This window comes from Phymastichus coffea, unplaced genomic scaffold (genome assembly GCF_024137745.1).
Source record: "Phymastichus coffea isolate CEN01 unplaced genomic scaffold, Cenicafe_Pcof_1.1 PCOF00063, whole genome shotgun sequence".
NCBI lineage: Eukaryota > Metazoa > Arthropoda > Insecta > Hymenoptera > Eulophidae > Phymastichus > Phymastichus coffea.
In genome coordinates, this window is record NW_026706874.1 from 1 (window position 1) to 265,925 (window position 265,925).

Sequence of the window (265,925 nt, forward strand, 5' to 3'; positions counted from 1 at the left end):
TGTGTAGTAGGTGTGCGCTCACGAAATGCCGTTACCGTGTATGTTGCAGTGACGTCTGAGAACAGCGCGGAGCATTGTCAGAGGATTTCCAATTTGCTGATTGCCGTACTCATTGTCGCGCAATTGAATTCGAGGTAGTTTGGCACTGGCACTACTGCTGCCGCTGCCGCTGCGACCGGCTGATTTTGGTCAACTTTGTGCCACGACGACTCGCAGCCGCACACCGACAACGTCAAAGCTCCACACCTACTCTCGAGCCGAAACTTCGCCACGGAAAAGAGACCGCAGCGCGCGCCGGCTTTTCGCTTCGGCGCTGCCGGCCGAAGGATACACTGATATTATCTCAATAATCGTAAAAAGCATAGTGACTCGAGCGTCAAGAGCGAATAACAACGATAATCAAATAACGGATATACCCGCGAGCTGGTAGACGTATACGTGTTTTTTTTCGCACGAAAACGAGGAAATTACAAAACAACGCTGTTACGTAAATTAATAAAACTATGTATATATATTTATACATGTATGCGCACGTCGAATTTTGGCCGTGACTGTTCGACGCACCAAAGAAGAGCGGCGAGGAGCTGCGCGCGACAAGTAGCGCGCGTCCGAATTCGTTTGTTAATGTGATTGCCGCGGCGCGACGACGAATGTTATCCATCAAATCCTCGCGGGCGCGCATCGATCGAAAAGTGGAAATGTTTGCGCTTCTTTTCTTGATTGATTAATATGTGTTTGTGCTTTTGGTTTTTTGTTTTTTTTTTCGCCATCGCGAAATGAAAAAAGAAGAGATTGCTCGCGGCTTGGCTTTTAGCGGGGATACCGGCTGGATGTAATTCCCATCATGATTGATAACGCTGTTGGAGTAATGAGAGAATGGTCGTCGGGAAAAAGCCTTTTGAAAGGGAACTCAACCGAAGCGCATTGAATTCTATAGTGCATTTATCCTTTTATTTTTTTTTATATCCGTAGTTCGATTCAGTATTGTCGCGGTAAATGAATCATTGGCGATACTGCTGCCGCTGTCGCTGTCATTTTTTTTCATTTTCGGAGAGTCGTTCGACGCTCCGTCGGATAAGCGACCGGGGGAGCAGTTGCCCCGCGCACTTTTGAATTTTTCGCGCGCAAAACTCGCGCAATTTTAGTAATTTGATAGGACAGCGCGAACTTTCGCCATCCTATCGGGGAGAATCGAGCGAACGTCGAGATTGGCCAACGCGTGCGCGCATGGAGCTGGGCTAAAGTCCAAAAATGAACGAAAAGGAAAAGGAAGATAAAAGAGAAGGGTGGAAACAATGCGAAAGGACGAAAAAGTAATGGAAAATTGGTCGCGAGGCCGATACCAGTAGTTCGATTGAAACGGATTGTCGCGCGAATGCATCATTTTTCACTCTCTCTCTCTCTCTCTTTTTATTTTCAGCAGGCAGGGAGATGACTGATAAAAGTCCCGCGCGCGCTCTAAGGGTGCTCTTACATGGGAGCGGAAAGCGGAGAGAGCGGACAAAAAGAGAAAGTTTTGTCCGCTGCGTCCCTAGCCGGCGTCTTGCGTGGTGCATCCCTCTTCCCCCTCTCCTCTTATTTTTAGCGTCTCTTTCTATTATTCTAAATATGCTATAATTATAATTTTCTTGACAATATTAATTTATATGTCGTGTGTATATATATACATTTTATATATATATATGTGTGTGTGTATAGATATGTATATAAATGTTATATATATGTATATTAGGCCTGTTCAGAAAAGTGAGGTTTTTTATTTTCATAGTTCCAGTTGATTCAATCGATAGCTATTTACATTAGGAATCACTCTACATTTTTTCAGAATTTTTAAATAATTTTAAGACCACCCAATATGCGTTTAAAAATTTTTGAAAAATTGAGGTGAATTTCTAGAAAGTGTTAAGTGACTCTAAGCGCAACAAATTATGGGAACAAAAACGCTTATAAAAGTTTATGAAAAAGAAATTAACGTGAAATCCGAAATGCATGGCGAACATGTGTACCGCGGCTGTGCGTGTCTCTTTCACCGGCGACGCTGAGTGCGCAGGTAGCCGCGTACACCTTCGGATAAAAATTATTTATTTGTCTTAGATTAAATATCATTAATAACATGTAAAAGTTTTTTGCAATAAAAAAAAAACAAAAAGAAATAAATAGATGAATAATAAGTGGAGAGGGTTTTGGTTATATTTGTGTTTGTTGCTCTTGTAATTATTCATTTTTAAAATTCAAAATTCGTTAAACTCGCATTTTAATCAGCTATTCAATTATATAAATAAATATTGCAATGTTTGTACCATTAGCAATGTTCATTCAACAACTAAAAGGGTAGGTAAGGTCATAAAAAGGATTAGCCATCCGAGGATCCGCCCGGCTACCTGCGTAGTCGGCGTCGGTAGCGAGACGCGCAGCTGCGGTACATATGTTTTGAGTTAACTTGTAATCTCTAGGCTAATGGAATTATTTTCGTTCAAATTTCACAGAAATTTTCACTATATTTTCATCAATTTGACAATGATATAATGTATTGACTGAAATGCTATTGACATAATCTATTGTTATAGAATAAAGCTATATTAAAGTGCAAATTGCAATAAACTCTGATGATTAGAAAGGCTCTGAGAAACCGACAAAGTATGATTGTTGTCATGCATTGATTTAATACATATTATCTAAATTTAAGTGTTAAAACATCATGAATAATAGGATTTTGGAAACTAAAAAGAAATAAAATTTAAGATTAAACTAAAATAGATTATTTAAATGTAAAAATGTGTACTGAAAATGACGTTGTCATTTTTACGTGCATTTTCCCATAAGAACGAAAAGTTGTAATTGGGAGCACTTAAGTTTGTTTAAAAATTCAGGACTATGCGTAATGTGACTAGCTACCGATTTAATTGACTGGAGCCATAAAAATAAAAAACCTCACTTTTCTGAACAGGCCTAATGTATATACATGTTATATATGCGTATATATGTATATATAACATATAAATTAATATTATCGAAAAAATTCTAATTACAGCATGTATAAAATAATAAAAAGAGAAGCTATCATTTAAAATGTCTGTCATATTACATATATATACAAATATATACATATCTATACACATATATGTACGACATATAAATTAATATTGTCGAGAAAATTATAATTACAGAAAGGGACGCTAGAAATAAGAGGAGAGGGGGAAGAGGGATGCACCACGCAAGACGCCGGCTAGGGACGCAGCGGACAAAACTTTCTCTTTTTGTCCGCTCTCTCCGCTTTCCGCTCCCATGTAAGAGCAGCCCTACGCTTACATATGGATATCGCGCGCTTCGCGTGCGATGACCGGCACAGGCCCAAAGAAACTGGTCGCGGTCGCGGACTCGCGCGTATCTCGACGGATTCCCGAGGCCGAGGGCAGAAGAGAACGCGAACGGAGCGCCGCGGCAAGGCGGAAAGTTCGATTCTCCCTTGGCCGCGAACGCAAACGATATACTCAATCGAAAGCCAGTTGAGAGGATACGCGCGCGATATTCTCGTTCCTGCCAATACATTTAACGTGCTCTCTTGCCCGCGAGCAATAATCTCGGTCGACGCGGGCCTCGACGTTTTTCAACGCCAGCTTCTCTTTTTCTTCATTTGTCTTTTTTCTTTGACAAGGCTACTCGTATCGGCGTGGTAGACGAATACTCGCTCGGCCGCGCGTCGACGACGCGCAAACCACACTCGGCCCGGTTCTCGAGCAATATCCCGTTGAAAAAGTGTGCATGCGTATCGCGGCGCCGCGGGTGGCAACGAGGGATCGCAAGAAGCTAGCGAGCGGCCGAGTAAGTTGCTGGCAATCGCACCGAGATTAAGGCCAAACTGGCCGATTGTTCGTTGTAACTTCGGTTGTAACTTCGGTACACGGCGCCGCGAGTGTTTTTATTGCTAGAATTTAATGTAGAACGAATTGTGTTGGTGAAATTGCGCCTGACACCGCGTAAATTGTAAGCGGAGGAAAGACGCACACATAGTGCGCGCGTTGATTAATTGCATAATTGTTTGTATGCGAGATATTTATGTGAAAACGCTGTTATATTGCTCTTATCATTATTATTACCATTATTATTATCATTATTATGATTATTTCATGTAAATATAACGCTAGTTGTACGCGCAGATTGACATGCGAAAATAAAATTGGACTTTCCGTGTTCATCAAACGCTGTTAATTGCAATTTTATTCGTCTTGACTCGCAGCGAATGCAATTTTATTGCTGCTCAGCGTGGCTTGACGGGGGAAAAAAAAATTCGAGTTGACCCATTCCGGCGCACATTTGCCGGCCTGGCCCCGCTGCTGAACAACAAAAGGGAGGTCCTATTACAGCCAGGTAAAGTAATTGAAGTAACATGCTGCTTTAAATTACAGTCCCTCTCAAAGTAGATGGAGTCGAACTTGAAAGGGAAAAATAAAAAAAGGACGGCCGATATTAATTAAAAAAGTTTAGCGACGTGCGACGCGCGCAAAGCACGCCAAAACCAAAATAAAAAAAGCCGCCAAAGGACAATAAGGAAAGATCGTGTGAAGCGCAGCAGAGCGTAACAATATAACAAGTTGCATTTGGCGGCAGGTAAAGTGGCTTCGCGTTGTTAGAGTAGCAAACGCGGATTAATTCCTACGTATAAACCGTTGTCTCCCTGCCTAGCCTGTGTGTCGCGATTCGGAATAAACTTTGTTTCGCGATACACGTTCGTCAAGAGAGGGAGGGAGAGAGAGAGAGAGAGATAACGACTAGCTCGCAGTAGCTTCGAACCAAAAGCTCGCGAGTTCCCCTTTATCTGCGCTCGCTCGTCGTTAAAGAGCTGAAAAGTAGTCATTCACGAACGGAAGAGCTGCGCCAGAACCACCGAACCGCCCAAAAAGAGGCGTTTTCTTTATTTATATTCTTCTTTTTTCACGAATGCAGCCGCATCGATCCCCGCGTTCAATATACTGCCCGGCGTGACTTTTACCGGCCGCGGGCGGCAAATTAACGGCTCGCACGTTGCAATTCTCTAATCGATGCGCCTATAGCCGCCAAGTCGGGCGAGCGAGAGATCGCCCCGTCCCGGGCGCGCGAACAGGGAGTTTTTGTGCTTTCCTGCGAGGCGAAGCTCGTCATTTGGAATATCGGCGAGTTCGCGAGCGGCGAACGCGATAACAAGCGCAAGAGAGACTTGAAAATATCCTCCCTGTCTCGTTACATTCGCGGCGCACGCGGAGCCAAGTCCGACGCACAAAAGCGCTATTGTTCCGTCCTCGCGTTCCTCTTTTTTTCTTTTCTCTCTCTCTCTCTCTCTCTCTCTCTCTCTCTCTCTCTTTCTCTCTATCGTGTGTACTACTTTTCGATACACAGCTTTAAACCGCGCGCTCGTTGCATTTAATTAGCCGTGCGCGCGCGTTTCGGATGTAATTAAAATCCTGCGAAGCCGCGTTCAATTTGCCACTTAACCGTTGCGGCTTTTCATTTAACCTGGGCAATTACAGCTTTTTCCCCGATTATCCGGGATGAGAGAAAGGGCGAGAGATGATATACTCGAGATTCGAAAAGAAAGCTTTGCGCGCGCGTATCAGTCGATCGATCAGTTTGACGATCGCGTACCAAGTGGGCGCGACACTTTCGCGAGGATGAGCAGCGGCAATTCCGCAAGAGGCGCGTTGTATGAAGTGTCGGCACGCGCTAGCATGTATATGTAAAGCGCGGCGGGCGCAAGGGGATTATTCGGCGCGATGTCGTTCGTCATGGATTACACTTTCATCGCTTTTCCATTCGCCCCCCTCCGACCCTTGTAGCGCGCGCGCGCGCGTGTCGGCATTGTTGGGTCGGCGGGTGGGGCTCGACGCCGCTAATGCGCCGAGTGATTCAGCGAAATTTGGACGCGCGGATACACACAGCCGAGCTCGCGGCGCACTCGTCATCGTGGTGGCTGACGCGATAGCCGACGGGGGGAGGGGCGCCCCGGAAAAAGAAGACAGCGCTCGCGGGAGAGAAGGAGTTGATCGAAACGCGCCAAGCAACCCCTTCCGCCATTTCCACCCGCGTCGTGCGTACCAGCGCTGCTCGGTCTTCTTGCCGCGCGTCGTAGATTGATTCTTCCAATGGGGAAACGTTTCGCCTCGGTCCCGCGCTCAACGATAAGGGCTCGCGCGAGAGTAGTCGGCAACGCAACCACAGCCCCGCTGGCGGAGACGCGAATATACATATATAGATGTACACGAAAGGCTGCTGAATGCGTAATTGCGAAATGAAGCGCTCGCTCTTGGCTTTAAAGCCCAACTTTCCTCTCTGTAGGTATATACCGGCTAGAACAAAGCTCTTAACTTCTCTCTCGGTGCCAAGCCAAAGGGAAGTCATTTTAGCGTAATTTTAACTCAACTAACGCGCGTTACTTTCCTTGCCCTCGCGCACACATAGGCGCGATTGTTATGCTCGTTAGCCCGACACTCGCTCCACCGCTGATCGATTCATTAGAGCGGCGCTCTCCATTCCGCGCGCCGTAAAAAGCGGCAACGTGCTCGCAAGTTCGCCGCTCTCATCAGCGAACCCGTGCGCGGAGGAAAAGGAAAGACCCGGGAAAAAACAGACGCCGGGCCAATTTGACAAGCGCTGGCGAGGGCGGAGCCGTTAACGAGGACGCGTCGATGCTGCGACGAGGGCGCAGCCGGACACGAGGACGCGCGCGACAATCGCCAAATGTCATTCCGGGGATTTGCGCAACGCTCGCGAGCGCGGCGTCGTCCCCGATGATAATTGCTCTGCGCCGTTTTTCGTGGCCGAGGAGCAAAGGGCGAACGCGCGTCCGAGCTCGACGCGTGTATCGACGAGGGGGCCGAGCGAGCGAGACAAATTGCCAAGAGGGGAGGCGCCACTACGCTGCGGGCAAGTCGACGTCGATCTCGCTCGAGGCCAACTCGCCCTCCATTAATCTCGCAATGAAAGGAGGATCGGGGCATTAATTTTTCTCCGGCGCTGAGTGGCCGGGGGAGGGGCAGGGGGGGGGGGCGATGAAACGACGCACCCGCGCGCGACCGGATCGAGCTAACTCGGGCATGCGGTCGCGGCGATAGAGCGCGCGCCGCGAGCAGCCCCCTCTGGGCACTCCTCCAAGAAAACGACGAATTAATGCCTTTTCGGGCCAGACCAACGAGCCATTCGTTCTCAAAAACAATGTTCCGACCGTTTAAATCACCAACCAATTGGCCCGGCGAAGTATTCCCCTCCAACTCCCTTCGTCCCGACGACAGCCGAGCGCGACTCTGCTGTGCAATTACGAGTTTAGAAGCCACCGTTCGGTAATTGACCCGCGCGTCGTAATACTCGTCGGCGCTTGTAAATTTTCATTTTGCGAGGCTTCCACCTAATCGGAACGAAGCTCTCTCGGCGAATCGGCTAATCGCGACGAGCGCGGCGAAGCCAGATGCCGCGGAACAAAAAAAAATAACGAAAAAAAAAAGAGAAATTGAAAAAAAAAGTCACGTCCTCGCGCGCGCGCCAAATTGAGTTTCAACTTTTGCCTGCCGCCGAATCATATTAGAAACGCCCGTGCTCGCGCGCAGGAGAAACGTGATACGCGCGCACGCAGGCGGCGACGCGTCGAAAGACTTGCACGGTGCGCCCTTTGAAAATTTTCGCGCAGCTTCTTCGCCCTCCCGTTCGCGGCTTGATTAGTTTTCCGAAGTTGCGTCGGACGGAAATACTGGAGGGGTGGCGGGGAGAGCTCGCCTCGAGAGGCGCGCCGCGAATATCGCGCGCTTATCCGCGGCGGCAGCATCGGCTGGAAATGGCGAAACGCGACGGCCAGCTTTTACGCGATGTTATCTGCAGGCTAACGTAATCACTTTTGCCGACCAGCGCTCCGATTTCCAAGTGCTCTTGGCTGATTTCAACCGTTACGCTGTCGCTTCGGGGCTTCGCTTCTGAGTTGGTTTTGATGATCAGCAGCGGCGCGGCAACTAAATTTGCAAGCAGCTGTATATCGCGAGAATTTTCGTTGTCTCGGAAATCGAATCTCTCGATGCACGCGGATTTTTCAAAACTTTCGCCGCGACCAATGAAAACATCGAATTTCGCGAACGCAGAACTCGTCGGATCGTATAAAGCTTGATTTTAAACGAAAGTTGTCGCTTCTCTTTCGGCGCAAATTCTTGTTAAGCGCGATAAAAAAAGAATTTCCGTGGTATAGACGACACGGCACAGTTAGATAATTGATAGTTCGCCGCTTTAATCATTGAAAAAGGACGATTTTTACGAATGCGCACGTCGCATCGGGAAATGTTGGTTTATTATATTAATTGGAAAGCACGGTTTTCCGCGAGATGGTGCGCACTGCGCGGCAAGCCGATTTTCCGAAAATGAACAAACACGCGGTGCGCGGCAGAACGCTCCGACGGATGTATCGAGCAAACATATATATGTGTGCGGACTCGACGATTCGTGTAAACGGAACGACACGCTGAAAAAAAAAAGAAAAAAACGCAGCGCTCCGACGATCCACGATGCTGCGCTGCCGAGCATCGCCGATGCTTCGGTGTGCGCGCGCGAGAAACAAAAACGCGACCGCGCCGTAAGTCGCGGCGTTGACGCACCTCGACGCTTGGCTGTTGTTTTCTTCCCTCGCTGTGTGCCTTCACGAGGGAGTGCGCGCGCGCACACTCGGATTCGCAGCTTTCTTTGGTTGGAGTTGCGGAGATTCCTAGCCATGACGCGATCCTCGGGGGCTGCTCGCTGACCATGTGCGCTTCCTTTCACGCCAGTCAGTATAGGACCGATCTTAGCCTCGGTCGCGCGGTAACGAGTGTCGGGGGAAAAAAATTTGTTGTCGCTCGCAGAGTACAAAGTGTTGGACAAGATCGGCGAGGGCTCGTTCTCCGAGGTGTTGAGATGCGAGGAACGGCAGAGCGGCGCGCTGTACGCCGCGAAACGCCTGAAGAAGATCTACACGAGGTAGGTCTAGGCGAGGCGCGAACGCTCGCTCGGAGGCCCGACCGCGCGCTTCCGTTTCAGCGTGGGCGAGATTCTGGAGTCGGCCGAGGTGACGGCCATGCGGAAGATCGCACGACACCCGAACGTTCTGTGCATGCTCGAGACGTACCAGTGAGTAGGAACAGACCGCCGGCAAATCGCGTCGCATCGTTGCTCGTGCGCTCGATCCGACCAACAGTGAGATGCTGCCTGGACGAGTGACCCTCGTGTTCGAGCTGATGGACATGAGCCTCTACGACCTGATGCGCGATCGGAAGGGGTATGAGAAGCCTCTCGTTTTCCCGCGACAATGAGTGATTTTGCGCGCGCGCGCGCTCGACAGGCGTCCGATAGTGGAGGCCCGCGTGAAGAACTACGTGTACCAACTGCTCAGAGGCATCGCGCATCTGCACAAGCACGGCCTTTTCCATCGGGACATCAAGCCCGAGAACATCCTGCTGAAGGTAAGGCGCGCGACATTCGGCGCCGGCCCGCTTCTCTCCCTGACACTCCGGATGCACGCCAGGGCACCACCCTCAAGATCGGCGACCTCGGCTCGGTACGCAGCCCCAACGGCCGGCCGCCCTACACCGAGTACATATCGACGCGCTGGTACCGCTCGCCCGAGTGCCTCCTCACGGGCGGCTTCTACGGGCCGAAGATGGACGTCTGGGCTGCCGGCTGCGTCTTTTACGAGCTGCTAACGTGAGCCAGCTTTTCAATCCTCGGGTATGTCCGCGTGGAAGCGCGACACTGTAAAACCGGCCGCGCGCGCAGCTTGGAGCCGCTGTTTCCCGGCGAGAACGAAATCGATCAGATCTCCAAGATCCACTGTGTCCTCGGCACTCCGCACCCGCGGCTCATCGCCAAGTTTCGACGAATGTGAGTATCCGACGAAGACCGCAACGTCACTTGCCCGCCGATAGCGACGGCCGAATCCGAGTTTAGCACGAGGAGGCGCAACGGCGAGTTGTACTTTCCGATGCGCGAGGGCCGCGGACTGGTCGTCCTGCTGCCCAGGCTGTCGAGCTCTGGTCTCGAAGCCTTGCAGATGATGCTGGTTTACGATCCCGAGAACAGAGCCGCTGCCGCAGCATTGCTCTCTCACCGTTACTTTGCCGACTTGAGGTGCGAATGGTTTTGCTTTTTTACTATCGACGGCCGCGATTCGACGTTAATTCGCGGTGATTCAGGATGAGAGAGGCGGTAAAGCAAACGAGAAGCTCGGTAATACCCGGCAGCGAACCGCAATGGCGAAGTCCATCGGTCCTGACGTATCTGGAGCAGCGTAGATTTCAAGTACCGTCAAGCTTCGTTACCACTCGACTTTTAAAATGCAATTAACATCTCATGCGGTTGTTTGCAGTTGGTGAACGCGGCGCGGATAGTTGAATCGACTCCGAATGCCAGAATGCCGGCGCGACTCGATGAGCTGAGACAGACGCACGTTGGACGCTATTTCCTCAAAAAGCGCCCGAACAATGTGAGCATTCGCCATTCGGAACCGCAGCACTTCGACTCTGGTAAATTAATCTTCATTCGTTAGCGTCTCAATCCAGAACTGAGAAAGCAGTCGCATGACGAGAATGGACCTACCGCCACCCGACGAAGTTTCTTCTTGCGCGAGGATCGCGCGGCCAAGTAATGACAGTTTTGTTTTGTTTTTCCTTTTTTTTGAGAGCCGTGACGTTGACGCTGTATTTTAGCAAAAATCAGCTGCCTTCGATTTTCGTCAAGCCCGACGTGAAAATTGTCACTTCGACGTATATACTCGAAGATCCTGTACAAAGTATTTTATATGCGAAGAGGGTCATTGCTTTACTTCAAGTGGTTGCAGTTAATTGATATTCATATTTTAGGTCTGCCGTCGAGAAAACCATCATCCATCATATCACCATTAAAAAAAGATGCTAAAACGCGACGATAGCCGCCATCAACTGAGACTAATCCAGTGAGAAATAAATTGTCTACAGTCTATTTCTTTTTTTGTACAAACGCATATATTTATATCTTTTACATAAAAAAATGACAATACATTTTGTAATAGAAAAATTTTCGATGAACTCTTATATATCTATATTATGTCTAAAGAACAAAATTAGTGAATATGTAGTATGCTCATGTCAGAATAGTGAAAATTAGAGTAACAATGTGGTCAAAAATCGTCAATGGCAGTCAGTGATCATAAAAAATATATAGTATATATATATGTATCTATTAGAGGCAGCTTCTTTGATTACGTTTTAAAAAGAGAAAAAGTAGAACAAATGTGTATTGCAGACACTGTTTAACTATCTTCGTGCTTGTATATATATAAATATATATCACTTCACCTTGTTTATTTTAACAATGCAAATTAACGAGGAATAAAACATGACATAAAATCAATCGAAGTGTTTAAAATAATTATGTAAGAATTAAGGATATAGAATACTCAAGTTTTAATCTTTTTTGTGTAATTTCTCTTGTTTTTATATAATTTTATAAATAAATTTTTTACTTTTATTTTATTTGAGTTCATTCCATTACTATTGATATAAAACTAAAATATGTAATAATCGTTTTTCTTTCCTAATGTTTTCCTAGTCCATAAAAATTGACATTTCTGAAGAAACAACTACGTAATACTTTTTGATAATGATTCCCATTTGTTAGACAAATAATTTAACAAAATCAGCGACTATAAAAAAGGCAGACCATCGACCAGGAGGTCTTAACTACAACTAACACAGGAAAATGAAACGATTCTGTTCTAAAAATCGAACAATTTAATAATTAATTCTTATTTTTGATGCAAAACGTTCCTTATTTTTGATGCAAAATTATTCCTAAAGATCATGTGTTATCGATAAAATAGTGATCCGTTAAATAAAAATTTCATTTACATAAAAATGTAAGTAATATACTAGTATGTCGAGTATGCTATAACCTTAATGCAATGACATTAAACAAGCATTGCTTTTGTCAATTAATAAAATAAATTTATAAATATAATAAACTATTTTAACGATGGTAATCACTTCTTCTTTAGAACCACTTTTAACATACCAGGATTTACTTCTGTGAATCTGAAACATACGAAAATAGTTCTATAGTAATCAATGTTTCAATAAAATAAAATCTTATTTTACTATTACACAACAGTACGATATTAATTAAAGATTACTCACCTAAACCTTTTGTGATTTAATTCTTTGGCGATGGCAGGCTTGATTTTACTCTGACCATTAACGCTTCTTAATCCCCTTCCTGTTATAATAAAAATAATTTTACGCCCACCAGGAGACAATTGGCTTAGCTGACGATCCAGGAAAATCTGCAAGACCACTTTCGCTTCGGAGACATGTAAATAGTGTAAATCGATGGTGTTTTTGACGTCGAGCACACCAGTTTGAGCTGCGAGAATGGCTGAGGCTGCTGCTGAATTTGCGGCTTCCATGTTTCGAATGTGTAATTTTGCCTTAGAACGAAAAACATGCTTTATTGTTTAAATAAAATTTGCATTTCGTGTGTAAATAATGCACTTACGACATCAGAGTAGTAAGCAGCAACTTGTGGGTTCTTTTTCCGGTAATGTTCATTTGCTTTTCTATAGTTCTCATTTCGAAGTATTAACTGATATTGAGCTTCGGATCTTGATTCGCGAGCTTTTTTCATAGCATCTTCATAAGACATAGATCGGTATGATTCATACATATCACCACGAGCTTCGTCTACATCTTTACTTTCCTATAATCATATAATTAAACATCAGTTGACTCAATAATTTAAATTTATCAATCTTTGAAAATGTCAAATTACCTTATCGTTATGTTGGGATTTTTGATAGTCTCGTTCCTTTTGTACCTCATCAAAAAGGTGTTTCCGCTTTTTCAGTATATCAGCCATCGTCAGTTTACACGTAGTAAAACAATTTTCTTTGATGACTGTTACCGTCTCACTAAAATTGCAATTGTGAGCCGTGTAAATGTCATTTATCATATCTCGATCGCAGTCGGGGAACATTTCAACCAAAGTGTCTCTCGTTAACGTGACTTCCATTTGTTTGAGAGATGCACTTTTGCAATCTTTTTTCTGAAAAAAATTTTTTATTTTTATATGCTGGATTACAGCTTTAAGTATTTTTCTTTATCACTAACCGGGTTTTTTAGATAAGCTGCTAGAGCCATTTCCATGTCCATGATTTCTTTAAAATTTGGTACTTCTGGTTCACTAATTGCTATAGCCTTTTGCACTTCCTCATCTTGTTCAGCTTCTAATTTTCTCGCGAAATCTGCATCTGAATATTTACCACAATATATTAACCCAAATGAATTATTTTGAAAAATATAAGTATCTTATTAATTAAAACTTACCTCTAGCGATCATCCCATCTAATTGCTTTTGCATAGTCCACAATTGTTGCTGCATGCTGTCAATCCACAAGGCATATAGCTCCTGTGCCATAGACTTTCTGATCTTTATCACGGGAAACAAGCCATCTGATTTTGGAAAGGTTGGCTTACCAAACTCAGCCTCGAGAGTTCTAATAAATTCATAGCCGAGTTTCAACTCCATTATTTCTTCGCTAGAATCTTCCTCGGAAGTTGTTTCTTCGGAAGTTGTTTCTTGATCATTGTCCATAGCAGCAGGATGTTCAAATCTCGTTATTTCGTCAAGTTTGGGTTGGTTATTATCGAAACTTATAAGATTCTGCTCTGGTTGCCTTTTTGGCGAAAAATCCCGATTCTTCCAACGTTTTACACGTAAAGTGTGCGATGGGTATGAATCTTTACTTAGCACGAATTTCTCTTGTAACTCGCGCTGTAACTCCTCTAACTTCTGGGACTTGAAGTTTTTGTCTCGATACTTACGAGATTTGCGTGATTGTTTTTGTGGAACTTTGGTCGTTGATTCAGAACTGTTTGTAAATTGCTTCGGTGTTGGCTTGACTTCTTGTGCAGCTGAAGATGAAGATTGTCATTAGCGATAAATTATGAATAATAATGATTTTTCGACACTCCGTGCGCAAAGTGCGGCTTTCCCGTACGCTCGACAGAAAACGTGCGTTGAAAATCGCACTTTCCACACGTCGTATCAAAAAATACGGTACGGCACATGTTATGTATTATGTATTATGTTAATTATTAATACACATATTATGCACTTGTATCGTAATGTACTATTTTTTAACGAGCTCAACTCACTAAAAAATCTCTTACAATTTGATAGCTCAACTGCTTTCGAATTATGAGAATTAACGATCAATCATTCATAATTAATTTATCTGAAGGCCAGTGCAAGTAAACGATAATATAAAACGTTAACAATAGTACATTACGATACAAGTGCGGGAAAGTATATTCTTGTCTCGTGTGGCGTTTACACCCGAGCGAAGCGAGTATCGTAATGTACTATTACCTGCTTCAAGTTTATTTACAGTCTGCCTATTATATTAAGATAATAAGTACATGTAATTGCTATATGAATATATTTATATATCCAGTAAGTATTCTGTTTTTTGTTTAAAGTATAAATCTAATATAAAAATTTAAAATTATAAGATTGGCCTGAAATGGAATTCTCAGACTGGTGAAAAGTTGTTCAAGACGCTTAAAAATTTTGCATTATTTTTGTATCTTGAATAATAAAAGAATGTGTACGCGCAAAATAAGCGCGTTGTTAAATAAAAAAGTGAACAATTTTTAATTAAATAATAAAAAAACTCACTTCCATCCTCGGGCAAATTAATCACTTTCTCCTCAAGACCAATGAGTGTTTTTTCCTTCTCAGATTCGGTCATCGACATCGCCATATTAACGTCTTCGAAGTTTAACTGCATCAGGTATTCAGTTGCCCAATCAAAGTCCCTTTGGCACAGATTGTCGTACACTTCGAGAACGTATTTACTTGGGATGTGACTGAAGTTTTTCACCAACTCTTCGCCACGATACTCCTGCTGGGGATCGACTTTACGGTTGAAAATAGCTTGAAGATGTGCGATATCTCTGTCCCTGGTCATCGTGCCTTTGTGTAACATCAATTTGCGTCTCAAATTCGTCGTGTCTATAAAATACGAAAAAATGGTACTTTTTCTGATTCGAAAAGGAAAGGATCACCGTGGAAGCACTTGCAATACTGAACTATGTTTAGCCGTGCATCAAAACATTTATACGAGAGGAAGAGGGGAGGGGGAAGAGAGAGCAAATTTTGGGCCTATTAAAATATAATTATGGAAATCGAGAAATGGCCAATAGAAAGTGGCTGTCTTTTTTGAAAATCCCACCCCTTTCTGTTGAAAGTTATAATTTAAGATTTTATCTAATGATTTTCAGTAGTGATTTATTGCCAGGACGTGCCTAATTTCGTTTTGAAACAACCATAAACTCACCATCCAATACAGTCAAGTTCCCCTCATTAATACTTCGATTGTGTGCTTTAATGACCTTGAAATCGTCGGCACCAATAAAGGCGACATTGAAGTCGTAAGGGTCCGTGAACGTTTCCTTGTCATGTAATACGGATTTAACTTGAGCTTCATCTTCAATGTTGATAAGCAAATTCGGTACATTTTCCACGGGAAATGGTGACTCGTGCCAACTGATTAAGTTGATATTGTTAACTGCGTTACCGTTGTCATCGCTCAACACTTCTGCTGGAGGACTGTTGTGATTCTACACCATATTAATTAGAAAATCATTAGTTGAAGTTAGGTCACTCGTCAAAATTAAATTAAATTACAATTGTAATAAACAATAGAATGATTATCTTAAAATATGCTGTGGATAAAAATGGTGTGAATATTAAATTTATTTAATTTTTTAATGATCAACTATCGTAAGTCATATTGTTAAACTAGGTAATTAAAAAGATATCAATGTATAAAATATTAAAATATCATGTAATTTACTGAATACAAAAGCAAGACGGTATAGATATATATGTACTCTACGTAAGTTAATTAAAAAAGATCAATTTCCAAAAAATAATTAAGAATATTAACTAATAATGAAAGGTCACTAAAATATAATAAATAATATTTTGTCGTTATCACAGTTATAACTACATAATAATGACATTATTCAAATGTTACTAAATTTTATTATACAAATAGATGATTCTTTTTGCTATCTGACTATTTTTCAAATCGATAGTTATTTAAACAATGAGTCTTTGTGTCGTATCAATGAATATATAGAATGGATATTAAAATTTTATCTAATTTTTTGTCTAATGAGCAACCAGTATACTTGAGTGCAATAAGAATAAACGGTCAGTTTGAAAATACAGATAATTGCCAGATGGTGTCATAAATATGAACGCATAGAGGGTGGGATTTGCAATTTAAGGACGCCACGCAATGTGGTGCAGGCTTTCTTATAAATTAAATAGGACCAACTTGGGAGCATACCCATTAGAATAAAATATTGCCTGATCAAACTGATACAGCCATTCCAGAGGAATACACAAACAATTATTTTGAAAAATTAATTCAAATATAGAACCTTCTTAAAATTGGTTCAACGCTTTCAAAATTATATGCGTCAATATACATAAAAAATATTGAATACAGAATCTACTCGTTTTTTAAAGTCAACAAAAAGTGATGTTATAAGTTGAACTATTGTGCAATATTTTACAATAGTAATAAAAAAATAGTCCGTTATATTCACTACTATTTACTAGACAAATATACCAAAAATATCTTCCAGTCAGTAAAAAACATTCAAAGGTAAAGGGAAACAAAAATAAAAAATATACCTGCTGTTCTTTAAGAATATTATTCTTGTCATTGAGAATAGTATCAATGGACTCTTTCGCCGCACCGGCATCATTCTCTTTGGATTTCATGAAATCTTGCAAATTCTACAGGTAGTGTAAATAAACAAAAGGAGAAAAAAAATAAAATTATAATATAAAGAAAATTGTGTATTTGATCTACGCATTATGTACAACAAAAAATCGAAGTATTCAATTGCGCTAGTCTAATCACTCGTAATCATTACCTTCAACTCTTGTGCGAAACTTTTCTCCGAGATGATACTCTCATCGTCATCTTCCTCTTGTCTAAGAGTATAATCAAGGTTCTCGATAAGTTGGAATTCCGAACAGGCTTCTAACAATTCTTTAACAACTTTGTCATTGTCACTTCGTGCCTCATCAACTACGTCGATATTCTGCTGCACGTTGATAGTTAAATTCTTATTAATTACGTCACAAGCAGTGTGATTTGATAGTTTTTGAGAAAGTGTGTCGTGTTCTTCCTCGTCAACTGGTAATATATTAGTTGTCAATTCTTCGCTTTCTTTTTTCACTTCTTCGACGGGCTCGTTGTTAGTTTTCGATGCAGTCTGTAAATCGTAATCTTCCATACATTTTTTTCTTCCATACATTGCTCAAGTACTTACCTCTTCGTTTTCAACTTTCGGCGATAATACTGACTCTTCTTTTTCATTACCCAGGAAAGAATTCTTGATGTAAGAAAAAATCATACCTAATCCACCAACCACAACTTCATTTTTTAGCGTCTTCTCGTTGGTTTTCTTCTCGGGATTACCACCAAAATCGTTCATGTCAACCTTCTCGAAATCTGTGCTGTGATCGCTAGGTGTCGCCGAATTCTTGCTCGATTCAGAGTCACGACTCACCAACTCCTCAGCGTCTAAGAAATAATCCTCTTCTTCCTGGCATGTGTCAAACTCTCCGGATCTACTCATTTTCGCTTCTGTTTTATTGTCTTTATTAAGTGACAACTTGGCCAATGGTTCAGTTTCAACCAAGTTCGTTATAATTTCCTTAGATTCCTCCTCCTTTGATATTTTCTGAATCTTCTCTGAACCAATTGCACCAAGTTTCGACATATCGACGGGGTTTTGGTCAGCATTTACTTCCTCGGAATTTGGAATCTTTCTTTCTGAACCTATAGCTCCAAGATTAGCCAATTCGATAAGATTGTCCTCTTTGAAAGAGTTTCCTTCGATCGACAGCATTGTTGTGAAGCATGGAAGGGGATCGGGTATAACGTCGGTGTTACATAGTGTTTCCAAATTCGAGTACTCTTTGGCTATTGTACTCAAAGCGTTTTCTTTCTGTAATTTAAAAATAAACATTGTTGATTCTATTACATTAATTGAGAAATAAGGCAGATATATACTCGGAAAATATATTTGGAAAATATCTATGTCGAAACTTTTAAAAGTGTGATATATTGAGAAAAAACGTTATATAAGGTTGGAAAATTCTCATTATCCTTCGCGGATGTCCTGGCAGTGGTAAAACGTACTTGGCACAGAGCATCGTCAATCACACAATGCACGGCGACTTTCAAAGTCATATTTTTAGCGCTGATCATTATTTATCGCGTATAAACAGGACATCCGCGAAGAATAATGAGAATTTTCCAGCCTTTAATAACGTTTTTAATATTGACCGGTAATCAAACAGATTTTCAATTCAATATCACTTAAAAAGCAATATGAATAAATTTTTTTTGAATTTTTCAAATTGCAATAACTAAATATTAAAGATCAGAGAGTAAACCCCAATTTAAAAATAATCAATATAAACACATCATTTTGCTAATAACGTTTTACTAATCATTTTTGGCCTCTTTGAATGAGTGGAATGATGTATTTGTATTGAATTTTTTATATTGTGGCATACTCTCTCATCTTGGATATTTAATTATTCAAAATCTATATGTTTATCAAATGTCTGATTAAATTTTAACAAAATGTCTAAGAAAATCATAAAAAAGGATTTTTTTTCCGTAGAAAATGTAATGAATTCTCATAACAAATGAATGACATCGTATAAAAAAAGTGCACAGAGATGTCACAATTACTTACCCGAATATGAGTTGTAGATTTTAATCCAGACAATGGCGGCAATTTGCGTATCTGTGGTGGTCGATGGTATGGAGCATAACTAAGATTGAACATACGAATTAAACGATCACCACTGATATTCCGTTCGAAACGATTGATCATCAATTTTATCTTAAGTTTCGGTACTCCATGTTGGTTGCGTTTTGCGAGTTCGGAAATATCGTGAGCCCAAGGTGTGTCTGGCTCAAGTGTTTCTATAATGTAGCCATTATCTACCTAAAAAAATAAGTCAATGCTTTATTTAACTGTTTTTGTAAGTAAAAATTATTTTTACAAGTTAGGGATGAAATCAATGAAAAAAAACACTAATAAAAATTCCATGAACAAAGTATGTTTTTTCCTCATTATTACTGAGGCTATTCAACGAGGACTATTTAAATCGTGAAAATGTTAAAGCGGTTGTAAATATTTATAGCTTTTCTCTGGGTAGGCTTCGGTATCTTTCATTAGTTGTTCAGAATTTATCATAAAGGAACGGAATTATGATTTCTTGTAGTTATATTTTTAATTATTTTTTTTATGTCAAATGTAACTTTATTGAAAAAATTAACTACTCACCCCCATTAAAGCATAAGGTTTCATTTCCCAAGCTTGTGTATTTGTATTATCAACTATAATAGGACTAATTCCTAATCTGACAGCATTGGCAACTTTACTCTGACAATCAGCATGTGCATCGTGAAGTTTGCTTGGATCGAACGCATATACACCGCCATTTATACGCGATAAATAATGATCAGCGCTAAAAATATGACTTTGAAAGTCGCCGTGCATTGTGTGATTGACGATGCTCTGTGCCAAGTACGTTTTACCACTGCCAGGACATCCGCGAAGGATAATGAGAATTTTCCAGCCTTTAGCGATATCCGACTCTATACGTTGAATATCCTTCTCGTAAGCTGTTAAGGGTTTTGTGGATGGTAAAGTAGGCAATTGATGACGTGGAGTACACGGTGGTGAGGGCGTGCTTATACATTCGACCTGTGGATGAAAAAATAATTTTTTTATATATTTTGATAAGATACTGTAGAAGATAGATAAATATTAAGAGTTTTGCCATTGTGTATACTTGATAAAAAACGTATTATAAAAATTCTCAAGCATCAAATGGTAGTTTCATTGAAGAATTTTAATAACTACCTTTGGGAAAGTATTTTTCGGAGGGCATTGCGTGGTGTTCGCAAGGAAATGGCACACACTGATAGGTTCAGGATCGACCTTATAATCACTGGCCTCATCCTCGATCACCACATCAGCATCATCATCTGACTTGTAATCAATCCCTTTTGGTCTGTATTGCACTTTCAAGCCACACAACGAAGCAGTTTCAATTTTTCTCGCTTGACCTCCAATAATCTGGTGCGATAAACTATCTTTGTCATCGTCATAAACTTTTTCTTCTTGATCATTCGATTGTGGAGAATCGGAGTCTTTCAACGCCTCGTACTTTTTCAAATCTTCATTTTCCTCGTTGTCGATGATTCCACTTTCAATCCACGGATTCTCTGTTGGTGGAAACTCGTCTGTTTGCCATAAATCATCTTCGGAAGTACATGTTTCCAGGAAGTCCGTGTTACTTGGTTGAATAGCTGGTTGTGAAGACAACGTTATTAAAGTTTCTATTGCGGGTTCCACTGGAATGCAAATACCATGTAGTTATATTTTTTTGCACTCAAACAGGTTTAAAAAATGTATTGACACGACCTGTAATAAATATTGAGAATTCAAAAAAAAAATTTATTAAACATTCAAAAAGCAAACTTCTATGAATAAACTCACAAAGACTTTATCAGCGTATGTTAATATTAGCATTCCAATTCCAATGCAACGTTTTAACGACTAGACTTTACATTGCGAATTTCAAGGTCGCGGCAATTCAAACGGCCGTGAACATAAAAACTCTAAGAATTTCAATGTATAACTAATAATTGCAGTGATACTCACACTTATACTGGAAATGATGAGCAACAGTAGCAACGATATCAGCCCCAAAGGTAGTATCAAACATTTCATTCAGCTGTGCCAGTACTTTAGACTGATTATCACGAGTCCTTTTGTCAGGTCGCTTGCGCTGTGGCAACGCTGCCCATTCGTTGCTGTTGGACGCCATGTCTTGTACTGACGAAACTGATAGTCGCAGAAATGAATATCTCGGTTATCTGTTCGGATGTCTGAATAAGCATGTGTGATATCGATTAGTTACATTGTTAGTTTATTTTCGTTGATAAACGAGAAATAAAACAAAGTTCTCTCTCGAACGAAAATAGACGAAGCATCGTATATTTGATGTTTTACTGTCTGCTTTGACTTGTTAACGAAGAAAACTGTATGTTTCGTAATAATTATGACGTCAATTACGAATGTTTCAACTTTATGACAGTTTACGCTTTTCCGGTAAAGTTTAAAACTTGTTCAAAGACCAAACGGCTTCGTAAAAAATTTCCAAAATATTTTTTTCTCTGCTGACTAAACTTGAGTTGACCCTTTAAAATACTATTTGCATATTGCAACATACTATATTCAGTAATGAGCTGATGGAAAGAGACAAAACAAAACTCAAATCGTTATGATTTAAAAATAACTTTGATGACACGTTCAGAGAGAAAGAGAGAGAGAGAGAGAGAGAGCGCGAGAGAACAATGCACCCTATGATAGTCATAATAAGAATGTTTCTCTTGATGCAAATTAACCATTCATTTAAGAAATCCAATTTTAATGTTTACAAACACATCAAAATGGTATTTAGATTCTTACCCTTCTCTCACTGCTCGTAACGTTGTATCACAGGTTAATTTTCTTCATCTCAAGCAAATCCTAATTATAATTAATCTACAATAATCGGTTAATATTTCATCAGCGATAAACTCTTGTGCAGCATGTATACATATACTCACGTAAAATTCACTAGATATGTTCAATCTGAATGTTTACATAAGACATTCACCAAATACCTGTTCGCCCGCGTTATATAGGTAACTAACACACGCGCAACATTCATGTATCGTCTTTATATGCTTTGGTCTGGTCTGTATTCTCTCCATTTTCATAAAATGTAAATACTGCACGTGTATGTAAAACGCACAATGGCGTGTGTGTCGAGTCGGAAACACAGCACAGACGCAATTGAGAAATCCACGATGACGAGGGTTATAACACGATGACTGTGGGCGAGAACCTGTAACAACTGCCAACCAGGCTGCTGTTGGTGTGCATGCGCCGTGTTACAGGCATCAAAGCCAAGCCAGCTGATAAACAGCGAGTAAGATGACGCTGTGCGTATCCACCATTTATTTGTTATGCAGTAGAGGGGGTTAGAGAAAGAGGGGGTGTATACGTGCGTGTATCATTCGGCTGTTAGTATTATGTATCAAACTTTAAAATTCCATTGGGAACTCTAATCACGTTGTACGTGGATGAGGTGTAGTTGTGCGCTAAAAAGTATGTGATAAGGCATAGTCGCTATACGTTTGTAAACATACTTCTAAAATAAAAACAGATAATTCGGATCATGTAATATACGTCAGTAAATTACTCGATTGGTACTGTTTTATATACTAATCGAGCACAGGTTAGGTTTCTGTTCGGTAAGTTTCGAGTTTCGCAGTCGAGTGTCACAGCTCGAAATAGACGAACGCATAATGGGATATAGAAGTACCAGGGACGTCGGCGATACCGACCTAGAGTTACCTCCTCTACGAAGTATCAATGATTTCATCCTCGAGTCTGCCAGATTTCAGATTCCAAATGTAAAAGATCTCGATAAATGGGGCAATCGTGTCGTTAACAATTTGCTCTATTACCAGACCAACTACTTTTTCACCAGTGCTGTCATTTTTATTCTTGTCGGGTGAGTTTGATTAAAATTTAATTATGTATACATGCAAATTCTATATGAAACATGAGTAAGAAATTAACTTCTGAATGAGACAGATTTGATTATGATAAATTGCTTTTTAAGATACTTTCTTTTGAGTTAACATATCACTTTGAAATGAAAAAGAGAGAGTGTTAATAAAAGAGATGTTAGTAAAAATTATACGAAAGAACAATTGTTGTTTGAGTGATCTATTTTAATTCCAAGCCTATGGTGATATTGACTAAGTCACATCTAACTTATAAAAATTCTTTGTCTAGTTTGATTCATCCTATGAAAATGCTGGTTGGAATGGTAGTGAGTGGCCTCACCATATTGGCCTTTGCCTATATTTCAACAGAAGGAAGAGCAGTACATAATTTTAAAAAAAAATATCCTGGTGCTGGAATTTTGCTGATGTTAATGGCTGGTTGTATTCTCACTTATACTTTGGGTTCTCTCCTTGTATTTTTACTTGGTATTCTATTACCATTTTCTGGTAAGTTAAATATTATATTAAATATTACACATGGTTTGAGTACTGCTTCTGTAGAGTATAATAATATGTTTTTATATTTATAGTTATATTTGTACATGCCTCGTTGAGGCAGAGAAATCTGAAAAATAAAGTCGTTAACAAAATTGAAGGAATTGGCCTAAAGCGATCTCCAATGGGGATATTCTTGAACCAACTTGGTATGGAACCAGATTTATTCGATTGAACAAAACTTCTTTAAGAATCTGCTTCTACAATAATGTATAATATTGAAATATTCATTTACTTTGGAATGTCGAAAGCTTAACTATCAATAATTTTTAACTTTGCAAGTATAGATATAGTTCAGTAAAAAATATTTTTAATAATATACTGTAATAATATACTGTATATCAAATTGATTTTCAAAATTAATACTTTGAAGAGTTTGCAACACCTATTCGCTATTGCAAGTACTTTTACATATGTCTATGAGGAATATTTATTTTTGTATTATATGTATACATCATCATCTTTGAAAAACAATTATGGCTTTTGTATTTAAAGTCAATATTTTTCTGAGATATTCATGATAAACTCAGGTTGTAGGATATATTGTTTGCTTAAAAAGCTTTAATCTTTTGTATCATATTGAATGTAATGTGTTTATGTCTATTTATAAACTTTACTCAATTCTTGTATTTATTTTTATTTTTTCACTTTGTATATGTAGTCAATATAGTATTGACAAAAAATAATATGTGAAACTTATGTAATAGTACATTACGATACAAGTGCGGGAAAGTAGATTCTTGTCTCGTGTGGCGTTTACGCCCGAGCAAAGCGAGGGTGGAAAGGTACACGAGACCAAAAACTCTTTCCCGAACATGTGTCGTACCGTATTTTTTTATACGACGTGTGGAATGTGCGATTTTCAACGCACGTTTTCTGCCGAGCGTGTGGGAAAGACGCACTTTGTGTACGGGGTATCTAAAATACTAAAATCTATTTCTGTTAGTGCTATTAAGTCTTCAAATTTTATTGTAAACTCTATAATATTCTCAAGAAAGCTTATGAAATATAATCAAAGTATTGTTAAATAAGAGCAATAAAATATGTTAATTATTAGTCTTTACATAAAACCGCATTAATTCTTTTATAAATTTAATTTTAATTTTTTTATCTGTTTTGGTTACTGTGGACCTATAGATGACTTAAGTGGTTTAGCTTTGAAAGCGCAAACTTCGTTTTTACAAAAAGTTGATCAGTAACAAATCTCTCATGGAATGAAGTACTTAAATTCAAGGAATGCTACATATATTCTACAACGGATCTCTTCAATTAACAAGTTTTGCAAAACCAAAGACATTACAAAAACTGAACTCAGTTTTGACACTCCAAATTGTCAACACTTAATTGTATCACCAAATAAGCTTTCCATCATCATCATGTTTTAAGTTAATTAATATTTTTATTTTCGTTCTTGTATTAAGTTTCGAAAATGTTTGTTCTGTTATATTTATACACATAGCTATTGTATTAAATAAGAATTTTATATATGATAATTATCAAATTCTGTAGTTAAGTAATTATCACATTTCTAACAAATTATTTATACGTAAATGTTTGAACTTGTTTTATATTTCTATATGAGAAGCACTTGATGTTGAATAAAAATTAGTTTTATAAACGACTTTACTTTCTGAACATTATTTAATTTGAGCTATATCAATAGTTGATTAAAATTGTTTTTTTAATTCGTATTTTTTCATTCTTTATTGGTTTTCATTCACTCTATATGCCTTATATTATAGTGGTAATTTCGTGCGCTGATTTGTTTGGGCTGTCTTAGGGCCCTACTATTTTGAAATTTATTATGAAAAAATTTAAAAAATTTAAATATTCACCCTAAGCTTTCATTCTCGTCGACAATTAATAAAGCAGGAAAAAAATCAGTTGATATTGTGATTTTCGGACATTTTCTAGGGGTTTTTAACGAAATAATTTATTTTGAATTTTTCCTCCTTATTTGGACGATTTCATTTATTGTTAGTACAAAAGAAAATAATACAATACTTTTCTGTAATACATTATTTTATTACAATAAATTATTTACAGTAAATACAGTGATGAAATAAAGAGACGATTTAAGTTTATGATTGGCAGTGTTAGGATGAGTATGTAAATAAAAAAATTTCATTAACTTTATGTACAATTGAAAATCTTAGAAAAGTTTATAGCATTTTTTAATACAAATGTTATAACAACAAAATTGACATAAAAAATAGAAATCTAAAAAAATCGTAATTTAAGATTTCAGTTACGAAAAATTAATGTAAAAAATAGTTACTAGAAATGACTAAACTTGAATTTATTTCTTTTTTTCACTTTCTTAAGTCTGAGAATTCAAATCAACAAATTACATTATACACTAAAATTTTTAACACAATTGGAAACATATTTCGATTGGATAGACTAAATTTTCGTTATGAATACTGTGTTGGAAGGATACAAGATAGTATCTGATAATCGAAGACTCATTGAAAGTTCGCCTATGTTTGTTTTTGGAAATGGTATGAGGTATGTATATTCTGATGATTGGTAGCCTATCTTTTCCATTTTCTTTATAAAACCCTGAAACATAGAAATTATTGTTATTTAAATTAATTTTTATTAATATAATTACATAACTCTTAATTACCTTGACCGTATCATTTTCTGAGATAGATATTGTTTGTTTATTGCCATTTGGTAGACGAAGACATACTTTAATTGTTGGAACATTAGGATCTACAGGTTCTTCCTCTTCCATTTCTTTTTGCATTTGTTGCTCTTTCGAACCCATTTCATCTATTCTAGATCTTTTGCTAACAAAACTACATGTGCTATTTATTAAATTGACACTTGTACTTGGTTTGGGATCTTTGTTATCTACAAAAAACATAAAATTGAAAATATTGTAAGTAATGAAAAAAACTAATAATAATCCTATACCTGAATTTGAACTACATCCAGCTTTTTTATCATGCTCGTGAGATCTTTTTGAATTAGATGGAATATTCTGAAATACCATAACATTTGTATAGGATTAGAAACTATAAATGCTTATAAAAGAATTTTCCTACCGTTACAACAGTTGAATTAGACATCATGCTACTTTGCATATTTGTAGACGTTTGTTTGACTGGTACTGATTCTACATTATCAGGTGATGCATGTGTACTGAGCATGTCATTTAATCCAGAAATCAAACTGTCTACAGATATATGATTGTACGATCTCATACATTCGCCTGTTCTTGGATCTATTATTGCTAAGTAAGGGTAGTCCGTGACATTGTAAAAGTCTATGTATCGTTTACCATCAGATGAATTTGATAAAACCTATTAAAAAAATTATTTCATTCAATTTTCAATAAGCAAACTACAAATTACAATAGGAAGAATGAAGTTACTCACTTGCCACAAGACAAAGTGATCTTTGACAATTTCTCTAATTTGTTCATTAGGCCAGACATCTCTATTGAGTACTTGGCAAGCAAACTCTTGCTGATTTTGTACATTAACTAGTAGCCATCTGTTGATGCTCTTGGCATAATCTCTAGCTTCCGCAAAGGTACCTACAAATAATATATCACAAGGTGGCCTAAACAAATCTTCCAAACGCTTCTGTCTGCTACTTCTTGAAGATCTTCTGACACCGGAAGCCCTATGCATCATTTCTTCCTCTTGTCTTCCTATAAAATACATATCCAAGAAAACTTCATTTAAGTAACTCAAAAAAATATCTGTGAAACTTACTTGTTTCAACTGCAAAATCTCTGAATCTGTCAAATATACTGTTAGAAGCCCTGGGAAAAGAACATGTAACATCTGGTGGTACAAGAACCTCTTGAGTTGGGAGAATAGGAGCCCTAACTTCAGACTCATCAACATTGACAACAGGAATTTGTGCACTAGCTGAAGGTGCAGAGCCACCAGACTCAAACAGAAGACTTATTGCTTGTTCTAAGTTGCCATCAGCAAGTGATAAGTATTGAGCAGCTGTTGCTTCTTCTTCACCTTTTATAAACATGTCATTGATTATTATAATAAACAATTTTGTTGGACATGTTATCAAATTTAATAGCCAGAACTAATTAATAAGTTCAGTAAATGTAAAACGACCGGAATGAGTATGAAAAAACATTTTAGATTCAAGGGAAACTTCGAATTTCAGCAGAAACTCAAGAAACAAACAGTTCACGTAACCTTAAACATTTATGCAAATCATCGCTCAATGACAGAATCAATGGAACAATTGTTAGCCAAACTTACCAGTAACTTCGATAAACTTTTCCACGAGACTATGATCCATAATTTCTCGATCCTAAGCTATCCGAATTCTCAGGACGAGTATTATTTTCAGAAGTAGCAGTCAAACGGCTGCGGTGACGCTGGTATAATCAAACTCGCACACAGGAATAGAGAAGAAGGGCCCCACCACCTATAGTTTTTCTTTTGATAATATAGGCGCCTTGGCGTCTGCGTGAACTGCTTCAGGTAAGGTTGGGTTTTGACATTTCGGTTTACTTCACGTACCTGCCCTCTATATAGCGATACTAGAAGCATTGATTATTACCTATTACCGATACGATAGGACACCATTATAAAAACATTCTCGCATCTAATTGTAACTTCTATTAACGATTGCCGATTAAATAATTGTAAATTGGAATAAATTTGAATGTTTTAATGGTTGATTTCTTTTCTTTAATTTTCAATCGGAAAAAATTTCCAATTCAAGATCTTAAAAATTAATATATTTAATTCAAAGGATACATCTGCTTGAAATCGAAGCTAAAAGCGAAGTGTTTTCCCGATCGACATCTCGCGCTTGCAAACCAGAGAAACAGCAAGTCTGCAGGTGGGGCATTGGCTCCGCACACTTACCCAAAAATTTCCTCGAAATTTCTGGAGTCGGTAAGCTTGTCGGAGATTAGCGTAAAAACACTGCACGGGAAGACCATCGCCGATGCTGACCAACTGAGCCCGACCTTGCTGAAGCTGTCGGTTGAATGAGAGTGCCGATCCAATAATGAATCGTTGGTAAGCGGGGTTGGAAAATCCGATTAATCATAAGGAATTGCTCGGACGAATCTATCTTAAGGGTGATTCGGATACAGTAGAGAATTTAATGAGTATATTTATAGTATGAGAATTTAATTAGACGAGAAAGATCTTCTTTTAAAGTTCAACAGCACACTGGAAGTCCGCGACACATATCAATAGTTATCATCTACATCTCGGTAAACTATCTGGAAGGTCTTGGAGGTGATCACCGCCATAACGTCTTACTGCCGCTGATGACGCATCGTCTCTACGATTCTTCGATAAAAGAATGCCCATAGTTGGAAAGAACTTCTAACATGACTATTTTCAAGGATACAGTTTGCATATTAATTATCTGAAGGTATTGAATAATTTGCGAATAATTTGAAAGGTTTGCGAAAATAATCCTTTGCCGTCATAAGTAAATGTGTCGATATTAATGAACTTATCTGATACTTTACCGTGTAAAAATAAAAGTTTTCAAAAATTGATGTAATTAAAGAATCAAATTGATTGATTCTTTACACAGACTTTGAATGATTTTGGAGCAGAATATATCCTACCGGTTAATGCAGCACTCGCAGGAATATGCTCCAAAGTAGCTTTTTCAATAACAATTTCATAAGCCATCTCAATTATTATCTTTCCTTACAATCCTTAAAAATTTTAACATTCTCCTACTTCGACAACTGTAAATTTTTATACATTTGTTTACCGTCGAACTACTAATTATTGAATGATCATGTCGCAATTCTTACCTGAATAACTTTGCGTAGAGTGTAATAATCAAATTTCCACAGAGGCAAACTGAAAATTGTTAGTTGAAATGATTTAGGTATGCTCACGATCAAAGCATCTAAAGCTTTTGATGTAAAATCTGGTTCTAGAATATTGGTAGATGCAATTATTGTACGATGCTAAACCGACAATTGATTTTTCGTAGAGTTTTGAAAATATAGATTAAATTGCTCTACTTATTAGTTATTTGTGCTAGATTGCCGAATTCTTTTATGTATAATATTGCAACTTTAAACAAATTGTCGTACTTATAAAAGTAATTATCAAAAGCATTAAGTCACAATAAAAAAATGATATGTTTACACTCAAGAGATGCATGGAAGCAATTTTCACTAATTGGAAAACTTTTACCATGAGCCATCGGAGTTTTATTGTAAGTAATGTATCGAAAAGTATTAAAGACTCCATAAATATTAAGTTATCTATAAAATCACATATTAAAGCTTTTAGAAAAAACATAACTTATTTATACCATTCAAGGAATCATAACGTTTATAAATTAACTCACCACTAGTAGCTTTTTAAATTCTTTCTCGTTAAATAAATCATTTTATAATTTTCTAGGTAAAGGTAAAACGCAAACTTAACGCTTGAAGAATATTTCACCAAAAATTAACGTATGTATGTACAGCTATATAAGCTAAAAAGAATTTCTCGTTTTAATATTTAAAAAAGGCGACAGCAGCGGCTCCGTTCGAAAATCATTTACACTAGCAGTAAGTTTAGCTAACCTCGGAAAATTACAAGTGAACAATTCTTAGTTCTTACTGTACCTGTTTGTTACACTTCATTTCGTGTAATTTATCATTTCATAAATTATTGCAACTAATCTCGAAGTAATTTGATGATTTTATAACCCATTCTCAAACTCGAAATGTCTTGCAATACTTGTCAAGCTAAATTTTCGTTTTTCACGAAAGAGGTAAAAATTCATTTCGACCAAACGATCATTTCATTTTTGTTAAAAATTAATGTCAATTTTCGTTTTACGATAATTCATTATTATCTTGAACATCTATATGAATAACACATCTAAATAATTATAAGAATTAAATAAATGATATTTTTTTGCTCTGCTTGATAACAATTTTTATATTATTTCATTATTGCAATTAACATCAAATGTGCACATATGACTAATCCTATTGATATTTTATTCTTTGTTAAGAATGGTTGTCCCAGCTGTGGCTTTTCTTACTGCAGTAAATGCTTGAAGTATAAATGTAATCTTTCTGATGTTGGAGAAAAGAAAATTTGTGGACGATGCTTTAATAAATTGCAAAAAAAAGAATCTCCTATTACTCCAACAGATGACTTTTCTATTCCTGATGGACTTGCTCAACCTCTTGTTCCCATTGACATAACTAAAAGGTACTTATTTAATTGTCATCAAGAATACTAGATGGACATTTTATTATTTATTATTCTATTAATAATTTTGCTAATTAACTTTATTGAAGATTGGATTCATTGGAAAACCCTTCAAGGCCACCAATAACAATGTATAAAGGAAGTAAACTTGATAAATTACAAGTAGTTTTAGATCCAGTTGATCAAGAAATAGTCAATAGATTGAAAAAATTAAAAAATGAAGACAAGCGAGTACCTCGTCCAACAGAAGATGATATTAGACGTAGACTCGCTTTACTGAAAGATGTAGATCCTGACATTCTTCCACAACCAGTAAATGTAAGCATTTTTTATGTTAATTTTTCATGCTCAATAATTGTAGGGTTTCTTTTATCAAATGATTTTGTTTATATTTATAGCTAAATAAAGTAGATACAAGAACACCAGAACAAAAAACTAATGATTTGATCAGTGAATATCTTGATAGATTAGAAATTTCAAAAGCAAGTGAAAAAACAGATGATGATATTAAAGCTAGATTGGATGCCTTGAGAGGGGTAGATTCTTCAAAGGTAAAGTGAAAAAATAAAACTATAATTATATATGAATCTCATAAGATGAAATATTTATAAAATATTTATGATTTTCAAAGTACAAAGATGATCCTATGGCTAGCTATCAGGAATATGATGAAGCTACATCTACAAAGAAAATAATTGAAAAAGCTATAGCTGAATCTGCACTAGAGTCTATATATGAGGGAAATATTGATGAACTTGAAGAAGTACCATTTGATGTAAATATTGGAATTAAATTTTCACTCATACCTCTTCATGTAAGATATTTTATAATTATGATTTTCAGGCTCCATCACAGAATAGTTTGTATGAAGAAAATCTGGACACTTGTTGCATGTGTGACAACACTAAAAATCTTGTAATGTGTAGAGGTTGTACAGGAGATTTGTACTGCCCACATTGTTTTAAAAATAATCACGACGAATTTGAAAACCATAAGACAGTGCCTTATAAGCCATCACGACGAATTGTTGATTGAAGACAATCGAAATTCATTCCAATGATTGATTTAATTATTGTTTTATAATAGAATTGTTAAGTTATCAATAATTATATTAGTAGATAGTACAAAGTGACAAACGGTAAATCACGGAAAATTATTGACGAAAAATTCACGGATAATTTTGATGCTATAATTTTGTTAAATGTATGGTTGAGATTATTGTGCTGTGTTAAAGTTTGTAATTTTGTACACGGAAGCTTTGTATATTTCTCTAAACTGCGCCGTAAATGTAAAGCTGTGATATTTGAATATTTTTGTATAATTATGTGGACGTCAAACAAATTTTTAATGTCATGTGCTGCTATTTGAATGCACTTAAAATAGTTTTCATTTTGCTTTATACGTTGTATAATTTATAATGTGTTTAATCAACTACTTATAAACAAATTACACTTGGAAAATTTTATCAAGCTTACTAGTACTAATTTTATTTCTTATTAAAACAAAAAAATGTTATTCTTGACCATAATATTTGTTATTAAAGACCATTTAAAAAATTGTCCTGAATTTTTATTGCTTTGAAAATCTATCCGTCATTCCGATTTAAAATATAGCAATGTAAATATGCTGTATTTTAAAATGACTAACAAAATTTTCTGTCAACTAAAGATTATTCGCATTTTGAAAATACGTCAAACCTTTTTTGAAATAAATTATTTTGAAAAATAAAGTTTATGGAGTAAATTGGTTTTTTGAAAAATTATATATGAGGTGTATTTACGTACGGAGAGAAAGCTTAGCATATAGACATCTATGTAAAATGACATTTATTTTGGAATACTACTTCGCGACTCGAGGCCGAAATTTGAGTAATAATAGCAGCTTTTCTTTTCAAGTGCTTCCTATTTTTCGATTCAACTTTTCGATTTCAAGACTTCAAATTCCAAATTTACCCAAAATGATTTATGAACTTTAAATGTTCTTCAAGCCATAATAATATTTCACCCAAAAATTTCGATATTTTTAATCTTATTTATATACATTGGATGATTCGTTTTAGTTCTTAAAAAAAGATCGACACTGTTATATTTAAAATACCTTTGAATCATCATTTTTTTATTTTTATAACCTTGAATCAAAAAGGAGCCGAAAAAAGATGTCTGTAGATTATTTCTTAGTACATGTTGCATCAACATAAATTAAATAACAATAAAGTCAGATTAGGATTTAAGTTTTCACAGAATTCATCAAAAAATGGAATAAATAAAAACAAATATTAAAATACGAGTATTTTTTATTAAGAATTGTTATTAACTTTTTTCATAAAGTAATGCTTATCAACTAGGAAATTTCTCGAACACATAGCCTAAGGTCACGTGATGACAAAAGAATTTAACTCAATGTTGTGTAAACACTGCTCCATGCAGTCTCGCGAGGTAGCTGCAGCAAAATCTCTATATCCCGGAAGTATTGAATTGAAATAAATTAAAAAGTACAGAATCATGATGGATCGTAAAACCTTCGCACGTACTCATTTCACAACAGTCGTCAAAAAAAGCACACAACCTCTATCGTCGAGGACCCGAAATAAATAATCTCTACAGCTTTTCGTCATAGAAACAACATCGATTTACGTAAAAAAATGAAAGAAACCCGGCGAGTTCCCCGACAAATCGCTCGTGAAATGGCATAATCCGCCGGCCCCATCGCGCACAATTTTTCAGTCCTTGGACAGCAGTATCACCAGCTTTAGACTAGCCGCTTAGATCGATTGGCCAGGTGCAGGCAAAGGTATCGCAGTATCAGAAATAGGTTGCTGCTCTGATTGCTGTTTAACAGATTTTTTAGATTTCTTCGGCGACCTGTTTGGTTTTGCAGGTACCGGTGGAGGTTCCTTCTTCGGCTTTTCCGTTGTTGGTTGTTCTGGAGAGGCAGTCGCTTCTTTGACTTCTTGCTTCTGTTCTTCAGTAATCATAGCTTGACTTTGTTGTTGGTTTTCTTTACCCAATTGAAGTTCTTTGGCAGGTGACGACTGCCTAACCTCCATTGGTTGCTCTTGGAGTAGCTGTTGTTCTTGCGGTGCAGGGGATGCATCCATTGGCTCGTTTTTGATTGGAGACTCTTGTACGGCTTGTTCTGGTTGAACTGGTGTCGAAGCAGCTTCGGCGACGGCAGCAGCGGTGGTTTCCGTAGACGATCGAGTTGGCTCGGTACTTGATGAGTTTTTTGTAGACGACAACGGTGGTGGCAATGGAATAGCTTTCTGCTCTTCCTGAGTTGGTGTCTGTAAAATCATTAAAAAGCCACTTTAGTTTATTTTTTCGAATGGGAATTCATGTTGGGGTGACAAAGAGACTACGAGATATTGAATACCGAGTGAAACAGGTGATTTAATACTTTTTAAGACAAGTGATATCTATGAAAATACATAGCAATGCTGATCTTATTGAAAAAGCATCTCTTCTCCTATATTAAAATAAACTTTTCGATCGAACAGTCATTGTAACGAATATACAAAATGGATGTGTATACAATGAAAATTCAATAGGAAAGTCAAATTTCTGTATGAAGAAGACGTGTTTATCCAAAAAGAATCGGAACGGTGCTTAATAGTGTTACATTGTGCTACAATGACACATGCAGAACATTACACATAGATATCGACGATAAAGAAAAAACTTTGCTAACGTACTCTGCATTAACAGTGGTCACTAATAACCATTAGGTGGACGCGTCCTTGAATAATTGAAAGTTCCCATTACAAGCACTTTACATTATTATTGTGATTTTAAATTCGATTGCGTGAAGAAAACCAACATCGCTGATGATTTCCGACAAACAATCTACTATAGCATTGAAAAGTTTGTTAAATCAATGTACCTCTTGGGTTTCCATAGCCTCAGGTTTCACAGCCACAGTCTCTGTTTTTGTCTCGGATGATTGTTCTACAATCTGTTCCTCTTGCTTCACAGATTCTGTGCTTTGCTTTTCGTCGCGCTGCGGTGTTTGCGGACCTGATAATGAAGCCTTTGATTCGAGCAAACTAATTGTCTCTTGGATACTCTTGATGGCTTGCTTTCGTGCCGTTCGTACATTTTCTTTGCCCTCAGTGTCGATATCATCAAGTTTAATCAACTCACGCGTCAACATCTCATCAAGGTACATATATTGCTTGTCCGTTCGCGAGTTGCCCGAGTATTCTTTCACTTGCTCGGCTAGCGCGTTAACCTCTTGTTGCACTGCAGCAACTTTTTCTGAAAAAAAAATTGAATAATATTTATTATTTCTCTAGTTGTTGAAACACTAAGTGTGGAACATTAAAATATTTTTTAAATGGAAGTAATTACACTTACCCAAAGGATCTTTAGGCTGCACCTGCTGTTTGGGCTTAGGAGGTGCTTGCTCCTGTTGAGGCTCATTCTGAGGATGTTGTGGCTTTTGTTGTTGCTGCTGTTGTGGCTGGAACTGTTGCCTCGCTCGAGGTTGAGTTTCAGTCTGATAAGTGTACCGAGGTTTTTCTTGCTGCTGTTGCTGAGAATGTCGGAACTGTGGATGCGACGGCGGTGAGTTCGTCCATCTGTTTTGTGGTGGCTCGAAAAAAGGCTCCTAAAATGTTAATATTAATTATAAAAATAAGTGTCTTGAATTCTCTAAACGTAAATCGAAGAGATTAGCATTGATTATATTATCGTGAATCAATTTCGCGAGTAAATAATAAAATTAGTATTGCTTAGCGGCAGCGCGTGAACTTACATGGAAATGCGAGGTCCAGCCAGCAGGTTGCCTGTTGAACGACTGATAGTGTTGGGAAGGTCGAGTGAATTGAGGTGGAGATTGTCTCCTTGTGAAATCTGGTTCGTCGACGTCTTTGGCGATTACAGGCTTGTCTCTACCCTCGACAAAAATTGGAATCTGCCTGACGTTACTTTGCGGCCTAGTAGTTTTGTGCTCTTGCTGCTGCGCTTGTGGGGGCGGACTTTTCTCTCTTTGTGGCTCTTGTTGGATTTTTTGGGGCTGCTGTTGTTGCTGAACCTCTTGCTGAGGATTAATTTCGACTCTCGAGACGAAACGTGGCTCGTTCTGACGATTTTCCGGCGGTGCCGACATTGAACGTACGTTTCGCTGTTGCTGTGGTGCCTCCATGTTGTGCTGGTGCTGGCCAATGTCCACTGTGTTGCGTAAGCTGTACTGTGGGATCTTACGCGCGGACGGGCGTGAGTCTGTATCTGCTACTGAAGCCTGATCGGCTTCGCTGCCGTGGGAACTTACTCCACTTGCACCGCTTGCTGCGCTTCCGCCGCTCGCCTGCGAACGTGCGTCCTGTAGAATTCAAACCGAAATTACTCATCATATTGCTGAAACAATTGATAACCCTATCCCTATCTGATTTTTAAATAATGATGATCCATAACTCCAGATTTCAAGATCCGATTGATTGTGAACCAATTTAATTGTCGATATTTATAAAATTTATTTTTAAATCATTACTCATAATCAAGTACACGAATAAAAAATAAAATTATTATTACTACTACGAGGAAAAATTATTTTCGAGCAGTTATTTCCAAATTCAAATGGGGAAATCCACAACGATCGTCAACAAAAGATTAATGCTCTAAGTTATACAAACATGTATTTACAGCTTTATTTTTCCAACTTATATTCTAGGGACAAACGATTCTTATTTGCCTCTCGAAAGTGTTCATCAAAAATATTTAAGGGACACTGGCAAGGTTACTTTGATACCATACCTCGTCAGGATGACTGTGGAAAACGTTATTGGTCGAAGGCCTCTCCTGGCTAGGCCTCCTGTTGCCTCTCCTGAGGGATCCAGCGCTGAAGGGCACCTCGTCCCAAGCCGATCCTAGCAGATGGTCGGCGAACTCTGGATGCCTCGCGGCCAAGTCGTCGAGGCGCGAACGGATATCGGCTCTGTGGCCAAAGATACCCTCGTCGTCAAATGGGAAGCCCTGAGGAGTTTCCAAAAAAAAACGATTACAACTGGTGCATCGCGCGCCACGGTGTCTCTTGGGCGACTGACTGCTCGGAGAAGGAAAAAAAAGGCGCGCGTAGCCGTGGAAGCGAGGTATCCTTCGCTCGGGAGAGCACCGCGAGTGAGTCAGCTCGAAAAGCTTATATGCCTATTCCGGACGCGTTCGAGAGCTCGTTTCTCATCTGATTCGACGTGCCGAGTTTCCAGAATTTTTATCGTCGGCGATCGTCGCGTTCGTGATTTATCTATAGCCGCGACTTGGTCTGCGCTAAGCTGCTGGAATGAATCTGGCAGCGTTGGTTCGTCGAATGCGAGGCCGCCCAATCGACTAGAGGAGAAGCAAGCAAAGAACAAACTTTCTTTGTTAGCGAGCCTGATGATTGTGTGGGCAAGTCGTGAAAAAAAAAGAAGCACATGAACGCGCACTTTAGCGTGTAGGCGTATTATCTCTCTCTCTCTCGCGCGCGCGCGCGCGCACGGACACCCAGAAAACCCTGCTGTTTTTCTTTGTTTTTCCTTCGAGAGGTCGACTTCGCGCTGCGTCACGTGCGCGACGGCATCGAACTCGCGCCGAGGTTCTGAATTATTCATACGCTTCCAAAGCGCGCACGCGTCCTTCGTGGTCTAATTCCTTTTTTTTCTTTCTTTCTTTTTGCTTAACTGCTTCTCGCATTAGCGACGCGACGAAAACAGCACCGAATAAATAAAGAGAGAGAAGTGTTATGGCGAATAAATAAAGGACAAAAAAAAGGAGATACCGAGGAAAGATATGGCGCGCACAAAGCAAGCAAAGCGCTTGAGCTCATCGCCATATACGTATGCCAGTCCTAATATAATGCTCGCATGTCACCTATACATACGAGCGACGACGACGTCGCTGGCGCTGCGACGCCCACGCCCGTGCAGCGAATGACGTCGTCACGGAAGCGTTGTTTCGCGTAAACATCGATATGAATGATCGCGAAGTTGAGAGAGGGAGAGAAAGAGAGAGACGGGGAGGAACTAAAGGCGCGAAAGTGGGTGAATGTCACCGCGCCGCCGTGCGAACCCTTTGAGCGGGTCAAGGTCTCGCAGCGGGCTGCTGCACAGCGCCGCGGCCGTTATTTATAGCGCTGACGGGCTTTTCTCCGCGCGGGCGTTGCGTAATTTGGCGGGACACAGCCGTCAATCGGTCGCTTTGCATAGGCGCACGCTGACTCAGGCCACCGCTGCCGCGCCGCGGTGCCTTTTTAGACACCATCTTTCGCATTTGACACATTCCTCGCGCGCGCCGTGACTCACGAACAGTGCCTTTATGCAACGCGTCTCGCGCTATTGAATGATCGCTCGACCCACTTCGCGGCGCGAGCTTTGGGGATCGATGTGAGGCGCGCTGACTTTGTGCAAGCTCGCTTTTTGTGTGCGAGCGATAGTTGCGAATTGGATTTCTACTTTAACCACACGCGCTCTTTCACTCTCACCCCCCCCCCCCCCCTCCCCACAATACATCTCCAAATCGGTGATTTCGAAAGTAAGGATAGCGTGTCTCTAAATTTGCCGAGCTCTCACCCACATAATCTCGGCTACGTCAGCGAGTTAACAGTAAAAGAACGTATCTCCATCTGACGCCGGTTTAAGAACGAAAAATAGAGAACCCGCAACTTTCGTCTGTGAAGTGGATGGATGACGCCCACGCGTCGCGCACGTGGCCAAAACAAAGAAGCTTGACACTTAGGTCACCCGGCCGAAATACTCGGTAAACAGAGAGTCACGAAAAAAAAATGGACGTGGTGACTGCAGGTAGCTTCGATTGCTTTTCGAGGTGAACAAACAAAAATCTTCGAAAATAAGTTTGGCGAGATTTTCGTAAACAGAGAGCGCGAGAGAGCGCAAAATACGCGAGAGAGACACCTCGGAGAGGAGAAAAGAAGAAAATGCGGATGAGTGTTGTGCAGCTGGAAGACTTACGGGGAAGTGTGCGCGCGGGTCCAGATCCCGGCCGAACTTGCTTGCATTGTCAATGATCACCGGCGATGAATCCATTTGCCGCCTATGGGATTTCCTCTCGCTACTCGGTTTCGTGATTCTTTTTTTCTCCGACTCTCTGTCTCTCCGCCTACGAAATGTTCGTCTAACGTTAGCACATGCAGACACAGAGAGACGCTGAAAAAGATTCGCTCGCGCCTTCTCTCTCTCCAAACGTGTTCTATTTTCGTGATGAGCCAAAGTGATTATTTTATTTTCCGCGCGCTCGCGAGACTCGACGGTATCAAGGACGTGCACGCGCTCACTTACACGTACGGTACTCGACTTTTCGGGGTTAAAAGTTAAAACACAAGCACTGTGTAGATACATCTATGCACTAAGTAAGAATGTATATCAAATGTATGAATGGCGTGATAGATTACAATAATAACTGCGGGCAATAAAAGACGTGTGAGAGAAAGCGCAAGCTTTGCTATGGATAGAAATGATCGATTAGATTATGTATTACGTGCCTTCCGAAAAAACAACTGTTTACTTAAGAATCGGTTACCTTGAAAATTTAAATGTCAAACGGACACTTCGAGCTAGATTCAGAATTGAAAGTAATCAAATGTTCACAGAGTAATTTTGATTGACGAAAACTCTTTTTAAGTGAAAACAGAAAGAGAATTCGTGAAACTTTTGTTATGAGAAGCGTCTCGAAAGAATCTAACCTCTAACTACAATATATTAGAGTGCGAGCCGATCGATATCCTCAGATAGAGACAAATGTGTTTGTGTGTGTGTGTGTGTGTGTGTGTGTGTGTGTGTTTGTGTGTGTGTGTGTGTGTGTGTGTGTAGAGAGAGAGTCGAAACAGTTTCGCGTTTTCGGAAGGCACCTTGCCAAATAATTTGTATTCGAGAGCTGCTGCTGCTGCACAACACGGCACAATGGAAATTACCGATTATATCGCGGCTAATCCTCTCGCAGCTATTCTTCTTTTTACTCCTCTTGGTAAGATTAGTACGTAAAAAAATCACTGGTTTTCTTTAAAGTCGAACACTAAACACTATTAATACTGTTAGTCTGCTTCTCACGGTAATACTTGTACGGACTCTCAAGGTATGTATAAGTCGTGCCGTGTAAAATTGTCACAATGCACTCGCTCACGAATTCTCTTGATGATACTGAAACACGACCAGGCCGTCGCGCCAACTTAAATAACCAAGCACCACAGAAGCTGCGCGAAGGCTGCGCGCGCAGCCGTACACCCACGCGACTGTTCGAGAACTTGCTGGAAGCTTCGTGACGAGAGCTACTCACAATCAGTAATGTATCTAAAGCTCTTTGGTACCCGCTGCGTTCTCTTTTAAACATATTGCCCTGTTATATTAAATTAAAACGTGATTTGATAAAAACTGAGAATACCAAAGTTGAGTATTTCCAATTTGCAATAATATTTTCGATTTATGTTATAATACAAATTACTTGGAAATTTTAAGTTGAAAATGTTACATTTTACATGCGCTCTTACATGAAAGACTCGATAAAACATTAACGGAATAATATTACAAAGTTTGAGTATAAAAGTATTATACTCAAAAGTTTGTGAGAAATATTATTTATAAACGAATTGCTTAAAAGTAATGTTTATTCTAATTAAGTATTTCTTTGATATAATATGACTTCTCATATTATATATTTGCATTTTTTAATTAATAACGTAAGCGACATTGAGTTTATTTTCAAGTAAGCTTACATCTTTACAATGTTTTTTACCGTATGAAAATTTAACTTTGTGTCGATAAAATAGTGTGCTAGGCTATCCAGGGCAACGTCCTCAATGTGAAGTACACGTGTTCAAATATTTATCATTAACATTCATGTTCTCGAACGAAATACGAAGTTATGCTGCAACCATAATAAAGGCTCGTAGAGTGGCTTACAGAGTCATCAATGTTATCAAAAATCCATTCGTTTCTACGCACTCGAAATCCCAAGTTGTACGCGTTCAAATAACTCTAGCAAGCCAAAATTAACAACGTACAATCCAATTAAAATACCACGAGCGATCGTGCAGGTTCAAGAGAGAACACTTTTGTTACATCACTGCTACCGCGAGGGGTTCACGATTGTAATATCTGGTAATATACTCGCGCGAAGCCAGGTGATCCTAGATCAGTTGGAAGATTCTGCGCTAGATGACGCTCTTTGTCATGACCTACCGGGTTTCGCACGTGCGACGATCGTCTTTGTTTATGTTGCGGTTTTGTTTTTTGGAAACGTTTCACGTAGAAGCTCTTGATCGAACTTTGGCTTTTTAACATAAGAAACAATTGTTACATTTGCGACGTGTACGCCTCTGTAGCGTCGCTTGTTTTTTGGGACCATGTGTGATCTTGAAGAGAGGCGCGACGATGTTATTTCTCTTATGCATCGCAACATATATCAAAGTGTAATTTTGAATATTTTTTATCTTCCACATGAGATAAAAGCTCAACGAAACGTCGTATGTGTGTGCTTGCGTCGACAATTTTGAGCGACGCTGTACGAAGGTGAGTAATAAAAATCAGTGCATATCGATAAATTTATTTTCAACTTCCTTTTGTTTAGCTGAACCGGTTGAACTAGTTTTTCTTTCTGCGTTCGCTCTCCAAACAGTCCCTTCAAAAGGTTTCGCAAATCACCATTGCTGGCCCCCGAAAGACATATATGGCACGTGTCGTACAAAAAAGCTTCCGGAGCACTCTCGCACGAACAAGATCGTAATCCAACGAAAACGGCCATCCTTTTTACATTTTTTTCCCGACCACGTGATTCACCTGTCGCTCGCGCCCACGGTGTGTATAATGCGGTCTCCTATCCGCGCCTTTTACGGCTGAGTTCGCTTGCAAGCACCGTCACTTCCCGGTTCGCTATACGTCTTTTCCGTTTCGCTCGCTTGCGATACACCGTTCGAGCTATCTTTAGGGAGGGGGAGGGGGTCGATGCATTGGTGATTTTTATCGTAGTCCTTGGCTGAGTTGCACAACCGCGCCGCAGCTATCAATACATTATCCGGCGGCTTATAAATATTTGGAGACGATTTGTGAGGATGTTTATGGCGACGCGTTCGCTCGCTACGGATATTTATTTGCGCTGCGTTCGCCGGATAAAGCACCAAGCAAACTAGTAAACGCATGAAATGCCTACGCGAATTAATATAGTTCGCGTTTATTTTTAGGCAATCGCACGTCCTGTTTCGTATTTTAACTTTTATTATTCCCTGCATGAAAGCTTGACGAATGTACCCATTGTAGTCGACTACGTTCTAAAAGGTTTAGATAGGAAAGTAGCATTCCTTGCCAAAACCGAGTACATGAAATGAACCGAGGGGCAATCGGACGCAGGCGAAATCCAATAAATGCAATGAATGTCTCTCCGCGTGTTCTGCGCCCGCGTACAACCTGGAAACTTTCCGAAAACGCGAGTCCTCAAAATACCATCGCGCAGTGCGCTCAAAAAACCTCATATTCTCGAAATAAACTTCTCCAGTCGATGCGTACTTTTGGCGAGAAAGAGAGAGAAAGAAACGCGGAGAGTTACGCGAGCCGCGGCCTTGCACTCTCCGGCAGTGCGGTGCACCGACTTTTTTTTGTTTTTTTTTTTTAGGAAGGTTGCGCTCGGTTATTCGCGATCGCGCGAATGTTGAGCCGTTTGTCCCGAAGCGCTCGCGGACACTTGCTGCCCTCATCTCGTGCGATGACTCGAGCGGATCGAAAATAGGTCGCGCGACAAAGGATTCGTGCGCTCGCGTCTAACGAAAGGCGCGGGCTGTCGGTGCAAAGTGGCCGCCAAATAAAGCCACGGCAGGTCGTCCAGAAATCGACTCGGACTCTTGGAGTTTCGGCGCGATCGGTCAATGCCAAAAGCGGCCGCGCTGGGCGACTTTCTCAGCGTCGTCGAATTTCGGGGCCGAAGCGGCGATTGTCTCTCGCGCATGTCTCTCGTTGGTCACGGTACATACATCATCCGGCGTCGCTCGACGTGCTCTCTCGTACTTTCGTCGGTGCGAATTTGATCCTCGCGGATTATCGACGCGTAGCCTTCGAGATTATCGCTTGGCAGAGGCTGCCTGCGACGCGTCGATGAGCTTAAAATAATGCCAGCGCGAGAGCGCAGTTTGCCCGGCCTTCTCTCGCGACGCGATGCACTTCCTCGGTAAAGCGCGCGAGTAGCGCCAAGAAAGCGGCCACCCGTATCGATAAACGCTCGGCTCGAGCGACGAAACGTTCTGGGTCGTCGCCAAACTTCGAGGTTTTTTTTCTTCTCTTTCTCTCTCGGCGCGCAATAAGGTCGACGTCGCCCTTCCGCCACTGGCTCTCCTCTCACTTTCGCCGGATTTCAAGGAGCCGCGCCGCTTGTCCCTGTCGAGCTCGCCTGGAAAATTCAGCCGCTCGTCCGACTCTCCGAATCACGAGCCCACGAAACGGAGCGAGGATCGGTCGACCTTGCCTGCCCGCGTCGAGAGAGCGTTGCGCCAAGGGCTGCGGCTCGCTACGGCGCTCGATTTCTCGGGTCGGGCGTCGCGCGACACTGATCTTGGTCGCGATTCGAGCCGCAATGGCGACGACTGCTCCAGTAGTCGCGCGTACGAGCCCGCGTGCAACCGCCGTCGGCCGCGGCCGGCGAGCCCTTTGGTCCGAAGGTCGTCGCGCCTTCTCCGCCGGCGAGAGTCGGGCCTTTTGAGCGTTCGCCTTTCTCCAGCCGGGCCGCATCGGCCGGCCTTGACGCAGCAGGCGCTTGACGCAGACCAAGGATACGCCTCGATGCGCGCGCACCCGTGATTACGAGAAGCGCGCGAGGAGGAATGACCTCGATCTCGGCACTGCGACTCTCGCGTCCCGTCGTAGCGCGAATCCGTTTCGCGGTACGCGGAAGCGAGACGACGGCGATTCGGAGCTGCTGCGCGGCCCGGCCGCGAGAGCCGATCTCCGAGACGGCGTGTCTCGCCATCTGTCGGCGCGGAGTCGAAGCGCCGCCAGCGATCCGCGCAGCCGAGCGAAGATCGCGAAGCAGAGCGATCCCTCGGCTCGGATCATCGATACGCGCGCGCGCTTACGATCGATGATCCAGCGTGATCGATAGATCGAGCAGGAGCGCAGCCAAGGCGAGGAGCTCGCGCGAGTGCGTGGCTCTCTCTCTCTCTCTCTCTCTCTCTCGTTTCTTTTTCTGCCACCTCCACCGCCGTCGAGGCCGAGGCGCTCTCGCGCGACGCCTGGCGCCATCGGCTGTGCGCTTCGCGCGGACCCGCCATGGGTGGCGGGCTCGCGATTACGCAACTCGCGCGAGCCCACTTTCGCACGTGGGACTTGGCGGCGCGATGGAGAGGGGGCGGGGGCACGAGCAGGGAGTGGCGACGGCTCCGCGACGTGGGCTCGTGAACTCTCGTTGCGCGCCCGAGCGACCTCCGGCGCGACGCGCGATCGGCGGGGAATAAACGGGGCCCGACGCGCCGAAAACGCGCGAGTGCTACGCCCCTTTGTTGTCCCTCGGTGACGCTCTCGCCGAGGAGTGGCGAAGTGGCGCAACCGATCGCGCGCGCGCCGACGCCTGTTCCTTCCGCCTCGCGGCTTCTCGATGATTCGCCGCGCGTCCGACGATAACGAGGACAAAGCGCCGCCTGTTTGCTCGCGCGCCTCCCAAATTTCGGCCTTCGCCGAGGCAAATTCCACCTGTTATCTAATCTCAGGCATCTCGCCGCGCGAGAATTCATAGCAATTAGACGCCGATCGTGAGTCGCGGCGTTCGCGAGACCAGCGTCGTCGTCAACTCCCACACGGCCACCGAGAAAAGAACGAGGGTTCCAGTCGGAGCGCGTTGCGTGTTGCGGCGCGCGGTCGCAATTGCCGGTGAACAAAGCGAGCGATTACGAGACCAAGTGTGTCGCCGAGTGTTTCTGCGCTTGTCTTTGTCGCCGCGCGCCGCGGTCGAGCGTCGGCTCGTTACGCGTAACGCGAACGTCGGCATTAAATGCGCCACGCGAGCTTCGCTTTTTCTCTTGTCCGCCTCGACGATCCAATTAGGCGACCTTCGTCGGCCTATCTCTCGCTCTCTGTGCGTTCCTTTCGCGATGACCGAGGCCTCTCTCTCTCTCTCTCTCGCTCGAGTTTTCATCACGGCTTCGATCCCCACGAAGCTCCACGTGCGACGACCCATTCGCTCTCGGCGTCCAGTGCAACGCTCGCGCCCGCCGCACTTCTAAAATAGCCTGTCGTAATTACCATTCCGTCGCGCGCAACGGAATTGGTAACATTGTTACAAATGCTCTCGCTTCGTTTGCGCGGCTGCGCCGCGGCGAGTTTGACGAACGGAGACTCGGCGCGCGGCGCGGCTCTCGCCTTTGTTTTGCCGTCCGCGCGATCGCGCCGCGCCGACGAGTCCGTGCCTTTTAATTAATCCGCGACATCGGCCGCCGGCTTCCCTCCGCTTCGGCGAGTGGGAGGGAGGAAAGCCGGCCGGGGATTATTTCGAGTGCAGGTTCCTCCAAAGTGCGACGCGCGTTATTTTCAGAGCGACCGCAAGCTGCAGGTTCGAGAAGCTTCGCTCGGCGTGCGCTTTTGCGAATCCGCTGGCCGCGCCGGGCGGTTCGCTCTCTCTCTCTCTCTCTGTCTCTCTCTCTCTTTCTTCTCCCTTTCGAGACCTGTAAATCACGCTCGAACGCGCGTTATTATCGACGTCCACGGGCTCGTCGCTGAATAAGCGCGGACGCCGTTTTTACGACGCATCGGCTACTCGCGCGAGTCATCGACCGCGGCCAAGTTCCAATCCGACTGACATCTCGTGCGAGGGCGACGAGGGCTAGACAAAGGGGAGGGAGTGAAGGGGAGCCCCCTTTAAGCGCGAATCGCCCCCTCCCCGTCCGGGCCGCTTCGTTCGCGTTAAATCCCGAATACCCAGGGGGACGGGCAAGAAATAGCGTGGCAGCTCGAACGGTGGATCGAGCGAACGACGGGTGGAAGGGTGCCGATCGTAGGAGTCGCCATCGTATGGTTTGCCAATCGCCCCCCACACGCGCGCCAGTCAGCGCAATAGTGAAAGGACGTGCACGCGTGCACGCGGTCGGCAAGTGCACGCACGAGCGAGTGACTCACTTTGGTCCACCCTCGCGCGACGTCGCCGGGGCGATCGCCGATCGGCCCCACTTACCTTGGCAAACGCAGCGTGCCGCTCGAAGGGATCCCTGGCGAGTCGCGTGGTCGGGGCCTCCCAGCGCCTGCCCTTGTCGGCCAGCTGCTGCTTCATCTTGGCGATCAGCTCGTCGTCGGACATGCCGCGCAACTTGTCGCCGAAACGCTCGCGCGGCTTCTCGCGAAAGTAGTCCGACATGCCTCTCCCGGGTCGACGAGGCGCCCCACCTTCCTCTTCCTCTTCCTGGCCGAAAGCTCGGCGACGGTCCAGCGCGATCCTCGCCGCGTACGCTCGCTCGCGCGTCGAACGGGAGAGGCAGCGAAGAGAACGGCGCGCGTGTCGCGGCTCGACTGAGCTTAGCCTTAGCTTTACTTAGCCGACGCGCCGCTGTACGCCTCCTTGCCTTGCTCGCGGAGAGAGAATCTCGCGTGTGTGTGCACGCACGCATGCGCCACCGATCGGTCGCGCATATAAATATATCCCTAGCGTGCATCTTTCGCTCGCGCCGATGCGACGCCGTGTGCTCGACGGTTTTTTTTTCTGTTATTTTTTTGTCTCGTTTCGTTTCCTTTTGGTCGCTGGGAAAGTACGACAAATTCAAGAGTTACATTTCGGAGAAAATCTGGGTCAAAGGCGGCGCCTATTTTGGTGCTCCGGCGCGCGCGCGCGCGCGGCAAGACAATCCTCTGTGCCGTCGCCGCGGCGCCCCCTCCCACCCCCTCGCGCGAAAGAAGACGTCTCGCCGCGACGACGGCGACGACGCTTTGATTTGTCAATCGGGTCGTGAGAACGCGATGCGCTATTTCTGATAGTCCGCGCGAGCTGCATTGTGCGAAAGAAACGACACTCGAACACGCTGATCTACTTCTTTTTCCCCGAGTGGCATTATTCGGAATGACTATACAGTCAAGTTTCCACGGAATTTCACGTTCGTTCGCATTATGATGCGATTTTGCAATTAGCGCTATTTATCGTTGCCAAGACAATCGCGGCCACAGCTGGAAGTGTACACATAAATAAGAAAGTACAAGGTATTTTTACATTTACTGCCTCGGATGAAACGGAAAATCGATCTCGAAGGGGTTTCTCCCATCTCCCCCTCCCATTTTGGCACAGCGCATCTGCTTGAATGCAAGCCGCCGTTTAGCGTTGCTGAAGCGTCTGCCACGAGCTTTTTTGGATGAGTGCATTGCGAGTATTGACCAACTTAATTTACGAAGGTGCAAAACACTAAGCAAACGGGAATGACGAGTAGGGTGGACTAAATTACGCACAAAAGTTGTTGATTCATCTATATATTTATCTATATTTTTTTTTTTTTTTGATCAGTATATTTTTATTAGTTAGACACTACTATAGTTTTATCTATTATTAGGTGCTGAGCAATACTCGTATGCCACTTATTGCTTTGGTTGGTCGGTTCCCTTCCGGAAATCTCCATATTCAAGTAAAAAGACGGTGAATAGGTCCGCGGCCGAATAAAATCCATAGATAAATAAACGATTTTTGTGCTCTGATCGAGCGTGATTTGACTTAGTCTGTCCTATTCGCCATTTTTTTTAACACGGTTCGTAGCATTCCGAAAGGTCGCTAACAAATCAAAACAATAAGTATCGTACGCTTAATGCTCATCGTCTAATGATAAATAAAATAGTCGAGTATCCGACTAGTAAAAATAAATTAATCTCTTTTGGTGACACCTGAAGTTGAGAATCTAATTAATCTGGCTGTATTTAAAGCACTGACAATTTGTAGATAAAATAATGGATTTTTCTTTGATACGAAATAACTAAAAATGTTACTGTTGCGTTTTTGCATATATCGTCTTTCCTAATACGAGAAAAGGACGTTTGCAGGTAATTGCGGCATTATAATCTACAGCTCATTCGGCATGCTTTCGCATCGCGATGAAGTAAAGGCGAGCTTCCTGGTTGGCACGGTGAGTGCGAGCGCTTGCTGCTGTACTTTGAACGCAGAGCGCATCGTCCAAATTTCAGATATATGTAAAATACACTTGAGTATTTATGAAATAAACATTTCCAAGTGTATGCATATCTGCCGACACATACTGAAAATTATACAACGTACTGGACAGCTATGATATTCTGCGCGTTTACCGTAGATTATCTGTAGGCACATCTGGATCGTGCGAGTGAGAGAGAGAGAGAGAAGGATATAACGTACGCGGTATAGGTACGTAGTTGCGCGCTGCAATAGAGCCAGCTCGCGCGACATAACCTTCATTTCGCATCGTTCGCGTGACGAAAAAAAAGCGCGGCGCGCTCTCTCGATGTGTAATAATTAAGCTTTGTGTTTTCCTCCCTTTTTTTTTTATTTCTTCACGCGTCCTTGAGTTCGTTAATTTTTAATGAGTCCGAGCAAACGCTATGCCCGCCGACGAGCAGAACTACAGCACCGATCGGATACTCAACTTGAAGAGGGTGAGTACTCAACCTGAGGTGCAATTTTACGAACAACTTGCGAGAAACTTCGCTTGTTTTTTAACTCGTCGTTACTTTTTGTTCGCGCGCGAACTTTCGTTCCATGTATGCGATTGATTGCCGACTTGACTTTTGCAGGAAAACACGGGAGATGTGCGTCCAATAAAGAAATCCAAGACCCAGGAGACTAGATTTCAGTGTGTAGTGTGTCAGCAGACCAAAACGTCATTGAGCGAACTCCACTGGCACCAGACGTATCAGCATTCAACAGAAGAGCTTTCGCTGTCTGTCATCGGCTGGAAGGGCTTGGTCAAGATTATTGCACCTCCTCTGCCACAGGAGAAGGAAAACAGTGGCTCGCTGACAAATCAGCGCTCCATTTATAACAGTTTCTCCAAGAAACCTTCCCAGTTCTACTATTTATCTAGTAGCATTCTGCGAGTGAAGGACAACAAGATTGACAACTCTGACGTTCCTATAGATTGTACCTTACCAGTGGCAAAAGTGGAGGCAGTCAAGGAAGAGCCTAGTCAGTCGGATGATCAAGCCCTGGTAGAGCCTAAGATGGAGGTGGACTCCAACATAAATGACAAGTGGAAAGAAGAGTTAAGTTTAATCAAAGAAATAACTATGGAGGATTTTATAAAAAGTGCCAATCAACTGTGTAGTGAACTAGAGGACTATAAAAGACTGTGTGTTTTGAAAAAGGCTATAAAAAAGAAGCCTATTTTGTAAAGTATTACCAATATTTTTTATATATCTTATTAGTAGTGGTTGAAATGTTATTTTTTGAAATATAGCCTTGTTTTATGATTATTAACATAGGGTTTTTTTAAATAAATTTGAATACTTTATTTAGAATTTGATTCAATTAAGTTATTAGAATGATTATTTAATGAATTATTAATTCAATTTTGCAAATACTTTTGTTGAAAATGTCATATTGTTTTCTTAAATTATTTGAAATAGTTGTTTTATTTTACTTGTATAGAGAAATTCATGATAATTTGAGTCTCTATAGCTTTGTATATGATGAAATTACTTATGAAATGTAAGAAGCTTACTAACAAATAAAGACCTCTTTTGGTATATTTGTCATTTATTTTTTTTGAAAATCCACATAAATAACCAATAGTACGATACTAATCAACACGTTTTTAATTTAAGTAATTAATTTCATTAGTAAAATGAAAAACATTTTCATAAAATTTTAGATTTGTTAATAATACAGGTTTTAGTCAATTTAATGAAAAATAAAGTCAACAAAAAACAGCAATAAGTACTTGAAATAGAGATGTATAATGTTTCCAGGCATTTGATTTAAATAATGAATAATAACTTTTTATATATTCAACAAAATCATAATATTTTGTATTACATATACATTAAAAAAAGTATTAAAAAATTAATATTTTAGACTTATTTAGTAATGTAATCAAATTTTCAAAATACTATAAAAATATATTATATACAAAACTCATTTTACTATTCTTACAACTTATTCTTTTTTGTTTACTTTACTCATTGAAATCATATAACAAATTCCGCTTCATTTAGCACCTAAGTAAAAGTGTACTTTGATTATTGAATAAGGCACGGTCATTGTATAAAAAAAAATATAAAAGATATGAATTCTGCTGTCTGTAATTAATTAATCTTGAATTGAAAAAATACTATTGGCGTGCAGAGTAAAAAAATGCTTTAATAACAATCCATCATATTGACATCTCCCTTAACAATCATGAGAATGTCATCCATGACGGAATCGAAACAAGTTGTGTAGTTTTGCAGCCATTCAGTCCTTTGCTTAATGTAGCCATCGAGGTCAAAACTTAGAATTTCTCTTAAAAACTCCTGGCTTTGCACTTTGCCTACAAACTCGAAATTGTCTTTCTTAGTACGGTCAGTTTCGTCACCATCCATGCGCATTGATTCACGGTAAATGGAGGCTAAAAGTTTCTCGTCACTTGCATCGACGATCTCATCGATCACGTGGAACACGTTGTGCGACTTGTCTTTGTTTGATGAGCTGTCCAATGATGGTCTTTTTATATAATTCGTATCGATTGTTGCACTATCTTTTGGTGAAGGAGGCTCTGGGGTGGGCTCGTTAATTTTGTAACAGAGCAGGATTTTTCGTAAATCTGCGATAATATTGGCTGAGGTTTTGGCTACTTCCAAATCGCTTTCGTCTTTCAATGATACTAATAATACCTAAAATGATAATAAATTTCTGATATTCAAATATCCAACACACACACACACGCGCGCGCGCGCATACACACACACACACACAGAGCGCTGGCGACAAGAATTTTACTAATTATTTTGAAACATGTCAAACATTCCTAATAATTAAAAAAATTGAAGTCGTTACCGAAAAAATATTAGTCAAATGCTGCAATAACATATTTACCCCAAGACAACGTTGCCGAGCTAATTCGTCAAGAACTTTATTAAGCCTCTGTTTAATTTTACATTCGTCAAGTGACACAATTTTTTTATGTTCTTTGGAGAAAGTAACACTGGGAAACTGTCCGTCTAACATTCCTTGATCAGTTAGATGCGACTTAATGAAATGCCTCCAGAATTCTAAAGCATTAATCTTCACTTCCCAATCCAGATCTAAAACGGCCGCAGCTGTCATTGCTTGGATCATTGCAGAAATAACTGGTTTTCTGAATGAAAAGTCAAAGTGTTTGTTAAAAATTTGCAAAAGAAAGAATTCGAAATGTTATACTGCTTTCACTCACTGCCAAGATCTGTATTTGTAAAGCTTATTTATGAGTACTACAGCTTCTCTTCTAACGACCGCTTCATTTTCCTTATAAACTATTTTCATGGCAAGATCCTAAAATCAAACATATTCAGTCATTGTTTTCACAAATTAATCACGATAAATTTTAAGTTTTCTGAATGTACCGTTAGGTTTAATTGACATAATTGTTTTTCCCACAGTGCATTTATTTTAACAGCCGCAGAAATAAACTTAAGAGCTGAAGCTCTGACGTAACTTTCATTTTCGGCCCTTGCTAATTCAGCAGCAACTTGGAAAAATTGATTTTCTAACAGCATCTTCTGATATGGTGGATATTCTAGAAGAATATTTAAAAATTACATATAGTTGAAAAAATGCAATGTTTCGTATAAAAAAACTAACTATTTTCACATAGATCAGTAACTGTAATAAGAACTTCGAATACACTGTCTTGCACTTCCCAATTGGTATCGTGTATTCTTTTAAACAGCGTGGCACCAATTTCATTTGTTTGTTCGTCAAATTCGGACAGTAAAACGAGATTTGGTGGCATAAAATTTGCAATTGCCAATTTACAAGTTTTCAAAGCTAATATACATATCTGAAATTTTTCAATTTAATGATAGCATATTTTGTACCAATATAATGTATGATTCAGTTATAATACCTTTGCATTAACACCTGGATGGTTAAGAATATCTTGAGCAATTGACAAAACACAAATGGTTTCTACACACTCTTGCCACTTAAGTTTGAATTTTTCAGTAAATACATTCATGCCTTCCAATAATGCCGCTAATAAAAGTGGTTTATCATTAATTGGATCTCCATCAAGAAAATATTTTATTTCCATTTTTTTCTTGAGGTAACTATTTTTCGGACTAGTGGCTGTTTCGTCAGCATCATCACGCTTATCACCTTTTATATTTATAGTACTTTCAGCAACAAAATTTTTAAGCGAATAGCACATCGTTTGAAAACATATCACTGCAGCATCCTATTTGATTAAATATTTTTATAAATAAATATACTATTTATGATATATAAATATTAAGATAAAGAATCATTGAAAGTTTACTCTGTCTAATATTTCCACAATTTCCAACAAGTATTCAACAACTGATTTACATATGTATTCCATGGGAAAATCATTTTTGAATAATATATCTCTCATAGTGTAAGCAATACGCTGAATTGGTTGGCATGTTAGAGTAAACAGTTTATCAATGTAATCCTCAAACAAACAATGTTCTTTCATATGTTTGGGCTTGACAGTCACACATAAAGGTAGGATCTGCAAGACAAATTTATTCCTTTACGTTATTTATTACGTAAGAAGAAAATAAGTATGAGTAAAAAGTATGAACCAATAAAGTTAAAGCCTGGATTTCAAATTTGTAAGGATGAGGAGCTGCTACTTTTTTTAATTTATTGAGTTTATGCCAAAAAATCATTCCTTGTTTTTTTGTAAGAGCCAGATCTAATATAAATTTTTTGGACATGAGCAAGTTTGATACGTAACACAATGTGGAACAAAATCCTTCAAATTTTTTTTCGTCAAGAGAACCTGGCTCAGAATCAGATTTAATTGATTTTCGCAAGTTGGAGTAGGCACATAATACTGCTAATTTCTCCAAAATTTTGACAAATGGGGTACTGATCGTTACTTCAAATAAAATTTTTATACGATTATCTAATCCAATAAAATCTTCAAACATATCAGGAATAGGATTTTCTAAATCAATAAACACTGCATATTCTAATATTGCATATAATAACTCCAATGTTGATAACAAAAGATTATGTTGATCCGAAAGCATTTGTTTATCTATTAGAAAAAGAGAAACAATAATTTGTAATAACTTGCTGATTAAATAATTAATATTATAAAATAGTAATAAAAAGCAATAAGACTTTTAAAAATTTTTTTTAAAATAATGCAATAAAATAATTGACTTACTTAAAGTAAACTGTGAATTACTTTCTTGAGGATTATGAGTCATTTCAACCAATGGCTGTGTAATTGCTAAAATGATTTCTTGACATAGAGCTTGATTGTAACTTTCTTTGATCAATAATATTGACAAAAACTTCTGACTCTCTTTATTCACGTACATTGTGCAATTTGCTTGTGCACAACTCAATATGATTTTCCAAGCTTCTAAAAATGCAATAAAAATGAATAAACTTAATATAGACATGTTTAATTTCCAAATTTTATATAAATTTACCTGTATGCACAATCCATCGTCTACCAGTTGGGTGTTCAACCAATTTTACACACATTTCTGTAAATGCCATTTTAATTGAAGCTGGCAAAGTCTGCTTTTTAAATTCAAGCAGCTCGCTGGCTTTATGAAGGATTTCATTTTGATGGAGATGAAAGAAAATTGATTCACTTTCAGACAATGTAGCAATCAATTTTATGGTAAAAGTAATTAAACTTTGACATGGTTTAAACTTGTCATTCCATGTATTAAAAGCAGTAACCAACCACGTTTGTAAAATTTGAGATACTTCTTGATTACCTGTTGAAATCAAGACAGTATTATTAATCAAATACAATTTGAAATAGTAATTATGACACTTGAAATTATTAATCGTTTTGTATTGAAAAGATGTTTGTCAGTATTTTTTTTCACATTTTACCTTTCTTGATTTCCTTTGTAAGATGTGTCAATAGTAAATCTAAGTATGTAGTTGTAGAGATTGTAAAATCCGGTTGCAAGAATAATTGTAAAACCTGAAGTAGCTTGTCGGTTTTATTTTGGAACGTTGACATTTTGGAACCGCATAAATGATTCCAAGATTAATAAAAAAAACTCTTATCTGCAAAAGTACATTACACGGCTAGACGTTATAATGATATCGCTTTTGTGATTGAAGATTGATTTTAAATACTCTATAGCTTAAAGTATTATTCATACGGCGCGAGGTAGACTTGTCATCAAAAAATAAACACTGATAATTAATATTCTTATCCTTAGATCAAAAACAACCACTCTAATCAGTTATTCTCATGATTATGCATCGCCATTCGCCAATCGCCATATTTGATTAACCATTGCACCACATCGCCCTCTGTTACTCGTACTGTCGCCTCGCGCGCAAAGCTAAACGTGATTAGGAAACCGTGTCCATTTTACAAATAAATAAGATGAGTCGATTATCTTTTGCCGATTATTTTTAAGCCAGTGAAATCATGAATGAATCTATTAACTTCGGCACTTTTTTAAAGTGATTTCTTGAAGATAATTAATAAAAATGAGATTGAGATACAACCAATAAAATCCTATAGTAATTTAGTGACTTTCATTTAAACTGCGGAAAAACTATTTATTCACTGAAATCCAATGAAATCACAATCATTATTTTACACAACTGAATCAGTTATCTATGTTTTCTACAATAAAAGCTTAAACATATGATGAGCACAGGAAATGTGATAACAGCATAATCTATACATACATATTACTATTTCTCACATATATTTGGTCGCGATTGGATAATTCTTAAAATATAGTGTTTACATTATCCATAGTATACATAGTACACAATAAGCTTATGATAATCGGAACAAAACAACCACACCTATTCTATAAGTCTAGAAGTTCTGATTTCTGAGAAATTTTGTTTGATTTCTAAGTATCACGTGAAAAAAATGTTCTTTGTAAATGCTTTACCTTATGAGCTACGTATACGTAGCATTGTTAGAATAATTAACGCTTATAAGATACTGTAATTGTCGTCTTTGATTTCTTATGTCTCTCGATAGTTGTGTGTATACCCACGAGCGTCGTAGTTTTTGATTTGTTCGCTTAGACCGATAAGTCGCGCGATAACGTCAAGTTAAAATTGTACGATTGGCGCTTTTTCTCTTTTCTTAGAAAAAAGTGAGATATTATATTTTTTATTTTTGCTTTACGTGCGTTTCACAGATGGCGCCTAACTGAATTATAAATTTCAAATTTACAATTAAGCTATTTCAAGGCAGCTCAAGATTGTGAAAATTAAAGTCATAACGTAATATTTAATACTATATGAAGTAAATATATCAAAAACTTTATAATTTTCTTTGGCTGTTGTGAAATAAATTTTATTATATTTATTAACTGTAATGACGAAATTTATAATTCAATATTTTAAATAGTTACTTAAATTAATCCTAGAACAAATCTGTATGATTTCGTATGTGTACAATAAACATAATCATATGTTAGTATATTTATTTAAAATCTAGGTATATTATCTAAGTTAATTATGTAGTTTTAATCATTTTTATAATTGTTAATGTTTTATACTTCGCGATAATAAAGCGCGGTATATATACAAACATCACTGATTAAATATAATTTGACCACTTTTTGACTTTTATATATAAATATACTTATAACCGTCCTCCCCTCCGTCGACGTTCTTCGACGACATAACCTTAATCTCTCTATTTGCAGTACAGTCACTCTGACAGTCTGGTAGAGGAGTATGTTATTGTTGCAAAGTTTTACAAAGTAAGGGTGTTCGATTACTACTTTTAGCAGTGGGCGATATGAGACAAGTATTTTTAAATGGCATGAGGAAATTTTGGATTGTTAATGTTTACGAAACATAATGTAATGTACTTTTATGTCCTTGATATTGTTTGTACTTAAATATAAATTATTAATGAAAAAGGTATATTTGTGACAGAAAGTGTTATTGTTTTGGTTATTAATGAACCCGTATAGCAATGCTTTAATGGGATTCGAAACAATTAGCGTTACCAACGCGATTTTTTAAATGGGTGTTTTGATGAATTAAGTTTCTATTTTTGTAGAATTTATTTTTATCCTATTATATACTGGTTGTAAATGAGCTTTTTTGACTTTCATGTATGTTGGTAGTGATATTTCACTTAAGTCTTAAAATCTGCCAATACTGCTTGTTATTCACGAGATTTTATAACCAATACTATAGCTATTGATCAAATATTTACATATTAAATACCATTGTAAATATTGGTTCTTTTTAAACATACATATGTTACAGATAAAATGAAGTACCCACTGTCTTGATGATGAGAGTTAAATATTATAAATCTGACTACTTCAAGAATTTTTATTTATTTGATGTAGGCAATACATGAGAGTACGTAGACATGCAAATTTTGATCATATATTTTCTTTATTTTTTTCAATCATTATTAAATCAATTTTTATTTGAAAGTAATGGAAAAGGAACAGAGTGAGAATGTTGATAAAAAAGAGGCAAAGAAGGAGTCAGAGTTTGTAAATCTAGGTTTGTCCACTGGAGAATCTTTAGATATCTTACAAAGAGATATCAAACGAGTGATAGAAGAATATGAAATAGAATGTAAAAAGAACAAGTAGGTATTTGTTTCTTACAAGAGTAAATTATTCATATAGATCTCTCTTGTGACTCATAGTTTATTATCAACTAATAGGAAATATAAAGGATGGTTGAAAGATGCTTTGCATCATAAGAGTCAATATACAACATTTTGTTGGACATCAGCAGTGGCACTTCTGATAAGTGCTACCTTGTTAATAATATCTTTTTTTACAGAAGATAATCTTGAGTAAGATTTTTTTCCACACATTTAATAATTTTATAGAGAACTCATTTTATATAAATAATTTTCATTTTAGATACTCCTACTGGCCTTGTGAAGGAATTATAATTATTTTTCTTATGTTGTTCAACTGTATTTTAGTAATCTCAGATAACAGACTACGTCATCTTGAAATTCTCTACAGAGTTAAAAATTTAATTAAACAGCTGGATGGTAAATAACGTCAAGTATGATTGATTCAATTTGTAGAAATTGAAATACAAAGCTGATTTTTATTTTTAGTTGCAAAAGCAAAGTGCTATTGGCAACCAGAAAATTACCCACATATATGTAGCCCTCTGTCACCTTGCATCACTCTTCAATGGACATATCGAGATGGTCATGTAGTAAATTTACCATGGGCTCTTTTGGTGGCTGGTGATGTCCTCGTGATGAAACCAGGACAGCAAGCACCTGGTTTTTGCACTCCTTATGATGCGAGTGTAGTCATTTAATTTTTACGACTTTATTAATTCGTAATTATTGATGTAACAAATAATTTTTAGGATCTAGAGGCCCCAGTCTTACACGCTCGCGAGATCTACAGTCCACAAGTACACAGTGGCAGCGGGGCGTTCACCGTACCACAGGCTCGTGCCCCGTTAACTAACAAAATCTACAAGCTGCAAGAAACACCTTACCTAACAAATGTTCGCTTGGCTCTGGATCAAGCTTTAGATCGGCCTGTAACTTATCACAATCGCGAGCGACACTTAGTCATGATCTGCTGCATCGAGCAAATTATCTATCCTGCCCTCTTATTACTTATAATTCTGTTCAACCTCGTGCGATACCTTTACCTATACGATTATATCGGCGTGGGACACTGGACCAAGATGTTTCTCTTGCAACCTGTCGCTGTGACTCTTCCTCTGTTGCCTATTGCCTTTCCTTTCTGGTGGATTGCCCTCAATTGTTTTGGTATGGCCAGGTTCAAAGCACTTTTTAGACTTTATCAGTCTTCTAAAAAGGCTCAGGTACGTTTCATAATACCAAAAAAAGAATTCTTAATGAACATTTTCTTAAATTTAGTTTTTAGATCCATTTGAAGAAACCTCGGATCCCAATCATCCTGAGGTTGTTTATAATTGGACTGAATTATCCGAGTATTTTTGGGATATTATGTTCGGCAAAGAACATATGATGACGAGGTCCGCTAATATTTTACACGTTTTAGGTTCTGTCACGGTGAGTTGTACTTGTTAGTTTCGTTCATAGTAATTGATTACTATTGTATTAATTTTTTCAGGCACTATGTTGCGTTGACAAGAAAGGAATATTATCGTGGCCAAACCCTACAGCGGAAAAAGTATTTTTTCTACGAAACGCCAATGCCAACACGAATCCTAACACCAATACTGATTCACGAACGTCGAGGCAAACTTTTTAAAATTATGTATCAATTCTGTCACATCTGATGATGTTTTAATTGTTTTTTATTTTTGTAGCATGGCCAGTCTAAATAAATCCGTCGATCCTAATCATCCGGGTGAGAGTACAAAGCAAGACTCGAACAGAACATCTTTTGTGCAACATGGTAAAAAAAAGTGTCAAAAATAATAATCAATACTCGATTTTATCTAACTATTGTAATTCAATTTTAGAAACTTCGCATACGGTAGCCGAAGTCCTGGACCTAACGCACGATCGAGCTTTGCCATTCAAACTCCAGTTCGATGATCACTCGTGGCGTCAGCATCTTAATTCTCTTAAACCTCTCGGACTTGCCATTCTTCTTAATACTTGTAATATGGAAACGCAGGAGCACTATACGCAGTTCTGTTGTCATGTCACCTGTGAGGCGCTGTATAATGAAAATCTTGTTCCTGTTACGAATAGACGGTACTATTTAATTTTATTTTTTACGATCAAAGATGGGCAGATGTTGATAATATTTAATTAAAAGAAACTTTATTTGAATATATTTTTTAATTTTAATTCATTCAGTTTTTATTATATAAAAATTTTTACTTCAAATATGAATATTTGAAGTAAAACTCTAGCCCATCTCTGCTAATAGATAACGTCAATTTAGTGAAAAGTGTCTAGCACTTATAGCAAAAAGCTTGTTTTTTCGTTGTGTCTAAGCGAATGAGTTTGTAAATTTGTTCAGTTTGACTTTTTATTATTTCTTTTGTTAACAATACGCAGACCAACTAAAGTACCATGAGACGAAGTCGAGACTTTGAAACGTTTTAAATTAAACAAAAACAGCTTTATTTCAATACGTTCGACTAACATAGGACGTGAAATGTCCGAAAAATTGTCCCACGCAGCAGCCACGCAAACATTGAGGAGAAATGTGGGTATGATACCATACAAAGCACGAGACAGATGTATTATATCGATGAATCCGGATGTCTCGGACACATGTGGTCAGTTGTTTCCCTATCAAACCAAACTTATATTCTGTATATTATCTCATATATATCCTAGTGGAATAATTTCTACTTGTGAATGATTAATGATCGGATCGTATCAGAGAAACGCTCCCCATTTAAGTTACTTGTATGAGATACGATTCTATCCTATTTGTCATCTAAATAATTGGTGGTTGGTCTATGAGGGATGCACCATATTACTCTTTTATTTATTTGCCATTTCACTTTTGCGCTTACTGTGCTTTTTCTTATTTTGTTTACCTGCTGCGTTTCTGCTTGTATTGCCACGTCTAAGTGTGCTAACTGAATCATATTGAACGCGTTGACGCGACTCTAATGACTATTTCATTATTAGGTGTTTGTGTGAGCTCGCTAAGCAGATTGGCTTCAAGGATCAAGCCAAAGATATCTTTCAACTTGAGCAGCAATTATCAACATTCAGACACGTGGTATATATAATAATTTTCCAACGTTGATATTGAAAAACTCTATAAACATGTGATTTTTAGCAACCGGAGGCGGCAAGGCGCGATATAAAATTTGCTCGCTCGTTGAGCATCGCGACAAAGCTCAAGTTTCCGTTTCCTCATATGGTTGCTGTAGTCGTAAAAGAGAAGAATGGCGGTGGCTTACAACTGTTGTCGCAGGGTACTGCGGATATTATTCTGGATTCGTGTATCGAGTTCTGGGACGGGCATGATTTATGCCCTATTTCTGAGACTGATAAGTAAGCTTGTGTATTTTGGTTCCGTTGAAATACATGTTTAACAACTGTTCAATATGTGATATGGTGACAGGAAAAAGGTGCAAGATTTTTATAACCGCACGAGTTTGACGTCCTATTGCACGGCTTTCGCTTACAGACCTTTAACACGGAGTGTAAGTAACAAGCTGTCGCACATTTACTTGGAACTTCCTTCAGAAAGTAAGCACCTGTACGCGCCTCACAGAAGTCCTACACCAATACCTTGGGATTTTAAAAATGTGCTCGATCCAAGAATTAAGAGCTTGCTTGGACAATTTCATTCTACTGGTGGGTTTGAAAGTCTTTAAGAAAATACTATTGTTTGAGTATTTTTGATTTATAATAACGGAGATATTTGGCAGATTCTTTATTGTGCAATGACACCAAAGATGATGAAGTGAACAGTATCGATAGTTGCTTCGAACTCCAGTGCAATCAAATCTTCATTGGAATGGTCACGATGCAATACCAAGCCCAAACCGATATGGTTTGTTTTTTTTAAACTCATCTAAATTTTTCTAGTTATCAGGATCGTTTATAAACTATTTATTTTTCAGGTACAACTAATAGAGCAGCTGGAACATGCGTGCATAAGATTCGTCCATTTCAGCAAAGAGAATGAGCTGCGCTCGCGTGTCTTCTCAGAAAAAATGGGTCTTGAGAGTGGTTGGAATTGTCACATATCTCTGCTCAGCGAACGCGCGAGGTATTTTGAATAACTACAAGAGCTTTCGAGTGCCACCATTGTTTAGCAGGGATATTTACGCGGGGATAATATTGACTTATTTCTTGTCTCTCTTTCTCTATCTCTCTCTCTCTCTCTCTCTCTCTCTCTCTCTCTCTCTCTCTTTCTCTCACTCGCTTTCTTTTTCTTTTTCTCTTTTATTCATCGTTAACTCTAGCTTTTTACGTGTAGAATAATACGTTTACGTGAATGAACGATGTTTTTTTCATTGTTAACCGGCATTATTAACTGTGCATGTACATTACAGGAGGCAACAGTGGCTCGAGAGATATCCACACTTGTTCTCAGCGTATATGTTTGTCTATACTTATTATTTGACGGCTTTTATCTTTTCATTTGCTGATGTTTAGTTTCGTTTCGCGCGCTTGTTGTCCAGTTCTGCTAAGCAGCTTTTGCTGATGCGATTAGACACTAATACTCTTTTTCTCTCTTTGCCAGAGACAAATGACTCATTGGCCTGCTTGTTGGCTTAACTTATCACTGTTTTACTTAAATTACTTGATGTGTTACAAGCTATTTGACAAATCATTGACACTTACAGAAGTTGCATTCTCATTAAAATAAAACAATTAGTAAAATTCTATTCACTTTTTTCACAAAGATATGAATATCGAATTTTCTGTAAGTGCACAACTTGTGATTAACATGATAATTGACGACGCATGACAGATGCGTTGTTCAAAACTAAAAGTAAGATCATCAGTCTATGTCGCTCCATCAATCTCATTGTGCTATGTGAACTAATAAAATACATATACGGATTGCGATCGCGATACACACATTAATGTGAGACTAACAGGTCAGAAAGCCCGACTGGCTGGTGGGCAAGCCAGGCTGCGGCCATGTCGTCACCACATCGTCGTATCCAACAACAATCTTACTGCCAGAATGACGAGGCCAGCCAATTACTTAATCGTTCCTTACCTCGGTACGTCACTATACTCTTCTGCTTTCTCTTTATCACACCCACATTCATTCGTTCATGTACACACGTCGAATCTGCATTCCAGTCGACTAACACTAACTTTATTCATAAGTGTTTTCTTGGCTGTATGAGGGTTACTTTAGTTGTGCATGCACGGACAAACGAAACTATAGATTTATCCCCTCCGCGCTGTTTAAAGTTCTCGAAATTATTTTGCGATGACCCACTTGCAGCTCGAATTTGGATAATCACAGGCAACTGAGCATGTCGGCGCCAAGTGCCATCAACACCGAGCTGTCGACCGTCAAGTTCGAGAACGAGACCACCGAGTGGAGCGCCGACAAGTCTTCGCAGCCTAAGAGTGCTCTGGGTCATAGGTATTCAACGTGAGACACCTTCTTTTCTTGAACGGATTATCACTGTCAACCCAACCCCTAATAGCACTTCTCACGCGACACTTTGAATTGTACGACTGGATGAAAGACTCGAAGATTCGTACTTTCTCCACAATAGTCGCTTGCGTTTCTACCTGTAACTTGTTGCTTGCCGATGTTAACGATCCGCAGGTTGGATTCGCGTGAAATCGCCGCTATCGACGAAATTTCAATGTTATTCTCAGGGAACAAGAGACAGTGCGCAGCGAGGACAGCGTGCTAGTGCAGAGTATCGATTTGGGCTCCGGTCAAGAAGCCTGGCGATCGCTCAGCTGTTTGACGGACAGCACCGAGCAGAGTGCGCCCGTCAACTTCGACCTCTCCAACAGGGTAAGTTGAGCCAGTCAAGGGCGTCGATTCATCCCCCGATTCTTACAAACAAACCAATGCATTGATTGTTGGCGCAGGCGAAGCTGCCGAGAGGCATCGACAAGATTCGACCGCATATCGAGTTGATCGACAACGTGCCACTGCTCGTCTCGCTGTTCACCGATTGCAATACCGCCGTCACCCGCGAGATGCTGCACATCATGCAAGATTACGGAGAGGTTGTGTGTGTGCTTGGCTCGTCGGCCAACGCTGAAAATATGCCGATATTTATGCAGGCGGACGCAGCGTAAGTATCGAACAGCTTAGCGCAAACGCGTCTTTCACGAACTGAGAGGGCTAGGGTTTAGCCAAATTTATTGCGAGCGGTCTCGATGGTATTACATGGGCGAAGAATTTTCGTTGTTCGACAAGTCGCCCCTCGACGTCAATGCTTGACGGTGACCCTTTGCGAGCCGCAGTTGATCCGCGAGACAGTGGTGCTCTTCGCCCTTTTCGGTCGACAGTAGGACGCCTGATAGACAGTCTCGAACTCTTTGCTGGGCTTTCTCGGCGCGACGTTGCTCCTCGGCAGAGCTTTTCTTGTGGCCGGCGCGACTTTCGTGCTCTCATTCTTCGGCGTCGCCTTGACTCGGTCGCCGTTGCTCGAGCTCTTCGACGAATTACTGCGCGTGGCGGACATGCTGACTCGCAAGAAAGTGAGGTTTCCCGAGGGGCGAAACAAGCGACAGTCGGCGAGCTTTGTGTTTCGACTGATCGCAGTGTGGCAGTGGAGCCGCTCTACCCTCAAGTATGCCAAAGAGTGCCTGTGCTCGCGCCTGTTCGGCCAGAGGAAGGACTTTCGCCGATCGAGCTTAGTCGAAGCCTCAACTCGGTGTCCTGCTCGCTCAGCGTCAGGCGCGAAGACCCGATCGCCATTTACCACCTAGTGATGGAGGTAATGTTTCAGTCGAGCGGAGCCCTCGCTGCTGATCTGCCACAAGTCGAACACCGCGCGCTTGCTCTCTGTTGCTAGGCTCGACGTTACATGAAGTGCCTGTGGAACTGCGTGCAATTCTGGCTGTGCTGCATGGTCACCCTGTCGCTGGTTCAGGCTGTCTCTGCTTTTTTGCTTTTGCCGCCGTTGTTTAGCGTCGGCCAGGTGCTCTGGCTGACTTGTCTCATTGTGCCATTACTCGCTGTCTCTCTCGTTGGCAGTCCCTCCGACCCTATAATCATGCAACAAGCCACCGGCAAAAATCAGTGCGGCATCAGTGCTCAGGTGAGCTGTCGACTGTCTTACGATTGACTTTCCAATTGGTCGCTCTGTGTCTAACCAAATGGCTTGCTCAACAGGTTGCTCTGTTCGTGTTCTGGTGCTACGGTAGCAAATTTTTACCCACGATAATCACAGTGCTACTCTGGCAGTGCGTGTCTCTACTCGTATTGTGTTCAACGTATGTTGGCCCCGGCGTTCAGTGTTTCTACGTCTACCCGAATGTAACGAACAATACTTCATGGGGTGGCTGGGATACCAACAGGCCCGACATGTTAATTGTTGTTCAAAACATTGCTTTAGTTATAATTGTTTTACATTTCGGTGAGGATCGTTTGGCAGTGACCATTATTGTCTGTTTTTACTTGTTTTAATAACGTTTTTGGCTTTTCAGTAACGATATCAATAAGCTTCGTCCATCGAGAGTACTGTATCTGGCGAAAGCTGCCTTTCAACAATTGGCTGTGGTTCTCAACGGCTTTCATAGTGTCAGTGTTCTTATATTGTTCAGTACTGATGCTTACTATATGTTTTGAATTGACATTTTTTTTCGTAGTATATGTGTGCAAGTAGCATTTTCTGTCAGTGCGTTCTACATCTATTGGAGGGAGAAAGATACAAGAGTAGCCAATTTCCCTGTTAACTTGCCACTTTACTTTTTCGTCTCTCTTCCTTTGATATTTCTTATCAACGAGTTTATAAAGTGGCAGGAAATCAAGTGGGTTTTCATTTTTTCTTTATTCTTGCGGATTATTTTCATTGAAAAAGGCATTGCTGATGATTTATTTTCGAATTTTACAGAGTTAACGTTAGGTACCAAAAAAGAGCTAGGCTGGAGTTCACAACGAAACTCGGCATGAACTCGCCGTTCTAAAGCATTCTCAAGAAGGAAAACCCGTTGGTGGAAAGTATCAATCGAGATGCATTGCAATTGAATGCCAAATATCGTCAATTGACTGTGTAATGTCTTTTACACGAATTCTTTACGTTATGGTAACTTTTATTATGTTTCATTATAAAGTTAAAATCTCAGAGTATTGCAGTATCGTGTTTAAGGGGAAGTTATAATGTTGTTTCATATCACGAGAAAATAATGTACAAAGACAATTTTAACGAGCCTGGCACGTTATCGACTTTTATTTCATTATGAGTATAGAACTCGTTTTTGAAAGACTTTAGTCAAGCATGATATTTTTATGCGATATCATACTGCCTTTTACCACACAATTTTACGTAAGTTCATCATATCAATTTACAATCGTTATTTCCCTTTAAATTCGTTACTTTATGCTCGATTTCTCGGTTAGTTCGAGTATCAACGAAAGACTTTTAATAATTGCGCACAATAAATTGTTAAAATTAAACAGATATTATTTTTGTTTTATGAACAGTACATACCACATTCGGAAATTTTTTATGATACGAGATGCAACCTCATCATTTTTGTAAATTTGAATATACATGTTTTTATAATAATTTTGATTACTCCTAAGATGCGATTACAGATATTATTTTATCAAATGAAAATAATACTTTAAAAAAATAACTTATCCATGTTGCAAACTTTTGACTCTGGATATTTCGATTCCTATCATTCGATTCTAATGACTTTTGATGGCAATATAATGTTTCATAAATGTATTTTTATCCAATAGAAACTTGTAATTTTTAATGTATAAAGTAATGTAAATAGCTTAAAACTATATGTAAAAAACTTAATCATAGATATATTTTATGATGTAATGATTTAAATCAAAGTAAAAACGTCAACCACCTAACATACAAATATCAGAATTTCATTACAACTCCTATCTTATATAATGATGTTCAACTATGAGTTAAAAAAATTTTGTAACTGTAAGATATAAATGTAAAAAAATGTGAAAGGTACTTGCAAGTACTGTCCAATTTTATTGAAAAACTTGCATAAATTAATTTACAGAACAATATGATTTAAAGCTATTCATATTTTAAGTTGAGAAATTGAATAAATATGTGAAACAAGCTTATTTTCACAATATGTTTGGAGTCTCATGATTTTTATTTTTATTGTTAACATTTTAATTTTGAGTAGTAAATCATATTACAATACTGTATATTAAACTTTAGAAAGATTGAGCAAACGCTGCTTAAAGTTCAGATGGTTCGAAATCTGTAGCTTGAATGCCATTCCATTAACTGAATCTGAGATCTCATTAACTTGAATCAAACTGTGCAATACCTTGTATAGCATAATTAATACAGTCTGATAATTTAATACAGTCCTACCAATGTTAGATTGATCCAAGCTCAAATGCCAGACAATGATTGAAGAGCCCCTGAATCTGCAAAGAAACTAAACGTCTAAGTTTCACGTAATTTAATTCTAACATTTTTTTCATCTACAAAATTTTCGTTTGTGTACTCCTCCATTCATAAAATATAAAATTAAATTGCAATAAAAACATCACAGAAAAGAGTACTATACAATACATAGCCTCATATAACAATTTTGGTGAGAATACTGTCCAAACAAATAAGTGGTAACGTTGTAAACTTGTAACAATTGTATAAAAAGTTATTGGAACTAATCTCCAAAACGTATATTGTGTACACAGTGATAACATTGATTTAGACGACCTGCAAGAAATCCCCATGAATATAAGTTTACTAATTTTTATTTTATGATCGATCTTTTATTAGAATTACTTATAAACTTACAGAAGAGGATACTGTAGAGAATAATCGTATAAGTATAATAATAATCCTAATATTGGTGCTGAATAGGTATTAATAGATAAGAAGATGCCTGTTATAACTGGCAGATATGATTCAAGTCCGACGTAGCCAGCAGCAACATCAATAGTAGCTAAACTATTTGAATTTCCCTGAAAATGATCGTCCTCCCCGTTATTATATTTCTATTTTTTTACTGTCTTAGAAAGAATCAACTATACCTGGTAAAAGTAAAATGCATTACTGGACCAGAGATAAAGATATACTTTTACTCCAGAATTATTCTGATTTTTCGTCAAATTATGAATCACTACTCCAACAATCAATTGCAGTGGCAGTAAAATCACATTATATGGACGGTGTAAGACACAAGAAATGATCACCCATTTTTTCAAGATGAAGAATAAGGAATGTGATATAATTTTATGTCTATTATGTCTCATTGTGATTGCTAATCTGTAGGTATTATGTACCAAGTAAGTTCCCATGAAGGCCCAAAAATAATACATTTCTACTGTTCCTCTGAAAAAAATAGGTGTAATAAGCTTTCAACAAATAACGATATGTATTATTTCCATCTTATTTAAAGCTGTGATCAATTGGTGAAGACAATACAGTAAAGGAAGTAACTTTTAACGTTTCGTTAGCAAATTTGTTAACCACTTTAGAAAAAAATAACAACCTGAAAGTGTTATGATCAGAACAAATACATGCAGTTGACTCGGACCCAATAATCCTAATAGACCACAAGGAGAAAAACAAGTTTCAAAAATCTGTCATATTTTTACGTTTCTTTGTGGAAAACTCCTATTTCATATATATTGTATGTCTTTCGTACTAATAGTACGAAATGTGACCTAGATTTGGAAATACCATTTTTTTGTCCTTTTGGAACCATGTAAATTTCCTTATTCTTTTGCTATCCCCAATAATTTTTTAGCCGACTACATTCATTTGCTCCGATCATAGCACTTTCAGGTTGTTATTTCTTTTTGAAAAGGTTAACAAATTTGTTAACGAAACATTAAAAGTGTATTTTAACGCATTACCTCCACCGACCGAGCACAACTTACATACAAAATATCTTGTTACTTATTATGTAAGTAAGATGAAATTATGGTAGATAGAAACAGTGATTAAAAGAGTATTATTTTCAAATACCTTGAGTCAAAATAAAAACTAGGTTTAAATACTGTATCGGTAACTGCATGTCTTATGTACGTTAACGTCGCAATAAATCCATCTAAAACCAGTACATACTTTTTGTGCTGGGGTTGCTCGTGAAGATAATCTATCAATATTAGCAAGGAAAGACCTGAACGTAAAATTCATAGTATAATTTAATTTAATTTTTAGTTCAATTCAAATTTTTTTCATGTAATAGTTATCAATAAAAATACCTGAGACTAAAACAACTGTCATAGGTATATTAGATTCTTGATTCTGAAGCCATCCTGAAAGATCAGGAAGATGTGCGTATTTGTCGCCTGTACTATTAAGTTTTCTAAGTACTCTATGAACGATCATCACAATTATTAGATATGTGTAGAACTCTGAGGGATTCTCTTTAGATTGTTTAGATTCTTCTCTGAAAGTCTTATGAGTGAAAAACGTGAGCAACGTTATCCAATAAAAATACCAAGTCTGGTGTTCTTCTTCTACAAAACTAGTACCACATAGAGATATAGTATGAAGGAGAGTTCCAATGGCTAATAAAATCTCTAAACTCGTCAAAGTTTTGAACTGAAATGGAAAAATTAAAATGATAAAAAATTAAGACAAATAGACAATGTCAAAATGCTTCTCAAAATGTGGTTTACTTGATAAATAGGTATTGTGCGAGTAGCACATAAATAACAATTTACGAATAACGTTACTATTGCCGCAGCTGCTAAAAGTATAGAATTTGAATCTAGTTCTTGTAAAAATAATGCACTTTGGCTTTCGGGATCGAGTATTTGATTTAAAAACGCCCAACTGATGTAAGTAGAAATAATCACGGTAATATAATTTCTACGAGTCGTAAACTGTCTGTCCACTGACAGGAATATGTATAGTATCTAAAATAATACCCAACAATACGAATATTAATTTAATATACTGTCATTTTTACACACAGGACATGACATTGTTACTTACATGTCCTAATAAAACTGTGGCAAGAGTCATCGCTTGAACATTATATTCTAATAAACTACTTGTTAACGTATTTTTCATCTCTACTATGGCAGATTGGTACATTAGAATAATGTCAGGCACCATTTCGTTTGGATGACTGTTAGCATTCAGCCAAGCTGAATGGAGTTTTATGGCATTTTGATAGTTTGTAAAAGCATCTAAAAAAACAGAACATTCATGAAAATTATTAAAGCTCTTTTTTTAATTTCGTTACTAACCAGTAGTTGAGTAAGAAGGAATTTTTTGGTATTGAAGAAATAGTTGTTCAGCATTATAGTATAGAGCAAAGAGCTTTTGTGACCACGTGAGTTCACTCATTAATTCTAAGATTACAGATCCAAGATTAGAAGAAGGTATTGGAGTTCCAAGAAGTACTGAAAGTGTAGATGCAATATCGATTTGAGCTATGTCCTCGTTCTTGTTTGTACAAGGTCTACCAAATGCTAACAAAGGCACAAGGGTCTCCTCTGAGGTAGCTCCACCATGGCCTCCAGAATCTTTCATACCATGATCACCACATACTAAAAATAGTGTTGGCTCATGGTTTCTATTCTAAAAAATGGATATAATACCTTTAAGCACACAGCTAATGTTTCATTTGCTAAAATAGGGAGACAAGTCAGAATACCCATGCTGATACATAAGACTCAATGCTACCAATTATCTCATCCATTTCCTCAAGCTTTGGTTTTATTAAAGGACTAAAAGGTCCAGCTATATGACCAATATGGTCAAGTCCTAAGTAATGCAATATCATCACTGACCAGTCTTTTTGTTCTAACTCTATAGCTACATTTCTTGTAACATTATAGTCTACCTAAAAATAACAATTTCAGCTTGAATAAAATGAAGTTTATAATTAATTAGAGAAGACAGTTTAAAAGGTTCTTACTTCGGTAAAATCATTTACGTAAAATGAGTTTGTCCCTTCGTTTCTATGAAAGATATTGGGAAAAAGTTTCAACCATGTATCATCGCCATAAAAAATTATTTTGTGCCCATGACGATACGCTTGCCTTACAGTACTATCACCAAAAATTTCATTTGCTCCTAAGTTTAATACTACCTCTATAAAATTGGGAACTGATCCTGTAGTCATTGCCTTCAAATGAAAAATTATAATTAATTTTTAGCTTTATGATTGTGTGTGAAAAAATAAACACCTAATTTTACTTTAATTCTAGGCATGGTAACTGTTGGTGGCTTGACTCTTGTTTTATAAATGCAACCAGCATTATTTTGCAACAAACTAGTTGTAAAAGGCATTCTATAACTACTATTAATTCCTGCAACAAAATCCCACCTCATAGCATCAATAACCATTATTACTACTTTCTTGACCACTGGTCTGTAAACTTCATCAAGCTTAATCCTGTAAATCAATAGTATTTTAATGTGTTTATTTATTAAATCTTTAATGTACTATTTACCTTGTACGTTCAACATATCTGGGAATATTTTTTCTGGTTGCTATCATACCTTCATTATAGTTTATTGGAAAAAATCCATAGAAGAAGAGTACAATAGCAAATATGGAGGCGAATATTGTATAATTAAATATGAAAAAATCTTTATACGTTCTCTTATAATCTGGAAACAAACAAAACCGTGAACATCAATAACGATTAGTATTATTTTTAAAGGTGTGTAAGGGCACATCTAACCTATGATTATAACATTACGGATATTTTATCTATTTTTCAAAATGATAATAATTGTTACCTGGATTTTTCCTAGCGTTCTTCATTTTGATAATCAACTGGAAACAATGGTGAACCCTAACAATCGCGTTGAAAATCAGTTAATCGTAAATACTCGTGCTTTACATCGATAATATGCTTAGACATAATGGATATTTCGTTCGTAGATAGACCGTCAGTTGTATAAAAATTTAAATTACACATTTGGAATATATACTAAATGGCGAGGATATAAGACCCTCAAACGAACACGTCTAAATGACAAATGCAACCAACTGGGCTACCCTGTTGAAAAAAGTTTTATAATTCAAAGTTTCTTGATTCCATCACGTAATTATTCACGTATTTTTCTTTGCCCATATGTCATGAGACTGAGTACTATGAGTATATGGATTTTTCCGAGGGGTTACGTACATGTGTCACTTGTTTGCTTCTTTGGTTAGATATGTTTTTCGAGAACTTTATTATCTTCAAACATGTTCATACTTTTTCTTTGACCTACTATATATATATAACTATACGAGCTGTGAAGCAAGAAGGTTATCCAAGATGGCGGAAAATCCGAAATGCAAAAACTTATTTATTTAAATTATATAATTTTCTAATCATGACGATTATAAATTTATAATAAAATAAGCATTATAGGAAACAGTAATAAGTATAAAATAATTTATCAATAAATAACTTGAAATAATGAAAGTGTTTATAATATAATATCTAGTCAAAATATTTACTACTAATGTTAATAACATTACAGTGTTATCTTATTAAATAACGAAATCATGATTTTCACTATAAAAGATAAAGAAAATATGTTTAGTAGAAAATACGTTTAATAGTAAGAAATAAGACAGAGACTAATTCCACGCATATTTTAGAAAAGCAAATTAGTAGCTGTTTGCAATTTAGCAATTTGCAGTTTGCTGTCTCCTGTACTATATTCAATCATAATACGATAAATTATTCCTTACCATCTGGTTTGTCTACAGCTATGGTAATTTAATTATATGAACATTTATCATTTACATACGTAAATGAACGAGATATCTCGCTTCGCTTAGTCGTCAACGCCACACGAGACAAGAATCTACTTTTCGATACTCCGTGCGCAAAGTGCGTCTTTCCCGCGCGCTCGGAAGAAAACGTGCGTTGAAAATCGCATTTTCCACACGTCGTATCAAAAAATACGGTACGGCACATGTTCGGGAAAGTTTCTCGTATCGTGTATCTTTTCACCCTTGCTTCGCTCGGGCGTAAACGCCACACAATACAAGAATCTACTTTCCCGCTCTTGTACGTAATATACTATTCTTGATTATGTTAACTTTGATTTATTTGATCTAGTTCAAAGGCATTTTTGAAATTTGCAGAACTATTTTTTACAAGCCGATTTGTAGTCTTGTATCTTACTACAAATTGAGATTATATGAATATGACTTGAAATATTCTTAGGAATGAAACAAATCAATCTAAAATTGCGTTTTTTACATTTTCATTTGTTAGAAGTATATATATATACATAGTTCATTATGAACTCATCAATGTATGAAATAAATGAATTCATCATAAGAAAATTGTATATTCTGTGATGGCAACACTATATTGATTGTTTATATTATACTATGATACATAAATTAGTAAGCATTACAATTCATGTATATCTTTAGATAACACAACTGCAGAAAAACTGTACTAATGGAATAAAATTGTTGATGCATGCAATATTAAATAACAAAATATTTTCTTGATTGTTCGTTGATAACGTAGGAACATTTAAACTAACTGTCTGATTGTTAGCTTCCTGAAGAACAACATTGATAAAAATTATTTTCAAGGTTTCTGTACATATATCTTCCATTTCTTCCAATAGTAGAATTGAAATGTCTCTTAGCAAAGTCTTTTATTAAAATTACTTTTCTCTCAACTTGAAATACATGTAAATGCTAATTGCAACATCAAATTCTATAGAATTTTTAAAACTTGATTTGCGTTAGAATCATTTGCAGCAACTGTTTCTTTTTGACAATTTTGTTATTTAATTTCCTCTTTTTAATCATTTCGTTTGATTGTTTTTTTCTTGACTTTCAATGATTCAATAATATGATCTGAAGAGTTTTTTAGTATTCCAAGATCATAAAGGATCTTTTCTTCTTCTCTATTTTGAAATAATATCTTTTTGTGTTTTATTGCTATAACAACAAATATTTATTACTTCTTAAATCACAATATATTTAAATCCAACTAATAAGTAATAATAGCGATGATGAAAATCTGTATTTTATAATTAATATCATCAATTAAACAATGTTATTATAAGAATAAAATGTCTATTTTTATTTATTAATATATAAATAATATACCTATTTATACATATAATATTCCGTTGTATTAATGATCAAATGTTCAGGTTTCATAAATCTCACTCATTATTTATAGAATATCGTCCAGTTAATTCGTACTCACAGTACTTTTCGACGTGACTGTTCGTAAATGTAAATAACATACAGACTACTTTTGTTCATATATGAAGTTCATATAATAAACATACACAATGCAGTCTTACAAACGTAATAAACACAACCGAGTACCTATATTGATTAAATATGCACAATATTTATACCTGGTTTCTTCAAAATAATTTCATTACTAATTTAGTAATTACTTTTGCAATGAATGAATAAATTGAAATCATACTTATCATGAAACTTTATTTTATTATAAATTTCAATTACAAAATCTTGTAATATTTGTTAACTTAATAAACAGTTTGATATTTAACTTATTTCTAAATATTTTGATTTATCGAAGGAGATCATGAATGAATTTGACAATAGCTCGTAATAACTTTCAATGGTGATAATAAAACTAAATTTGTATTTTTTTATTTATCGGATTTTTAATCCATATACGATAAAATAGTGAAATAAAAAATCTAAGCATTTACTCGATCGATAATTTCAATATATTTTAAAAAACATAAGAAATTTAGATAATCATAACTGGATTTTTCGCAGTTATAAATTATCGAGAAATATTAATTCTAATCATATAATAAAAAGTGACTTTTTCGTTATTTATCAAAGATACGTAAATATATATGATTATTTCTATATGAAACGAAAAGTAAAGTGAAAAACAATTAAATCTTGCTGTAACTAATATAGAAGCGATAAAAAACCATGATATATGAAATAATATTTATTAGTTATGTACTAATGAAGGAACTGATTATTTTGCGGTACCATGTTAACATAAGTAGCTCTATTTCCTGTTTTTTCAGTAAACATTTGATAAGCTGCTGCATCTTGCTGATACATATTGCCTTGCGCAAGGTAAACCGATGGAGGATTATTTCCAAGTTTTGGTATACTATTTGGAGGTAACGTTTCTGTCAGCAGCTTGTACAAGTGAGATCCTTCTGTTCTTTCCAAACCCATTGGAACACGATCATAGCTAAGTGGAAAACATGAATGTTCAGGTTGTGCGTAGCTGGGTGGCCAAATATTATCAGACTCTTGTACCCGTTGATTACTACTCACATGTTGACAGCTTTGTTGACTTATGATATTAGAATCTTTGTTATGAAGTGCACATTCATTTTTATGCCATCTCAACTATAACATTAATAAAATAATATTAGAAATGCTGAAGGATAAAAATTCTTGTTAGAATTAAAGATATTTAAACCTCTAAAGCTAGTAATTGCCCTTGTTTGGCTGCCAGTTGTTGTGAAAGGTCGCATATTTCTTTACGAAGCTTTAAATATTCCTCAGAATCGTTTGATTTTTCATTCTTGTAAGCTTCATCAATTACATTATCGTTGTTTGAAGATACCGATCTACTGTGGTTTTGATTTGATATCAGAGGTTGCATAGCATACATTTTCTGTTTGCTTGGCTCTTGATTGGATTGTTTTATCACTTCAAATGGTTGCGCATTTACGTTCATTGTAGAGTGCATGTGTGGCATAATAGTTTGCAAATTGCTAACTGCTGTTTGGAAAAATTGAGTGACATTTCCATCTGTATACATTGATGGAGAAGGTACAGGAATATTTGTATTGGGCTCAGAAGGATCGTTAGTGTTCGTTTGAGGATATGGAAGCTGATTCATAATTCTATGATTCATTCCTTGAAAAATACAAGAGTATTATACATATATACATGAGACAATTTTTTAAAATATTTTCAATATTTTTAACAATTTACCTAGTGCTCTTTGAACATTCTGATTTCCATCAAATGTCATAACGATGTTAGACTTCTGTCCAGATGTTGAAGTACTGTTTAGTTGGTTCGATGAATTCAAAAGTGTCTGATGATATTGCAAGTTATATTCATTTGTTACAGTAGGACTAGAAGCTATATTTATATTAGCATAAGGCGAAGCACTTTGAAATTCTGATGGATAAACTGCTTCTTGTTTTGAAGTATTTTTATGTGAATTCCAATGCTCACTCTGATTTGGCTGACTCATGCCTGTCATATCTGTGAATTGAGTAATACCCCCATGTAACTCAATATTTTGATTAATTGCGGAAGAAAGTTCTTGTGGAGATGCAACAGATGGTCCAGGGTAAGATTGTTGTATTTGCTTCGATCCTATCTGGACATTAATTTGCTGAGTACTATCAAGATATTTTTGAGATTTGACATCTGATCCACATTGCGTCTCATTGACCGAATGTGCGCGATCTGAAGTTTTCCAACAATTATTTTTAAACTGTTTTAATTGTTGTTGTTCATGTGGATATGGATAACAGCCATTGTGTACAGATTTAGTATTATTTGTTGTGTCTTGATTTTTATAATTATTATCTTTATTAAATGTTTGGTGGTTATTTCCATCCTTGTTTTCTTTCTCATACGTTTTCACTTCACACGTGTTTTCATTCATATTGTAACTTCTGTTACAAGTTGCTTTTGATAAATTTGGACTTTCATTCTTTCTATCAGGAAGTCTGGTATTTCCACTTGAAAAATCTGAATTTCTTGTTGCAATTTGATTTTTATCACTAGTTTTCTCATCTTTATTTTTGTCAAAATTTACAGTACTTTTATTCTCTGGTGTTTTATTACAAAATCTGTCATTGGAAGTTTGACTTTGTTGATTATCAGGGTATCTATCACCAGAATTTTTATTATCTCGAAATTTGTAAGAATGATTACCGTAAGGTTTGTCTTCGTTGATGTCAGAAAATCTTTCGCTAAATCCTTGATTTCTGTAATTATTATTCACATATGTATCTCTGCGACTAGTTTGTAATCTATCAGAATCAGTATCATGGTATGACTTAGAATTTTGATTTTTGTTAGAGTATCGCTCAGCATAATTTTTGTCATCCTGGTTTTTCTCAGAGTGTTTATCAAGAAAATTATCGATTTCCTGATTTCTGTTAGAATATCTACCTACAGAAGTTCCACTATTTTGAGTTTTATCAGAATATCTTTTATTTCCTTGACTTTTATCAATGAATACCTGATGTTTACCAAATGATTCTTCGTTTTCCCTTTTGTTATCAGAAATATTTCTCTGTCTATTGGAAGGATGCAATGTTATTTCATCCCTATTTATATTCTGTTTGTCAGGATAATTATTACTATGATTCCATCTTGGAAAGTCTCGATCATAAATGCTACTTGTAGTATGGGTGCTAACAGTGTCAGTATCTTTTATAGAACAACTTTCTTCCTTACTTTTTAATAAGGAAGAATAAGATTGATTAATTTTATTCTCGGTCGAATTTTTATTAGTCTGCTCTGAAAATCTATTAGAACTATCTTTACTACTAAGACTTTGACATGGTTGGTTGTTATTTTTGACAGTTTCATCTGTTTTCTGTCCAAATCCTTTAACAGAATATACTGTTTTTTCAGAAATACTTTTATCCGTTAATTGAACCTGTGTTGACCTGCTTGGCTGATTTGAAGCTGATCTATTTTGACTTTCCTGATAATCTTTTGATGACAGTTGATCTTTCTTTATGTCAATTTTACTTTTATTTTTGTGGGCTGGTAACTCTGCAATATTTTTAACTGGTGGTTGGATGTGTGACTCTATATTTTGATATGATTTCGAGTCACTTTTTGTTTCATAAACCTTTTGCTCTTTTGATTTTATCGCATCTGTAATAACTAGTAAATTTTCAGTAACATCTATTTTCTTGATTTTATCAGAAGAATCTTGTAAATTGAAATGAGCTTCAGTTTTGCTGGAACTGTTTTCTACCGTGATTGGCAGTTTATCTTCTTTAAAAGATTTATGACTTTCATTCCTGTAATTTCAAAATAATATTAAAAGCTTATCAAAATAAAAACAAGAAAATTACAATCCAGTACATATTAGATTATATTAATTGCTCAATCATTATTTATTATTAAAATTAAAAGAAACCTTTGATTATTGATATCACTTTGCCCTCTTAATTGAACATTTCCAGAAGATATTTTGCGTCTATCATTTCTTCCTCTGCCTATACAAGTTCTCTGTGATGCAGGAAGTTGACTGGATTTTGCATCCTTGGACTTATCTGTTACTTGACCAACAGGAGATTTTGAACTTTCATTCTTTGAAGTATTAATTAATCCAACATCATTTGATGACTTTATATTTTCACTTTCTATAACATCATTTGATGACAATTTATTTTTATCATCTTTCACATTGTTCAATGACTTTTTATTTTTACCTTCTATAATATCATTCGATGACCTTTTATTTTTATCTTCTATAACATCGTTCGATGATTTTTTATTTTCACTTTCTATAACATCGTTTGATAACCTTTTACTTTTACCTTCTATAACATCGTTTGATGACTTTTTACTTTTATCTTCAATAACATCGTTCGATAATTTTTTATTTTTAACTTCTATAACAACGTTTGATGGCCTTTTACTTTCATCTTCAATAATATAGTTCAATGACTTTTTATTTTTAACTTCAATAACATCGTTTGATGACCTTATACTTTTATCTTCAATAACATCATTCGATGGTTTTTTATTTTTAACTTCAATAACATCGTTTGATGATCTTTTACTTATATCTTCAATAACATCGTTCGATGGTTTTTTATTTTTAACTTCTGTAACATCATTTGATGACCTTTTACTTTTATCTTCAGTAACATCGTTCGATGATTTTTTATTTTTAACTTCAGTAACGTCGTTTGATGACCTTTTACTTTTATCTTCAATAACATCGTTCGATGACTTTTTATTTTTAACTTCTTTAACATCATTTGATGGCCTTTTACTTTTATCTTCAGTAACATTGTTTAATGACTTTTTACTTTTATCTTCTATAATAACATCGTTCGATGACTTTTTATTTTTACCTTCTATAACATCGTTTGATGGCCTTTTACTTTTATCTTCAATAACATCGTTCGATAATTTTTTATTTTTAACTTCAATAACATCATTTGATGACCTTTTACTTTTATCTTCAGTAACATCGTTCGATGATTTTTTATTTTTAACTTCAGTAACGTCGTTTGATGACCTTTTACTTTTATCTTCTTTAACATCGTTCGATGACTTTTTATTTTTACCTTCTATAACATCGTTCGATGACTTTTTATTTTTACCTTCTATAACATCGTTTGATGGCCTTTTACTTTTATCTTCAATAACATCATTTGATGACCTTTTACTTTTATCTTCAGTAACATCGTTCGATGATTTTTTATTTTTAACTTCAGTAACGTCGTTTGATGATCTTTTACTTTTATCTTCTTTAACATCGTTCGATGACTTTTTATTTTCATCCTCGATAACATCATTCAATGACTTTTTATTTTTACCTTCTATAACATCGTTTAATGGCCTTTTATTTTTATCGTCAATAACATCGTTCGAATATTTTTTATTTTTAACTTCTATAACATCGTTTGATGACTTTTTACTTTTATCTTCAATAACATCGTTTGATGATTTTTTATTTTTAACTTCTGTAACATCATTTGATGACCTTTTACTTTTATCTTCAGTAACATTGTTTAATGACTTTTTACTTTTATCTTCTATAATATCCTTTGTTAATCTTTTACTCTTATCTTCAGTAACATTGTTTAATGACTTTTTACTTTTGTCTTCTATAATAACTTCGTTTGATGGCCTTTTACTTTTATCTTCTTTAACATCGTTTGATGACTTCTTATTTTCATCTTTGATAACATCGTTCGATGATTTTTTATTTTCATGTTCTATAACATCATTCAATGACTTTTTACTTTGATCTTCTATTTCATCCTTTTTAAAAGAATCTACAACTTTTGTCTTGATGTTCTTACGTTGATTAGAACGTTTTTTGTTTGATTTAGAATTTAATTTAGTATCGTCGACAGGGTCTTCTATATCTTCATTATCTTTCTCCTCTTTGTCTCTATCAGTTAGATTCGGTCGTTTACGAGAAATTTTTTTCCATACTTCCAACATTCTGTAACAAATAAATTAAAACTTATTAAAATATCTTAACAAAAGTAGATCAACCACTGTACTCTAATTCATACATAAAGGTGATAAACTCAATCTAACCATTAAGAAATCATGTAAATATAATAATAATGAATGTTTGAATATATTACATATAATTCTGTCCTACAAATAAGAAATGGCAAAAGTTATTTGAAAATACATACTCATGTCCTGAAGGCTTAAGCCAATCCATATTCTGTAATCTATTAATAAGAACTTCAGATTTGACGCTAGGGGTATCTCTCAATTTAGCTTGTGTATACGATTTCTTCACATCTACAAATGCAAGTTGGTCAACAAGTATAGTTCCATCTTTTTGTCGTATATTTTTATTATCATCAGTTGATGGTACTACTTTGTGATTATTTTTAATACTAACTTCCAGTTTAATTTTTACAATGTCATTAGGATTGTTTGAATTATCAAGTCCTACCTCATTCAGTAAACAATCTATTTTAACAGAGTCACTTTCATTAATGGGTCCCTTTGCATTATCTTTTTCAATATCAGAATAAACTGCTGTAGATTTTTCTTTAATATTATCATTATTTTCATTTTTCTTTTCATCAATGAATCCATTTTTATCATCTTCATCAGCTTTAAGGAAAATACCTTCATATAGAGCAATATGCCTGTCATTGAGATTTTTTGTCATTTGTATCAAATAATCATCACTTAATTCAGTCACTTGATCAGGATTTGGAAAATCATTCATATTTTTACCAATATCAGTTTTAGTAATCAAATTATCAATTTTATCATTGCTCAATAATTGTTCATTTATTGGCTCAATACTGTTAACTGTAAATTTTTCTAAATTTTCATAACTCTGCTTGTCTGACTGATGAGATATTTCATTTTGACAAGTATCAATGCTTGTCCGTCCACATTTAGAAGCAACTTTAACATGATTATCTATGTTTTCTATAGAGTCAGATGAAAAATTATGAAGTGAACCTACTTTATAAATCTTTTTAAGGATGGTACTCTTTTTGGATTGTACGGCTCCATTGTTTGTATTATGTGTTTGCAATTGTTTGTTTCTAGTTCCAGCACTCATAGTGGATCAACTGAAATAGAGAAAAAAAATTTTTGAAGTGATACATACATAAAAATCTTAATTGTATTAAAAATGAAAATTTTCTTGAAGAACATTAAAAACACTGTTAATAAATTATTATTTAAAATTGAATAATACATGTTTAATTATAGTTTTTATTACCACTTTTATAAACGCTTATTATATTTCAAATAATTGACGTTCATTAAAAAAAAGTGAATAAAATATTAATGAGGAAAATATTTCGACTTTCATCACTTAGCCATCACTACAAAGAAGGAAACCAGATAATGTATATGAAAATGGATGCACGTTATATATAAGTGAACAAAACACAGTAGAAGAGAAAGAGACGGATAATTCTCGAAAAATGAATTCCAGTCTCTTTGTTTCGTCCCTTTGCAAGTCTCATTTGACACTCGAAAAATTTACAAACGCAATAAATATGAAAGACCGTGACTTACTTACAACTAATAATCAAGCATACAAATCGCTCGACAAAGATTAATCAGAGAAAGTCGCTCTGCTCGTCACCAGTTATAGAGAAAAAATCAGTGTGTTAATCAATGTAACGTACGAAACGAACACGATCAGACTGATCAGGCACAAGTTATTTGAAACCATGTGCCGGTGAGTGCTTTTTCAGACTTATTGGAATGTCGCGCCGGCCAACGCACACGTTCGCCCTTGTTTACATCATCAACGTCTTCTATTGGTTGCCTATAATTGGCATGTTGCTATACACATAGAGATAATATTCCGGCGCTTTATTTAAATTCAATAGTGCTTCTTTGTATCCGACAAAATCCTTTTGCTTTAATAAAAAGTAGTCAAGGAAAAAATGTATATATATATATTTCATAAGCGAAAATTTGGAAAATACGTAAATCTAAGACTTCTTAAACTTGTCATTTATCGACAGATAAAAAACTCAATTAATAAATTATACACAATTATACGCTGTATATAGTACGTCTACATCATCAAGTAAATAATTAGAAATTAGAAAAAGCAAGAACTAAGTGCAATACAATGCGTTGATAAAATTTCAACGACAAAGTACTGATCAACTACTGATCTCAAATATTTCAATAAAAAATATATACAATAAACATCCTTGTCACTCAAGCTAGCTTGTACATTATTCTCTAATAAATTTGATGCATATTTTCATCCGTCATAGTTAATAAAATAACACGAATCGATTAGCATTCATTCACTTAATTTAGAATATTTATATGACTCGTTTCCAGGTCAGAACGTCGCAATTGTGGGTAGTAAAAAAGGACAGCAGCAGGTGTGCGCGAATCGATTTGCCGTAGGGGGTGGCGGGCGGGAGAGCGCGAGTGAAAGAGCAGAGAGAGAGAAAGAGAGAACGGCGGCGACACTCAGGCGACAGTGCCCTCGGACAAGCGGCGCAAGGAAGATGTTCCGGCTGTGGTCGCAGCCTTGACACGCACTTCATCCTTCGCAGCCGCCAAGTTAGTGTTTACGCACTGATTATTTCTTCCGAAACGACCTCCAATATCGTGTTTTTCTATCCACCGACCCACGCCCAATCCTACCCTTTTTTTTCGCGAGGTTGAAAGGTTTGTTGACCTTTTAGGTTAGGTTAGGGCTTTGTGTACACTTATTCTAAGGTGTGTGCTTTCGTTTTTCTCGCGAACGTGTTTAGACAAATTTCGGCAAAGAACTTACTTTTCGTGGAAGCACTGCTGTTTGATATTTCTTGCTGCGATCGGGAAGCCTTCGAGTTTTGTTTACGTAATTTTATACGGTTTCTTTATTCTATTGTTTATGCGACACCATTGCGCACAGCTTTGTTGGAATAATTCTGGTGTTTGTTTTAAAAATTCCCAGTAAATAGATCGCTTTTATTTTAGTTTTTTTTTGCAAAGCACACTAGGCGCGACCTACTTCAGGTAGATTGTACGAAAATAGTACGTTCGGTGGTTTAATCAACCGAACGTGCGCCTCATTCTCAGTGCTAAAAATAGCACTGTCTTAAAAAATGCAAAAAGAGCAGAATGAAAGGTGATGTTATATGTAAAAAAGAAAATCGATATAAGGCATATAAGGCGCGAGAGCGTATCATAATGCAAATGGGAAGCGTTACAGCAGCTCGGGCTTGGGAGGGAGAAGGAGGGAGGATGGATGGAAGAGGACCCCGGCCGGCATAGTAGCTGCTGCACGTGACTGAAATTTCTCGATCAATTAATCTTCGCACTCGCGAGTATATCGGCCTCGCACAATAACTTTCTCACGTGATATGCACTCTGTGTATTTATACATGCAGCGAGAGAGAGCGCGTGCACGCGCGCCCAATTGGCGTCCAATCGAGTCGAATTGAAATTCCTCGGCGACGAAAACAAGCCCTAATTATGCAATTAAATCGCTGGCTGACCGCTTTAGGTTCTCTCCTTTCTTGTTTCTGCCCGTATGTCTGTCTGTCTGTCTGTCTCTCTCTCTCTCTCTCTCTCTCTCTCTCTCTCTCTTTAGGTCTCCTTGGTGGACCGTAAAACGTGAAGCCTCAAGGCAGCGAGGAAACTAGCAAATCCTCTCTCCTAAAATCGGTCGTAAATTTATCGCGCGAGGCTTGAGCATGTACTCACGCGCGACGCACACAATGTGAAAAGATCGGCGGAGAGGGAGGCGGCAGGGATAGCGATATAAAGAAACACGTGCTGCGGTCGCGGAGGCCTAGTGCGTCGCGACGAGTCGCGCGACATCGATTCATCCATCCTCGATTTCACCTTTCTCTATCTCTCTTTAAATTTCTTTTTTCTGCGTCTTTCTTTCTGTCTCTCCCTCTCTTTCTCTCTCTTGCCAGCCGCACTTTTTTCAGCTCGCACAATAGCTTTCTGCGAGCTAGCGCCATGAGCAGCGTGCCGTACGCGCGTCGCGGCAGCGCCGGCAGCCGCCGAGGATACGTCATGGGTCTGCTGAGACGTCGGCTGCCGATTCTCGGCTGGCTACCCACCTACGACTCCGACAAATTTTTCAGCGATGCCATCGCTGGGATCACCGTCGGCTTGACGGTCATGCCGCAAGGACTGGCCTACGCTACGTTGGCTGGGCTCGAGCCTCAGGTGAGTTAGAGCTTCGCAAAACAATGATTTACTTTATTCAAGCATCGTCGTCCTGCCCGGTGTCGACGTATCAATCATCAATTTCGCACCCGACTGTAAATGATAATTATTCGTTTATGTTTTATTTCTTCAATGCTAAGCATTTCCTTATCGGCATCGCGTCGAGTTTCGCTTCGACCAAAGAGTATAGTTCGTCTTCGCGGCATGCCATGCACCTTTCAAGGCGACGCACACGCGCTAAGCGTGAGATTTAACGGCGCGGCGTCTTCAAGTACGCAATGACGCAATTTCCAGTAATTTTTCTTTATAGCCGTTCGCGCGCGCGCGCGCACGCTAGTGCAACCGCGAGTTTAATGAGTGTAACAGCGCGCAGAATTATACGAGAACGCGCGAGTATACATTGTCGCGCGATATTTCGTAAATATAGGCCGAACGATCATTAGCCCCCCTTCTGCGAGCACCGAGCAAAAACGTTGATAACGGCTCGATCGGCCGATTTCTCGCTGTCACCTTGCTTCGCCGATCGCAGTGTTATTGCGTCAATTTTAATATTTTATATTACCGCGAAGGAAAAGCAACGCGACACAATGGCTGGATAATTTTCGTAATCGGCACTGACCGCCTTTTTTTTTTTTTTATTTTATTTTATTTTATTTTTTTCGAAAACCACCAAACAGTACGGGCTCTACTCGGCGTTCATCGGTGCCATGATCTACGTGGTATTCGGCTCGTGCAAGGACATCACCATTGGTCCCACTGCCCTCATGGCTCTGATGACCAACCAATACGTCCAGGGACGCAGCGTCGACTTTGCCATCCTTTTGGCATTCCTCACTGGATGCATGCAGCTACTCATGGCCGCGCTCAGACTTGGTTAGTACCTGCATCGGCTCGCCAATGGGGCACTCGGCCCGCAGTCAAGCTGATTTATCACGCGCATTTGGCATTCAGTGCGTATATTAAAAATTATGTACGCTCTCTTTCTCTCTCGTACTAGTTTCGCTTTTATGCGGCACTGTCGGCTCGCGATGCAACTTTGCAAAAGCAATACCGTAACAATGCGCTTTGCACCGCGAACGTGCGAAGAAAACGCGCGTCGGTCGGATCCACGTCTGATAGAAGCGAGTGCATTGAGATGCGAGCGCGCACCTGCGCGCGACAATCGCGGCATTAGAAATCGCGTTTGGATAAAGGCTGCGCGCCCGACTTTTATGCGCGCGCGCGCTCGAGGGACAAGGGTACACGCTAACGACACTGTCCAGGTGTACTGGTGGACTTCATCTCGATTCCGGTGACGGTGGGCTTCACCTCGGCTACCTCGGTCATCATCGTCGCCTCGCAACTCAAGGGCTTGCTAGGTCTGCGCATCTCGTCCACTGGTTTCATGGATACGCTCAAGCAGGTGTTGGCTCATATCCACGAGACGAGTCCTTGCGATGCCGGTATGAGCTTCACTTGCATCGTCGTTCTTCTACTCTTCAGGGTATGTATAGACATCCTTCGAATTGCTCTTCGTGCAGATCGTGATTGATTTGTGCCTTTACAGAGGTTGAAAGACGTGAGCTTTTGTAGTCCCGGTGAGAAACCAACCAAGAGGCAGAGGATATTGGCCAAAGCAATTTGGTTGATATCTACGGCGCGAAACGCCATCGTCGTCGTCGTTTGCTCTACCATCGCTTACAAACTCGAAAGGTCTTACGCGTCTTCACCCTTCGTACTCACGGGCCAGGTCAGGCCAGGGTTGCCTACCTTCAGCTTGCCCCCCTTCTCTACTCTGGTATTCTTCCACGTTCCAACGCCTTTCGCTATTTCTTTTTTAACCTAAGCAAGACAATTCTTACGGTGATGCGCTTTAACTCTCAGGTGAACAATCGCACTCTCAGTTTCATGGAAATGTGCAGCGAATTGGGGCCATCAATACTCTTAGTGCCGATAATTGGAGTCCTCGGCAACGTTGCCATCGCCAAGGCCTTTGCTAGTGGCAACCAGGTTGACGCCACGCAGGAACTTATTACTCTTGGTATCTGTAACGTTATTGGCTCATGTGCTAGCTCGATGCCCGTCACTGGCTCGTTTAGTCGATCCGCAGTTAATCACGCTAGCGGAGTCAAAACCCCTATGGGAGGATTGTATACGGGATTGCTGATTTTGCTCGCGTTGACGTTGTTGACGCCATATTTTTATTTTATTCCTAAAGGTAGTTTGACAAGTATTTTTTTAATAATCTGTCGGTGAAAAAGCGTTTATCCATCAATGTCGAAAATAGAGTTACAAGCTGACAGTACTGTGATAATAATTTAATAAAATTAAAATAATTTTAGCGTCTTTGGCGGCTGTTATCATTTGTGCTGTGATTTACATGATCGAGTACGAAGTTGTGAAACTTATGTGGCGCTCAAGTAAAAAGGATTTGATCCCTACTTTCGCTACTTTCTTATTATGTCTAGTTATTGGAGTCGAATATGGAATTGTTGCTGGTGTTGGAATTAATTTGATCTTTTTACTTTATCCGTCGGCTCGTCCTCAAGTTCACGTTGAAAAATATTACGTAAGTCAAATTCAAATTCAGTGTTATTTGAAAATTGTAATATGTAATACAACTTATTAAAGTTTGATTTTTATTATACAGACTGATTCGGACGCAGAGTATTTGTTAGTAACACCTGGTAATAGCTTATACTTCCCAGCCGTGGACTTTATTAAGCAATCTGTTGGTAATGTTGGTATCACCGAAGGTTCAAGTCAAATCCCAGTAGTTGTAGATTGCCGATATGTTTTAGGAGCTGATTTCACTGCCGCGAAGGTATGTTTTACAGTTGCTTTCAATATTATTCTTTATCAATATTATGCTAAAGCAATCGACTTGATTTTTAGGGAATTGCCGCTTTAATAAGCGAGTTTAATAGTCGAAAGCAAGCCTTATATTTTTATAATCCACGATCTGACGTCGTTGCCGTATTAAAAGGAGCTTGTGGAGATGAGTTCCAATATGTTTCAACACGAGAGGAGCTCACGTATTTGTTACACAATATGAAAGGTAATTAAAAGAATATGTTTAACTTATATCATGTCAGAATCATAACAAAATAAACCAATATCTGACTACTGTTTATTTGCAGTTAAATCTTCGCACCAACTGCTGGAAATTCGACGAGACAGAAGTGAGCCGTTAATTTGCAACCCGGAACTTACTCACCGGAGCGTCCACTCATCGAGTCATGAACTGAGCGAAGTTAAAACGACGCTTCTCCAAGCTAGTGGTAGCTGATAAGCAACGACAATTAATACTTTCGCTTTTACATCGTTTTTCTTTCAAGTATGTGCTCTCTCACTATCCAATAGTTACTCAAGTGCTCGGGCGCAACAGGATTTTCAAACTAACTTTATTTTGAAAAAGAGTAACTCGTACGTAGAAAAACGAATCTGGAATTCTATCCTGTAATATATTATATAAAGCTGGCGGAGGTTATTCTTGCCCAAAAGCAATGTGAATTCTAGTTTTAAACCAGTTTTAAAGTACTGCGTTGTATTGACAAGGCTGCGCCTAGGAATTTTCTAATTTTTTATGAAAGTATATGAATCTCGAAAATAGACTGCTGATATTAGTTATTTGAATATCTTGCGTTCATAAAGTGGAGGCTTTAGTTCGACATGAACGCTTGATTTGTGTATATCCGTTCGAAGAAAATCTCTTGTTGCTAAATTTTTTCACGTATGCTTTTAACTCAGTACTTACTTTTAAACAATTTTTAAAGTATTTTAGAGAAACTACATCATGACTGATAATTTTAATGATCAGTATTTTTTTCAAACCAGTGAAAAATTTACCAGTTTCTATTGCCTTTAACATTACGCACTTAATTAATTTTTATTTATTGACTGTTTTCGCACTTTTACAAATGTTTGTTGTCTAGTTGAAGTATTCTTCAATTTCTAAAAACAATATAAGACTTGAGTAGAAATGTCGCGATTAAAATATGCGTATCTAGTTATAAATGTTTAAGAATAAAGCAAAAATGAAAGCATCGTATTAAAGAATAATGTAAAGCATATATAAATACGTATACACGAATAAAAGAAATATATGGAAATTGAGCCATTGTTGCTTTTTGCCCTGTTGAAAAATATGTAGCAATCTCTTTGTAAGAAGTTTTCCTGGTTTGACTCTACAGCGCGTAGAGCAAGATACATAATGAAGTTTCCGTTTGGTCTCAAGTCGCTGACCCTTCTGCACCATGTGCGTGTACGAGGCAGCAGACCGTAACGCATACCAATGAGTCTGACTGTTGAGCGAGAATAGGGTCTACGTTTAGCTGAGCAAAAGGAAGGGACAAGTAGAGTTTATATCTGTTCGTTTATTTGCTCAAATTTGGTATATATTTTCTTAAATTCCATGGACTTATAATGTACATATTCTATCGTTCCTTTCCTCAATTCAATTCTTTTGTGAAATGGCTAATTATTATATATAACAAGATTATTATACGTTTTTCTACCTCGACGCAGTATAAATTGTCCAAGTGCGGGCAAGAAAAAATATGATAAATATTTTTTAAAAATTATTAAGTTACTCTGAAGATTAGCGACTGTTGGAGTAGAATCGAGCAACGAAACCAAAAATTACGTTGAATCAGATACGTGAAAATAGACAATTTGTTGATATATAAAAAAAAAGTACTCAATAATTCTTAGCGTAAGAAATTGTCAACTCTTAATCATATACATATATATATATATAATATAACGGTAGATCGATTCTTGCAAGTAGAAAAGTAAGATTCAAAAGATAATCTGGCTACACAATGCCGTAATAGTGAGGCGCTGCTCTGGGGAAGACGCTAGGCAACAATCGGGTCATAGAGAGGGCAGATGGCCATCAGTAGAGGCCGGACGGCATGTCGGTAACCTTGGCCCTGGCGTGTCTGGGCGGTGAGGCGTGTCCGTGTCGGCTTCTCGGCGCGGCGTACTGCTGGCGCGCCGTGTGCGGACTGCTGCCGGAGTACTTGCCGGCGTTGAAGCGGCTCCTGCCGATGCCGAGCACGTCGTGCGACCGGCCGCCGGCGAAGATCCCCGAATGGTCGCGCTGCTGCTGCTGTCGGCCGGGCCTGCTCTCCAGGAAGGAGGTGTACTTGCGCTGCGGCTCGTCCCCGGGCTGCTGGCCGGAGCTCCGCTCGTCGCCGGAGAGTCTTCGGCAGGCTTGGCCGCGGTGTCGGCCGAGCAGCGCGGCGTCGAGGCCCTCGTCGATCCTGTCCAGACTTCGGCTGGTGGCGTCGCTGCCGGCGCGCCTGGGCGTCGAGCCGTCGACGCGGAGCCTGGTCTGGTGGAAGGATTCGGAGCGGTGCAGCCGCGAGTCCTCGATGCTCGGCAGGCTGCGTCGCTCGTCGAAGCTGTTCATGCTCTCGAACTTGCGGATGTGCTCCACCACGCTGCCGCCGCCGCCAGGCTTGACGGCCTGCTGCTCGATGTGGTCCTGGCTCTGGCAGCGGCGCAGGTACTTGCGGCGCTCGGTGCGTCGCTGCACGGTGTTGCCGCACCTGGAGTACTGCCGGGAGCCGAGTGAGTGGCTGTTGCCATCGGGCTGCCGGCAGACGCGCTCGTCGAGGATCGTCTCCGAGATCTCGAAGTCCGCCAGGCTCGCGAGCTGGAAGTCGCCGCTTCTGCGTCCGAAGGGGGCCGCCTCGGCTTGCCGCTGCGCAGCTCTTGGCTGTACGGCCTGCTGCTGGTGGTAGTTGAGCCTGGAGGCGCTGAGCAGCGAGTCGCTGCCGTCGTCATCGTCGTCGTCGAGTAGGAGCAGCAGGTCCTCGTCCTGTTCCGAGTCGTCGGGCGCGCAGCGGTTGGCCAGCTCCTGCTGTAGGAACAGCGGGTTGCCGGCGAGGAGGCAGGGCGGCGCTCGTCTCGGCGGCTGCGGGTGGATGATGGCCGGCACGATAGCCGACTCGCGCTGCTCGTCCGGCTGCGGCCCCGGCACCGCGATCCTCAGGCTGCCGGCGCTCTTCGAGTGTCGGTCCAGGCGCGCGCTTTCTTCCGAGCTGCGCAGGCACTCCCTGGCCTGGCTGGGTCTCTGGCCGGCGGGTGCCGAGGAGCCCGCGGCCGCGCCCTTGCCGAACTGGGAGCGCTTGGCCCTCGGCGGCGCTTGGCCCTGCTGCAGCTGATCCCAGTCGTGCAGCTCCTCCTCGGCGTCCTTCACGATTGTCCGCAGCTCCTCGATCACGTCGTCGATCGTCGTCTCCCGGTCGTTGTCGAGGCTGTGCTCGTTGTCGCCGGGGCTGCCTCGTCGCGCCTGGCCGGCCCGCTCCTCCGGACTGCTCGACCTCTCGGAGAAGCTGATCCCCTCGTCCTCCGCGCTCGACAACACCTTCTTCTCGTTCTGCCGTTAGAGATGGACGATCAGTTTCGACGCGCAGAGTTCGGGGTGCTGGCGCAGGCTCACCGCGCGACTCCGGCCCCCGGAGCGATCGACCGAGCAGGCGGCCGCCTGCTGCTGCCGGCGGCTGTTGTACTCATTGAGCCGCTCGAGCTGGAGCTTGTGCAGCTGCTGCTGCAGCGCGGCGACCTTCTTGCCGAGCAACCGGCAGGTCTCCTCGGCGCGGCGGGCTCGACTTTGCAGGGCCTCCACGTCGACGCAGTGCCTCGACCACCTGCGCACCTCCTCCCGCAGCAGCTCGCTCGCCGGCTCCTCGTCGTCCACGTACTTGAGCCACTCCTGCAGGGCTCGCGGTTCTAGGCCCGCCTCGCAAGCCTCCGCCTGCAATGGACGCGCCAGCGTCAGCCAGCCAGCCAGCAACCGCGGGCCGCGATCGACGACGGCACTCACCTGTATGTAGAGCTTGGTCTGCGTCGTCGGGGCCGTGGACAGGAAGGCGTTCAGGAACGACACGCCGGCGATCCGCAGGGCCAGCGCCGCCTTGGCGGCCAGCAGCGCCCCGGCCAAGAACCTGAACCTGCCGCCCTCGCCGTACCTCAGCCGGAGCGTCGACACCGCCTCGCTGACCGCCGCGTGGCCAGCCTGCGCTTGACACACCTTCGTCAGCAGCTGCAAGGAAGCATGCACTCGTCAACTTCCCGGCACAAGGACGACACCCTCGTCCGCGGAGGCTCGGCCGGTACGCGGCCTCGCGTGGAGGAGGTGCACGCGCCGGTCCGCCCATCGATCGCGCGCCCGCTGAATAATTAAGGCACGCTCGAGGGCTCGCTCGGCGCACCCGTGCGGTCAGTCGACCTCGAGATGGATCGGTCGGAGGACGGACAGAACCGCAAGCTCGTCGTCTCGCTGATCACGCTCGTCGGCCTGCTCGCCTTCGTCTCCTACGCGCTGCACCTGCTCAAGTTCGACAAGCGGCTCTGGAGCGTCTGCAACGTGGCCAGTTTGCTGATCGGCGCGCGGCTCCAAGTACAGCCGACGCGGACCTTCGAGAGGATCGTGTTCGCCGCGGCGCTCCTGCTCTCTCTCGTGTTCTCGGCCAAGACGTGGCTGGAGCTGGTGCACGACTACCGACAGGCCACGGCGCTCGGCGCTCCGGCCGATGACTTCGAGCTCGGCGGCGCCGCGTCGACCGAGGAGCACTGCGCTCGATTAAGGGCGACGCTGGACGCGCTGCGCGACGAATCGCGTCGCCGCGAGCTCGAGACAGCCTTCGCGTCGGAGCAGTTTCTACGCCGCCTCAACCCGGGAGCTTCGTTCGCCTGCGTCCTGCTCGGCGAGCGCGAGATCTTAGCGGCTGTGTTCATGAAGTACGTCGAATCGGGGCTGTTTGAGCACTGGCGCGGCATCGCGTTCAACGCGTGTTCTCGGAGCCAACCGCGGCTGGACGAGCTGCGCGCGATCAAGCGCCGAAACAAACGATTCGTCTTCAAGATGTTCACCGTTGTCGTGACTGTCCAACTCTCGTCCTTGGCTGTTTTCAGCCTCGAACTCGTCGCGCGGCAGTGCAGGCGGAATCACGCCGATGGATCGTCGAGAGCCTCGAGTGACAGCTCGTCGCGTCGAGTGCTCTAAAATCGTGTTTTCCCAGCGCTCGAGTGACGCCTCGAGAGCGCGCGGTCAATATTTGAGCGACTCGTGCGGCGCTCTCGAGACTTTTTACCAGAGCCCGTAATATTCAGGTCGCGCGGAATATTCAACGGTGGAATAAAACGGCAGATTGAATTTGCAAGTTCACGTGGTAAAGACTGCGACTCAGCGCTTGAACGCGCGCCCGGCGATCGCGGTGAATGGATTCGCCACTGAGCTTCACTGCGAATCCAGGTAAGAGGCGGAACACGAAACTCTCGATCTATCTTGATTTTATGCCAACGAGGCGCGATTTCAGCACCTTGCTCTCGAGCTACATTACTGATCAGGCAGTACGAATATACGCGAAGCTTCGAGTGTTCGTTTTTCCTGAACGTGATCCTCGTTTACATTTAGCTGCTGAGGTTCGAGAGCAAGATCTGAACATCGTACAACATGACTGTGCTGCTGATCTACAGTTCTGTAAAAATTCACCAGAGAATCGCTTTCGTCAGCTGGACCATGGCATCCGTCCTGCTCGCGATGCTGATTCTCGAACAGCTCGAGACCTACGTCCGACAGGAGTCTTCTCAGAGCTTCGAGATAATTTGGGAATTGATCGACTTGGGAGTCGTCAAGGTCGCTGGGGTAATCGGAGCTAATAAGAACTTCCCCGCACTTGCGGCAACGCTGCATTCAATTAGGTGTTCGAGCAATCGATGGCGAAAATCGGAACGACAGCTCGGAGGAGAAGGTGAATAACAGGAGCCTCTCGCTGAACGAGTAAAGCTGGATCTTGAGCTACGTAAAGGATCCACTATTGCAGCCCTATTGGACTTTTTTCATTCTCGCCAAGAACTCTCCCTTCGTGAAAGCCTTCGACGAGCTGCTCTTGAGGTTCGCCGAAGCTGGACCGCCGAATCAGTGAGCGACGACGGCGGCCTCGGGGGACATGGTGTGTCTATCTACCACAGGTACTTCAACTCGGTGAAGCAGAGGAGATTCCACAGCGTCAACTCGAGGAAATTTCTGCTCGCGAAAAGAATCATTGCGATCTTCCCGCTGGGACAACTTACCCCGCTTCTCGTATTTTCCTCTGATTGTTAGTCAATTCGGTGCAGACGTAGCAATCCATACGGGCTAATTGTACGTCAGCTTCACTGATAACTGCAATTATTTCTACAGCTTACTCTCGTCGTTCGCGTCTGCGCGCATTAAAATTTCTTGTTACTCTTCGAATGTAAAGACCGACAAAAATCTTTTCTAACGTTGTCATGGATTTGCAATTAAAGGTTGTCAGTTATAATGTCAACCACGAGTGCGATAATTGTTCACGTTTCGTGATCAACGGTTTCTCCGAATGATGAGACGAGTAGACTGTCGTCACGACGTTATCGTCGCTCGATCCTGAACCTCGTAAATATATATTTTCGCGTGTCACAGTTTAACAGCCAAGCGCGATTGAGCTACTTAATATCAAGTCTCTCGAGTACTTTGATGGAAACAACGACAAAGATTTTTATCAGACGGGCACGCACGACGGCTAGGCTTCGATGATCGCGACGCTCGTTTTCACTTTAGAATTGATCATCCGCCGACGCGAGCGATATCCGGAATCGTACAGCGTCGCGTCAGATCGGCTAGCCTTGGGGACAAGGTAAACGAGCTGAGTAATCGTGAAATCGTGTATTTCTAGTGAGGAAATATCCGATCGTACATGACTCGCAGCAGTCGCGTACAATTACTCGCGGACGTGCTCGAGGATCCAGCTCCTGTAGCCAAGCACGTCGACGAAGATCCCGGGCAAGTCGGGCCTGTCGCAGAACCTGGCGTCCGTGGCGAGCAGCCCGAAGACGGCGATGCGGTGGCTGCCGTCGGGCGCCACCTGCACGCCCATGAGCGGGCCGCCGGAGTCGGCGACGCAGGGCCGCTGCTCGACGACGCTCCCGACGCTGGCGTTGCCCGCGCAGACCTGGTCGCGCGCCAGCCGGACGCCCTGCGCGGCGTACAGCTCGGCGCAGCGCGCGGCGTCGACGCGGGCCAGCGGCGCCCACAGCTTCTCGGCGCTGCCCGGCCGGCCGGCCAGCCGGCCCCAGCCACCGACGCGGAACAGCTGGGCCAGGGGCTCGCGCGCGGGCAGGCAGATCGGGCGCAGGAAGTCGGAGAACTCGGGCACGGGCCGCGCGAGCCTGAGCAGGGCGACGTCGTGGGCCCGGCCGGCGGCGGGCTGGTAGCGCTCGTGCGGCACGGCCAGCTCGACGGCGTGGTCGCTGGCCGCGGGCAGGCAGAAGGTGTCGTCGGGGTCGGCCGTCGCGAAGCAGTCCGGCTGCGTGCGGGTGTCGAACTCGCCGAGGCGCACGAGCTCGAGGCTCCAGTTGCCGCCCAGCCCGGCCACGCAGTGCGCGGCCGTGAGCACGTAGCGCCTGGACAGCAGCGCGCCCCCGCAGCCGCCCCTCCGGCCGCGGGCTGTGGGCGTGGCAAAAGAACACGGTGGACCGTCAGACCTGGCGCTGCGCGCTACCTCGGACCGTGCGACACTCACGCGTGCTGTAGACCAGCTGCGCCAGCCACGGGAACTCGTCGAACTCGGTCCGGTTGCTGGTCTGCAGCATCTTGTTGCTCAGGAACAGGCCGCAGCGCTCCTCCAGCTGGACGGCCGCCGGCGCCTCCGGGCTGGCGCCTCCGTCCGACGCGGCGCCGAGGAGCAGCGAGGCCGCGCTCGCGAGCGTCAGCAGCAGCGACAGCCTCATGCTAGCGCGATCGGTGGCGGCGCGGCCAGCCGAGAGGGACGCACGAGCGTGACTGGCGCTGCGGCGGCGCTGAAATTGCCGCCTCTCGGCGGGGCCGGTGTCGCGATCGCGCGCGGCGCGGCGGGCGACGAGAGGGGGGGGGGCGGAGGCGGGCGTCGCGCGGTCCGGTCGAGTGGTACACTCACCTGCAGGGCGAGCACGCGCGAGCGGTTGAGGCTGCTGGTGAGGCAGACGGCCAGGGCGAGCAGGCCGGGCGGCGCCTGGGCGAGGATGCGGGCGGCGTCGGGGCAGCGCTCGGCGCAGGCGGCCAGGCACTCCACGCAGCCCAGCTCGTCCAGCGCGGCCCTGCGCGCCCGCGGCCGCCTCGGGCCCTGGCTCGCTCCCGCCGGCTGGCTCTGCGACAGCTGCACGCCCCGCAGCGTCTCCAGCAGCAGCGAGACGCCCTCCGCTGGCGCCGTGGCGAACTCCTGCACAAAGCTGCGTGGGCACGCGACAAACTTGTAGGAGCTCGGGAGCTTGGCCCTGCCGTTTCTCCGCCGAGAGGCCGACCATTATTTATTTATTTTCGCCGCCCGAGCACATGCATAAAACATCGCTCGGCCGGAGCTTCTTTCACTTCTTATCGGGAATGCAAACGCGCCGCGGACAAGCTAAATTTATGCAGCGAAAGATTCGTCGTCGGAAAGTAGGCTTCGACGAGCAGTAAAAGAAGAATCCTCCGCTCAGCCCGTTGCCGGCCGGCCGAAGAAAGTTTAACGAGTTTGGCGCGCGCGCGCGCAAAAAGGCAGTCACGCGGAAGAAAAAGCAAACGAAGACGAGCGAAACGAGAGCGCACCTGGGGAAGGCGAGTCGCAGATCGGCGCGCAGCTTGTTGAGCAGCTCGCTGACGGAGGTGAACTGCCTGAGCGTCATCTCGCCGGCGTTGTTGCCCGAGGCGTAGCCGGACGAGCTGGAGCTGGCGCACGTGGACGGCAGCGTGCCCTGGCCGTTGTCCGGCTGCTGCTGGCTGCCGCTGAGCGCTCGGCGGCCCCAGCGACGCAAGGCCATCGCGTAGTCCTCGGCGTTGTAGGTGGGCGGCCGCAGTCGCTCCTGCGCTCGATCCGGGAAACACACGGAGCCCGGGGATTTATCGAGGCCCGTGGTGGCCGCGGAGGCTCGGCGCTCGGCCGATCGCGCCGAACGATCTCCGGAGGGAGAATCGGCACTTTCGCTCGAGCGCCGAGCGAGCGAACGACGCGCCTCACCTTGGCCGGGTGCAGAGCTCCTGCTCGCGGCATGCCGCTGACCAGCAGGTCCTGCTCGGCGTTGGGTGCCATGACGTCCGACTCGCCGCTGCTGCAAAGTGCGATCGGCGGGCGAGCCTCGTCAGTAGCGGTACGAGCACTGGCTGACGGGCGTTCGCGCGCCCGTCATCGTCGGCTCCCGCGCTGCCGCGGGAGCAGCGTCGCGGAGGTCAATGCCTCGGCGCGCGCTGCAGCTTGCTCGCCGCGGCCACGTGCTCGCGACGCGCCCACCCGCGCCCCGCGGATCTCGACCGCGAGGCAAGCGACAGCAGCCGCTCGGACGGCCCTCGCTTCGACGGACTCCCCGAGGGGCGCGCGGCCGGAGGTGGGCGTTATTCGCGACCTCGATTCCCTGACGAGTTGTCGATCCGCGCTAATCTGCGACGTAGCGGAGGCCGATCGGGGAGAGGAAGAGAGAGCGCTTTGAGGTCGAGGCTGCGTGTCCGACTTGCTTTCGTCCATTTTTTCCGCGGCTCGTTGAGCGCGCGGCGCGTTTACTTTTCCTCCTCTCTCTATTTCTCTCTCTCTCTCTCTCTCTCTACGTTGCATCGCGCGCGAAATCGAGACGTTCGACGAGTGCCGCGTGCGTGCGAGCGGCGAGGTAAGCGGCGAAAAATGCGGTCTGTCCGGTAGGGAAAAAGCTACCCTAAAGAACCGTTAGCCGCCGCTGCCGCCGCTGCTTCCCTTTTTCGCGCTGTTTGTTTTGCGGCCGAGTCGCGAGAACTGTAAGACGAAGAGTGAGAGAGAGAGAGAGAGAGACACGGATGCGAAGCGAGAAAAGAGGGAGACGCTTACAGTTACACGCGCATCGGTCGCTCGCGGAAGCGACGTCTCTCCCGCTCGTCCGAACGAGTGCGCATATGTACATCTGCTCGCGGAGACGAGCGCTCGATTACGCTGCACCGGCGTGACGCGACATAATTGTCGCAGGGAACGCGCGCGTCGTCGTCGTCGTCGTCGCCGTCGTCGCTTCTCACGGCGCGAGCGCGCGAGGCTTCCAAAGGAGCAACCGAACGTGGGAAGCACCTTGCCGTGGCGCTGCGCGTTCGCGTTAATGGGCGCCGAGCGATAACGCTTCGATTCGCTGGAAGCCGCGGCTGCCCGGCGCCGATCCGAAGACCGTCCCCGGGGACCGCGACGAGGCGGCCTCGCGCCTCTCCTGGCTACGCGGCGAACCGGGAGCCGACAACCGACGCAGATTTCTCGCGCTCGTTCACGGTGACTCGTGGAAAACAAGCAAAGCGAAGCCTCGTCGTTGCGCGTCGCGTGTCTCATTCGACGCGCCGTTTCCATGCAATTTCTCTTCGGTGCGATCGACCGGCTCTTCTTTTCCCTACCACGTACTTGCGTATCCGGCGATTCCGGCAGGCCTCGGCCGCGCGTCGGACGCGGCTCTCGGACGCGCTGCTCTTCGAGAAACGTTCGTCGCTCGGGCGTCCACTTCGACGAGAGCTTGCCCGACTCGAGCGATCGGCGTGTGCGAAAAAGTTTCGACTGTCGTCTGGTCCGCCCGCGAATCGCGGGCGCTGCGCGATCGCAGAGACGACTGACTCGGCACGGCCTCGCGCTCCCACATCGATCCGCCCGCGATAAACAGATTCGATACGAGCAATAACGATCCGAGGCGCGCGCGAACGGGCGTCGCGAGTGAAACTCGCGGTTGGAAAGCGCGCTCGCGGACTGCGGCGTTTTTCCTCTCGTTCTAATTGGAGATCGGCCAGTGAAATCCGATTCGGTTTTCCGCGCGGCGCTACTTTCGCGCTCCGGTTTATTAATGCCAAACAAAGGCAAAAAAGACGTCGAAGCGCGACGACGCGGGGCGCGCGACCTCGCGAACGTTCTCAAGAATATGACGAGTCCCACGCGATTTCATGAGCACGGGAAGCGCGAGCCCGCGGTGAAACTCATCGCACGCAGCAAGGGGGCAGGAACAAGGAACTGCGCGGGAGGGGGGGGGGCTGGCAAGCACGCGCGTTATCGATACGTTTCTTCGCAATCGAGCGCCGATTAGCGCAGCGATCCGCGGACGTGTGGGAGCCGGCACACGAGTGAAATCGGCGTCCGCGGGAACAATGCGGGGCGCTCTTTCTCTGCTGCGCCTCGTCGATGCGCGCGCCTGTCATTAGCGCGACGTCGCGCTTCGCTTTCGCGCGCGATCGGGTTTGTCGACCTCCCTTAATCGGGCGGACGCGCGCTACGCACCGGCTGTGCTGGGTTCCGAGAGCCCGCACGAGTCGCGATCGATATTTCGCGGTGAGGAGTTCAATGAGTGTCGCATACCTGGGCGATTTTTCGTGGCGCGCGGAACTCTCCCGCCAAGTCGAGCAGACAGAGAGACAGAGACAGAGAGAGAGAGAGAGATAGAGAGACGAAGGGGTGAGGTCAGCCGTTGCCCATCCCGTCGACAGCCACCAGCCGAAACGAGCGACAGCACGGACGGAGCGTTGGCAGGTTGCACCGCTGGCGCGCCGGCCGCGCGACTGAGGCTCGCGTACGGTATTCTCGCGGCTCGACACCTGCTGCCTCTCTCTCTCTCTCTCTCTCTCTCTCTCTCTCTCTCTCTCTCTCTCTTTCTCCGCCGCTCGCGCGTAATGCGATGCGTCAGCCGAGATCGAGCGCACTCGACTATGCGTCTCCCGCGGCGAGGGGCGGCCGCCTCGTCCCCCTCGAGTGAATGCGCGATGCCTTCCGGCGTAGACCGGCACCGCGGGCTCGTCATCCCTTCGTGCGCTTCGACGCGCGATCGCCGAGGAAACGCGGAAGGGCAATGGCACTTGCGCGATATACCGTTGCTTCGGGGTTATTCCGACGGACCTTGCCCTTGTCGGCGTGCAGCGCCGAACGCGCTCGAGGTCGCGCGCCGTTGCTCGACGTTCGCCCGAGAGGCACCGGTCGCTAGAGCGCGCGAGTGCATCGAACTGGAGAGCGCCGATCAATTAACTGCGCGTCCGCGGTGACTTCGCCTTGCGTCAGCGGCACTCCGGACGCGACGTACCTGTCGAGGTCGAGCTGCCGATGGTAAGCGCAACCGCTGCACCTGGAGGCGCTCGACAGGTCGGTAGCGCAGTCGTCGGTATCGTCGCCGCCTTTCTCGCCGCCGACCAGAAAAGCCGCTCTCCACGAGCGTCTGATAAAGTAGAGCAGGCACGGCGACCTGCCGCCGCTACCTGCTCCTCCCTGCTGCTGTGGTTGCGCTCGCGCGTTGCCCATCTTTCGCTGCGAGCACTGCTGCTGCTGCTGCTGCTGCTGCTACTGGTGCTGCTTCGGCTTGCCCGGCTCGTCTGAAATCAATGCTGCGTTTCAGGCGACCCCCCTTCGCTTTCTCTCTCTCTCTTTTCGAAGAAACGCTGTTCGGTCGCACTGGCTTCCGCGGAATTTCGCAGTTGAATTTGGGGTGCGAAACACGCCGCTCGGGCGTACGTGTCGCGCGCCGAGAGCTGCGCTACAGTTGCAAGAGCCGCGGAGCGAGAGCAAATCGAATTTCGCGCGACGGGCCAACGCGCGCGCCGCCGTCCTGCTGAAGAGAGCCTGGGAAAAATTAACGGTTCGCGCTTGGGAGTCGGCTTTTCGCCTCCGCGCGCTCGCTTTTTCGGGATTACCGTTTGAAATTCTCCTCGTTTGCCTCTGTCGTGCGCAAATGTTCGTCCGGCTGGTATGGCCCCGAGCCGAACGTCCGCTGTGCGCTCGTTAAGATCGGTGGTCGTGGAGATTGTCGAAATTGCTGACGCCGTGCTTTCACTGGCGCGCGCACGGCCGTTTCGCGCAACGACCGCGCGACGAGTGCAGCGCGAAAACGACACCGAGCTCCGCGATACACGCGACTGCGCCTATCGCGACGAGCGACCCGTGCGCGTGCCCGTATACTCTTACCGATGCGAAACTCGCGCGGAATCTCGCGGAAAGACGATCTCCTCGTAGACGAGCGAGACGGTCTCCGATCTCGGCGCCGCGTCCGTCGAGTCCGAACGGCCCGCGATCGAGCCGCGCGCAGGAAGCGCGATAACGGCCGGCCGCCGCGGGCGAGCGGAACGCACGTGGAGCGCGAGCGCGAGATGTCGGGCGCTCGGCCGAGCGGAAACGATCCGGCCGCGCGGCGCGATAATTAGCGGGCCCCGCTAACTCTCTTCTCTCTCGCCGCGGACTGATTTATTATTGTGCAATTACCTGCATTCTACGTGGCGCTCCGTGCGGAAGCTCGCGCTCGCTCGCCCATTCCAATTGGAGCGTCGCGCGGGCGCGCGCGGCTTTCTTTTCGCTCGCGTGTGGCGCGAAGGCGCTGGCGAACGTTCGCTGACGCCTCGCGTCGTCCGCTCATCCTCGGCCTCGCGAGAGTCTTGCCGCGCCGTGACAATGGCTCGCTGGCTACTGGCCCACTTTCCCGCTCGCACCACCACCCCGCCGCGAGGTTTTTCCTTTTTTCCTCTCCGGCGCGCGCTCTCTCTCTCTCTCTCTCTCTCTCTCTCTCTCTCTCTCTCTCTCTCTCTCTCTCTCTCGCTCTCGAGAGCACGACTAACTGCACGAGCGCACTCGTCCCGGCACTGCGAGCGTCGCCCGCGAGTTCTCGGCGCGGACTGCGCGCGCGAGCGCTGCTCGCCGCCTTACGCGCCGCCGCGGCCCCGAGCTACCCCCTATTCGCTCATCCGGAGCGCGCGTTAGGTCCGCGCCACGCGATCCGTACGGGACCGCCGGTTTTTCCTCCGCGCGGACCGCTGGCGGCACGCTCGACGACACTCGAACTCGAAAACCGAACGCGACGCTGGAAATCGGCCGTCGGTCCCGTGATCTGCCTCCTCGTCGAGAGCGGAAATCCGTCGGTCGCGTGGACCGACGACCACGTAGAAGCGAGCGCCGGAAACCAGAAGGCGTCGCAAGGTAGACGAAAGGGGGAGGCGCGTCGTCGACGACGTTAGCTGGCGAGACCGGCGCGATCATCGGCGCGGGGACGGCGCGCGAAAGTAAAAGCGCGGAGACGACGCCGGCCTATATATTCGCTCTCGCGGGCCTGACCCGCGACCGCCGCTCAGCTTCTGGCACGGGCCGCGGGCAACCGGTTTGCCGCCCGAGGCGCGAAAGGCCAATTGCCAAGTCCCGGGAACGGGGTTTATGGCGTTTCTCAGCCGAGCCGCGCGGACGAGCATTCAAGATCGCGCTTCGGCGCTGCTGCTGCTGCTGTCGCCGACCGACGGGGGCGTGCGCCAAGTGCGCTGCCGCGCGATCAGTGGAAAATTGATACACGCGCTCGCGGGAATACAGTTATCCGACTGAGCTCGCCTGGGTCACTACACTGCAGGAGTCGACTAATTCCATCGTGTCCCAGTTCGTCGACTCCGCGTCGTGCGTTCATCTGTCGGTCGTCCCTATTTTTTTTTGCTTTTCTTTCGCCCAGTGTTCCGTTGGCTCGATCCAACTGACTGGATCACAATGAGCACAACTCGGTACTCAGGTACACGATTGCCACCTATTGCACAGGTTCGTTCATAAAAGGAAAACAAAAGGCGAGCCTAAATACTTTGGCGATAGCAAAGCTTCCAGGAATCAATCGGGAATATTCAAATGTTGGAACATTTCATTCAGCAGCACTCTCGCGCGATAAATGCTCTAAGCAACGTTTGCGCGCGATCTCCTTAGCATCGCATGCACTGAATAAGCAAACGACTGTATTCGGTCGGTCCAATTCCCCCGCTGCCCGCTGAGAATCTTATCGTCGACCCATCGTTTTCCAAGGGGTCCAATACTGTAACTATTTTGTCAAATGTTTCATCCACAATTATTATCCCTTTCGATAAGATCGTTTCAACGGACATAATTTTCGTTAAAATATAGATAATTATTATTTTTACAAGCGTGGAAAAGTAGAATCACGAACTACGATACACGCGGCTAAGTTTTTGTAAATTGGCATAAGCGTCATAATAACCGAACAAATTTAGTTCCCATAAGCTTTCCTAATTGTTCATGGATATTTTTAGTTGTTTATAATTTAAATAGCATGAAAAGTGCATGGCTTTCTTTTCCCACGGGTTTTAAACGTATAAATTTTAAATATAAGTGCATTGTATATCTACAAATTACGGGCGATTTCTTTCATTAATGTATATTATATTATCATCGAGATAGAAATATGCGCGCCTTAATTGGCTTCGGGTGACTTTATTTGTCCTTATTTTAAATGTAATAGACCGCTTTTCAATATTCAACTTTCGTTAGCTTCTACTTTCAATCTGCATTTCTTGCTATACTGATAATTATTAAGAGTTTTCTATATCAACAACAATTATTTGTCGATATTTTAGCTTAGAGCGTAATCTCTCGATGTGGCGGGGACCCTACCCGCAGTCGACCTCTTGTCGACCTGCGTTCCAAGAAGCTCAATCAAGTTGTATGTGAACAAGTAACCGTGTCAATCAATAATGTTTTCACGACGGAATATAATGTGATGGGTAACGGAGCGCAACAAAAGACCCGTAGCCAGAAGGGCAACCGAGCATAATCCTATAGAGGCCCCGCTGGGTGGTCAGAACCAACATGACCAGTACGAATATTCCAACAAAGACCTGGAAAGCAAAATGCGAAAATTAGGTGATAATGTCACCAAACAGACTACATATGTACAATGTTTCAAACCAAAATAGCCATGTTTATTTTATACGTTGAAACAACACTGTGCCGCATAAGAGATTATAAGCTATATCTTATAACTGACCTGTCAATTTACATTACAAAAATTATTGTAGCATAAATGTTTTGAATGATAGAACATTTAAACTATCGCTAAATAGTAGTTATTCAAGCCAACAACAGATATTAGCAACGGTCCCACAAGCCTCTATTTTGTGCCCTATAATTTTATTTTTCTATTACATAAATGATATTTCAAAATATGAAAAAATCACATTAATTCTCATTACAAGTAACACTGCATTAATATATCACAATCACAGCATGAGCATGTGCCTATACCTATAAACTATTTAATTTGTTGCATTGTACCTATAAATATTTTATTTTGTACACACCAACGTGAATTAAAATGTATGGGTAAAGATTCTCAAAAGTAAAAATATAAACGTCAGTATTTGTTGACTTTACCAACGAGAATCTTCCAATCAAAGTTCAATATGAAAACCGAAATACAGTGTTGGAAAATGCATCAATTCCGCCATAACGAGGGCCATTAAAAAGAGACATCTGGTGATGGCACGGCAAAGCTCAGATTTGCATCGAAACAAAAATTAGAAAGTGACCTGGGGGCGCCTCGGACGCACATGCGATTCCACCTTCTTACATTTTTAATATAATTATAATAATCAAAGCTGGTTTTTATTGGTAAGATCAATCCAATAACTATCCTCTAACTATCCTTCAACACTTTATCTATCTATCATCATCCCCTTCTTTTTCTACTTTTTATTTTTCTTAATTAATTTTTTTTTGGATAAGAACCTAACCTCAATAACTCATCTCGTGGGGCGGCCAGCTCTGGCCCCCCCAGCACCCGTCCCCGAGATGAGTATAAACGACGAAAAAAACCAATTAAATAACAGCTACCTAACAGATGTTGAAATGTTACCTCAACCAGAGCAAACTAGAAACAAAAGACTCCTAAATGAAAATAATATAACACTGCCTGAAAAACTCCCCAAAAGAAACCATAATACTGAAACTAATTTACAATTTAATCAAGGATCACAACAATCTAAACTAGGAGAAATTCAGCCCCCACAATCACAAAGAATAGAATTCCCCAAAATTGAAGAATATCCATACGACATACCTCCCCCATACAAAATAATTGTACAACCCGCTGAACTCGATAACAAAATTAACCTAAATCAAACAATCATAACCCCAATTCAAATTGCTAAACATATCACCCCGCTATTCCCTAATGGCTCAATCGACGAATACATCAGAACAGGTAGAAATAAAATAGCGATAATTACACACAACCGCAAAGTTGCCAACTCAATTCTCAAACTCGAATACTTCAAAAAAAACAACCTAATCGCCTTTATACCAAGCTCATTTATTTACAAAAAATGTGTAATTAAACAAATCCCAACAAATATCACAGAACAAGAAATCATCAACAACCTAGAGTTAGTATCACCAATATCTACTTTACCGATAATCAATGTGAGAAGATTCAATAGAAAAGTGACTGAAAATGACACAGTAAAATACCTACCAACTACTACTATCCTAGTTACCTACAAAGGACAAATAACTACCCAACATGCCTTTCTCTATAGAGTCAGATACAGAACTGAACAATACATACCAACAGTCAAACTATGCACCAAATGCTACAGACATGGCCATGTCAAATCGTCATGTAATTCAAAACAACAAAAATGCATATACTGCGGAGAAACAACACACAATTATCAAGAGTGCCCCAAAATAAACGACGTGACAAAAAAATGTTTAAATTGTGAAGAAAATCACCTACCAACAGATAAAAACTGCAAAGTCAAAAAAATAGAACAAGACATCCTAACCACTGCAACCAAAAGAAACATTTCAATAAAAGAGGCAAAATTAATACATAATCAATACAATAACAATTCCAAAAGATTCAGATTCTCAGACCACCCTGAAATGAACGAAGCTCCAACCCCCCAAGAACTCTATGTACAAAATACAAACACAAAAAAAAATAATCTAACTCCGAAAAAAACGATATTACATTCTCCGAAAAAAACTTACTCTAACATCCTACAAAACAAAAACACACAGGATGACCTTAGAAAAAAACACAACGAACTCCTCATTTCCCCTAACGGCAACTACAACTTAAACCCAAATTTTACAGCATTCAATGATCATCCAATCTCCCCAACTCCCCCACTCGAACCCTCAACTACATCACAAATTTCCATGTACGAAGACACCTATCTATTTAAAAATCAATATGCTATTTCACACGATTTTATAATACAATATCTAAATTCAGACCAAAATTTTCATAATTTATTAAATGAAAACATCGAAACTACATATAATCAAACAGATACAGAATCACAATTACAAAATTAAAATAATTACTAAAAATAAAAACCAACAATTTACTCTCCTAACTCCCAACAAATTACACTTCAACATCCTATCAACACAATTAATATATATATTTATTATCTTAACAAACAATGCTAAACACTAAACAAGAAGTACACCAACTTAAAATACTTCAATGGAATTGTCGAAGTATTTGTAATAAATTATATCTTCTAAAAAATATTATCAACTCTTATGACATTATCCTGCTCTCAGAAACCTGGCTAAATGATAAATCCTATATCAACATCCCTAACTATCATATTATAAGAAAAGACCGAACAACAGGAGAACATGGAGGAGTAGCAATTCTAATAAAAACAAACCTCCTTTTTCAAGAAGAAACAAATATCTATTATAACGAAAAAACACTAGAAACCGTCGCTGTATCTATCCCCCTATCCATAAATAATACAAATAAAGAAAACTCTATACTAATAATATCAACTTATAGAATCCCATCTACCCAAACTACAATAGATACCTGGTCACAATTTTTAAGCTCAACCTCTAACTATAAACACACCCTTATCGGCGGGGATTTAAATGCCCACCACTTTACCTGGGGTGCAAACAAAACTTGTAAATCAGGAGAAAATCTCATCGATGCACTTATCGACTCAGACTTATCCATAATCAATGACGGCTCTCATACTTACTTCAATAATCAAGAAGAACAATTCTTCTCATCTCCTATAGATATCACAATAATCTCAACCAACATTCTCAACTCTACAACGTGGAAAACTTACCCAGACCGCATGAATAGTGACCACCTCCCAATAGAAACCACTATCTCCATAACCCACGAAAGACCTCCCACCAACATTACACATAAAATAAACTACAAAAATATCAATTGGAGTCATTACTCAACTTATATAGACAAATTTATAGAAAACAACTCAGAAACAATAAAAGAATATAATGAAGAACAAAAATACAATCTACTAACCAACCTCATCACTTCAACAATAAAACTATACAAAAACAACAAAAATAAAAAACATACCAATAACAACTACAACATCAATCTAGAATATAACACCTCAAACATCAATTCAATAAACAACTTATCAGATTATAAAGAACCATCAATTACAAAAAAATTTAAATCCCAAACACCCAAAGCTCCATGGTGGGACCACAACTGCTCAAAATTAACAAATGAAAGAAGAAAAGAAACCAAAAACTTCCTTAAAAACCCCACGTATGAAAACCTCAAACTACTAACAAAAACAGAAACACGTACTAAAAATCAACTTAGAGACATCAAAAGACGAAAATTCCAAGAATTTGCTGAAAAAAAGATCTCGATAGACACGAATATAAAAGAACTATGGAACACTATAAACAAATTCAAAAACATCAACAACAATAACAACATAAAATATCCAAACAACGACACCGAAGTAATAAATAATGCAAAAAAATTCATTAAAGAATTCTCCTCATCCCCAAACACATTCCCTTCTCACCCACCAACATATAATCATATAGAACAACACACAAATGAACAAAAAGATCTTGACTCTCCTTTCAATATAGACGAACTAAATTTATCCTTGAAAGCAACCAAAGAAGACTCCACACCTGGCCTTGACCAAATAGACTACAAAATGTTAAAAAACACCCCACTATCTTTTAAAACGTTACTTCTATCTTCACTAAATCATTACTTTGAAAATGGTATTTTTCATGATACCTGGAAAAACTTTTTAATAATGCTAATACCTAAAAAATCCAAAAATAAATTTCGCCCAATATCATTAGCCTCATGCATACTGAAATTAACAGAAAGATTAATCAACACAAGATTACATCACTACATTGAAAAAAATAATCTTTTAACAGAATCTCAATACGGCTTCAGAAAAAGTAAATCTTGTCAACATGCATTAACCCACCTAATTACTGATATTCATTTAGCAAACAACAACAATCAAAACACCTTTTGTACTTTTATTGACATAAAATCAGCTTTTGATAATGTCTGTCCTAATATACTCGACAAAATCTTACTTAAATTAAAAATCCCCAAAAAAACCAGATGCTTCATCTACAATCTAATTACCAATAGATCTCTTCTCTTCAAAATCGGCAATAATCTGTTTGGACCACATTCCAAAAGTATAGGAGTTCCTCAAGGGTCTGTATTAAGCCCCCTGCTATATAATCTATATGTAAATGAACTCTCACAAATCATACCCCCCAACGTAAAATTAATCCAATACGCAGATGACACTATTATATATACTTCTGTTCCAGATATTAAACAATCAATAAACATATTAGAAAACACTCTTGAACTCATAATCAACTTCTTTCAACAACTAAAACTAACTCTTTCAGCTGATAAAACAATATTTATTATCTTCACAAAAGCTCCCTTTTCTGCTATTAAAAATTACTCTCTACTAATAAATAACACTCCCATATACCCATCAAAAAAAGTCAAATACTTAGGACTATATATTGACTACAATCTTCATTGGAATGATCACGCAAACTACATAATAGGAAAAAGTTTAAAACTACTAAACATAATTAAAGTACTTAGAGGAACATGGTGGGGCAGCCACCCACAAATATTACTAAGAATTTACTCAGCTATTATTAGAAGCACCATAGAATACAGCCTATACCTAACACACATAAATAACTCAACTCTTCTTAAGAAAATACAAAAAATTCAAAACAGTGGAATAAGACTATCACTAGGATGTAGAATTTCTACACCAATAAATGTCCTACATGCCGAATCCAAAATTTTCTACATCAAAGAAAGACTTCAACATCTAGCTGATAAATTCATACTAAAACTAATATCATCTCAAAACTCACCAATCTTAATCAATCTAAAAAATTTAGACCACGATCTAAAACAAAAAGACAAATTTAAAATACAAAAAACTTTTATCCCAATAGAAACATGGAGAAATATAACAAATTTAACAGCTAATAAAATTACAACCCATGCACACCCTATCCCCTTCGATTATAACTATCACGCTACCATAAAAAAAAATCTCATTGATACAATCTCTGGAAAAAATATAAAATCCTCAAACAACCCTCCGCAAGAATTCAACAAATTATTTAATACCGAAATAAATTCTAATCTAACTTTTTTCACTGATGCCTCTAAAATTAAAACCTCTTCATTCTCTGGCCTTGCCATCTATAGCCCAACAACAAATTTAAAGCTTCAATATAAAACCTCACTTCCAGCTTCTATCTTTACACTCGAAGCACTAGCAATCTTCCTAACTATACATGAAATTAAAAAAATAAAACCAAATAAAACATATATCTTCTCTGACTCCCTCAGCGTCTTATTAGCCATCTCCAACTACTCACCCATTAAATCAAAAAACACATCACATATAATTCTTGATATCAAATCCCTCCTACATGAATGTGAACTTTTAAGTATTCAAATAATACTTATCTGGATACCATCTCATACTAATATCCCCTACAACGATACAGTAGATTTATTAGCAAAAGAAGCCATCCAAAAAGGAACAAATCTAATCACCCAGCTTCACTATACAGACTTTCTAGAACAAATAAATCACAACCATAAAAAATCACATAATGAATTTATTACAAACCAAAGCCAACAAAAAGGCTCCCATTACTTTAAATACTACTTTCAAAAAGAAAATCCTAGACCATGGTTCTCCAAAATAAACTATCCAAGAAGACATTTAACAACAATTATAAGAATCCGATCTAATCATTATAATCTAGCTGCCAGCTTACATAGGAAAAATATGACCAATTCCCCTTCGTGCCCATGCGGATATACCTCACAAGACGCAAATCATATTGTATGGGACTGCCCCAATTACCACCTACAAAGATACACATTAAAAATTAAATTAAAAAAATACTATGAAAAGAAGAAAAAACAACCCCCAACATCCATCGAGGAAATATTAACAAACCCAAATGAAATAACATCCAAATTTATAACAGACTTTTTAAAACAATGCAACTTATTTATATAACTCTACCTTCCCTAAAATCATTTTATATACCAAACTTAACTCTACATCCACACTACTATACCACAAAATCAAAATACCTATTTTACCGACAACTAAAATCAACTTTTACTATACCCTACCTACACATATACTTTATAAAATATTTTCATACACCCTCCCTACTCTTCTTCTCCTACCCTTTTTACCAATAAAAACTTTAAAATTCTTTTAAATTTCAAATTTTTCTCTCAAATTTGAATTGTGGCGCATCGGAGTCCCTAGGTACCCACAGCCATTAAAACGAAACGAAACGAAACGAAACGAAACAAAAATTAAGATACAAAAACCAAACACGAGTTCATCGAGTAATATTTTTCCGCTAATCTTTTAATTTTTCATTTAAACTTTAATTTTAATGTTTATCGTCGATAAGACCGACCAGGACTGATAGGTAGTTTCTAAGTTTATATTCACTGCCACGGTCTATATACTGTGGAGTATCAGTGGATTCCAAAACGAAGGTTAGCAAGTTTGATATTTTTCTTTTCACCCCGAACAAAGAAAATAATTAATAAACATTCTTGTCGAGGTAGTGACATGTTCGATTACATCGTAATAGTCGTGAATGCATTATCATCAATTTGATTGCATTTTACTGAATTACACTTGTAGGCAAAAATGCGCAGTTTCAACGAAAAAGAATTTGCGAAAAGTTTGATCTATTACAAATTTATTTACGATCATACGAACATAGATAATGTAGACTGTATTAAAAAGGACTCAGAATTTTCACAATCTTTGAGAAAGAAAGGCAATGAAATGTATGGTAAGCGTAACTATGATAACGAATACGAAGAAGTTCATGAATACTACTCAAGAAGCATTGCTTTTGCTCCAATTGATTCGGATGACCTTGCACTTGCTTATGGCAACAGATCAGCTTTGTTACACCGGATTGGAAAGCACGAAGAAAGCATTTTAGATATAGATAGAGCATTAGAAATAAACAAATCAGATATTGCTGTAATAGTCAAGTTGTTATGTCGTAAAGTTGAATGTTTAGCTGCATTAGGTTCATCTGAAAGTCAAAAAGTTTATGATAAAGTTAAATATTTGTTACCTGAGATCCTACAAAGGAACCAGAATGAAAAAAGTACTCTTGAAAACATGAGGAAAGCAGAAATTGCTCTTCAAAACTTGTGTCAAGTCCCTAATGTGAAAAACAAAGAAACAGAAGAGCACATGTTTGTTCTACAGAAAAAAGAATTACAAAATTCATTTGATTCAGTTGCCCTACAGTTTGATGAAAAGCTTGATAAGCATCTAATTGCCACAAGAGACATAAAGCCAGGAGAAATAATTTTTGTGGAAAAGCCATACATAGGGTGCTTAAATACCAATAAGGGTCACATTTACTGTGGACATTGTTTCACTAAAACATGGGCGAGTATACCTTGTGATTTTTGTCATTGGTGCATGTTTTGTTCCAAAAAATGCAAAGAGGTAGCTTGGAAGAATTATCATGTTGCAGAGTGCTCAGTTATTTCCTATTTAATCGATATTAAAGGCACTGTTACTTATAGTCAACAACTGAGTTTACGAATTCTGATGACAGAAGTTATAAAGTCAGGCAATCTTTTTAAATTTATAAAAGCTGTAGAATCTGCAGATAATCATACTGGTAAGAAACTGTACCTTTTTTGTAATTATTAAATATTTTTATAATGATTTTTTAACCTATTTTTTCAGATAAACTTTTACAAAAGAATGCTTGTATTAGTAATGAATTTAAAAGGTTTTATAGTTTTTGCGATAAAGCCTTTGAAAGAGTTTTGAGAAAATATGTTGATGAAGTATTTTATATATTAAGTATCTTATGTAAATATACAAATTTCTTTGGAGAACACATGAATTATATAAATATCGTGGACTTACGACATTACGAAGAGGTTTTGTCCATTGGAGCTGTTCTTCTTAAACTTTGCAGTAGAACCAACTTTCATTTTACTGATGTAAGTTTAAGACTTATAAATTTACATTAAGAAAAAATGTGACAATTTTTTCGTGTATGATATTTTTAATATTTCAGTTGCATGATTCAAATCCAACTGGCAGATGTTCTAATGGCTGCATAAACTGTACTGGTCTGCATTGCAGCAAAGGCGCTAGTGTTCATTCATTATCTTTTCTAGTAAATTATAGCTGTTATCCTAATGTCAAGAAATGTATTACAGAAGACTATAAAGCAATTATTTTCTCCTTGTTACCTATTAAAAAGAATACTCCAGTATGATTTATAAAATATTTTTAAAAAAATATTAAGTTTCATGTTCTGATACTCAACTGTTTTTTTTTTAGTTATTAATGGCATATCAACAGCCATTTTTTAAAGTTGACAAGTCCAGAAGACAAAATTATCTTTTTCATGATCTAAGCTATTCATGTGATTGTGAGGCATGTAAATTTGACTGGCCTACCATTCAAGAGCTATGGAAAATGCCAAAAGTAAGTGGTTTACTTTTTAACAGAAGGATTTTATTTGGAAAAATACTAACTATGTATTAACTTAATGTACTAATAATTTTCTGGTTTTAGGACAATCCCAAACTTTACATGAAATATTATAATAAATTAGAATCAGACTTATACAATAAGTTTGACAAACTTGTGAGGCCTATATTAATAGACTGTCAAAAAGCCCAGTATAATCAAGCAACAGTGAAAAAACTTTCAAATGCCATTGAACAAGCTGCCTTGTGCCTCCAGCAGCCATCTGTTGTTATATGTGAATTGATGATTTGCCTTCAATTAACGTTTCAAAAGCTTTATTTGAAATCATGATTCCACTTGTGATATTTTCATTTACATTTAGATACATTTTTATTTGTATAGCCTTCAGGCTTATTAACTAGTATTTACTTGTTATGAGGATGACAGAAAATTTAAATTTCAGCAAATTTCATCGATATTTTTCATTTTACAGTTAATCACTTTTTTTTATATTGTAACAGAGTAATGATCTTCATTATTGTTGAAAACTAATTATTGAGCAAAAATAACGAAAACTATAGTACGCAATTTAGTTATCATCAATACTTGTTCAATATTTATTTTTCATTAATTATTGAAGTCATTTACTCTCAACAATAACCTAAATAATAATTTTACTCTATATTGTTTTATAAAAATTCAAAACTTATTAAGTATAATGGTTTCTACGAATTCATAGATTAGGCTATACTTCGTATCCTCTCAAGATAAGTTGACGTTGACTGTTCTTGTATTCGGTTATTTAAGTCTTTTATATTACACTTTTTTTAATAAACTTGCAGAAATATCCTGCGTTACTTTTCATTTGATTAAATATTATTTGAATTATTTGTTCATTGATAATTGTAGTAAAATTGCGAATAGAAAATTATTCCTTTGAACTTTGCGCGCTTTTCTGGTACTAGTTTCATATATCATATATGTATATGCATATATATACATGTATAAATATATTTATATGTATATATACATATACATGTATATATGTACGTATATATATATCTAAATTGTGTGAGTGTATATGTGTATATGCATATATATATATATGTATATACATATAAAAAAACAATCATCATATAATACAAATAATTTAAACAATCCGCTTAGGGCGACGGAGGAAGTTAATACTGTAATTAATTTAAGCCGCTTCTCCTAAGCTGCCCTAAGCTCCCTAAGTCCGGCTAAGTCAACGCGCATGCATGATTTAAAAATTAAACAACATACACACACACATACGTACATATATACTGCACCCAGCTTAAGCAAGCTAGACTTGCTATCAGAAGCGGGTGCCGGAACACTGCAGCAACTGCTGCCAGCTCGACGGCGTCCTCCCTACTGGCTGCCATGAGGACCGTCGCTCCTTATATATCTCCGCCGGTGTGGTGTTGTCTACTTCTCGAGCCGCTTAGGGAGCTTAGGGCAGCTTAGGAGAAGCGGATTATATTAATTACACTATTAACTTCCTCCGTCGCCCTAAGCGGATTGTTTAAATTATTTGTATTATATGATTGTTTTTTTATATGTATATACATATATATATATGTATATACACATATACACTCACACAATTTATATATATATACATATATATGTATACACACACACACACACACACACACACACACATATATATATATATATATATCAAAAAAACAATCATCATATAATACACATAATTTAAACAATCCGCTTAGGGCGAAGGAGGGAGTTTATAGTGAAATTAATTTAATCCGCTTCTCCTAAGCTGCCCTAAGCTCCCTAAGCGGCTCGAGAAGGAGACAACACCACACAGGCGGTGATATATAAGGAGCGACGGTCCTCACGGCAGCCAGTAGGGAGGACGCCGTCGAGCTGGCAGCAGTTGCTGCAGTGTTCCGGCAACCGCTTCTGATAGCAAGTCTAGCTGATTTAAACCGGTTGCAGTATATATGTACGTATGTGTGTGTGTTTATGTTGCTTAATTTTTAAATCATGCATACGCGTTGACTTAGCCGAAACGCTGCAGCAACTACTGCCAGCTCGACGGCGTCCTCCGTACTGGCTGCCGTGAGGACCGTCGCTCCTTATATATCACCACCTGTGTGGTGTTGTCTCCTTCTCGAGCCGCTTAGGGAGCTTAGGGCAGCTTAGGATAAGCGAATTAAATTAATTACACTATTAACTTCCTCCGTCGCCCTAAGCGGATTGTTTAAATTATTTGTATTATATGATTGTTTTTTTTATATGTATGTACATATATATGCATATACATATATATATGCAGACATATATATGTGTATATATATATATAAATTGTGTGACTGTATACATGCGGATAATGCGGAATGTAGTTTTCGATTTATTTCGATCAACAAGCGACATATCTGAGTTTCAACTGTTTCAGTCGGCGATCTACTGCCATCTATCTATAATAAAAAAAAGTTAAGTATGAAGTAAAGTATGTTCCGATCATGATTCACGTATCCCTTGTTTATTTGACATTTGTTTTCGTAAATTCACGATAATAAATAATACATTATTTACCGAGGGAGCAGAGTGGGCAATAGACACACTGTGTGATGTTGCCAAACGAACGAAGTGAGGCATTTCACGCAGTACATGGTTTGCCTACTGTACCCCCATAGTGCATATACAATATATTCTGCACACCCCCGCGTAAAGGGGCGAGGTTGCACCATCAGTAGACGACGCAGAACCGCATTGACGTCAAAAGTAAAGTACTTTGTGTACATACAAGTGCACGAGGACGCCGCATGTTTTTAAAATTGAAAATTGAATGAAAACGGAATTTTCAGGTTAAGAATCGCGTTAAATAAAACGATAATAAAAAATATACGTAAAATAAATGGCAAATCAAAATAAAAGGAAATTAAGGATAGCTATTCAAGCAGAAATTTTAAGATCTCATCAACGCGATAATGATTTCATTACCCAAATGAATGAAAACATTACAGATTTGCTGCATCGATACAATCTTTATAGAAATGTTTCTCGGTTTTTCAAATCTGATGTACCAGCAAAAATACTTTACTTTATTGTTACTTCAGGCTTTGGTAATCAAACTCTTGGTGAAGAGTATACAGGAATTGTTCAAGCAAATTTGAAGATTAACAAAGTACCTTCATTATTGGTGAGTGAATAATCAATCTCGATAAGTTTTCTATTATTCTTTTGAATGTATCAAATAATGAGATTACTTTACTTTAGACAAGAGTTATTGCTGCTATTCTTGAATGTTTTGGAGAGCAGATGCTGATAAAAATTTTAGAGAAATTACAAATCACAATTAATAAGCCTAGCAATGAGCTCACACCTCAAGCTAAATTGTTTTTGAATACATTGCTTGTAAAGTTACGTAATGTACTACCTATTTTAATTTTGGTACATAGAGGATTATTTTACATGTATGGCAGATATTACAGCATTAGTAAAAGAATAACTGGGGTAGATTATGTTAAGGTAACAATATAACTGTAAAACACTATGTCTGTCATAAAATAGAATATATGACAAATATATAAACATTAATTTCAGATATATGGACCAAGACCACACAGCAGAGTTAGTTATGGATTGAGAGTTTTAGGATTTGCAACAATTGCACAATGTTTATTCAGACTTTGGCAAAGTAGAAATTTTACTGATGAAACAATCTATGACGAAAAAGAGTTTGAAAGCAATTACAGTAACCAATGCCAGTTATGTTTCAATAAAGTTTCAGACACAACCACTCCATGTGGTCATTTGTTCTGCTGGACATGTTTGGCGGAATGGCTGAGAGCTAGAGGTCGATGTCCACTTTGCAGAGAAAGTGCAGCTCCATCAAGAATTATACCTCTGATGAATTTGTAAATAATTAATTTGCTGATTGACTTTTTAATGTTTATATACATCAATAATGATTAGAATGTATGGTGGTGAATTTGTAATGATTAAAATGTCTGGTTCCTTGAATTTCGATTTAATTATTCATATTTACATGATCCTTTTATTTTTTATACAGTGAATATTATTTGAAAAGTAAATTTTGAGTTGTTCCAAAAGAAAGTATTCAAAAAAGTAATTAAGTCCTGCGCAAAAAAGGCAGGTTTATATGCTGTCTATCAAATGATACATTTGTATTTGACTACATAATACAATCTGTCTCCAAAAATATAATAAATAATCTCTTCTTACCTAAACTAACCGTAAAACGTAACAATAGCACACTATGTACATACAAAAATATGAAATTTTTATTACATTTTGCGCGCTACGCAGTATACCTTACGTGCACCTTCGCTTGCTAATTGCTTTTTTCGTATTGTATATCAACTTTTCACCCATAATAAACAGTAATTAATCTAGTGATTTTCCTTGGTTAATCACTTAACGCTCGACATAGAATTCTCAAAGGTATCTCATCGTCAACTAATCCTTAACTGTAATTCAATCTATAATATATCTAAAATTTATTGATTTTTCCTGACTCATTGATTTCCATCGTCGGTAAGAACACATCTTAGAACATTATTTGGTAAGTATGCTGGTTAAACAAGAACTATCGAGAAAACAATTAGCGCAGTTGACGGGTATGTATACAGTATTTAAAAAGTTCTTAGAAATCGCGCGAGTCGTTCTTGTAAAAGTCCAATGTAACATGAGAATATGTTACAAGTCCATAATTCGAGGCGTAGCTAAACGATTAGTAAAGTTATCTTCACGTCACGACGACGTACGAACCGATATTATACCAACTTTTTCAGCGATATTTCCGAGCAGCTGACTAATGCCCGTCGTATCCGAATTGTCCTTCATTTTCAAACCTATAGTCTGACTGTACACGCTAGAAAACATTTGCCTTAGACTCTCTAGTCTTCTCTGTCGTCTTGAAACACTGAAATCGAATGAGATTATTAAGCACTGAATTAGTTTTCAATTACAACGCTGAAACTTACTATGGATGATCTTCCTCGATAACAGTGGTGCTAGAATCGTGGGAGTTGTGTGCTGGCGCAGAATTGGTACTAGAAAAGCTGGAGCCAGACAACGGATGATCAAGCAGTACGGGTGCATTGGTGGTGGTAGACCCCCGTAAACTACCTGTGGCGCTGATCAATTGCCAGGAACCGGCCGATGACGAAGACTCATTGCGTTGCCGTACTCGGCTTGGCACCGGCACTGCTACCGGCGACGTCCGGCTCGCAGAAGTAGGCAGAGGTGAACGCGAGCCACCGTGACTCGTCGTCGAGCTGCCGTCAGCTTTGTTTGGCGAGTAGAACGACCAATTAGTCTGTGGTATCACGTTACTGCAAAGCATCATCCTTTTTAGTATATAGGAGCCGTAGATTGCTCGATGGCGCTGTTAATTTGTTCAAAATAAAAGTTTTACCCATTGGTTTGTGTATCGTCTGTGCTATCGGCTGACGAGCAGAAAAAGTACATGGGTGCATTGTTCTCCTGGCTGTCCCTGCTGTTGTTGCTACAACAGCTGTTAAGGCTTAAGTTGGAGCTCACTGTACTATGAGCCACGGTGCATTCGGTGTCAAACATGACATTATCGAGCTGCAAATCACTGTCATTCCTCAGTACCGGATGCTTTAAATTGCTATGCCGTTGTTTGTTCACGCTGAACTCATCCTCATAAATATACTTTAAAAAGTGAAAACAGAAGTAAAATATTTCCTCGCCTTTGCCTAATCGGTCCTGCAAGTCGTGGCCGAACAGCATCCAGTCGTAAGCAATTGTAAAATACAGCAGCTGTTTGGCGTTCAGCGTCTGATGAATTGCTCCGTCCGCCCACAGGCTTATTCGTAACAGGGATATGAATAAAGGTGTGCGATCCCAACCTATCAAATTTACCGCAAAATTATCACGAGAATAATAAGAGCTAAAAAGTTAGTAGTAATAGAAAAATGTACGAACCTGATATACAATGGAAGAGCATACCATTACTACTATCGTTGAGGTATTTCAAAATGAGCCTAAAATAATTTTGCGTAAGATTGACTAGGTCCCAGACTTGATACTGCTCCCAATTGATTTGGAGCTGCGAGGATATTGGGTCCTCAGGTATGCCGATTTTGGCGTCTATGTGTGGTTGGCTCCAGTCGAACACCAGACCTACCGCGAGGTAGTCGTTCTCCCGGAACTCGCGGAAAAACTCACAGCCCGGATATGGCAGTGATATTATTGTAAAGTCAGAGTACCTCTGCTCTTTATCGACCTTTTCCGATGAGGTCACACTGTAAAAACATAAATCGATAGTTCGCACTTCTCGCACACGTCTTTCGACGTAATTAGAAAAACAAACTCACTTAATTCCGAACTTGACTTTCTTTTTCTCGACCATAAAATCGATGATCGTTCCTACGTTTAGCATTTTAAGCAGCCTGATGTCTTGACTTCGAAACTTGTGAAAGAGCTGCCATTCGCCATTACCCGGTTCTTCACTTCTCTCCTCAACCGATTCTTGCATCGAGGCATTTGAATCACTGTTGGAGAAAAGGTACTCATACCCGGATCTGCCGTAAATCTCTGGGCCACCTGACAATGTCGCCGATCGACAAATGTTTCTACCTTTGTAGAGTATTACAGGCAGTGGGAACCTCGAACGACACCTCGCAATCCTTGCGTTTTTTATTAGCTCCTGAAAAAAAAAATATAATTCCAAGTATAAATATTTTATATGAATCTTTTTTATTTATAAATACCAATATTTTACCTTCAACTGTTTGGGCTCATAAATACTTTCATAAATGGTTTCAGTTGTTCGTTGAGGTGGCGAAGTATCACTGAGATTCTGATGACTTTTTTTATCATATTCTAATATTATAAGGTGACTAGGGTAGTGTGCACTCAAGTCACCAATGCTGTTATTTACTATTGTATGAGAATAGTCTAAGTCTGCTAGTAAAATACATCTCTGCATAATGGCCTGAGCCTGCACAAAAACAGAACAAAATAATATATTAGATTGAATGATGGAGAAGAAAATGGCAAATTATGACTAATGAAACTTACTATGCTGTCTGTCTCATTGGCTTTGTAAGTATTTTTAGAAAAGTACTTTAAAAGGTCGTGAAGGTCACTAGTAGTAATATCTGTCATGGTTGGAGTTGAACTCTTGGAATTTATTGTGAGAATTCAATGTGCGCCAAATTCTGTGAATATACCTGGAGTGATTTGTCGACAGCCAAGGTATTTCATAAGTATAAAATGCTGCCAGCCTCAATGTCCCCGACATACCATTACAACCCCTCATTCACAGAAACTTCTCTGGTATCCTATTCCAATGTTTTATTGTTACTGAATGCTTTGCTCGATTTTGGTCTATTGTATAAATAGTTGAGGTTGCTAAAAAATCAAGAATAATTATTAACCTCTTTTTAACACTTATATTTTTGAATTGATATTTATGGAAGTTAACTCTGAAAAAATTATACCAACTGAGAATGTTAAGGTGTAGCTAAACCATAAAACATTGTTTATCTATCTGAAATTTACATTACAGAATTTAATTTTAATCTTATCAGTTAAGAGTACATTTGTAATCGGAATGGCAAACATTACTCAACTTGAAATTTAGGATTATGAAGTAGTGTTTAATTAAGGAAACAAATATTATTTCTAGGCTATAATAGTCAATTATTTACATACAGAAATTTCATTTTCAGACTTATTTTCTTTAAGCCAATGCTTCTATAAATTAGCCTATGATTACAAATAACAGCTTATCTATCATGTTCGTTAACTGGCATGAAAAAAACAGCTGCTGCTTTCTTAACGTAACAATAATGAGAGAGTAATGACAATAATATTGACAATGACAATGAAATTAACATCTCCATTCTCAGTCGATCGTGTCCACATTAATAAACATACACTTTGATTTAAAAATTCTAACACCTATACGTGGACATATCTGTTGGGAATTTTAGTAGTGCTACACAGTCTACGAAAGCTACATGGCAAAATGAAATTCCCACTACCACGCAGTATCCACGATGAAAACAGGCGTGTGACAAAGGCGAGGAAATCCGAGAAAGACGACAGACAGAGACAGAGAGAGCAAGAAAAGCAAACGAATTACAAAGTGCAACAAGCACTACGCAAAAACTGCTGCAAAATGAAAATGCTGAGACCTTTAAAACTGGAGTATCAAGTAACGACGAAAGAAAAATAATTTGGTCGCAGCGATGAAAAGCGTAGGGTAACTAAGAACAACTTCCCTGGCCAAGCTACGCACCGCGACTGAAGCCGTCTCGTGGGTCGCTGACAGCAAACATAACCTGGAAACGGCACGCGTGCGTCGCTAATTGGAATCGGCGATCACGTGCTCAAATATGGCGGCGTAAATAGTTTCAAATACACAGCAATTTGCGGGTAGATAGAAGTATGTTTATTAGATAAACGCGTAGATTAATTTGATTAGCGCTTTTTTATTCGAACATTCTCTTCACACTGGAAATGTTTCGATTGACAGATAACTTATTAACTGCGGACGAATTTCTCTCGTAAAAAATTTTTAAATGTAAAATTATGTTATTTAGCTCGGAACCGTGACAGCCAATCGCTGTGTGTCGTTATACAGCTTTGAATTCGTTTGAAATTCTCGGTGTTGTTCCAATGGCAGCGCGTATATCATAGTTTCTGTTTATAATCAAGAATTGTTTGAGTTTTCGGTATTATATTGATGATAAAACGAAGAGATTATATTGTTGCCTTTATTCTTGATAAGTATTTCATGCATCAACAGACATAATAGAGCTTAAGAGGAGAAAACATGTTTTTTTGGTTTTGCTGTGTTTGAATCGATATTACGGTTCGAAGGCGAGTGAAATAAGCAAAGAAGCTGCTGAAAAATATGAAACTTTATTTCAAGCTTGCTGTTTCAATTGTAAAGAATTGCACGAGAACTTAAAAGAAGTGTATTCGTTAAATTGTTCAAAGCGTGCAGCTAAATATAAATGTGTCAATTTACGGCACCGAAAAATTTCATCTCAACTAATTCCCTGCATACTTCTCTGTTATGTTTTGTAAAACATAATGATATTTTTTTCAAATGTGACGTCTCTTATAGTTACTTTCGCTTATTGTTAAATACATCCATGTCGGCAATAAATAGGAGCTGCGCTTTCTTACAAATGCACTATACACATTTGTGAAACTACCATATTTTGAGAATAAAAAAAAAATATTAAGAACAATATTTGCGATATTAATGACATTACAGAAACAGTAGTGAACGTTGATCCTACTAGTCAACCCAATTTACACCTACAATGATAATTGTAATTATATAAATGTTCTGTCTAATTACAATAATATTTACAATATTTAAGTCGCAGATCTTGGGGAAGTTTCAGGAATAATGTTTGTAAAACCATATAATAAATATGAATTTGGTCAAAACAAAGAAGATCAATTTCTCTCGTTGTCCTGTACATATTTGGATGCCAGTGATAAAAAAATGAGAGCATCAATGGACCATTGATGTATATTTTTTTAACGAAACCTTCAAGAGCGCCTTGCGATCCGTCGAGAAATATTTATGCATGTCAGAGCGACGGAGATGAATCTAACCGACATTCACGTGTAGAGAGATACGGCCTTCGTTTAGTTCAATAGGACAATTGAAATGATCATTAAAACGTGCGCGCACGCGAACGAGAGAGAGATAGGTTTAGTAGACTGACGGTTCTGGCAATGACTGTGGCAGCACGTACGTACGGAACTAGCATCGCTCACTCTCAGTGGACGTCCAGTTTTATTCCGAGAGCATCAACTCTTGGCGAGCGGCTATCGCGCGAGGCACGCCGACAATCGAGCACTCCCATCGTCCTCCGACTGCAGCGCCCGAGCATGCGAACCTTGTGTGAGCGCGGAGTCATGCCGCTGCCGCGAGTCCTGGTTGCAGCGACGCTTCTGGTGGTGTGCTGCAGCGGTGACCGACAGCAGCAGCAGCAGCAGCAGAGCGGAGGCTTCAGGCTGGGCCGCCGACAGGCCGACGACGAGGTGATAGAGCAGCGCGAGGAGGTGGCGCGCGGCTCTCCGGACTGCGCGCTCAGCTACGTCCGCACCTACGTCGCCAGCAACGAGCACCTGGTGACGCGGCTGGACGTGGACGACCTGGGCCAGGGCGCCACGGCTGCCCTCGTCGCCGGCGGGCCCGCGCACACCTTCGTCAGCCTGTCCTTCGCCGTGGCGCGCCACGGCCGGATGCGCTTCAACGTGACTCTCTACGGCAAGCTGCCGCCCTATCGCAAGGTCGTCCGCTGAGCGGGCCGTGCTCGCGGCTACTCCCGCGGGTTGCTCGCCAGCGAGCGCGCGGTCGCCGCCGGCTCGGAGCTCCGCGTCAGGCTCAGGTCGCCGAAGGTCAGGCCGGCGTCGCCGGCGCATACGTACTCGATCTCGATGGACCTGTCGCTCGCCTCGCGGGCGTCGAAGACCACGCTGCCGACTCCCGCCGGGCAGTCGAGCTTGGAGGCGCGGTAGGTCGCCCGCGGCGCCTTGTCGTTCTCCGAGATCTGCGAGACGAACACGTCGGAGCAGCGCGTCGTCCTGCACTCGGCCCTGCTCGCGAACAGGAGGAGCCCGTCCTTGGTGTTCTTCACGCGGAGCAGCGTGACCGGGCTCGAGAAGGCGAGCGTCTTGTTGAGCATCAGTCGGCCGTAGTTGTTGAACTTGGAGCAGTTGACGGCCCTGTCGAGGCTCGCCCTCAGCGTCCAGCAGACCGACAGCTGCGACGACGCGACCTCGCCGTAGGCGGCGCTCCTCAGCGACAGCAGCTCGGCCTTGGTGTACTTGGGCGGCTGGGCCGGGCCGAGGATCATCTTGTAAGTGGCCTCCTCGTCGCGGTAGTGGTAGGCGTAGAAGTCGACGTTCATGTCCTCGATGGACTCGATGCGGGAGCCTCGCCACGGCAGGTCCACGTTGCTCGCGTCCAGGCCGCCCTCGTCGAACGGCAGGGTGAACGAGCACCAGGCGCTGGCCCGGCAGAAGCCGCTGTCCGCGACGAACACGCGGAACTTGGTGCGCGAAACCAGATTGTTGCTGGCGATCACCAGGTGGCTGCTCGGCAGGAAGTCGGCGTAGGCGAAGCCGTAACTGCAGCCTCGCACGTTGATCCAGAGGATGGTCGACTTGCGCTGCCCGGCCCGGAACTCCTCGTCCACGGTCAGCAGCACCCTGTCCTCGGACGCCCGCCTCAAGGAGCTCACGCGCACGTCCACCACGCCCAGCTCGGGCGTCAGCCGCAGCGAGCACTTGGCGCGCGCGGCCGGCCTCTTGCCGGCGATCTCGACGCTCACCGTCGGCCGCAGTCGCGCGTCTCGCTCGTCCTCGCCGCGCTCGACGCTCGCGAACGCGAAACTGCCGTCGCGGAACAGCTCCGGCGCGACGGCCGGCGAGCCGGCGAACGTTTTCGGCACTGTCACGGACTGGCCGATGCCCAAAGCTCGCGTGCACTCGGCAAACGTGACTAGCAGATATGCCAGCGCGGCGTGGCGGCGAGTCATCGTCGCTGCTGAAAGCAAGCTGCTGCTCTGCAAGCAAAATGTTAACGGACTGTGACTGCCTCGCCTCGAGGAATGTACTTTGGTTGCGTCACGATGTCGACCGGCTGTGCGCAAAAATCTGAATTCACGATTTTTTTTGCTGTTGCTCGGCTACTTGTAGAACGTCATTGTTAACGACGCTCAGCTTCGCGGAAAGCGATTCTAATAAAAATCACGACTCAACTGGAATATATTTATGCTCTCACCTGTTTTCTTGCCCCAAGGAATGCGATTTTCTTAACTCGCGTTCGGGGTGACCCAAGAGTGACGCGCGATCAAACGACCAGCGCTAATCTGACTGCAGGTTTAAGCCATCGAGACGAGAAGCAAGTTTATCTCGCATTGGATTTATCAGCGAGTTAGCAAATGCTCGATAGGGGCCCATCCAAACGCGAAAACTCGACGCCCGCTAATTAATCAACAACAGTCTTAATCTGTCAGTTCGGAAACTTATTAATTCGAAAACAAGAGTCGCACGAAACGCAACTCGCTAAAGTTGGCAGGCTGTCTCGAGCTCTCGGACCTTTGCAACGTTTCCATAGAAATATTCATATATAGCGAAAGGAGCATTGGAAAGGCTTGAATTGGGCAAGCGCAAGCGACGAAAGTTCAGAGGCTGGTCGACGCGACGACCGGAAGCTCTAGGCGGTGCGGTGCACCAACATTGTATTCTCTCGCGTTGCTCGAGAAGCGCGATAAGCTCCAAATGTTCGTGCAACGTTCGACGAGCGACGAACGAATGACGTTGGGCGTGCCTACGCGCGAGTAAGAGAATGTCTACGGGCTCGCAGTTGATCTACGGGGTGCCGTCGAACATTAAAGAAACAGGGCCTCTCGGGTTCGAGGAAGCGGGGTAATGGAGCCGTTTATTCAAACGAAAGTACAGCTGTTTGTTCGTCCTCGGAGCGATTCGACTAATCGACGACGAGGAGATTGTCGGCGTTGAGGTGCGACATGGACAAGCACTTGATCGCAAGCTTGAGACGGTTGATGGTCCCGTCGCGGTAGGACTTGTTCTGCTTGGCGACAAAGTGGAAGCAGAGCTCGTCGAGCTTGTTCTTGGAGATCCCGGCGTGGAACTCGTCGACGCCCTTGAAGCCGATGCCGCCGAGGCGGACGGGCCTGCCCCACCGGCCGTCGGAGTGCAGCCGGACCACCGAGAAGTCGTCGGCGCTGCTGCCGTTGTGGCGCAGCCTGCCGGTGAGCAGCGTGAGCGACCTGCGCCGGGAGTTGCGCGTGGCTATCCAGCGCGTGGCGTTGGACCGGGGGTCGTCGTCGTCGTCGTCGTCGAGCCGCAGGGTGGCGCTGGCGCGGAAGCCCGAGCGCGGCTCGTGGAGGTGGCAGGTGAGCGCGCTGCCGTTGGCGAGGGCGCACAAGCTGTGGAAGCCGTGGAGGCTGGAGACGGTGGCCCGCAGCGTCCGTCCCCCCGGGGGGACGTCGATGGCCATGAGCGGGCGCAGCCTGCCGTCGGCCTCCACCTTGACGACGTAGCCGCGGGGCGCCACGCCGGCCAGCAGGTAGCCCTCGTCCAGGAAGGGCTGCGCCGGCGGAATCACCACGGGCACGTCCGAGTCGTAGAGGATGCTGACGGGCCCCGCGAGCCGCTTGCCCTCGGCGTCGTAGCTGAGCTTGCAGAGGCTCGCCGCGCCGCAGAAGCTGCGGTAGCCGACGATCAGGTCGAAGCCGGCCTTGCGGGCGATCGCGTGGGCCACGCTGCGCACGGGCAGCGACACGTCGCTGAACGCGCAGCCGGCCATGCTCAGCACGCGCACGTTCGTGCGCCAGTCGCCGCGCTCGCTCGCCACCGACCACGAGAACAGCGCCTTGCGGTCGTCGAGCAGGTGGAGCCGCAGCTCGGCCAGCTTGGCCGCGCGCGGCTCCTCCGGGGCGAAGAGCACGCGGCAGGTGCGGTTCGGCAGCGTCGAGCCGGCGAACGCCGGCGCCTCGACGCTCACGTTGCACTGCACCTGGTCGAACAGGTACTCGGGCAGCTGCTCGCAGACGGCGTAGACCAGGCTGCCGCTCCTCGTGGTCGGCCGCCCGCCGAGGATGATCTCGGCGTTGTAAAGCGTCAGCTCCCGCGCGTAGCTGCTGACGGGCAGCCGGGCGTGGCAGCCGACCGCCGCGCAGACCAGCGCGCCGGCCAGCAGCGCGACGTGGTGGCCCGACCGGCTCGCACGCTTCATCGGGACCGTTGCGGGCGCGCGCGCGCGCGGCACTCCAAATCTCACTGTCGCGACTGATCCTCCTTGGCTTCTGCCCGCTCGCCTCGTTTTCTCGCCGCGCGCGAATTATCCAATCTCCGACCCGCTCTCGTTCCGGAAAATTTGAATGCGCCGAGCGTCGCTGGACGGACGTCACGGCCTCGACGAATCGGCGGCGGCCGGCCTTGTGGCTTTGCTTCGCGCGGATGATTACCCTGACCGTAGCTGCGAGTGGGATTTAACTCGCGTCCGCAAGCGAGCGAGAAAGAAGTACGCGCCGTCGTCGATACGGTTTCAAAGAATTACTCGTGGCCGCGGACTTGGGATCGAGTCGGCCGTGCGCATTATCGCGGATGCGTTCACACTGGCAGCGCTACGAACGTCACGCGCGACGAGGCCCGAGAGATCGAACAAGAGGCGAGGCGCCGGCGATTCCGGCTGCTCGGCCCCGCAGCGGCAAGCCACGCGGGCGATTGTCGTTTGGCGCTCGGCATGGATCGAGCCGAATGCCGAAGGGGCGTGGGAGGCGACGCGCAGAGAAACAGCAAAGAAAATTCAGTTTTTATTTGATTGGCGCGCTCTACAACGTTTGGCGAGCACGGGCGATACGCGCAGCAATCGACCGGGGACATACCTCGACAGGCAGCGGTCAGCCGTCGTCCTCGACGTCGAGCGAGTGAAGAACGAGGCGGTTGGAAGCCTCGCAGACGTACTCGAGGGCCACGAGCCCTTTCGAGGCGATCTGCCGAACGCCGAGCGCCAGCCTGGTCTTGTTGGCCAAGCAGTCCAGCTTGACGGTCCGGCGGACGGTCGCTCGGTCCGAGAGACTGCTGACGAACACCTCGGCGCACTCCTGGCCGGCGCAGCGCGCCCTCTCCGCCACCACGACGAGCCGCGGCTCGCCGTTCGACTGAGCCGCCACGGCCAGCGGTTTGACGGGCTGCTCGTAGCGCAGAGTCAGGTTCAGCCGCGGATTGGCCGCCTTGTCGAGCAGCACGCAGCTGATCTGCTCGTCCAGTCCGGCGCGCAGCAGCCAGCAGAACGCGAGGTCCGCGGACACCACCTGGGTGTCGCTGCCGGCCTCCGGCAGCACGAGCCACAGCTGCTGCCTGGGCGGGCGCACGGCGGTGTTGTAGGCCAGTACCCTGTACGCGCCGGCGTCGTCGAAGGCACGCACCATCAGCACGTCCTCGCTGAAGGAGAACCCGTCGACGAAGACCTCCCGCGACCAGTCGACCTCCGCCGGCAAGCAGTGCGTCTCCAAGCCACCCGCCCTGTCGGCGTCGGCGCAGGCCGCACCGCCGGCGCGCGCCCGCGCGAACACCTCCAGCCTGCCGCTGGCCTCCCTCGGCACCAACGGCTGACGCTCCGCCAGGTCGGGGCTCGAGTACAGGCGCAGGCTCTCGCAGCTGCTCGCGTCCAGCACCACCACGAAGCCCTGTCGGCCCTCCCGCTGCCGCGCCTCCTGGCCCACGAGCGCCAGCCTCTCGCCGTCGAGCCGGCGCAGCGACGTCACGGCCACGGCGCCGCCGGGCTCGTCGGGCCTGAGCGTCAGCGAGCAGTACGCCGCCGACGAGCGCCCGGCGACGATCGTCACGGCGATCTTCAGACCCGCCTCGCCGCGAGCTCGCCTCACGGCGGCGAAGGCAAAACTGCCGTTGCGGAACAGCTCCGGAGACACCGCGCACTGGCTGTAGCTGGGCAGCTCGTCGCTCACCGCCGCCACCCGTCCGACGCTCAAGGCCTTGGCTGCGCCCAAGCACAGCAGCGCCGCGACGAGCCGAGCCGCTGTTGCGTGACCCATGCCTGCTTTCCGCGACAGGCTCCTCCTGTTTGCCAAGTCTGAAACACATTCGAATTTTTCACGACTTCGCGACTTTTCTTCCAGGCAAGCTGAATTTTCGAGATGAGGTCTTGAGTATAGTGCTCGATCACATATCAGTTTCCAGTCTCGCGAGGATGGGTGGAACGTTATTTACGATCGCCGGTTTGTTGCAAATTTTCCACACAGATTTGCGTTTTTCGTCTGTATCTATTATTTATCCATTCAATGCCACCGAAAAATAGTTCGGTATTATTTTTTGCTCCAAACAACCCACAACAGTAGACCTCCAGGGTCAAAAAAACATTGATAAATTATAAGCGACAAAAGCATTGTCAATGCCATTTCAAATAAACAATAAAAAATGGTGTTATTATCAATCGCAATGCATAGACTCATTCGATGTAACCGTTGAAAGATTCACTTAGAAACTGCGTTAAATGGTTTATTAGTTATGGCCTTATAAACAAATGAACTGTTTATCAATGTGCACCTTTCATCAATGATTTTTATTTATTTCATAGTAGATATTACATTGTATCGAAATATATATTTTTTTTAGTTTTTAAAGTTGCTCAAACAACACATAGAGGTTTATTTTTCATAGTTTAAAATGAAATAAATAATGTAAGCAAGTGACATTAACGTATTTTATTGCACCCTTTGAAAGCTCACGATGAGCTTTCAATGAATAAAATCGTGAAAATTCGTTAGCAAGCAGGAACCGTATAGACTATCACAATTTTACATCCTGTATTGTTGAACAAATTATAGGTTCCCCCAGCGGGTGGAAAAATAAACCTTTCGCAACCGGTAGCCCGAATACTGTCATATGCAAAAACATTGTGTTTGTGGCAGTACGACAAGGGGAATAAAACGTTATCAAAAGTAAGTAGGTCACTGGAATTTTTGAAAAGTCGTGGCTCGGCGAAAGACCTGAGAAAGTAACCGATAGCTTGCCCGGCACTGTAAAAAACTAGTTTCTCGATCTGATAATCAATGGCCTAACTATTTTGAGGATTTGTTAATGACTATATTATCATGACTTCTCGTTAATGTAAGCAATGACACTGCATTCCTCGAATAGCGTAGTATCAATCTTCAAAAAATGCTGTTGTAAAAATTTAATTTTTATATTAACGAGAAGTCACGATGAAATCATCATGGTTGACCAAAAAAGTTGCATAGTTGATGGGCCATTGATTTTTCAGAGCGATCAACAGTTTTTTCTAACGCCGGGCGAGTCGGCGTTCGTTATTTCAGCTTTTTCGCCGCACCGTGGCTTGCCAAAAATTTCTGCGACCCACTTATTTTTTGATAACGTTTTTTATCCAAGTGCCATACTCCCATACGCGCACAATTTTTTTACCCGTTGGAATATATTTTTTTCTCTTGCTATAGAATAATCTAATTTGTTCAAAAATAGCCCCGTCAACTTTGATGTAGTCTATAACTTCTCAGCTTGTTTATGAATTTTGGCGATTTTTTAAAATGAAATATCTTATCGCGAGTTGTCAAAAAATTGTAATAAAATATAACAATATTACACGCATACGTTAAATAAATGTCATTTTGGACAATGCTCTAGATTGCATACGCACTGATAAATAGTTAATTGGATTATAAGGCCATCACTCGTAAATCATTTAACTTACCGATTTCAGCTTTCGAGAGAAACTTTTAAGCGAAAAGATTCGATTGGCAATAACGCCATTTTTTATAGAATAGCAAATTTTATATAAATAATATTTCCGTTGCTTATAACTTATCGATGTTTTTTCACGCTGGAGATCAACTTTCGTAGGTGGTTTGGACACAAAAAGAAAAGTACTTAACTATAATTCTCTGGTGTAATTAAACAGAGGCGAAAAGCGCAAATTGACGTGAAAATTTTGCAATCAAGCGGCCCGTAAACAATGTTCCACCCATTCTCACAAGACTGGAAACTAGTATGCGATTGCACACTATAAGAATATATACTCGATAATGAACTTACCGGAAAGAAAAGTCATGAAATGCTTTTCTTTAAGCTCTATTCCTTGGACTATTCAGACGCTCCGAATCGACGTGGGATCTCGTAAGGCCGGGCGAACACACCGAGATGTCGTGTACGCCAGGTAATTCCGCACGAATTGGAGTCTTTTCGTTTTATACCCTCGGTTGCGGCCAAACAAGCTGAACTAACGGTGCGCGCTCGTCTCGAATGCGTTAGCCGCGGCTTGAGAAATTTCGTTGCGCAAGACCGTGGGTTAATGCCCGAAAATCTTCTACGTCAGATAGCGATATGCCAGCTTATCTAATGCCCTAGGTCGGTCTCCCTAGAATCCCGCTCGTATACGTCGAATTACAGTGGCTTTGAATTATGTACTCCGCTCGCTTCGTGATGCGATCGTCACAGAATCACCGTTGGATATTTAGGCTAAAAAGCGTCCACGATTTGTGCTCGCATCGACGAAGACGAGGCTGTGCATGAGCGCTTTCGTCGGGTTATATGCGAAATTGGTGCCGCTGAATCCGACGAAACGGCTGGTTTCGGTCGAAGTAGCTGGTGCATGTGCTGCGATGGGCAGCTATCGTGAAAGCTCTCTAGCCACTTGGTACGAGAAAGCGAACTACGGTGACTGCCGAATAAGACATCGTCCTGCCCGATATGACGAGAAATGAATTGTCGAACAACGGAATAATCCATTATTTGCTTTATTTATCGGGTATTGCCGTAGAATTCGAGGAATCGTCCGGGCGGAAAGTTCGTTAATTGCCTTGCAAATACTTCAGAAACGAGCTGACTGACTTGTCCTACTCGCTGTTAGAGGGAGCAAGTCACCGCGTGAAAACAAGCTGGTACGTCAAATTAACGCGACGATCCTCGTTATTCTCGGATTGTTTTCATTTGGAATTCGAAAAAGCAATTTATCGCGTACAATCGATTAACGCCTCCATTGATGAAAGGCAATGGACGATGCGGACAGCAGCAATTTCATCCCGATGCCGTAGTTCCGTCGCACTTTCATTCACGCGATACGACTCGGTTACTTGGCATCCGCAATTGCGCGCGCAGTCCCAGAAATTTTATGCCGGTGATAAATCCTCGGTCGTCGTTCGACTTACCGATTCGGTCAACTCGCTTGCATCGGCAGCGACAGCCGCGCGCGAGCAGACCATTAGTCGAGGTGACTGCGACGTCCGGCAGCGGTCGCGTCCATTCAGCGGCAGCGAGCGGAACATCGTAAGTTCGTCGGAGACTAGCTGGTCGACGGGAGTAGCACCCTGGTGTACAGTCGCGAACTGCAAGGAGAGCGCGCCAAGAGATGCGCGGCGCACGTGGTCCGCGCCGACGCCAACGGTGAGAACGCGGTGCGGGCTTGGTGGATAGAGGGTCGCGAGCAGCAGGCCAGCTACGCGAACGCCGGCTTCGACGTGACGCCGGTAACGGGCCACCCGTCGCGAGGCGTCCTGAAAGTTGATCGACGAGCGGCGCTACGTGTACGCGGAGCGGGGCGTGGAGCTCGACTCGAACGGCGGTTTCTTCTGCGTCCGCATGGACGGGGAGCCCGACTGGACGATCGGCGTCGCGTACACGCCAACAGCTCGGCCGCTCGCTCGCCGAGCACTTGCGAGAAGAGTTCGAGCGTCCATCGGAGGTACGGCTTCTGCTGGACAAGACTGGACGGCCGGCGCAGCGTCGACCAAGTCAGTCTGGCCTTTCCGGGCGCGATCGATTGGCTGGCGGTGCACAGCCTGCTGCTCGTCCGTCACCGGCAAATACCACGCGGGCAGGTGCGATCAACGACAGAGTCGTCGGCCGAGAAAGCCAACGCGCATCGCATCGGCAAAGATTTCGTCCAAACGATTGCTCGAGGACCACGTTCGAGAAGTGGGTGCACGATCATTGTACTCGTAATTTTTATAATAAATAGCTACTACGAGCTCGTCGTCTGTCATCGCAATGCGATCATTCTTTTGCGCGGGGTTCGACTGAAAGCCACCGATCGCAATCACGCAAAGCTTTGGCGACATTCGGACGGTAGACACCGACCAGAGCTGAGCGCTACAGGCGGAGCCGGCTTCATTGGCGAGAAAGACTGGCGGCAAGACGGGAAAGCCGAAGCTCGCCTGGCTCTCGGATGACGAGGATGCAGGAAGAAGGCCAGTGGATCCGATAAACGACGTCCAACGACGGACTGCTCTTGTCCAGCCCCGGGGGTACAACGAACCGTGCGCCGAGCAATGGCAAGACAGGCACCGAGATCCGAGAACGGAGAGCAGAGGGCACCGTTGTTTCGGACAGAATGTGAGTCCGAAGTTCGAGCTTTGACGAGGAGACGAGTCTAATCGAATCGAATAATAGTGACGAAAGCACTGCGCATTGACTCTTCGCGAACACCCACAAGACGACTGGTTCGCGTGGCAAGGAAGGCTTGGGAAGCGTGCGCGAAAATATCCGTTTGAAAACATTTGCCGCTATAGGTCGAGTATCCAGTGTGCATTGCGTCAACAGCGATGATGAATTTCGTAGATATGGCCGTATACGAGTATATCTATGAGTACGTCGTCACACCTTGACCGAAAGCACATTTAAATTACTTTTTCGCGCTATTCCGTCCGCTGTGTTTGTTATTTTCAACAGGCGTACGCCTTGAAGATTGCAACCTTATCTCGGACTCTCGGATCGAGCGTCGCGCCATCAATGTAAAATATGCGATGTGCGTCTTAGATTTAAAACTATAGTAATGTTTATCGCTGAAGGCCGTGCTACAATCGGTTTTGCCATCGAAGCTGTTTACGAATACGTTATTGCCTTGATCTTCAGTTTTTTTTCTTTCTTTAATGGAATTTGCAACTCTCGCGTATGCACGCGTGCAGTGTCTGGCGGAAAGGCGTATCGAGTACGCCGAAATATATCAATAACGCAATTATTCGCATATCAATATCATCGGTCCACTCGGTTCACTGGGTAGCCGCATTCAGCACCAGTCCTTAAGGCTACCGCTCGCGAAGAATTATTCATTCGGTTGAGCTGTCGACAATAATTCGAGTGAGTTCTTGGCGTCGCGTAAAAAGTTTTCATCTACGTCGATCATGATTTCAAGGTTTCTCGTTTGACAGATGCACGATGAATTGGCAACGCGGCAGCATGTCTCTCTGCATCTTGGCAGCGATTGGTTTGATACAGCGACTCGGCATCGCCCAGTCGCCGGCGTCGGAGATCAAGGATGAGTTTCAGATGAACGTCATGATAGCCGGATCGGACAAGGTGACATATTCTCGCAACTTCAATCGCCATCGTGAATTCAGCTACGCGATCTGCTCCGGGACGGTCAGCAAGTTTTGCAACGTCAGCGTGATCGTCGCCTCGAAACCCCTCAGCGGCAAGACCTGCCGATTCGAGTTGGACCCGTACGAGGCCACCGAGCTCGGCGTGGCCGCGCTGCTCTTGCCGGACGACGAGCATCCAAGGGACATGGTTGCGGTCGAGTGGTACAGAGTGGGACCCTACGATCACTTGGACTCGTTCATGGCATTTCTCACGATGGCGGATTGCAAGAATAACGCGCACCACTTCGTCGGGAGCATCGACGAAACCAAGGGCAGCCCGACTCACGCGATAGCGTACCGCTATCCGAGGATACGAACGTCGGCGAGGATGCGCCACGGACGAAGGTTGATCAAGGAGTACGCGTTCGGACAAGCCAGGCAGCGCGGTGGCAACGGCTCGGCGAACGTGCGATACATCCGAACGAATCACGCGTGGCTGGGCGAGGAACAGCCCGTGGAGCTGGCCGCGAGTCAGGGCTTCTTCTTCGTCGCGGCCAATCAGTCGACAGTGGACGTCATGTACGCGAACCTCACGACCGAGGAGACGCAGCTGTTGGGCAGCATCGGCGGCGCGTACCCAAAGACGTCCGGCGCCCACGGACGCTACGGGCTCTGCTGGAAGAAGCGGGAGAGGGACAGCCGTGTGAATTGCACCCAGTTCCTCGCCAGCGGCCAGAGGAGCGTGGGCCCAGCGAGCCTGGAGTTGCCGGAGTCGGTCGACTGGCTGGCGGTGCACAATTTGAGGGAGTCCGGCATGCTGCTCGTCACGGGTCAGTGCGACGCTGGCCGCTGCGACGGCTTCGGAGTCACCAGGCTCCACGCCGACGGTCGCACGAGTGGCCCGCTGCAAGTCGGCAACCTGAACGCCACGTGCCCGCGGCGACCCGCGTACCTCTCGATGGACGTCACCGAGGCCGGCTCGACCGGGGAGCTCGTCTGCTTTCATTTCGTTTGCCTGGAGCACCGATACTCGGCGGGGCCTTCCGTGGAACGGACGGGCGCCTCTCTGCAGTACCGCAGAAAGTGCCTGGAGCAAGGACAGCTAGCGGCGTTGGATTTTTCGCGGAGATGCGTCTCGATCGGCCCGAACTCCAAGCGATAAAGCGATCTCGTTTCCCGACGATCGTTCTTTCTCCGCGAGCCTGTTCCAAGCTCAGCCAGCGCGTTAGATGCTGACCGGTATCGTCAATTATAATATTGCATCGAAAGTCACTCGTTTTTTGTGTCGATGCAACGAAGCTCGCGTAAACAAGAGATAATTTTGCGCTTCATTGTCAGTCGCGTGCACTGCGCAAAAACATATCGAATGTCACCGGTGCGATTTATCCGACACCGAAAGCAGGCATCGCGTTCACATTGGCGCGAAACTGCTCGCGCGCGCAAAAAAAAAGAAAGAAACGAAAAATCACAGCCGAATGCGCTGGACGACGAAATAGTCGACTTCCTGCGGCATCGTAAAAATGCGCCGATCCGCCTCAAAACGAGCTCCTACGGTGTGGTTCGGCAGAAAATTGGAATGATCAGCCACGGATCTCTCGCCGCCCATTTTCATGAAAACTCGACGTTCGCACTGTGCTTTTCCTTTCACATTTTTTTTCCGGGTTACAACGAAGCACGAGAACGAACGGCCGCCGTCTCTCGCGCTCGTCAGCCACTGAAGCTCGCGGAGGGAACGGCCGAAGGTCAATTGGCGAGTTCCCGAGTGCGTCGAGGCGAGCGTTAATTCGCAATTCGCGCAGCCGAGTCGGTGATGGCGACTCGAGTTTCTGTCGCGGACGAACTCGTCGGTGCTCGCGGCCCGACCGTGGGAAAAGCCGTCCTTCGCGGATTCGGCGCGAGACGTTTCGGTAGACTGACTCGAGCTGAGAATCGACGATAACAGCTCGCTCCGCCACGCGGCTAACGTTTTCAAACGCGAACGACTCGTCACAACGAGCCGCGTGCTAATCCATTTCTTTCGGTCGTTTTGACACAAGCTTCGTCGTCGCTTCGCTCAATGACGTAACTAATTCGGTTTCGTTGGAGCTCCGATACAATTTCATTGTCGTCCGCGGCCGAGCGATTTAAATTGACATCAGTCGAGTCGCCCGTCTCTAGCGTGGAAAAGTACGGGAAAGAAAAATGGATAATCTCCGGCGATCGGCGGCTGCGAGAGAACACACGAAGGAAGCAGAGTCGCGAGATACATTCGCTGCGTCGAGTGCTCCTCGAGACTAATCTTTCAATCGAAACCACGGTATTTTTCGTCGACAAGCAGCTATACCCATAGATCGCCTCCTCGTCGCGACAAACAGCTCGGCTCCCCATCGCGGACGTGCACTCGACGCGACACCTGCGCTCTCCCGCGCTGGTCCAAGTCCGAGGAGCGTCGATTCCGCCGGGCGGGAAGCCGGCGACGAGCGAGAAAATCCGAGCGAACGGGTCGATCGAGCCGGCGGACACGCGCGCGCGAGCGTCCACCAGTCGCGCTAAGGCTCGAAGACGGCGCGCGGCGCGAGAGGCGCGAGAGGCGCGAGAGGCGCTCGAGAGGCGGCCCCGAACGACGAGCGGCATTAGGCGGATTTAGTTCAATGCCGCGGCGTCGCTCCAGCCTCGGCGGGCGCTGATGCGGCAACAAGGGCGCACGGCTCGCTCGCGTCGGCGGATCCGGCGACGTAGAGCGCCGGCTGCCGGCAGCGCGGGCGCGCAGTCGCGGGCGGAGAGCCCACCGCTGCAGGCGCCGAGGCGAGCGGACGAGCGCGCGAGATGCGGCACGGCTGGCTGGCGGCGGCGGCGTGCGCGCTGGCCGCGCTGGCCGCCCAGCTGCGCGCCAGCTTCGTGCAGACCAAGGCGCCGCCCATCGAGGACCACTTCGCCGCGGACTGGGCGCTGGCGCGCGGCGCCGCGGCCGCCTACAGCCGCAACTTCAACCGGCAGCGCGAGTTCGCGTTCGCGGCCTGCCTGCCCAGCCACTGCAACGTGACGCTGCTGCTGGCCGACGCGGCGCGGCCGCGCTCGCGCACCTGCGAGCTGCTCGTCGGCCAGATCTCCTCGTACGGCAGCAGCGGCATCAGCTCGCTGCACCTGCCCGACGGCGGCGCGCGCAGCCAGCGCCTCGCGCTGGTCTGGTGGCGGCGCGTCGGCCAGGCGCGCGGCGCCTTCGTCAACTCGGTGAACATGAGCGACTGCCGCACCAGCATCGCCTTCCCGGTGGGCGGGGCGGGCGGCCGCGCGCCGCACGTGCTCGTCTACCGGCACCCCGTCTACTCGACCGTGGCGGCCGAGGCCGACTACCGCGTGGTCATGACGCACACCTTCTCGGGCGGCTGGATCCGCAACATCCACCACGTGGGCGTGAACCACTCGTGGACGGGCGAGGAGCAGCCGGTGGAGCTGGGCGCCTCGCGCGGCTTCTTCCTGCTCGGCTCCGACGACGAGGCGCCCGACCGGCGGCTCAGCGTCATCTACGCCAACGTGAGCAGCGGCTGGAAGTGGGTCATGGCCGAGATCCGCGGCCTGAACGACTCCGCGCACACCTACCCCAAGAGCTCGGGCGCCTACCGCAAGTACGGCCTCTGCTGGAAGAGCCTGGAGCGCGACGCGCGCGTCAACTGCTCGCAGTTCCTGCGCGACGGGCGCAAGGCCGTGCGCCAGGTCGGCCTGCGGCTGCCCGAGCCGGTCGACTGGCTGGCCGTGCACAACCTGCGCGAGCCCGCGCTGCTGCTCGTCACCGGCCAGTGCCACGGGCCCACCTGCGCCCAGTTCCGCGTGGCCAAGCTCCACGCCGACGGCCGGCTCAGCGCGCCCTTCGACGTGAAGACGCTCGACGCGCGCTGCCCGCGAGCCCCCGCCGACCTCTCCATGGACGTGGTCGAGGACCCGGAGCGCCAGCTCGTCTGCTTCCACTTCGTCTGCCTGGACCGGCGCGCCCCCCTGGCCGCGTGGGAGCCCGCCGCCGAGGAGCCGCCCGAGCTCGTGCTCCAGTACCGGCGCAACTGCGTCAAGAGGGCCGACGTCGACAGGATGTTCGAGTGACGGCGCTCGCCGAGCGCCTCCTTTATTCGCCGATCTTCAACGGATACATGTACGTCGCGGAATAAACTCGATCAGCCGCAATGCAAGTCGAAGGTCCTTTCGCCCGGCGACGCCGCATCCCCGCAGGTGGCGCCCTCCGCGCGCATGCCGAACGGCGCCTCGCGCCTCGTCCTCAGGTAGAACACGCCGCTCCTGGAACACCAATTGCCGGGCTGCAGTCGGCCGGTCGTTGCCGTCGCGAGTCGCGCCGACCCACGTACAGGCCCGTCGGCGCGGCGAGCCCCATCGGGGCTCTGGCGTTGGCGTCGCAGCTGCCGCGCGCGTAGGCGCCGTAGGAGGTGCAGTTGGTGGCCACGAATGCGCCCTCGTCCCGCAGGCTCTCGGCGTAGTACATCCACGAGCGGTGGTGGCTGCAGTAATCTGCGGGCAGGGGCGAAGGCGCTTAGCGAGCGCGAGCTGCGGCCTCGCGCGGCCTCGCGCTGTCGACACTTGCCTTCGGGGCTGCCGAGGTCGTACGCGGTCGGGCAGCCGGGCTGCACGCGTCTGCCCCCGTTCGGAAAGAAACTGGCGGCGCCGGAGGGCCGATTGATCCCGTACAGGCCCGCGTCCGTGTGGATGGTGTCCACGAACCGGGCGTCGTCGCGCGAGAGGTGCGGCTGGATCAGGTTGAACAGCGGTCCCGCCGGGTCCAGGCCTGCGGTCACACGCCACGCCGCGCGTCAGAGTCCGCGAGGGAGGAGGGCACGGGGGCCGAGCCGACTCGCGCGCTCACCCGTGATCCGGCTGAGCTGGAAGCTGGCGTGGCGGCCGAGCTGTCCGGCCACCTGGGCGCCCATCGAGTGTCCGACCACGTGTATCGTCCGCGGCGGCAGGCCCTTGCCGACCATCTCGTCGACGGCCCCGGCGAGAGCGCGGCCCACCAGCCTGGCGCTGCCCGCCACGCTCGGATAGCTCTGCCCGGCCAGTCGCCTCCAGTCCGTGGCTATCACGTTGTGGTCCCCTCGCTCCGCGTACGCTAAGCACCGCGCGCTCTCAGCTCTCGTCCAATGCGCCAGCTCGACTGCCGCGGCCGCGCTCGGCTTACCTGCGACTACGGCGCGCGTGTCTCTGCTGTCGATGCTGCCCGTGTAGCCGTGCACGTAAATGACGGTCGGCTTGCTGACGTTCATCCACCTCAGCAGATCTCCGGCTTGGCGCAGCGGCGCGTCGGCGAACCGGCTGGCGTCGTAGCTGAAAATCCGCGGGACGTGGGTAAGCTCGGCTCGAGACTCGCCGCGCGATCGAGGATTACCCGCTGTACAGTCGTAGAAAAACGCTCGCCAGGTCATCGCCGCGGTCGTCGCCCGAGGCCGCGCCTGAAACTGATCGCGGAGCGTAACGCGACTCACGACGATGGGCACGAGTGCCGGCGAGGAGGAGCGGCAGCAGCAGCAGCAGCAGCAGGAAGATCCTAGGCATCGTTCCGGACGCGACTGAGATTTAGGCAGGTGCGCGGGTCGATCGCGGTCGCTCGGACAGCGGGGCGGAGTCACGTCCTTATCGGGCGCGACGGGTCAGTCATGGGTGGCGGCACGTACGCGCGCGCGGATCCGCGTGCTCGAGCCGCCGGTGGTCTGGCTCTTCTCGGCCTAGCGCGCCGTGACTATGATAGCCCGCGCGCGATAAATATGCATAGCGAGACCGAACATACGTACACTGGTCGACTTAGATTAGTAGCGCTCTCGAGCTGCGGAACTTGCGCTTCGGCTATCTCCGCCGGCTCGCTGAAATTATCAAAAGTCGCCGAACTGCGCGTCGATGCGAGCGACGATCGCAGAATTTTTAACGAACCGTCGATTGCGAGCCGCCAACGTGACTCTCCTGCACAAGCGACTAGTCGAGTTTCCTTGGTGGAGTTTTTATCGCCGGCGGCGTTTCAACGACATCTATCCGAGCTGCAACTGGAAGGCGATTTGTTCGGCGATTCGAGAAAATAATGACGAGCATGGCTCGATCCGGACGTTCTCGCGTTCTCGCGTTGCGCAAAGATAACCGGTTATCTGGCTGCGCTGTCGCTCGTGTAACGTTTCACGCGGCGATAAACGCAGCATCGTTCCAAACGTTTCATTGCCAGACATCGAAAGCCGATCGTCTTCGCGCGACAGAGAGCCGCGTTTCCTCTGCTCCATAGTCGTTTTCTCCTATATTCGGACAAGTTGTCCCGAGTGTCTTTGACGAGCGTCAACGTTACATACTCACGGCGCTAATTTTGCTTATTTTCCAGCGGGCGAAAAATGTCGGAGGCACGACGACGGTCGTTCTCCGCGTGGCTGTGGTCGATCGCATTGTTCGCGGGCGCCAGTGGCTTCAGCCTCAACCAGCCGTCGCAGAACATCTCGAAACCGCTCGCCGATTACCATATCATTGCTCCAGAATTGTCCCGCAATCACAGCCTGGCTATCGCCTACGTGGAGAGAGCCGACGGTCCGCCGGGCGGCGTGAAAATCTACGCGGCGATAATCGGGGAGAACAGCCGGAGGCGCTCTCAGTGCTCGATAGACTTGAGCCCCGAGGGCGACGCGGTCGGGCTCCGCGTGAGCTCGCTGAAGCGGCTGGGCGCCGGCCGAGTGCTGCTCACGGCGCGGAGCTCGCTGCCGAGCGGCGACAGCCAGTCGAGGCTCGTCCACGTCGATCTCCAGGACTGCAAGTCCACGAGCCTGCCGCGGCTCAGAGATCACCTCGTCGTCGTCACGCATCACGACAGCGACCAGTTCGACGTGCTGATCTCCGACCGACGCGCCTGCTACAGCGCCAACGGCAGATGCAGGCTCAGCTACGACGGCCTCAACGGCACCCTGAGGCCGTTCGACGTCGACCTGGATTGGGAGAGCATGCGCGTCGAGTACACGCCGTCGAGGGACTTGTTGATCGGCGGCCTCGACGCGGTCGGCGTTTTCAAGTTCACTCTGCTCGACCGAACCCTCGGCTCGCGCAGGGATCTGCTGGCGATACCCAACGCCAGGGGCATGGAGTTCGCCACGTCGCAGTTCTCGGTGTGCTGGATAGAGAGGCCCGGCCGAGACAGCTCGGTCCAGTGCTCGCAGTTCGACGAGGACGGCCGAGTGCTGTTCCGCCGGAGCGTCACCTACAGGCAGCCCGTCACCCTCGTGGCTCTGCAGTCGCTGGCCTGGAACCGGATTCTCCTGCTGGCGGGCAAGGCTCGCTGCGAAGGCGACTGGGACTGCTGGAACCTCTACGTCACTCAGGTGCAGCCCGAAATGAAAGTATGGTCCACCCAGTACACCGAGCACTTCGATTGCTCTACCGCTGATCGGCGACTGGTGTTCGCGGCTCGGCAGCTCGACGATTCCGTGCTTGCCGAGTACGTCTGCGACAACGGCAAGCATTTCGCTTACAAGCATTATGTTATCGACACTACTGACCAATAAATAACGGAGAACAACTGTCCGAGCTTCTGCGTTCATTTCGTTCATTTTATTCCTGACATGTCCGTTCAGTTATTTATTTCGTCGTTTGAACTTGGCACGAACGTGCGTATCGAACGAGCGATCGCAGCCTCGGTGATAACTCATATTCCAATGTGCGGGCTTGCAAGCAACTGTTTTCACCCTTTTCCGTCGGACGTCCATCTGAAAAATGCCAGCGGATGTCATTGAAAATGCTCTTGTAATGACATTCTTTGTTCAAGCTGAAACATCCGCTGAAACTTATTGATTAGCCACAAAATAATTCGAGATTAAGGACAAACCGAGATTCCGGTTGCAATCACGCGTCAACTTCGGATTGCCCGAAGACGTGAGATTTTGCTTAGTAAGTATTAATTATCGAATACAGTTAGTTATCTAGGAATACGATTCGCGTGTCGATTTCGGAAACGCTGCTGGTTGCCCGAAGAGCTCACTGCTCGGATGACGTTCGTCTCGAAGACGTCGTCGATGAAACAGCCCCGACGGACGCGACGTCGATCGCTACCCCGCGAAACTCGGGTGCGCCAAAGGCGACCTCTTGCCGAAAGTAAATGCGAACAAAAATTGGTCATCGATCGCGTTCGCGAGCTCGCCGGTGGATCTACTCGCAGCTGGCCATCCGCAACGGCTTTATCGTCGCGATACCGACTTTGTACTTTCCGCAGTAAGCGAGCTATCGTGCACTCGCGAACTCGCTGGCTCTGGAGCGTTCGTGCCCAAGCCGGAGCGCATCGGAAGGAGATAAGAAGTTATCAATTTCCTTCGCGCGACGACGCGCACGCCGGAATCTGCCGGAATCTGCCGGAACCTGCCGGAACCTGCCGGAATCGGCTAGAAAGAAGCCCGACCGAGCAGTCGCAGCCGGTGGACCGTCGAGCGGCGGTCGAGCACGGGGACGATGGCGTCGCGCCGGAGTTGGCTGGCGTGGCTGGCGCTGTGCGCGTGGGCGACGAGCGCCGCGGCCCTGAGCATCGGCCAGTCCAAGTTCCGAGTGGCCAAGTCGCCGAGCGCCCGCTACATCGTCGCCCCGGAGCTGCTGCGCCACGAGAGCTTCGCGTTCGCGAGGATCGAGGCGGCCGGCGAGCGGCCGGGCGAGCTCGGCGTGGAGGTGTCGATCGTCAACCGGACGTCCGCGAGGCGGTGCTCGGTGAGGCTGACACCCGCGGCGCGGGCGGCGAGCGCGGGCGTGACCGCGATCAGGCGGCTGGCCTGGGGCCGAGTGCTGATCGTGGCGCACGACGAGCTGCCGGGCGGCGAGCGCGAGGTGGTGCCGCTGCTGCTCAACTTCGAGGAGTGCCTGTTCGTCCTGCCGTACTCGCGAGTCCTGCCCAAGCGCCACGCCATCTTCACGACCAACAGCGTGCGGGACGACCGCAACCGGTTCGTCATCGTGGCCGCCGACCGGACGTTCTGCTCGCCGCACAACAGCTGCGCGGTCGTGGTCGCGATCAACCTGCCGTTCAGCGAGCTCGAGGGCTTCGACGTGGCGGAGCCTCTCTCACCGGAGACCGCCCGCATCGAGCCGCTCTCGGTGTCGTACGACCGACACCTGTTCGCGGTGCAGGGCCTCGACGCCGCGGGCGCCTACAGCTGCGCGCTCTACGACACGCGCGGGGGCTCCGGCCGGCGCACGCAGCTGCTCTCGCTGCCCGACGCCGGCGCGGCGCAGATAGTCTCCTCCAAGCTGGCCGTCTGCTGGATCGAGCGCCCGGCAACGGACGCCGTCGTGCACTGCTCCAAGTTCAGCGGCAACGGCAGCCTGGCATTCCGGCGCAGCGTGCGTTACGAGCAGCCGGTGACCATCTCCTTCGTGGAGAGCACCTTCCTCGGCCTGCTGCTGTTCGCCAGCAAGTGGCACTGCGAAGGCCTCGACTGCTGGACCGTCTTCGTCAGCTCCATGTCGGAGGACGACCGGCCCGAGCCGCAGGGCTACCACGCCGCGAGGCTCGCCTGCACGGGAGACCGGGAGCGACTGCTGGTCTTCAAGGCTCGCAAGGACGTCGGCTCGATTCAGGCCGAGTACGTCTGCGACAACGGCCACGAGTTCACCTTCAACGTCGTCGGCGTCGCCGATCAGCAGTAGGTCATAGCGGTTCGGCCACCGACCGCCCGATGAGAAGAGGACCACACCAATCGCGAGCTCTATGCCCTTGACGAACACCTGGCTTTGTTGTCGTGGCTGGTCGAGACTGACGAGCGCAACTGTTTCGGGAAAATAAGAATCGTCGATGTGGCAGCCTGCCGATTCGCAGATCTAGTTGTGCCTGCCAATTACGTTCCTTACCTGATTGCTTCGTTCGAGGAGCTTCGACGTGTTCTTAGCTAACGAGACCCACTGCGCGAGAGCTGCGTTTTGCAGGCTCACCTACGCGACGCATCCACGGTGATGGATAAAGATCAACGGACTCGTCCACGACCGAGGCAGCTGCAATGGTAGCTCATCGTTTGCGTCCCGAGCAGTCGAGCGGACGTCGCATGCTTGCGCTACGATGATCGCGCGAATCTCGAAATGAACGTGACTTTCAGGCACACCGACGAAAAGTCGCACGTCTGGCTGCAACCTTCCAACTTGAGGCGTGGAGTGGTGCTAGCTGCCGCGAGCACGCTGAGCAACGCAGAGCCTAAGCGCGATACGACAGATTTAGCATCGTTGAGTTTCATAAGAACCAGCGGACGAGGAGGCCGCTAGAGACTTCGGGATTGAACCTCGAATGCAACCTCGGCACGTCGGCGTGTCTGAAACGGACTCCAATGACGTGTGCTTCCGTTTCATTTGCGACCGTTTGAATCAACTGCAGCACTCGCGCGACAGCAGTAGTATGGAATGCGCCACGAAATATTTTCCAATGTATTTTCCTTGTGTAGCGGAATAATTCAATAAAGCATCATCAGCACAAGTAGCGTTTTTATTATGTCGGCAATTGTCGCGACATTTTTATAAAATTACGCTCTTCTCAAGCATAAGATCGAAGAGATAGCTGTTCAGTAAGGCGGTTATTTTTATCTTGTAACTATATCAACTTATTTTCAATCAATTGCTTATAATAAAATTCACCGCGATCAATTATATCGATGAAATATCGAATTACTTAAACTAATAAAGAACCTCGTTTATTTATTTGATTGCGGAGTGATATTTAACGAGACTCAACGTGAGCGATGGCGAAGAGCGTCGATGAGGTTGCCTCAGCAGCACATTTAACGCTAAAGAAATGCCAGTCGCCAATGGCGTCGATGGAAACTCCGTTTGAAGCGATTACGCAAAAAGGGTATATCGACAATGCAGGAGTAGGTCAGCGCGGCTGCATTAGCCGACAGAAATATTCAGATAAAGAGGCTGGCGATAGTGACTCGTCAGCGATCGGCCAAGAAGCACGCGAGCAACGAGTAATTTCGCCAACGCGTAAGCACTGCGCCGTGAGTACGAACCACTTGGCACTCGGCAGGTACGAGCTCCGCCTCTGTCTCGCAGCCGACACGATGAGCCGCCGCCGCCGCCGCTCCCCGCTGGTGCTGGTCCTCTGCTGCTGGTGCGCCGTCGGCGGCAGCGGGCGTCGCTTGCCGGAGGTGTCCAGCTTCGCGAAGGAGATCGTCATCCCGGAGGAGCAGGTGGCGCAGCGCGTGTGGCCGCCGGTCACCGAGGGCGGCAGCTTCGTGTACGCTACGTGCGACGCGAGCGACCCGGTGTACTTCCGCGAGAAGCGCTGCAACGTCAGCGTGGAGACGCCGGCGCTGTCCGGCGCGACCTTCAGGGACAGCTGTCCGGTGGTGGTGGCGCCGGACGGCGCGGGCCAGGAGGCGCTCTCCCACCTGCGCGTGCTGCCGTTCGGCGACGAGAGGGTGGTGCTGTCGTGGCTGCAGGCCGAGTGGCTGGGCGGCACTCCCACGGCGAAGCTCAAGATTCTGGACATGTCCAGCTGCAGCTCCGTCGACCTCGCTCTGCCCTCGGATGCCGTTCCCTTCGTCGTGTCGTACGGCGGGACCACCATGGACGTCGGCCTGCGCAGCGACGTCTACTGCGGCGCGACCGTGTGCAAGCTCAGGCTGAACGCCTCCGGGGAGATCGTCGACGGTCCCAGCGCGATCTTCGACGACGTCGACCTGCTGTTCTACTACGCGCTGACGCCGGTGCCCGCCGACTCCGAGGACGACGGCTTTTACCTGTCCGCCGCCTACAAGGATCGAGAAGCGCTCCGCGAGCACGTGTTCAAGGTGGCGGCCGACGGCAGCAAGACGGAGCTGATGTCGTTCTCGCCGGGACACTACAGCAGCTACTCGACCAGCCGGCGCATGCTCAGCGTCTGCACGTCCACGGGCAACACCACCGTCACCTGCTATCAGCACTACTCGGCGCTGAACCTGCTGACCAACAGGAGCCTCGAGTTCGAGGACGGCCCGCTGCAGCGCTGGTTCCAGCCTCACAACTTGAGGGACGGCGGCATGCTCCTCGCGACCGGACGTGCGAGCGACGAGCAGGCCCGGCGCTACGACAGCTTCAGCGTGATCAAGCTGTCCGCGAACGGGCGCAAGAGCCGTCCGCTCACCGTCCACGGCCTGGACTTCGCTTGCCGCCGCCTCGAGGCTCTGCTCGTCGTCGTGTCGGAGAGCGAGCACGACGACGACGTCTGCTTCAACTTCAGCTGCAGTCGCGGCGACGCCCTCAGGTTCGCGAGCAAGTGCCTGCCGAGGTCTCGCGTGGTCATGTCGCCGCGCAGCCCGGCGGTCGTCAACTGAACGTCGCCGTACTTTTAAGTGCTCGGCGATCTTCGAAAGTTTGCAGTCCTCGGCGCGCCCGTCGACGAGGTGCAGGCATGTCAGCAGCGTCGCTGGCGGTATTGTCGTTGTGCGCGCTCGGCGGCGCGGCGGTCGAGTGCCGGCAGCTGCCGCTCGTTACTGGATTCGAGAAAAGCATCAACGTCAGCGGGAGATCCGCCGTGGCAGCTTACCCCGCTGTCACCGAGAACGAGAGCCTCGTTTACGCCGTCTGCGATCGGACGGCGTCACTGTACACGCGCAAGTCCTGCGACGTCAGCGTGGAGACGCCTGTCTTCGTGAACGCGTCCTTCAAGGACACCTGCCCCGTCCGCTTTGCAGCCGACGATGCCAGGCACAACGTGCTGTCGCGGCTGGTCGTGTACTCGTTTGGAGACGACAAGGTCTTGTTTTTCTGGAGGCAAGACGATCACCGCGACAACTCGAGCCGAACGAAGCTCAGGCTGCTGAAGATGCCGCTTTGCGAGACCGTGGACTTGCCGATTGCCGCCAGCGGAGTGGCCTTCGTCGTAATTTACAGGGCCAGCTTGGAATTAGGCTTGCTCGACGAGAAATACTGCCACTCGCGGTCCTGTAAGATCACGTTGAACGACGACGGCCGATTGATCGACGGCCCAACAAAAATTTTAATGGACGTGGAATTCGAGTTCATCTACAGTCTAGCGCCGGTGTCTCATCTCTCTCCAAACGAAGGTTTTTACGTTTCGGTTGTTCCCGGAGCGAAGGAATCGCGACTGGAGCCGAGGCGCCGTCACCGTTTGTTCAAAGTCTACTGGGACGGCGTGGCTACCGAGCTTACGGACATGTCCGTCGAGAAGTACAGCAGCTTTTCCAACGCGTACGGCTACTTCACCAGCTGCGAGTCGAGCGGCAACACGACGATCAATTGCCGCCAGTACGACGCGTCGATGAATCTGAAAACGAACGCCACCGTCTCGTTTTTGGATTACGGCTTGAACCGATGGATGCAACCGCACAATCTGCAGGACGGCAGCCTGCTGCTGGTCACTGGTGCCGAGAGCAGCTTCAACAGTGGACGCTACAAAAAGTTCCAGCTGATAATGCTGTACGTTACGAAGCAGAGACCGTTGGTGGTCGAAGGACTCAACGTCAAGTGTAAACCCATCGGATGTTTGCGTGTCTACGTGTTAGAAAACGACATCGATGAGATTTGCTTTTACTTCGTTTGCGATCGAGGTGACCATCGTCGAAGCGAACTTAAATACTCTGTCAAGTGTTTGCCGAAGACTTATCTCAATGTGCTCGAGCGAAGACCAGCTGTTGCAAGTTAATTACCACGATTGTTCGCATTTTTATAGTCATTTCAAAAATTCTTTACTCATACCAGTGTAGCATTAATAAATCTACAAAAATTCCATATTTATTATTTCGCCATTTCGACATACATGACGATTAACTAGCAAGTACAGGAAAAATTCTGAAATAATGACATTTGCAATAGATTCCGTTGAGTATACGTCACCTTTTGCCGCCTAATTTAAGAAGTATCCAAATTCGTAAAAAATAGCTCTTCATAAATTACCGCAAGGCAAACCAGAACGTCTTCTCTATCAGAAATTATCTCAAGTTTCACAAATATCCATTCTATACTAAGAAATAATCAAGGTTCTATTTGCGATTACAATGTTTTTCTCTTAATCTCAATCGTTTATCCGCTAAGCGTTGCGTAAATTCAAGCATCTTTATCAACAGTTCTCAACTGCCTCGTGCTGAACGGATTTTCAAAGATTTTCTCTCGATCCGTAGGTATCGCATTGAATACGAGTACAACTTTTTTTGTCTGTTACGCTGTACGGGTAAACCCTGCTGTTACTCAAACGTGTTTTATCATTATTTTCATCTCAATTTTATTACGTAAGTCTACAGACTCATATTTTTTTGAGCAATCTTTACGTCAAACACTTATGTTTTTCTAGTATAATGTCGGCAGTTCTATCGTTTCTATTATTTGCCATATCCAACACTTTGACAAGCAGCCGTGAGCTACCAACCATTTCAAGCTTATACAGAGAGATCGTCGTCAGAGAAAAAGCTGTAATACCGTCGCAACCAGCTGTCACAGAAAGTGGAAGTATCATTTATGCAATCTGCAACCGTACGGACTATCATTTTTCCACAAACAAGTATTGTAACGTCACTGTTGAAAGGTCCCATTTTTCCGGTAGTCCTCGTGTTAACAGTTGCCTGGTGCGCGTCGCTCCCGACGAGGCTTACTTTCAAACTCTTTCTCGGTTTACAATGCTCACTTTCACTGACAACAAACTTATATTTTTCTGGGAACAAGAAGATGAGAGGTTTTCTACAAAGTCGATTGTATTCAGAATCTTGAAATTGCCGAAATGTGAGTTGATTAACGTTACAATACCAACTGATCAACTGTCCTACGTAGTTGTTTACAAGAATAATTTCGACTTGATATTGTCGGATAAGAAATATTGCGGTTCCCCTAGTTGCAAAATTACGTTAGACGAAGGTGGGAGACGAGTACATTTGGATCCAATAAAAATTTTAACAGACATCGACGTTGCCTTCCAATCTGGCCTAGGAGCGGTGGTACCCAGATCGCCGCACAAGGGATTTTACTCTTCGGTTGCTGTGAGTGGCGAGCGGAATGTGGGAAAAAGCTACGAGCATTTGCTTCGAGTAGACCGCGACGGCAGAGCAGTCGCGTTTGATAAGATTTTCACGGACAGCCACGTTAGTTTTTCGAACAGCCACGAATATTTCAGCCTGTGCGAGCGTACCGAGGCCACGGCGATCTACTGTCGGCAGTACGACGCGACCTTGACATTGAAGATCAATGAAACTTTCGAGCTCCAAGGGGCAGCTGGGCTCAATCGCTGGATGCAACCTTACAATTTCGAAGACGGCAGTTTACTTCTCGTCGTCGGTGTGACAGCTGACGTGGAGGGCAGACATTACAACAACTTTGAAGCGATAAAGGTGGATCCGGACGGTCATAGAGATAGAGCGCTCGTAGTGGAAGGTCTCGATCTGAAGTGCAAGAGGAGCGAGGTGTTACGTGTTTATACGATTGAAAATGAATTGGATGACGTTTGCTTCTACTTCGTGTGTCGACAGGGTGACGAGTACCGACGGAAACTCAAATTTTCCGTCAAGTGCTTGCCCATAACTATTTTTACAATGGTCAGGCGTCGTCCCGCAATCGTAAGCTGATAACGCATTGTAATGTAGAAAAGCTCGACGAACCGCAGATTAGGTGATCGAGCGCGTCGAGCAAAATGGATGTACAAGCGAAAAAATGAAAAGGTCCACTCGATACTTTGGCAAGAGTAGGTTTTTATGTTAGAAATCGTCTCGGCGCGCCGTTGACGAGTGTGCGCTTTATCGGCGCTACACGGCATTGTTTGCCAGCAAATCATCGTCGTACGCTCCGAGTGTTTAGGCGAAGCCGCCGAAGCGAAAGCCTATTCCAGGAAGCACCTGGACAGAAAGCTTATCGACTGGTCGGCTCCGCCGACTGCAACGTCGTGACACGCGACCGTCGCGCAAACCCGGTCGTCCTCCCTCTGGACGACCTCGCTGCTGATCGCTACGGCACTGCCGCATTCGAGCCCCGACAGCTGGTACAAGTCCACAGCCCTGTTCAGATCGACCGGCTTCCTCAGCACGTGGAACTTGACGTGGCCGCCGGTGCACGAGTCGAGCCCAGAGCACTCGTTCGTCATGATCAGCAGGTCGTGCGGACCGAGATTCCTCATTGCCATCCACGTGCCCGGGTCGTAATTCAGATTCTCCACGGCCGACAAAATTCTTCGGCCTGCGCGGTTGAACTGCTCGCAATTGACGATGCGCTTGGTGTGGGTCAGCCAGCAGTAGCCTGTAACGTGCGTTTCATTTTCGAAATTAGTGCCCGTTCGACGAAGCGCTTCGTTGCAAATGGTGTCGTACCCAGGTACTCCCTGCTGCAGTCGTAAGTGGCCACTCGAGCGTCGAACGGCACCGCTCCCATTTCAATTTTTTTGCCGTAGTACGAGCTGACCAAATTGAACGTGTTCGGCGTGATGACGAAGTGGCCTTTCGACGCAGCGTCGGCTTTTACCGAGCACATACGGGTGCTATTGTAGAAGTACTCGCTGGGCAAATAAGAGGTTGCCGGCCCGTTTATTACTCGTGATCTCCGATCAAAAGTCTTGCCGCACAGGAAATTCCCGCAGTACTGTTTGTCACGGTAGTACACGTCGAAGGTCTGCTCGTAAACCACGATATGGAATTGTTCGATCTGGGTTTGGAACTCGTGGTCGGTCCTCTCGCAGCTGCTCATGTTGACTATACTCAGAACCAGGCGTTTCTTGTCAGTGTCGTCTTGGTCTTCGTCGGCCCAGACGAACGCCACGTAGTCGCCGAACAGCCTTCTCAACTGGAATTCTTTGGTAATGTTGCGAACCTTGTCCGCGACGAGGTAATTGCCCGGACAGGTCGACTCACCGATGATCTTGGCGTCGGGGAAGGAGAACAGCGTTATGGAGCAGTTCAATTCCTTGCGAAATTCTCCGACTATGCAGGCCGAGTAAACGAGGCTGTTGTCCTTGACCGAGCGCTCGTCGAGCACTATCTCGTAATCGCTGCTGTACGAGTACTTCATTTTTAGAGTGCTCGAGCCTGCGTAACGACTACCCAGGCAGAGCAGTCCGATCATCCAGACGAGCGACCTCATTTCTTAAACTAATGCATGCAATAGCCCAATTACAATGACTACTTTTGCTCAATTGAGAAATGACCGCCAAAAATCTGCCTGAACTTTGGTTAATTTAGACGTGCCAATTGTGCCGACGCTGACGCATTAAGAATAACCACCGATCAAGTACAATTTTAACGAACGATTGCTCTCCTCGCGAAGCTGCTGCGACAAAGAAAATCGATATAACGACTGTCCCGTACACCCAGCCACTAGACGAAGACGCACTTTCACGAAGATTCAACTTTACAGCGCGTCTCGCCTAGTGTAAAAATCCCGAACAACTAATCGCTGACACGCAGACTCGTCCGACTATGTATCTACGCGGCAACGCGGGCGCTGAGGAGGGATGACAGTTACGAAAATGCGTAATCTGCCGGAGACGTCGCTGACCTCCATATTCCGGTCTAGCGAAATACGCGCGCGCGCCACGGGGAGGTGAAAATAACGATCGGCCGCTTGGGAAAAATTATTGAAGCTTTTCAATTTTAATAATTAGCGCGCACGATAGCACAACGTAAGGCAGTGCTAAACAACAACCCTGTTACGCAACGCTCCGCTCCGATAGCGGACCGTTCCAAAGATTCCAAAGAGCGGAACGGGCGTAGACACACCGAGTGCGAACGTCAAATAATTAGCTGTGAATCAGATCGTTCGTGGGCTTTCAACGACATTCGCTGGTTCGTTGAACCGCGCGATAATATATGTCTTCTCTTTATTTATGCTTGCCGAAAATTAGATTTTTCTTTTTATTAAAAGAACGTGTACAATAGGATCAAAAAAAAAAAAAAGTCGTAGATATCCGAGCTTATTTGAAGCTCTTATCGTCGAAGCAGTTGGCAAAAGTCAGCAGGTCCGGCGATTCGGCAGTCGGCGAGATGCTGTATCTCGCCATGGAGACGCAGTACAGTTTGTCATCTTTCTCGAAGAGCTGAGCATTGACGAGGTTCGACAGGCGCTCGCGATGGAATCCCGTAAGATGCACTTCTCCAGCTTTACGTCCTTGCGCGTCGAATTTGGTTACGTAGTAGTGGTCGTCGTTCATCGCGCAGATCGATTCGCAGCGACTCGTCAGCAGGAGAAATCCGCCGTCGCGCAGATTGTGCATAGCCGCTTGCTCGACGTCGTAGCCAAAGTCGGGATTGGATCGTAGCTTTGGCTGGCCCTCGTGGTCGTATCGCGCGCAGCTGAAGCTCGAGTTCGAGTGGTAGCAGAGGCCGATGGTCGAGTGGGCCGTCGAGTGGACGAGCTTCCACGAGCGCTGGGCGTCCAGCTCGGACGGGAATTTCATTATTTGACCTGCGTTGAGAAATTTCTCTCGTTCAGAAGGCCGAGATTTTTCGAGAGACTTGGCGAGTCAGCAATGAAGGAAGCGTATGGAACTTGCATCCGACCAAGATGAATCAATGAAAACTGCCACTCTCGAAGAGAGGAGATGAGAGTTACGCGGACGCCAGCAGCGAAGTAACGTTTCCACTCACCGTCGCGTTTGACAACGTAGGCCTGCGGCACGTTGACGAACGTGCCTTCGACAACCAGATGACCTTTCTCCTGCGAATGCTGCGCTAGGGGCACGACCTCGACGAGACCCGACTCGGGTGTGAACCACTTGTCGGGGGCTTCGGTCTCGCCAGCCTCGGGATCGACGTGCAGCTTGCAGACGTTTTTCCCTCCGCAAAGCGAGTCGTTGGAGAAGACCAAGCAGTAGGTGCTGTCGCTGTACGTTGCCATCCGAACGCGTTCGAGGTACGAGTCGGGATTCACCTCGTCATCCTTTCGCGCGTACGACAATTTGGCTTCGGTGCTCCGGCACTCCGGATATTTGACGGTGGTATACCTCACGAGTGTTGTCTCTCTGCTCCGGCTCTCCTTCCTGTCGCTCTCCGTCCAAATGAAAATCGCGCGATCCAGACCCAAAGGCACGACCTTCATCCTCGGGCCGATCAGGCGCTCGGCTTTTTCAGCCTTGAGGGTCACCTCGCAGGATACGGCTCTCAACGTGCCGTTCAAAGCGTCGTCCTCGCGCACCACCGTGCACCTCTTCTCCGACTGACCCTCGGCCAGGTCGCACGTCGCGTACGACAACGTTGTATTCTCGAAGGAGTCCCGTCCGAAGACCAGCTGCTTGCCGGGAAAGTGGCGCGACCTGCTCGAGCCATCGTGCGCGCTGACCAAGTCCAAGAGCAGCACTAGGAGCGCGCTCGCCGCTTTCGCCGTCGACAGCATGCGTTCACCTGCAATGAGTTCAACCACATCGACGGGTACGATCTCGCAAAAGCACGGTGTACGACATTCGCAGCTTGGATACCTTACGAATCTTCCCTCTCCAATGGACAAAGAGAGACTGGCGACTTTCGCGCCGCCCAAATTTCTATTTATGTATGAGCCACGCGGACTTGGAGACGCCGGAATATTTGGAGGCTCGATTGAAAAATTGCCACGCTGCAAATAACCACGGCTTATTTCGTTGATCTCCAACAGTGGTAACGAGCGGTAATTGTGCGCCTGTGATTGGGGATCTGCGGGGTTCCCAGCCTTGACGAACGCGTAGGAACTTTTGTCGCAGCTTGAACGCGATGTCGTAATTACGCGAGCCGCAAGAGTGCGAATTCAATCGGGAAAAGAAAGGAATATGAAATACGGAAAGCTAATGTATTTTTTCCTTGCAAATCATTCGGTACATAAAAAGGAATGGTGGCAGCGTACATCTAGACGGTGAAAGTCTTGACGGCCAACTCGCGATCGGAAAAGCACTGCGTGACAACGCTGCGGTTCGACTGCTGCGAGCCGAAGACCCGGCTGCAAACGTCGGTCAGGCAGTACTCCCTGTGCTCGTTCTCGAACATGCTGGTCCTCAGGTGAGCCGGCGCGCAGTCGCAGTTGGCGGGCGAGCGATCGATCGCGAAGAAGACCGCGTTGTCCACGGAGATCTTCATCAGGCGCTGGGCGTTGCCGCGACGCTCGCACTCCGCCGCCGAGCGCTTGGACAGAGCGAGCAGGTAGCCGCCGTCGGAGAGGTTGAACGCGTCGCTGATCCGCGCCCCGTCAACGAGCCGCAGCCGGGTCTCCTGCATCTTGCGGCCGGACAGCATGCTGAACCGCGTGCAGTTGGCGAGGGTCGTGCCGGCGTCGAGCCTCTGCTGGTGGCAGATGGTGATGGTGTCGTGAGTGGTGGACACGGCGAAGCGCCGCGCGGGCAGCCGCCGCGAGTAGCTGGCGAAGCGCACGAGCTCGTCGTCGGCGCCGACGAACCAGGCGTCGATGCTGCGCTCGAGGCTCGGCAGCAGCAGCACGTAGCCCTTGGGCCGGGAGCCGTAGGGCTCGATGGGGTAGTAGGCGGTGTAGAAGGGCGGCGACGGGTCGTGGACGAGGCAGACCGGCCGGCCGAGGGCCTCGCCGCTGGCGGCGTCGAACGAGCGCTTGCAGTACCTGCGGCTGGCCTCCTCGACGTAGAACACGTCGAACGAGGCGTCGTAGGTGGCGACGCTGACGCCCCACGCCACGTAGGAATCGTCGTTGCCGATCGTCGCGAGCCTCGCCTCGCACGTCGCCGCGCACGTGGCGAGCGCGACCACGCGCAGCCCGACCGCGCGCCCGCCGTCCGCGCCGCTCTGCGACCAGATCACGATCGCCCGGTCGCTGCCGTACGGCACTGCCCGCGAGACGCGGCCCACGCTGCCGCCGTCCGCGCGCAGGCTGGTGCTGCACGACCGGCCGAACCTGGAGAGCACGCAGACGGCCTCGGAGGCGCGCGGCCGCTCCCGGCGGCACGCCACGCTCGGCGCGGTCACGTTGTCCGCGAGCTCCCGCTCGAACTGCTCGCGATGCTTCTGCGCGCCGGCCAGGCAGACCGAAGACCAGGCCAGCGAAACCGCCACCACCAGCAGCGGCGGCGCGACCGAGCGCATGCTCGCGGTGCCGACGACGCGCCCCGGGGGGGTAGCTCAAGCCCGAAGGCTCGCCTCGCGCATGGCGAGCTTGGATAGCGGCGCGCGCGAACCGATCTGCTTCTACGTCGAAGCTCGACTAAACAAGGAAGCTGGATAGGGGCTTTATATTTTTCGAGCTGTCGAGATCGTATCTCTCAATTAAAAGTGTGTGCACAAGGCGCTGGGAATTGCCCGAATAACGGGCATCCGTTCGGCCGGCTGTTACCCTCACCGGCGTGCTCGAGACGGCTTCTCGCGCACTCGGCCAGCGAGAGCTCGCCCGCCGATTTCTTTTCGTCGGAAACTCGCTCCGCCGGTGCTCGGCGCCGTTGGAATCGTTCGCGTGGCCGAGTGCCGACCTAGCGGGGGGAGGCCGCTCCTCGCGCACGTGGCTGTCAGCGATTAGCCGTCGCGACAAAGAAACTCGGCTCTCGAACGCAGTACACAAGTGCGGACGTCGGAGGACAAGCCGATAACCGCGCGTTAATTTTTCTTCTCGGGCAAGCGGGAGGCTGAATTGTATAACAAGCATCATCCTTCCTTCTGTCTCAAAAAAAGAGACTTTTGAAAAGTGAAACCTCTATTCGTCGTGATTGACCAGTCGAGCTCGGAGATCTTGACATTTTATTGGTTTGCCGATTCGACGTAACGAGATGTTGAAACAAACTATCGGAACGATTCGGTCGAACAATTTCTTTTTGGCGATAAACGAATTAACAACGATACTTTCATTCGTCAACTTTTCGTTGAACGGGAACTTACTCAAATGAATGATAAATTTGAACAAGTTGGAAGTAATTTCTCAAATTGATTGCTATCGAAGATCATCTTGTAAAGCCGATATGTGGCAATTCAGCGCACGCATCGACGCTACAAGCGATCCGCGCGTCAAGGAATCTTCTGCGCATTACTACGTTTTAGCATGCTGCTGGTCGTGAATTTCGCCGAAATTCGGCGAAAATAACGTCTGATCGTGCCGACACACTGGTGACGATCGCGTCTCGCCACAAGCGATTGCAATTTTACCAATTAGATATCGAATAAAATATTTGCCCGTTTTCCTCGAGCCGATTCATTGTGCCGTTTGTTGCGAACGTTCAAAAGCCGCACAAACGTCAGTGTTTGTACGAACGAAGCGTAAACTCGATAGTCGTTCGTTGTCTATAACTTCACTTCGAGCGAAAAAATGCAGAGCGTCACGAACTCAATCGAGCTCAGTGGCTTTAAGTGGGGCAGCTAAATGAGGAAGCTGTGCTTGATTTTTATTAGGGGTCAGCTACGATCTGGAAGTTGTATGGGTGACCTAGAATCCACGTGGAGCTGGTCAGTCGTCGGAACAACGTCTCCGAGTGCGCGTATTTGCTCGAGCGCTTTCGCGGACCGTGGCGGATAATCGAATACGCGAGCGCCGTGGCGCTGCTGACGCGATTACCGAGCGCTCCACAGGCACGGATGGTCGCTCGCGAGCAGTGGGTCACCGACGAGATGATCAAGATTCGGGACGAATTTCATGCCGAATTTCAGGCCGACGACGTCTTCTCGGGCGCCCTGTGCCGAGAGGACAGTCGGTGGGCCACCTCCGCTAATCTGTCCTGCCGGCTGATCCTCGGTCACTTCAGGTCGGATGGTGTGGCGAATTCAACGGCAGCGTCGACTCGCTGCTGCACGTGCTCGCTTCGCCAGCCGTAACAGGATTCCGTTGACACGCGTGCAGCGGCTCGTCGACGTGGCCAGCTGGGGCTTGGGTTATTGGGTTATTGGGCACCAAGGTCGAGGTAAGGCACGGGCCGCGCCGCCTGTTCGCCGACGCGGGCACCGATGTCGCGACCTCGGTCAAGTGCATCTGCGCGCGTTCGAGAAGGCCTTCGGACTGTGGCCGCACAGAGGCGCCGGCTCCTTCGACGTCATCTACCAGCCGCGGCCCACTTGTGCGACAGCGGCGTCTGCAAGAAGAGCTTTGACATGTTTCCCAAAGCGAGCTAGGACATCGAGCCGATCAGCGGCTCGGTTATTTTCAACGACCTCCACCCGCTCCACGGCAGGTACACCCAGGAAGCACAAGTACTTCATCGTGCTGGTTCGGAAGCTGCACCACGAGCCGGTGCTCACGCTGTCGGAGGCGGACCCCGAGGTGTACCGGACCCTGGGGCGCCTTCCAATCCGAAGGTCTCGGCTTCGATCGGGCAGCTTTTACAGCCTGATTCCCGGCGGCGCTGCTGGCCGACTGCGAGACGGAAAAGTTGCTTTTCACGTAGACAACAACGCTGTCTCTGGCTCTCAATAACTATACAAATAAATAAATAAATATTTCTCGCGAGTAATCGTTGCTTTCCAAGGTTCCCATCTCGTTTACAAGCCTGTCCCACATCGACGTAGGGCTGGCTTATCTTTTCAACAGACGCACGTTAGTTGGAGTCACGCAACGGATCCTCGTCGTTGCCTCGAATTCGATTGTCTCGGATAATACCTTTGGCGAGGCCCTTTTCCAAGCATCAATCGCATCAACTTTCGCTATCGCTCCTTATCGTAAATACAAAGTGCATTTCAATGCTCGTTCTCAATGCTGTGCTGCTTAGTGACGTCAAGTGAATGCTGAAAAAGTAACGTAAACAAAATTAATCACTGTGTACGGTTGCGTCTGTACGAGGCATTAAGAAACGACATCTCGGCACACTTTCGTCTCTTGCTGTTTCAGTCTCGGATCGTACGATTACGATTATTGTTGCGATTGACCTCTCACAGTTCAAGCGATCAATTTAAAGATCACTGCGCGTGTAATCTCAGCCATAAACACGCGAAAGATGACGATAATTGTCCGCGTACTTCTCTTTGAATAGTTTCTGTTCGGCAAATCCCTCCTTTGAATTTAATAGTAATTTGCCATGGAATGGCAATCTCGATGGCTTAGCATCCAGTTCGTTTGGTTACTGCGTCTCTGTCTCGTGGCGCTCGAATCTTTTCCAATGGAAACATATGGCTTCGAAAGCGCGAGCGCGTTGACGAAGAGGGCCGGCAGAAGGCTTCCCGATGGATTCAATGAAATAGCCGAACCCACCGCAATATTCCAAGTTTCGAATGGAAAAAACTTCCTCGCCCCGTGAGCTTTCCCCGTGGACGCGTGAGCTTGATTCTGTATACGATCGGCGCGATCGCGCGGAACGCGAGAAACGACACGCACGATTTCGTTTCTCAAACAGGCGAGACTAGTCTCAAGCGCTCGGCGTATCGCTCGCTCGAGCTGTTTGCCGATTATCGCGTCCCAAATTTGAAACTCGTTTCTATTCTGAGCGAAACATTATTTTCTGCAAAAAAAAAAAATATATAGTTGAAGGCTCTTTTAATCAGGACAGCGCAGCAGGATTAGGGAGACCTTGTCGTCGCCGAGCACTTTATTCGAGTGCGTTAACAGACCTATTTGAATATACGTAAAATGGCTCTATTCATGAAGACGGCAGTTTGGATCGGGTCTCCTGCGCGGACGGGTACTGCGGCAAGGTGCGCGCGTCGACACGGCGATGCCTTGAAGCCAGATAGGGCCGTCGTCGACGAGTCAGCGCCGAGGAAAATGGGCGCGAGAGGAGCGCTGCTGCTCGCGATCGCCACCCTGGGCGCGCTGGCGGACGCCGAGGCCGCGGCGCTCGAGGCGGCAAGGAAGATCCGAGCGGAGCCGTCGATCGGCCACTTCGGCTACTTGCCCTTCAACAAGTGGCTGTTCGGCGACAGCGCTCACGCTCATTACGCGACCTGCGACAACTACCCGCTGAGCCAGTACAACGCGAGGAGGACGTGCGAGCTGGTACTGGTCAGGATCGACAACAAGGCCGTGAGCAGCAACAAGACGTGCCCGGTGCAGTTCCAGCCGAACGACCGGGCGCCGGAGAAGTTCCTGCCCGCGGTGCGGGGCGACCAGGTGATACTGCCGCACGTCTACTTCACCAGGCGCAACGAGCGCAACTTCCCCACCGAGATGTACCTGCAGTACCGCGTCGTCAACATGTCCAGCTGCGAGTCCCACGACATCAGGATGCTCGTCAATCCCGAGTTCGTGGTTCGCAACAACCTGCTGTACTTCCACAACAACATCGTCTCGCGCGACGGCGGCATCGGCGTATTCGTGCCGAACGACGGCTTGTGCCTGGGCGCCTTGTGCAGGCTCGACTACGACGCGCGCGGCAAGATCCTCGGCGAGGCCACGTCCTACCTGCCGCCGGAGATGAGCGGCGACTTCGTGCAGCTGTTCCCGGCGTCCGCGCCCGGCGCCTACTTCGCGCTGACGCTCGAGTGGCGGAGGCGCCGCGCCGACGGCGCGAGGCCCTACGGCGACGCGATGCGGCTGCTGCACGCGGCCGAGGGCCGGTCCAGCGAGCTGGCCAAGTTCCGCTACAAGGCCGGCCTCACCGAGCTCTTCGCCGACGCGTCCAACGGCCTGTTCGCCGTCTGCCGCAGGTTCAGCGCGAGGAACAGCAGCAGCAGCAGCAGCGGCGCGATCCACTGCGCTCAGTTCGACGAGGGCAGGGCGAGGACGATGGAGGCGGTCGTCCAGCCGGACAACTCGACGCGGCCGATCGCCCTGTACAACGCCCCCGGCGGAGGACTGCTGCTGGTCAGCGGCAAGTGCGGCCACAAGCCCGACGAGAACCTCTGCCAGAACCTCGTCTTCGAGCTCATCAAGCGCAACGGCAGGGGCAAGGTGCGCCACGTCCACGAGTGCGAGTACGCTCTGCCGATCGCCGGCTTCGCCAGGGACGGCGACGACGGCCAGCTGTGCGTGTCGCTCTACCAGCCCTGCGACACCGAACGGTTTCAGGTCTTTCTCACCAAGAAGTGTTACGCCAAAAAGATGCTTCTCTGATTGTTCAAAGCTCGCCCATTGTCAGTTCGGAGAGTAGCAATAAATTTTCGTAGCGCAGTGTTCCTCGCAGTCTCGAAGCTTTATTTCCATCGACGCGCCGGCGCGTTTGCCGTGGTTCATCGCAATAATCCACAAATAAATTGAGCACTATCCTTTTTTTGAACAATCCATGGCACGAGAAAACCGTGCGAATTCGTCTTCCTTTTTTACATCCGTCAACGTGATGATCGGCTTGCTATGTTCGTGACACGCGCGAGCGGAGAAAATTTTACTCGTCAAAGATCGAATCAATGGATTATTCGATTTTTTCTGACGTGGCCCGTGGACGTCACGGAGATGCACACCTGCGAGTATACGCATTCCGTGCAACTATTCCACTGGTCGCCAAAGCAATTGAATGAGTCGCGATCTCAATCTCGAAGAATTATTAGATCTCGTCCTTGAATGAATTTTTTTTCTTCGTCGCTCTACCCCACGGCGATAACCTCCCAAGACCTTGTGGGACATAAGTTTCAGTACTTTGAGATGAATGAAATACAGTTATGTTCAAAATGAACTACACGTCTTGGCGTGAATTTTTTCGCAGGTAATTGTTCTAAAAGACTCGAATGAATTTTCTCTTTCACCTAGGTTTCGGTTTCCCTGTTCGATCACGAGACTTCGAGCACTCGACATGTCTATACTGGAGAAAATCGGCGATTATTCATTCAACTGCATAACTGACAAATCGTTAGTTGATTCCACCCGCACACTATAATAGTATTTCAGTTAACATAAGTTAAACTTTACAATCGCCGTTACCCCTCTTCGTCAGCCTCGTCAAAAGCGCGTCATTCTACCTGGTAGAACGTGATGGAACATTTTAATTTGAAATAATTCATTCGATTATCCAATGCGTAATATTGAACGTAATGATCGATTGAACAAACAAATATAAAACTGGAAATTCAACTGTTCAGTCGAAGCAATATAGCGATATAATTACGACCGTCATGTTTCTCGAAAGAAACCTTACTCGAGTCTCGCGATCGACTAGGCCAAAGCTGAAAGCACAGCTTGCGTTCAAAAATCAAAACGTCACACGGAATAAAACAAAATGGTCCACCGAACGTAATTGCAAACGAACTAATGCAGTTGCTAAATGACACACGCGACAAAATGAGCGCTAATCTTGCTGCACGATGAGCACAATCAAGGTATTAGTTATTTACTCGGCATCGCTGAGTTTAGCTTATAGCGATTTGCTTCGGCCAACCAATTTTTGCGCACCGTGGACACCCCGTTGGGAGCACACGATCTTTAAAAGGGATAACTGCCTGAAGATACCAGAATCGCAGGGGATCATAGCAAAGTCATTTGAGAACCGAGAAATCTGTGAGGTGAGTGAAGTTCACTTAACGAATGGGGGAAATACAATATTCAGCGTTACAAATAACGGTACATTTGAAGAGATTATAAGGACAGGGTAAGAGCACTCGTACACAGTACAGTTATTTTCATTGCCATATTGGTTTACTAATCGGATGCTATTATCACGTAGATTTTTAAAAATAACAGAGATAGACCTGCGCTATCGGCAGGTCAATTTAGGGCAATACGGGAAGCCGCGCTGCCGTCAAGACGTTCTGAACGCATCGACTGTGAACATGTACAAGTTGTCAAAACACTTAATACTTCTTACGATAAGAATGCTATTGCCATCGGTTGTTTACCTCTGGGAAATGATAGTGTTTTACAAGTCATTCGAGTGGCAGCTAAATTGGAAGCTAAAGTGGAAGCGGAGAATAAAGTTCCAATCGTACAGTCACGAAGAAATTCGTCCTCATCAATAATTTTGTCTGATCGATCAACGGAGCGTGATATCAACTTTTAATTCAAGCTTTAACTTTTAATAATGGAATAAAAATTATTTATTTTTACATTACTGAATGCACTACAGAAACCATAAATAACTCGTCAACTTTAAGACAAATATAAAACCAATGCGTGATCTTGCCTTTCAGTGTAAAAATTAATAGAATCGAAGATAATAAAGATTCAATAAATCGGTTACAGTTTCACAATACATCACTATATTCTTAGAATAAAGAGTTCCGTCAAAATTCGCATTAAATATTAAAGTGCACCGCTACGCTAATCGATGTTGTCGATCATTCATATTTACCTATTACTGAAAACTTAGTCCGTGGATAATCATCAATAATAAAAATCACTCATTCAATGACAATGAAAGCTTTAGCGCCGGGGAAAACATTAAATATTTATTTTAAATTACTTCCACAAATGTAGTCATGATATAACCTTTCTATTTACTATTGAACTTGTTAACTTGTAAAAATGAGTCATGTATCAATAATTTTCGTTTACCAGTGATACAAAATTTATTAAGTAAATCTTACCTAAATGTAATAAGACAATGTTTGCTTATACCAAAGTATCACATAATATTGCCAAAATAATGCAAGGCAAGACATTTAAAACATACATTGCACAAACAGGCATTGAATAGAATGGCGTGCGGACAATGGTGCATAGTTTTATTATACATAGAAATTATTGTGCATAATATCATAGCATAAGAAGTTTATGTAATAAAATTGTCTGCACGCCAATAGAATAAGTACAACTGAAGTTGAAGAAATAAATGACGATCAAGTATTTTAAAAAATTGTCTGACCGATTCGAACCATGCTATTGTCCATATCAAATTCTGTATAAAATTCCATCATGAAAGCACCTCCGAGCTCCCATACTGATGAATTTGGATCAGGATTTGGAACAAATGGGCTGAAACAGGCTTCAATATTTTGAAACGTCATCTGAAATAGGCAAATTCAACGTTTAGAAATTTATTATATCGTCAATGATACGTTACTTTCGGTTTTATTTACCCGCTGTACATAATACTTGGACTGAATGATGAATTCAGTTCCGTTCATAACAAAATGTATAGTCGGTAGCTTGGCATATTTTCGGCAGTTTACCTAACATAGAACAAGATATTGCGAATCGATCATCGGCCATAGAGTTTTTAAGAAATTTCATTTGGGCATACCGAGTACATATTGAGGTAAGGTACGTAAATAGCGTTGAGCATATAATTGAGCTTCATGATGGCATCTGCAGGCCCAGTTATGGCATTGGCACTTGTATCGAAAAAGGCTTTAATATTGTTGATGATTGGATAATCCGTCTTGTTCATTCGAGCGAAAATACTAATGCAGATAATTGAAAATAGTGGAGAATTAATTGTTTTTTCATAAAAGGGCAATGATAAACGCTTACTTGTCTATTTTAATCATCCAGTAACTTTTCTCGGTGACTTTTAGAGTTGTGAGTGTATCATTTTGTACATGTGATCTTTGCGTTCCGCCGAGTATGAGTTTGCCAGCTCTTGTCGTAGTCTCGTCTCTGCGGAAAAGTGATCAATTTAGCTAGGTAACTTTCAGGAGTACAAAAAATTCATTTGAACGATCGACACACCGGTTCATGTAGAAAGTAAAAATATTCTCCTTGATCAGTCCTTGCCTAATAAGATTATAGAAAAAAGGTGTAACGTTAAAAAGTGTATGCTCTTTGAAAGCTAAGCCAATGAAGCCGTCAGCTCGATAGTGCCAAAATGGATTGATCGATAGGTGCGTAGCTTCGAGGAACGTTTGGTTCGGCAAATTTATGTGAGCTAACTGCGAAGCGGAAAGAAGAAATGAAATTTTCACAAATTAGTCCAACTAATTAAAATTAATGTGAAATGGTATTTTAATCACTCACGTGAAAGGTGTCAGTTGCCAAAAAGCCCCACAGCGAGAACTGGTTGTCGGTTATATTTATGAAACGGGTTTCGTTGGGCACATAAGACGACGAAGCTGAACTATCGTATTGCGTGTGGAGTTCTAGACATAACAACGATTACCACGAGTTATAGGATGATAAATATGCTTTAATTATTCACGATAGTAGTATAACTCACTGCATACGATCTCGTTCCAACTGCAATGCGACGACGGTAACCAAGAGTCTGCCCAGGTCGTGTCGAAGATAACTTTGAAGGTTTTTGCCGGTGAGCCCACTTTGATTTCGCCGTAATATTCGCCCTGCGAAAGTATCGAATAAAACAAATAATCCAGGAATTATATCGATCGTAATTATGCAAAAAATTTACTCACGTTTAAAAATTTGTTAAGCACCACAGAATCATTAAAACGGACATCCCTTTGCAAACTTCTCTTAAACAATCTCTTAACGTGTTTCTCGGACGGTTTGTGTTCATACAAATCTACTCTAAAGTTGAGAAATTTTAAAGTTTCTAAAATCAACAATAAATGCTTTCATACTCACTCTATCCGACTTTGTACGAGGACCGCAAAAATCAGTAATAATCCAATAAAGGAGTACATTTTGGAGTGTACGTATACCACCAATAGAAAAGATACTTGTTGCGCTGACAAAAGTTTTCGTTACTCTGGACCGTCTCTCACTTGCCGCTGTATGGCTGCATGCGACTCCGAACATCCACAGGTGGGGAATCCCTGGTTCACTGTTTCAGTTTTAAGATAGCGACTTCCTGCATGATCATCCAATCGCCAGCATGGGCGGTGGTAAATGGCCAATCGTAGTTGATCGTTCCGTTGCGAATGAAGCTTTGGTTCTTGCATTTAATCTATTTTTTCGACCCTTTATTTGCTATATAATATACTATCTATTTGATAAAATTATCAACAAACTTTCGTGTCTTTGAATGATACTGTTCCTAGAATTATCGAGTTTTTACATTGAATTCAAGTTAATCTAAATTACAAATAATCAACTAAATGAAGTCGTACAATTCCACTCTTTATCAAAAATTAATTATAAAACTTATTATATTTTTAGCCTTATTGAAGTTCAAATTCTAGAAGAATAGGCCATGTCATTATTCAAACAGTGAAATATTTAATGAACATTGAGTCGTTGATAAATAATTCAAGACTATAGGCAGTTCAGTGAATCAGTTTTATTTTGTTCAAACTGTTTAGCGAACACATCAAATTACATAATATATATATTTTTATTACTTAGTACACGAAGATTCTTCTGTTAGCAATCAACATTCAATCTCCCAATATTATTTAAGTTTAAACTGTTTATGCTTTTCAATTTCTGTAGTCGATATATCAATAGATTGTATTATTTCAATCACCCAATAAAATGTTTCACGTTTTCTTAATTATCTATTATACTTCTTTTTATACTATAATCTTTAATTCTTTAATCTAACTTCAATATTCACGTATTTTATATTTTTTACAGATTTTATTCTCATCTGCAACAACCTAAAATTGTATAATTATCGCATAATTGCCATCATTTGTAGTATGTAAATGCAGTGGTCAGTTTAGAAATGAAATTAATACAAGATTTGTACCAAAAATAAAATTTCACTTTTCAAAATTTAACTTGTGTTTACACCTTAGTAACGTAACGTCTGTTATTGTCCTATCGTAAGTCGTATTTAAAAAAAAAGAACATAAAACAGAGAGTATTAATCCTTCACCATTTAAATAAAAGAAAGTTAAAAAGTATGTAGAGTGTAATAAAAAAATCACAATGCTTGAGTGCTGTCCTTTTGTTTGACAATCATTTATTATTTATATTCATTTTCTAATCGTCGCTGTACATGTTTTCTAAATATTTTCTTTTGACTCACTGGACAAGAGACTTTTTACACAGATTTTCAATGTGACTGCATAGAAGTATTACGCACCACGTATTTCTTTTAGAAAACATGGGTAAACGTTTTTTTTTTTTTCGATTTTTAAAGCCTCTCGAACAATTTTCATTTTTTAATCAGATGTACAATGTCGGGTGGAATGTATTTTCAATGTTTAAATCGACGAAAATGCAAATCATGACTTGAATCTAATTGACATGTTGAGCAACGATTGTACGCCTCTTAATTAGGAAAAAAAATAAAGAAACGAAAACTAAAGTAGGAAAGTTTTATCATTTAAGTCGTTCGAAAGCCTTTTTCTACCGTCGATTTGACTTGCCTTCGACTTCCTTTTTTAAACGTCCCCATACGTACATACAAAGTTTCTTCAAATTCGAAAGTAAGAATACTAATAAAATAATACAAGTTACAAAGTACACAAGTTGCAGTGTCAGTTTTGTATCAAATATAAACATAATCGAACATTCTAAATATTATTTATATGAACGTGTCTGACGTCAAAAACGGACTTTATAATTGTGTCGAAGGCGAACATTAAATAGTAATTGTCGCAAGTGCTTTGCACGTGTTTTTATACATTTTTCTTTACACAATTAACGCACTTTTGAACATTTTCCAATGTACACAGAGAGAGGGAGAGGGAGAAAGAGATGAGAGAGAGAGAGAGAGAGAGAGAGAGAGAGAGAGAGAGAGAGAGAGAGAGAGAGAAAGAGAGAGGGAGGGAGAGAGAGAAGTACATAAAAACGACACTATTTCTTATATGTCTTTCATGTTTGGAGGGGAATTTGTATTTGCGTGTGTTCGTGTATGTCGGTACGTCTATTACAATTATTATGCGGATATGACTGCGTGAGTGCGCAAATGTGTACGTGTATGATGATGTGAAATTCGAACATCGCACTTATCTCTGTCCGGCTTTGAACTTGTTCCTCTATATAACATAGTCATTGTTATTACTGTTTGTAATTTCCAAAAATCAGACGGTGTAAAAATCTTTGTCTAAGAAGGTTAGACCTAAGGGGCGGGGGAGGGATGAGTTGACAATGTGAAAGTGTTTTTACACTTGACCATTGGCTCCGACCTTGGTCGCTGGCAAATCCTCGTCGATCTTTGCCTTCTTTGGCGAAACGACATCCTTTGCCGCGTCGTCGGTTACCTCGCCACCTGTCGATTTCCTCTTGATGCAGCAGACATTGTCAGTGGGTGCATCTATGAAGGAAACAAGAAAAAATTAATATTCTATTTCATTTTTATGTTTGTCATTTATTAAGCTGAGCTGAACTTATACATGTCTACATTTTTATAAGTACATCTCAGAATATTTTGGCAGTAGAGCAATAGTTATCAAGTTCTTTAATGGACAATTAATTTGTTAATCCAATTGAACATTTTAGAATAAACAAATTACGATTTTTAATTTAATTTTTTATGTTTATAGTATGCACCAAAACATGCAGAACAGTATTTTCGTAATAATATCGAAAGCGCATGCCTGCAGTTTAAATTTATTTTTATTTAACATAATATAAATTTGATTATTTGACGTTTTTTGAAATGTTAAAGTGTGAAACAAAAAGAACACATCACAGTGAATAAGCGTCAAAATAAAAAGTTAAAAAAATATGATACAAAAAGTTAAGCTCATAGTTAATAATTGTATGTAAAGCCTCGTCAATCTTTGTTCGAAAATAAATGGTTGCGGAATGTCGCACAAAAACAAGCCTGACAAAGTACTCAAGCGACCCAGAAATATGACATCACAGGCAAACAAAGCATCTTAGAGTAGCGTGGAAAAGGTTCGCGTGTATATACCCGTGGAATCGCCATTGGTGGATTCGGTTTCCTTTTCATCAACCTCCTTCTCCTCGCTCGAGCCATTCTCTTTGGCATCCTCGGATTTGCCGTTCTCTGACGCCTTGGAATCTTCGTCGTCGTTGGTGACCTCTTCCGCCTCTGTTTCGATCTTCTCGGCGTTTTTCACCGGACTTACATTGTCCTCTGGTTTGGTATCTTTAGCGACCTCCTTCGTCGCTTCCTCCTCGGCAACCTTCTTCTCGGTTGTGCTGACGGACCTAAAGCAAACACACGTCGATTAGAAGCCGCTTGAAAAATAAAAACCGCGTGCACGTGTTACACAGGACTTGTTGCACGTACTTGCCGAATAATAATTTTTGCGCGTTGAATTGATACAAATAATTCTACGAGAACGCGTATCGATTCTGATATAAAACGGTCGTGCGCGCGGGAGAGAAGGCGGCGCAAGAGACGAGAGCGCGCGGCAAGAAAAAAAAAAGAACGAGCGAGAGCGTGAAACAAGCTTTCCGGCCGGCGCGAGTGCGAGAGAGACAGAGCGAGGGACGCCGGGGCCAGTGGTGCTCCGCCATCATGCTTTGATACCGCAAGCGCGGGCAACCCACGCCGCTGCCGCGACCGTTTTTGCAAAAAATACACCGTTTCAGGGACACATGTACGCGTCTAATTGTCTTTCTTAACTAGGTCAACACGACTTGAGAGTGACTATGAGCAAGCGAGAAAAAACGAAGAGAGAGCGAAGAGGAAAAACTCGCGGTAACGATGTGTTGTATGTACCGGCCGCCGATCGATACTCGCGTTTGCTCGCAATATTTTAGGAAGGCGGCCAACGGTTTTAACGGAAAACCTGCGGTACTTACTTAGCTTCTACGTCTGCCATCTCGAAATTTTAAGGATAACTGCTACTTTATCAGCACACAAGTAAGCAATAATGAAGCACTGATTAGCACACACACAAGTCACCTTAAAATATGTCGTGTCGAGCTGGAAGCGGCGGCAAGACTGAACGAGTATAGCGCCGCGCGCGACTTCGGTTGGCGCGCTGCTTGTGGGGAGGGGAAGGGGGGATCGCGGGGCAAAAGGGGAGGAAAATAGGACGCTCGCCGTGTATGCCGCCGCCGCAGCCGGCCGGCGTTGCTTCCCGCTTGCGACTAGATGGCGCTCTATTTTTAACAATGATGTTGATTATTTCTTTCGGCTTAATACGAACTCTTGGACTACAATATATCTTGATCTAGATATCCCTTGGTTTGACCCTTTTCACGAAGTCGGTGCCGAGCGAAGTGACCTGCTTGCTCCTCGCTGCTCACCGTATGAATTGCACGATAGTGGGAATATCGTGCATTTCCGTTGCGCGCACGTGCTTGCCGCCTTCTCGAAGATTCGGGCCACTTCCGGTCTTTCGCGTGTGTGTACGCCGGCGAGTCCACGCATCACAACCGGCCTCGTCCACTTTTGTCTTTGCCTCTTCGCTCTGCCTCTGTCCTTTCTTGCGCAACGAAAAAACGAGAAAAGTTGGAGGATGCCGCGTAGGGCGACGAAAATTATTGTCGCTGCACGCGCGAGAGGCGTTAGAGAAAACGCGTATCGATTGGTTTACAAAAAATTTCGGAGGCGCACGTGGCGAGCTTCAAATTACGCAAATGCTAGCTCAACACCGTATACCTTGCAACTGTGCAAACACGTGGAATTTTCCTCGAAATGACAAGTAGCAGAAAGGGAGAGAGAGAGAGAGAGAGAAAGTCGAACGCTGGACTTGTCCCTCATTCGAAAATAGCAATGCAGGCCACGTATTTCGAGAAACGGCATTGGCGGCTCGTAGGTGTCGTCGGCGAAGAGAGGAGCGGAAAATCGAGCAAAGCTCCGAGCGCGTCGTCCGCTGGTATCGAAGCACTTTCGCTCGGGATCGCTCGAGCGTTACGCAAGAACGAGCCGTCGAGAGTTGCGCAGACACACTTCCGCGTGTCGAGAAAGGTGCTCGCCCGACGAAAAGTGAGGGAGAGATTTCCTTCGAGAGAGCGAGAGAGAGAGAGAGAGAGAGAGAGAGAGAGAGAGAGAGACACGGAGAGCGGCCGAGGTTCAGCGCACCGACGGCGCTCGCTTCTTGGGTGGTGATACAGCTTGGCGCTCGCGTCTCTCCTCCCTCTCTGCGGCTGATACGCTGTATTTTCGGAGCAGCGCGCGCCTCTTCTTTTTCTTCTTTTTCCTTTCTCGTCGCCATCGAGCAGCGTTGGTCTATCTTATCTGTCGAATGTACGTGCTTGACGATTGTTTGAGGAGCTTCGCGGCCACAAGCTGGGAGCGTCGTTAACCTAGTTATTTCTTTTCATCGCGGCCGTGTTATACACACTGGGAACGTCCGCGGGACATTGCGAGAGGGAAAGGGGGGGGGGGCCGAGAACTGCTGGCACCGGCGTTTCTTATCGTTGTAAAATCATCTGGCGTGCGCGAAACGCCCGAGCGCGCCCGAAAGAAAGCCATGGAGACGATTGGCATTGGCGTGCTCCTCGTCGCGACAATCGGCCGTCGACCGTGAAACCGACGCGAAGGCGATCGCGAGGGCCCCCACCAGCAGCTAATTCGCGTCAGCGGGGTTCGAGCGCAATCGCATCAGCGCGCGCCCTTCGCTCTGGCGAAAAGTCAATTATCGTCATCGAAAGCGACGAGCGGAGAGCGAGAGAGAAAGCGAGGATCGCTCGGAGCGTTGGTGCGCAGTGTCTCTCATGCGGGCACGACGAACCGCGTAACGGGTCGACAACCCGAAAAACCCCTGCGCGGCACGTGCCGCCGCGCGTCGCGCAGCTGCGCCGCTCGCGCGCAGGCAGGTGCTCGCGCGGCCAGATGCTGCCCGTTCGCGGCGTCGGAAAATTGGGCGACGGGGGGACGCGCGTCGACTCCGGCTGCGACGCGCTACTTTTCCACGTCCGCCGCTGCCTCGCGTTATACCTGCGCCCGGCAAGCAGCGGAACTCCGCTTCGACGAGCCCACCGCCGCGGGGGTCGTCGACCTCGCCGCAGCGCGAAGAAGCTCCGGGCTGCCGGACAGGTAGTCGAGCCCTTCGCCGTCACGCGTCCGGGATTTTCGCTGGCCGCTCGCGCGCGCTGGCCGCGTACTTCCGGGCTCGCGCGACGATCAAGGGGCAGTAATTTTCCGCGCGCGCGCGAGAAGCGGCGCAAGCTGCTGCGCCGTGCGCCGTCGAGAGGGAGAGAAAGCTCGCTGATCGATGTAATAACGAGCGCACGTGTCCTTCGGCCACGCTTTTCCCGAAGCACACGGAGGAGGAGCGGGAGGCGTATGCGTAAGCGTTTCGCGCGACGTACCGACGCATAGATTTTGTACACGTTCTCATCGACGCGAGCTTCCAATTTCGTCCGCCGGTAAAGATCGTGCATATTTGAATAATTCATGGTCACGCAGTCGTCAGGTTACGCACGCGCGTGTAACTCGGGAGAGGAATACCGCGACTTCCGGTTCGAAGCTCCTTGGAAATTCGGTTTTCCAGGGGGCTTGCTTCGACGAATGCTCGTCGCAGGCGGCATGAAAAACCAATTATAGCCGTTTTCCTTGTGGCCGGACAATGGGCGCGTGGAACTGCGAAAACCGAGCGGACAAAAATAGCCGCGGTCTAAAAAAAAAGTCGCGGCGGCAGCGCGCGGCCCATCGCATATCCATTACCGCGACAGAGAGAAATAACGAGGCGCGACGTGGAAGAGCGCGAGGAGGAGAGCACGATTGTCGACAAAACGAACGAGTTTTCCCACGGGCCGTGGCGGCACAACGACAACGGCCGGCCTGGCTCTCGCTCTCCGTTCCACCCCGAGCGTATTGCCAATACGCTCTGCGCGCCCGGCGAACTCGCCCCGCTTTTGATAAGCTCCGCTTATCGATCGCGACGCGCGTCACGGCGCGTACACGCACTCGCGCCCGCGACGGCCCGCGCGTCCCGGAGAATCGCGGCCTCCGTCGCCCGCAAAATCAATCGCGGATCGACGGCTCCCCTCGTCGCCTCTCCGTGGCCGCTCCTCCTCGCCACGTCGCACCGCAAGACTCTATAAATAACGGCGCGCTCCATTTTGCCGGGACCAGGCTCCGATGGAACTCTGCCGTCGCTCGTCGCCCGCGAAGACACGATCGAGCGTCCAGCGAGTGCTGAGGCCAGCGTCCATTTCGCCGAGTCGTCGGACGATCGACACGAAGTGCGCGTCGCCGCGGCAAACGAAGCGACGCCATCGGGCCGGACCGGACATTCGGCTTCGGTCGAGTCAGTCGCGCCGAACAGCTCGACGTCGCGGGCTCGCCTTGTGGCTTTTCTGCAAGCTGCAATTTTCCCCGATCGGCTGTCGTTTCGCTCGAACGCGAGTCGGAGGCATTCCATTTACCGCCCCTTATCTGCCCCGTGCGGCTTGTAATCGCGCTCGCGCCGTCGCCATACGTATAAATAAGCTCGCTGCCGAAACGCTCGCGGAGCGCAGCATCCTGATAATTATACTCGCGGCCGGAAAAAGCTCGGACTTTCGCGGGGGAATAAAAAAAAAAGAGGAGCAGACCGATAGCACAGAGACAGGCGAGGTGGTGGCGGCCGACGGTGAAACCGGTTCCGTGCTCTCTCTCTCTCTCTCTCTCTGTCTCTCTCACGCGCGCGCGCGCCGCTCGTCTCCCGCGGTGCGTGCGAGAACGCGCGATGATATCGCCGAGCGCGCCGAAATTCATTTGGTCACCGACCGTTCCCCGAATTCCGACTCCGAGGCAGCGCGTCCCTTTCGCCGCCGCACGATGGAAACCAATCGCTCTCGCTCTCCTCCTCTAGTGCTCTTGATCTTGCTTTTGTTGGTTCTTGTGGGAAAGGGGCATTTCTCGAGTGAATTATTTTAGAAAGTGTCGTTTACGTAAGCTGCGCCCGCGCGTCCTACGTGTCATTTTCTCTCTTTCCAACGCTCGAGCGAGCAATTACCCGTACAATTCTCTGTCGGAAGGTCACGGTGCGCGGCGATCGATGTTTTGGTGTTAACGCCGAATCAGAAGACTCGGCTCGCGTAAACACCACACGTCCGTGCGGATTCGCGATTTTTCATTGAGGAACGGTTGCAGTTTATCGTCTGAAAATTTTCCGTTGGAAGGGATCTATTTCAGTCTGATAGATCGAGCGCTACCTATTTTTACATTATAACGAACGTTTTCGCCTCGCTCTTTCTCATATGAAACTATATATACATATATATTATAATCCCGCGATTCGTTAGTCGCGTGACCATTTGAAACGCGTGCTCATCTGAACTGGTCCTGCCATCTTGTAGTTGCAATTGCAAGCTCGTGCACGGTCGATAAAGTTAACTTTAAAGCTCACGAGATCGACTCAATCGAAAATTTTCAATTCTCGTGATTTTTTACAGCTTTAATGGCAATGTTTTGGTAATTTATATGTTTTTTTCAAGTACGAGCTTGCAAAAGGTAATCCATTTTTTATTGCTGTTTTCAGATTTTTTAACGTAAAAAAAAAATAAGTATCACATTCCATATAATTTTTAGTAATACTTAGTGACGTTAGACGAGCTTCGCGTGTTCTTGTCTTCTTTTTCATTTCTTGTTATATTGATTAACATATTTAACACAAATACTTTGTTAAAAATGGGTTTTTCCATTTTTTACAAAATACATCGCAACGGAAAATATGTATTAGTAAAACAGCTACTTCCATGTTTCCAATTTCATGATTTGTCATATCAAAAACTGCGATAATAATCTTTTAGTTCTTTTCAACTACACCGATCAAATTATTATTTAAATTTATCCTATTCTATGAATCAATATTGCGACATTCCATTTATTTCAATTTTACTCGTTTAAAAACCAGATTATCGATTAGTAATAGAAAATAATTGGAACAATTTCAAAGCATAACCTCTTGTTTTTATGAAACAATTTATTCGCTGCCAGAAGTTTTACAAAATGAGTGTTAAAACAATAATACCATGGCTTATAGTTTTTACTTTCACTGTCATCAAAATGACCCGTATCAATTATGTTAAATTGAATTTTCATTACTAAAATCTCAATTCGAAAGTATACTTTTACGCTTATTTGTCACCACATAACAGATTATCACGTGACCATATCTTAGCCAATCAGATCATAAATAAAATGCTTCAACATGGCATCCATCACTTTTTTATAAGAGGAAACGAGTGATTTATTAAAAATAACGAAACCTTCGGAGTTTATTTAGTCAGTTCAGACATCAGGTCGCGCAAGCTCGCATTCTAGAAAAGAAGTTTCGAAAGACAAAGCATTGCACAATAGAGTGCAAATTGTTTCCTTGACTTTTCTGCCAAAACTTAGCAAAAAGGAAAAGAAAAAGCTCCTCGGAATCGTAACAAAAATACCCGCCCGAGGCATAATAATCGGCGCGCGCAGCTCCCTATCTCGGAGGGCACCATATATACTACCACGTAAATATACGTGTACATATACGCATACTCCGAAGTACAACGGTATTGGCTCGTGTCAAGTGACTGAGGGAAAGAGAGAGAGAGAGAGCGAGAGAGAGAGAGAGAGAGCGCGCAAGAGAGGGAACGCGCGCAAGTGAGAGAGAGAGAGAGAGAGAGAGAGTGCGACGGTAGAATCGAGCGGTGGCGCGCGTCAGCAGTGTCGCAAGTAGAAACGGGCCGTGCGCTGCTGGCTGGTCGTGTCGTGCTCTGTGGTGATAGAGGGGCAGGTCCGTCATCGTTTGCCCATCAACGCCGCTCGTCCACGTCCAAGTTTGCAAGCAAGCGGGCAAGCTGCAGCTTCCTCGCATCGAGACGTCTGTAAACACGGGAAGCTTTCGCTGAGCGCGAGTTTGCGAAGACGTCAAGCTAAGCAGAAGAAAAAGTCACGCATGTGGCTGCGCAGAGTGGAAGGAACAAGCAGAAGCAGCAGCGCCGAGTGAAGAGTGCGAGAGAGAATCGATCAGCTAGTGAACGAGCGAGAGCGCGAGTCGAGATGGCGGAGCAGCAGCGAGTGTTAGCAGCGAGGAACGAGGAGCAGCAGTAGCGGCGTTGACCTATTTTTCATTTTCCTCGAGAGACACCGTCGCCTAGTCATCGTCGTCGTCGTCGTCGTCTCTCTCTCTCTCTCACTCTCTCTCTCTCTCTCTCACTCACGAGCTCTGATCTCCACATTGTGTATCTAGCTCTGTGTGTATGTTAGCGAGCGATTCTCGCGTGCCTGCCTGCTTGCCTGTACCGTAGCTCTCGTTATCTCCGTCTCACTTTGGCTGTTCTGCTTGCGCCTACTGTGTGTGTTGGTGTGTAAGTGAGGCACACGATAAATATCTGCCAGTACAGCAGCAAGCAGTGTGTGTGTGTGTGTTATTTGTGTAAGGCACCCGCGCAAGTGTGTGTGTAAGCACCGAGCAGTCGACGACGGCGGACAAGACGACGACGACGGCCACGACAACGACGTCTGCTAAGTCCATAGAGGGGAAAAGAAGAAGCACTAGCGCTGTGAGATAGTGAGAGAGAGTTTGCGGTCGAGAGAGAGAGAGAGAGCGAGTTAGTGCGCGTGCGACGAGGGTTTTTTGGCCAACAGGCACCAAGGTCGCAAAAAAGCAGCCGACATTCTGAGAAAACTCGACATCCGTGGAGCCTTGGCAGGCTCGAGCGGCAGCAGCAGTAGCCAAGCCAAGATGGGCAACAATGCCACGAGCTCCAATAAGAAGGTGGACGCCGCTGAGAGCGTCAAGGAGTTCCTCGAGCAAGCCAAAGAGGAGTTCGAAGAGAAGTGGAAGAAAAATCCGTCGAACACCGCGAGCCTCGACGACTTCGAACGCATTAAGACCCTAGGCACGGGGAGCTTTGGTCGGGTGATGATAGTGCAGCACAAGCCCACTAAGGAGTACTATGCCATGAAGATCCTCGACAAGCAAAAAGTGGTGAAGCTCAAGCAGGTTGAGCACACGCTCAATGAGAAGCGAATCCTGCAGGCGATAAACTTCCCGTTCCTCGTGTCGCTGCGCTTCAACTTCAAGGACAACTCGAATCTATACATGGTCCTAGAGTACGTGCCCGGCGGCGAGATGTTTAGCCATCTGAGGAAGGTCGGCCGTTTCTCCGAGCCGCACTCGCGCTTTTACGCCGCCCAGATTGTACTCGCCTTCGAGTACCTGCACCACCTCGATCTCATTTACCGGGACCTTAAGCCCGAAAATCTGCTGATCGACTCGCAGGGCTACCTGAAGGTCACGGATTTCGGCTTCGCCAAGCGGATTAAGGGCAGAACGTGGACCCTGTGCGGTACACCCGAGTACCTTGCGCCAGAGATCATCCTTAGCAAGGGCTACAACAAAGCTGTCGATTGGTGGGCACTGGGTGTGTTGGTGTACGAAATGGCTGCTGGTTATCCACCCTTCTTTGCGGACCAGCCCATTCAGATTTATGAGAAGATTGTCAGTGGTAAGGTACGGTTTCCGTCTCACTTTGGCTCCGAGCTGAAGGATCTGCTGCGTAGCCTCCTTCAGGTGGACCTGACCAAGAGGTTTGGCAACCTCAAGGCTGGTGTCAACGACATCAAGAATCACAAATGGTTTGCCAGTACCGACTGGATTGCCATCTTCCAGAAAAGAATCGAGGCTCCTTTCATACCAAGGTGCAAGGGCCCAGGGGACACCAGTAATTTTGATGATTACGAGGAGGAGGCATTGAGAATCTCGTCAACGGAGAAGTGCGCCAAGGAGTTTGCTGAGTTCTGAAGAGGCCACCTTAGTCAAGGTCAAAGCTCATCATTAGCTGCCAACTGTACCCAACTGTGCTCAGAGCGCTGCAGCCAATCCAGAGGTACAACCTGTTGGAAGAAGTCCCAAGCACCTTGGAGACCTAGGAGACAAGGAATATGAAACAGAAATAAACAAAAAAATTACATTATTATAATGATTCCATGTTCATCCAGTGATTCTCCATCGACAATGAGATAGCAAATGCCACATTCTCCTAGGTTGTGTTTTAAGTCTCACTCGACAACACAGAAACCCACACTTCCTTCTTAAGAGCCAGCAACAACAAAGCGCAACCCAATAAATCCTCTTAGAAAGCATTTTTCCTGGATATAAACGTGATGAGTTTGCAGCTGCTGCTGCTGCTGCTACAACTGCTGCTACTGCTGTGGTATTTTAATTGAGTACACGAAGAAAAAAGAGGTGCATAGTGGTTTGAATGGTGTGTGTGGCATGAGGTGAACAGTGCGGCACAACAGAAGATAGCAAAAGTAAATTCCTATCAAACTCTTAGTATTCTTGTTGCTGATTATGAACTTGCTTGTTGTTAAGAAAAATAAGTAAAAATAAATTGATTAAACAAAGAGAGAAACACGCTCCTCTCGCGCGTGTGAGAAGCGCAGTGAACAAAAATGTTGTAACAAAATGAAGAATCTTCTATTACTTTGAACACTTATATGAGTAGCCGTGTACGAGCAGAAGACGAAGAAAAACTAAAACATATATATATATATATAAATGGAGAAGATGTGCGGACGAGGAGGGAAGCGAAGAAGAGGCCGTGCCTGCAGGATCATCAAGCAATCATCATCTTCGAGCGAAGCTGTCGAGCTGTATCGAGACAGAAAAAGAGAGAGAAAGCGAGAGAGAGAGAGAAGAGAGAAAACAGTGTCGTTTGTCGTGTGCGGTGTCTGTGTCGTGCAACGGAATCGTTACGTATGTTGAGTTGGGTGGCAGTGCGTACGTATATCACGCGTTCTGTGTGCGTGTGCTACAGTGTGCGAGTTGCGCGCGCGTGAGAAAGATGCGTCCGACGACGTCGAATAATGTAATTGTTTTGTCCCCGCCAATTATAAAGGTAGAGATGATTAAAATAAATGCAAGCAAAAGAAAAAAAACACAAAAAAATTAAAAGAAAAAGTTGAAAAAAAAACCCACAAAAAAAAAGAAGGAAAGAAAGAACGGGTCCAGAGATGCTCCGTCTCTCCGCAGACTGACGAATTTTCTTCACGTGTGAAACGAGAGAGAAAGAGAGTATAAGCAGCGAGCACGGGAAGCGCGACCTTGACTGGCGTGAGCGCGCGTAAGTTTAAAAATAAGCAATCGGTGCAGACGGGTAATATAAAACACACATATGTTTCACGAGGCGCGTATATAAATCTTGCTGATCGGCCCAGCGCACCACATCAATTTATATACACTAGCTTGATCGACGACGACCTGAACGTTCAGCTAATTTACAATCTTTATCTCTCTCATCATGAACTCATATACAAAAGACACACACACACACGCGTGCGCGCGCGCGTACGCACACACACACAAATCTCCGAGACTACATATAAAAAGCAGCGGCAACGAAGTATCATCATCTGATCTATCTTTCTCTCTCACTCTGGCTGTCCGTCTGACTTGTCTGTCTGTCTGCGCGCGATCGTGTCGCTCTAATATATATCTTTGATTTTCTCGTGAACCTCTATTTTTCTATATATATATATTCATATATATATATGTATGTGTGTGTATGCGTGTGTGTATGTGTGTATGCGCGCCGCCAAGGTTGTTTGTAAGAGCACACGTTCAAAAGTCCACGTGTGTGCAACGGGGACGCATGTGAGACACTGGAGAGAACGAATATTACAAAAAATAATAATAACCAACAAGAAATATTATTATAAAAGAACATAGCCGACAAGTCGACGACAAGCAATCATACTTAGTAGCGAAAAGAAACGCCAAACGGCACCTCGACCTTCCTCACTCTTACCTTAAAAAAAAATAAAATAAAACCCTACCCTTGCAGGGACATACACGCATTACAAGAGTTTACCACACGTATACACACATGAACAGAGTTCCCCGACAAAATGGAACACACAAGACGACATTGTAAATAGAAGATATATATCGAGGAATCGAGCTTACACACTATCTCTCGTATAATAGTGCGCGCAAGGTTCGGAATCGCCGTTGTGTGGTGTTGCCGTTGCGTCGCGCCTTTTGTTTTACGAGATGCGCCTCGCGAGTCCCATATCTCAATTGGGAATTGAGCTCAATCATCGGCTCGATTAAAACTGCTCTCACGTGCGGTCACGAGCGCCGCCGCGCGACGCAACTACACGTCCGTTTGTTTGCTATTTCTCCCTTTTTTTCTTTCTCTCTTTGCCATTTTCGTTTCGCACTCGTTTTAGAGTGATGTGCGCTTCTTCGTTCCTCCCCCATCCACTTCTCACTCTCTCTCTTTTTTATATCTTCGTTCCGCGGTGGCTATCTATTAATACGACACTCGACATTGACACGACGCTGCTTTATCGAGAGTTCCGCGTTATAATTAAACAGAAAAAAAGTGATAAGAGAGTAGTTCTTTGGTTCTCCGTTTTCTTTTTGTACTCGATTTTTCTTTTTTTCCTTTGGTTTCCCGAGCAAAGCTGCGAGTTTTGCCACCACGACGTCGACGACGACAGTTTATTTTCGCGGCACGAATCCACGGCGATTCTATATATTTCGCGAGAAGAGTGAGTGCGAGAGAGAGTAAGAGTTTATTTTGGTGCGCGTGCGCGTGTCTTTTAAGCATTTTTTTGTTCGTTGGCTCGCCTTCTTCGTACATATATTATAAAATCACCGTGTACATTATTATTATTATTATTATTATTATTATTATTATTATTATTATTATTATTATTATTATGAAAGTTATACGCATATGAATATTATCCTGTTGAATTGTTTATTTTTTATGTATATGTTTTATCGGAGAGCGTTCGGCGTATGTTACTACACATTGTAAAAGAGTATGTCCAGAAAAACAAAAACAAATTATAAGGATGTGAGTGTGTGTGGTGTGCGCGTCCTATGCAAAAGAAAATGCGAGAATGCGAGATGAAAAAGCTGAAAGTGTGAAAAAGAAAGCTGAGCGAAAAAAAAGACGAATTGGGTTTTCCAGCTGTTCCAATTTTTTCGTTCGACGTTGACAAAACCAAACAAACACACTTTCATCCAAACACATAAGTATACAAACTTGAAATCAACACACACACGCGTCAACATAAAAAAAACGCATACGCATTATATCGTGTCGATCTTTGTTCATTTTGTACTAGTCTGTAACGGAGGAATAATTAATCATATTGTATATAGGAATGATGTTAAGCGAATATTTAACTAATGATAACAACAAAAAAAAGAGGCAAAAATATACGATGAAAAAATTTAAGTGTACAAAGGTGCATTATTATTCTTTCTCTTTATCATTATCATTTTGGAAAACCCAAATTTGTTCTATCTCTCGCATATGCGTACGCGAGACACGAAGAGAACACTTTTTACCCGAAATATAAATGAATATTATGATGGTATCTCTCAGCATACAGCAACAAAAATGAAAAAAAAAACGCAAACCCTCCTAAGTGAATATGAAATGACAAAAGAATTTCGAAAAAGCATAATCGCTTACTTTGATGAAAAAAAAGGATCCAACCGATACACTGAAGCAGTATTATATATACGTCGTAACGTTCAATCCTGACCAGAAGTAAGAAACAAACTTTTGAGTTTTATAAATGAGAAAAAGGGAAATAAAAAAAAATATATATATATATATATATTCGTATATATATACCAAGTCAACAAAAAAAACCACGTAAAAAACTTTATCGGCTTTCAATGTAATTGTACCAAGATACTTTTGTAAATATGACAATAAACGCAAATTAACTTATCAATGTTACAAAGGGCCATTCATTCATGCGAGTCTCGATGAAAACTGTACTACCTTTAGTTTAACCAGTGACTTGCGTTCAACAAACCATTTTCACTTAGTAAAATTTACATATTGAACTTGAATTAGATCGAATTAACAAACGTAGACAGTTGCTTTGATTTTACTAATAAAGCTAGAGCATAAGAAATTACCGTTAAAAAGTGTCGGGTCGATGAAATCTCGCGCGCATGAAATTCAAGCAAAAGCAAATAGAGAGAGAATTGGGATATTCGATAGAGTATCGCGCAGAGCAGTAGCGGGCAAGAAGACTCCTATGCTATTTCGTAATCTTTCTGTCTCTCTTGAGGGACTATTATTAGCAAATGTATCCAGGCCATCGCTGCGAGTGAGCGAGTGAGAGATAGAGAGGGAGCGAGAGAACTGCTGCTTTGTGCGCCAGCCTCGATACACATTCTTCCTTCTGTATTCTAATATTCCACTGCGCGCGCGCGCGTCTCCGCAGTGGCTTCTCTCTTGCTTTCTTTTCTGCCGGCGTTGGGCTTCGACGGTTATTCGCCGCTCGCTTGCCTGGAAAACCAATTGAAAGCTTCCCGCTCGCAAGCGCGGGATCTCGCTTCGCTTATCTCGATGAGCGAGAGAACTCTTGTGAGAATTTCCTTCTCGTTAAAAAGAAAAAAGATACATCGTCGTTTACTCGAATGATTGTGAAAAAATCAAACGACATTCCCCCGTCCGGTGCTTAAAATACCGTGAATGTCTTCGAATAGTTCGTCAAAGCGAGGCTCTTCTGCTCCAACGCGATTGTTTGGAAAGTTTCTTGTCGCGCGTCTTTTCTTTATTAATCCAAGAGAGCGAGAGAGAGAGAGAGAGAGAGAGAGAGAGAGAGAGAGAGTAACGCAAACACCGAACCACGGAAATAGCTAAGTTTTATTTTTAAGCTTCGGCCCGCGCGATCGATTCCCGGTCGGCTGCCATTCCAATTCGTCGCGTTATTCCGGCGCGAGAACCTGTCACCTCGCGTCTGCCCGCTGAATTCGCGCAAGGCGAAGCGAGCTGCCGACGCAGTCGCAGGAGGACGTCCAGGAGGACGACGACTGCCGAGCCGCGCCGAAGCGACTGCAGGCGAGCCCGCCGTGCCGCCCTGGCGTCGAAAGCGCGGCTCGAGTTCGATGACAACTGGGTCGCGCCGACGAGAAACGCGCCGGGCGCACGCGCCATCGATCCAAGCGCCGTGCGCGCATGGCGCATTGCCCGCTCTCGTCGCTTCCCCGTTGGTTCTCTCGCCCGAGAGCGATCGGACACCGCGACTGGACCCTCTCGCTGCGATGGTGACCGCGGGGATGGGGAGGGGCGCCTCTTCCGATTCTCTCTCCGCTCGTCGGTCATTCCGAAACAGAGGCTCGGACGAACCGATCGTCAATCGCGCTAACGCATTTTTACAGCCACGCCGATTGACATCCGACTGTTCCTCTTGCCGAGGCAAATGTGCTCTTTACGTCAGTCGCCTTGCGCTCGTCCGCGTGGTTCATCTCCGCGCGCGCGTATATTTCAAGAGTGCGCGCTTACGCCAGGCAATCTAGCGAAGGTAAAGACCGCGCGGAGCTATTTCGAGCTTCGTTATGCAGCGAGCGATAAATAATAAAGCGCGCGTCTCGCCGACTGAATAACGAGCGTCAGCTTCGCAGGCTCACGCACTCGACAGCGGGCGCGGCGAGTGCTTCGTAATTTGCGAAAATGTTCAATGCGACGCGACCGCTCGACTCTTTCGCTCGGTCCACGTACTCGCCGTATTGCGTTACCAAGCGAATATCGATGTACACCATTTAATAATTTCGCCAGGGTATTATTTTTATCGCGATCAATACTTCGTCGAGCGTGGGTTTTGTTTCGGCAACGCTCGGCGGACGATGAAATTCGAACACGTCTAGTCGAGAACGCGTCGAAGTGACTCGCGAGAAGCCGTCGTCGTTGGTTAGGAAAATCGGCAAATCAAGGGAGTCGAGCGCGGCTCGGCATTTCATTGGCCGGCAAACGTTTCGATCGGCCGTGGCGCGCGATTCGCACTCGCCGCCGCTGGCGGACGGATCGCCGAGTAAGCGATTCCCCGTCCTCTCTTTCGCGCTTGGCAGGTCGCGAGCTATACGCGCGATATCAGTGAAACCGAGAGCGCCTACTTTTCCCTTTTGTTTTGACTTGAGCGCGCACGAAAGGCACGAAAAAGCTCGCCAATTTATAAACATCCGCGTCAATGTTTGACACACAGAGTATTATCGCGACGATTATTAATAACTCGGCACTCACGGCGCTTCCGAGCGTCGACCGGATGTTTCTCGAGTGCCATGCCATCTGCACCTTATCGAGCTGGGCTGATATTTGCCCACGAAGTCGAAAGTTCCCGTCGGCCGGGGGAATTTCGGATCGCGCAGTTTGCGCGCCGAGCGGCTACGCATGGACTGTCCTTGTGACGCCAAACGGTTCTGCCAGAAAAACAATTGCGTAGGCAAGCAGCTCTCGGACGCCGTTTAACGAAGGGTTCGCACTCTCCCTCGCCATACACACACACACACACACACACACACACACACACACACACACACACACACACACACACACACACACACACATATACATACGAGAATCGCGTCCACGGTAGATTGGTTTGCTCGCGCGACCAGAGGTGAAGTAAAGCGTAAAGAAAAGAACGAGAGACACGCGCCGCCGATCCGACGCGCACGACACGCCAGAAACCCTGAAACTTCAAACGAAGTCATCGTTTCGCCGAGATCTCGACGCTATAGCAGCCCCCAACTCGGCTTGTCCTTTATCGCACTGGCTCCCCTAATTCTTTTTTTCCTTCTCGTCCCTCGTTGCTTATCTCGCAGTTGAGGAGGGTCGCGAGATACCCTGGCAAATTATTGTATATATCCGCGCCACTGTTCCGCAGCTGCCGACTGGTCTTTCCTCCTCCTGTGACAGCCACCGAGTCTGACCATATTCGGCAATTTTCCACTTGAGCCAGAACCGTATTTCTCCTCCACGACATTGTCTCTGCTCTCGTGCTCGCATTGGCATCGAAGGAGGGGAGTAAAGACCCCTCGGCGCGTAGATACCGAGGGGAATTTCCTCGCGATCGTCGCTTGTAAGATTTGCTCTCCGAGGCAGAATCAGTGCCGCGATCGGGGATCGGAACCGCCAAGCGGCACTCGCTTTTAAGGCGAATCGCTGCGGCAGATCTCGCCAAGGGTAAGTTCGTTCCTCGGCCTAGAGCAGCCGTTCGGGGCTGGAGGAGGGGGAGGGGCGTCTCTCATCCGGCACGCGAAATATCACTGGGACGGAGCGTTTGGCGTGTCCCAGAGGCAAAATCACTCGCTGCCGTGAACGTATCCTCGTCAAGGTAGCGAGGGAGTAAAAGAATCTACGAATTGGAATCGGGGGCCGTCCCTTGCACGCGCGGCCCTTAAGTGGCTCGCACGCGAAGGTTAAGGCCGGCAGCGCATCCCGGGATCAATTCGCCAGCGTGCGGCTCGCGCGATTTGGCCAATTCGCGCGGAGCCGCAGTCCAGCTGTTCGCAGCGGCGCTCGCCTTGCGCGCAAGGCAATTAGCTCCTCGCGGCACGATCGGCCGAACTAATGACGCTCTCGACCTCGATTGCTGTGGCCGCCTCGCCAGTTCCCAATGGACGACCGTTCTATAATTATTGCGCGAGTGCGACTAGTAAACATGCTCGCTGCCCGAGCGATTCGCTTACTCTTCGTTTTCACGCGCGACCCCGTTCTCGTTTCGCCCGTGCTGCCGGAGCGACGCGCACAGAGGGAGGAAGCTCGATTAATTCCTTTTTATGTAGATTGACAATGTGCCAGCTGGAGATTCGCTTTGGAGCGATGGAGAAACGCATCGAGTGGGAAGAACATTCGTTTCGTCGGAGGTCCAAATTCAATCGCTCCACGATTAATCCTCCATCGCGTGCAGCTTTTATTTTCGTTCGTTTCGATAGAAAAGCTCTACTGAACATCCTACTCCTTGAACACTTATTTTCGCAATCCACGAGAAGGCTGTCACTCAGTCGGGTCGCAACGTTCATCGTGGCCGATTTAGCTCCCGAAAGGCTCGCAAGCTCCCGGCACACGTATTCCGGCTACTTTCCGAAGCGACGCGCGGAAAAGGCGGCCTTTTTCTCTTACGTGACGTAACGATCGATTATCAGTGCCCCTGCTCACCGGTATTCTCGTCGTAGCCCCCCTTCCCCCTCAGTCTGACACGTGTCATTCATTCAAAGGGTGCGCGCAACGGATTTAATTATCGCAGGACAACGCGAGAGAGTTCAGCGCTACCGCGACGAGGCATTCGATTGAAATATATGGCGAAACGGGCGCGACTCCGCTTATCTATGCAAATCGCTGGCTCGTGTGCAACCGACTGCGCGTCGGCGAGGTTCGCGCGCGTACACGTAATCCCACGGCAGAGACTTCGGGGCACGAACGAGCCGTGGCTTTGTTTGGAGAGCGCTCGTGCCCGCGTCCCACTTTTTCCTCGTGCCTTTCCCTTTTTTCTTTTTCAGAAAACACTCGTAGCCGCGACGCGCGCTGCAGCGAATAATTCATATCGCAAATGGCACGCTTTATTAATCGCGTTCCTGCCTCCTCGCAAAACAAACGTCCGAGCGCCTTCCTTTCTCCCGCGCGTGGCGCAAAGTTCCGCTGACGCTCGCGTCAAACTTTTCTCGTATATCAGCGTTCGGCACATAAGTCATCGCCGCGATTTATGGGCTTCGGCTAATTATCGACCAAGTTGCCACGGTCGTGTGCGGACACGAAGAGGATAAATAACGCGGCGACGGAATCCACGCGGAGAGTCGGAAAATTGCGCGCGTGGCGCGCGTTCGCCCTCTAGCCGCAGGCTCGACTTTTACCCAATTCCAAGCGAATCCCATTCTGTCGCTCTCGCGAAACTTTCCGAAACGTTCCGTCCTGCCGCACGAGCAAACGAACGAGCGGTGGAAGAAGAGAGGCCGTTCCCCCGCCCCTCCATCCGGATTCCCCGAGCGAATTCACGGAAGAAACGGAGAGCGTCGACTACGTTGTGCTTTTGTGCCGGCGCACGACGCAGATAAGCGGACCTGCGCGTGTACGCGCTAACAAGAAGAGACGAGAGTGCGTCGCCTGCGTTATCGCGCGTCGCCGGAGATAAGCCCGCGCGTACAACTGCCGCTACATCGATCCTCGGCCAAGGTGCGTTCTCGCGGAAACTCGCGCACTCCGACTGCGTTTTCCTTCGCGAAACGGGCTACGTCGCTGGCCGTCGCCGAATCCCAACGGGGTTCGCGCTTTCGTTCCACAATAAACGCGCGGCACAGTTCCCGAGTTTGCCTCGCGCAAACAGCGCGCGGGTCGATTAATTGGCGGGCGGGCTTCGGCCGCGCGCGTCGCGGTGGCTCCGGTTGGTGCGTTTAACCTGGGGGCGAGCCGAGGAGACGCGAAGCCGTATGCGCGCGCTCGGCCTGGCTTCCCGAAGTGACGCCAATGTCAAGGTGCGCCAATTATGCAAGCGCGCGCGCGCGCGCGCGAAACCAATCTAAAAATAAATAACATAACGAACGCCAAACGGCGTCGGCGGTCGGCGCAGCCGCGTCAGCAATTACGGCCAAGTGGATATCGGCCGCCTTTTCCGCGCAGTCCGTCGATCTCGCGACCTACTTCTCTCTTTCTGCCGTCGTTGCGCGCGCGAAGACGCAATTTTCTCGAACCGAAGGCTCACCGGCAGCCCCCGCGCCTTCGGGACTGTCGGCGTCCACCGCTGCTCGGCCGCGACGATTATGCAAAGCGCTGGCTCTCGTCGCCTCCTCTCGGTGCGCTGGGCGTACTGACGTCAGCCCTCGACGCCCTCTCCCTCTCGCCGAGCGTCGTCTCCAGCGTCGCACGCATCCGCCCGCTCGCCGTGGATCGAGGGGCAGAGGTGCGCCCGCCCAGCCAGGCGATAAACGCATTTATTAAGCGCGCCCGAGCGAAAAGCCGATACACACGAGGGAGGCTTTGAGGGCTTTGTGCACACCTTTGTGTCGCGCTTTCCGCGCTTGTCGAAGCGCGCGCTCTTTCTCCCTGGGTCGCGTCTGCTTTGCTCCCGTTACGTCGAGAGGAAGCGAGAGGGAGTTGAGTTTCGGCACGACGCGCCGTCGAGCACTCGACAGGAGCGTTGCAGAGCAAGCCGTCTTCTTGCCTCCGCGCGCTGGCAGACATATTGCGGTCATTAAAAGCTCACCGCGGACTTCTTGGCCGCGGCGCGGAGCGTCTCGTTACTCTCGCGCGACGGCCGTTTAATTACGCGGCCGGGATTATTAACGAGGCGCCGTTAATCAGCGCGCGCGCGCGCGAGGGGGAATCTCGGCGGAGGAAGCTCGGTTTTCGCGTGGAAATGGAAAAAGAAACATACAATAAAATAGAGAAAAACAGCGACGCGGCGCGAGAACTTGCCGAGGAAGTCCAAGGTCGCGGAGAGCTCTTTTGTTCGGCGTGATGGATACCTTTCGATTGTCCGTAAATGGCGCTAGTAAATAAAATTTGATGCTCGTATTAATCATCGACGTGGCACGAGTGCTATTTGGAAAGCGCGAGGCGGAGGACCGACCTCGAGGCGAATCGATGCCCGATCCCCCGTACTTCCGTCGCCAGTCTCCCACCACGTGCGTTTTCTCGCGCCGCGGGAAAGCAGGAGCAAAGGCCGCACTTCCACGGCAAAGGTGACGCTTCGACCTTCGTCGCGGCGAAGCCGAACTTTCCCAAGCCGAAAGAGATAAGAGGGCGCGCGGTACAAACTGGCTTTACGCCGCCGCCGCGCGGAAAGTGGAACAAAAGGCCGCTAAGCCCTTCCTCCTCCACTACTTCGTTGCAACCTCAAATGCATCTCTCTTCGGCTTTACTGTTACTCTTTCATCAGGGCTCGCGTTTTCCCTCTCTCTTTCTCTCTTTCTTATTATTCTTCCTCCAGGTCGGGCATTTCATGCTCGAAACTGCCAATGAAAAATTAAAAGTGGCTTTTCCTCTCGCGCGGAGCAAGTCCGTTGCCGGCTGCGTCCGCTGCGATAATACTTTATCAACCAAACGAACAATGCCTTTTTCGGATATTCCCGCTTGTATTTTTTTCTTTTCATTTGATTTTTTCGCTCGTTCGCGAGCTTCGCTTTCGCGGAATTCTCGCGTCCTGCGATTGCCTTTTACGACGGTTGTAAAAGAATAGCTCGCAGCGATGAGATCGAAATCGCGCGCGTGTGTGTGTGTGTGTGTGCGCGAGCGTGTATTTCCCCGAAAAGATGTGATTTCAGTTTGGCGCGCGGTTGCAGCCAAATACCAAATCTCGGTTGGAGGACTCCGCCGCTATTCGCGAGAAACTAGCACGGCACGCAACACGTGATGTATACAACACAACGCAATTTCCCTTGCAAGGAAAGCACGATAAAAAGAGAGTTGGTGATAAAATCGAGGGTGGGGGAGGGGAGGTAAATAAAAGAAACGAAGACACACTCGCCACGTCCCATGAGTCCCTGGCACGGCCGATCGATTATCCTCGAGAACAGCACGACCATATCGCTCGGCTCGCGACTGCATCACGCATTGCGCGCGACGACGTCGCTTTCGCGGCCGAAATAATCGGCGGCCCGTAATGAGCTTGCGGCCGCGACACGTTAATGCCGGTCGAAATCAAGGGAATTCTCTGGCGACGCGACGTACGACGGAGCGGCGAGAATGCGATCCGCGGTCGCCACCGCCTGTCCGCAACTGGGTCGCCGAGGCAGCGACTTTTCGGTCGACGCGTATTTCGGTACCGTCGAAGCGACCGACCACAGAGACGACGTTGACGAGCGCCCGAGCAGCGAAAGAAAGCGAAAAGGTAAAGAAATACAATGGAATTATTGAATGGAGCGCTCGATCGAGCAGTGAATAAACAAGCGAGTCGTCGAATCAATCCGTCAGAGCGGCAAGTAGCGAGGTGGCAATGCTGGAAGAGCAATAAAAAATCCATTAGACGAGAGAGAGAGTTGCGCTCGCGATTCCGGGGAAGGAAGAGCTTAGAGGTCGAGTGGCCCCGGGAAATCGATAGGAGCGTGGTGCGCGCGCGCGCGCCGCCGAAAAAGGACCATCGGCTGCGTGCGTGCCCTCTGGATCCTTGCCCTCTCGGACTGGCGCCGCTGCACGGCCAGTCGCGCCACGTCGAGCTTCTCCCGGAGACGATCGCCCCGCTTCGGGCAGCGGGGCAACCAGTTGCGCGCGACGCGAACTCGGCCAGAGGTGCGGGATAGGGGCGCGGCGCGGCGAGGGACACGGCCGTCGATCGATTGCCCCCCATGGCGGCCTTGCGCGCGCGGAATCGTCGTCTTGCGGCGAAGATTATCGAATGCCCGCTCGAGCGTGTCGTTGGCTCCTCTCGGGCGTGAACCAGCCAGAGCTAGCCCTTTTTCAGCCCCTCGCCACCTCCTCTGCACACGGGCGCGAGCCCCTTCTAAATTTAGAGGCAGAGCTCCACTCGAGCGCGAACCGGTCGACTCGACGAAGGTTGTCTATTTCTACAGGGGATGCCGGCGCGCAACAGTGCTTTTTTTTTCACCGGCGCCTCTTGCCGAGGATTATTAGAACGCGACAGATGCGAGGGCTTTTTTAAAGGCGCCACGTCGAGCGTGAAACGCCGTCAGCCGAGGCCGGTGAGATCGGCTCTGTGTCGCCACTGATAGCTCATGCGTGCGCGCGGCTTTTTTCCCCTTCATTATTATTAGACGGTTTGGATGTGTGGCAGGCCCGACGGCGAACTGCCGACGAGCGCGCGGACCTGATTCTCCGGCCCGGTGGAAAGTCGCTGCTGCATCGAGTCCCACTCGAAGGTAAACGTCTTGACAGTGCGATCGGCTGATTCGAGGAGACTGTCGCGTGCAGCGCTTTTATTCGGTTCGTTAGATTTCGCCAATTCTCTCTCCCGAAGAGTGGAGATGTCAGGACGAGATTGCTCGTCGTCCGGATTCACCTCGGACTCGGCGGACTCGGCTGCCGACTGCGAGTCTTGAGCGACGCGAACGCGCTGCTGTGGTCTCCAGACTGCGCTCTTGCTCCCGAACGGCGACGAAAGTATCGATTCGAAAATTCAAATACAGCAGCACGTCCTTCGATTATGAATTACAAACAATTAAGAGTCTTTTGAGCCATCAAACGAGCGACAGTGATTCATTTGATCGTACGTGACGTTTTTTGTGACGAGTTCGTAAGAATAATTTTGTCAGAATGTCGGTTAGTTAGGCTGACTCACCGGAGTTATAAGGCTCCGGCGCGCGCGCGTATCGATCAGCGGAGAGGTGTGCACGCCTGCTGCCTCCAGCTCAAGCGAAAAGGACGAGCTCCGCGACGCGACAAATGCGCCTCGATAACTTTCGTTTTCCTCGAGCCTCGGTCCGTTTCCAATCAAACTCCGCTGCTTTCGGCCCCTCGAGCGTATTCTCGCCGGTAATCGGAAAAACCGGTTCTATCCGTCGCGAGACAACGCCCAACGCGAAAATCACGAGACCACGCGGCGCAGCCTTCGCCGAACGGCTCGATCCGGCAATCGCACGGAATACCCGTGCGCTCCCGCTAATTATAATCGCACCTGTTGGTCGTAAGCGGATTATCGCCCCCCCCCCCCCCTCGCCGATGCTTCAAGATAAGCTCCGTGACAACGCTTGTCGCATTGGCACCGATTATTTCGGGCTCGTCTCGTTACGTGCGCGCCGCGTCGTCGGCAATTATTTTCGGAGAATAACCGTCCGGCGTGCTCGTAAATCACTCGCCGCCGGAGATAAAGCGAGAAGCGCGCGAGCCCACATCGCCGATAATAATTGCCGCTGTCGTCGTTGCCGGCGACGAGCGATCACGTCGGGAGCTTTCGGCCGCTCCGACGGATGCTCGCCACGAGTGTTCCGACGAAGGACTTGCGCCTTCTCCCTTGGCAGTCGCGTTCTTCACCGCGGGACGCCTTTCGGGCATCGTTGTCACGAAGCTAATCGAACGAGGCGGGAGATGATCGGAGTGTCGCTCGCGCGTGTCGTGTCCGCCGCAGTGCGAGAGGCCGATGACATTATTCATTGGCCGGATTGAGTTCGCTTCGAGTCTTTGCCGCGAGAGACGAGGAGCTCTCGCCGGGTCTCCATCCGTCGAAGCTATCCCGACTATTCGACGAACAAGTGGCGAGTGGGCTTTATCTCGTCCTCCCCTCCCCTGCGCCCTTCTCTCGCTGAGATCGACGGGGATAGCGATTTCGATCGGCAAACGTCCAAGGCAATTTTTATCTCCAAGCGAGAATCGGATTGGAGGAATAATGCGAAAGGAATTTCAAGCGTGAGGTGTGATTTTATTGAGAAAGAGAAGTGCTGGCGGACGCCGAGTTTAGGCGAACAGCTGGCTCGCGTCGGCGAACAGGGGCAATCCCAGCCTCTTGGCGTGGCTCTCGAAGCCCTTGAGCGAGCAGCAGTAGGTGTATCCCTTGGCGAGGTTGCCGAATTCGGGATGCTCCTTGGCGCAGGCGGCGACCTCCTCGCAGATGACGTTCCTGTCGTCGGCCGCGGTCAGGTGCGGATTGTTGACGGTGACGAAGACGATGCCCTTGTTGGCGGACGCTTGGTGCACGTACTTGAAGAGGAACTGCGCGGGCTTGAGGCCTCGCGGCAGATTGACATAGGTGGTCTTGTTGCGCGCGTCGCGCAGCCACAGGCTGAGGTAACTGCCGGACCAGATGTCCACGTCGCCGGTCGGTGACTCGGCGGCGAACCGACGCACGGCTTCGCCCACGCGCCTCCAGTTGCCCGTCTCCACGGACTTCCACACCGGCACCGTCGTCTCGTAGTAGCTCGCGGCGCTGCGCTGGCTCTCGTAGTACAGGTCGTCCTGGGAGACCAGCTGACTGGCCACGAACGAGTGCGTACCTGCGGGACGATAATTGCGCCTTCACGTGTCCGTGCCTCGCGGCCGGGTGCCAACGAACTCACCGTCGGCCGGCAGGTACTTGTCGACGAGAGCCGTGTCGTTGAACAGGCTCGCGAAGGAGTTTCTCTGCTTCGCTGCGTCGTAGACCGCGGCGAAGTTCACCTTCGGCGCCAAGGGACTTGGCCTCAGTGCCGCTTTGCCCGCGGCAACCGTCGACTTGACGGGCAGTGCTTTGAAGTGCGCCCACCTGGCAACCAACGCGGTTATCACTCTCGACTTCTCTATCCGTCCGCGAGCCTCGGCTTCGGGGGCCGTGGCGTCGCAAGAACGCGTCGGTGCACCGATTTCTCAGTTGACTCGCGGGACCGCGCGATACCTGGGAATGAATCCGCCCGACCAGCTGTTCACCGCCAGGTCCTCGATCACGGGCAAAAACTCGTCCTTTGCCAGAGCGTAGCCGACCTCGACGATCCTCTTGCCGTCCCCGGCCGTTCTGCTGGTCAGCCGGAGCGTGGGCTCCGCCTTGACGTCGCAGCCGATTTGCTTCAGAGGCGAGAAGAGGAAGGTGCCGGTGAGCTTGACGGTCGGCCCGCCGACGCACTCGAGCAGCGAGGACGTCAGGTTCGTCGGCCTGGCGCCGAGCACGATCGAGCCGGCCGGACAGGCGATGCGCAGTCCCGGCGCCTCCTTGTCCTTGTCGCCCAAGCTCAACTGGCCCGCGGCGTCGGGGTAGCGGAAGCGAGTGCCGCTCGCCTCCAGATAGAGCGTCGTCGCGTTTAGGTCCGTCGACGCGTTGAACGCGCAGCTCGGCTTGCCCGGGCCCTTCTTGCCGCTCGCCAGCTCTGCGTGCAAAAAGCTCACGGATGGACCGATGGGCCGCGCGGACTCGGGCGAACGAGCGCTCGTCGGAAACTTACGGCTGGAGAGCAGGAGGAGCGTCAGCGCGACGGAGCACCCGAGGAGCGGCGGCGGCGACATCTTTGCGAGAGTTGCGAGCCAAGCGTCGCCGGACGGCGCGAGTTGGCTTTTATAGGCCGAATCTTATCGACATCTCGGTTTCTTCGTCTTCGGAATACAAGTTGATTCCCTAATCAAGCCGGCTGCGTGATAAAATGACCAATAGCAAACAACTCGTGGAAGATTTTCAAGCCGCCGCCGGAGGCTTCGCAAATAAAGAGCAAGCATTGCGCAAGCGACTCAGCTCTGGAGGCGCCCCAACGAGTCACGGGGCAGTACACCGAGGCAGGTGCCTGCAACATCGCGGCGACCGTCGACTGCTTGTTTCTGGACTGGCGTCCGCACGGACAACGAATTCGTCGAGCAGGCGAACGGCATTGCGAAATCGCCGCGTTCGCTCTCGAGGTCGCGGATCGTCGGGTACACGGGGGGCACAGGACAGGGTCGAGCCAGCGGATTAAATCGAGGGGGACGGGAGGTCGAACGCTTCGGCTTGTCGCGCTCCCGACGCCTCTCTCGATGGCTGGCGGGGCGGCGTGGCGTTGTCGCACACCTCGTCGGCGAGCGATTACGGCCCCCCGAGTTACTCTGCCTGTCACCTCCGCGAGCGCGCGACAGCGCAACTTTGTCTAACGGTGTTCGGCGGCTTCTAATGCCATCTCGGGACAACCACTCAGCGCGCGAAGCCAGGCGAGCACTGCTTCGACGGGCAACTCGTCGGCGAACTTTGCGAGCACGGTGGAGCGGAGAGGAGGGGGGGGGAGGTCGCGGCGAATTTATCGACAGTTCGCGTCGCGCGCCGAGCGCGGTTCGACCTTTGAGCGCTCCGTCGGCAATTTGACGAATTCGCCGAAGCGCCGCGCGTCGCTAGCTTGCGGCTGCGGCAGCCGCAGTTCAATTGATGCGCGCCTCGGACGCGTCGCATCGCTCGCTGCCTCCGCCGCTTGCCGTTGCTCCCTCGCCGCGTATCCCTGCGTCCTCGAGTCCTTGACCTGCCGAATTTGCGCGCGTGCCGACCGCGCGTCTCATCCGCGTCCCGCGGCGTCGAGCCGCCGGGGAACTGCAGCTTCCTCTTGGCCGCGGGCACTCCGAAGCTGACGCTTCGGTCTCGTTCGTTAGCGTGGCTTTGATGGTCGACGCGTCGCCTCCGGGACACGAGCGAATGTGTGCACGCGCGGCCCGGCGGCGCTTCGCGTTGTTGTGTCTTATCTCCGCGGTCCCCCTGCCCCTCCTCCCGCGCTCTCTAGGGAATCTTGATTCTTGGCGAATTCGCACGGCCGCGCGACCGACTTGCTTTCGCACCTATCCTCGAGTCCACGGCTGCTTATGCGCGCACGAATTACACGCGAGAGGCGTTTTATTAATAAGCCTCACGGCCTAGTTTGGCTAAAATTGGCTCGGATTATCGATCATCGATATCCACACGTCCGCCGGTTTCGACGGGGTGGCTCGATGATCTTATTACGGCATTCGAGAGGAAAAACGAGGCGAGCTCGGCGGTTGAGAAAGGAAAAAGAAAGGCAATAATAGCAAGTGCAAATCCGAAGATTAGGGCGGCCGTGTCGGTCGTTTAAGATACTTCGGAAGCGCTCTCGTGTCGAAGGATTACAAATTGGCCGCGGCGAACGGCCCTCGTTCGCCTCGCTCGTCGAGCTCGGCACGCGCGGCTCGCTCTTTCAGCTCTTTGTCGCGCGTGGAATGTCCGGAGAACCCGTGGCCCTCGTTCGCGCGGCGATCGTCCCGGCAGATCGAACGAGCGACACGGTTTAATTGGTTTAGTTAAGAGCTGACGATAGGATTCGAGCGAAGCGCAAGGGCCTGCCAACGCAAGCGTCCTTGCGCACTCGATCAGAAATAAAACGTCGCGTCGCTCGGGCGGCAGACGAGTAAAAGGGAAAGCTTATCGGAGCGAGTGCGCGCCCGGCAGGCCGAGGTTCCCTTTTTTCACTCGCGAGCGCTGTCGGCGGCCAGATAATTAAGCGAGCGATCCATTAACGACCAACGAAAGCACGAGAGGAGGGAGCAAAAAACCAGTCGGCGCCGGTAATTCGATTCGGGCGCAATCAAGCCGAATACGAGAAGTTTTAGAAGATCCGACGTCGGCGGAGTTCATCGGAGGCAAGCCTCGCGTGTGTTAAAGGCTTTGTCGAGCTCAGCTGCGCGCGCGTTCGGTTTCCCGAGGCGTGCGGCTGCCGCTGCTCGTTGCCACTTGGTAATTAACGGGGCAAAACGCTACAAAGCGCACCGCCCCACCCGATTGAGTTTCCAGGGCGAGCGGCGCTGCGGCGCTGCGTTATCAAGACATTGTTACACCGACTAATTCGTTTGCTCGGCGATTATTCCATCGATCTGGCGTTTCCGTTCTTGTTGGCGATCGTCTCGTCCGAAAACAAGCCACGAGAAAACACATTCGTGCACGAAAGAAATCCTTCCGTGGACTGGCTGAACCAGCATTATGTACGTTTTTCCTACCCTACCTGTGCTGCTCGGCCATTCGGATCAGCAAACACGTCTGCAATTACTATCGAGTGTAGCAGTGGATTTCACGAACATCGGATTAATAAATTCAAAAAATATGATTTCTATTCGACATTTCGAATTCTCGGCGTTTTCTAACTTACGAAATACAGCGTGGGTTTGTAAACAGAAAAATGGGTACAGCGGATGGAAATCCGAGAAAAAGTGCAGGGTACAAAAAAGTTCTACGCGAAGGAAAGTTTGAAGGAACTTCGCTTCGTTTATTTATTTATTTTTCCGCGTAGATCGGACGGGAGCACTCGTACAGCAAAAGCACTCCCAGTAGCTGCGACTGCGACGCTCGCAAAAACGACGCCAAGCTGGTCGAGTTATAAAACGGATATTCGGCGCTAATCGCGTCACGGTCGCTCGGGCGCGCGCATCCTCCTTTTCACTCGCTCGCCGCTGCAACAATGGCCCGATCTCCGTGGTTTCTTCCGGCTGCGCGCGAGGGTGGCGATGAAAAAGAGAAAAACGAGAGGGCCCCGAGAGCGGATCACTCCACTGCGTGCGAAGCAGGTCTGGAGTGTCCGGCGCGGACGAGTCGGTTCATTACGACGAGGCGACAGCGCGGAATCGAGGCGAGGCATTGTTGCGCACTTGAAGCGAGCAGCGAGACCCAATTAGCCTCGAGCGAGCAATTGGGCCACCCGGTGCGGGGGTGGGGGGGGGGGGGGGGGCTAAAAACGAGGGAGAGATCGATGCCTCGCGCGGCTTTTCGAGAGGAACGAGGGAAGGCTTGGATCTCGAGGCGGCCGATTGATTTTTCCGACGGGGACGACGCGACTAATGAGCGTGACCCTCTCTCTTGTCGAGACTGCGTGCGACGAGCCGAGTGGGGGCGGCCTCTGCTCACCGCTCTGCCGAAATCCCGTCGCGCGTCGGGCAACGCGCGACGAGAAAAACTCTGGCCTGGAGAGGGAGAGCTCGTTTCGTCAGAGGCTCTCCGATGTGACAGTACGACTCCTCTTCTTCCCTGGGACGCTGCGTCCAATCGACAGCACCAATTCCCATTAATGCGGCTGTCGCAAGCAGAACAGCCCGCGAGAGCCTTCCTTTTTCGTTTGACCGAATTATAAAATACGCCGACAGGTCGCGTACGCGAATTCGTTTATTTGACGCGGAAAGGGAAGAAGATGTGCGTCGGAGCGCGCCAGTTTGTAGACGTATAGACGGGGAGAACGCGTGAGAGCGCTTGCCTCGAAAACCCTTAGCTCCCTCTTCTCGGCGCCGGAAACCCGGAAAAATAGCCGAACGATACGAGGCTATATCCATCATTAAGGCGAACGCGTGCGAGAAAGAGATTGATTGAAAAACTTTATTTGATCGTGCTCAAGTCCAGTTTGGAGCGGACCTACGGCTCTTATCCTAAAAATACAGAGCAAGTCCGACTATAAAATATACAAGCGTAAGAGCGCGAGAGCTTGGTCCCAGCGGAGTCCATTGAAAATTGGCCCGTGCGTGATCCGCGTCGGACCTCCGGACCCGAAAGGCCGACTCCCCGAGGAACCTCGATCGAAGCCACTTGGGCGCTGATTTCATTTTGGCGCCCGGTATCAATGACCGAGGTCGTGCGAGCATTCCAGAGTGGCGCGCCACCACGGGACGAACGACTCGGCGGTGCGAGGACGCCAGAGCCGTCGATCGCGAGCGGCGCGTCCCTCTGTTGGACGGGGCGTCGAACGAGGAGCACGAGCGAACGGAGGTCTCGTCGCGACGTAGCGCAAGGCGAGCGACAGCGTTAATAAGGAGAGCAACGTCTCTCCCAACGAAAATTGGGGTCGAGTGACTAACGAGATAAAGGCAGGGCGTTCGAGGAAGAGCATTCCATCTCGGTTGGGCTGCACCGAAAGACGCGCGCGCGCGCGGGCCGCAGCGATCGATGTACGCCAGATTACACGTAACGCGACGTGGCGCGCGCGCGCGCGAGCGCCACTGGCATCGCAATGGGACTCGCAGTCGATCCCGCTGCTCCATCTCGCCAGCCTTGAGGCCGGCAGGCGCTGCGCCGTTCCCCCGAGTCGATTCGCTCGCGGGGAGCGAAGGCGGCGCTGCGACTGGCAGTCGGCTTATCGGCGGTCGGACGAGGGCGCCGAGACGAGCTTGCGGCCCGCGCTGGTCGGCGCAGCGATATCGCGCGGGCGAGGGCGGAAGGGGGTGGCTCGCGCCGAGCATCCGCTTCCCCGTCGGCCCCACAGATGTCGCGCCCGTGCTCGCGCCGACTGCCGCGCTGGACACGTTCATTCTCGCGGCACGGCCGGGTCCTGTCCGACTGCCGAGCTGCGTCTCCCGTCGAAGCCGTTTGCTCGACGCCGCGAGCGAGCGAACGATCGGACGACTCGTGCGGCTAACTAGCCTTTGGCTTTTCGGTCTTCGCTTCCCAATTGAAAATGTCATCGAGGCGATTTTCTCGGTTGGACGCTCAATTAACCGAATACCCGTGTACCGGCCGAAATAAAATGAGATGTGTATCGAAAATACGAAACAAAGGCCCGCAGAAGCGAGCGCGATGTCAGCGATGTCAATTGCACGTTGTCGATGACGATAAGCAGGGCTAAATAAACGGATGATAACGCAATATTCTTATTTTCAATAATATGTTTCTGTATTTCGCATGCGTGTAATTACATAAGGGAATTACAATGTCAGTACAAGATCTAGCGAATGCTCATACAATTGTTCACTTCTGAGACTCCTCATCTCCACCGATTTATTTTGCTTTTTGGAAATATTTAAAAACGGGCCTCGCTTCCGAGAGACGAATTAAAACGGGAATTCAACCAACGGAATCCTGCACATCGTCGTATTATTACTTCTTTTTTTTGTTCAATTTTCTGTTTTTTGTTTTTTTATCTTATTTTTATTACTTTTGTTAACATTCTCACTCCTGCCGGAGAGTCGCATCGTTCGTCCCAACGAACGCACGAACAGTTTAGACGTATCGCTTGTTTTTAAAAAAGAGGGGGAAAAAGAATGTCTTTCCCTCTCCTTAATTCGTTTAAGTATATCGCAAGTATACGAGGTAAATTATAAAATAGTTTGAGACTTTTTGTGTTGCTTGTTTGTTCATTGGTACTGTATGAAAAAGGTCCACACTCGTGAGTAAAAATCAAAGAGCATAAGAAAAATACTTTGGACGGAGGCAGAGAGAAAGAGAGAAAGAGAGAGAGAGAGAGAGAGAGAGAGAGAGAGAGAGAAAGAGAGAAAGAGAGAGAGAGAGAGAGAGAGAGAGAGAGAGAAAGAGAGAAAGAGAGAGAGAGAAGAGATACACTGAAAACTAGATTGTGCTTGGAGTTAGAGTGAAGGATAGTTGATTTTTTACTCCAATTCAATATGTGACTTGTTGCTGTTGCTGTCCGTTTTGCGTCTAAAGCAACCAACAGATAAAAAGCGTGGCAGATAAGTGAGATAGAGATAAAGAAGGAAGCATCTATGTCGTTTCTTTTTGATAGTTTTTTAAATGCTATATTATACAGTTCATTTAGTTGTTTGATTTTATCGTTCGTTTAGGCAGTTTCTCAGAATACACGGAACTCAACGCAAATACAATATGTCGCATCAACAATAAAACACACACTTAATCAATAAAACACAACTTTTATTTATTGGTTACTTTATTTTTTTTTCTTATTTTCTTTTTTGTTTTGTTTTTTTTTCTTTTTCTTTGCGTTTTTCGTTTTGGCACATAAAACTAAAAGCGAGCCAAGGATCTACCCGGATATGAATTATCGCTAGAGATCGTCGTACAGACTGTTTACCGTCGCTTAAAGACTCCTTAAGACGAAAAAGTTTGTGCACGTGTCGAGTGAATTGTTGCCAATTGTAATGTTCGCAAGAACACCATGCCAAGGGAGGGTTCGGTGCATTGGAAGCTTAGGCCCTTGAATAAGTATCGTCTATCGTCCGCGTCGCGTGCCTTTGCTTGTTTCCCTTTTTTTTCGTTTCGTTTCGTTTAGTCTAGTTTTGTTGTTGTTATTTTTTTGTTGAGTTTTTACCCTTTTTAGTTTGTCAGTGTTGTCGAGTTTCGTTTGTGTAGCAGCTAATGGGACTAGAGAAAAAGTGACGCTACGACGAGTAAGCCTACGGCTACGAAGTGTGCGCGCGCGTTTACAACGCAGCTATTATTTGTTGACGCGTGTTGTCGTGTGTACCTCGGAAAAAGACAGGAACGGAAACGTCGCCGTCTATTTACAAGCCGCGCGAATGGTTGCTTTGTTTAATTACTTACGATCTAAAGCGCTCGAGCGAATGGCAGCGTCTTTCTGCCCCGGGTGCGTTGGTTGGCTTTGTCTCGCTCCGCGGATCCGCGCCGTCGCTGCTGCTGCTGCTGCTGCTGCTGCGGCTGCGAAATGTCATAGCTGCCCGCGCGCGCGACAACTGCAATTTTACTTGTTTTCTTTCTTCCGAGCGCGACACCGAGAAATTTGCGCGAACAATGGGCGCGCGCGTTGCGTGCCGAGCCGCGAATCTTCTCGGACTGGCTGCTAGCCGAAAGGTTAGTTTTCCTCGTCGCTTCGACGAATCAAAGAAAAGTAGCGAATTGATTTGACGCCAGCAGCAACAGTGGCGACGCAGCCAGACGTGCTATATATAACGAGAACGACGTTTCGTGAAGCTGAAAATATGTGTGCGATCGATTTGTTTGTCAGATACTTTTTAAAGCTTTATCAATTTAATACGCCATCTCTGTTCGTTTCTCCCCACTCGAGTCCTCTTTTTCATTGATACTCACACCTTCCCGCGGCTTCATCGTCCTTTCATTTTATACGTATATATTTCTATTATCGTTTTATTTAGAGTCTCTCTAATTCGTATGAAAAATTACGTACCCACAGCCTTGCCAACCAATACTGTGCGCGTGAGCGTGCTGCTTCTACTACTACGACCACCCGCCTCCCATTTTCATCGCATCGATTAAAATTCTTTTTTTACGCTGTCCGTACTTCTCATCGGACTGCACCTTCCCTCGTCGTCCTCGCTTTCTTTGTTCGGGCTCGCGTACGGCATGCGTCCCCCTCGAAAACTCGCCCGGTACGCCTCATTCGCTCGCACACGCGCTCAAATTTATTATTTAATCGTCATCAATTTCAAAGACTCGTTACTTTGTATTTGCACTATTATCTCGCTCGCACTCTCGCACTTGCGCCACCTCTTATTAATGCCACTTTAAATTCACAACGCGACCTTCCTTTCACCTTTTATTACATAAATTCATTTATTCTCTCATGCAATCAGCACGTAACAATTTCTTTATGTATAATATATATTTATATATATAATATATTCATTTATTTAATCGTTCATTTATTCTGTTTATTTTTTTATTAATCGATTTATTTGTTATGTATAATATATATTATCGTCTTTCGTCGCACATCGTATAATTCAACATACGCAAATACAAAAAGTTGATTATCTTAATTCCCCGTGTTAAATTGTTTAGTTTTAAAATTCGAAAAATTGATCCTCAACGCGGATTCTTCACACAACGGAATAACGTAGGGTTCGCGCCTGCCCTCTCCCCTGATTCTCGGTAGTCATTAAAGTGTGTGTGTGTGTGTGTGTGTGTGTGTGTGTGTGTGTGTGTGTGTGTGTGTGTGTGTGTGCGTGTGTGTGTGTGTGTGTAAACCATGTAGGTTGATCATATATCATCGTCGTCGTGCGCGGAACGTCGAATTAGAGCCGGCGTCGTTTATTACAAATACTTCTAGCTACGTGTTTCGTCGGCCGCGCAATCACACCGGCGAGAGCCGCGCCGCTGGCTGACCGCGCGCCGACCCTCTCCACTTCGGCCGACCCGCTCTCTCTCTCTCTCTCTCTCTCTCTCTCTCTGTCTCTCGCCCACACTTCCCCATCGGTTTATTGACTGTGCGTGTGTAACGCTCGCGGCGCGCGCCGGGACAATGGGGCGAAATTCTTACTAGCGAGTTTGCGTGCATGTTTGCGCGGCTCTCCGATATCTAATCCGTACGATTAACCCAACCCGCCCGCGCACGAGTCTCGCTCCCTAATATTATTACGCGCGTAAACGGATCGCGCTTGTCGATGTGGCGGCTCAACAACGTCCCCCCTCCCCCCTTATTATTGGTGTATATGCGCGAGATTAAATAATGGTTTCGAACTTCTCGAGGATCTGTGCGTATGTGCGTGTATACTCTGCTTCTTTATTTCCTTTTTTTCTCTCCCTTTTTATTTCTATTTATTTTATATTATTTCTTTAACTGTTTTCTTCTTTTATAATTGTTCGTTTTACTCGCTAGCTCACTCGCTCATTCGCTGCTCTTTTATTTGTCGACTAGGTCACCCTCGCGGCTTGCCTTTCTCCTCATTTTATTTGTATTTTAAGTGCGAACGGAGGCGTATGTGCGTGGATACGACAGTCACTCGGCGACCGCCGTAGACGGCAGCGTGGAAAAAATCTCGCGAGCCCTCCATCCCATTTGTTTTTCTTACTGTTTTTCTCTCAATTAAATTTAACGAAGACACGTATTTGGCACGTATTTTCTTTTTTTAGTTTTACAGCTGAACTCAATCGCGGAGATGTGTGTATTTCAAGTACAATATATATTTATTTATTTAGGAGTTAATCGAAAGTATAATATGATATAGCGTGTTTATTAAAATGTACGCGTGTCAATATATTGATTGCCAGGACTTTCCTCGGTGTGACGAGAAAAACGATATATCGTTATACGTATTTCATTACATAGGAACAGAGACGAAGATTGGGGACAGACTATACGCGTTGCCCGAGTAAACCTAATTCAATTCCTTTGTGTTTCTTTTTTTTCATCGTTATGTAATTGATTATTTAATTGGTTAACCTTATTATTTATCAACAGTTTTTTTGTTTCGTATCTATAAACGTTAACAGCTTTAACGTTGCCTCTTGCGAAATTCTCTGCCATACTCTCGCCTGCGTCCCTCTTTGTTTTCCTCCATTCCGTTCTATTTTATTTATATTTTCATTTTTTATCGAGGTTTCAGTTTATTTTACAATGCACCTTCGCTTATTACTACTCATATATTCCTCTTGGTATCGCAATCGCGCATATGTTTAACTCTACGAGCGCTAAGTGTTATCGTGTATATGTATATGTATGCATATGGCTATTATTAAAGCGCAAGTGCAGCGTTGGAAGCGCGAGGGGAGATCGTTATAACGTGCCCTCGCGCGATTGACCAATCGGTTGTTTCGCAAGTGTACGCGATCATTGCGCGCGATGGGTGCACGAGACGAGGCTCGGCTCTCGTCGCCATCGACGAGCGAAACTGAATTTACGGATTCGGGTGCGCAGCAGCCAAAGTGCGCGCGACATCGAAACAACCCCTGGCGGCGCACGAAAAGCTTGTCTCGGAACGCTGTGCAGAACAGGCCGAGGTAACTTGGGTAAATACGATATCTGGAATCTGTCAATTATATATCCGCGCCAGTATTTCAACTGACGTTCGCTGATTTCATGGCGCTTGAAAGGCGCGCGAGTCGATGCAGCGTTTCGCGCTCGAAGATTATGATAAAATATTTCGAGGGCTTTCAGCGCCAGCTCCGTGCAAAATTATATTTCGCGGATGCGACGATGGAAAAAAGGCGGCGAAACGGCGCCGGGAGGGGCGAGCGTTCGTTTTCGACGCTCCGCTGAAAAAGTTTCGCGAAGACATCGACGAGGAGGGGGCAATGGAAGAACCGCAGCTGCGTCGTCGAACGGCCAGCGCGGGAGAATAGGAGAGAAACCAATATGCATATATCGGCGAACCTGCGCGCTTATTATCGCACACACACGCACGCACGCACACGCACACGCACGCAAGCACACGCGCACGTCAAGAAAAACTTTTACGGACTCGAATTCGTCGAAACCCAGTAAATTTTCGAAACGACGACCAGCAAAAGAAAAGAGCTCTCGAGCAGCTGACGTCCATTAACGAGCTGCTGGCTGACTGCCTTAAAGCCTTTTGTTCCCCGCGCCCCCTCCCTGCCGACCGCTCGCGGGATTTACGGGTGGGTTCGCGTGCATCGGCCGTCGGGAAATGAATGACTTGGCGTACAGAGGATCGCTCCTGATTCCTGAGAAATTCGTCAAGTTTTCGCGCTCGCGGGCTCGCGCCTACAGCCGCTCTGCCGACGCCTTGCATTATATCCCTAATCGCTACAATACTCTCCTATGGTAATATCAACAGACGAGGATGATGAGTTTCTCTTGTTTTGCCTATAATCTATGTTTTTGGTTTGCACATCTTGCTTTCGATTTTCCGTTTATTTTTCTCTCTTCCGATAGCCGAGCGAGCATACAAATGATAATGCGTACGCTATACATCTATAGTTTTTAGCTGCTCTTATTTACCGTGCGAGTCGCCCGTTTGCTGGATATTCCTCGTTTCTCGCATTTTTATACAACTATGAACATAACGTTTATCATATATTTATAATAATAATAATATATAACCCGGGAGGCATTTTAGGTGGTGGATCTTTACACGTATAAACGCTTCGAGTTTTTATTCATTTCGTTTTTAGTTTAGACTTTTTCTTAAACGGTAATAGTAAGAATATGTATAATATGTATATCGCGCACTTACGTACTTGCTCTTCTCTCTTATTGAATAATATGTTATATATAATAATGCTACAATATATCTAGATATCCTTGCCTCCTATAAATGAGTTTGTTTTATTTATCATCGACGCGACAACATTCTCCTTTCTTGCTCTCTTTTTATATAAAACAATCGTTTATATCAATAGATTTATTGATGTATCTTTTTTACTGCGATTTATATTATATTTATATTATTTATACGTACGTAATATATGTATATATAATATACTCTGCACGCGAGAGTGTATCACTCCAGCAACGTGGTTATACATTTGTTCGGTGGTTTGCTTTGTGCGCGGACGCTGCTCTCTCTCTGCGCGGATCAGAATGACAACAGGTTGGCGCCGCGCGAGCGAAGGGTCCGAAAAAGTCACACGCGCGCGCACGCACGCACGCATACACACACGCATACACACACACACAAACACGCACACACGCACACCGAGATGCCGAGTCGACGACGTCCTCGCGCTCGAGCTCTCGCCCTCTATGGTTATTACTTGTTGACCTGGCTGCCCCGGCGTGCGCCGCCTCTCGCTTGCGAAGATATAATTGACGAGCGAGCGAGAGCTCGAGCGACTGCCGCGGCGGCTCCTGGCGCGTGCGCGCCCGTTGCGACTAGACTACGTCTTCCTCGATGTATTGGCAGTTGAGTGCGAAGGCCGTGGTCGTGTGCAGAGAATTACTGCGCTCTGCTCCCGTGGCGCGGCTGCGCTCGCCGCTCGGCCCCGGCGCTAAGGACATCGCGGCGCCGTCTCCTCGTGGTCGTCCAGCCGAGCCCGGCCCGCCGCTTCCTCCTCCTCGCTCGGGCGTCTTCTGTCGAGCAACAGCAGCGTTAGCGGCCTAGAGGCGCGCTCGTTAAGGGAGCTCGCGCGTCCCGAGGCGAGGGCAAGGCGCGACTAACGCAACCCGGATGTTTTCGCCTCGAGAACGCTCGCTTTGCGAGCGACGAGTTTCGCGTGTCGCCTTTCGCGGATAACGCGCCGGCGTCTCCCGGCGGAGCCGCGCGAACGAGATACGGCGCTGCTCGAACTGCCGAGTCGGCTTACTTTGGTCCGTGAGATCGTGGCGGGCGGTCCCGGGGCCATGGTCCTCGTGGTGGCGGCTGGCGCTGGACTACTGGACGATGATGTGGGGCGCGGAGAAGAGCACCGCCACCGTGGCCACCACCGTGAACAGCGTGAACGCAATCAGGCAGAACCTGTCGGCGACAACGCAAAGGACAGTGCTGACCTCGGAGACCGCTCTGCGTCGGGTGCGCCCGGCGGAGCTCACCTGTCCACCACCATGGCGGCGAACTTCCAGTCGCTCACTATCTCCGACTCCAGGTCGGCCTTCTTCATGCGGCTCGTGATGAATTGCAGCTCCTTCAGGATCGTGTGCAGCTCGCGCTGCGTGCCGCTCAACGGCAGTGACGCCGACGTCTCCTCCACGGTCGACGGCCTCGTCGTCAGCGGCGTCCCGTAGACCGACCTGTGCGGGACACGGTTAGCGGCTGTACTCTCTCGTCGTTACGGCTTTTTTCTTCCTTTTTTTAGACTGCGCTTTTCCTCGCTACACGCAAAGTTCGATAACTGGACGAGCGCCGAGAAACTCTTGCCGGCTTTTAATTGACGTTTATCAGCTAATAAAGCCAACTTCCGGCCAAGCTTTTTTCCCTGACTCTGCTGTAAGGCCGGCCGACACATCCGAGTCGATCAACGCGCTTCGGAAATAATTACTCCACGGCGCCGGCCGCCAATATTGTTCTTGCGAAATTCGAGCTTTCGAATCGTCGGCTGAGCGGCAAAACAAACGTTGACGACCTAGCAGCGCGACCTAGAAATGCACTTAGTCGCGCTCATCGTTACTTTCTACGATGGGCAAAGGAACATTTTATCGTTCTTTTACAGCAGGCGTAGATAAATAAAAAACACGTCGCCGCTAACTTTCTTGAGAATATTTTTCGCTGGGGCGGATCAAACTACGTTCCACGAGCAATACCGTTCGAGATTCAGGTCAAACTGATAAAAAAAGAAAAAGTCGGCAAAGACATCGTTACAAAGGTGTTTTTAAATTTAAAACGAGCCCTCTCGCGCGCAGACTTTTCACCAGCCGTCGTGCTCGCGCGCGACAGTTTACCTTCGTACGGATCAATGCATCGCGGAGCCTCTGCCGACGAACGCGTTGGACGAGGCGACCGCGCCTCGAGTGCAACGACAAAAGCGTCTCGAGCCTGCGAGCCCGACAAATGGAAGCTTTGTACCTCATGTAAGTGGAGGTTGGCTGCGTGCTGCCGATGTGTCGGAAGTCGTCGTCGATGTCGAGCACATTGGCGAGCAGGCTCTTGCTGCTCCGCTCCTGCAGCTCCAGCTCCTTCATGCGGTTCGTCATGAGGATGGTCTTGCGCGTGATTTTCTTGCCCGGCCGGTCCATGCGCAGCATCCACGGCAGCCATTGCAGGAACACCGCCTTCGTCTGCCGGCACGATTCGTGTCGCGGTCATCGTCATCCGTTCGCTCGCCGATTCCCTCCGAACTTGCCTTGGCCGATTCGATCGTCTCGTTGGCGCGGGAGCCCTCCGGATCGGCGGAGATGAATTTACGTCCCTCGGACAAAAGCGGCCAGCAAAGCCGTAACAAATAGCCGGCGCGATAAGTATCGGGCCATTCGAAATGATTAACAACAACCGCATTGATTTCGCGGGCGACCTGGTTCGATTGTTGCCCGCCGCGACACAATGACGCTCGGCGTGACGCGATTGACTGCGCTCGTATCGCGCATTGTTCTCTCGAATCCGATCGACCGTTAAATCTCATTATGCCACGGCGAAGTCGCGACGGCCGGGATATCCGCGGCACTGGCGCCGCAGTTCTCGGCGCGAGCGCGTCGCGGTTGGCCGAGCTACGGCGGCCCGTTCGGCGCGCCGACGCGAGGCGAGGACCACGCTCTTCCGGCGAGGCCACAGCCGCGGCGCGAGCTCGATAAGCGACTTACCCAGTTGGGCATCTCGTAGTTGTCGGGCTTGCGGTGGTGATAGTTGAGCACGAGGACCGTGAGCACGACGCTGCTCGCCACCATGAACATGATGCAGTTGAAGTAGGTCCCTGGTCGAAGCGTCGGCGGTCGGCAACGGGAGACACGCGCGCGCGCGCGCGCAAGCATACGCGAGAAGGATCGGAGAGAAACAGACACACAAGAGAAGAGGCGATTAGTCGTGGCGACGGCGCCGAACGCCAGGCGCGCGCCGAATCTCGCTCTCCGATTCGGCGCCTCTCTGCCTGGCTTTGCTTTTTCTTTTTTATTATTTTTTTTTTCGTGTCGAGCAACAGTGAAAGAGAAACACTCAAGGCGTTTAAGAACATAGTTTTTTTTCTTTGTTATTTTTTTAGACGTTTGGTTTAATGTCGCGCGATCGTGCACTGACTACACACAACTGGCACAACTACAGCAAAGTAAAAGTGAGAGAGAGAGAGAGAGAGAGAGACAGACAGACAGACAGACAGACAGACAGACAGACAGGCAGACAGACAGACAGATAGATAGATAGACAGACAGACAGACAGATACAACTATCGTCTAGGAGACAGAAGCAGAAGCAGAGAGCTAATTACTTACTGTGTGCGCTCGTGAAGGAGGGAGATATATAGGGTGCGCGTACACTTGGTTCGCTTACTGTAGATACTTCCACGCGGAGCCGCTTTGCGTGGCACTTATGCGCAAGCTTTGTCGGCCTCGCGCCGTGCTGAGAAGCGTCGCCACTGCCGCCGCCACCGCCGCCGCCGCCGCCGCCGTCGCTGCGTCGGCGGGGTGAAAACGCCGTCCCTCTCGCCCGACGATCGGCGAGGCGGCGGAGTGCACGGCGTCGCGGCGCTTAGCGACCTAGGCGAGAGGATGCCTCTCGTCCACGTTGGTCAGCGCGGCTGGTGCCCACGCGAGTGCTAATCGCGCGGGACTCTTGCCAGCGACGAGCGCGAGGCGTGCAGTTGAACAAAGCCAAATAAAGCCGCGAAGAAGGGGGGGGGGGGGCGGTTAACCGGACATGAGACAGGCACAGTGTGACGCAATTGGCAGCTGCAGTGTAATGTGAGCTCGTCGTTGCACAAAATTACTATCGAGTGCACGGAGTTGTGCACGTATACGTATACGAAAAGTGAGTGAGAGCGTGAGAGAGAGAAAAAGAGAAAGAGAGAGAGAGAGAGAGAGAGAGAGAGAGAGAGAGAGAGAGAGACGGAATGTTGACTGTAGTATCGGGGAAGGTAAATCGTCGACTGATCAATATGCATGCTTGTACACGTGAACATCAGACGACATATATACCTGTATATATAATACATCCCGCGCATACATATTTCCAAGTAGGACCTTAGACACTCAGCGTAGATTTTCGTAATGCAAATGCCTGAGGCTCTCTCACGACGGTAAAAAAAAATAAAAATAAATAAAAGAGTTGATAAAAGCTGATGAGCACACATCGGGGCAGAAGAGAGTAACGCTGTAGAGAGATCGAGACGGCGATCACAGAATGAATGCCAAAGGGGGTGAGACGGGAAGAGACAGAGAGAGGGAGAGAGAGAAGGTTACAGTGACGGACACACAGCGAGGGCATGGTGCATCTTCAATGTAAATTTGACCGCGAGCTAATCGAGGTCTTCTACGCGCGGCACTCGATCTGGATAATGAGCGCCCTCGGCAGTGGCGCGCGCGCCGTCCAAACAAAATCGAAAGTGGGTCGGCGTTCCCGCGACGCGCGCGGCGCGTGCGACATTGTCGCGCGCGCGCCCATCGGATTAACGGCCTTTTGTCTCGCTCGTTTGCCAGCAGTAACCAGCTCCCGCGCCGAGCGTCACTCGGTCTCCTCGACTGCGAGCGCGCGACCTGCTCGTAAAACTCGCTCGTGCCCCCTCCCCCCCTTTCGCCACCCTCGTTTTGCTTTTTGTTTTTATTTGCACCGTACGCAAACCTACCGACGTGTTTTACACCGTCATTATACGACGTACCGGCTGATGGACTATGATTTTCTTGTCTCTCTTTTCTTCCTTGCGGCTTCTCTTTCGACCCGAACAGTCGAAAACTCGAGCCCTTCATCTCGCTTTCGTTGCGAAATTTGATTACGGGTGGTAAAGGTAAATTTGAACGGCGATTAACGTTCGATCGCGGAAGCTTTGCACTCGCCCATCCCCGCCGCGAGTTGGGAGCGTCCGGGCGAGAGAGATCGAATTTCGCGAGGGTTCTGGACAAGAAAGCGCCCGCTCGAATGAGAGCGTCAATTCGCCAGAAACGGCCGTCTGAACGCGCGACAGGCGAGGAGTGTGGATCCGGTGCCAAAGCCATGAACGAGCGCCGGAGTCGAAGGGCTCGAGGCGACGGCACACTCTGGCCGGATTGCGCGCGTGGGAATTCGGCCGACTGCGACGAGGAGGAACGATGGAAGATTGGAGTAAGCGCTCCGGAGCGCTAAACCGGACGGAAATGGAAAATCGAGCCCGAGGCCACGCGGACGTCCTCCTGCCTCCTCGCCCTCGTCTTTTCCGCGGAGCAGTTTCATTTTAATTGGCGCTCGGAGTTTCATTCTCGGCGGAGGGGCGCAATACGCGCGCGCGCCAACGGCATGAAAACGAGAGAGAGAGAGAGAAAATAAAGAACAGCCCGGGCGTGCGCTTAAGGAATAATCAAGAGGCATCGAAAAGTCAGGGGCTAACGAGCTAAGCGCGGCGCTGGCGGCGTGCCAGCCACGTCGGCACACGTCGACCGCGCGGCGGAACCGGCAGCAGAAGCCAGCGCGTCAAAGGGAATTAACGCGCGTTTCGGCCTTTCTCCCGTCCTCGGGCAAAAGAATCTCTCCCCGCGGTGGCATTCAGCCGGCGCGGCGCATCAATCAGCACCGCAGAAGCGCGCGAGGATACAAATGGCCGACCAGAGAAATGCTAAAGACGAAAGAGAGAGAGAGAGAGAGAGAGAGGGTCTTTCATTAATCTCGCTCGTTTATTCCGCGCGAGAGCTCCGCCGGACTACCCTTTTGTGCGCTCACGGCTAATTTGCGATGTTTGAAAAATGCCTGGCTCTTTTTACCTCGTTTCACTTACCAAATTGACGCTGAGCAGTTTATTGTCGATTGGCGCTACGGAGAGTGGACAATTCGTGGCGTAATCGTGGCATGTTTGGCCAGTACTTGTCCAATTTATATATCCAACTACTGGGATCGCGCGGGTAAAAGGCTCGCAATGATGGATCGGCGCGATGCTACATTGCACATTCAATATGAAACGATGCCGTTGTATCTTTTCCCAATAAAATTTCTATTAAACGTCCGAGATAAAAGGAAGAGAGAGAAAGAGAGAGCATCAACGTGCAACGAGAGTCGGTGAACCGCGACGTTATTGGAACAACATTAAAAACTCATTAAATTATCAGCTTACGAATTTTGTAGGCAGGAGGCGGAGAATGCGATCGACAGATCTCTCCCTCCCCCCCTCTCACTCTCTCTCTCTCTCTCTCTCGATGCTCCAGCCGGGCGTGCTTATCGGTAATTGCGAAATTTCATCAACGAGATATCAAAAAACCCCGTAGCTTCTCGCCTCTTTTTTAAGCTCGCGAAACGTACGCTCGGCCGATTCGTCGCGCGCTGGCCCCTCCCCCCCGTGCCCGTGAAATGATTACATCCGCGGGAGCCGTAAAAGGCAGGTGCGCATCCCAGGCCGCTCGTCAAAGTTGCAGGTCAGCGCGGTGCGCGTCCCCGGCACGCAAATAATAAACGAGTCCGCGGGGCGCGCAAGCCAGGAGTTGTTTGCCGGCAAACGGTGGACGAAGGCGCAGAGGTCGGCCATGCCGAAGCACTCGATGCGCGACGCATCGGCCGCGCGGATGGACACCAGGCGATACCTGCCCGCACACTCCGGCGCGCCAAAGGACTTGGCGCCTTCGATCGAGTCGACAATGCGAGCGTGTGCCTCTCAAGCGAGAGAGAAAGAGAGAGAGAGAGAGAGAGAGAGAGAGAGAGAGAGAGAGAGAGAGAGAGAGAGAGAGAGAGAGAGAGAGAGAGAGGAGATAGACGAGGAAGAAGGTGGCGCGAGGGTGCAGGAAGAAAAGGGCTGACTCTTTACTTTCAATTTTCTTTTAATTGAGTGCAATTCCGGAGGCTTGCCGGCTGGCGCGTGCGCGCGCGCCGGGCGATCCGCTCGTAAATTAGAAATGTTAATTTGCCGAGAGTCGGCCGCGCGGCTCGTTTAATTTTCTATCCTTCTCCAACGGGGGCGGCCACGCGCGGCTCGACGCGATCCCTGCAAAGGTCGGATGCCAAGACGACCGACCGCGTCCCTCTATCGATCTTAGATCGACTTTATGGCCCGCCGCTGGGACCGACGGGGGGGGGGGCCGTCTCGCGGAGCCCGCGTCCATATTCACACGAGCACCCACGGCGCAGGTGCCAGCCCAGCGGCTTCGTCAATTATTACCGCGGCTTCGATCGGCCGCGCGGCAGCGAGATGAATAACCCAGAGCTGACCGGCCGGCTGAAATAAACACACGGCGCCTCCACGTCGATAAGCCAAGCCGCGCGCAAGTTGGCGCGCGACGTTAATTATTACTTTGGATCGCGCGCGCAGCCGACCGGCTCAACAAGTTAATTAGCATGGCTCTCGCGAGCGATGATCTTTCGGCGAATGGGACGAGAACCTAATTAACGCCTACCTGCCGCCGCCCGCCGAGCGAGCGACAGACCGAGAGTCAACAATTGCGCGAGTCGATCCTCGCCGCGATGCTAATTAATTAGCGCCGGCGCGAGTCGTTTCCTTCGCGCGCGCTCGCGCCCCGCCGTCGCTTCCTCCGCGGGAATCCACAAGCGACGCACGGGCCGGGTGCGTCGATCGCGTCGAGCAGCTCGACGATCCATAGAGGAGGGGGGCCGGGGGGAGCGGCTCGTAGAAAATAGCAGGTCGTCCCGGGCGAAAGTTGCGCGGCGGGAGTTTTCGCTGGCGTCGCGCGGATGCCTGCGCGATCGCTGCGGCGTTTTTCTGCCCGCTCGCGCGCACTTCAAAGATTAATGGAGATACGGGGCAAAAAGAGACGAGAAAGAGAGAGGCAGAGAGAGAGAGAGAGGCTTGTGCGGCATAATACTTGAGAGATGCTTTATATAATGCTCGGGCGTTAATCTACAAGAAGCAGTTTGCGCGTTCCTTTTATCATAATCTACTTATATACAGCATTTTCAGTTGAGAACAGCCAGAGAGGAGATAGAACTAAGAGAGTCGTATGTAATGTAGATATAGTCAAAGGAGTGTTGTATGTGTGTGTCTAAGTGTTATAGAGCTTGGTAAGTTTTCAGCTTTTAAGGGCTCGCTTCGTTAATTCTTCGCTCAAATTTACCTCGGTTACACGTGTTCAACCAAAGAGCTACTCTCGCTGTGCTTCGCTTCAGCCCAGTCAGCTTTTACGGCAATTTTATCGCGAAGCGTATCAAGCGACAGAGATTAGTTGGTTTTACCGGCGAGTCGATGCTCAAGTTGCAGACGTTACATCGGCAGAGGATGCGGAGTGAGACAACAACCGAGCGGCAGTCCGACAGCGAAGCAACAAAGATTTTCAAAAGAAATAGCTGAAGCGCTCGCTTACCGATAACGATATGCACCGTGTACTGCAAGTCCGTAGCACATGCTCGTACAGTTAAGACGCAGGATGATACAAGAGCAGTGGAATCCGTCACGACCGGTCGCTGGTTGTCGTTGCCGACGGCTTTCGGAGTGGGCCGTGAAATTATCGCAGCGACTGGGCACACGCGGCGCGTCGGCGTTCTCTCTCGTGTCGCGCGTCTCTTACACACCGGATAGATGAATATATTTATGCTCGTCAAGATTAAGAGAGGCCGTCAGAGTTTGGTTTACAAAAGCCGAGGGCAACAAAATCTAGGTCAACAAGGCATGATAGAGATAGTGAGAGAGTGAGAGAGAGAGAGAGAGTGAGAGAGAGTGAGAGAGAGTGAGAGAGAGTGAGAGAGACAGAGAGCAAGAGAAAGGTAATATAAGGCGTTTCGTGAGTATGATCATTGCGTGCGCTACGCGCGAGCTTTCCTTATTTCTTTGCTTTTTTATCATCGTGTCTTGGTTTGGTTTTTTTTACTTTGATCTTTCATGTCGTGATCGCTTATACAGTTGATTGCTTAGTTGTTTTTAATAAGTAAATCGTCATTTTCTCTTGACGCGTTGTCTTTTTTCTTTCTTTTTGGTTGCTCCTCTGAGGACACAAGAAAGTTGAAAGAAGAGCAGACGAGAGTCGGCTAAGGAGGATAATGCGTGGGGAACGGACGGGGATGAAAAGTCGGCTCTGCTCCTTCCTGCAGCTGTTCTCTCGTTGCGGACAGCCAGAGGCGAGCTCTAGACAATATTTTGACTCGCGAAAAAAACGCGAGCCGCGCAGCTGGAATAACGCTGCTGGCGCTCGCAGCCACGCTGTATTTTATCGTTATGCGCCGTGCGATATATCTCGAGTGCCAAGCCACTTATAGATCGATATCGTTTTCGCCCTTTTTTTTTTATTTCCTTTTGCCCGTGCCTCGGTTATTGAAAAACAAATAGCACTGTCAAATCGTTCATTGTTTTAATCTCTCGAATTTGTCTCGAAAAGTTTGCCGGGAAAATTCCAAGGCGGAAACAAAAGCCTGGTGTTTTCCCGTTCTCATCAACAGCTCTCGCAGCAAGAGAATACAGCCACGAGGGCAGAATGTTTCTCCCTCGTTGAGAGGTGGTGAAAGAGGGGGATGAGCGAGTCGTAAAGATATTAATGTAGGGCGAGAGAAAGAGGAAGAGAGGAAGAGAGGGAGAGAGAGAGAGAGAGAGAGAGAGAAAGAGAGAGATGGTGTACCTATGAGCGGCACCGCCTCGGAAGTGCGGGTGATAACGTGGGCCACCAGCAGCGAGAAGACCGTCTGGGAGAGTAGAATCGTCACACCTGTAACACAGATCACAGCCGCGACGAGGCCGCAACATGTGAACGATTCTCTGCGCCGCCTGTTCTTCGCGTGCGTCGAGATATGTCTGGATCGCCGCCAGATTTCTCAAGTCAATTGCATCGACTACGACTCGTTGCTTTCTTCACACTCACGCTTACACAATGATTGTTATATGTACGGTACAACAGTGACGACAGCAACACCCATTCACACGCACGTGATACAACGACGATACCAACGAGTTATCGTTGGAGGACGAGAGAGAGAGAGAGAAAGAGAGAGAGAGCGAGAGAGAGAGAGAGAGAAGAGATGGGCAGGAGAGAGAAAATGAGAGAGATGTCGATGTCTGTGATGTGAACGCGATGAGAACCGATCGACGGACGCCCGTCAGCGACTTACCTTTGAGTTTCTAGAAAGCCCTCGGGATCTCCATCTAATTGGCTCGAGCTCTCTATACGTATTGTAGAACCGCGGCTCTTTACAAATTCATGGACGTACGTCGTCGAGAATTATATCCTCCTCCTCCTCCCCCACCCAACTTCCGCACGTTTCATATTGCCCGTTTCTTTCTTCTTTTTGTCTTTCATTTCTCAAACCCAGGGGCTTACACAAATTGAGTCTAATGTAATCCGCGGGAGAGGGAAAATTCGCGTGACGCCCGGTACAAGCGCGAAAAGTCTACGGACGGGAAAACCGCCGCGAGACCGGCGGAGGCTCGCGTCGAATACTGATTTCGCCGACCTACTATTTTGGAATTGAAAGCGCGGCCTGCGCGTTTCTTCCGACGTGGCGAGCGATCGGTCGGCACACCCTCGAGTTCGCGCGGAAATTGAAGCAGCCGCTCCCTCCTTCGCGCTCGCGGGAGATACGGCGCGCCGACGCGACGGCACAGCGGAGGCCGCCGTCGCGCGAAAGCGAGTGGAAGCGGTCGACGCTCGGTCGTCCGGCGAGGCGGACGAGAACAGCTGCGCGGCGACAGATCTCGCGGCGCGGCTCCGCTTATCGGTCCGTAGTGCGTCATAAACGAGCTCTCCAGCGTCGCGCCGCCGGGAAAAATCAATCGGCGAAGGGCCGGCCGTAAAGGCACGCGACGCCCCAAGGCGGCGGAGCGATAAATCCGGCGACACCTGTCCCGCCGCCGTCGCCCCGCCGCGGTCGCGCTTCGAGAAAAAGCGGAGCCTCGCGAGCGCGGATCCTCGTTATCGCCGCCATGATTTACGATCGCGACCTCTCCCCCTCCACCCTTGCGATTGACCGCCCTCGTCGATCAACGCTTCGCAGCTGCGTGGAGCATTGTCTGTCTGTCGGTCTGTCTGTCTGCGTCTGTGTGGGGTTTCATATTTATTCAAGCGCCAGGGGGAGCCAAGAGAAGTGTAAAACGCAGCACAGAGGAAGGGTAGAGTGCAAAGCATGTTCAAATCAAACGAAAAATTTCCAAGTTTTTTAGTCTGTTTTTTTTAAGAGTCGAGCTTCGGGAAAGCGACTCTGCTGATCTTTTAGTTACGCGTTAGTCCGGTTTACATTATAGGTGCTTGAAAGAGAGAGAGAGAGAGAGAGAGAGAGAGAGAGAGAAATAAAGATAAATACAGAGATAGAGTGAGTAGAGGAGAGATAGAGTTCGCATTTATTTTTAGAGATCGATGGTTTATCACTTGTATATTTAATGTTGAACGAGTATACACAATATATAATCCATCAATAGTTATAATAGAGATATGTAATACGATCAAATACAAAATGAACACTGCGCAATTTGTTCGAATAATCATGGCCGCAGTTCAACACACGGCAACCTCAAACTTCAAATCATCATAATCAAAGCAACAGTGAGAAAAAAAACAGATTTTACGGTCAACAGCGCCAAATATATATATATATATATATGTAACAATAGTAGTAAGAAAAAACAAAAATCAACTCGCAGAGAAAGAGAGTGAGGAAGAAGTTTGGTGAAAGAATACATACGCATACATATACGTATACGATGTTACATACTGTGTTTATGTACATCAGATAGTACAATGCAAGCGAGGGTGAGAGAGAGAGAGAGAGAGAGATAGTAAGAGAAGACGAGCCAACGAAAAGTAATGGGCAAAAAAACGAGAGATAAAACGACGTCTCGGAGTTGGGGAGAATGAAAGCAGCGTAGCATTGCAGTGGGATTTCTATTCAATTACGTCCGTCGATGTAATCGCTTCTTTTTCCTAGGCGCTGTTTGCCCTCGGCAAACGCCGAACCCGTCGCGGAGCGTCGTTATAACTAGGGAGCGCCAGGATTTGCCGTCCGCCGTCGCGCGACCCCGCGGATTAAATCGAGTCGCTGCGGTCCCGGCACACGCGCGTCATCGGACCTGCGGACCCGTCTCGCCGCCGTCCGCGGATTAGTCTTAGAGCATTGTTCCCGCGAGCCGTAGCCGAGAGATTTGCTTTCGCGCGAGCGGCGCTGAGTCCGTCGGAGATGGCGCGTCCGCGTCTCCCCACGGAAGCTTATCCCGGCGATTCGAACGTTCCGCGACCTCGTTTCGGCCATTATACGCCCGCGAGCCGCGATGCATTTTTAGAAAGCCGCGAGCCGAGCATAAAGCGGCGATCGAGCTCGGAAGAAAAAAATAATCAATCGCCGACGACTGGGGAGCGCTCGTAACGTCTCGTTTTCGTCGGAGCATCGTAAAATCGAATACCTCGGGTAGCCTCTACATCTGCGGATCGGAGGGGGGGGGGGCAGAAAAGAACAAAAGCGTGACCCCGCACTTGAGATTCTCCGCGCGCGCAAGGAGGTAAAAAAGAGAAGGAAGCAGGCGGCGCAAGCCAATCGAGCCCGTCCATTAAGGGGAAGGGAGCGCGAGCCTCGGTAAATAATAGACGCTCAGGCTTCGGTAAACAAAACATCGCGCTGAACGATTTATCAACGCGACCTACTTCCTCGCTTCAGCGTCGAGGAAACAATTAAAGGCGCCGACGATAAGAGCAAAAAAATGAAAAAAAAAAAAACACGATAATATAGTCGGACGCAGTGCAGAGCTAAGAAGCGTAACGAAATCAAGAGATATTGAAGCAGACAGTCGAGAGTTGAGATAGGCAGGGAAGATAGAGAGCGAGAGCGAGAAAGAGAAAGAGAGAGATAATAAAAATTGCAGTAGTGGTAAGTACCTAACAGGGGTATAGCATCGGAGACCTGGGGCAAGGTCTCGGCAACGAGGTTCAGGAACACCGTCAGCGATAGCAAGATGGTCACCCCTGAAAAATATTATTTACGATCGTGTCCTCGCTGGCACACACACATACACACGCGCGCACACACGCACCCGCAATTGGACACAGACGCTACACGAACGTACGCGAGCACGAGAAAACGACGGCGATTCGTGTGCTCGCCCGCGTGGTTGCGTTCACTCGATAGCTAGTCATGCAAAACGCGGCTCCCGTCGCGCGCGCAAACGGACCTTCGTTGCCGAGATCGCGTCGCATTAGTTCGTCACAGCGAGATTACAGTCCGCAGTCTGCGAGTATCCACGATCCAGCAAAGCAAACGCAAACAATCAGAAAGAAGAGACAGAGAGAGAGAGAGAGAGAGAGAGAGTGGGGGTGGAGTGTGCATGCGACGTGTCGCTCAGGCTCGATGCGTAGTCTTTCACGCGAGGGTTTCGCGTGCCACACTCGTGTGGGAAAGTGATCCTCAATCGGTTCAACTCGCAGTGTGAGCATGACAGGAAGATGGCAGGAGAGAAAGAAAGAAATACTGTAGAGAGAGGAGAGCCAAGGAGGGCACTCGTAGGATTGATCGCGGTTCAGTTACACACTAACGATAGGTTATACAATACAGAATCGGACAGAGAGAGAGAGAGAGAGAGAGAATCTTGTGTATATAAATAATAGGTGAGTGGAAGTTAATAAAATGGGATCCAGCTATTCTACTTTGGTGACTATGATATAATATACATGAGATTTCTACTTGTTAGATTTCAGTACGGTTTTTTTATTTTTACGGGGACGTAAAAGTTCGGGAGCTGGGAAAAGGGGGCGGGCGATGGATTGCAGGAATCATTTATTCAACAGTCTACGTAATCGTTATTCATAGAATTTATCGGTTGCTTGATTTAATGGCATTGCAATTTTAGTATTTCTTTGTTTTAAGCCTCAGTGCAACAATAGACGTTTATTTCGATTATATCGTCTGGCCCTCGTGACGAAGGTTCTACCTGGAAAAAGTGTCTGCAGCTCGACGACTCGTTTGTGATTATCGTTCAGAGCCTCTTCTCGTCTTCGTTGCCTACCTTTTTCTTTCCTACGCTCTTATTATTCGTGCTGCACGGTATACACGTAAGACGGAAGGCAGGGCCGGGGGTGGGTAGAGAGGAGGGGACGACATTCGCTCGCTTCGCTGCCGATTAATGCGCGAAAGTGCACGCCGCGCGGAGAATTGAGTTTGCGCGTAATTGACGTGAGGCGAAGTTCGCAAATATTTAGCGAGCAAAGCAGCAGAAACTAAAATCGATGCGCTAAGAGAGAAAGGAAGAGAGAGAGAGAGAGAGAGAGAGAGAAAATGAGAAAGAGAGACAGTCAGATAGTCGCACTAGGTCAGAATTTGAAAAACCGTGAAAGGCTCTTTGACGCGATCCTTCGAAAATTGCACAGCAGGCTTTTAAAGGTATGACAGAGAGAGAGAGAGAGAGAGAGAGAGAGAGAGAGAGCGAGAGAAAGTTTTCCGAGGGAGAAGGACAAAAAGAAGAGATCTCGTCTCCTTCTACTTAGAATATCGGGCGCGCCTCGCTTTTAGCACAATTACCGCCGAATAACCGACTGGCGCTCCGTCAACTGTCAATCTTCCACCGATAATATCGATCAACCTCTAGATCGAGTTATTTGATGTTATGAAGTTTGGCATCAGCTGGCCAAGCGACGCGTCCATTGTGCCGTCGACGCGGCAGCGAACGGAGCGGACGAAATGGAAGCGAGTCGGAGCGGCAATGGCGACGATCAGCTGGCAAGTATGTAAGTGTCGCGCGTATAACGGGGCGGGCGGCGCGCGGCAATAAAACGTGGCAAATTGCGAAGTGGCGCACGGGCAGTCGGCGAGGGCCGATTGTTTCCAATCGGCGCAAAGGAGCGCGGCTAACGGCGAGAGCGCGGCGCGCCCGAGAGACGGCCGAACAAAGGGCCGATTGTCGGCCACCTGTCTGCGCGACCCCGAAAGAACTTGCCTCATTAACGGCCGACCGAGCGCTCGGCGATTCCAGAAGGCCTCTCTCCCCCACGAGCCGTGGATATTAACTCACTCGCTGGCTCTTCAGACCCGCCGACGTAGCGTACCGCCGCTTTTTCTCTCCTTCCACGCTCGTGTTTCTCGCGGCGCCCTCGACTTTTCACGGCCCGCGCGCCTCGTTTATGCGCCGTTGCCAGAGGGACTCGCTATCTCCACTTCTCCGGATAGAAACGGAGCTTCGCGTTGCGTCAGCGGTTTGCGCGTCTTCGTAGGCCGATCAGCGATTCCCGCGGGAAGCGAGGCGACGCGTTCTGTCGTTGCGATTGGCGCTTATCCACGCGGAAAACTCGCGAGAATAACGGGACTGGAAAAAATCTCGCATCTCTCCGTGCTGGTCCGACTAGATGTCATTCTCACGACCGACATAACTGTTTGTTGTTGCTGCCAAGTGGAACAGAAAACTGGAAAACCGGAAAACTGAAGGCTTCGCGTCGAAAATGCCCCATTCCCCGTGGTGCATCAATCAAGCATCGGTCGTCGATAAATCAAGAGCCGACGTACGCGGATCCGGGCGGGAGGGGGGTGGGGATGAGAGGAAAAGCGAATGCTCGGCCGCGCGGCGCATCGCAACTTATTCATTATCAGGGCCGCTGCTCTCTCGATAGCGAATCGCGCGCTCGCTCGTTGCCGCCGGAGCAACGAAGCGAGCGCGTGCAGGGCAGCAGCAAGGCGAGCGAGCCGCACATCGATCGTTGTATTCTACGCACAGCCATATCATTACACACAGAGAGAAAGAGAGAGAGAGAGAGAGAGAGAGAGACAGCAGCAGCAGATCACACACAAAGAGGTAATAAAAAAAAAGCGCGTGGTGAGTGGACTGGATATATACCTATGAGAGGAACGGCGTCCGAGGTCGTCGGCATGCTCTCGGCCACGAGGTTGAGGAAGACCGTGAGCGACAGTAGGATGGTCACCCCTGCGGGCACACAAAACCGAATGGCGAGAGACGCGCTTAATTAAAGCCGCGGCTCGAGTGCCCTACACACCTCGTCGCCGCCGCCGGCGAGGCGCGCGGCTTCTCTACCCTAGGTCAGGGTTACCCGCCTCATTCTCGATCGCGGGCCCCAATTAAGGCCAAAATCTCGCGAGCCAAACCAACGACGACGGAAAAGGACGCGCACCGTCGTCGCTGCGGGCCGTCGATAACTCTACGGCGTCTTCGTCTGGCTATTATCGCGCGCACTCAGCGACGAGTAATAATGCATAAACTAATTCCGTTTGGGAGTTCACCAGCGCGTCGTCGTCCTCGTCGTCGCCGGCTGCGAATTAAAGCAAAGCTCCTCTTCGAGAGGCCCCCTCCTCACCTCCAGCCTGCCCGCATTAGCGTCGAACACGCTATAGGCGAGGACCCCAAAACGAAAGTACGCGAGAGGCTCTTGTTCGTCGCCCCCGGCTGCGTCTGCCACTTTTGCCGTTTACTTCGCTTCGGCATTCTCGTTGCAGAGAGAATGAGAGAGAAAGCGAGAGCGAGAGAGAGAGAGAGAGATGACGGTTAGTTTGGCAAATGGTCCTTTATTGGTTAGCTGTTGATCGTTTAGTATCAGTTTAAGATTGCGAGCAGCATGGGTCGAGAGCCAAATATGTCGGCCCTTTGCCGCTGCTCGTTTTATATGCACAACAGTGTGAGAGGTGACTAGGGGTTGCGAGACTGGTGCTAGTTTTACAAAAGAGTGAAGATGGATAGGTGAGATATCTTCGCAGACGTGTGCGGTAAAGTCGGTGTGCAAGAGAGAAAGAGAGCAAGAGTGGGGGGGGGGGGGGGAGGTGAGACAAAATGCGTCGGTGACTCGACGTTTCAGGCAGGAAAAGTTGTCGTCTTACGAGAGCGCGCTCGCGAGCTGGCCGCCAGGTCGACGTACCTGTGCTCGCGGAACGACGAGCCGCCGCGCGAGGCTAGGCGCAGTGCTTCCGAGAGGCTACCGTGCCCACCGTCGGCCGAATCGCGGCTGGTCGCTCTCGCGCGCTCTCTCGACTCGTACACGTGCACGCGCGGCTGGGAAGGGGCGACCAGGGGGGTGGAGTGGTTCCGGTCGATTCGAGAGGATGCAGCGGGATTTGCTGGAGGCGCGTGTTTCACACACGTCCGCGGACTCCGATTAATCAGATCGGACGAGAGGCTGGAGACGGATAGAGTACAGTCGGGAACGAGGACAGGGACAGCTGTCGAACGTGTGTTTTGCGTGTCGAGATGGACGGGGGCTGCGGAGAAAGAGAGAGTGAGCGAGAGAGAGAGAGAGAGAGAGTGAGAGTGAGTAAGTGATAGGTGACATACGCACACACAGATGACAGAGGTAAACGCGTGTGGATGTACCTGGTGGTTGGCGCGCAAGAGATCGCCGGGTATACGCCGAGAACGACACAAGAGAGTCGGGGGAAGAGAAGAAAGAAGAGCGAGGGAATCGTGTGTGGCGCAGAGGCGCTGGAGAGGCATGCAATGGTCGATTACATTACCTAGGGTGAGCTTCTCGCCGGAGTCCGGTGGCAGGGTGAAGCCGAGCAGCGCCATGCTGGAGATGAGCACGCACGGCACGATCAGGTTGAAGAAGTAGTAGAGCGTGCGCCTGCGTATCTGGATGGTGAAGGTCACGTCGACGTAGGGCTCTGGGCAGCACTGGTACACTATCGTGTTCTTCTTGCCGGGCATGCCTGTCGCAACAGCGGCCACAACATCGTATTAATTTTCGAACTGTCGCCTCGCAAGCGCGGCCTCAACGCACACACCACACTCAAGGTATACACAACGAGCCTCGTCCCGCACGTACGCTCCACAGTTACACGCGCGGATGGCCATCGCCATCGTCGCGCATCATGGTAATCATCCTCGAGAAGCACGCGTGCACAAGCCACCGCGCGCTCTCCGTGGGCGCGGAGGGCGGAGGGGTGGCACGTCTCGCGAGCGCGGGGGCAGTGCGCGTATCGATCGACGGACGCGTGTGCGCGACAAACCGGCCGGAAGCCCGTCTTTCGCTTCTGCTTTTGGCTCCTTTCGCCGGGGGGGCCTAGGAGGGGGACGCAGCGCGTCGCCCTCGCGTGGAATCGCCAAAGCCGAGCCGCGTGCGTCGGTTCTGTCGGTCGGTCGGTCGGTCGTCTTGCGAAAGTCGTCCGAACGGGGCCTCCTCGAGCCCGCGGACGCGCAGAGCGCCGCGCTGTCGTGCGCGAATCCCGTATCAGGGAGGCGAGAAACGAGGTCGAGAGTCGGCCACCCGTCCCCCCGCCGCCGCCACGCCGCCGCGCCGCCGCGCGTGGCAAAGGGAGAGCGACACGGTGCTTGGTGCACTCAACAAAACAGCATCGATAAGTAGACAGATAGACACATGTATATATTGATATTGATATGTAATGGATAGAGTCAGTAAACACAGAGCAACGGCGTCGAGTATACGAGCGATATCGTACTGAGCCAGCCGTTGCTTCGAGCAAGTGCTTTGCTTTTGTTGTTGGACTCACCAATGAGGTACCACTCGCCATTCATGATGAAGTCGGACAGGTCGCCGCCCTCCTCGGAGTTGAGCACCAGATCGAGCTAGAGTGGTAGGCGGGTTGGAGAAAGAGAGAGAGAGAGAGAAACAAACAGAGCAATCGGTCAGTTTCCAGATGCCAGAGAGCCACGCAGACTCATACAGACGCGTCGATCGCTGTATGCGTGTGCGTTCGTAAGAACGTGCCACGGGGGCGTCGAACAGCTGGGCCGAGATGGGGGTGGGTGGGGGAAAGGGGACGGGGGTCGCTACGGTCGCGGACAGCAAGCAGAGCGAAGGCCACGCGGGCGCAGCCAATCGAGCAAGCCAGTCGGGCCGATTGCGCGCCGCGCGGCACTTCGCCGTGGGGTCTAGAAAGCCATGCCCGCTAGCAAGCCTAAGCCTACGACTCTACGCGTGTCCGTGTGGTACCCATGCAGAGAATGCCACATGCGCGCGTGGTCAGCCCTCGACTTTGCCAGGCTGCTTCTTGGCTATGCGTGCGTGCCGTGTTGAGTGTGCACTGTGAGAGAGATGTACATTGGAACGATCATAGCAGTAAGTACGTCGATCCGGCTTTCAACTTCGTATATGATGATGGTGATGCGGATGACTCGCGGTGACGAGTCACTGCCGCGCATTGCGAGAGAGATACAGAGAGAGAAAGAGAGAGAGAGGGAGAGAGAGAGAGAGAGCACCGCGAGCCTTCAACGCCTTCAGCACCACTTTGTTTTTGTCCTTTCAATTGACATCGCTGCGTGCGTATGTATGTATGCGGGTGTGTGTTTCTGATTGCTTAATATACACATCAATTACTGCACAAATATCGCGACGCTCGCGACGACGACGGTTCGTCGGTATATATGTTATTGTGTGGGTATTTCGTATATCTATTTCTTTTGTATTTATCGTCTTTCATTGGCGATATATGGTGTACGGAAGAGGGCCATTCGTATGCCAGCGAGCTGTTGTTACAGCAAAGTTAATAATCGATTTATTATGTCATCATTGATTTTCGTTTCTTTTTAAAAATCCATCATGGTTTTATTGGTGTGCGAAGAGCAGAAGAAAAAAAAAAGGCGACGAAATCACACGTCCGCATTTGTCCTCTAACCCGGAAGCTGGTGTGCGTGTGATAGGTGTCACGTGGAAGAAGTGGAATGTACGAGACGTGGCATGCAGTGGATATGAGAGCAATGAGAAGAGCGAGACAAAGACACTGGAAGAGAAAGAGAATGACATGAGCGGGGATTATGGTCAGGTCTGAACATTCGAATGTGTGACAGAGAGAGAGAGAGAGAGAGAGAGAGAGAGAGAGAGAGAGAGAGAGAGAGAGAGAGAGAGAGACAGGACATCAAATACATATATATATATATATATAACGGGTGGGTATAGCTGGAGAGACTCGTATATCACGTGAGGTGCGACGTCGAGGATGTCGGACAGCGACAATGCGGACGCTTGATTTCGGCACAAAGTAATCAATTTATACTCATCGTATAACATACATGGAATATTTATACGTTTAGACGGACAGGTAATATTGCATATTACGTGGATTAAACTCGATACAAGAACACTGATGTAATAAATTATTGTTCAGTAGACACGTTGTACATAATAATATCGCACATGTAAAACTGAGCAGAGAAAATACACGTGAGTAATATATAAAAACGAGTAATGCATGTACAGTGACATACATATCTATTAGATTGATAACGTTTAACAAATCGAACGTGGTCTTACATGAATGCCCACACTCGGACGCACTGCACATATACTCATTTTAAGGGGAAAAACAGCAACCAAAATGGCATGGAGACCAGCCGCACGACAGCAACAATGATGCAATACATGGCGGTCTCTGGCTTGGCTTATTGTGTCGCAGGTAAGTATAAGCTCAACGGTGCGTCGAGGGGCATGCAAGTAAGAGCGCATCCGACTATACGAGTTTTGGTTTGCGTGGTTCTTTTAAGGGGAATGCACCTGCCTCGCGCACACTCGCGCGACTAACGCCGCGGGGTACAGGCCCTCGGCTCGCGCTCGCGCCCTCGGCCTCGCCCCGCTCTCCGGGTCAGGCCGGGCCCAAGCGGGGCTGCGCGCGCAACAGGTGAAATCGACCAAGGGAGAGAAAGAGCGAGATCGAAGCTGCGGGCGCGCGGCGAGTCGGCCGCCTGCTCTAATAACGATGGCGCTCTGTGCGCAGTGCCGAAGACACACAGCGATAGCGATAGTGCCAGAGAGGAGACGGGAAAGATGTGGGGCTGCAGCAGCTCTTGCACACAGACACAGACACAGACGCTTACACATACAGACGGACATGGAGCTTCCAACATCGACACAGATATAGGGCTGCTTAGGGGCGTGAGAGGTCAAGCTGACGGATGGTCGTGCAACGATCGCGCGCCCTTAGCCTACCTACATGTATATATATACATCGATCTAGTACGTGTGGAGAGAGAAAGAGAGAGTGTGTGTGAGAGTGAGAGGCAGAGATGAAAGCTCTCGCGGAGTGTAGGCGAGGCAAGTGCGAGCCAGATGCAGCTCGGCCTTTGGCAAGGCCGAGCTCGGCATAGCTCAGCGAGTACTCGTTCGCCGCCGAGCTTCGTCCTTCCGCCCGATTTCCGTGCCGATTTCGCGTTGTCGGCGGCGAGGCGCCGCTTCGGGAACCTCCGGGTCGACGGATCGCTTGCGAAACGACAAAAACAGAGTCAGAGAGAGTCTGTTCTGAGAGCAGGCGTGTATACACCTGCCGCAGACGCGCGTAACAGAGTTAGAGAGAGAGAGAGAGATGCAGCAGCGTCTCAAGGCGTGCGAGCGGGAGATTCCTCAAACGGGCGCACAGACGCGGAAATTCCATATTCGCGCGAGAGGCGGTCGTCGGCGGGGGGAGGGTAGACGCAGGAGGGGGTTCGCGGCGGAACCGCGCCGTTGGCCGATCCCCGTCCTGCTCACCTCGCACCCGGCCGAGCGCTGCGCTCGCGGGGCGGACGGAGCGATTCGGGCGCGACAACTCTGCGTCACGCGAAGCGGACGTGCGAGGGGATGACAAAACAGAGCAAACAAAACAAAGGGGAGGGGGGGGGGGTATAAATGAACGAGATTCCAACGGCGAACCGAAGGAGGGATAAAGGATGCCGAGAGTTTTTGTGTTCGTTTTGCCGGAGTGTCCGCAAGAGCTGAGGCGCCCGGCTCGATGAGAACGCAGCTCTGAACAGCAAAATAAAAAGCGGCGTCAGAGTTCTCGCTTGTGGCTGGCATGGAAGCGCCGCTCAGCTGTCGACTCCACGCCGTTGTTCGGGTAGGAGTCGCTGGAAGGAGAGAGATAGATAGATAGATAGACAGAGAGAGAGGGGAGTATAGTTTTGTTCTCTTCGTTTTCGCCTCTTCCGAGAGGGATTTTTGCCCGAATCTCGCGGGGAACAAGCAAATCCGAGGGAAAAAGCTTGAGATATGCGTGAATATATATATATCTATTTATCGTGATTGATCAGCGAAAGAAAGCAATTTTTGTATTCCTCGGCGAAGGGAACAGACGCGCAAGTAGGCGCGCAAACCTGCGAGATTCAACAGATTCGTGCGTACGGCGGATTGATTGATTTGCTTCGCTGAACTTGCCGACAACGAAGTCTCGATCACGCGTACTCTGGACAAATTGAAGTTTTTTTTTCGTTGCCTCGCTTCGGATTTGACAGATAGGAAGACCTTTGGAAAGATGGCGCGTATGAAGGACTCTGTACTTTTGACTTTGTTTATCTATTAGGGAACTATGCGAACACTGACCGTTCATATTGTTCAAGACACACGTACAACTCCTGCAAAAATTGCAAATGCTTCTATGTCATAATATTTCTATTCTAATATAATGAGCACGTCGACACACACATCAAAAAGTTGAAGCTTGCACATCGTTTTTCAAAGCTTTAATATTTGTCATTTTAATGCACTATCTCTAATGATTTATTGATTGCATTTAAAAAATTGAATATATATATATAAATATGTATATATTAATATCAAAAAGCAAAAAGTGCTCGCAGCATTGACGAATTATATATTCCTTACAAATATAAGTTGCCATGCACAAAAAAATGGTAGACTTGTTAGTAAGGTGGCGCTGTAATCCCTTTGGTAAGAAAAAGAGCTCCGAGCGAAAATTCGATTCGAATCAAGTAGACAAAAGGGGGGGGGGGGGTACATAAGGTAGGTGGTATCATCGCAAAAGCAGCGAGAAAAAACTTTCAATTCGCCATAGTAAAAAAGGCATTTCTGCACAAAGCGCAAACCAAACGAGCGAGCGAGAGGGTGCGACGAGAGAGAAAGAAAAAGAGAGAGAGAGAAAGTAAGTGAGAGGGAGAGAGAGAGAGAGAAAGAGAGAGAGAGAGAGAGAGAGAGAGTGAACCAACTTTTCACTCGGCTGGAAGCTTAGCAGGCGAAGAGAAAAATACGGACGACTCCTCTTTACATCTCCACTCGGAAATCCGGTGCTCCGCCACGAGGGAATCGAAGGATATATTTGTTTCTTCGAGTTCTTTTTGCCTCGCGCGAAATAAGCGAGCGCACGCGGCGATCGTCCCCGGCATTTCTCGTATAATCGCGGATTGTCAGATTTGTAGGAGCAGATGGAGAGAATTGAACGGAGCGAAAGAGAGAGAGAGAGAGAGAGGCAGGATGAAAATCTCGCGGAGTCGACAGTAGAGTGACGTTGGACATGTGCTCCATGCAAAATCGTGGTTCCGAGCTCAGACATAATCACGTGGTCCCTGCTTTGACTGCGTTTTTTATAGATCTTTTCCATCGTCGGCATTCCTTTTAGAATCGAGGCAGAGAGAGAGAGAGAGAGAGAGAGAGAGAGAGAGAGAGTGTGAGGGGGGGAGGTACTGTTAGAAGTCATGTGTCACAGTGAGGAGTGAGAGAGAAGAGAGAGAAAGAGAGAAGTGTCGCGTCGCGCGTATAATGTGTGAGAGAAAAAAAGAAGCTCTGCAATAAGCTTGACGTGTGTCACAGTCGTTCGCTCGGTGCTGCGTGTGATATCCCCCAGCGTGGGAGGACAAGAGTAAAGAGAGAAAGAGAGAGAGAGAGAGGGGCTGTGTTTTGTCGTGTCGGAGAGAGAGAGAGAGAGAGAGAGAACAGACAGAGGTAGAGAGATAGAGAGTATTGCTGGTAGTGTATACCTGGTTGCCGTCGTAGGTCCAGGATCCGAACTTCATTTCGCAGTGTTGGTCGTCAAAGGGGAACCAAGCGATGTCTATCTTGCATGTGCTCTTGAAGATGCCCGGAGGGACGTACAGGCAACTGCCGTTATGCGTGACCACCACGTTTGTTTGGAACGTCCCGTCGAAACCCTCCTCCGCACTACACGGGATGTATTTTGTCATCAAACATCTTTTTTGCAATGCTCCTTATCTTTCATCATTATTTATCGCTTTTGCTTTCTTTTTTCGCTCGTTTAACCTCGATATACAAACAACATACAACAGCTCGTTATGCGCAAGTTTAGTTCTCGTTTGGCTTTGCGTTCCTCGTTTACTTTTTTACCGCGCAACGAATCCCTTACATGGCTATAGATATAGACAGTAAATGAGATCAGTAAAAATGCTGGACGGCACAGTTAAGACAGAGAAAGAGAGAAAGAGAAAGAGAGAGAGAGAGAAAGAAAAATAATAAGAAAAACAGGTGTCGTTCTCTCAGCGCAGTTTGAGCCTTTTTAGATGAGCATTTAGATGAGCATGGTTATTTATCATTATTTGGTTTTTTCTTTTATTTATTTAGTTTTTTTTTTTTTTTTTTTGCGCTCGCGCACGTCCTTTTTTTTACGACGCGTCGGGATGCAGCCAGACACACCGGCGCGTTATCGCTATACGCGCCGCTTCGATTAAACATAGCGCGCGCCGGATTTTTCGCCGTCCCCGTTTCCCAAAGCCTGCCCTCGGGGACTACAGCCACTCGTTTCTCCTTTTCTTTTTTTTTCTTTTTTTTTTTTTTATCCTTCTTTCGCTTCTCTCTGCTCTAGATTTCGCGCGCGCCCAATGAGACACTGATTAATCGGACGCCCCTCTAGTTTTCCTTATTTTCGCCAAGCGGAAATTCATGCGGATGTTAATGCCCCGTAAAAAGTTAAATGAATTGCGCGCTGATAGCGCAGTTTAAAGTTCGTTTTATTCCCGAGTTTTGGCGGGGGAGAGAGAGATGCTGAGCGATAAGTAACGAATACTCGCTCGCTCTCGCTCTCTTTGCTGTATTTCGGATGGAAATTCAAGATTCGTGGGCGTACTCTGCGAGTGTAGCTTCTGTATCGATTATCGATACAGCCTGCAGCTCATCGATTGCATCTGCGTTATAAATATATGTAACGCGCTGTTTACTCGATATTACTTCAATTTTATCGATACGGACGACGACAAAACGGATATTACTAAATATTTCAAATTGTGTTCCCGATTCGAAGTTCGTTTCAGTTGATTAAAAAAAAAAGAAAAGAAAAAAAACAAACAAATAAACAAAAAACACGAAATTTCACGGACCGGGAAACTCTTGACGTCTCGATTGAAAAGAATTAAAAAAGTAGGCTGCTTGTCCTAGGGAGAGCAAAAGTTGGGCGAGGATAATTTGAAAAGCACGGAAAACCGCTCGGCTAGTTAATTACGCTCTTGAGCCTCATTGACGCGAAAAAATTCCTGGAACGTCTGGCGGCGTTTGCGCGGGCCACTCCATCAAGTGGCGCCGCGCGCTCAAAGGAACAGCATTCCAGAAGCTCGAGAAGGTGCCCCGCGGGAAACAATGGCGCGTCGTCACTGCGTATTCGGAGCTGCGAACTAGCTGCGAAAGCCGAAGCCGCCGCTACGCCCTCGCCGTCGTCGTCGGCGTCGGCGGCAGTCGCGTTTTTCGCGCGGGCTGTACAAAGCTCAGCCAGCCGTTCATCCGAGTTTCGTGGACTTGCCAATTAATTCACTTTGGCCTCGGCTGCCGCGCAGCCCCGAGCAAATGTTGACTCTCGCCGCTCGCGAAATCCCATTCGCGCGCGCGCGCTGTTTCCATTAGCCGGCGAGGCGCGCGCACCTCGACTGCGGTCCGCGGTGGAAAAAAGCGGGGGGCGGTAAGGGGGTGGGGGGCAGGCACGAAGAGCGAGCAACAAGTACGCCGCGCGCGCGAAAGAAGCAGGCCGCGACGACGTGGGGTCGAAAGAGGCGAGCGCCGAGCGGCTCATTCGAGTTGCGGCGGCCCTTCGATCGCGGAACTAATCGCTGCGGGGAGAGTCTCGTTCGGGCGCGCGTGGCTGCCTCCCTTCGGCGTCGTCTCCGTCATCGCTCCGTGTCGGTGTGAGGGCTGAGTGTGAGTGACGGCAGCCGCGAGCGAGAGAGGGATCGCGCGCATCTGTTCGTCGTCGGCAAAGTTTCTCGACGAGAAACGCCTTCTTCCGTTCATCCGCCGCTGCGTAGACTCGGCCACCCACGGCAGTAGTCTAGTCAGGCACTTGGCTAACGGTTAAAGAGAGAGAGATGGAGAGAGAGGCTCTCACGGCTTACGCAACTTGTCCATAATTAACGCCGCGATTGGTCGGACGCCGTTGCAGCTGGTCGCGCTCTCGCGACCTCGAGAGTCGAAGAGAAGCGACGGTCGGAGCAAGGCCTAAGGCACGGCCCGAGGGGCGATCGAGAGAGTGCGCACGATTTTCGCGAGGCCTCTTCGCGGAGCTGCAACGTGACCGCGGTCGGCTTCGACGTTCGCCTCGCGCGCGCGCGCGCGCGTTCCCTCTGGAGCGTTCTCGCTCTGCGTAAGACTGCGTCGTGCAACGCTGCGCTCTCCTGGCGCGCACGGCGCCGGTGCTTTCGTTATATTTCAATTAACTTGCGTTTACTTTTAATCCACGTTCAGGCTGTTCTTTTAACTTGAGCATTTAGTGAGGTTTAGCAGTGCGTTAATCATTGGGCGAGACGTCGGTGTCTTAGCCGTCGGTGCATTGCATCGATATTTAGTCGTTACAAGATTTAGCTACTCGGCGTTTAGAAGTCGAACGAGTCTGGCGGCACAGGGTTTCACACTCCGACCGTGCCACGAATACCCGCTCCTATCCCTGGTATGTGGTGAGAAACAGAAGAAAAAAGAGGCGATGGGGGGAATGGTGGATACAAGGCGGGGGGGGGGGGGGTCGAACGCGAGCTGGCAGAAGCGCGGCGGCAGCCAGCAGTCACGGCCTTCGCATCGATCGAAGGGAAGGCCGCGCCAGGGCTGGCAGCATCCGCCGCGCGACGACCTGAAAGCAGAGATTAGTTCTGAAAGAGAGCTAGATGAGAGGAGGGCAGTGTGTAGGACAAAGTAAAAAACGACGTAGTGAAGTGTGTGCTGTACGAGAGGCTCGTTGTGTCGAGATGGAGCGGGCACCTAGCCTCGGTCCTGCGGTGGCACGCAGTAACGGGGTGGCCTGACGTCGTCTGTTTTTTTTTTTTTTTGTTCTTTTTTCTTTTGTTATATGAGTTTTTGGTATTTAGAGTGGTGCAAGTTATGAGGCGGCGCTCGCGGCCGTGGAGTCACGGTGATCACGATCTGGCCGTAAATCGGGTGTGGTGCACGTACCCGAAGAAAGAGGGCGAAGGTGGAGGTGTGCGAGGAAAAATGTCACGGCCGAGCGTACGTCGAGTCGTATCACTGGGCACGTGTAACAGGTGCACTCTGGCACGCGACCAGCGGCAGCTCTCTTTTAGACCCTTGTGGTAGATACGACGATTACGTGACTCCACCGCCGTTCGGCCCCGGCAAAATGGTTAAATGTATATATCATCTAAGAGCATAAATGATGCCCTTTGCTGTTTTAATGCTTTCGTACTGTCAATTAAGTCATATCAACTACTTAATGCACGAGAGAGAAAGAAAGAGAGGGAGAGAGACAGAGTCGTACAAAGAGATAATGTAGACAGGAATGATATGTAATTATCAACAAACTACGCATTTTGAGAGCGAGGGTGGTTGGAAAATCAACGAGCGTGGTGAGAGAATGTAGAAATAGACGATATTCCATTGTACAATATAACTTACAGTCTAAAGCGCTTTCAAATGTATTTATATATCACTTAATGCTAATGGTTTCGCGAGCGGCAGCGACGGCGGCGGCGGCGCCGACGCGAATATAAGCCCGCGATGTATTTATCTTGCGGGGGGGGGGGGGATCTGGTGGCGAGACATGATGGATGGCGGGATGGAAACAATGAAGGTGAGGGGCGGCCGTGCGTGGCACGCGCGCTCGCGCCGCTGCTGGCGCTGCCGCTGCCGAGTCGAGTGACAAAGATCAAATGTCCCTCGAAGGAGAAAGGAAGATAGGGAAAGAGAGAGAGAGAGAGAGAGAGAGAGAGAGAGAGAGGAAGTCACTTGTTTGGCTTGAGTCGTTCGCATGCGCAACGCTCTCTACGGTGTGTACATTGAGCGACTTCGCTTCAGCCTTAGCCAAGTAAGTTTTGGTTTTGGGAAGTGATAGAGTGAGGGGGGAGACAGAGGCTGGGATAGCAAGAGCGAGAGAGAGGTTGAAAGGAGGCAGAGAGAGAGAGAGAGTCTACTCTTGGGACGTCATTATCACTATATGCATCTTACAGGGTATAATTACTTATTTACAGCCAGAGAGTAAGAGTCAAAGTTACTTAGAATATGTATATATATAATATGGCGTAACCATGTCGTTCCAGGTTTAAGTAAGACACATGTATACATATATATATATATTTGCAATAAAATATATACGTATAGTACATATGCATAGGTAAAGATACAGAAAGAAGAGGAGAATTCAACTTGTCTAGCATGGAGCGAATCAAGTATATGTATAAGAGTATATATAAGTGGCATGCAGATAATATATGTTCGGTATCTTTTTTGGCATATATATATTTTATATATAATCGAGATAAAGATGTATATATATAATACTTCAGTTACAAATGCGAGAAAGCAGCAACATTATTACGTACCCCCGCAATTCAAACGTATGAACTCTCGTAAAATATCATTAGCAGAGAAATCGCTAGTCAGATATACACAGGAGACAGAGGACGGAGAAAAAAATGATACTCAAAAGCCAGAAATCTTGGGAGAAAGAGAAAGAGATAGAGAGCAGCTTGTCCCTGTACAGGGTGTTATTGTTACGAAGAAGAAGGGGTAAGGTTGGGAGCGGGAGGGCAGAGAAAGAGATAGAAATAGAAAAGGGAGTTTAGAGGCGAGAGTAATGTTAGCAGTAGTAGTCTAGAGGGAGGATAGATTTTCTTGGCGCAGCGGCGCAGTAGACAGGCCATGGCGTAGCGTCGTGTCCTGAAACAGTCTAAAACCTTTGAGAGCGGCAGCAACACCTCCGCGCGCACTACCTGCGTGCCGCACGTGTCGGCCGTACGTTTCGTCAGCCTTTTCGCCGTCTTGCCTCTTCTTTTTTTGCCTCTGCCTTTTCCCCGTCGCAAGACGGCAGAGAAGGGACGCTGCACGCGGCACGTAGTCGTTGCCGAAAGCTCGCGCGCAGCAACACACATTCACAAGAGAGACGGAAAGAGAGAGAAAGAGAGAGAGAGAGAGAGAGAGAGAGGAGATAGAGTGAGAGAAAGAGAGACGGGAGCGAATGGCATTACCTGTTGTACATCAGCACGTCCGGCTTCCACAGCTTGCTTGGCGTTATCCGCAAATCCTTCACGCCACCGTACTCCGACTCGTTCCACTGGAGGTTGTAGTCGGTCCATTCCTTCGACATTAAACAACAACGTTTTCAATTCAGTGACTTGTCCTCTCTCCGTGAGAGTCCCCTCGCGGGCTCGCTCCCCGTTCTGCTTTTTCTGTTCTTCTTTCATTTTTGTTTTTGTTTTCGTCGAGTGGCTGCCGCCTGCAACCTCGCGCTCCGCAGAAAGTTCATTACCTCGACTACTCGAGGCCGCTAATTATCTCTAATCTCGACTAATTCTGTACGTGAGATCTCATTTTGTCCCACTTGCAAGCTCTAATTCCGCGGCCGCCGTGAGGCGGTTTTTCCGGCATCGATCTCATTAATTACGGCGCGCACCACTTTGCGCATTGTGCCCCACCTCGACGAGAAGCCAACTTTCTGGCGTTCCCCGCCATCGAGAGGTGCGCGAAACGCAACGCATCAAACAAGTATGTCCCGCTTGCCGCGATACGCGAACGCTTTGAATAAACGAGCGTGGATTGCGGCCGAGCGCGCGCCGCCTGCCGCTGCAACCCAATGCAGCAGATCGGGCGGAAAGGAAGCAGAGCGAGAAATGCAAACAAGAGCCGAGCTCCGGAGATATTTGCTAATAACGTTAATGAACTCGCAGCGCGAGAGAATGAGAAAGAGGGCATCAAACGGAGAGCGATGAACGTAGACAAAATCTGGAACATGCAGGAGGCTCTTCCCCGCCTGTCCTTTACTTCTGTTGAAGTGCGAAGACGCGCAGAAGTTGAAGTGTCGAGCAAACATTTGGCGGCAGCGAGCGCGTTAATGAGGAAAAACCAGTTGTGCTCGCGGCGATTTTTGGGTATGCGCGCCGCACGAAGGTCGAGAATGCCCGCCAAGGTTGGCGTCCGACGCGCGCGTACAGGTCGGCCGGACGGGGGAGGGCGCCTCGTCGTTGATTAGACGCGCGAGGAATGCGGCGCTCGCAGCCCCCAAAAATTGCGGACGCGCCGCGCTCACCCATCCCCCCGACGAATTCCCGCGAGGCTTAATGATATGCCGGCTATGCCGGCTTCCTATCCCCCCCCCCTCTCGGCTATTGACGGCGACGGTACTAATGCAGAGCGGCATTACGAACGCCGCCGAATTTAGACGGCACGCGCACGCTACCTCGAATTCTCCGTCTGTTTTGTGTCTGATTGATGGGATGTTGGGCCCGCGCCGTCGTATCGTCGCTGTCGACACGTCGTTGAGGCGGAAAAAAATCGAGGGGGACGTTTTCAGCGAGCGTCGGCCTCGTTCAAGCGGAACGACTCGCGGCACGAGCCACGAAACGCGTCGGCAAGATTCGGCAAAGTAGGTTACTCGTATTTGCGGTCTGCACTCGCGTGGCGCGGAGAGGAGGGGGAGTGGGAGTCGGGAGCCGCCCGACGTCGAGGAGCGAGGAGACAAGTCGAGGCGCCGCGAGCAAGTCGACGTCGGAGTTACGATCGGACCGCGCGCTGCCGCTTGGACGATTACGGGCTACTCGAGTCTCGCGTTTGAACGGGAGCCAAGCGGTCGGTTGTTTGTTTTTCCGCCGGCGAGGGCTGCCTCCCCAGCCCCCGATCCTCGGTGTGTAAACGCGAAGCAAAGTGCGCCCGGCGGCGCGCAAAGCCTCTCTCGGCGCATAAACGAAACGAGTGATTCCGCGCCGACGTCGCGCGTTTCCAGCGCGTACGCCAGCGGGGGAGGGGGCCTTCGTAATCGACGGCCACAATCTCCGTCTCCCGCCACGTCCGATAACCTCTAATCAGCCCGACTAACCGGCCCAATAATTTCCCAATTTGCGCGCGAACCCCTCGACGGATATACTCGGCGGCGGCGAAAGTGCTCGTACGGGAGGAAAGGTTGTTGACTGAAGAGGATTCGGCGCCAGCTCGCGCGGCTAATGAGGCCACTTTTTCACCATTCTTTCCTCCCTTTCCGTTTTCTTTTTGTTTTCTGTTCTTTTTTGCTCTCTCGTTTTTCTCTTCGCGGGAGCTTAACGCTGGTAATTGATCTGGCTTTTATATTCTCTCAAGAGCAATTTCATCGAAGTTCATCAGGCTAAAAGCTCCTTTTCATTCTTAACCCCCACTCGTAAATATTGATAACTCGCGCGGTAGGGCTTGCATTCGGATGTCGGCAGGCGCACAATGGATTCTTTTGGTTTGAAAAACGAGAAGGGGACTTGGCAGATCTCACTTCATAAACGTTATTCGGGAAGCTCCATTCGGCTCGGCATCTTATTACGCGCTGAACATGTGATTTCAAGCACATTGAATTTCTATCCACGAGGGGAAGTTGGGCCGAGCGATCGCGCTCAATGAAAATGCTAAAATCCATGCGCGGCGGAGATGCATTTGACTCGCTCAATATTCAAATCCCCTCCACGACGTAAACTTCTCAGCCGCACTGCTATTTTTACATACATTGAGATTCCCTTGCCTCGTCAAAGTCATATCGTCTGAGGCAATTAAAAGCGGAAGCCCGTTACTGGCGTAGAAATTTCATTTCGGTGCGACAATAAAACTCCGCAAGAGAGAGAGAGAGATTAAGAGAGAGAGATCAAAGTCAAACTAGGCGAAAGACACGAGCCGAGCGAGCAACGGGGCGGCGCCGGAAGTTTCTCATTAGCATTAATTGCTGGCGCAGAGCCGGCCGCCGATCGTCGGGGTGAGAGAGTCGTGTCGCGCGATTTGACGAGCTCATGAATACGCGACTGCGCGCGCGACCGCGAAGAAGCGCGTTACGAATTGGCAACGGGGCGCGGATTACGCCGATTCGACGAGCAGGGATTGTCGGGCGATTAGCCGGGGGGGGGGGGGGGCTCTCTCTCGCCTACCTGCACCCACCCGCTAATTACGCCCGACGAATTTTCGCATGGGCGTCGAACACACTGATTTCGCCTTTTTTTTCGCGCGACGTGGAAAGAAGATTATGCTAATCTATTCATGAAGCAATTTCATTGTAGATTTTTATGGGTCAAAAGGCCAGCAGCACCGCTCGCGCTACAAAGAGACTCGTCACTGCAAGAGTAAACACTCGAGGGCTTTCGTGCTCCCGTGTTGCGCGCGAGCGTAAAAACGACAAAAAAGAGAAAGAGAGAGGGGCGGGGAGGGAGAGCTGGGGACACCCGTCGTATTCTTTGAGCGTTAGTTTTCCTCGAAGGGAAAAAATGAAAATCGCGTTACGGCAAATAATAAGCCCATCTCTGGATGGGGAAAGAGCCGCGACAAGACATCAAAGTACGCTATCTCGTCGCGCGAAAATGCCACGGCCTACGCAAGGCGGGCCGCTCCCTCCACTCGGCGCGGCTGGATAGCATTAATCTGCTCTCGAGAGATGGATACTTCCCGCTCAGTCCGCGCTGACTGCTGCGATCGACGACGGCAAAACGAAAGAGAAGAAAAAACGAAGAGAAGCAGAAGCAGCAGGTAAGCACTCTCCTGCGGTCGGAAATTGCGGAAGTGCATTAAAGCCCGGCGCGGCGGACTCCAGCTCCCGCGTCTACGTGCGCGCGCTCGAGCTTTTCTTTTTCGGAACGGGCGAAAAAGAAATTGCCGCATTAGCGTTAATTGCGGCCTTGCGCAGAAAGCCCGGGGCTCGCGGACCACCGGCTCGCCTCTAATTGCGGGGGGGAAGGGCCATCCGTCATGTCCGCGCAAGACAGGCGGGATCCGATCGAGGCTCGCGCCGCTCGTCGCGCGAGAAGCGCGGCGCCGACGACGACACGCGCGACACGGCCGGCCGGAGAACGAGAGCCGACGCGACTCGATTGCCAGCCCGAGTCCCGCGGGCATCGCGCGTATTTCACGGCCGACCAGGCGCCGACGAGAGAGATTTCTCGACGCTTCGTGATCTCGCGTGCCACGAGGCGCGGCTGGTCGGCGAACTTATCGGGCTCCCTCCGCCGCGATTATCGTTGCGCCGCTGAATTTTCGCGGCTTGTTTTTTCTCCTCCCGCTCGTTCTTTTTCCTCGGCGCGTCGGCGAGCGGAAAAACAGCTCGCGCTCCGCAGCTCGCGAAAAGGACGGGAAAACAAACGTCGAGCGCTCCCGCGCGGCATTATGCTCTCGAACGCGCGCAACACATTCGCGAATGGATAAATCCGTGCAAACGCGAGACTGCGTATCGGGCGCAGAGCCGTTGGGTAAACCCGCGCGCGCGCTTAAATCTCGTGCCTGGCTGTTTGCGCTGGCAATAATATCCAGCGTCGCGCGTAACTGCTCTCGCTCGTAACGACGAGCTACGGCCGATTAAAACCGTAGCGGCGCGGCGAAAAAAGGGGCGAGGAAGGGGCAACTCTGCCGGAATCAGGAGCGTCCCGCCGGATATCGACCAATCGGAAGTCGATTAGCGCAGAGCTCCCGGGCTCGATGCTCGAAAAAGGGCTCTATACACGGCAGCGACGGAATTAAGAATCCGAGCGGCGCTGTCTCTTCGCGCGCGGGCCGAACCTGTTGCAGCTCTTGGCCCGGTCTCCGGCTTTAATTGTCCGTCCCGCCGGCAGTTCGATCTCGTTGACTGCGCCCCCCCCCCCCGCCCCCCGCAGCAGTCGTCGCTTCGACGAGCGGACGCCCCGACCTCGTTCGGCCGCTCGCGCGCCGCGCGGACCGACTCCGCTTAATTAGCTTTCGGATTTCGACTAATTATACGCTCCGGTTGCTCGCTCATTCACCGAGCGCGTCATCCTTTATTTGCATAATGGATTTTCGGCTACGCTCGCGCTCCCGTCCGCATACGCGTACGCGCGTGCGCGCGCGCGCCGGCTCCTCTTTTTCGGCCGCGCGGCGGAATTAATCGTCGTCGGCCGCGTGCTCGCGCGAGCGCCAAAGGCAATTGTAACCGAAGCGCGCGGCTCTCTGCCGCCCCCTCGGAACGCACGGCGCCCGGTCGTCGCTTCGCGCGCGAGCGACCCAAGCGTAGCCGTCAAGGGAGACAGCGAACGTCCGAGCGACGGAGGACGGCCCATTAATAAAAAGAAAGCGGTCTAGGCAGCGGATCGAAGCAGCTTGCGTCGGCCGAGGTCGGCGCGCTCCCTCGGATGGCTATAAATGTGCCCCCCGCCCAGCGATTGATCGGCGCCCCGTCGACGGAAATAGCGAGAGAGAGAGAGAGAGAGAGAGAGAGAACGACGCGGGCCAATCTTCGCCTCGCGCCGCTTATCGCGACGCGGCCAGATATGCAATATCGCAGGCGGGCTCGAGTGGCCCTCGCAGGCCCGCGAGGGAGGTAGAATCGTCGGTTGGCTGGCGCAGGGCTGCGCGAAAGTCGAGTGGCTTTCGTTGCTCGCGCGATCCTCGCCGCCGACGGATTAGTCGCGTCGGCGACGATCGATTGGCTCGCCGCTGCCGTCGCGTCGGCCGGCTCGCGCCACTGCAACAACCCCGCGGCGTCCCCGTGAATTTTCAAGCCACCGGGCGCTCGCCCGAGCCAGCGACGAGTCTCGCCAAGTCCGAACGCTGCTCGGCGCCTTCGTTGTCGGAGCGATTTCACGTATGCGCGAATCAACCCACCGGAACAAAAACAAACTTGCCGCACGGTTTATCCGCGCCGATGCGTCTACGTTGCTGCCCCCAGGATCGACCATAGCTTTTGCCGATTCCCTCTGTCTCGCTTAACGATCGTTGCACTCTCGAGCGGGGCGTGCAAAAAGTGAAGCGGCACGAGAGCCGCGCTCAGGCCGTCGCGCAACTAATTTCGAAAGTAAACCCGCCGGGGTGAAATATCATCGGAGCTAGGCGGAAGCCTAATCTCGTCCGCGCCGACGGCGGCGTCTCCGTCGCGCTCCGCTGGATTCGGCGAGCTCCTCTCTCCGTCGACGTTATCGCTGAATTGGCGGCCGCATCTCCCTCGTTCGTTATTTTTCTCGTCCTCGGCGAGGGGGGGCCTCGCTATCGATTGGCCGCAAACGCTCTGTTTGCCACTTCGCGCGGCGAGCGGATTTCACTTGCAAAAGTCGGCGGTCGTTAGCGGGGAAACCAGGTCAGCGTGGCTCGGCGACGCCAAACACACCGCGGGCTGATATTTTCTTCGGGCGGCGCAGCGCCCCGATGTGGGCTCGTTCGAGATACGCCGGCGCGCCGCGGACCGCGACTACATGCGCGCGAATCGCTCGCGAGTGCATAAAATATCGCTGTCCGCCTCGGCCAAAAAGAAATCCCGGCATTAACGGCTCGAAATACCTCGCGCTCAAGCCGCTCATTTATCAAAGCGCGCTACTTCTGCGAAGATGAGTTATTCGATATTTCGAGCGCGCTCCGCGCAGAGAGACGGAGGGCGAGAGAGAAAAGTAGGATCTGGCGTATTTCCATACGCGCGCCACTTCTGCGAGCTACGCGGAGAGAGAATTTATCTCGGAAAAGGCAGAGAGTGGCCCTTGCCCTCGAGATACACCGGGCGGTCGAGTCGAGCGATAAATTGCGTAGAAAAGTCTCGTGGATACTCACCAGCTTGAGCCAGGCGTTCGTTGTAAGTATCTGATTCTTCTCGTCCTGAAAGCCAACAAACAAGAGCGTCAATCAATAAGCCCTCCTCGGCGGCGGCGCAAAGTTAAATCCGAAAAACAAGCTCGCGCGCGGGAGGAACGTAGGGGCGCGGCCGGGGAAGGGCGGGCGAGACCGACTCGACATTTATTTAAGGGAAAGTTGCCGAGGCAAGAAACTTGCCCCGAGCCCGACCCGAGCCCGAGAGATAAGTAGTTGGCGCAAGAACTTGCTAAGCGTCCTCCACTCCTCGCTGGCGACGGCGCACGTGTGGAAGATTAAGCGCTCGGACACGCTCTGGATATATACTCGCAGCGGGCAATTTTCCAATTAATAACGGTTCGCCCCCACGCATCCCCTATCCTTCTCCGGCCTTTCGCCGCGATCCGTCTCGACCTGATTTCTCGACTCGCTGAACGCGCGCTTGGCCGATCGGATTGCCGACTGCGTCGATCGCCTTTGATCGCCCGCGACGGCAATCTCGGCGGCGCCGCTGCATTGTCGGCCGTCGCAGCTCCGGGGCTCTCCTCCTCGGCGGCTCTCGCGCGAAATGCTCGTCGGCCGCCGAAACTTTCCGCCGCGCCCGACCCAACCCAACCCGAACCCCGCGCGCCCCGACAGCCAAGTTTCCGCGGGCCAGGCCGAATTTTACGAGCTCCGCCTTGCGGAATGAGAGAGCGATGAGCGCGAGTTCGCGCTGAGACATCGAAACGAAGCTCGAGTGGAAACTTTCCTCCTGCGTTTCTTTTTTCTTCGCTCCTCGGTTTTCGAGGTAACCAACATCCGAGCCGCGCTCGCGGGTTCGCTCTCGAACGAAAACAAAGGGCGCCTCGGAAAAGATTCCATTGAAAGTTTTCCCCTTGACTCTAATGAAATTCAGGTTTGCGCGCGGCGTGCAAAGTGACTAACAGCTGATTCGCCCGACCGAGAATCGAAGGGAGAGGGGACTCCAGGCACAATGGCGTGGCCCTCCAGTGACGAGCAGCACGCCCCGGCAAGAGAAATAATTCCGCTCGGCACAGGAAATTAGTTTTTGCGTCGGCGGGAGCCGCCGGCGCTCATTATGCTCGGGCTCGCGTTATTGCCGAGTCGAGCCGGCCGAATCCTGGAGAGGCAGCTCTCAACGGCTGGCGCGCGGGCGTTAATATCAGCGGCAAGGTCGCCCGGTGGTTTTTCCGAATTAAAGTTCGATTAGAAGCGCGAAAGTTCCGAGGCGGGGGACGCGCGCGCGTCTCTGTCTCTCTCGGGCGGCGCGCGAGACTCTTGAATATTCCGCCGAGAGCTCAAACGTCCCGAAAGTTTGATGGCGTTCGGCCGAGGAGGCGAGTTTTTCCAACTCGTTTGCCGCGATAAGCGAGTGATTCCGCACTCGCGGGATACATTCTTCGATACTCGCGGAGGAGGAGGGGAGACCGCCAGATTAAACTATAAATTACTCGTCCCCTCCCGGGACGATAAGCGATATTGGTGAGTGGGGCGGGCGAACGAAATTTCGTCGCGGAGTTTGAAATCGTAAAGTCCCGCGCGGTTAATCGTTGGAGCGAGATAATTAGAATTTGAAAATTAATGTCGCGGCGTATTCTTCTTTGTCGTGGCACATTCTTATAATTGGGACACCTCTTCTTCGTCTCTCTTTTTACTTCCGGACTCGCGTCTAGCAAAAATTCACCGGTCCGTCCGTCTTGGCGTTATCCGCTCGGTAATATAGAGCCGCGTCTTATCGTCGGCGACAATGAAATTTTCTTCGATCGAGATCCGCGCCCGCCTCGAGTGAGTCGTCTTATCTGCATGAAATTGAACCACGAATGACGACCCACCTTCCCCCTTCGCCCTTTTTTCTTTTTACGGTCTAATTACGGAACTTTGGGATTCGTCGGGCGCAGCGTAGGTTCCGACTATATTCATGAGGCGCGCGAGCTCCGCATAGATTATTATCTATAATCTATCGAGCTGAGCTCGCGTTTTACCATATGAAAAGCAGCCGCTCGAAGCGCAAAAGTCTGCAGTTTCAGTGTTAGCGCTGGGACTTTTTCGAATTTCGCGAAACGCGCAAATCGGCGAGGCGACATTTTTATTGCGTCCAATTTTCGCGCGCGGAAGCTCCGGCGCCGAGCCCGACTGCGAAATTCTTTTCGGAATTCACAAGTCATCGACCGATAATGCGACGCACGGCAGTCGGGAAAAATAAACGCCGCGCGCCCTTTTCTTATTTAACGCTTTTTGACAGATGCAGCGTAACGCGCGCCGACATTTGAGTTTCGAGCGAGCAGAAGAGGGACGGGTTTGATGCTACATTTGCATCGTCGCGACAGCTTTTCAAATCCTCTTTAAACATTCGATTATTCAATGCTGGTGCACGCAACTTCCAGCTTCGAAACACGTGCAATTTTTGGAGGATTCACAACGATAGCGAAAGAGAGAGAGAAAGCGAATGAATAATGCCTTGACATTTCTTATAAGAAATAAGGTCAATCTCCTGCCGATGAGGTTGAGCGAAAACGGGAAGAAAGTCAATCGACGTTCAGTATTTGCGCTGGAAAATTTACCTTTAATTTACTTCTCTCTCGGCTGCTTTCCTCTCGCTCTCGTCAGTCCGACAGATTGAAGTATAAATCATACTCTCCAGTTTCATTTCGCTCTCGCGGAATCGAATAGAATGAAAGAGAGTTGTCAAGCGGCTCTGTGCGAGGCAAAGAAAAGGCGAGTGGCGGCACGAGGAAAGGGAAGTGAAAGAGGAGCTTTGATCAGGACTCGATCGCGCGGACCAAATAACCGGCAACGCGAGCACTCACCACATCGATGATCTGCTGTAGGGTGATGCCGAACTTGACCTGCAGGGGTTCGCTCTCGTTCTCCACAGGCCGCTCGAGCGTGTTGTAGTTGGACAGCAGCTTGTTTAGCAGCGCCCTCTCGTACGCCCCTCCGTGCGCGTCTGCAACAAGCCAAACACAGCCATCAGAGCCGAGCAGCAGTAGCAGCAGCAGCAGCAGCAGCGAGGTGCGTTCCCAGGGCCGCGGAAGCTGGGATCTGGCGAGGGCCGCTGCTGGTCGAGAGTCTCGTGAGTACGCGGACTGAATGTTTCACGAGGCGCCGATTGCCGCCGGCGCTTCGTTAAATTAGCGTCGCGCCCGCCGCTCCGAAGAGCGCCGAGCGCTCGTTTTCCCGGGCCGCCGGACTCCCGCGGCCCGGATGTCGACTCTGTCGTCGATTAGCGGCTGCGCGAATGGACTTGCCTGCGCCACTCCACTGTCGTTCATCGATCCGAGGCGCCGCTTCCAATCCAGAGGACGATTCCAGCGAGCGGCGCCGAGCCAATACGAGATCGGCGTCCGGTCGAGCCACGCGATGAGAATCGGCGCTCGCGACCCTCCCGGACGACTTTCTCGCACCCTCGGGGCGACGGGGACGAAATTGCGTTTGCCCTGCGCGCAGCGCTCTGTCGGGAGCAGCAGCGAGTCAGCTCGGCGGCTCCGTCTCCGCGCGCGCGCGCGCGATTCGACACTTTCGCGCGCACTCTCCGGCGCGAGCGACCCACATACGACTCGTGCCAATTTCCATCGTGTAATCGAATTATTATCGCATCCCTCTCCGCCTTCGCGAGCAGCTTTCTCGCCAGCTCGTAATATTGTTATCGCATGATAAGTAGCGCCTGCCAAGCGACGAAAAAACCATCGATTTAATTGAAGCGAGGTGGATGTTGATTAAAAGGAAGCATCGTTACGTGAAATTTTCAAGGAGAGAGAGAGAGAGAGAGAGAGAGAGAGAGAGAGAGAGAGAGACGTTGGCGCACGGAAGCGTTGCACGCCGACGACGACGAAGAGGGAAAATCGATAAAGGAGCGCGTGCACGCCGCTTCCGCGTCTTTGTTGTGCCCGCGTGACAAAGTCTCCAGCAAATCCGTTACACCGCGACCTACTTTACAGCCGCCCGAACTTATCCCTTATCTGCGCCGCGAGCGCCCCTCCGCTTTTTCCGCGCGGGCCGGAAATCGAATCGGCCTATCAGTCGTCGTTCCCATCTTCTCCGCGCGACTCGCGCCGTCGAACGCGCTTTAATGAATGCCGGTGGCGGCGTTCGCTCCGCGGTCGTCGGCCCGGCCGCCCAGCCCCTCCCCCTTTTCTCTCCGACGGCGCGCGTATTTACGCAGTCCGCCGGGCCGATCGTCGTTCCCGCCACCCACTGCCGAACGCCTTAGCCACTCGGCCGCGGTTCAGTGCCGCCGAACTTCTCGACCGCCGCGCCGAGACAATCGCGACAAATTGCATTTTCACCACCTACCTGCCGGGCCTCGTGGCTTTTCAAGCGAGCTCCTCGAGTCGAGAACAATTGCCACTGGCGCGCGCGCGCAGAGCCTGGTCGCGCTTTGGGTTAGAGTGCGCCGCCCACGCCCGTCGCGTTCATTTCCGCGCCGATCGTCCTCGCCGCTTCGCGTTCGACTCGACGAGGCTTCGGACGAAAAATCATTCTCTCGTCTCGCCTTTCAAACTTTTCTCTTTTTCACGCTTGCTCGCGAACAAAGAGCGCGCGGAGTTTGGACGGGCCGTCGCGTCGAATTCCCTCGCGAAGTGCTTGGAATCTGTCCTCGATTCTGTGGCTTCTTCATTGCGGTCGGCTTATCATTGACCGATGGAGTTCAAGACGCATGGTACGGTCGAATCGTCGCACGGCGAACGTTTCCGCGGCAGGGGCTGTACGCGCGTCGAGCGATGAAGGAGGGGACGAACGGCAGTAAAGTTGCCCGTCGAACGCCACGCAAAAGCAGCGTCGTCAGGGGAGGGGGGGTCAAAAACAAACAAACAAATAAAAAGGGCGGAGACGCGCGCATCGCGGGCTTCCTTTCGCGCCGAGAGAGACTCTTTGGGCGACTCGCTCTGCGGCGGAGCAGTCGACCCGTGAGATATTGCTCGCTCGCTCGCGCCGCCCAATTTGCATTCGCGCAAAACAGCGCGCGCCGTTCTCCTTCCGGCTTCTGTTGGAAGTCGCCGCCGCCGTATGTAAAACCGCGGGGACCAACAGCTCGTAAATTTCCAGTCGACGATCAAATTAAAGTCTCGTGGCGCGGGATCGATAAACTTTCGCCGCGCATTCGCCTGATTTACGCCGAATTCGGGGGGGGGCTATTAGCAAATTGAAATTTATTATTTGCTCGGGCTGATGGAACAAAGCCGCCGATCGCGGCAACGCATTATGCAGTGGCTCCCCCCATCCAGGCTTGTTATGTGCATCCGCTCCGGCAATATGCACAGGGCAACATATAAGTTTGTCGAAGCAATTAACTCGTCGCGATAATTGCGCTCTTCTATCTCTTTCTCTACGTCGTTTTTCTGTTTTTTCTTTGGTTCGATGGGAAAGGAATTCGCTGTCGATAGGTATAACACGCGCGAGGGGAGGGGGGCATCGAATGTGCTTCAGCAAACGCTTTGTTTTACGGATGAAAGCTGCGCGACACGGCGAGTTTCGATCCTCTCTCTCTCTTCCAAACTGCGTTATTGTTCGGTCGTTTATCGTGGATTCAAGGGGCTATACGGCCGAAAACCCGACAACTAGATGTCGAAGATTTTTCTGCTGTTTTTCTTTTGGCTCGGCTATGGTATTGACACGCAATTACGAGACTCTGTCTTTACATTCGCCCCGCAAAGATTCGATCGGTCGCTCGCAAATGCAATTTCCCAATTGTAACCGCCGTCGTTTTCTGCTTAGTTGTCATTAACGAGTGTCTGCAGTCAGAAATACGCCACAACCGGTTATTTATTTGCTTTTTTTTTCTGTTTCAGCAGCGACGTTCGTGGAAAATTGGATCTCATCCGAGTAAGCTGGCGGGAAGGGGGATGTGCTGTGCAGAGAGAGAAAAAAAAACAGCAAGTGTAATTTCGTTGTCGCTAAATTGAGGAAAATTGAAAGCAACCAATCGAATTTCCCTGATGTTCGCGAGGCGAGTCGACCGTTAAAGCGCGCGATTAAATCGAAATTCGAAGCGATAATTGTGGAGGGGGGTCGCGCTGTCGTGAAATCGAAAATAAAGAGAGCGAGAGAGAAAACCCGTGCGCCCGAAAAGCGAGAGGAAAAAGGGGGCCGATGCGCGGCGACAAAAGGCTCTTTCGATCCCTTGCGAGCGCTTGAGCATGAATACACTCGAAAGCTAACAACTGTCCCGGCGCGTTTTTGCGAAAGCGAGAGAGGGAGGCCGACAAGCCCTCATCCGCGTCCGGCAAACAAAATCGCTTTTGGCCCGCGCGCCCGCGGGCATTAACTCTATATTTTAATAGCCAACATCTGCCTGGCGTCCGGCATTTGCATATGCAAATCAATCCGCGGTACAAGCGAGCGCGCTCGGTCCGGCCGCGGACTCCTTAACGCCACCTCTCCCTCGCGTCCCCGAGTTTCTAATGAACGTCGCGCGGGAATCCGTCCCCGAGCCCGCCGGCCCCGACGGGCGCACGCGGGCGGGGCTCGCCGCACGGCCGTCGAGAGTGGCTCCCGTCGTCGGGGCTCGTCGCGTTTCGATCACCGAAAATCCGCGATCGCGAACGCTCGATACGACCGTGAGCCGAGGGAGGCGTCGATCGCTCGTCGGGAGCCGTTATCGGCGCATTAGGCGAGCACGGCGCACCCACCGACCGTGAGATAAGACTCCCGATATCTGGCGGGACGTTGATTCTCGCCCCCTCCGCCGCTGACGCGCCACGAGACCAGCAGCCAGTTGCCCGCGGCGAAATCGATAACCTATAGGCTGTTCGTCCGCCATGCGTGCGCGGCCCCATTATTAGGCCGCTGAAATTGTTTTCCCCGAGCGTCGACCGACAGACTCATAAAGGGAAGAGCTGGACACAGAGAGAGAGAGAGAGATATTTCGCTTCGCTGTTCGCCGACGTTTGACGAGCGCCGGAGGGTTAATTCTTTCCGATCGCGTTGGCTCGGCTTTCGCGTCCCTTTGCGTGTGCGTTTTCGCTCGGCGTCGGACGGGTGCAAAATTTTGAGAAGAGATACAGAGAGCGGCGCGATCCGCGCTTTTGAAACGCAAAAAGCGCAGCACGCGAGGCAAAATCGACGAGGGGGGGATTCGATGTTCAACGCTCGATTGCCCGTATTCTTGCGTGGCGCTAAGTCACTTCTGCATGTAGGGGGGGGGGGGGGGGGCTTTTCATTCCCCTCGTCCCGAAATCGGGCCGACGTCGGCTTCTCCCGGCGCAGCCGCGAGTCCCGACGATCTCTCCGGCCCGAAAGAAGTTCCCCAATTCGGAGCGTTTAGCGGGCGGAAAGAGATATCGATCGGGACACGAAATGCCGTCGGGGCGAGCTTGGCGAGAGAATGGAGGCGGCAGTCAATAGTTTATAATTTGGCTGTACAACGTGCGGCGCCCACCGCGCGGGTAGCTCGTTCTCTCGATATTCGCGCGCGACTAGAGGCCGAGCGAAGAGAGTAATCGAACCCGACCGACCAAAACAAAAAAAGAAAAGAAAAGAACCCCGAATGAAAAGTCTTTTTCCTGCGGTAGTGCGAGAGAACGACCGGATAGACGGGGCTCTCGAAAACCCAGCGAAAAGAGAGGAGGTAGAGAGGAAAAACGAGAGCAGAGCGTAATGAAAACGAGCAAGTTTCCAACTTTCTTCCGCGGTTTCTTTCGTATCCGTTGGGATTTACATGTGCGGTCGGCCACGAAAACGAAATCAAGCGTAATTACCACACTGTCATCGCCAGAGAGAGAGAGAGAGAGAGAGAGAGAGAGAGAGAGAGAGAGAGAGAGAGAGAGAGAGAGAGAGAGAGAAGCCAATTAAATTGTCGTCCCGAAACTGCCAGGTGCGCGCTCGGGCCGACTTTTCCTTCGCTAATTGATTTTATCGACCGCTCGGCCGACAGACAGACGGCGTGGGCTCGGTCTTTTTCGTGCCGCCACCGCCGTCGCCGGTAAACAACGATCGGGGTCTCGCTCGTTTTCGGCAAAGCCGCGCGCCTTTCCATTTCGTTCGGGATCGGCGTCGCGATCGAGCGCGCTTACCATAGGTTTGCATTAGCCGCGACGAAAAGAAAAAACACGAGCCTCGACGACGGGCGTAAGCCAGAATTACGCCGCGCTTCATAGAGCCTCTCCTTGCTTCAGGGTATTCAACGCGCACGTAATTAACCGAGGAGTGCAACTCGCCAGATTGCATTAACAATTCATGAGTTTATTAATAATTTAGAAAAGAGAAGAAAGAAAACCCGGGCGGAAAAAGCTTTCACGGGATTCCCGCGGACGGAATTAAGATGTATGGGGAAGTCGAGGCGAACCGGCGGCTCTCGGGCGTGAGAAAAGGCGCGTGACCGAGGAAGGAGAGGTCGCGGTCGCGGCGCAGAGTCGATTCCCGAGCGGCAATTAGGCGAGCAAGCCGGAAGGAGATAAAGACCACGGCTCGTTGGGCGTCGCGCGGAAAGCTGCGACGGGCAAACATCCTTGACCTCCCCTCGGCTGGTCGAACGTTAGGCCCGCCTGAGTAGCGGAACGCGGCGCAAGCGCACGCCGGCCTCATGAATATCCATGGCGGCTGGGGGGGGGGGGGGGGGGGGGCAGAGCTTGATGGCCAAACTCGTTTGCCGACGTATCGCGCCGCGCGCCCAAGATATCGTGCTCGCGCGCTCGTAACGAGGCTCTCCTCGGAGACTCGACGGCGGCCCCGGTGCAGCCGCGGCGCTCTCGTCGTCTTTGTCTCTCGAGCCGCGCCGGCCCCGTTAACCCGCGCTGTCGCTCGCCAAATCGCGCCTGCTTCCGAGCGGCTAGCGGCGTAGGCGTCCGACGGAGAGCAACGCTCGATCGCGTTCCCACAGGGCTTCCCCGAAGAAGCATTTGTCACGCGCGGTCTACCAAGCGCTCGCCGTCCGAAATCATCGAGCAGCTCGGGGCGAACCGCGCGAGCCGCCTACGCCCGCCAGCTGCGTCCGCGCCCTCCCTTCTCCGTTATCGGGGCTGCGCGGCGCGATCGCGTAGTCTCGCAGGCTCGCGAGACGAACAGAAATTGACAGCGTTGCGCGCCTCGTTGGGTGCGCGAGATTCCGTGCGACGGTTATTTTCGGTCGACTCGCAGTCGTACTCGGCGAAGCGATCGGAAAATAAGAGGCGAGTACGAGCGTTGCCGTCTCGTCGCGAAGGTGTACGCGACTGGGTACTCGAGCTGCTGCGATACGAATCACGAGAAATAGCTCGACACGGAAGGCAGAGCCAAGTCGTCGCTGGCCTCGAAAGAGGAACGGACGGCGAGCGGGAGGCGGAAAAACGCGACAGCGGAGAGCCGAGCTGTGCGCGCGGTGGCCCGGGTGGCTTTGAAGATGGGATCGCTCATGCGGGTGCCGGCCGATTAGCCGCGCCGCGGAGTGGTATTCATCCGCCAGTGCGCGCCACGACGGGAGGCGTTTATTGTTTGCGTTTCAATTAGCGGGCGGCGCGTCTCGGATGCAGGTGCGCGCGCCGATCGAGTAATTGCCAGATGCGCAAGTTTTGGCCGTGGGGTGGGGGAGGGGGGAGTTTCTCGCGGTGCGCTCGCTGTGCGCGGCTTTGAGAAGTCGCGCACAAAAGGTTTCTTCGGCGCCAGAAGAGTCGGGGCGCATTATTCCAGCAGCGTCGCAGTGCGCGGGGTGGCCCGATTCGATCGAACCCTCGCGCCGACGAGCTGTCATCGGTGACGACCGCCGCGTGTTCGTACTCGCCGCTTCGGGACAGATCCGCCTGGCTTTCTTTGTCCGCCGCTCGCGAGCGTTGTATTTATTTTTCTTATCGTTTCTTCGCGAGTCGGGAGTATGCACTTACCAGCCGAGTTGCACACGAGCGGGAGCTACGGCCACGGCGAAATTTGCGCGGAAAACCAAAGATAACAAGGCGCGAGCGCGCGACCTCTCCGCGCTCGGTGGAAACCCAAACAACGAGCTTGCGAAAGGAAAGAAAAAATGAAGCCGACGCAGCTTTCAATTTGCCCCGGGTGCAAACGAATCTCGAAGAGACGGCGAGCAATAATTGCAGCGGCAGCGGTGTTGACTCGCCCGCGCCAAGCGCAAAGTTGAGTTCTCGAGCAACGCCGGAAAGAGGAAGAAGCTCGCGCGTTCAAGTTGGCTCTCCGGCAAATTTCTTTCGACTGCCCCCGCCTCGGCCCTCTCCCCAAGCTTCGGTGGCGCTTCGGTCGCCGGATAATGTGTTTTTGTTCAAGTTGGTAGTTTGACAAAGTTGGTCGCCGGGTCAACCGAGTTCGCTAATGAGGACATTTTCGCGCGCGCGATCGGCGAGGTTGGACTCGTTCGGCGGCGACGCGGACTCGCTCGGCACCGAGGAAGGTGCCGGTCGCGCACGATTAGCGCCAGCCGACTGCGTCTTCGTTCCCGAGCTTGGGAGTCGGCTGGAAGTCGCGCTGATTTTTTTCGCAATCACGGTCGTAATTCAAAGTCCTAATCGACCGGGAAATTCACGGCCTCCGCAGGCCGCACGAAGATCGATGGTCCGGCGGGCTGCCCTCGCCTTATTAGATTAGCGCGCGCGCTAATTGCACTGCGCGAGTGTGGGTTTGCAGTCGCGCGGAAGAGCGTCCTGGCTCGCCGGGAGATAGGGTCTGGCGAGCAAAGAGCACTCGATAGAGAGCGGCCGAAAAAGAGCATCCTTTGGATGGCGCTGGCGACGAGGGCTAACAAAGAGGCTCGCGGCAGCGCGCTCGGACGGGCTGAATTGAGCGATATAGGCTCGGGCGACATTAGCATGCAAAGTGTGCGGGCTGGAGGGTCCGGCCGAGCGCGTTTACACTACCTCCCCCCGTCGTCAGCCCGTGTGCGCGCGCGCGCGCGTGTATGCTTTTCCAGTCGACGCCTCTCTGCGGAGCCCACCGAGCGCGACACTGGGGCGATTCATCGCGCCTCGAGGGATTGACGAATCGTCTTCGTTTCGCCGCGAGCGAGAGAGAGAGAGAGAGAGAGGACGCTCTGATTTATCCTGCCGCGACGTGGCGGCAAGCAGTCTGGTCGAGATAGAAGAGGGGCCAGGGGGAAATTCGAGCGGCGCGTGCCTCCTCGCGCCGTTCGGTGCTCGCGCGTACGGGGCACGCCGGGGGCGAGGATTAAGGGCCGTCTCGGCAAAGAGCGAGGGCGCGGAGGTGGGAGATAACGAGGTTCGATTTGGTCCGCTGGCCTACAGAGCCGGAGTGAGAGAGAGACTCCCGGACGGTCGCCATAGCAACAGGCGTCGCTCGCCCGCTGCGGCCGTCAGGCGAAGGGCGAGCGTGCGCTATCGACCTTACGCACTCTCGTGTCCGCGCTACGCCGAGTCTTGTCTCTCTATCGCTCGATTTGCTCTTTTATCTTATTTTTTTTCAACGGGCCGAGCGCTTGGAGCCGTGCCACGTGCGAAGGCGCCCCGAGCGCGGGGATCAACTGCACTTTTCTCTGGCCTCGGCGAGCGGCGACGGAAGGGCCGATTGCTTTCTCTTCCTTCCTCTCGCTGGGTAATAAGTCTCAATTTCTACGGATATAACACGACGTATAACTTGAAAGGATCGAGATGGGAGGGGGGGGGGCTTTGGCAAGGAGAACAGAGCTGACGATTCGATTGGCGAGATCTGCTTTCTCGTCCCATGCGGTGGCGCGTTGCAAGAACGAGAGGAAGAGAGAGAGAGAGAGAGAGAGAGAGAGAGAGTGAGTGAACGAGAGCTGGTTTCTCGCGCTGACCGGCAAAGTGGCGCGCGCACGCGGGCGATAATGCGCGAGTATCAATCGCGCGCGCGTAAATCTCCATGAGCGTTGCTCCTCATCTGGTCAGGCAGCTATGCGCTCGCTGGCGAGCTTGCGTCGCCATGACAACCTCGCCGTGGCGAGCGGGCCAGCGAGCAGGTCAGCGCGATCACGGGACACTCCGCTATCGGCGTTTTTGCCCCCCCTCCCCCTCCCCCACCCCGCTCCCGATCGCTTTTCCTTCGCCGGTCTGTCCGTGTCGCGGCGTCCGCGCAGGAAAGAGGTACGACGCCGCGCGGAAGATGGGAGATACGCGCGCCGAACGATCACTCGTCGGCAAACTGGGATTTCACGCAGGCTGCGTCGGCGATAACTACGGCAGATCCGAAGCTCGTGTAACGACGCGTCTCGCGAGCGGCTTCGTTTCGCAAAATCGGCTCGATCAATCGTCGACTCGGCTTCGGCTCTGACGCCGTTAGTTTGCACACAAAAGATTGACTGGCGTTGCTCCCGCGGGCCAGGACCGCGCCGAGAGAGAGGGAGAGAGAACAAGTTTTTGCTCGACGGCAGCTCATCGATCGATCATCCAGCCGACGCCAAACTAACGCGCGAAAGCTGTTGCTTCGCGCGCGCGAAAAAGCGCAGGTGGCGACTTATTAATTTCGCGTCTGCTCTCCTCGCCGGCGACGCGATCGAGCCGAAGCGCGAGGACAAGTGCGGGGCGGGCTCGCCTCAAAGTGGCATCGTTGCGTCCGCGAAACGAAATCAGCCAGACCAAGTGGTGATCTGCACCGGAGGAGTTGGCCCCGCAGGCGAGCGCTTTGTTCCGTGGATCGATGCCGCGCTGCCGGCGCTGCTCTCCGCTGAAAGCGACGCGAGCCACTCGAACAATAGACCCGGCTCTCGTCGCCGCGCGGCGTGTTTGTACTGCCGCTCGCCGACCAGAGGCTATTGATGAGCTTTTTCGCTGGCCAAGACGACGCCTATTCAGACCAGCCGGAGAATGCCCCTCGCTCTCGCGCGGCCCTTCACAGTCAGGCCTTCCCGCCTCGATAAATTATTTTAATTGTCGAGCCCCCATTGTTCCGACGATCTAGCGCCACCCACCCTCGTCGCTTCGCTTTCCACTCCCCGTAATAACCCTTTCCACTTTCCAGCTCGGGCTGTTGGTCCTGCGATTACGTCGAGTGCGACGGTTAGCCGGTCAAGCGACGATTAGCTGCGCAACGTCCGTCCGACTTGTTATACGCCTTCATCACTGGGCTACGCTTTTTTCCGTGCCCGCGCTCTCTCCTCTCGTGGAGCGCTTGTCGGACGAACGCGACAACACGCAATCCTGGATGAAGCATGAATCGGCCGAATTCTCTCGCGCCCTGCATTTATCGGACCGTAACGCGTTTGCTTTCGGGCAACCCATTCATTTGCGCAAAAAATAAAAATAAAAAAGAACGAGAAAGAGATAGAGACAGGGGCGGGGGTGACGAAAAAACGGTGTGATTCGCCGGAACAATAAAGAAGCCACCCGAAAAGATTGTTTTTCGTGAATTTTCAATGTTTTTATTCTTTCTCCATGGCTTCTAGGGTAGAAGGCGAAGTGATCGATAGGCGCGATAAATAATCGGATATCGATGCGGCGAAGCCTGCCCGCGTGTGTAAGCGAAAATCGCTGATTTTTCAACGAGCGCGACGAGAGAACGAGAGAGAGAAAAAGAAAATGGAAGCGATCGCAGCGACGCCGGCGCGCGCTAAATTAATCGCGCTCGTGAATACGTGACGCGAATCGCGGCTCTGTCCCAAACGAGACTCGGAAAATTCGTCGGACTCGCGCGCGCAACTGCAAGACCCGTGTCTCCGTTAATTAATCGCCGCGTGTGTGCCGCTCGAAACGAAAAAACAAAAAGGCCGGGCGCTCGGGAAAAGACACGTCCGTCCGATAAGCATCGGCCTCTGCGCCCGGCATCGTCAGTGGGGGCGACCTTCGCGCAATTAAAGCGCGCCGCTGAAAACTTCGCGCGAGCCGGCGCGCCGATGCAATTTATCGACAGCCCAAGGGAGAATTGGGTTGAGCCTGGAATTACTTGCCGATTGTTGTTCATCCGCCAGCTCTATTTTTTTTTCGTTTCCCGCCTCCTGCTCGGACGACAGCGCTCACTTTTTTATCCGCTAACGTCCTATTTGCCTTTATCCGTGCAATAGTGCGACGCCCTCGCTACTTTTCTCTCTCTCTCTCTCTCTCTTTTTTGCAAATTTTCTGATTGCCAAAGTATTATGTAGGTCATCGAGCAATACGCCCGCAACGCGAAACCTCTCCGACCGTTAAAAAAAAGAAATCGTTTCACTCGATCGCGCGAAAAATCTCTCGCGAGATCGAATCGTCACTCGCGAGGCATTCATCGCGAGATTGAAATGCGACAAGCTCTCGTTAAAAAGCCCGGGTTAAAAGAAAAAAAAAGGGCAGCGAGCGTGTAATAAAATCGAGCGAATGATTGTTCGGCGCAGGGACAATGCGCGCGGGCTTGTCCTTGTTGCAGCTCTTAATTGAAAATTCCAAAGCTGGAAAAAAATGAACGACAAACACAGTGGGCGCCGGTGTCTAAACCATTATAGCCTCGCCACAATGGCACCGCTAATAAAACCGCGCCGGCGACGCCGAGAATGGGGGCGGGGGAGCGCGTACAAGCAGGCGGGCGCGGGCAGCACGCGCGCGGCGAACAATCGTCGATTGTGTTGTCCGGCCGCGCGATCTCTTTTTCTCTCCCCGCTCGCGACCCAATTCCGCGATTCGAAGGAAAGGCACACCTGTGGCGTACGCGAGAGAAAGAGAGCCGCTCCTCGGCTGGCTCGGCGGCGGCCTCGACCCGTGCTCGCGAGCGCGAGATGATGCCCCGCGTCTGAGGGGTAATTAGAGAACGCCCGCGGACCTAATTTGGCCGGCGGGTGGAGCGGGGCGCGCGGCGCGCGGCGCGCGGCGCTTCGTTTTCTTGGCAGCACAAAAGCCAACGGCAGCGTGTGTTGCTAAGGACCACTTCTTCTTCGTCTTTTCGTTTCGAGGTCGAGCCTAAAATGCTCGTTACGCGCGTATGAATTTTTCACGGCACGGCCCGGAGCGCTGGAAATTAGCTTTCCGCGATTTTCACCCGGCCAGTCTCGCTCGCTCGCCTTCCAAGAAACAAAATACGTATTTAGAATCGCCGAGTTTAATTACGCTCGAGCGTCTTTGCCGACGGCCGGGGGAGGGGCAGCCAAGTGGCAGCTCCCTCTTTTCGCTCGGTTTAGCGAAACGTTGCTCGCTGCGACGGTTACCTTTCGCCTGCGCCTCGGTGGTCCCCCGTCGAAGAGATCGCTTTCGCGGACCGGCGATGCGCCGTCGATTAGGCAACTCGAAAGAGACCGTTCGTCGGTTATCAATTCCGACGGGCGACGCTGCAAGGCGACGCGCTCGATTACCGAATTGTCCGTCAGACACGAGCGACGTGGAGGGCTCGAAAGTGTAGCGCCGCGCGCTCGGCCGACAACCCTCTCCTTACGAGCGCGCGTGTGTTTGCTCCGGAAATTTCAGGCAATATTGGTGTTGCGAATTTCCGCGTATGTTTGTACTCGAAAGGTCAAATATTGGCTCGACCGAGAACGAAACGAGAGAGAGAGAGAGAGAGAGAGAGAGAGAGAGAGAGAGATTGACCCTAATATGCAACCGCAGGTTCTCGCTCTCGTAACGGCAGTTTTTTACTGCACTTGTTCACGGAAACGCAAGACTCGAGCTTCTTCGATCTTCGCCGCTCGACTCGCCGGCGAGACAGGCACCGGTTTGCTCGCGAACGCGCCCCCGTCGAATGCCCTCGCATCCTGCCCCGTGGCGCCGCGTACCCATCCGGATCGACTCGGAGCCGACGTCCCGGTGGAAAGTTTTCACCGCGTGTTTTCTCCCGGCCAGCCGCCGAAACAAAGCTAAACGCGTAACAACGTTTTCGCTGCGCGCAACTTCCCCGATGCCCGCGGAAAAACCACACGGCCTGGCTCTCTCGATTTTTCGAGCGACTCGTTCAATTGATTCGCCCAAGCTCGGCTAATTCGATCTACGACTCACATTACCACGCGACCTTCCGTGTCCGTCGTCATTCTTTTCGCGGCTCGCTATGTTCGTCGCGACGCCTTTATTTTCCGCATTTCATTCCGCGGCGTGGCTTGTACAAGGTAAATTCATTTTGTTGCCCCGATAACACTTGCAAAAGTTACGGTAAATACACTCTTGTCCGCGGATATTCCTCGCGAAGAGTTACGAGCCGCTCTTTCCTTTACGGCCTTCCTCGTGTCTAAGCAGTTTGTTGTTGTTCCAGTTGGTTCTACGAGAATGCTCTCGGTAAACACGTTTACCAAGGTGAGATTTTTCACTCGGTGCCTAATAAGATTGCAAGCGGAAACGCCAAGAAAAATATTGACTTGTGAAGTTCGACTCTTGACTCTGCTTCCTGCCTACATTTTCATCTATCCCGCAAGAAGAAAAACTTTGACCCCCGCCGAAGAACAGAATCACGAAAATTATGTCTCGGTAAATACGACTTTTTACGAGGTACATTATCATCCAGAATTACGAGCCACAAAATTAATGACCGCGGCCGTCTAGCGGAATGCAGCTTCGTATAAATGAAGGGTACAGCGCGGATTAAACGTTGGCGGCCAATCGAGCGTCGGCGCGCCCGTTTCACGGCACGAGAGCGTTGTGCTCGCGAGGGTGACGAGAGTGGAAAGTAATCGCACACCCTCGACGCGCGTCTCCAGTTCGTTCTGAGAGCGCAATCGAGCGGCTCTTTGAAACTCGCGAAAAAGGGGAGAGAGGCAGAAAAGAGAAAGCAGAGAGCAGGAACGACATCGCCGAAATGAGATCGACGAGGATGTTCCACGGGGAGCGCGGCGTGTTTGCCGGGCAAATAAGCGCCGCTTCGTCGGGTCGTCCGTGAGGATCGCGGACAGCCGCGGCCTCTCGCCTTCGCTCGCCGACCATTTTCCCCGTTTTCTTCTTTGTCTCCGTTGGCGCGGTCCCGCGGCGCGAAGCGGCGAGAAATTGGAAACCCTCGCCGACTCAGCAGCTGGCGAGCGCGGACGGCGCACTCGTCATCGAAGCCACTTGGCCCAGTGCGGGTGCTTCGTCTTTCGTTCGATCGCGGCTCGCTCGCGCCAAGAAGAAACTCGGAGGACAGGGCGGCCCGTTACCGAAGCGCGCCGCAGTGAAATTCTGGAAAGCCCCCTTGACGCGGACGCCAAATGTTTGCGCAGCGTCCGGCAGCTAACTTTGGTCCGATGAATTAACGCGCGCACGGGCGGCTCGCCATGTTCGAACAATTAAATAAATTAAACTGGCCGGCCTTTGTACGGCCGCTGCGGAATGGAAAGCGGCTCCGCGGAGGTTAAGTTTCACGAGCTCATCTAGAGCAGGCGCGCGCCCGCGACAAAACAGCAATGAATTTAATTGCTGAAATATCTGAAATTTCATGCTCTACTTGGTTAGCCGATACTCAATATCTAAGTCTGCGAGCGGCAGGCGGCAGCCACAGTCGAAAAGCGCGAAACTGCGAGCTTATCGATTGCGCATCGCGCCGTTATCAGTCGCCGCACGCCCGACGGTTTTATTTATAAAGGCCTAGAAGGTTAGTCCAAGTGCGTGAGCGTCGCTGCACAGGCGACGCGCGCGGCTATATTTATAAGCGCGCGCGCGGCGCCGACGCTGTGATCGGCCTACTAAGCTGGAAAAATCTCCCCTCGGCTCTCGCAGCCAAGCGAGCGAGACAGCCACGGCGGTCCACTCGCGGTCCGCTCGCGGATCGGCGCGAGCGCGCGATCGCCGGTCGGCGGTTCAATACCGTCGCCACGCGGAAATCTCTCGGCCATATAAATAATTACGCGATCCGAAGCTGGAATCCACAGCTGGAAGTCAGCTCGGTGGAATCACGGGATTGGCCCGCGTCAAATACCGAGCGAACAGGCAAAACACAGGCAAAGAAAAAAAAAAGAAAAACAAAAAACCACAACCGGAGCTCGGGCTCGACGATTGTTTTGCGGGGGCAGGAGAAAGAGAGCAATTTCGGTGCGCCGGGGCAACCGAGTCAGAGCAGCCGGAGGCTCGCTTTGGTTATAAGGCTTGTAAGCTCGTTTACATCCGCGCGGCGGTCCGCAATCGAGGCGCTAACTGACGCGCAATATTCCTGGCCTTTATTGCGAACCAGCCGACAGAGAGAAAGAGAAAGAGAGAAAGAGAGCAGCTCCGATGAGGCCAACTTCTTCCGAGCCTCTTTCGTTCGCTGCTGTGTCGTTTCTTCTTCTCTTCGGCGTGGCTTTTCGCGCTTTTCTGGAAAACAAGGGGTCGAGATGGAAAGCAAGCTGCGAACGAAAACTCTTCTGGTCCGAGTCGGCGAGGCGCAGAGCTTAGCGCTCCAAGTTACGTAGGGATCGAAGTGGTGGGCGGGAGGCTGCCACTCAAAACTGGCGTCGCGCTATTTTTGGCGATTTCTCGAGGCAAATCTTCTCCCGTGCATCTCCCCGCTGCCCTTGAGTATTGACCGAAAGCCGCTTTTCTCTCTCCCCCTCCCCCTTTCACGCATGCAGCAAAGCTGTGTCGTCAGCTTCGTAATTCAATCACAATCGTCGCGTCGCCGAATATCCAGTCGTGCGCAGCGCAGATCAACGAACCCGCGCGTCCCGTCGGCACATCCTAATTCGAAGAGAGAGAGAGAGAGAGAGAGAGAAAAACCGCGCGCGACTGCAATCGATCTCGGCAATAAACGACGCCAGGTCGCTGTTCGAATCGCGTCGGAGCGAACGGCCCGTGCGTCCAGCCGAAACTCGCGCTCGAGAAATCAATGAGGTGGAACCGATGGGCGCGCGGCCATAAAATAAAAAAAGTTAAAAGAAAAAATGTACAAATGGACGTATCCGTCGCTCGTTTCGATAGTCGCGCTGGCTAATCATGTCGGCGCGACGTGAGCGAGCGCGCCTCCCATCTCGCACGTGTCGACTTTGGCTCGACTAATAATAATAACGCGCGCGCGACATTGATGTGTGTGGGGGCAGGAGGGGGGGGGGGGGGATTTCAGGTCGGTTTTAACGAGTGACCGGATTATCCCGATGGTTGATGGATTATTCGCGATCGCTTCGTACTCACCTTGGGGCAGCACGACGAGAAGTAGAGCCGCGTAGGCAGCAGCGGCAACGAAGCATGTTTGCAGATTGGCGTGGCCAGGCCAGACTGTCGTGCGTCCTGCGTGGAATATCGATGCAGCAGTCGTGGATCGAGCCCTTCTGACTGTGGCTCGCCGCATCCTTGTGTACGCTCTCACTCACTACTTTCTCGCGTCGTCGCCACCACCACGTCCTGCTTGCCGCTGCTGCTGCACTCGCGCTTGCCACTACTGAGCATCGAGCTGCTCATAGAACGAGTATATCTCTCTCTACCGATGGATATCTCTCGGACTCCTGCGACTTCCGTCGCCGCGATGATAGGAAAGACAGAGCGAGAGAAAAAGAGAGAGATAGAGAGAAGGAGAGAGAGAGAAAGATAAAGAGGACAGGACAGACAGAGGAGAGAGAGAGAGAGAGAGAGAGAGAGAGAGAGAGAGAGAAGAGACGTCGATTAGCAGCCTCCCGATTTGGCCGTCATCTCACAAGGTTCGCTCGTCGGTCGCTCGATTCGTTCGTTAGCTCCTGGTCGCGCACTGGCTTCTCACTCAAGGCTGCTCAGCGACAAGGGCGAAGCGACCGCGACAGAGACGCATCCCGCTCGCAGCCAGCTCTCGTCCTGCGCGCCGCCAGCTCCTCTTCCTCGCAGTCGTCGTCGTTGCAGCTTACTGTGGGTGTCGAGCGCGCGCCCGCGCACTGACGTGGCCCCCGGCGCTCCGGTGATTGTTGCTTCGCCGCCGCTGCCGCCGCCGCCGCCGCTCAGCCGCTGCCGCCTCCTGCAACCACAGCAGCCGCGCGGCACACGCACACGCCGTCGGATCAATCGATTGCTCGTTCCTCGCGCTGCGCGCGCTCGCTCTCTCCGGTCGCTTCGCTGCCGCCGCTACCATGGGGGTCACCAGCGCGATCGGACACCACAAGGGGCGTAAACCTGGCTAGCGGACATTCGCCGCTCCTCGCGTCGGCTGGACACCAGCTCTGACCAAGCGACAAAGTCATTCGGTCGACCAAAAGAGAAGGCTAGAGGGGGGAGGGGGGTACTTGTTGATAACGGGCCGCGAGCAAGCCAGTAACGGTGGCAGCAGTAGCAACGCAAACGCAACAGGAGGGAATACTTATACTAACCTGGTGGCAGCAGCTCGGGTACCGCGGCTCGCGCCGAGTCGACTGTTGCACGCGGCCCGTTCTTAGCGCACATCGGGGAAAGAGCAGAAGAAATAAGGAATGGAAAACGCGAGAGAGCGAGTGAGAAAGAAAGCGAGAGAGAGAGAGGGAGAGAAAGAAAGGAGCGTTGTTTCGGTGGTCGAACCACACGCAGACAGACAGACAGAAAGAGAGAGATGCGCACAGTGCCTCAGCCGGTGCGGCAGCGGCCACGGGACTGACTCACAGCCTCCTCGTGCACTCCCTCTCTCGCTCATTCCATTATGACACCCGCCGCCAGCAGCGCCAGGGTAGCAGCAGCACCCCCACCAGCCTGCTCTCTCTCTCTCACATGCCCAGGCTCCCAGGCTCGCGTCGCTCCGCCTCGCGCTGCCGTGCCGGACCTATACCAGCCTCTCTTGCGCTCTCTCTCTCTCTCTCTCTCTCTCTCTCTTCTCTCTACCCCACGCGGATCAATATCGGCCAGAGCAACAGAGCAACAGCACTCCCCCCACGTGCAAGCTCCGCTCGTTCACTGGGTCTATGGGCTAGTAGCTCGCTCGCTCGGTGCCTGTTGCTACTATCCAGCCAAGCTCCACTTCTGCCCCACGCACCGGGGGCAGATTTTCATCGTTGATGCCTTTTTTCTGCTCCTCTCTCTCTCTCTCTCTCTCTCTCTCTCTCTCTCTCTCTCTCTCTCTCTCTCTCTCTCTATCTCGCACGATCGCTTCTCGGGGACTGCACGTACGCGCCGACTATCCTTCCTACTGCTTTTCCCTTCTGCACGACAGCTGAATCGCTGCCTCGCTGCATTGATTAGCGCGGGGAATGGCTCCGTTGGACTTTTTCTTATTTGTCTGTTCTCTCCTTCTTCGCGTGCTGGAACCAAGATTCTTATCGTTATCCGTTGTCGACCAAATGAGCCGTTTCTTCCATCTCCGACGGCTCAACTTAATTCGCTCGTTTCTCGGAAAGTTACAAGGTGCCGCTGGAATTTCCGATACACGGCGAGCATTGCAGCTTTTCGCCGTCGTCCAATAAAGTTGACGGTGAGCGATATTATCGGTCGCACGCGAATTGTGTGCAGGGCCATAAGTTAGCCCCCCAGCCTCTACATCTGTACCTCGCGATTGTACGACAGTACTCGTTGACTTTTATCGGATCTTTTTACTGACGCTCGATGCAAAACCATCTTGCTTCCATTTTTTTTATTTTCTTGAAAAAAAAAAGCAGCAAAGCTCTAAAGCCCCTGCCTGACATATTCCGCCTTGTCCCTCGGCAGCGCCAGCGTCTACTTAAGCCTTGCACGTCCTCGATTTGAAAAACATCGAGGCGAACGCTAATGGATAATATTGACTGGCTGCAATCGCATTGCGAATAATCGCCTTTGCTCGAGAAAGAGAGAGCGAGAGAGAGAGCGCAGCCAATATTCCCATGGGACACTTCAATGTACGACGAAAAAAAGAAAGTCTCTTTCTTCGCAAACATTGCTTTTTTTCCTTTTTCTGTTTTTTATTCGGTGAATTAAAGTATAAGAAAAAAAGGAAACGTCATTAAAAAGATTAAAGAGAAAAGTTGAGAGGCCATGGGAGGAGAGAAGCCGAGAGGGAGAAAAAATTAATTTTTCGTGGAAGGCAGTTCAAAGCGGCCAGAAACATGCTTATCGCACGTTAATATTTCCTCTTTTTTAATGAAAGAGAAAGAGAGAGAGAGAAAAACAAACCTCATCCTTGCCGGGAACACGTTCACGCTCTAGAAAAGATAAGCTTTTCCATCGAGATTCCACGATGAGCCGTTGAACGCACGCCTCCACCTGCTGGCGATCATCGGAAGTGTGATAAAGTCAGTCCCTACGCGAGGCTTTTTACTAACCACGGGCATGGTTTATGCCGCGACAACTTAACGTTTATCGACAACAGATATGCTACGGTTACATTAATGGACAGATTTTTCTATTCAAATAAATAGTATTTTGTTATTTAGTCCCTATTCACTCGATAACAGCGTATTAATCACAAAATAGTTACATAAATTAAATTCGTTTTTACAAAAATTATAATTTTCTACAATCATATCACGTTACTTCACCATACTTTTCAATTCTGTTATTAATTGTCTCAAGCCGGGTATCCAGGAACTACACATTGAAGCATTATTCATCATAAGAGAGACATGCAGTTGATCGGCTTTCTCTGCATCGTTGTCCTTTAAAGCTGCAAATATGTATAATCATCAAAGCTAATCCAAACAAACAATGGACAAAGAGCAGCATTATTAAACATACCTTGAGATATTTCTAATACTTTTTTGTGCACATCATTATTGAGCTTATCTTCATTCCACATTGATTCCATCCTTTCTAATCTCCTTTCAATTTCTTCAGTTTTACTTGCCTCCAGCTCTTTAGTCAGGCAGCGTAGATTCTCTAGAGTATTCTTCAAAGCATCTTCTTTACTCATCTCCCAATTTGAGGTTGAATCTCCAATTTGAGCATTGGTAGGTGCCACAAAAGGCTTATGAGGTGCTGTTGTCAAACTACCAATGTTAGTTGGTGGTGGTAAGCCTACAGGTGGTATAGTTTGATGTAACAATGTGCTTGCGGTTTCTGGCTTAGAGTTTAAAGGAAATGCCACTCTTTTATTTAATAGTCTTTTTGTTGGTGTTCCACTGGTAGCTGTTGGGGATGGAGTAAATGCCCAGCTTGGTGGATCATTCCATCCAGGGTCATGCGATGATTGTAATTTTTTTTGTGTGGATATCACTTCTGTAAAATATACAATGTTAATCATTTTTTTAATTAAAAACAAATTAGCTATGATAGTTATAACCTGTTACATTGTTTACCTTCTGGCTTATCTTCCATATTATGTATGGTGATATTAAAAGCATAAAGAATTACAAGTTCTATGCATTATATTTCGCAAGGCTTTCAAGTTAACAATTACAATATTAAAAATCTACTTGCGATATTCAAATGAATATTGTTCGTTTATTCAAAAACAATATTTATAGACGTGTTGATACTGTACACTGTTGAGTCTTGTTTCATTTGCCACCTGTGTCATTGTCAAACACTAAAAATATAGATAAGGTACATACTGTTGAATCTTTATATATTCTGTACATGCGAGATCGCAATCTAGATAACTTTTCATGTCTATGACACAACAGCTTTATAGAAAAGAGAACAGCCTATAACTTAGCTACCGATTTAAATTCTGTTGCGCGCGAAAATTTGTGAAATAATTATGTTACACTTCAATTATTTTGTTTGTCAACATTTGTTTAATGCAATGATTTTTTTATAAGGATTATATTCATGAAAGTACAATGCGTTTCATCATTTCATAAAATGCCAAAAGCAAAATAAAAGAAAACTTTACGGAATGATGGACTTTGATTACAAATTAAAACTCAGTTTTGGGACGCTTAGCCACCCAAGTCTTGATAGAAGGTATCGCCAGGACCGTATCTCTTAACGCCTTCAGATTTTCCGCCTTAGCAATGATATCGCAACCCTGTGTGTAATTCAGATACTCCAGAAGACCAACGAACACGAATTCGGCCCAGCTGAGCTTGCCGCCAACAAAGTAACCACCGTTCTTTTTCACCTGCTCATCGAGTTTGTTCACGTAAAAGGGAACCATTTCTTTGGCTATCTTCAACTTCTCAGCCTTCGACTCCGCGTTGTTCTCGTAGTAGTGGGCAGCGATTTCTAGGGAAAACAAATTTTTTTGTTTTAATTTTGAAAGGCACGTACGTTTTTCTTCAGAGCCTTACTTGTACGAAGGTCGTGGATGGTTTCGACGGTAGAATCGATTTGCAGCGCCTCCCAGTCGTCTTTGCCAGCAAGGCCAAACTTTTTAGCCAGATATCTTGCGATTGCCGAGGACTGAACAACTTTTTTGCCGTCTACTTCGAGCACAGGAAGCTGCCCAAATGGAGTGGCTGAAATATCAAATTAATATTAAATTAATCACAAAATTAAGGCTTCTTAAAATAATTATTGATAAATCACATGGCTTGATTTTAGGCCAATCTTCAAAATTAACGCGATCATCGACGAATTCGACGCCTCCGTAGTGGAAAAGCATCCTGATAGATTCGCCAAGGGCCTTGGCATTGAAGTACGTAAATTTGTATGCTGTCATTTTTCTGAAAAAGAAAATTCAAATATTTTTCATATCTACCCGTAATTCGTCTTTCCCATTAAACTTTCAAAACTTTTTTCTTTTAGATAAGAAAAACGAAAAAAAGTTACTATTTGCTGTTTGTTAATCTTATCAACCAGATTTCATTTACCCATGATAATGGTGACGAATTTAGCGCATACACATAACACTTATATGGCAAAAATCAACTATAATTTTTGACGCAAGTTTAAATAAACTTTAATGGATTTTGAATAATAATACTTAACTTCTTCAAATTACATATTTATTGAGAAAGAAATAACTAGAGCAAGCACGTTTACTAAAGATTCAATCAAAGTTATCGAAGCGTAAATGCGATTCGCTTCATTGTGGGCATAGGCACACTGGCGCAAAGTTTACTAAACACGCATTTCTGGCCAGCAAAGTTTATCAGCCTTACCGGCAATAGTATGGCGAGCAAGGCACTGTTCTTCGAATGCTCGATCGTAAAGCTCGATTGTTATGCAAAATTAATTGGTTGTAATTTACTTTATGTTTTAACGTCGTTTTGACCTTACGAGAATCGTTAATTGCATAAATAAAATACACAAAAACTTACCAATGTCAATGGCAAGTAACAATCTTGCAAATGCTAGACGATATCCGCTCTTAACGACAGGCGACGACGAAATGGTATAGGGAACAGCATGGAATCGTGAGTGAGACTGCCTGTAAGATTGCCATTTGCGAGATTAGCAAGGAGGCACGATCGTGAATCAAATTTTTGTACTTCTTGCGTAGCTGTTTTTAAATGTAAAGGATTTTTATCAATCATTTAACCGATAAAAATTAGGCAATGCAATTAGATTGAAACTTATTTATTCAAATCAAATACAGCTTTTGAAATACAGCTAATTTCAAATGAAAGTCTTATATATAAGTTAAAACCGAATAATACAATAATAATAGTATAGAATTAATAATACTTTTTTGAAATGTGTTTGCATTGAAATGATTAAATGTTTGCTATCGAAAAAAATTATTTTCCAAATTAAAAGTAATACATAACTAAATACAATCAAATTTCAGATCATACTATATAAAAAACGTACTTTTATGTTGATTCATTTTAACAATTATAAAAACAATTACATATTGTAGTCGTACACCTAAAATCACAAAATTAACGAAAAATTTCTATTCAAAACATTTTATGTCAGAAAATTAATTAAGAGTATGTTAAAAAAATTCAGATCATACCAAATAAAAAAAGTACTTTGACACTGATCTCTTTCTACAATTACAAATTATTTTTGAATATGTAAAAAAGCAGTATAGCTATAAGTTTAAATATTAGCACAAGAAAATGTTAGAGTCATGTCCATACATTTTATCAAAAACTCTCCTCATGGAAAATAATAATGTACATCTAATGTTACTTGGTTGAGCCAGAAGTGCACATGATTTTTCAATTCCTTTTCTCAATTCTGTTATTGTTTTTTCATCACACATGGTGTCTTGTGCAGTAGCTTGCTTCACTGGTTCCTTATATTCCTCTGCAAGCTGTCCCTCGAGAAAACTAACTCTCAAATCAATCAAAGGAGACACAAATGTAACCTGTAAATTTAATAGTGGAAAAATATTGTATTGAATATATTTTTAATATTTATATCATATTGGAAATTCACTGATTTACCTCTTCTGTTTTTATTGAAGTTAATAAAGATGGCCAATTTTGGACACAAGCTGCACAGTCACAATTATAATCAAAATACTTACTGATAATAGCTTTTCTGTCAATTAATTTTGGAGTTTCATAAAAACTGCATATGTAGCTCTCAAAAATCTACAATTACATGAAGCATTACGTTAGAAATAAAAGAGTATAAATTATTATATTATCTTCAATATGGTTATAATATTTTCATACTTGAGCATTTTTAGCAATAGATTCCAAAGCATAAAAAATAATTTTTTGGTCCTTTGTAAAACACCTTCTCATGTTGGGAATGCAACTATTATTAGTCAAACTACTGATAGGAGCTAAGTAAGTCAACTTATCTTTGCAATATTTTTTCAAACATTTAACTGTTTCATCTGCATGTTTGCACATTTTCATTGAAGTAGAAAACTACAAAAACAATATTTAACACATTTAAAAATTAATTTTAATTATAAATGTAATAATTTTAAATAATATTTAAGATACTCACACTATAAGCATGTTTATTACATATCTGAACAAATTTCAATAACAAACACCCACTAAATAAAACTTCTTCATTATCAGCTATACTATTGCAAGCGTCACTTTCTAGCACATTTCTCCCAAAGAGTGTTGTGTATTTAGCTGCATAAGATAAAGCTATTGCTGCATTACAAATATTTATCTCAAAGTGTTTATCTTTGATACAGCTTGATAAGTTAAAAATACTACAGAACTTGCTACTTTGACATTTTTCATCACTTAATAAATGCTGTATGTGGTAATCTGGAAAAAAAATTCAAATGTTATTTTTATTCAAATCAATTTATACATAAAGTTGTAATTTACAGAAAGAGTATATTTACCTTTGCATGAATTCATTACTTCTATTTCAGCTTTCAGTTTATCAATATTTCCATACTCTTGTAACCCCATGACCACAGCTCTCAGGCTCATTTGAAAGTTTTGGGAATAGTTTCTATTTAATTCTATCATATGAGTGATGATGGAGCATTCAACATGATGATATTTAATCCAAGCTTCTTTTCTACATTTGGATGAGCAAAATATGCACCAATTGCAATATTTACAAGGAATTCCATTCCATGCTATAGTCAAACAATGACTACAATAAATGTATAATTTTACACCATTAGGACAAACTACAAAAGGTTTTTCTTTGTAAAATATCTCTCCAGGTTTGATGTGTCGAGTAGCAATCAAGTGTCTACCATATTTATTTGAATTCCTTACATCTACTGAATTGAAGTCACCAGATTGTTTTTGTGAAATTTGAAGTTTTAGTCTTCTATTTAAATTATATTTTAAAATCACATTCTTCGAATCTAAGACAAGTTTTGTTTTGGTAAGCACAGTGTGTAGATGACTTTTATTTTCAATATCTTTTTCATCTATCTTATTGAAGTACTCAACAGCTTTTTTAAATACAGTAGAACTTTCAGATAAATTTAGAGCAGTTAAACATTCAACTTTGCGACAAAGTAACTTAACTTTCAAAGATTTGCTTTTGGAAATGGATAAAGCTCTGTCGATGTCTAAAATGCTACCTTGAAAATTTTTTAAATGCAAAAGTAAAGCTGACCGATTGCCATATCCAAGTGCCAACTCTTCGGATGCTGTCGGAGCAAAGGCAATACTCATTGAAAAGCAGTTAAGGTTTGTCTCATGCATTTCTCTAGTATGCTCCTTTTGGACATATAGCAAATTTCCAGCCTGTCTGGCTTTTTCAGAAATTTCAACACTTTTATGAATACTGAAACTGCTAGTTTTCTTAATCAACTTCATTAAATCTGGATCCAGCAACTTTTTTCGAATCAATTCTCTTTCCAGGTCCATCTTTATCGGTATTCGTGATTAACTACAAAATAAAAAATGTTGATAAATGCAGTGAATGTGATAACGCAGATTTAGATCACCAAGTACTTTGCGAAAAAAATGTTTCCACTGCTACCTCCACAGGAACAAGTTGATCGTCAACAGAAACTGCGTCGTCGAAACTTATCACACAGCAAATAACACTTCACTCTAACCGTACTTCACGACACGTCGAACGTCAAAATTCTTGGTTATAATGTCCTGTACCGACAAGTCCACGGCGATCGGTGTGCTCAACGTCAAAAAATCACCGTAGGCCGTTCTGCTTTTGTAACTCGATCGCGCAACTTCTTGCGAACTCGATTCACGGAAAAATCACGTCGAACGTCCGCATGTAGGTACCTTGAAAACCTGCGAAAATGCGTGCCGGAGCCGAAAGTGGCAGCGCTCGATTCCGGCTTGCCGAGATGGAGTCGATTGCCGCTCGAGGCGAAGATCCCGGTGATGCCCCACGTCACCGACGCACTGCTCTCGAGGAGGAAGCTCGGCGAGAGACTCTGGATCGAGTACGTCGATAGAAAGCGCTTCGTCGACTGCAGCGATCCTTATTCACGAGAGGTCAACATCCCTTACGAGGGTCTGCATGACGAGCACCTGGCGAGGTTCTTCCTGCAGTCGCATCGGCTTCGCGAGTTTCTGATCAAGGTTCGAGCCGCTCGCTCTCTCGGGAAAGCCAGCCCGCGGCAAACTCACAATTGCGATCGTCGACGTGTGCGCTCTCGTTGAAAATCCATTCGAATAGCACATTCGTTCAATAAATCGACCAAATCCACGCGCTGCGATACTCGCCCGCCTATTCGTACAGACGGAGATAATAACGCCGGGCTTGGACGTCAAGTGCAATCTCTGGGAGTACAACACGTACCGCAATTACCTGAGAATAATGCACGGCAAGGCGATGAAGAGGGAGCTGGTCGAGAGGGACGAGCTGCTGAAGGAGAAGCTCGTGCTCGACATCGCTGACGGCCAAGCCCTGAAGAACAACGAGAAGTAGCAACGCGCGCCGTCGGCCGATCGGTCTGCTTTATCTCCCCCTTCCCCCTCCATCTTTTTGCATCAAGGCTGAAGAAGCAGGAAGTCAGACAGGCGAGGCTGGGCGAGCTGGAGGCCAAGCGAGCGGCCAAGATTCGCCGGATATTCGACAAGGACAGGGCGGACGGCGCCAGGCTGGCCGAGTTGTGGGAGAAGCAGCGCCAGGAGACGCGCAATAAGATCGTCCGGCTGAAGGTGCAGATGAACCGCATCAAGCAGAGGCGCTTCCTGATGGCCAAACTGGAGCAGCAGCGGATACTGAACAGCTTCAGGGAGTGGAACGAGCGCGATCGGCAGTTCCGAAAGCGGATGGAGCAGATGGAGGGGAACAAGCGCAGGAAGAAAATCGAGGTGGCTCTGGAAAGGTAGTACTTTCGGCGACGACTTTCGAGGCCTAGCGCTCGACTCGTTTGCTGCTTTCGCTCAGGTTCGACAAGAAGAAGACGTCGCAGGAGGAAGCCATCGAGAACGAGCTGCGCGTGAGGGAGTGCGTCGAGCAATCGAAAAGCGAGTTCCTTCGAGAGTACCAGAAGAAATTGGACGACAGTCAGCGCAAATTGAGGGGTCGTTAATATTCTCAAGTCGAGAGAACGATCGGCATGCTATCCGTCATACTGAAGCTTTACGTTTTCCACAGAGTTGTTCGAAGAGAAAAGAGCTGCACTGGAGAAGGCGCTGAAGAGGCCCCGAAGAGCCAGGAGAAAAGCCAAAAAGATAGGCACTTGTTACTGCAAAGTAGATTAACGAATTGCGATCGGTTGGACAGCCCTGAAAGTGCTAAAAATTAGTTTGGATTAGAAGCGTGATTTTTCCAGGCGATGTACAAGTCAATAAACCCGTCTTATTCGTAACACAATTTATTTATTTCGACATCCATGTTATTTTATGCGTCAGATAAAATCTACACAGTAACATACTTTTATTTTTTCTTTCTTTTCGTAAAAGCGTATCATCACTCGTATTTTTGTGTGAGACAAACAACAACTTTTATTTCGTTAGCCAAACTTAACGACAGAGTTAGATAATAATGTATTCGCAAGGATAAAATAGACTACAGTTTCTTCGCTTTCTTATTCTTCTCTCTCTCTCTCTTTTTTCTCATTCGCACACAATTCACAAGCCTGCTGTGTGTTGATAATCTTGTTTGTTTGTTGCAGTTAATCGTTCGCAACAACGTAAAGGCCGAACGACCGTTTGATAGAAACATCTCGCAGCAGTAAAGAAAAGTGGCGCGCAATAAACGACGCAAACCTCTCGTCGGTAAAATGCGTAAAAATGTTTCATTTGTTTGTTGTTTATTTAGACTCGCGATTGGCCCGCGTTGCAATTAACGTCAGTCTGATCGTGTCGTCGTTAGCCCAGGCGCACGGCAATAATAAAACGATGCAGCGCGAAGCGCAATACGCGTATATAATCGAAGGAACCGTTGAAGTACACCCGCCCGACAAATGTATTGATTCGTAAAAATAGAACGCTGCGATGCCCGTACAACTGAAAATAATCCACACGGCGCGTTGAGCCGATAC

General features: G+C 47.3%; 38 protein-coding genes across 85 annotated transcripts in view; 15 read left to right on the top strand and 23 right to left on the bottom strand.

Moving 5' to 3' along the window:
- The first annotated feature begins 8,748 nt into the window (after positions 1 to 8,748).
- Positions 8,749 to 10,824, top strand: LOC131667087 (MAPK/MAK/MRK overlapping kinase-like). Its single transcript, XM_058940287.1, has 12 exons — positions 8,749 to 8,770; positions 8,847 to 8,961; positions 9,022 to 9,111; positions 9,179 to 9,259; positions 9,323 to 9,443; positions 9,506 to 9,684; positions 9,757 to 9,861; positions 9,928 to 10,107; positions 10,173 to 10,278; positions 10,346 to 10,462; positions 10,526 to 10,620; positions 10,686 to 10,824. The coding sequence occupies exons 1-12, from the start codon at positions 8,749 to 8,751 to the stop codon at positions 10,822 to 10,824; spliced, it is 1,350 nt and encodes a 449-aa protein (XP_058796270.1).
- A 141-nt stretch (positions 10,825 to 10,965) lies between these two features.
- LOC131667149 (uncharacterized) lies at positions 10,966 to 22,065 on the bottom strand. 5 transcript variants are annotated; one of them, XM_058940391.1, is made up of 17 exons: positions 21,740 to 22,065; positions 21,600 to 21,659; positions 20,790 to 21,016; positions 19,986 to 20,479; positions 19,404 to 19,826; positions 18,807 to 19,061; positions 17,367 to 18,047; positions 16,965 to 17,309; positions 16,720 to 16,824; positions 15,350 to 15,632; positions 14,689 to 15,024; positions 13,335 to 13,922; positions 13,119 to 13,258; positions 12,781 to 13,053; positions 12,508 to 12,708; positions 12,150 to 12,439; positions 10,966 to 12,047 (listed from the first exon to the last, which is right to left on the bottom strand). In XM_058940391.1, the coding sequence occupies exons 3-17, from the start codon at positions 20,953 to 20,955 to the stop codon at positions 11,996 to 11,998; spliced, it is 4,632 nt and encodes a 1,543-aa protein (XP_058796374.1). In that variant the 5' UTR covers positions 20,956 to 21,016; positions 21,600 to 21,659; positions 21,740 to 22,065; the 3' UTR covers positions 10,966 to 11,995. The 5 variants fall into 5 exon arrangements, with proteins under 5 accessions (XP_058796374.1, XP_058796375.1, XP_058796373.1 ...); XM_058940392.1 differs by having other exon boundaries at positions 20,790 to 20,972; positions 21,600 to 21,674; XM_058940390.1 differs by having other exon boundaries at positions 21,600 to 21,674.
- A 199-nt stretch (positions 22,066 to 22,264) lies between these two features.
- On the top strand, positions 22,265 to 24,855 carry LOC131667150 (PRA1 family protein 3-like). Its single transcript, XM_058940394.1, has 4 exons — positions 22,265 to 22,692; positions 22,980 to 23,197; positions 23,281 to 23,394; positions 24,383 to 24,855. Exons 1-4 carry the CDS (start codon positions 22,484 to 22,486, stop codon positions 24,442 to 24,444), a joined length of 603 nt encoding a protein of 200 aa, XP_058796377.1. The 5' UTR covers positions 22,265 to 22,483; the 3' UTR covers positions 24,445 to 24,855.
- A 448-nt stretch (positions 24,856 to 25,303) lies between these two features.
- Positions 25,304 to 27,681, bottom strand: LOC131667152 (UBX domain-containing protein 7-like). The gene is made up of 7 exons (XM_058940396.1): positions 27,490 to 27,681; positions 26,974 to 27,234; positions 26,632 to 26,909; positions 26,299 to 26,556; positions 26,168 to 26,234; positions 25,875 to 26,104; positions 25,304 to 25,807 (listed from the first exon to the last, which is right to left on the bottom strand). Exons 1-7 carry the CDS (start codon positions 27,527 to 27,529, stop codon positions 25,649 to 25,651), a joined length of 1,293 nt encoding a protein of 430 aa, XP_058796379.1. The 5' UTR covers positions 27,530 to 27,681; the 3' UTR covers positions 25,304 to 25,648.
- Positions 27,682 to 29,800: 2,119 nt separating this feature from the next.
- LOC131667159 (abscission/NoCut checkpoint regulator-like) lies at positions 29,801 to 31,979 on the top strand. 2 transcript variants are annotated; one of them, XM_058940407.1, is made up of 6 exons: positions 29,801 to 29,983; positions 30,230 to 30,432; positions 30,522 to 30,750; positions 30,831 to 30,983; positions 31,064 to 31,207; positions 31,276 to 31,979. In XM_058940407.1, exons 1-6 carry the CDS (start codon positions 29,936 to 29,938, stop codon positions 31,465 to 31,467), a joined length of 969 nt encoding a protein of 322 aa, XP_058796390.1. In that variant the 5' UTR covers positions 29,801 to 29,935; the 3' UTR covers positions 31,468 to 31,979. The 2 variants fall into 2 exon arrangements, with proteins under 2 accessions (XP_058796390.1, XP_058796391.1); XM_058940408.1 differs by having other exon boundaries at positions 31,064 to 31,195; positions 31,252 to 31,979.
- A 734-nt stretch (positions 31,980 to 32,713) lies between these two features.
- On the bottom strand, positions 32,714 to 45,887 carry LOC131667184 (BAG domain-containing protein Samui-like). Of its 4 annotated transcripts, none has more exons than XM_058940456.1 (7): positions 45,558 to 45,665; positions 38,372 to 38,519; positions 36,183 to 36,401; positions 35,185 to 35,751; positions 34,785 to 35,037; positions 34,312 to 34,685; positions 32,714 to 33,715 (listed from the first exon to the last, which is right to left on the bottom strand). In XM_058940456.1, exons 2-7 carry the CDS (start codon positions 38,444 to 38,446, stop codon positions 33,194 to 33,196), a joined length of 2,010 nt encoding a protein of 669 aa, XP_058796439.1. In that variant the 5' UTR covers positions 38,447 to 38,519; positions 45,558 to 45,665; the 3' UTR covers positions 32,714 to 33,193. The 4 variants fall into 4 exon arrangements, with proteins under 4 accessions (XP_058796439.1, XP_058796438.1, XP_058796440.1 ...); XM_058940455.1 differs by lacking the exon at positions 45,558 to 45,665 and adding an exon at positions 39,331 to 39,633; XM_058940457.1 differs by lacking the exon at positions 45,558 to 45,665 and adding an exon at positions 38,940 to 39,087.
- Positions 45,888 to 46,350: 463 nt separating this feature from the next.
- Positions 46,351 to 49,046, top strand: LOC131667140 (uncharacterized). Its single transcript, XM_058940372.1, has 2 exons — positions 46,351 to 47,980; positions 48,119 to 49,046. The coding sequence occupies exons 1-2, from the start codon at positions 47,927 to 47,929 to the stop codon at positions 48,713 to 48,715; spliced, it is 651 nt and encodes a 216-aa protein (XP_058796355.1). The 5' UTR covers positions 46,351 to 47,926; the 3' UTR covers positions 48,716 to 49,046.
- Positions 49,047 to 49,290: 244 nt separating this feature from the next.
- LOC131667108 (uncharacterized) lies at positions 49,291 to 54,553 on the bottom strand. 3 transcript variants are annotated; one of them, XM_058940320.1, is made up of 12 exons: positions 54,422 to 54,553; positions 53,388 to 53,567; positions 52,970 to 53,266; positions 52,699 to 52,899; positions 52,106 to 52,566; positions 51,817 to 52,032; positions 51,406 to 51,735; positions 51,141 to 51,339; positions 50,903 to 51,075; positions 50,734 to 50,831; positions 50,397 to 50,658; positions 49,291 to 50,194 (listed from the first exon to the last, which is right to left on the bottom strand). In XM_058940320.1, exons 2-12 carry the CDS (start codon positions 53,518 to 53,520, stop codon positions 49,682 to 49,684), a joined length of 2,883 nt encoding a protein of 960 aa, XP_058796303.1. In that variant the 5' UTR covers positions 53,521 to 53,567; positions 54,422 to 54,553; the 3' UTR covers positions 49,291 to 49,681. The 3 variants fall into 3 exon arrangements, with proteins under 3 accessions (XP_058796303.1, XP_058796304.1, XP_058796302.1); XM_058940321.1 differs by lacking the exon at positions 54,422 to 54,553 and adding an exon at positions 53,666 to 53,895; XM_058940319.1 differs by lacking the exon at positions 54,422 to 54,553 and adding an exon at positions 53,640 to 53,895.
- LOC131667106 (transmembrane protein 94) lies at positions 54,529 to 64,927 on the top strand. Of its 9 annotated transcripts, none has more exons than XM_058940312.1 (28): positions 54,529 to 54,631; positions 55,764 to 55,862; positions 55,941 to 56,100; positions 56,179 to 56,313; positions 56,384 to 56,520; positions 56,590 to 56,789; positions 56,853 to 57,323; positions 57,379 to 57,534; positions 57,596 to 57,723; positions 57,795 to 57,883; positions 57,951 to 58,188; positions 58,623 to 58,721; positions 59,083 to 59,176; positions 59,237 to 59,454; positions 59,525 to 59,760; positions 59,835 to 59,959; positions 60,030 to 60,178; positions 60,465 to 60,512; positions 61,017 to 61,145; positions 61,376 to 61,528; positions 61,762 to 61,906; positions 61,984 to 62,192; positions 62,666 to 62,840; positions 62,919 to 63,164; positions 63,239 to 63,482; positions 63,553 to 63,646; positions 63,715 to 63,876; positions 63,960 to 64,927. In XM_058940312.1, the coding sequence occupies exons 3-28, from the start codon at positions 55,943 to 55,945 to the stop codon at positions 64,030 to 64,032; spliced, it is 4,311 nt and encodes a 1,436-aa protein (XP_058796295.1). In that variant the 5' UTR covers positions 54,529 to 54,631; positions 55,764 to 55,862; positions 55,941 to 55,942; the 3' UTR covers positions 64,033 to 64,927. The 9 variants fall into 9 exon arrangements, with proteins under 9 accessions (XP_058796295.1, XP_058796293.1, XP_058796298.1 ...); XM_058940310.1 differs by lacking the exon at positions 54,529 to 54,631 and adding an exon at positions 55,199 to 55,348; XM_058940315.1 differs by lacking the exon at positions 54,529 to 54,631 and adding an exon at positions 55,199 to 55,348 and having other exon boundaries at positions 61,376 to 61,519.
- A 144-nt stretch (positions 64,928 to 65,071) lies between these two features.
- Positions 65,072 to 70,847, bottom strand: LOC131667116 (GPI ethanolamine phosphate transferase 2). 3 transcript variants are annotated; one of them, XM_058940330.1, is made up of 14 exons: positions 70,723 to 70,847; positions 69,774 to 70,036; positions 69,482 to 69,641; positions 69,225 to 69,423; positions 68,944 to 69,153; positions 68,680 to 68,868; positions 68,270 to 68,603; positions 68,013 to 68,209; positions 67,694 to 67,933; positions 67,274 to 67,616; positions 67,035 to 67,188; positions 66,095 to 66,395; positions 65,859 to 66,025; positions 65,072 to 65,777 (listed from the first exon to the last, which is right to left on the bottom strand). In XM_058940330.1, exons 2-14 carry the CDS (start codon positions 69,796 to 69,798, stop codon positions 65,540 to 65,542), a joined length of 2,757 nt encoding a protein of 918 aa, XP_058796313.1. In that variant the 5' UTR covers positions 69,799 to 70,036; positions 70,723 to 70,847; the 3' UTR covers positions 65,072 to 65,539. The 3 variants fall into 3 exon arrangements, with proteins under 3 accessions (XP_058796313.1, XP_058796312.1, XP_058796314.1); XM_058940329.1 differs by lacking the exon at positions 70,723 to 70,847 and adding an exon at positions 70,166 to 70,244; XM_058940331.1 differs by lacking the exons at positions 69,482 to 69,641; positions 69,774 to 70,036; positions 70,723 to 70,847 and having other exon boundaries at positions 69,215 to 69,341.
- Positions 70,848 to 72,575: 1,728 nt separating this feature from the next.
- On the bottom strand, positions 72,576 to 79,885 carry LOC131667230 (putative uncharacterized protein DDB_G0282133). 2 transcript variants are annotated; one of them, XM_058940520.1, is made up of 6 exons: positions 79,760 to 79,885; positions 78,396 to 79,301; positions 76,145 to 78,193; positions 73,960 to 76,025; positions 73,439 to 73,881; positions 72,576 to 73,365 (listed from the first exon to the last, which is right to left on the bottom strand). In XM_058940520.1, exons 2-6 carry the CDS (start codon positions 79,289 to 79,291, stop codon positions 72,964 to 72,966), a joined length of 5,856 nt encoding a protein of 1,951 aa, XP_058796503.1. In that variant the 5' UTR covers positions 79,292 to 79,301; positions 79,760 to 79,885; the 3' UTR covers positions 72,576 to 72,963. The 2 variants fall into 2 exon arrangements, with proteins under 2 accessions (XP_058796503.1, XP_058796504.1); XM_058940521.1 differs by having other exon boundaries at positions 79,756 to 79,876.
- A 792-nt stretch (positions 79,886 to 80,677) lies between these two features.
- On the top strand, positions 80,678 to 86,463 carry LOC131667232 (sodium-independent sulfate anion transporter). The gene is made up of 10 exons (XM_058940528.1): positions 80,678 to 80,772; positions 82,137 to 82,380; positions 83,058 to 83,253; positions 83,643 to 83,863; positions 83,927 to 84,157; positions 84,244 to 84,577; positions 84,702 to 84,928; positions 85,010 to 85,183; positions 85,255 to 85,417; positions 85,500 to 86,463. Exons 2-10 carry the CDS (start codon positions 82,168 to 82,170, stop codon positions 85,646 to 85,648), a joined length of 1,908 nt encoding a protein of 635 aa, XP_058796511.1. The 5' UTR covers positions 80,678 to 80,772; positions 82,137 to 82,167; the 3' UTR covers positions 85,649 to 86,463.
- A 272-nt stretch (positions 86,464 to 86,735) lies between these two features.
- Positions 86,736 to 111,389, bottom strand: LOC131667231 (uncharacterized). Of its 6 annotated transcripts, XM_058940522.1 has the most exons (10): positions 111,246 to 111,389; positions 109,800 to 109,942; positions 109,391 to 109,722; positions 97,399 to 97,684; positions 94,365 to 94,455; positions 93,956 to 94,209; positions 93,306 to 93,597; positions 89,195 to 89,413; positions 88,811 to 89,125; positions 86,736 to 88,747 (listed from the first exon to the last, which is right to left on the bottom strand). In XM_058940522.1, the coding sequence occupies exons 4-10, from the start codon at positions 97,611 to 97,613 to the stop codon at positions 87,257 to 87,259; spliced, it is 2,877 nt and encodes a 958-aa protein (XP_058796505.1). In that variant the 5' UTR covers positions 97,614 to 97,684; positions 109,391 to 109,722; positions 109,800 to 109,942; positions 111,246 to 111,389; the 3' UTR covers positions 86,736 to 87,256. The 6 variants fall into 6 exon arrangements, with proteins under 6 accessions (XP_058796505.1, XP_058796510.1, XP_058796506.1 ...); XM_058940527.1 differs by lacking the exons at positions 93,956 to 94,209; positions 94,365 to 94,455; XM_058940523.1 differs by lacking the exons at positions 109,391 to 109,722; positions 109,800 to 109,942 and having other exon boundaries at positions 111,246 to 111,353.
- LOC131667233 (SET and MYND domain-containing protein 4-like) lies at positions 107,749 to 110,850 on the top strand. 3 transcript variants are annotated; one of them, XM_058940529.1, is made up of 6 exons: positions 107,749 to 108,044; positions 108,128 to 109,136; positions 109,205 to 109,467; positions 109,545 to 109,742; positions 109,814 to 109,960; positions 110,051 to 110,850. In XM_058940529.1, exons 2-6 carry the CDS (start codon positions 108,134 to 108,136, stop codon positions 110,294 to 110,296), a joined length of 1,857 nt encoding a protein of 618 aa, XP_058796512.1. In that variant the 5' UTR covers positions 107,749 to 108,044; positions 108,128 to 108,133; the 3' UTR covers positions 110,297 to 110,850. The 3 variants fall into 3 exon arrangements, with proteins under 3 accessions (XP_058796512.1, XP_058796513.1, XP_058796514.1); XM_058940530.1 differs by having other exon boundaries at positions 107,749 to 107,976; positions 108,049 to 109,136; positions 110,051 to 110,849; XM_058940531.1 differs by having other exon boundaries at positions 107,749 to 107,976; positions 110,051 to 110,849.
- Positions 111,390 to 111,848: 459 nt separating the features above from the next.
- On the top strand, positions 111,849 to 113,937 carry LOC131667139 (peroxisome biogenesis factor 10-like). 7 transcript variants are annotated; one of them, XM_058940371.1, is made up of 5 exons: positions 111,849 to 112,233; positions 112,339 to 112,428; positions 112,963 to 113,138; positions 113,216 to 113,467; positions 113,543 to 113,937. In XM_058940371.1, the coding sequence occupies exons 1-5, from the start codon at positions 112,215 to 112,217 to the stop codon at positions 113,858 to 113,860; spliced, it is 855 nt and encodes a 284-aa protein (XP_058796354.1). In that variant the 5' UTR covers positions 111,849 to 112,214; the 3' UTR covers positions 113,861 to 113,937. The 7 variants fall into 7 exon arrangements, with proteins under 7 accessions (XP_058796354.1, XP_058796351.1, XP_058796349.1 ...); XM_058940365.1 differs by having other exon boundaries at positions 111,850 to 111,938; positions 112,000 to 112,428; XM_058940369.1 differs by having other exon boundaries at positions 111,865 to 111,938; positions 112,392 to 112,428; positions 112,543 to 113,138.
- A 771-nt stretch (positions 113,938 to 114,708) lies between these two features.
- LOC131667131 (myotubularin-related protein 14) lies at positions 114,709 to 118,281 on the bottom strand. 4 transcript variants are annotated; one of them, XM_058940351.1, is made up of 8 exons: positions 118,132 to 118,281; positions 117,011 to 117,343; positions 116,712 to 116,930; positions 116,305 to 116,636; positions 115,913 to 116,232; positions 115,380 to 115,836; positions 114,946 to 115,296; positions 114,709 to 114,884 (listed from the first exon to the last, which is right to left on the bottom strand). In XM_058940351.1, exons 2-8 carry the CDS (start codon positions 117,095 to 117,097, stop codon positions 114,713 to 114,715), a joined length of 1,938 nt encoding a protein of 645 aa, XP_058796334.1. In that variant the 5' UTR covers positions 117,098 to 117,343; positions 118,132 to 118,281; the 3' UTR covers positions 114,709 to 114,712. The 4 variants fall into 4 exon arrangements, with proteins under 4 accessions (XP_058796334.1, XP_058796336.1, XP_058796335.1 ...); XM_058940353.1 differs by lacking the exon at positions 118,132 to 118,281 and adding an exon at positions 117,982 to 118,000; XM_058940352.1 differs by lacking the exon at positions 118,132 to 118,281 and adding an exon at positions 117,979 to 117,997.
- Positions 118,282 to 119,878: 1,597 nt separating this feature from the next.
- LOC131667190 (uncharacterized) lies at positions 119,879 to 120,268 on the top strand. The gene has a single exon (XM_058940461.1). It carries the CDS (start codon positions 119,879 to 119,881, stop codon positions 120,266 to 120,268), a length of 390 nt encoding a protein of 129 aa, XP_058796444.1.
- Positions 120,269 to 120,285: 17 nt separating this feature from the next.
- LOC131667136 (uncharacterized) lies at positions 120,286 to 121,807 on the bottom strand. Its single transcript, XM_058940361.1, has 2 exons — positions 121,752 to 121,807; positions 120,286 to 121,533 (listed from the first exon to the last, which is right to left on the bottom strand). Exon 2 carries the CDS (start codon positions 121,504 to 121,506, stop codon positions 120,286 to 120,288), a length of 1,221 nt encoding a protein of 406 aa, XP_058796344.1. The 5' UTR covers positions 121,507 to 121,533; positions 121,752 to 121,807.
- A 577-nt stretch (positions 121,808 to 122,384) lies between these two features.
- On the bottom strand, positions 122,385 to 123,882 carry LOC131667133 (uncharacterized). The gene has a single exon (XM_058940359.1). It carries the CDS (start codon positions 123,729 to 123,731, stop codon positions 122,460 to 122,462), a length of 1,272 nt encoding a protein of 423 aa, XP_058796342.1. The 5' UTR covers positions 123,732 to 123,882; the 3' UTR covers positions 122,385 to 122,459.
- Positions 123,883 to 124,383: 501 nt separating this feature from the next.
- LOC131667137 (uncharacterized) lies at positions 124,384 to 127,808 on the bottom strand. The gene is made up of 2 exons (XM_058940362.1): positions 127,568 to 127,808; positions 124,384 to 125,591 (listed from the first exon to the last, which is right to left on the bottom strand). Exons 1-2 carry the CDS (start codon positions 127,581 to 127,583, stop codon positions 124,399 to 124,401), a joined length of 1,209 nt encoding a protein of 402 aa, XP_058796345.1. The 5' UTR covers positions 127,584 to 127,808; the 3' UTR covers positions 124,384 to 124,398.
- Positions 127,809 to 128,795: 987 nt separating this feature from the next.
- LOC131667132 (uncharacterized) lies at positions 128,796 to 132,015 on the top strand. 4 transcript variants are annotated; one of them, XM_058940356.1, is made up of 3 exons: positions 128,796 to 129,862; positions 130,530 to 130,606; positions 130,678 to 132,015. In XM_058940356.1, exon 3 carries the CDS (start codon positions 130,685 to 130,687, stop codon positions 131,987 to 131,989), a length of 1,305 nt encoding a protein of 434 aa, XP_058796339.1. In that variant the 5' UTR covers positions 128,796 to 129,862; positions 130,530 to 130,606; positions 130,678 to 130,684; the 3' UTR covers positions 131,990 to 132,015. The 4 variants fall into 4 exon arrangements, with proteins under 4 accessions (XP_058796339.1, XP_058796338.1, XP_058796341.1 ...); XM_058940355.1 differs by lacking the exon at positions 130,530 to 130,606 and having other exon boundaries at positions 128,797 to 129,862; XM_058940358.1 differs by lacking the exon at positions 128,796 to 129,862 and having other exon boundaries at positions 129,885 to 130,606; positions 130,662 to 132,015.
- A 183-nt stretch (positions 132,016 to 132,198) lies between these two features.
- Positions 132,199 to 137,305, top strand: LOC131667135 (uncharacterized). The gene is made up of 2 exons (XM_058940360.1): positions 132,199 to 134,950; positions 137,165 to 137,305. Exon 1 carries the CDS (start codon positions 133,633 to 133,635, stop codon positions 134,899 to 134,901), a length of 1,269 nt encoding a protein of 422 aa, XP_058796343.1. The 5' UTR covers positions 132,199 to 133,632; the 3' UTR covers positions 134,902 to 134,950; positions 137,165 to 137,305.
- LOC131667138 (lipase member H-like) lies at positions 134,957 to 137,158 on the bottom strand. Its single transcript, XM_058940364.1, has 5 exons — positions 136,193 to 137,158; positions 135,674 to 136,131; positions 135,395 to 135,595; positions 135,162 to 135,321; positions 134,957 to 135,093 (listed from the first exon to the last, which is right to left on the bottom strand). The coding sequence occupies exons 1-5, from the start codon at positions 136,357 to 136,359 to the stop codon at positions 134,973 to 134,975; spliced, it is 1,107 nt and encodes a 368-aa protein (XP_058796347.1). The 5' UTR covers positions 136,360 to 137,158; the 3' UTR covers positions 134,957 to 134,972.
- Positions 137,306 to 141,409: 4,104 nt separating the features above from the next.
- Positions 141,410 to 143,123, top strand: LOC131667078 (uncharacterized). Its single transcript, XM_058940271.1, has 2 exons — positions 141,410 to 141,771; positions 141,841 to 143,123. Exons 1-2 carry the CDS (start codon positions 141,528 to 141,530, stop codon positions 143,100 to 143,102), a joined length of 1,506 nt encoding a protein of 501 aa, XP_058796254.1. The 5' UTR covers positions 141,410 to 141,527; the 3' UTR covers positions 143,103 to 143,123.
- Positions 143,124 to 143,179: 56 nt separating this feature from the next.
- LOC131667182 (uncharacterized) lies at positions 143,180 to 144,513 on the top strand. Its single transcript, XM_058940452.1, has one exon. It carries the CDS (start codon positions 143,180 to 143,182, stop codon positions 144,431 to 144,433), a length of 1,254 nt encoding a protein of 417 aa, XP_058796435.1. The 3' UTR covers positions 144,434 to 144,513.
- Positions 144,514 to 146,418: 1,905 nt separating this feature from the next.
- Positions 146,419 to 148,129, bottom strand: LOC131667183 (uncharacterized). Its single transcript, XM_058940453.1, has 2 exons — positions 147,075 to 148,129; positions 146,419 to 147,003 (listed from the first exon to the last, which is right to left on the bottom strand). Exons 1-2 carry the CDS (start codon positions 147,838 to 147,840, stop codon positions 146,591 to 146,593), a joined length of 1,179 nt encoding a protein of 392 aa, XP_058796436.1. The 5' UTR covers positions 147,841 to 148,129; the 3' UTR covers positions 146,419 to 146,590.
- A 466-nt stretch (positions 148,130 to 148,595) lies between these two features.
- Positions 148,596 to 150,291, bottom strand: LOC131667120 (uncharacterized). Its single transcript, XM_058940335.1, has 3 exons — positions 150,170 to 150,291; positions 149,343 to 150,095; positions 148,596 to 149,160 (listed from the first exon to the last, which is right to left on the bottom strand). Exons 2-3 carry the CDS (start codon positions 150,085 to 150,087, stop codon positions 148,670 to 148,672), a joined length of 1,236 nt encoding a protein of 411 aa, XP_058796318.1. The 5' UTR covers positions 150,088 to 150,095; positions 150,170 to 150,291; the 3' UTR covers positions 148,596 to 148,669.
- LOC131667122 (uncharacterized) lies at positions 150,193 to 151,868 on the bottom strand. Its single transcript, XM_058940336.1, has 2 exons — positions 150,568 to 151,868; positions 150,193 to 150,303 (listed from the first exon to the last, which is right to left on the bottom strand). The coding sequence occupies exon 1, from the start codon at positions 151,767 to 151,769 to the stop codon at positions 150,570 to 150,572; it is 1,200 nt and encodes a 399-aa protein (XP_058796319.1). The 5' UTR covers positions 151,770 to 151,868; the 3' UTR covers positions 150,193 to 150,303; positions 150,568 to 150,569.
- Positions 151,869 to 158,664: 6,796 nt separating this feature from the next.
- Positions 158,665 to 161,484, bottom strand: LOC131667099 (lysosomal aspartic protease-like). Its single transcript, XM_058940301.1, has 9 exons — positions 160,978 to 161,484; positions 160,806 to 160,920; positions 160,610 to 160,733; positions 160,411 to 160,532; positions 160,126 to 160,325; positions 159,928 to 160,053; positions 159,698 to 159,857; positions 159,534 to 159,626; positions 158,665 to 159,461 (listed from the first exon to the last, which is right to left on the bottom strand). Exons 1-9 carry the CDS (start codon positions 161,034 to 161,036, stop codon positions 159,303 to 159,305), a joined length of 1,158 nt encoding a protein of 385 aa, XP_058796284.1. The 5' UTR covers positions 161,037 to 161,484; the 3' UTR covers positions 158,665 to 159,302.
- Positions 161,485 to 163,002: 1,518 nt separating this feature from the next.
- LOC131667100 (uncharacterized) lies at positions 163,003 to 165,179 on the bottom strand. Its single transcript, XM_058940303.1, has 3 exons — positions 165,022 to 165,179; positions 164,162 to 164,421; positions 163,003 to 163,558 (listed from the first exon to the last, which is right to left on the bottom strand). The coding sequence occupies exons 1-3, from the start codon at positions 165,039 to 165,041 to the stop codon at positions 163,407 to 163,409; spliced, it is 432 nt and encodes a 143-aa protein (XP_058796286.1). The 5' UTR covers positions 165,042 to 165,179; the 3' UTR covers positions 163,003 to 163,406.
- Positions 165,180 to 170,776: 5,597 nt separating this feature from the next.
- On the top strand, positions 170,777 to 175,784 carry LOC131667109 (cAMP-dependent protein kinase catalytic subunit 1). Its single transcript, XM_058940322.1, has one exon. The coding sequence runs from the start codon at positions 171,825 to 171,827 to the stop codon at positions 172,884 to 172,886; it is 1,062 nt and encodes a 353-aa protein (XP_058796305.1). The 5' UTR covers positions 170,777 to 171,824; the 3' UTR covers positions 172,887 to 175,784.
- Positions 175,785 to 187,198: 11,414 nt separating this feature from the next.
- Positions 187,199 to 195,631, bottom strand: LOC131667267 (uncharacterized). Its single transcript, XM_058940590.1, has 5 exons — positions 195,485 to 195,631; positions 188,700 to 188,882; positions 188,159 to 188,624; positions 187,845 to 188,029; positions 187,199 to 187,781 (listed from the first exon to the last, which is right to left on the bottom strand). Exons 2-5 carry the CDS (start codon positions 188,758 to 188,760, stop codon positions 187,246 to 187,248), a joined length of 1,248 nt encoding a protein of 415 aa, XP_058796573.1. The 5' UTR covers positions 188,761 to 188,882; positions 195,485 to 195,631; the 3' UTR covers positions 187,199 to 187,245.
- On the bottom strand, positions 194,870 to 255,862 carry LOC131667266 (neuronal acetylcholine receptor subunit alpha-7). 6 transcript variants are annotated; one of them, XM_058940584.1, is made up of 16 exons: positions 255,616 to 255,862; positions 254,656 to 255,266; positions 254,477 to 254,572; positions 238,439 to 238,578; positions 235,611 to 235,655; positions 229,100 to 229,209; positions 223,673 to 223,853; positions 218,485 to 218,560; positions 217,489 to 217,683; positions 215,867 to 215,953; positions 212,925 to 213,011; positions 202,830 to 202,939; positions 202,099 to 202,310; positions 201,129 to 201,326; positions 200,903 to 201,054; positions 194,870 to 200,669 (listed from the first exon to the last, which is right to left on the bottom strand). In XM_058940584.1, exons 2-15 carry the CDS (start codon positions 254,741 to 254,743, stop codon positions 200,970 to 200,972), a joined length of 1,710 nt encoding a protein of 569 aa, XP_058796567.1. In that variant the 5' UTR covers positions 254,744 to 255,266; positions 255,616 to 255,862; the 3' UTR covers positions 194,870 to 200,669; positions 200,903 to 200,969. The 6 variants fall into 6 exon arrangements, with proteins under 6 accessions (XP_058796567.1, XP_058796569.1, XP_058796568.1 ...); XM_058940586.1 differs by lacking the exon at positions 215,867 to 215,953; XM_058940585.1 differs by lacking the exon at positions 212,925 to 213,011.
- Positions 255,863 to 257,596: 1,734 nt separating this feature from the next.
- LOC131667167 (steroid receptor RNA activator 1-like) lies at positions 257,597 to 258,681 on the bottom strand. The gene is made up of 3 exons (XM_058940418.1): positions 258,478 to 258,681; positions 257,918 to 258,397; positions 257,597 to 257,846 (listed from the first exon to the last, which is right to left on the bottom strand). The coding sequence occupies exons 1-3, from the start codon at positions 258,494 to 258,496 to the stop codon at positions 257,713 to 257,715; spliced, it is 633 nt and encodes a 210-aa protein (XP_058796401.1). The 5' UTR covers positions 258,497 to 258,681; the 3' UTR covers positions 257,597 to 257,712.
- Positions 258,682 to 258,915: 234 nt separating this feature from the next.
- Positions 258,916 to 260,482, bottom strand: LOC131667079 (glutathione S-transferase-like). 3 transcript variants are annotated; one of them, XM_058940273.1, is made up of 4 exons: positions 260,386 to 260,482; positions 259,652 to 259,788; positions 259,414 to 259,581; positions 258,916 to 259,348 (listed from the first exon to the last, which is right to left on the bottom strand). In XM_058940273.1, exons 2-4 carry the CDS (start codon positions 259,782 to 259,784, stop codon positions 259,041 to 259,043), a joined length of 609 nt encoding a protein of 202 aa, XP_058796256.1. In that variant the 5' UTR covers positions 259,785 to 259,788; positions 260,386 to 260,482; the 3' UTR covers positions 258,916 to 259,040. The 3 variants fall into 3 exon arrangements, with proteins under 3 accessions (XP_058796256.1, XP_058796255.1, XP_058796257.1); XM_058940272.1 differs by lacking the exon at positions 260,386 to 260,482 and adding an exon at positions 260,054 to 260,159; XM_058940274.1 differs by lacking the exon at positions 260,386 to 260,482 and adding an exon at positions 259,936 to 260,073.
- A 1,208-nt stretch (positions 260,483 to 261,690) lies between these two features.
- On the bottom strand, positions 261,691 to 263,620 carry LOC131667191 (SET and MYND domain-containing protein 4-like). Its single transcript, XM_058940462.1, has 3 exons — positions 262,338 to 263,620; positions 261,980 to 262,257; positions 261,691 to 261,897 (listed from the first exon to the last, which is right to left on the bottom strand). Exons 1-3 carry the CDS (start codon positions 263,326 to 263,328, stop codon positions 261,691 to 261,693), a joined length of 1,476 nt encoding a protein of 491 aa, XP_058796445.1. The 5' UTR covers positions 263,329 to 263,620.
- LOC131667192 (trichohyalin-like) lies at positions 263,564 to 265,143 on the top strand. The gene is made up of 6 exons (XM_058940464.1): positions 263,564 to 263,619; positions 263,706 to 264,012; positions 264,173 to 264,357; positions 264,429 to 264,764; positions 264,827 to 264,963; positions 265,037 to 265,143. The coding sequence occupies exons 1-6, from the start codon at positions 263,564 to 263,566 to the stop codon at positions 265,141 to 265,143; spliced, it is 1,128 nt and encodes a 375-aa protein (XP_058796447.1).
- Positions 265,144 to 265,249: 106 nt separating this feature from the next.
- LOC131667118 (uncharacterized) overlaps positions 265,250 to 265,925 on the bottom strand; it is a 1,957-nt gene continuing 1,281 nt past the window's right edge. Inside the window, exon 5 of the mRNA XM_058940333.1 lies at positions 265,250 to 265,925. This exon is cut by the window's right edge and continues 219 nt beyond it. The gene's annotated coding sequence lies outside the window, so the exon portion shown is untranslated.

Bases quoted from the DNA above. Each gene is read 5' to 3' on its own strand.
- LOC131667087 (XM_058940287.1), top strand. From the start codon at position 8,749: ATGTGCGCTTCCTTTCACGCCA. The intron at 9,260-9,322 runs GTATGAGAAGCC...CGCGCTCGACAG, and splicing joins CTGATGCGCGATCGGAAGGG to GCGTCCGATAGTGGAGGCCC. The intron at 10,279-10,345 runs GTACCGTCAAGC...GGTTGTTTGCAG, and splicing joins TGGAGCAGCGTAGATTTCAA to TTGGTGAACGCGGCGCGGAT.
- LOC131667149 (XM_058940391.1), bottom strand. From the start codon at position 20,955: ATGGCGTCCAACAGCAACGAATGGGCAGCGTTGCCACAGCGCAAGCGA. The intron at 15,025-15,349 runs GTGAGTTTATGG...CGTATTTTATAG, and splicing joins GAACTTGACTGTATTGGATG to ACACGACGAATTTGAGACGC. The intron at 12,709-12,780 runs GTAATTTGACAT...ATATGATTATAG, and splicing joins AATCCCAACATAACGATAAG to GAAAGTAAAGATGTAGACGA.
- LOC131667150 (XM_058940394.1), top strand. From the start codon at position 22,484: ATGGGATATAGAAGTACCAGGGACGTCGGCGATACCGACCTAGAGTTA. The intron at 22,693-22,979 runs GTGAGTTTGATT...TTCTTTGTCTAG, and splicing joins GTCATTTTTATTCTTGTCGG to TTTGATTCATCCTATGAAAA. The intron at 23,198-23,280 runs GTAAGTTAAATA...TTATATTTATAG, and splicing joins TATTCTATTACCATTTTCTG to TTATATTTGTACATGCCTCG.
- LOC131667152 (XM_058940396.1), bottom strand. From the start codon at position 27,529: ATGGATCATAGTCTCGTGGAAAAGTTTATCGAAGTTACTG. The intron at 26,557-26,631 runs GTGAGTAACTTC...TTTTTTTAATAG, and splicing joins ATCACTTTGTCTTGTGGCAA to GTTTTATCAAATTCATCTGA. The intron at 26,235-26,298 runs GTAGGAAAATTC...ATGGTATTTCAG, and splicing joins CTAATTCAACTGTTGTAACG to AATATTCCATCTAATTCAAA.
- LOC131667159 (XM_058940408.1), top strand. From the start codon at position 29,936: ATGTCTTGCAATACTTGTCAAGCTAAATTTTCGTTTTTCACGAAAGAG. The intron at 30,433-30,521 runs GTACTTATTTAA...ACTTTATTGAAG, and splicing joins CCCATTGACATAACTAAAAG to ATTGGATTCATTGGAAAACC. The intron at 31,196-31,251 runs GTACCATTTGAT...TCTTCATGTAAG, and splicing joins ATATTGATGAACTTGAAGAA to ATATTTTATAATTATGATTT.
- LOC131667184 (XM_058940454.1), bottom strand. From the start codon at position 45,737: ATGTCGGACTACTTTCGCGAGAAGCCGCGCGAGCGTTTCGGCGACAAG. The intron at 34,686-34,784 runs GTAAGTGTAATT...TTTTTTTTTCAG, and splicing joins GCAGCCTAAAGATCCTTTGG to AAAAAGTTGCTGCAGTGCAA. The intron at 33,716-34,311 runs GTACATTGATTT...ATGATTTTACAG, and splicing joins AGGCTATGGAAACCCAAGAG to ACACCAACTCAGGAAGAGCA.
- LOC131667140 (XM_058940372.1), top strand. From the start codon at position 47,927: ATGCCCGCCGACGAGCAGAACTACAGCACCGATCGGATACTCAACTTG. The intron at 47,981-48,118 runs GTGAGTACTCAA...TGACTTTTGCAG, and splicing joins GGATACTCAACTTGAAGAGG to GAAAACACGGGAGATGTGCG.
- LOC131667108 (XM_058940320.1), bottom strand. From the start codon at position 53,520: ATGTCAACGTTCCAAAATAAAACCGACAAGCTACTTCAGGTTTTACAA. The intron at 51,736-51,816 runs GTAAACTTTCAA...TTAATCAAATAG, and splicing joins TTGTGGAAATATTAGACAGA to GATGCTGCAGTGATATGTTT. The intron at 50,195-50,396 runs GTAAATATGTTA...TTATCATTTTAG, and splicing joins CTCGGCAACGTTGTCTTGGG to GTATTATTAGTATCATTGAA.
- LOC131667106 (XM_058940312.1), top strand. From the start codon at position 55,943: ATGGAAAAGGAACAGAGTGAGAATGTTGATAAAAAAGAGGCAAAGAAG. The intron at 57,884-57,950 runs GTAAAAAAAAGT...ATTCAATTTTAG, and splicing joins AACATCTTTTGTGCAACATG to AAACTTCGCATACGGTAGCC. The intron at 62,841-62,918 runs GTAATGTTTCAG...CTCTGTTGCTAG, and splicing joins TTTACCACCTAGTGATGGAG to GCTCGACGTTACATGAAGTG.
- LOC131667116 (XM_058940330.1), bottom strand. From the start codon at position 69,798: ATGAAGAACGCTAGGAAAAATCCAG. The intron at 69,154-69,224 runs GTAAAATTAGGT...TTTCATTTGAAG, and splicing joins TTACCATGCCTAGAATTAAA to GCAATGACTACAGGATCAGT. The intron at 66,396-67,034 runs GTATTTGAAAAT...TATTTTTTTCAG, and splicing joins AGTTTTTATTTTGACTCAAG to AGGAACAGTAGAAATGTATT.
- LOC131667230 (XM_058940520.1), bottom strand. From the start codon at position 79,291: ATGAGTGCTGGAACTAGAAACAAACAATTGCAAACACATAATACAAAC. The intron at 73,882-73,959 runs GTAAATTGTTAA...GTATTTTTCAAG, and splicing joins GAATGTTCAAAGAGCACTAG to GAATGAATCATAGAATTATG. The intron at 73,366-73,438 runs GTTTAAATATCT...TTAATGTTATAG, and splicing joins GGCAATTACTAGCTTTAGAG to TTGAGATGGCATAAAAATGA.
- LOC131667232 (XM_058940528.1), top strand. From the start codon at position 82,168: ATGAGCAGCGTGCCGTACGCGCGTCGCGGCAGCGCCGGCAGCCGCCGA. The intron at 84,158-84,243 runs GTATTCTTCCAC...TTTAACTCTCAG, and splicing joins TGCCCCCCTTCTCTACTCTG to GTGAACAATCGCACTCTCAG. The intron at 85,418-85,499 runs GTAATTAAAAGA...GTTTATTTGCAG, and splicing joins TTTGTTACACAATATGAAAG to TTAAATCTTCGCACCAACTG.
- LOC131667231 (XM_058940522.1), bottom strand. From the start codon at position 97,613: ATGGGCAACGCGCGAGCGCAACCACAGCAGCAGGGAGGAGCAGGTAGC. The intron at 94,456-97,398 runs GTACGTCGCGTC...CGCACTTTGCAG, and splicing joins CGGCAGCTCGACCTCGACAG to CAGCGGCGAGTCGGACGTCA. The intron at 89,126-89,194 runs GTGAGTGCCGTC...CGTCCATTGCAG, and splicing joins AGACCAAGCTCTACATACAG to GCGGAGGCTTGCGAGGCGGG.
- LOC131667233 (XM_058940529.1), top strand. From the start codon at position 108,134: ATGCGCAGTTTCAACGAAAAAGAATTTGCGAAAAGTTTGATCTATTAC. The intron at 109,468-109,544 runs GTAAGTTTAAGA...TTAATATTTCAG, and splicing joins CCAACTTTCATTTTACTGAT to TTGCATGATTCAAATCCAAC. The intron at 109,961-110,050 runs GTAAGTGGTTTA...TTCTGGTTTTAG, and splicing joins AGCTATGGAAAATGCCAAAA to GACAATCCCAAACTTTACAT.
- LOC131667139 (XM_058940365.1), top strand. From the start codon at position 112,215: ATGATTGTTTTTTTTATATGTATGTACATATATATGCATATACATATA. The intron at 112,429-112,962 runs GTTAAGTATGAA...AAAACATTACAG, and splicing joins TCTATCTATAATAAAAAAAA to ATTTGCTGCATCGATACAAT. The intron at 113,139-113,215 runs GTGAGTGAATAA...ACTTTACTTTAG, and splicing joins ACAAAGTACCTTCATTATTG to ACAAGAGTTATTGCTGCTAT.
- LOC131667131 (XM_058940351.1), bottom strand. From the start codon at position 117,097: ATGACAGATATTACTACTAGTGACCTTCACGACCTTTTAAAGTACTTT. The intron at 115,297-115,379 runs GTAAAACTTTTA...GATGCTTTGCAG, and splicing joins GACGATACACAAACCAATGG to TAACGTGATACCACAGACTA. The intron at 114,885-114,945 runs GTAAGTTTCAGC...ATTCGATTTCAG, and splicing joins ATCGAGGAAGATCATCCATA to TGTTTCAAGACGACAGAGAA.
- LOC131667190 (XM_058940461.1), top strand. From the start codon at position 119,879: ATGCCGCTGCCGCGAGTCCTGGTTGCAGCGACGCTTCTGGTGGTGTGC.
- LOC131667136 (XM_058940361.1), bottom strand. From the start codon at position 121,506: ATGACTCGCCGCCACGCCGCGCTGGCATATCTGCTAGTCACGTTTGCC.
- LOC131667133 (XM_058940359.1), bottom strand. From the start codon at position 123,731: ATGAAGCGTGCGAGCCGGTCGGGCCACCACGTCGCGCTGCTGGCCGGC.
- LOC131667132 (XM_058940356.1), top strand. From the start codon at position 130,685: ATGAATTGGCAACGCGGCAGCATGTCTCTCTGCATCTTGGCAGCGATT.
- LOC131667135 (XM_058940360.1), top strand. From the start codon at position 133,633: ATGCGGCACGGCTGGCTGGCGGCGGCGGCGTGCGCGCTGGCCGCGCTG.
- LOC131667138 (XM_058940364.1), bottom strand. From the start codon at position 136,359: ATGCCTAGGATCTTCCTGCTGCTGCTGCTGCTGCTGCCGCTCCTCCTC. The intron at 135,596-135,673 runs GTGAGCGCGCGA...GTGTGACCGCAG, and splicing joins CCAGCTCAGCCGGATCACGG to GCCTGGACCCGGCGGGACCG. The intron at 135,322-135,394 runs GCAAGTGTCGAC...CCCTGCCCGCAG, and splicing joins CGACCTCGGCAGCCCCGAAG to ATTACTGCAGCCACCACCGC.
- LOC131667078 (XM_058940271.1), top strand. From the start codon at position 141,528: ATGGCGAAGAGCGTCGATGAGGTTGCCTCAGCAGCACATTTAACGCTA. The intron at 141,772-141,840 runs GTAAGCACTGCG...TCTGTCTCGCAG, and splicing joins ACGAGTAATTTCGCCAACGC to CCGACACGATGAGCCGCCGC.
- LOC131667182 (XM_058940452.1), top strand. From the start codon at position 143,180: ATGTCAGCAGCGTCGCTGGCGGTATTGTCGTTGTGCGCGCTCGGCGGC.
- LOC131667183 (XM_058940453.1), bottom strand. From the start codon at position 147,840: ATGAGGTCGCTCGTCTGGATGATCGGACTGCTCTGCCTGGGTAGTCGT. The intron at 147,004-147,074 runs GTACGACACCAT...CGCACGTTACAG, and splicing joins CTGCAGCAGGGAGTACCTGG to GCTACTGCTGGCTGACCCAC.
- LOC131667120 (XM_058940335.1), bottom strand. From the start codon at position 150,087: ATGCTGTCGACGGCGAAAGCGGCGAGCGCGCTCCTAGTGCTGCTCTTG. The intron at 149,161-149,342 runs GTGAGTGGAAAC...TTCTCAACGCAG, and splicing joins CTACGTTGTCAAACGCGACG to GTCAAATAATGAAATTCCCG.
- LOC131667122 (XM_058940336.1), bottom strand. From the start codon at position 151,769: ATGCGCTCGGTCGCGCCGCCGCTGCTGGTGGTGGCGGTTTCGCTGGCC.
- LOC131667099 (XM_058940301.1), bottom strand. From the start codon at position 161,036: ATGTACTCCTTTATTGGATTATTACTGATTTTTGCGGTCCTCGTACAA. The intron at 159,858-159,927 runs GTAAGCGTTTAT...TATCTGCATTAG, and splicing joins TGGATGATTAAAATAGACAA to TATTTTCGCTCGAATGAACA. The intron at 159,627-159,697 runs GTATGCCCAAAT...GTTCTATGTTAG, and splicing joins CTTACCTCAATATGTACTCG to GTAAACTGCCGAAAATATGC.
- LOC131667100 (XM_058940303.1), bottom strand. From the start codon at position 165,041: ATGGCAGACGTAGAAGCTAA. The intron at 164,422-165,021 runs GTAAGTACCGCA...TGTTTGCTTTAG, and splicing joins ATGGCAGACGTAGAAGCTAA to GTCCGTCAGCACAACCGAGA. The intron at 163,559-164,161 runs GTATATACACGC...TTTCCTTCATAG, and splicing joins CACCAATGGCGATTCCACGG to ATGCACCCACTGACAATGTC.
- LOC131667109 (XM_058940322.1), top strand. From the start codon at position 171,825: ATGGGCAACAATGCCACGAGCTCCAATAAGAAGGTGGACGCCGCTGAG.
- LOC131667267 (XM_058940590.1), bottom strand. From the start codon at position 188,760: ATGTCGCCGCCGCCGCTCCTCGGGTGCTCCGTCGCGCTGACGCTCCTC. The intron at 188,030-188,158 runs GTATCGCGCGGT...GTTGGTTGCCAG, and splicing joins TCGGGCGGATTCATTCCCAG to GTGGGCGCACTTCAAAGCAC. The intron at 187,782-187,844 runs GTGAGTTCGTTG...ATCGTCCCGCAG, and splicing joins CAAGTACCTGCCGGCCGACG to GTACGCACTCGTTCGTGGCC.
- LOC131667266 (XM_058940584.1), bottom strand. From the start codon at position 254,743: ATGAGCAGCTCGATGCTCAGTAGTGGCAAGCGCGAGTGCAGCAGCAGC. The intron at 254,573-254,655 runs GTGAGTGAGAGC...TATTCCACGCAG, and splicing joins GGCGACGACGCGAGAAAGTA to GACGCACGACAGTCTGGCCT. The intron at 202,940-212,924 runs GTACTTACCACT...CGCTTCGACCAG, and splicing joins CGATGCTATACCCCTGTTAG to GGACCTACTTCAACTGCATC.
- LOC131667167 (XM_058940418.1), bottom strand. The intron at 257,847-257,917 runs GTATGTTTAATA...ACATATTTGCAG, and splicing joins AGTATTAGAAATATCTCAAG to CTTTAAAGGACAACGATGCA.
- LOC131667079 (XM_058940273.1), bottom strand. From the start codon at position 259,784: ATGACAGCATACAAATTTACGTACTTCAATGCCAAGGCCCTTGGCGAA. The intron at 259,582-259,651 runs GTGATTTATCAA...TTGATATTTCAG, and splicing joins TTGGCCTAAAATCAAGCCAT to CCACTCCATTTGGGCAGCTT. The intron at 259,349-259,413 runs GTAAGGCTCTGA...TGTTTTCCCTAG, and splicing joins CATCCACGACCTTCGTACAA to AAATCGCTGCCCACTACTAC.
- LOC131667191 (XM_058940462.1), bottom strand. From the start codon at position 263,328: ATGGACCTGGAAAGAGAATTGATTCGAAAAAAGTTGCTGGATCCAGAT. The intron at 262,258-262,337 runs GTAAATATACTC...TTTTTTTTCCAG, and splicing joins AGTAATGAATTCATGCAAAG to ATTACCACATACAGCATTTA. The intron at 261,898-261,979 runs GTGAGTATCTTA...TTGTTTTTGTAG, and splicing joins GTAATAAACATGCTTATAGT to TTTTCTACTTCAATGAAAAT.
- LOC131667192 (XM_058940464.1), top strand. From the start codon at position 263,564: ATGTCCTGTACCGACAAGTCCACGGCGATCGGTGTGCTCAACGTCAAA. The intron at 264,765-264,826 runs GTAGTACTTTCG...GCTTTCGCTCAG, and splicing joins ATCGAGGTGGCTCTGGAAAG to GTTCGACAAGAAGAAGACGT. The intron at 264,964-265,036 runs GTCGTTAATATT...CGTTTTCCACAG, and splicing joins CAGTCAGCGCAAATTGAGGG to AGTTGTTCGAAGAGAAAAGA.